The 281,742-nt window shown below is 49.3% G+C and overlaps 12 protein-coding genes, 3 long non-coding RNA genes and 2 other non-coding genes across 30 annotated transcripts in view; 7 read left to right on the forward strand and 10 right to left on the reverse strand.

Moving 5' to 3' along the window:
* The window catches only part of LOC122365043 (QRFP-like peptide receptor), an 81,809-nt gene extending 71,606 nt beyond the window's left edge, over positions 1 to 10,203 (reverse strand). Inside the window, exons 1-2 of one of the 2 annotated variants that reach the window (XM_043335924.1) lie at positions 9,284 to 10,203; positions 3,355 to 3,589 (exon numbers count right to left, since the gene is read on the reverse strand). In XM_043335924.1, coding sequence (XP_043191859.1) covers positions 3,355 to 3,589; positions 9,284 to 9,415 — 367 coding nt within the window. In that variant the 5' untranslated portion in view covers positions 9,416 to 10,203. The remainder of the gene's footprint in view (positions 1 to 3,354; positions 3,590 to 9,283) is intronic. The other variant, XM_043335925.1, reaches the window with a different exon arrangement.
* Positions 10,204 to 17,268: 7,065 nt separating this feature from the next.
* Positions 17,269 to 19,076, forward strand: LOC122365030 (uncharacterized transmembrane protein DDB_G0289901-like; the record flags this gene model as incomplete). Its single annotated transcript, XM_043335912.1, has 1 exon — positions 17,269 to 19,076. A coding segment is annotated over one exon (1,416 nt), but the record flags the coding sequence as incomplete, so codon positions are not given.
* Positions 19,077 to 34,839: 15,763 nt separating this feature from the next.
* On the forward strand, positions 34,840 to 79,206 carry LOC122365046 (protein farnesyltransferase subunit beta-like). 11 transcript variants are annotated; one of them, XM_043335931.1, is made up of 10 exons: positions 34,840 to 34,944; positions 73,192 to 73,448; positions 73,649 to 73,792; positions 75,304 to 75,542; positions 75,943 to 76,113; positions 76,754 to 76,883; positions 77,184 to 77,316; positions 77,748 to 77,859; positions 77,991 to 78,105; positions 78,538 to 79,206. In XM_043335931.1, the coding sequence occupies exons 2-10, from the start codon at positions 73,308 to 73,310 to the stop codon at positions 78,736 to 78,738; spliced, it is 1,386 nt and encodes a 461-aa protein (XP_043191866.1). In that variant the 5' UTR covers positions 34,840 to 34,944; positions 73,192 to 73,307; the 3' UTR covers positions 78,739 to 79,206. The 11 variants fall into 11 exon arrangements, with proteins under 11 accessions (XP_043191866.1, XP_043191869.1, XP_043191867.1 ...); XM_043335934.1 differs by lacking the exon at positions 34,840 to 34,944 and adding an exon at positions 62,965 to 63,007; XM_043335932.1 differs by lacking the exon at positions 34,840 to 34,944 and adding an exon at positions 62,965 to 62,975.
* On the reverse strand, positions 54,562 to 54,669 carry LOC122365051. The gene has a single exon (XR_006253665.1). It is a non-coding gene; the product is annotated as a U6 spliceosomal RNA (small nuclear RNA).
* LOC122365038 (anaphase-promoting complex subunit 1-like) lies at positions 79,136 to 111,786 on the reverse strand. Its single transcript, XM_043335918.1, has 33 exons — positions 111,737 to 111,786; positions 101,796 to 101,874; positions 101,162 to 101,272; positions 100,746 to 100,897; positions 100,321 to 100,483; positions 99,870 to 99,999; positions 98,993 to 99,332; positions 98,435 to 98,635; positions 98,006 to 98,183; positions 96,893 to 97,056; positions 96,384 to 96,506; positions 95,918 to 96,011; positions 95,244 to 95,454; positions 94,296 to 94,411; positions 93,804 to 93,965; positions 93,260 to 93,430; positions 92,676 to 92,819; positions 92,154 to 92,382; positions 91,649 to 91,891; positions 90,926 to 91,371; positions 90,431 to 90,593; positions 90,013 to 90,110; positions 89,481 to 89,730; positions 89,014 to 89,140; positions 88,309 to 88,521; positions 86,446 to 86,647; positions 84,670 to 84,902; positions 83,936 to 84,199; positions 83,509 to 83,638; positions 82,549 to 82,855; positions 81,968 to 82,093; positions 81,569 to 81,766; positions 79,136 to 79,509 (listed from the first exon to the last, which is right to left on the reverse strand). Exons 2-32 carry the CDS (start codon positions 101,817 to 101,819, stop codon positions 81,657 to 81,659), a joined length of 5,625 nt encoding a protein of 1,874 aa, XP_043191853.1. The 5' UTR covers positions 101,820 to 101,874; positions 111,737 to 111,786; the 3' UTR covers positions 79,136 to 79,509; positions 81,569 to 81,656.
* Trnak-cuu lies at positions 87,786 to 87,858 on the reverse strand. Its single transcript has one exon. It is a non-coding gene; the product is annotated as a tRNA-Lys (tRNA).
* A 5,436-nt stretch (positions 111,787 to 117,222) lies between the features above and the next one.
* On the forward strand, positions 117,223 to 129,759 carry LOC122365032. The gene is made up of 4 exons (XM_043335914.1): positions 117,223 to 117,874; positions 118,391 to 118,454; positions 127,435 to 128,235; positions 128,657 to 129,759. The coding sequence occupies exons 2-4, from the start codon at positions 118,443 to 118,445 to the stop codon at positions 128,978 to 128,980; spliced, it is 1,137 nt and encodes a 378-aa protein (XP_043191849.1). The 5' UTR covers positions 117,223 to 117,874; positions 118,391 to 118,442; the 3' UTR covers positions 128,981 to 129,759.
* A 313-nt stretch (positions 129,760 to 130,072) lies between these two features.
* Positions 130,073 to 132,038, reverse strand: LOC122365035. Its single transcript, XR_006253659.1, has 2 exons — positions 131,198 to 132,038; positions 130,073 to 130,434 (listed from the first exon to the last, which is right to left on the reverse strand). It is a non-coding gene; the product is annotated as an uncharacterized LOC122365035 (long non-coding RNA).
* Positions 130,550 to 165,326, forward strand: LOC122365031 (ATP-dependent RNA helicase DDX51-like). The gene is made up of 2 exons (XM_043335913.1): positions 130,550 to 130,727; positions 163,299 to 165,326. Exon 2 carries the CDS (start codon positions 163,310 to 163,312, stop codon positions 165,230 to 165,232), a length of 1,923 nt encoding a protein of 640 aa, XP_043191848.1. The 5' UTR covers positions 130,550 to 130,727; positions 163,299 to 163,309; the 3' UTR covers positions 165,233 to 165,326.
* On the reverse strand, positions 152,959 to 153,861 carry LOC122365036. Its single transcript, XR_006253660.1, has 2 exons — positions 153,575 to 153,861; positions 152,959 to 153,330 (listed from the first exon to the last, which is right to left on the reverse strand). It is a non-coding gene; the product is annotated as an uncharacterized LOC122365036 (long non-coding RNA).
* LOC122365034 lies at positions 155,068 to 167,580 on the forward strand. Of its 2 annotated transcripts, none has more exons than XM_043335916.1 (4): positions 155,068 to 155,082; positions 165,783 to 165,945; positions 166,291 to 166,521; positions 166,797 to 167,580. In XM_043335916.1, the coding sequence occupies exons 1-4, from the start codon at positions 155,072 to 155,074 to the stop codon at positions 167,088 to 167,090; spliced, it is 699 nt and encodes a 232-aa protein (XP_043191851.1). In that variant the 5' UTR covers positions 155,068 to 155,071; the 3' UTR covers positions 167,091 to 167,580. The 2 variants fall into 2 exon arrangements, with proteins under 2 accessions (XP_043191851.1, XP_043191852.1); XM_043335917.1 differs by lacking the exon at positions 155,068 to 155,082 and adding an exon at positions 160,532 to 160,775.
* A 47-nt stretch (positions 167,581 to 167,627) lies between these two features.
* On the reverse strand, positions 167,628 to 173,916 carry LOC122365033 (serine/threonine-protein kinase VRK1-like). The gene is made up of 9 exons (XM_043335915.1): positions 173,823 to 173,916; positions 173,191 to 173,229; positions 171,943 to 172,486; positions 171,622 to 171,720; positions 171,188 to 171,503; positions 170,560 to 170,702; positions 169,934 to 170,281; positions 169,531 to 169,712; positions 167,628 to 169,144 (listed from the first exon to the last, which is right to left on the reverse strand). The coding sequence occupies exons 3-9, from the start codon at positions 172,405 to 172,407 to the stop codon at positions 168,874 to 168,876; spliced, it is 1,824 nt and encodes a 607-aa protein (XP_043191850.1). The 5' UTR covers positions 172,408 to 172,486; positions 173,191 to 173,229; positions 173,823 to 173,916; the 3' UTR covers positions 167,628 to 168,873.
* A 2,161-nt stretch (positions 173,917 to 176,077) lies between these two features.
* Positions 176,078 to 182,978, reverse strand: LOC122365040 (probable thiopurine S-methyltransferase). Its single transcript, XM_043335920.1, has 6 exons — positions 182,957 to 182,978; positions 180,346 to 180,530; positions 179,524 to 179,650; positions 179,115 to 179,242; positions 177,785 to 177,915; positions 176,078 to 177,218 (listed from the first exon to the last, which is right to left on the reverse strand). Exons 2-6 carry the CDS (start codon positions 180,528 to 180,530, stop codon positions 177,097 to 177,099), a joined length of 693 nt encoding a protein of 230 aa, XP_043191855.1. The 5' UTR covers positions 182,957 to 182,978; the 3' UTR covers positions 176,078 to 177,096.
* Positions 182,979 to 183,620: 642 nt separating this feature from the next.
* Positions 183,621 to 207,026, forward strand: LOC122365041 (mucin-19-like). Of its 2 annotated transcripts, XM_043335921.1 has the most exons (14): positions 183,621 to 183,637; positions 185,949 to 186,123; positions 188,254 to 188,448; positions 188,770 to 188,909; positions 189,373 to 189,526; positions 190,250 to 190,420; positions 190,731 to 190,821; positions 191,194 to 191,367; positions 192,620 to 192,714; positions 193,065 to 193,210; positions 197,273 to 198,978; positions 199,243 to 199,349; positions 200,273 to 204,236; positions 206,045 to 207,026. In XM_043335921.1, exons 2-14 carry the CDS (start codon positions 186,001 to 186,003, stop codon positions 206,152 to 206,154), a joined length of 7,176 nt encoding a protein of 2,391 aa, XP_043191856.1. In that variant the 5' UTR covers positions 183,621 to 183,637; positions 185,949 to 186,000; the 3' UTR covers positions 206,155 to 207,026. The 2 variants fall into 2 exon arrangements, with proteins under 2 accessions (XP_043191856.1, XP_043191857.1); XM_043335922.1 differs by lacking the exons at positions 183,621 to 183,637; positions 185,949 to 186,123; positions 188,254 to 188,448; ... (5 more) ...; positions 192,620 to 192,714; positions 193,065 to 193,210 and adding an exon at positions 195,802 to 196,197.
* A 286-nt stretch (positions 207,027 to 207,312) lies between these two features.
* LOC122365050 (protein O-mannosyl-transferase 2-like) lies at positions 207,313 to 241,099 on the reverse strand. Its single transcript, XM_043335938.1, has 18 exons — positions 240,686 to 241,099; positions 229,316 to 229,414; positions 228,801 to 228,885; positions 228,347 to 228,451; positions 227,927 to 228,035; positions 227,624 to 227,726; positions 223,239 to 223,398; positions 222,667 to 222,773; positions 222,278 to 222,375; positions 221,847 to 222,030; positions 221,344 to 221,527; positions 220,858 to 221,009; positions 219,983 to 220,071; positions 218,467 to 218,627; positions 218,030 to 218,207; positions 214,614 to 214,757; positions 213,989 to 214,100; positions 207,313 to 208,387 (listed from the first exon to the last, which is right to left on the reverse strand). The coding sequence occupies exons 1-18, from the start codon at positions 240,730 to 240,732 to the stop codon at positions 208,279 to 208,281; spliced, it is 2,226 nt and encodes a 741-aa protein (XP_043191873.1). The 5' UTR covers positions 240,733 to 241,099; the 3' UTR covers positions 207,313 to 208,278.
* Positions 241,100 to 244,293: 3,194 nt separating this feature from the next.
* On the reverse strand, positions 244,294 to 278,550 carry LOC122365039 (Kv channel-interacting protein 4-like). Its single transcript, XM_043335919.1, has 7 exons — positions 278,527 to 278,550; positions 270,169 to 270,238; positions 267,302 to 267,372; positions 266,340 to 266,431; positions 262,918 to 263,038; positions 246,667 to 246,729; positions 244,294 to 245,906 (listed from the first exon to the last, which is right to left on the reverse strand). Exons 1-7 carry the CDS (start codon positions 278,548 to 278,550, stop codon positions 245,859 to 245,861), a joined length of 489 nt encoding a protein of 162 aa, XP_043191854.1. The 3' UTR covers positions 244,294 to 245,858.
* Positions 278,551 to 278,985: 435 nt separating this feature from the next.
* LOC122365047 lies at positions 278,986 to 281,245 on the forward strand. Its single transcript, XR_006253664.1, has 2 exons — positions 278,986 to 279,138; positions 280,254 to 281,245. It is a non-coding gene; the product is annotated as an uncharacterized LOC122365047 (long non-coding RNA).
* Positions 281,246 to 281,742: the final 497 nt, after the last annotated feature.

Below are 281,742 nucleotides of genomic sequence, written 5' to 3' on the forward strand. Positions count from 1 at the left end.
AGCCTGACTCTTCAAAGACGCAATGAAAGGAGGCTCACGTAACATCCTCAATAACCCATGGAAGGTCATGGCGGCCGTCTGAAGAATGGCAGCACGTACCAAGTGGTCTTCTAGGAAGCTGGATATTATATTTCAGCGTTTTCTATGTAGGCCAGTGCATTCGCTGTGCATGCACAATTTTGCCTGTGTTACTTTATAAATTTGAAATATACTCCGGTGTATGTAGTGAAATGCTGTGGTGGATGTTCAAACAAAAAATGCACAAGAAGGTGAGAATCAGACTGCAAACGAGATGAAATATCTCAATGCCCCAACTAATCCCAATGCTGCATTTGGGAATGACGATTTGTTTTACATCTGACTGTAGATCTACACTTCTGACAGCTGTAGGGCTGGTGATCACGATTGTCTGATCAGAGCACAGCCCAGGGAATCTTTTCAACCTATCGCGCAGCAACGTGTGCCTTAACAAGGCACACGTTCTTATATCTAAGCAAGCAATTCACACAACACTCAAGTTTTGTTGTTGAGTAAGGAAACACATTGAAACTGCTGTCGATTTCCAGGCAAGTCCTCAATCCTCCGTTATATAGGTATACAGGGTTGGGCAGATAAATTGGGACAAAATACATATTTGCATTCAGAACACCATAGCTTAGAAATTTGTAAACGTAGGCATTTCAAATTTGGATCACCTATTGTCACACCAATTTTACACATTTATCACCAAATATGGTCACCGTGGTCCACCCGCATCAGTCCTTATCGGTGCCTGGACTGGCCGCACGCGCGGCGAGATCTCCCGTCTGAAATGGCTCGTAATTGTAGCCAACTGGCACTGCTGAGACTCACCACAGTCACATGGGGACGTTCGTTAGACTCACCCGCAAAAACGCCCCAGCAACCAGAACTTGTGTGGGCTGAGGTTTAATGAGGAAGGGGGCATTTTCCCTTGGGTACAGTTTGCGGGATCCTCCGTTTCAGATTTTGTATTTAATTTACTGTATGCCGGGGAGCTGACTCCTCGAAGAGCATCACTCCATGCAGGATGTTGCCTTCTTCCATCTTGTTGATTCGAACTGCCGGAATAATGGTTATGGTACGCTGTAATGGCGAACCCCCTCCCGATTCCGTAAAATGAGGGGGCCCCACGTGGCCGTCAGAAGTCACCGAGTGAAATGCCATCACCGAGGTCTGCTGCATGCTTTTTGGAACTAAGATCACGTCTTCTGAGCTGGTTGCGATGTTTCATGGTGTTTGCGCTTGTTCATATGTTCGGTTATGGGGATACCATCGTCGAAAAAGACCTGCACGTGCTTGCTCGCTTCTCCAAGCCCTTCAAGAGGAAACAATCTTTTTAACGTCACAGCTGCTTCAACATCTATGTTAACAGGTTGATATGCATCAATGCATAAGAGTACATGTTTGAGGTGCTGGTATATCGCTTTCTCATGGCGCGGCTAGCTTCGTTGTAAGCTCGCGCCACTGTTTTCGCGAGGATCCTCTGATTTAACTGAAATTTGCCTTTTAGCCCCCCTGGAAAACCGGGGGAGCGGCCGGTGTCAATACAAGAAGTATGTAAGGATGAGTCAACATCTTCTCTTCCTCCAACGTTTACGTCTGTTCGATACACACTACTTTCAGCCATTTGATGGAGCATAATTAGAGTATTGGCATGCATGTGCGCGCGGACTAAGTTGACAGTGACTTGCCTAAGCCCACGTTCTGTGACCAGCCGACTCAAAATTACAACGCAACCTGCATAACATGGAAAAGTATTCATTAGCCTATATTTATGTTCAAAAATTATCTTAATCTCTAGAAAAATAGTCGTTTTAGAGGAAGTTGAAATTTGTCCCAATTTATCTGCCCAACCCTGTAGGTAAAGACTGAATGCAAAGACTGTAAAGTCTATATGCAATTATTATCGGGCGACAATTTTATATTGCAGTAAACGATCATCTCATAAACTCTAAAATTATTATTATCGGCCCAAACGATCTATTGTTGAGCGCATTGCAGTGCATTCCTATTTTCCACCAGAATTATCTTCACCCGTGCAGAAAAGAAACATTCCCTCTTCGCCACCTGGCCAAGTGTAAAATAAACACTGAACGGGAGAGATTCGAAATCACATCAGCTAACACGCCGCGGTTGCGATTTTTCGCTCCACGGTGCAGAAAAAGCATTCTGGCAGAAGGGGCTGACCATTTCGATAGAAAAGGTAGACTGCGCCACAACATGTTTCTCTGACTTGAAGCCATTGTTGGACCTGACCTGACGAGTGGACGCGTTCGAACCGGCAAGACTGTTGGAACGGAAGGGAAGTTGTGAATTGGCTGAACAAAGAGAAGGGCGGGGGGGGGGGTTATTCTAGGAGATATGGCGGCATAGATAGTAGAATGAAGGTGACTGGTAGATCTGGTTGGTCTGTGTAGGCATGGTTTATGAGTGCCTCCGTTTATGAATCGTTATCCCACGTTTAGTTATGGGTTAGTTACGACTATTAGTGTAGTTTGAATCTTTCTATGGAAACATTCATCGCGGACTGGTACTGAGTGTCACCTACGACTGAGTATCACGACACTATAATGACTATGACCACGTTTCCATGGGCATCACTGATCCGGATCAGTAAAAATGGATTAGCTAATCCAGTATAGTTAGACAATATATGAAAATGAAAATAAGGGATTAACTGATTATGTATTATGTAAGCCTAATCCACTTGGAATTATACCTATCATGTACCTGAGAGTTCGAGAAATATATGACGATTTGAATTGGCTGATCCGAATCAGTGATGCTCATGGAAACAGGGTCTATGTAATATGTATATCTGATTGTCACTCTCGAATTCCGCTCAGCTACCTCAAGTGAAACTCCATCTACCCACAAATGTGCGGCATTCAAATATCCACCGGCACACCGCCGGTATTTGACATCGTCCGCTGGGGGAGGCAGGCTGAACACAGGGAGGGGAGGGGAGGGGGAGTGTACGCAGAACGCCTGATGGCTAAAATTAAAATATCTGGTCGTGTGTGTCAGATTCCGAGGCCACCAGTCATGGCAGGTGACCTTTAAGCACCGTTGGTAACGCATATGCGCTAAGTGTGAAATATTAAATATTTGGTAAAATTATTCAAAGGATGTCAAATTTTGGTAAAAAAAAACAAATGGCCTTGATAAAATGATGACTGGTGAGCCACAATGCATAACCGTTATGGTGATAGCAGCATTTGAACACAGTCCCTTCCATACCTCTCTCCCTCCTCTCCTATCCCTGCCTTCCATCCCTTCCCAACTTTCCTTCCCTTTCTCCCTCCCTCCCCTCCCTTCCCCCATCTCACTTACTTTGCGCAAATCCGTTAAACTTGCACCAGAATGCTCCCAAGACGAACATCGGCTCGCTGAGATTATTCACCAGATGTACCCACATACAAAACAGCACGATGCAGATATCGGCTGCTGCCAGATTCACCAGGTAGGCATTTATGGCGCTTCTCATGTGGGAGTTTGCTGCAGAGATGGCCACGACGCTGAGATTGCCGATGAGGGAGACAAAGAAGACGATGCCGTACGCGACCATCTGGGGAAGAGAGATAAATATTACGTCATTGGGGTGGTGGTGGGAGGGGCTGGGGCTGAGGACAAAGAAGACGAGGCCGCACGCGACCATCTGGGGAAAAGACAGAAATATGACGTCATTGGGGTGGTGGTGGGAGGGGCTGGGGCTGGGGACAAAGAAGACGAGGCCGTACGCGACCATCTGGGGAAAAGAGAGAAATATGACGTCATTGGGGTGGTGGTAGTGGGAGGAGCTGGGGGGGGGGGGGTTAAATCATGATGCTGGTTGTGATAGGATTGTGAGCTATAGCTAAGTGTATTTGGAGAGAGTGAAATTGTGTCACTAGAGGTAGTGAAGGTTCAGGGATGTGAGACTGCCGAGTGTGGGACGAAGGTAATTGGTGACATCTTGGCAATGAGTTCATAACTGGGAAGTTATTGGTGATTCAATATCACTTATCACGATGGCTACCTAGTAGGTAAAAAAGATTGCTAATTGAATTGAGAAAGGAACGAGCAAGCGAAGGAAGGATAGAGGGAAAGAAAGCCGAGACAAGTGAAGCTAAATTTATGCTAACGTTATAATTATTCACAGAAAAATAGTATTTCGTTAGTGTATATGCCAGCGCCAAACGACTAGATATCTCAGCTCTTTCCAGTGAATGAGCCATTTTATTATGCCTTGGATTCTATAAATTTAAAATATCGTATAAGCGGCAACGTACTGGCGTGATAACGCATGAGGTATCTTACTGGGCTTTGTTGCTATACGCTGTTTCTTTGCCTTTCACAAAATACTGCTCAACCAATATACCGAGAAAATATCAAACACAGAGAACTTCTGTCGAAAGGCCAATATACATTACTGCCATCCCCAGGGATGTGCTAGACAAGACACGCTATGATGTGACATTTATGAGAAAGACAGCAGAAAGAGATAATAAACTCCGGACCCGGTATCTGATTAGTGACGCAGATAACGGAGCTTTGTTGTCAGCTGCATATGACAGGGCAATTATTATTACATAAGTTGTTTTACTAGCGGTATTCGAAATGATTGAGAATATGCCTGTGAGATGTGAGATTTCATTTTAGAAATACATATAAGTAGATATATTTACAAGCTATTGCCTTAACGACATGCAAAACATTTATGCTTATCAGATAGGAATAAGATATCTGTAATTTAATATGAATATAACTCATTAACTCTTCCCATCATTAATGCCTCTAAGAGTAGAGACTAGAGAGAGAAGAAACAACCTGTAAGTTTCACCTCACAATTTACACCACGCATTGCTATGTCTAAATCTCAATCAACCATTTTTCCAAATTCATCATAACTATCATCCCCGTCATTCCGTAACCTTTTACTTCTCTCCCTGGGTTGATCTCGCCACATGCTTCAGAAAGAATCCGACATTTGCGTTTCACCTCCAGCATCCGCGATAAGCCTTCCATTCATATCCACGTGCACGCGGTATTACGTTCAGGGGTTCCTACAGTGGGTCGAACAGGAAATTGTAAGACGAAGGGACGGGACTTCGCTGAAAGGATGGCCATAGATGTTGAAATGAATTTTGAATGGACAGAGACTAGTTAAACAGAGAAAATGTTATGTTTAACGTGGCTGCATTTATCTTTTATCCACGTATCCGTTGGCATCCCACTAAATTTAATTCTCTCATATAAACACAGTTCACAATAAAGGGAATCAAATATGTCAAAAAAACTATATTTTCATCTCGCTCCATGGCCTATCTTCAACTTCTAAAAGATCAACGCATCCATTTCCTCTTCCGTGATTTAATGTTCCTCCTTTTCACGAGACTTCAAAGGGTTACCGGGAGATAAACAAACTTGACAGGATGCTGAAGAGCTGGTTCATATCAAACAGAGCGTATAAAGCCAGGTTCATGCTGCTCGTTTTAATTAAAGGCCACTTCATACTACATGAAGTGAGTCGAGGACCTTGGAACTTGGAAGTGGTTGCTACACTAACCGCTTCAGAGGTCAAGAGTCGCTACTACAAAAAAATGACCATGAAAGACCTTTTCAGTTACAGGCTATTGCGTCATTATATTTACTAGAGCCCATAACCGTAAATTAATTGGAAGCCGTCCCCATTCGCCCTAGGTATATCGTAAACTCAGTAAATGACCTATCCCTTGGCTACAAGCAAAATAAATGCACCAATCGATGTTTGATCGAACGATCTTTGAAACGGCGTGAATCACGTCTAATACTAGATGCCGGCAGCGCTCTTGCGTTGCCTTGGGCCAGAATTGGAGGAACGGTACTGAGGGCACACACCGGACCAAACCACCGAAACCCAGACTGAGCTTGGACTGAGCGGACTGAGCTTGGACTCGCCAGGACTCGCTTGGACTGAACCTGAAACCAGCCGAAACATCCCAAAAATGCTTGGAAGCACGTGAAATTTGTGTGGATATCTACCTACAGTACACGTAAGATATGAATTAACTGCACGTGCATAGTTCATGTCTCAGGCACCCCAGTGCAGTCATTTTCATAACATCCTGTAGCGTGTGTCTAGTTCTATCAGTATACCGACTTTTGTGTCGCTAGATCGACGTTTCCCGGGATCAGAGGATCCCTCGTCAAAACCGTTATCCGCCCCCCGCACGCGCAGCTTGCACCCCTCTGATATTATTTCGCCGGAATGTCATGATCAAATGTATTCTTCTTATGACCTGCAAGTTTTGAACCAGTTAGAGCTGCCGTTTACCCTGCAGGTGTGGCAACGTACGAAGGGGTGCAATCGGCTTGCACGTGCATAGCTCATGCACCACAGGGTTTAGCTCAACCAAATGTGCACTATTTTGGAGGCCTTGCCTGGGACTACCATTGAACCGATTTTGAGGTCGATAGCTCAAGATTTCTTTGAGCCAGAGGACCTCACGTCAAAACGGTTTTCCGCCCCCAGCACGTGCAGCCTGCACCCCTCGCAGACGGTGACCCCCCTGGAAACTGGTTCAAGGTGTTACCGATGTGTCCCGCCAGTGTGGCTTTGCCCGTGGCCTCGGGTTGACCTGTAGCCTTGACAAAAAATTTCGTGTCACCGAAACTTTGAAGCGGAATAGCATGTGCCACGAAGCACCGAGCGAACCGAGGCCAGCACCAAAAGTTTACCTCGCCGGAGACGAATCAAACGGTCCCACTTTCGTCCCGATCGGTCCACCCATTTTGACTCCAGGTCCAAAAAAGCTTGGACAAACTCACTCACATACTCACATACTCACTCACTGACAAACAGGTTCAGCCGAACTTTTTTTCAGCGACCCACCAATGGGAATTTCCGGATGCAAAAGCATGCTATCGCATGCTTTTGATCCTCCAATTCTGGACAATATCTTAGACCGATAAGTTGAATTGCCCCTTTCTACAAAAGCTACATTTCAATTGCTGATGCTGCATCGATCAATCCGTCCCTGACAGAGCCTTTAAAGTGAAGGATTTCTGATCAATGAGTCACGCGTTACCGAAAATAGAGCCGTTTGTCTAAAGTGGTGTTCATCTCGAGCAATCCCACACATCTGCTGAACTAGCCTGAGTTCATCAAATCGTTTTAGCGGCGTAAACCCGGCTTCAGTCGATAGCATTTTGGTGGACGTGTTTCAAAGTGTAGGATAGTGTGCTTAAAGCTCAGACTACACTGTCAGCGTTTTTTTCGGTTTCTGCGTGATTTCGGTTTCCGCGTTTTTACGGTTTCTGCGTTTTTTCGTTCCGGGCGGCCGCCGAGTGGACGCTGTTGTTTATAGCATAGTGATGGATAAGTGATCGAATTAATTAATTATTCATGTTAAATATTATTGTATTTTAACAAAATTATAATTGAATAATTGTTTTAAATATTTTACAACTAACCAAAATATATTTTCGATCATAATCATTTGTCAGCTTAGATACAATTTTCTGTATTATCATATTTGAAGTAGAATGAAGAGTTTTGAAGCATATCTTGTCTTCTTTAATCATGAATTACACCATTTACATCATTTACTTTTGAAACTGTTCCATCGTCACAATATTATCAGCAACAATCACTTCTAATCATTCATCACTAAAACGAAATCCCGCAGAAACCGAGAAAAAGTTCACAGCTCTGAACTTTTTTCGGTTCCGACTCGTCGGTTTTTGCGGGTTTTCGTCCCACGGGACGCCAGACTGGCAGTGTAGCTTGCGCAATGCATTCGCTATGAGGCGAACTTGACGACGCGAACCGAAATCCTGCAGAAACCGAAAAAACGTCGGAATTCATGCTAGTGTAGCTTAGGCTTAACACTAATATAGTGATATCTGGTACTGCGATGCTGCTAATTATGTACACCATGGTTGTAATTAAACTGAGGTTATTGCGATTTGATATTCCAAACTTGCTCGGTAGAGTACCGTTCATTATGAAATTTCCCAAAGTACAGATTAATTGTTGAAATTTTAATTCTCTCATCATGTAAATGTAATCAACTGGAAGTGGCTTTTGCTGTTTCTGTGTTTCTGTTTGCAAAATGCATGACTTTCTGGAGTGGGCCGGCAGCTCGAGCCGAATAAATTTAATCTCCTGCCAAATAACCTGGAATAAAATCTCATTTCCGTGTTCTGTAAAAGTGCTGTTCGCAACAAGCATATGGGGATGCAATCTGGAAACCCAATCGTGCATTATCATATTTCTAGAAGGAAAATAATCGTTATGATCTATATTACGCAGAATTTGGTAGTGATGAAAATCATTATAAGAGTTGGTGATCTCAATGCTAGTCAGAATTGTTTTGGATAATGACACTATTTAGCATTTAATTAGCAAAACACAATCTTGCATAGGAGTATGCAAAAAAACTGCAATACACAGCTCGGCCCCCCTCAGAGCTGCAACTCCTAAATTTGTATCAAGTTCTCAAAATTTATCCGGTCACACAAAGCGAAAACTGATTTTTACGAACTTCTGCCTACCAATAATCCTTGGAATTGTAATCCTTATTATTGCCGGCTCATATACTCATTCATTAACAATCCCGTCCTTTTGTGGAATACTGGAATACTGGAATATCGGTATGATTTGGTTTGGAACTTGTAAATATTAAATTTCGTCTCATCACCGAAGCACAGCCGCCGAGGTTCGGTAATCAAATTTCGCTGACGCCTCATCCATATGCATTATGGCATATGCATCCAATGTTTGCATTGCTGACGTCACTAATCCATATTTCTGACGTCACGAATTCAAAATGCGGAGCTGATATTGCAGGAAACGAAAAACATGTCAGGGCGAAGTGGCACGAGTTATAGTTAGATTGAGGAGAGCTAATTTCTAAAGCTTTTTTTCTTTTCCTGGAAGGTTATTCAATTGAAACTTTGCGAAAACATGAAAAACAAACGGTTTATTTTCAGGCATGAAAGAAAGACAAGAAATACTATGGAAGGACAGACAGTTCACGATGAAGATAGCAGCATTTTCTTTTAAGTTGGAAGAAATGTCAGTGTTAAAAGTAGCATGTAAGAAAATCGTAAGGCAACGTTGAGTATCTTATGTACCGTGTTCCGTAATATCGATCTTAGTTTAATATTTACCTTTTAACCCGAATTTCCTAGAATTACATATCACTTAAACATAAATCTCGCCCCTAACCAGCCTCTTTGCCCCCTTCCCCACCATCCCCTCCCACCCCCACCCCAGACCCAGTGACCTTGACCTGACCTTGACTAGATCGGCAGTACTGAAGTCCAGCGGATCATACTTCTGTGGGTACGAAAAGTTGGCGAACTCAAACCCTCCAAACATGTTTGTAGTTTCATTCGCGCACATGTCTTCGGGGGATGCGGATTCCATGGCTGATGACACGTGGTGACTTCCAACACGTGGTGGTACGTGGCACTGTTCACACGTGTTAGTGCTCACACGTGGAGATCTTGGGGCGATGTTCACAAGAGATGTGTTGTTACGCGCGGCATGTCCTGCTCTTGGCGTGTTCACACGTGCGGGCAACTTTCGCACGTGGTATCGTTCACACGTGGCAAGTTTCACTCCCGTTGCGTTTGAATGAATGTTTAGGCGTAGCGGCGGCCGGAGATCTCATTCATCAGAAACAGATAGAGTTTTTGAACGCTGACGTTGTGTCGTCTCTGTTGATCCCGTAAATGCTCTGACAAAAAGAAATAAAGGAGAAGATGAAAATGATAAGGGATTTGACAAAATCAATCAGCTGGAGAGTATTTGTGGTTCGGCGTCTAATTTGCCTTTTTTCAACAGCCACAGATGCTGCTAAAATATCGTAATGAGTCTCAACTCGTGATCACTTTTCTGTCAGTAACCGCAATCCACCGCCTCCTTCCGTTAAACGCCACCTGACGTCAAGTCAATTCCACGTCACCAACCGTGATCCGTTTCACCACCAGAGTTTCATCCTTCCATCAGAGCCACTTCCGTCAGTTCACAATACTCCCGTATCATCACCAAATAGTTTCGATAACCACCGTCCTCCTCACTCTGTCCACTCTCCACTCTCTCTTTCTCTCTTCCTCTCCCCTATGAGACGCTGTGAATCCTCACTGTCCAGAGTCTCGGCCACAAGTCGGGACGCGACACGACCTCCTCCTCCGACTGCCCGAGGACGTATGGATACGGAGCCGGGTCCCGAGGTGGGATGACCCCTCCGCTGGAGAGGGGGGCAGCCGACGGTCCTTGGAGCTGGGGAGGGGAAGGAGAGAGAGGGGGAGAGAGAGAGGGGGAGAGGGGAGCTGGAGAGAGAGAGAGAGAGAGAGAGAGAGAGAGAGAGAGAGAGAGAGAGAGAGAGAGAGAGAGAGAGAGAGAGAGAGAGAGAGAGAGAGAGAGAGAGAGAGAGAGGACACCTGATGTGTTGTATGACCTGTTGCTGAAGACATGGAAGATGTACTGAATTAGTGTGACTTGTTGAAGCAGCTAAATGTAAGATGTAACGTGCAACAGGGCAGATCAGCATTTGGCTCCAGTTCATTTAAGTAGCGAATGGGTGGTCATGACAATGTTTCTTCCGGGCAAATTGTTATTGTATCCGTCCGACCATTGCCTGCCTACTATTGGCACCCTAAATAAGAGTAAAATAATCATTTCCTTACTTAGACCAACGCTTACAAAGACACACATTCTATAGCACTTATGATGCAGTTCAACATTTAATAATCCTGGAATCTGTTTTTTATTTATTTTCTTAAGCTTGTCTGAGTCTCTTTCTTAGTGGAGCATAGTTTGTCCGGAAAATCCGCAAAGGCTCTGAGCCGAAGAGAGTGGAAAGAATGCTGAAAAAGGAGGACTTGTTGGCAAGAAGGTGCATCCGAGTTGCACGATGATATACAACTCAATGATGTAGCGCTATATTTTTGTAATTTGTAAATTGTTATGTCCTACGGATGGTTTATGGATAAAAATGAAACCTGGGCCTCGTTTCATAAAAGGAATTACTTACGGCGTTCCGTTAATTATGCCAGATTTGGCGTATTTGATGCCAATTCGGTTCCACAAAGCCGAAGACCGGAGTAATTCACGCCATCGAAATTACGGAGCATCGTTTACGGCAAATGCTCGATTCGGGACCAATTGATGCCATTTGGGTTTCATAAAACGACGTAATTAACGCCAAATATTTTATCAAGTTCTTGATATCAGTGGTGTAAACTACGCACAAAAATGTTGCGTGAATTTGAATTAATGTTAAGATTCGAAGCTAATTTTATCTTTTTTTATAATGTTGAGCCCGGTGATGAAGAAAGAACAGCCAAAATGAGAAAAAGAAACTGCAAATCTTCTGTACGAGTCGCTTTTTGTGGCCCCTGTCGGAGTTTTGTTTATTCGCCGCGCCGCGCCACTTTCGTAGTTAGGCACCTCCGCTTAGCTGCAGCTTTCTGCTGTTTTCAATAAATTGATTTAATAAAGGATGGTCAGCAAAATCGATTTTGTTTTTTATAAATAATTTTTACGATTTAAATTCAGCGTAATTGTTTTATAATTTCTTGTAAAAAAATAAGTGTTGACATGAACTTGTAATTTGTAGGACGCTTGATGAATTACGGTAACTACGCAAATGTGCTTAGTTACGGAGGTGTAAACAATTCCAGTTGTGGCTTTGTGAAACGGCTTCGTTTGCGCTCCGTAGTTTGAAAGGGTGTGAATTACGGAAAGGTGTAAGTTACGGCAGAGCTTTATGAAACGAGGCCCTGGTCAAAATCCTTTGAAAAAAACACAGGCTGGAGTTGAGAGAAGCTGTACGTCACGGGTGGCTGCTTTAACAATTCAATATAAATACCTTGACTTTTACAATCATCAGGCTGAGTAAACACGTTCATTCAGTGTGATATAAATGTTTCTTTGAAAACCAAGACTAACAAAATAAAGATCAAATCGTGAAAAATGGTTTGACCGTGTCAATAACAAGAAAGCATTGCCATTATCTGAAAAATGAACTTGTTTTCTTCTTTCAACAGCGTCAGCAAGGAACAATATAAACGAACTCGGTATAAAGGACGAGTTTGCTGTTTGTGGTAAAATGTTGAAGGTAAGCCAAATCCGTGCGAAACAGGCGATCTTTAGGACTAAGTTCACCACTGTCAATCAAATAAGAAAAAAAAAAACGAACTGAGCGGGGCGACGGGCGGCCTGCTTTTAGACTGAATAAAAGCGTTCAGTAAACATTGAAGCATTGTCGTGTTCACTTTTTTGGAACAGGGCTGTGATCCAGATTTCAAATCGTACCTAATATGCTTCAGAGTTCAGTCGCAGAATCAAGGAGCAATGGCACAGCCAAGCAGACGGGAGCGATGGGTGCGACATCTAGAACAGCCTCAGTGGCGACACCTAGCACAGTTCCCAAGCGCTGCTAGCGAGCACGATGTAAAGATTCATTCAGGGTTCCGTTATGTGATGCCTTCCAAGTTCCAACCAAATTAAACCGGTAAGGAAGGAGATATCCTCCGTCACCTTATCATATTATCCTGATGCTCATCTTGGATCGCATTTGCCCGCTCTGACGGTCACACAGCCCCCATCAGTCATCAGCAGGGGCGGAGTTTCCTACGGTCTATAGGTTCAGTGGGTGGAGAAACTGTCACATCCAATATCACTCTGCCACACCAACTTACCATGTAGCCCCACCAATAACCGTTGTGTCCTGTTAACTTGAACTCATTGGCAGGAATTTGTATCCTTGCAAATCAATTGAGGAGCTTTGGAATGTCTGTTTAATGCCAAAGATTATCTTTGCAATGATAGAAGTAGCTTCAGTCTGGCAATTCATTTCACTTGACAATCGGGCATTGTTATTTTGGTGACTATATACCCCACTAACTTCCCCAGAAAAGCTCCTCCCATCAGAGGGATGGGTGGGGGCTGCCCGACAAATATTTCCCCGTCAGGGTTACCACGCCGGGGCGGGCCGACTGAGGCCAGTTTTACCAACAGAAAAATAGCCGCCTGCCGGAATTTTTTGACAAAAGACCGCTTCACATACAGAGCGTAAATGCGCTGGGCACGTAAGCGGATAGGGCTTTACCGTTTACGCTCCGTATGTGAAATGGACTTTAGACAAAAAATTCCGGCCGGCGGCTATTTTTCTGTTGGTAAAACTGGCCTCAGGTCTAGTAAGCCAACTCTGTGATCGTTTGGGCGGCTTAGCGGTCTGACCCAGCGGCACAACCCATTTCCGGTGGGATGGGATCAAGTTTTTGATCCCTTTCTTCCATACTGAGCACAACCCAAATCCATGATCGACTCGTCTCAATGTTTCTTCGTGATCTTTCCAATCCAGCCCCTCCCTCGGCCTGAAATGATCTTGATTGACGGAAAGTGTCCAGTGCAATAATCTATCGATCCATTATCCTAATCGATACATTAGTGGCTAGTGCCCTAATTGCTCCTCTTTGTTCACAAACTTGTTTTCTGCTCTCTGAACACTATCATGCTGAAGACAAGAATGTTAGCGTAAAACATTTCAAGCGTTTTTGTCACCAGCGAAAAGTTGTGGTAAGATTCATTTCTTGCCATGAATCACTGTGTTAATTTCCACACAAAAAAAAAACTCGCGATCACGTGCTTTATCAGCTCACATGTACTCGAACAGGACACAGCTCTGACATGGAAAGGCCCCCCCCCCTCGACTGGCGGGGCGGGGGTGGGGGCCGGATCTATCTGTCATGAAGCCGACCCCCCTTCCCCTCCCCAAGAGCACGTGGTCAGTTGACCTTTCACCCCACTAGGGGAGGGGGGAGGGGCGCTGACCATAGGTGGACGGGCGGTCGGCACGGCAGCTGACGCAACAAAGTTTCAACGCTGGCTAAGGTGTGTCTAGTTAGCATCTTTATACATTGGTGGGTCGCTGAAAAAAAAAGTTCGGCTGAGTCTGTTTGACAGTATGTCTGTTTGTCAGTGCTCGGGGTTACATGAGCAAAGTTAATACGCATTACAAACGGACTACAATGGTGAGCGAATAGGAAAATCCGTTCCTGATACGCATTTACTTGCTCATGTAACCCCGGTACCTAAGTGTAATAAAGCTGGTGTCAAAACAACGTTTTATACATTAGCATCTTTGCAGTTCTATAAATGAATCCAAGATCGTCTGTTCTTAACATGATCGAAACGCGGATTGCGCGATTAAATCCTGGAAGCTGTTTCCCTCAAACAGGTGTGGTGTACGACTAAACCACTTGGTTAAGAGCTACCTATTTTTACGTTGTTACTGGTGAGGGGGGGGGGCGGTTCGGCACCACGGGTGGGTTTTCTGCTCTCTACGAAAAAACCCTTGAGGTAGCCTTCTAAATTTGGTGACTTTCTGATGTCTTCATTGGCAACATTGTGCAAAAATTTTGAGTTTTGAGCTTGCTCAGAGGCGTCTCCAGGACGCTGTCTTGGGAGGGGTTTTCGCCCAGCTTTGACTTTTTCGACGTTTACCGCTTATAATGCGCTGATATTTGCGCCGTCTTCTAGATATTCGCAAAGAAAGCTAAGGGCTGATGAGGACGCCACCACCTCCCCCCCCCCCCCCTCCCAAAAAACGCTTCCTTAAAATGGCGAGGGCTAGCCCCTCTTACGCATCCGATGCGAATTCAGTTTAGCGCCAACTCATCTCATCTCACGACCAACTATACCGGACACTGCTGTCAGTGTGATTGACCACAGTCATTGCTGACCCCCCTAAGCACGATTTAACTGCACAAGTGACGTCACTAGGGGGTTTGGGAATGTCAGAGGTGACTGTGTGTTCTGTTCGTCGCTGTAAGGCTAAGCAGAGCATGATGTTCGTTGACCAAGGAAGATTTTTGGAGAACTTATCTTTTAGCGTCGCGATGCCAACCTCGAGGGCATCGCTCAAGGTCAAGTAGCAGTCAAGTTTTTCTTCTGGTGGGAGGGAACAAAAGTGCTTATGACTAACTTCTTGAACTGGAAAAAAGTGCTTGCTTACGTGTTTACTGCTTACACAAATAGACAATGGCAATCAACTAAGTTTTATCATGACTGATGACAGTCTCATTGAAAGCGGCTCACAGCACAGTAAGCCAGAAGCAATGGGTCATTGTGACTTACAAATGCTCACTGCAAGCTCACAAGGGCTCAAAATGGCTCACAGGAGCTCACATAGGCTTACAGCGCTATTGATCGCGACTCAAAGAACTGCATAGGTAATACAGAATCATAATACATGAAAATATAGCACTGGTTCCTTACGACATTCAGTGACCAGGCCACGATCGACATAGACTCAGAGACTATGTAGACTCAGAGACTATGTAGACTCAGAGACAATTAGAGGCTCATAAAGTCTCAGAGAGCCATGAGTCACACTCACATCTCAGCCGCTGAACAGCGCCTAGCGTCTGGCTCACACCAACTTACAAGGGGCCTGACAACAGTGGTGGCGGTCGGAGCACCTTCAATTAAGGGGTGGGGGGCAATGCCGACTTTTGGTCCCATTCTTTCCATGCAACGCCCATAGGGCTAATGTTAAAATGGAAATATCAAAGGGGGGCACGGTGCCCCGGTGCCCCCTCAGCCGTTCCGCCGCCTATGGCTAACAAAGGCTCGCATCGTCCCACAAAGACTCACAGTCCCATGAGTATTGAGTTGAGGTGCACAGAAGCTCGCCCACTTACAACATGGCTCACCTGGACTCATAATGCTCATAAAGGCTCATGGACTCACATGGACTCAAAAACCGACAAAAAATAACCCAAAAAGACACAACACAGTACGCACCGGTTCTTGGCTCACTGCTCACACAGGCTCATAGCTGCCGACATCGGCTTACATAATCTCATAGTAGCTCACAGATTCCAATATCGGCTTACATAACTCAATATAGACCCACAGCTCCCCACAGGGCAGAGTGGTTCATAGTGATTCACAGTGACTCAGATTGGCTCACTAAAGTTCACAGCAGCCCACGCTGGCTAAATGTGACAGCAACTGGTCACATATTCCAATCAGGGCACTAAAGAGTCATTCCAAAAGCTAGTCCCCAACTGCTCCACCGGCTCATAACTAATTAACAACCGTCACAATGCTAATTAACAACAATACATAGCTGACCAGCACCAGCATTAACAACCAACATTAACCAACTAACCAGACTTTGACACTAAAACAGAGGTCAGAGGGATGCGGCGGCTCTCGGCGAGTCACAGCACCATGCGCTGCGACTCACAGCGACTCACGTATAGGCTAACAGCGACTCAAAGCGTCAGGAGTGTCGGCTCACAGAGGGTTGAATTTATAATGACTCACACACTCACCGACAACTGCTCACACTGGCTTACAAGGACTCACACATTGCTCACACTGGCTTGCAAGGACTCACACACTACTCACAACTGCTCACACATTGCTCACACTGCTCACAACTGATCACACATTGCTCATACTGCTCACAACTGCTCAAACACTGCTCACACGCTGCTCACAACTGCTCACACTAGCTTACAAGGACTCACACACTGCTCACAACTGCTCACACTGGCTTACAAGGACACATATAGACCAGTAGCGAACCACACCGGCTCGTCTCACATTGGCATGTAAATAGGCTCGCATAGGGTAGCTCACGGTATCCCACGGTATCTCACGGTAACCCTCAGAATGGCCCACAGTGTCTCGTGTAGCATCACAGCGACTCATATAGCTTCACAGTTGTTCACATAAGCCATCGCCGGATTATCAGCGGCTCAAACAAAATTAAACCGTATCCTGTAGACTTCCACATCGGCTCATATAGAATACAGTCATAGAGTCATAGAGTGTAGTCAGTCTTAGAGTCAGCGATAGAGTCAGAGTAGTCATCACAGAGCCGCCGCGCCATGAGCGGTGGTCCGACGACCAAATGCCATCCTCCAACCTTCAACCGAACGTCAGTGACGCCAGCTCAGCGTGCCGTGGGTGGAGACGGGCTGACCGTTGGCCCGGACCTCATTCGGGCAACGGGGGCAGGTGGGTGAGGGGAAGGGGGAGGGGTAGCGCTGTGTCAGTCATGGCAGTTGGGGCGCCAGGAGGGGGTAGCTGGGGGGAGGGGTAGCCAAGCGTCAGCCATGGTCGCGTCCGGGGAGGGGTAGGAGGTTAACGCGTCATGACAGGCATGACCGCAGGACACTGGGCGGAGAAATGTGGCAGTTGTACGTCAGCGGTTCACCTGACAGACCACCCCGCGTGGGTGACGGGCCTCTATAAAACCTCCCGCCACGTTGACTCGTCGCAGTGCGGCCCACCCCTCGGCTGACGCCCCGTCCGATCCCACCATGCTGCCTGCCGCGATCCTTCTTCTCTCCCTGGGTGCGGCGCTATCGGCGCCTGCCCCCGGAGTGACGCCGCCCGTTTCTCCACCTCTACCGCCCGTTCCTCCACCTCTTCCACCGAAGAGGGCTGCCACAGACGCCGATGCGGTGACTGTTGGTACGCTCAAGACCGCAGGTACCGCCATTGGTAAGTCCTCAGGTGGAGCTGTCTCTCTGGAGCAGACTGCCGATCAGGGAAGCAAAGCTGGAGTCAAGGTTGATCTCTACTCGCAGAGGGAGGGAGCTACGGAGGGAAGCGCCGCCTCCACCAGCGCGACCAAAGTCAAGTGCAAGCCTGGCTTCAGCAAGGGGGCGAGTGTGACCGGCCAGCAGACGAGCGGCGCAAGTGTCGGCGAGGCGACGTCGACCTCCGACGCCACGGGAGAGGCGGGAACCATCTGCGACGATACCAAGTCCGATGTCCAGGGAGGTGCCAGTACCTCCACCATCAGCGACGGCAAGGCAGCTTCTGAGGCGCTCAACACCGCCGCCTCCGAAACGTTGACGGTTCCCGGAGGGTCCAGCACAGTCTCCAATGCCAACTCGAAGACCGGGGGTACCTCTTCAGGATCCGCTGGAACCGACGCAGCTGGCAAGGCTTCCAGTCGGGGAATCGGTGACGGCACAACGTCACGTGCAGATTCTCAAACGAAGACATCGACGACAGGCGACGGAAGGAGCGAGGCTGACCAGCGCTCCACCGGTACCGGAACCACAGGTCGAAAACGTGGGGCGCTCGGTGCCGAGACTTCTGCACAGACCACGGGTAGTTCGGCAACCGTAGGAGGAGGATCAGATAGCAAGGGCGAGTCCTCCGCTGGAGGTACAGCCAACCAGGGCTCCAACGTCGCCGCCGAGTCAGACTCCAACCAAAAGATCAGATCAACGAGGACTGGTAGTTCCGCAGTGGATGCGAAGAGCGTCTCCTCTGCAGCGCTGGGTGCCATTAAAAACAAACTCGTCGGAAAGAGTGACGCAGCTTCAGGAGGCAGCGCAGAGTCGGTAGGTAGCGCCAAGACCGATTTCAACACCGGAGGTGCCGCTGGCCACTCGGCAGGAGAGGGCAGCGGTTTTGCAGAGACCTCGGTCGGCGGTCAGACTCGCCTGACCGGTGCAGTCAAGGGAAGCCAGTCATCTAGCGCCAGCGGAAGCGTCACACTGAAACGGCCTGTCTGGCCATGCAAGCTCCCCAGCAAAGCGCCCAAAGGCTGGCCGTATGGCTGGGTGCCCGATACTAAATTGGAGTGGCTATGTGTAATCCCTCACAAAATACCCGCCAAGTACAGCAAACTGTATAAGCCTAAATGGTAGGATAAATGTACGGTGAGATAGCGCGACGGCGACTGAACCGGCACGATATCGGCTGGATAAATGCGGAAGAATCATCAGGATTCTGAGGAAATCTCACGGATTTTGAGGAAATTCAAAGATCTTTTAACACATCCTTAGGTTGCCGAAGGGTTACTGTGAAGATCTTAGGATTTCTAAAGAAATCCTCGGGATAATGTAGAACTCCTCAGGATTCTTCTTCGGTTGCGCCGTTGGCGGACCTGATACTGACCACACGCGCTACTTTGACCAGAGAAATGAATGTGCAAACAGCCTTGAGCTGTTTTGTACTGACGCCAATGATCGTGCTTGTATATGTACCACTTGGGAATGATGCATTATGGGTAATAAAAACGCCACATCGTCTACAAATAGTGATTTTTTTTGTAACGAGATTTTGGGAAATATTGCGACATTGAGAAATATCGTGCTAAACGTAAGTTTGGTGGCAGGCTTTGTCGATATTGATCAAAAAGTTAGACCAAACTAATTTCAACTTACGTACGGTAGGTATAAATTTGTCAAAAGGTGTTGATCAGATGTTACAGAACCCTTGACGACTGCTGCACCTACCTATCTTTAGAGCTTAGGCACCAATGCAGCTGATAAGGTCTATAGTAAGATGATCATCTTCTTGCATAGCAAGGTCTGCCATATCGTTTGACTTGCATTATTTGCTGTTTAACCCGTGCCCTACTGGGGTCTGCGTATAGTCCCCTCATAGCCTAACTCCTAACTCCGAAACCACTGGTCAAAATTCAAAGGGCGTCTGATAGCCCCGGAAAAACTGTCATACGACAGCTAATTTCATTGACCTCAATGTCACCGATGACGTCACAGGTCAGGTCAAAGTAAAAAGTATTAGCATTTTGGCTTATTCACATTTTGGGATCTGGCCGCCGGCTTACAAGGCAGATCAGGCTCATTTTTGGTTTACACACTCGTGAATAGATGCTATAGATACCCTGAGGGTAGCCAACTTGCACTTTGATTTTCAGGTCAGGGTAAGGTCATCACAGGTCAGGGAAATATATCATGCGTCGGTCACGTGACACATGTTTTACGGTCCATTTAGGTCAGAGATTTCGGATTTGATGTCGTCTGTGTCATTCGAGGTCGTTTTGAGTCGATAGGCGTTATCACAAGTGTATTCGCGGCCATTGGGGCGACGTAAGAGAAGAAGAAAACAACAAGCCCAAAAGAACTTTGAACTATCAGTTAGCATGCACATTTTTTTATGTGTAGCGAATCTACCATTAATTGTTAGAGAAAATTGCGTTTAAAACCTTCCATTTATGCTTTTCCCATCGTTTTCACAATATGTTCTTTTACTAAGCTAGAAACACAAATTAGAAATAGTTCCCGCATCATCGTCAAGAACAATAGGGAAGGCTTGAAGTAAATACAATACCTAATCTAAACGGTTTTGTAAGATGTAAAGACACTTCTAAAATTGCCTTTAGAAATATTGAAGGCAAAAGTTGAACTTTTTCACGAGACGGATGTCTATAAACCTAACGTGGGACGACTCAGCCGGTATTTCTTCGCCTACAGCCCAGCTTTCCCTAGTGACCGCTAGAGGCGCTACTATCGATGTTCACCCGTGCCGCCTAGACGTTGAATCTAGCTTAGGTCAGGTCACTTTCAGGTAAAAAAGGTCAAGTTTTGCAGTTGAAGTTTTCCAACAAAAAAGGTGTCTATTGGATGCAGTTTGAGTTCAGGAACACGATGGGGCTAATTATATTGGTGTACGATGTCAAAACGTACTGAAAAATTGATTAAAAAATTTGTTAATTGTGATTTGTTTTGCAATAATGCGTATAACTTTGCCATTTTTAAAGAAATTTAGCTGAAACTTGCTAGAGTAAGTCATTAGCATGTGTTCTATCACATACATTCCGGTTTTTTCTCAAAACTTATTTTTTTAAATATAAGAATATAATTTTTGAAATTTATTATAAATAATTTTCAAAATATTCAAAAATTTTGAAATTCCGAGATAACAGTTTGATAGCGCAGTTTATTCTGAGTTCTCTCATGCAAAGAAATTGGATCTAGCTTAAAAAAACTGAGTTATTGGGAGCGATTGACGTGGTTCAATATTTTGCTTCGAAATCGGCCGAACGTGACGTCACTCTGACGTCACTTCCGGCCGACCTATGGTAGCTACGAAGTTAATATTTTATCACAAGGTGTCAAATTGATGCAGCTGAAGGTAATAAAAGTTTGGCGTCGATATGTCAAGCGGTTTGGAAGTTATTGGATAAAAACGGGAGGGAGCTATAAATAGCCCCCAGGTGGGGCGCGGGTTAAAGAACGCTCGAAAATGCTAAAAGTGACAAAGCTAGGCATTGCTTAACCCTCGCCCATGTAGGGGGGGGGTTGGTGCAACCCCCCCCCCCGAGGTTTTTCGGAAATAGTGCAAAAACGGCGGCGCGCAGCGCCGCCAAATTTTGGGTACCTTATGGGGCAAACCTTGCGCATCTTTTGATAAAAAAAAAATTGACCGGGTCATGTCAGGTCACGGAGTTATGACGTCACAAAGGGAACAGCCTCCGGCCGGATTTTCACAAACTGAGTGCCAACGCCCGAGGTTTCCTGCCGGTGGTACGGACATCGGTTGATGGATCGTGATGAAACTTCCCATGCATGTTGGGGCAAGTATTGGCTATCATATGGTATAAGAAACTTGACCGGGTCAGGTCAGGTCACGGAGCTATGACGTCACAAGAGGAACAGCGTCCGGTACTATTTTTGAAAAGCGCCCGAACCACTATTTTGCTAATTCTTGTCACCTCAATGGGAATATGCAGCAATATTAGCTTCTATAGGGAGCAAATGGACCTTCCAAATCCAAAAATACAATCAGATTTGAAAAATTTAAATTTTGATTTTTCGAATTTCTGCCGCCGACTGTGACCTTGCCGACTTCCGGCGCTCCCAACGCGCCATTTTTAGAGCTAGGGAAACGAAATACATACCAAACGATAGAGAATTGATCAAGGAACACGATAGTGAAGGTTTCAAGTCGATATCTCTCACCGTTTTGCCGCAATCGCCGCGGAAAGTTGAAAAAAAGTCTATTTTTCCGAAAATTTGACCTTTGACCGGTCAAAAGTAGGTCAAATGTTGACCTAGGACCAAAAAATATACCACCAATCGCGAGATCTCGGCGGGAGCAATCCGTTGGTCTTTTCCGCTAAGCTCTACGACGCTCCGTTTTCAAACGCCAAGGGGGGGGTCGCACCAACCCCCCCCCCTGCATGGGCGAAGGTGGCAGATCGCCGTTTACGGGCGAGGGTTAATATTTCGCAGCCAACATGAGCTTAAGTTGGACAAAAAAAGCCAAAGGGTATAGTTAGAATGCAGTGAGTCAAAATTTAGCCCTCGCCGGCCGAGGGGAGCGGGTGCCCCCCCCCCCCCCTATAGGCTTTTTCGCGATAGCTCCGAACACGATGGCGATAGAGAGCTGAAACTTGGCGTTCCTGATTTTTTATTAAAGCCGGATCTTTTGACACCAACTACATGTTCGGGTCGGGTCAGGTCACTGACCTATGACATCATAAATGAACCTCTGCACGGTCTTCAGATTTCGCTATTCGCAACGCCCTCACTAACAGAGGAGCTTTCACAGGGAAATGAAACTTGCAGAATCTAGTATTCATTACGAGTCTCACAACTTGTATATCTCTGATTTTTCCTTAAGGTCAAATGAGGTCAGGTCATTTTGGTGACCTCACCATTATAGGTAAGTCAATGGGGAAAACGAAACTGCTATTCTGGCGCCGGGAACCATCTCCAGCAATCTCAAGCACACAGAATCGTGATTTGATGCACTCCTTGCAATGTTAGATGCGTCACGTTTGCAATGCTGACCTTTAACCTGGCAGGCGGTTCCCGGCCACCTTCCGCGCGGTGGATGGGGGGGGGATTTTTTGCCCCCCCCCGTATCTCCGAAACTACTGGACGGATTCGAAAATTTAAACAGTGTTCGATAGCACTGTCAAATTTGTCGAGGGAGACCAAGTTTCATTGACCTCGAAGTCACCAATGACGTCACAGGGCAGGTCAAAGATAAAATGTTTCCCCGTTCACGGGCCTTCTAGGGAAAGCGCTATAACACCGAGTAAAACGCATTTCGTCGAAAATCAGCGATAGGGCGTCAGTTGTCTAGTACATATGTTGCTATTAGAAGACACTGGTCATACCAGGTCAGGTCACTGGTCAGGTCACCAAGGGTCACATGAACTCAACTTTACTAAGGTTGTGCGATGCATGTTTTATGGCCAATTTTTCATTTCCAACTCAATGGTGTTGGTTTTAAGACTATCAGGTACGTTTTAGGTCACTTTCTGCTGGAGGTCAGGTCACGGTCAGGTAAAAAAAGGTCAAATTTCAAAGTTGATAGTTTTGCATAAAATGGGTATTGATTCGATGCAGCTCGTCACGGGGAGTCTAATGGTGGTCTTTGTGTTTCGCTACGAGGTCTAGAATTGCTAAAAATTGAGTTTGAAAATTTGACGTCATCAATTTTGAAGTTTTTTTGTTCGCTATAACTTGGCAAAAAAGAGGTATCGATCTCAAATTCGGTATTTAATTAGATAGAAGGCGCTAGGGACTATCACGTATGTTCCGTTTTTTTCTAAATTAAAAAAATTGGATTTTTGGCTTTTATGTTCAAAAAATCTATTTTTTAATTTTTTAGGGTCAAAATCCAAAAATTTTCAAAAATCCGAGATGACAGTTTTGTAGCCTTTTAATTCTACACCATTTATGTCTGAAACATTTTTCTGTAGCTCTAAAGCTGTAGGCCTGACAGCTCTTCCCGCGAAACCTTTTTTTGGGTCGAAAATGGCAGAAATGACGTCACTCTGACGTCGTTAGCGGCCAACATATCATAGCCTTCGGAAAAAATTGTTCACAATGTGCAATAGCTATTCACGGGAGGGTAGGACGTAGGTAGGTACTGAAAGTTAGGTGACGATCGGCTCAGCGATTCTGGAGAAATATCGAAAAAAGGGGGCAACAAATGCCCCCCCCCCACCCTGGAAGGTTAACAAGACGGTTAACAAGTCTTTCTCTGAGGTGCTTCCACCTGATACATCGGCGGCCAGCGCTCCAACCATGCCTCCTCTGAAGCTCCTAGTACTGCCATCTCGTGCCCAGGCATTCAACTACCCTTCCGCCTAGGTTAGTGCTGCCACCTTGTGACAAAACCTCCAACTAGACTTCTGCTGAGCCAAGTGCTGCCGCCTTGTGATTAACTCTCAAACTATCTCACCCCCTGAGAAGATTGCCTGACGCCGCCACTGGGCTTCAGAATTCGGATCATCGTGCTGCAGACTATATGGCAGAGGCGTCTCCAGCGCTTTTATCCAGGGTTATTAGTAAAGTAATCTTGATCCACGGGGGTTGTCGGATTCTGGAATACGACGAAAAGGTAGCAAACTCAAATTGGTAATGCCTCAAATTGGTACTTAGCAAAGGAAGATATAAAAAATAATGATTCGTGAAAAGATGTAGCTATTCCTATCTATTTGTGGAGGCAGTTGTGATCAGAACCGACATAAAGTTTATTTCTGTATTTCCTCTTTGGAGACATGTAAGAAACAAATGCATGGGTAGCTTGCTACAGAACCTTTCCTATACATTATGTGCATAGATATTTTTTATTTATTATATTTACTTTTTTGTATACATGCATACCTAATGTTTCATGAGGGCATTGATCCAGTCATAACAGCGTTCGATATTCCGTGTCTATTGTTCGGTTCAACCATGTTCAACCAAGGGTTCAACTGCCGTGCTTTTGAGGCCAATTGCTTTACCGTTACGGGTACGATCCACCAAACTTCACGAAACACCGCCTGCTAGAAACGAGCTCCGTGCTACCCAGCACCCTCCGTTCGGGGGATAGCTTTCGTCACCTCTGCATTCCTCCGACCAAAATCAGCCCGAGGGGAGAGAGTGCAGAGACGAGGGCAGAGGGGGCGAGCAGGGCGGCAGGGAAACTTTCACTAGCGAGCAGCACACCTGCAGGTGTGCTGCATGGGGTCATTCACCATTACAATTTACATCAGCTCACAGGGTACTCAGCTGAGGCGTGTTTCAGGCACTGACAGCAAGTAAGGTGTGTTTAAGGCACTGAAAGTTAGTTAGTGTGGTGTGTTTAACACGCGCAGTGGAAGGGGGGGGGGGCGGATTTCGCCCACCCCTCCTGTTTTTCGCCAATAACTCGCGCCGCAAACATAATATTAATGTGAAATTTCGGCTACCTGTCCAGAATTGAATTGCGGATCTTCTCGTGCAAGAAATAAGAAAATCGGTTCACAACTTTTCTAGTAATAGCGGTGTAAAGTCAAACCCCTGCCGCCGCGGCGGCGCGGCGGCGCGGCGGCCGGCGCTAGCCGTTACGCGCCGCCTGAATTGTAGACTGTGCCGGGGCGGGACGGTTCCGTCTTTACATCGCGCTCCTTACCGCTGATTATATTAGATTCGCGTCAAATTCGGTGAGAAGACTGAGAAATGTACAGGCAATCATATGGTCAAAGAATTTTGAAAATCGGCCGGTAATAATTTGAGTTATGAGTGTGTAAACACAAAATTGTGATTGCCGCGTTTCCCGCGTCGGCCGATCCCGCTTCAGCCGGCGACATCTTACCCTTAGCAGGCTTCTAACTGCCATATTTATTGTTGGATTATCTAGAAATTCACCATACATACTCACAAATGTTTGTTCTTTCGTATAGTGAAAGAAAAAAGAAAATCGGCCGGTAACTTTTTGAGTTATCGGCGTGTAAACGCAAAAAAGTCGCTAATATGGCAGATTTGACCACATTTGACCTCAATTGACCTTGAAGATATTGACCTAGGGTCATGAAATTTACACACAACAGAGTTCCCCATGGCCCCCACCTACCCTCCAAATTTCGTCTTTCTAGCTCTAGTGGGAGCTGAGATCTTAGGGGGGGGCGACATCCGCCCCCCCCCTTCCACTGGGCGTAGTACTCGCAACCCTTCCACTGCGCGTGTTAACACGCGCAGTGGAAGGGTTGCGAGTACTACGCCCAGTGGAAGGGGGGGGGGCGGATGTCGCCCCCCCCCTAAGATCTCAGCTCCCAGTGGAGCTAGAAAGACGAAATTTGGAGGGTAGGTGGGGGCCATGGGGAACTCTGTTGTGTGTGAATTTCATGACCCTAGGTCAATATCTTCAAGGTCAAATGAGGTCAAATGTGGTCAAATCTGCCATATTAGCGACTTTTTTGCGTTTACACGCCGATAACTCAAAAAGTTACCGGCCGATTTTTTTAAATCTTTCACTATACGAAAGAACAAACATTTGTGAGTATGTATGGTGAATTTCTAGATAATCCAACAATAAATATGGCAGTTAGAAGCCTGCTAAGGGTAAGATGTCGCCGGCTGAAGCGGCCACGGCCGACGCGGGAAACGCGGCAATCACAATTTTGTGTTTACACACTCATAACTCAAGTTGTTACCGGCCGATTTTCAAAATTCTTTGACCATATGATTGCCTGTGCATTTCTCAGTCTTCTCACCGAATTTGACGCGAATCTAATATATTCAGCGGTAAGGAGCGCGATGTAAAGACGGAACCGTCCCGCCCCGGCACAGTCTACAATTCAGGCGGCGCGTAACGGCTAGCGCCGGCCGCCGCGCCGCCGCGCCGCCGCGGCGGCAGGATGTTTGACTTTACATCGCTATTACTAGAAAAGTTGTGAACCGATTTTCTTACTTCTTGCACGAGAAGATCCGCAATTCAATTCTGGACAGGTAGCCGAAATTTCACATTGATATTATGCTTGCGACGCGAGTTATTGGCGAAAAACAGGAGGGGTGGGCGAAATCCGCCCCCCCCTTCCACTGCGCGTGTTAAGGCACTGAAAGTTAGTTAGTGTGGTGTGTTTCAGGCTCCCTGGTTTGTACTCGGCGGGACTGGAAGCTATTCCACATACTGCAGCCGCAGGTCAACACGCTCGGACACTTGGAAACACATCGAGGATACATTGGGAAAATAAATATCACCTCTAACAACTCTCGCATCTCTTAAATCTCTTACATCGCTCACAGGTCTTGCATCTCTTTCTATTCCCAGCATAGCAATGGTTTTTTTATCCCTGCCGATACACTCATATACCACTTCAGACTCACTACAACAAATACATGAATATTTTCAGGTCACCAACAGCAGCAGCGGATCACCGCTCGATGCAATGAAGCGGCTGGCGGCAGCGGCGGCGGAGACGGAGACGGCTGGCTGCCTCAAGCGATGGCGATCGGCGGCGCGGCGGCGGCGGCGGCGGGCGGAGGTAGCTCGAGGTTCCTTGCCCTCAATTTCGATGGTCGCTAGCGTTCAGCTGACCCGGATAAGGCGCTCTTCAGCTGACAACTCGCCAACCTCAGCCACCACTCGCAGCAGTATGAAAACGCTTTACGAAGCGTCACTTGCAGTCCGGATTATTAGCTGTCATTCGGTTTGGACACCTTTTTTAGTTTATCGACACGACACCGATCATCATTTGGCAATTGGAATTTGATATTTCATGTTCGATTTATTTTTACCTGATTTGTGCGTCCTATTTCTAACCACTGATTTTTCAATGTGTTTCTCCTTTTCCATACAAACTTGCCGATATACTATACAAATTATTTAACAAATATGTAACGACCAGATCGCGTGCCAAATGCGCTAAACGCTTTAGCTTCGTACGTTCTTTCATTTACCAAACTATAGTCCCGTTCGGATAAGATTTCCGTGTGAGTCGTCTTCTTTTCTATCGTGTCTACCCCGAGAATCATCTGTGAATCGAAAGTGGGTGCGAATGAGGACAAATGCATAAATCATTGGGACTTCCTCACGTGAATGACTTGCACAGGCTCCTCCTCCTCCCTTTCATTTCCTCAGTGCAACGGTGTAGGCTTTCACAGGTGGCCTAAAGCGCACTTCACATCGCAACAGGCAGGGTGTCATCACCAGTCAGTCCATCTTATCCTGACGTGTGACGTCAGACGGGATGCTTCAGACGTGTGACGCTGGCAGGGGTTCATCAGATATGTGAATGAAGCTCATTAAAAGGCAAATCTGAGTAAATATCAAGGCAAACTTCAGGTTACAATGAATGATACCATTGGGTCCCCAGCACAAAATGTATCTTAGTTTTTTTATTCTCTGGGATCTGGCGACATTTTTGGATCAACAGAAATTAATGCTATGATCTATGATCCCACTGGATCTCTCGCGAAAATCATGCTAAGATTTTTATTGCAATCGATTTCTTGATAAACTGATAAAGGTGAACTATGGTCCCTTCAAAGCCTAGAGTAAGTTCCGTGAGATGAAACCGATCCCAGACCCATTTTTCATATCTGTGACAACTACATAATTATAACATCATCAGAGCCATGGTGCACGTCGCGGCGGAAGTGCCAAACATCCGGTGGACGTAAATTGCACACAATTTTACACCCTCGCATCCGATCCGAGCGGAGAGAAGGGCTGGTGCCATCACCCATGATGTATCATGTGACATCAGACACTAGCCAGTGGTTTTGCATTAATTTGTTGCGGCACCTGGGCAGGATAATGATGTTTTCTTGCATGCCCTAAGGTCAAATTCATAGGTAAGTTTTAACCCGCGCCCGGCTGGGGGTCCTGGATTTCCACGCCCTGCTGGGGGGGGGGTGTTTGAACACCCCCCTTCTAACTCGGCTCCTGGGCCACGTAGCGATACGCGGAAGGCGGCGTTCGAAAGAGCGTCAAAAATAATGAGGAAATCACTTCGGTCAATTTTTTGGTCAGGTCAAAGGTCAGGTCACCAGAGGTCATTGAAGTCAAAATTTCGCCGATTTCCAGGTAAAATGTCGAAAATTTCCAAGAAGCCAACGCATAACTCGGAAACCAATAGAGCTACAGCGCCGCGGAAAAGCGCATTCGATAGCCCTATTAACGCCCTTTCTGAGTAATGCTCTCAGATTTGACCTAACGTCAACGGTTTTGCCTGCAGGGGGCAAAAACTGCAAAAATAGCCGATTTTTTCGGAAAAAGTTTTTCTGCAATAACTTTTGACCAAAGCCTTGTACGAGCTTACTTTTACCGGCATCGTGTTCCTCTCGTCAAGACGCATCGAATGAACTATAAGTTGACCTTGAAAGGTCAACTTGAAAATTTGACGTCAGGTCAAGGTCATGACCTGACCGGAAAGGGTCATGTTGCATATCAGTCGATCCATATCGTCGAGCTGAACACATCTAAGGCGTTTTCATCGCTCTAGCATGCCTCTATCAAAAGTTATTTGCGAAAAACTGTTAGATACCATTCGTGACCTAAGATGACCTCAGGGCATAAACAGGGGTCACGGACACCATTTTCATGTTCAGTGTGTCTAAACCACTTGTAATTCAGTGTTTGGGAGTGTTTATAATGTCTTTCGTCCAAAGGAGGCGCATTTCAATTTTCTCCCATTGACTTATACCTAATGGGGAGGTCGCAAAATTGACCTGACCTTAGGTCATCGATATCAAAATTCTGAGATATACATTTTGTACATGCTATTGCTCTTAGCAATCGCTGAAAGTTTCAAAGCGATCGGTCATTCGGTGTAGCTATGACAGACATTGAAACTTTTTATGAGGTGAGGTCACTTCAAGTGACCTGGTGACCTGACCTTGAATGACCTTGGTGTGAAAATTTCACAACATGTGTAGAATTGATGTATGATAAGGTGTACCAAAAACGGCGGCGCTCCGCGCCGCCGTTTTTGAGATATTCGCGAAAAACCACAAGGGGGGGGGGGGTGTTCAAACACCCCCCAGCAGGGCGCGGGTTAAGTAAACAACCCCAGACATATCGATATGGATATCTGAAACGAAATCAGACCTCTGATTATTTTACCAACCTATAGCGAGACGACTGAGCATATTTTACGGAAACAATGCTAAAATCTGACCTTTAGACACCTACCTAAGCATTTAGGCCTACACTTTTGGGTAAAAAAGACGGCATACCTACATGGCGGCTTGAAAACCTATAGCGGTTCGCCAGACTATGCTCTTTGAGATGCGAAATGATGAAAAAAAAGAACATTATTCATCAACACAAACATTAATTCAATTCAGGAGTGGTAAACGCCTAAAATTATGTCGACTCGTATCGACCCTACCGTGTCCGGATGTGACACTAAACACCAGCTCAGCCGTGGGAATCAGCTGCGGCGACATCGGCGGCGCATCGGTGCGTTTCTCGACGCACACCGCGCGGCGAAAGTGACGCAACGGTGCGTGACGCGACGCAGCGCGCCAGGTGCACACTAAGTGCATAGTTTGCACGATGGGTGTGCTGTGTGAACAGTAGGAGCGTGATGTGCTGGTGAATGGTGAATATGTTACAAAATGCTTCTTCCAGCATAGCTGTAAGATTGAGATATCAAAAATGCTGAATATTAAAACTCTGGTTAATATTAGAAATGCCAGACAAAAAGCGATAACTCGAGAATTTCATTCGATGTCCTTCTTTCTTGAATACCAACGACAAATTGTTTCCGATTGTATTGTAAATTGTATTTTGGACTTTTTCTTCTTGATAGTCTACCTATACATACCGTGAGTCTCGTGGGTGCTCGCTAGTGTCTTGGCACTTCGGTTCATTTAGCATAGTGTTGCCTTGGTTTATTTGGTTTATTATAATTTGGTTTGTATCCATAGCACAGCTTTGTTTAAACGGTGTTCGCCATATAACCCCCCCTCAACAATCTTCCAATTAAAAGATAAATCACCACCATCGCTCCATTTTCAATCATCCGTAACCTCAGCATTCCAGTGGCCCTCAAATTCCACCCACGGTAACTCAGTGTCTCTCAAACTGTCGACCGGTCGGTCCCAGCCGACTTTCTAACGCCACACCACCCCCAGCGCGGTGCGTCCCACTTACCTGTCAGACTAGGGACAGGTGTACCCACCGCTGCGTCAGGTGGGGTTCAGTGGGGGGGGGATGACCTCTCAGGGTAAGTTAGGTGGTGCTTCATCGATAATAGCAGCACGCTGCTAGTACACGTGTCAAATTGGGTTTCCATGGAGACGTCAACAAGCCCATTGCTCCAACACTACCACAAGTGTGACGTCAGCTCGCGAAATGGAATAGCAGCGTGTTGCTATCACCGGTGAAACACCACCAAGCTAAACGGACAACTGAGCCAGTGACAACGGGGTAGCTGAACTAAAACTGAACCAGTGGACAACTGAACCAGTGGACAACTGAACCAGTGACAACTGAGTCAGTGACACCGGAACCAGTAAACTACTGAACCAGTGGATACTTAACTGCACCAGTGGCAGCATAAGCAGTGGCCAACGGCGCCAAACACAACAGAAACATTCATCAACTGAACCCGTTGATAACTGACTGGTTCACTTGACCACTGCACGGTAGGCGATCGGGCCGGTCTAGCCTCGCGAAACCTCAAAGACAGTTTTTCCGAAAATTGGAAAACAACGCATACTAGTCGACAGAAAATTCATCAAAGATTACGATTAGTACATTTGCATGGCTCAGGAGACATTTTTTCGTGGACAAAAGTATCGTTAAAGACAGCGTTCCGTAACACTTCATAAGGGGGATAATCACAGCCGATTTTTACGCTCTTTGAATATTTTGCGGAACGATGAAATTGCTAGGTGTTGAGCATCCATTTTGCATGGAAAGTGAAATTTAGATGTTTAGACGATTCCGCCATAGAAAGCAAGTAGACAAAATCAGTTCAAAATGTCTTATAATTAGGTTAACTTTTTATATTTTTTTTCTACCACTGAACATTACATTCACTGAATTAACCAAGCCCAGCAAAAAAAGTTTTACGAGGATGAACTCAAAATAATGCTGTATCGCAGGCACTAAGACACTATCTATTAGGGGAGCCAGTGAAAATTTGCAGCCACTTGCAGCCCTGGCATCCAGACACTTTTTTTCTTTTAAGGGTTGGCCGTGGCTTGGTGCACTTGAGCACAAGTGGTAAATGCCCCAAAGGGTGTTTTCGCGATAGCTCAAAACACCCAGGCAATAGAGAGCTGCAACCTGGCATACCTGACCTTTGATGCACGCTGGATCTTGTGACACCAACCGCACTTTCAAGTCAGGTCAGGTCACCGACCTATGACGTCATAAATGAACCTCTGCACGATCCTCAGATGTCGCAAACTTGCAACGCTCTCAGTGCCAGAGTAACTTTCACAGGGAGGTGAGACTTGCAGGATTTATTGTCCTTCAGAGGTCTTACAACTTGTATATCTCAGATTTTTCCTAAATGTCACATAAAGTCAGGTAGGCCACGTGACCTCACCTATAAGTCAATGGGGAAATATGGAAACTGTTATTTTGGCGCCAGGAATGATATTCAATTGTCTCAAGTACATGGAATCGTTACTTCATGCACTCCTTGCAAGATCTGATGCTGCATTTCTGCATTGTTGACCTTGCATGACGTCATTTATAACGTCACTAGGGTCATACGAGTTTTTCGTCAATAACTCCCGATCAAATTGAGCTAGAGAGTCGACAAGGTCACCAATGGACTCCGGAAGACCTGCCAAATCGAATGATATGCGATATGACCTCCTTCGACCAACTTCGTGATTTGAAGACCTCTGACCTGACCTTGACTCGAGGTCAAGGTCAGGTTGACCTTACGGTGGTCTCACCTGAACAAAAGTATACCATTCGACGCGCATGAGCAAGGCGAACACGACGATGTCAAAATCGTGGTTCTGCGGCCATTTTTTGCGAAGTTATTTACCAAAAACCAAACCCGCTGCTTGGGTCACGTTATGAAATGGGGCCTTGCCGGGCGAGATTTACGCTTTTTCATGATATGTATAAATTGGTAGGGCATAATCGTTTGAATAAAAAATTGGTTTGGAAGCAATTTTCTATGGAGGTACAGACCATTTCAATGTCCTACCCAGCTCATATCGTCATAAATTTCGACCTACCCTCAAAAGTATTCATGCGTTATTCGAGCAGCAATTAGGCAAATTGCAAGCTCGCCACAGAGCATAAATCCTATAAGAGATAGTCCTTATTTAAAACATATGCTCATTGGATATTCAAGAAGGTTGCTCCTAAATATTGTGGTTCTAGCTTCAAAAACATGGATGTTATGAATGCCGATAGGTTTCGCGAGGCTACACCGGCCGGATCGCCCACTGTGCGCTGTCCGGCGCGGCCTCCTCTGCCCTCCCCTCCCGCCTCTCCCTATCCCACCCCTCCTGTGTGACCACCCGGTGCCCACGGCTGACCCAGCCCCTCCCTCCCTCCCTCCCCACCGAGCCAAGCTGTCTCCGTTCGCCGGCCTCCCCTCGGCTGCCGCGGCTGGCCTCACCCCTCCCCAGTCCCCTCCCACCCCGCCCCACCGAGGCGCGCCCGCGGCTGACCCTCTCCCTTCCCTCTCCCAGCGGCTGCGACTGATCCCCCCCCCCCAAGGTGGGCTCTGTGTGCCCGCCTCTGCTCCCCCCTCCCCACTGGCCACTACGCCCTGCCGTGCCCCGCCCCACCAGGCGTCCAATTCGCTGCGCCGCGGCCGGGCGGCAGTCACCGAGCCGCGTCGTCTCGTGTTTCACCGCCGCCCGAGACGGCCCGTCCCCTGCTGCTAATTGAAATGGGACTGTTTTCGCCCGGCTCTGTTGGTTTAGGACGGCGGGCGGGCGTCGGAGCGGAGCGGTCCGACCCGACCCGACGGATGGCGTGCGATCGCGCACTGCTCAGGGGAACTGGCGATGCTGGAAACGACTCGGTCTGGTCCAGGGCTGCGGAGTCGGAGTCGGTCGAAATGCGACAGTCCAAACCGGAGTCGGAGTCGGTGTCGCTGAAATATACCGACTGCTACTACGAAGCCTGAATCGTCATTCCTTTGCATTCATGGTTCTAGCTTCCTAATGCTAGTGGATATGGAAACATTTGAAGCCCATGTTTTGGGCCGCCAGTCGTGTTGCGGTGCACGTTAATCGCGATAGTGCACACTCCCCGACGACAGCTCGGATCAGAGCGGGAGGTCATCTGAGGGCCAGGATGGTCAAAGGGGTCAGACCAATGTGGCCTGTGGGCCAACACTGAGTCCCTTATCAGGGCTTATCAGGGTTTGCCGCTTGAAAGGTGTTGGCTTGTTTTGGTTATTAGTGGATTTCTTAGGCTGCCAATTTTAATGATATGCATAAAATATTTGTTAGGTGCCAGCAGCCTGATCGATCCAGTTCCAGCCGTTTCAATTCGTTTTCTTTTCGAGCAGTAAGGTAAGGTAGGTGCCTAATTAGCGACCCTTTCCTTATTAGCGACCTTTCCCCTACACGAAAAGCTGGTAAGAGGAATCGGGGAAAAACAATATCAAAAGGGCTGTCATACTTTGGTTAGGTATTAAACCAGATAGGTAGCCGGCAGGTACTTTTCCGGTTGTCGGTGCTTCCGAGTTCCGGTGGTAAGTTTTAGGGGAATTTAAAAATGGCCAGTTTCTTATCCAAAACGTATGTATTTGCGCCCGATCTGATGAAAAGCGATACAATGATTAAGATGATGCACCTTTTTGATTCTGAATCGACAATCATTTTCAATCGATTGGCATTTGGCGTTTTCCCGTAGTGAATCGCTGAAGTATGCACTTATACACTGCAGAGTCGGTCGTCGGAATGTATGTATGTATGTGTGTATGTATGTATGTATTGACACCAAAAGCCTTCCACATATGGCGTGGCGATTACGGCTTCGAATACGAACCACTGGTGATTCGTATACGGTTCGTATACGAATACGAATACGAACTTCCCTCTGATGGAGTAAGTCACCGGAGACTTTCTAAGCTTATAGCATGCTGAGCCACCCCACCTTCCGCTCAAACTGGTTCGAACAGCTCCATTTTCCACGCGCCCGTGCTCCCGTACCGTGAGATGGACGCGCATCCCACGCGCATCCCACGCGGCCGGCTGTGACGCAGTACCCGGCGCTGGCCGCTGATTGGCGGAGGACCGGCGGGGGCGGCGCGAGCTGTCGGCAGCCGGGGGCGGTCGCCGCGGGAAAGCCTGTCGTCGGTCTTTCTCACGCAGTCGTCGGCAGTATCGGGAGCGTGGATGGTCATGCGAAATGTCAGAAAGGGGCACTAACACGGTGTGGCGTGTTCCAGTGTGGCTGGCGGTGTTTCAGTCGCGGGCGTATGACAGAGCGCGATGGTCTTCCGTCGCCGAACGGTGAGTACAGCCCTCCGTTGCTTCGACTTTCGAGTGAATGTGTGATATGCGATCCCATATACTGATGCCAGTGGACCTCCGTGTTCATTTTTCCTTCTTCGATTGGTCTGTAGGCACTGGGCAGTGCAGGGGTCCATTTGTGTTTGGCGTTAACGTTATGAATTTTATCCCTGTTTAAAAATAACCGCCTCTGGGTACGGTGCACTGGCTCATTCTGGCGGATCCATTAGTCGGTATTGGTATTGGACGCTGCGGGGCAACGCCCCCGAAAAGTCTAATTTATGAAGTCTCAACATACTCCCCTTAAAGTTTCAATGTCTCAAAGAAGCTGGATTTCGATTCTACGCACTGCCGAGCAGTTACAATCAAACGTTGTTTTGTTTTCTTTTCTATCTCGTAAAATCGCAAAATATCCATATTGTCGATTTCGCGCGCCGCCGATGGGAGGGGGGAGGAGGGGGCGTTTTCCCCAAGTGCCCCTCCCCTGGATCTGCCTGTGCTGGCTTGTGAATTGGGCGAATTTGATCGTGTGACGGCTAGCGAAGGTGTTGAAAGCTCAAGCTGTTCATTTTAGGCCTCGTAGTAATTCAGTAGGCGGAACTATGGTCATGAGTACCCAAATATAGGAACGTTCCCATTTTTGGGAACGGAGTTCCCAAATATGGGAACGGGCGTTCCCATTTATGAGAACGGAAGGCAATTTTTCGGCCGTTCGCCCACTAAAACTCATAAGTGCATCACGTCTCAAAAAAGTGCACGCTGATTTAAGTATCTACTAAATCTCCATAAAGTTATCTTTAATCTGACCGTGGAACAAGGAAATTGACCGTGGAATGATATTTTTAATGATTTTTTTAAAAATGACAGAATGGTGGAAATATGGGTTATACGACATTTAACATGCAATTTTAAGGAAAATGAAGCATTTTTTAGTTTGAGGTAAAGTATAATAATTTTTGCCTGGTTATGAACTTTCATACTGTCGACACCAGATGCTGATAAATGCAAGCGAAGACGCGGACGGTCCCGAGGTAATATTGTTGACTTTTGGTGTCGGGGCGGACGACCGCGTGGAACGTGAGTGAATTTACCGAACTACTGTTGTAAACTCAGTTTAAGCGGTTGAAAATTATTCAGCTGTATATTATCAACCCTGAAAGACATATTTTATTTGGATGCTAGCTGTTTAGCGTTGCTTTTAAGGAGCGTCATGAACGTGGTTTTTGCCTTCGGTATTTTTAAGCACGATCGTTTTGGGGGAATTTCTTTTATGCAGGTCGCCCTGTGTGGCTTATTTATAATTTTTATGCTGATTTTGATCATTTCTCGTGCCCATCCTACCAGGCTTTTTGCCACTTACACTCATTAAGAAAGGAAAAAAGTAGATTTATGTTGGGACTAGGTGTTTTGAGAGTGAAACATTTCAGCGTTCCCATTTTTGGATACTTACTTGTGCTCGTCAACTATCAGTGTTAAACAGACAGGTGTTTTACATGCCTCCACCCTCGGCGCGGACGGTGTATATAGGCATGGAAGACCTTGTTGAACATCGCTGAGCGTTGTGAATTACGTAATCCTGCAGAGGGGGGCGTGCCCGCTGCGGGATCGACGGGAATAAGAGCGCAGAAGACCCGGCGAAACATGCGGCGGTCTTGCCGGAAAAGTCATCTTATGATTGTTGCGTTAATAATAACCTGCGGCGTTGGACGTCATGCTTGTTAATGAAAAGAGCCCGTGAAAGGCGTCGGTGAAATCGTTCCCAATTTTGGGTACGCCGTTCCTATAATAAGGAACGCTTGCAGCGCCAGTGTACGAGAGCGTTCCCAAATTTGGGCACGCGGCCCGGGCGGTGGACTGCTTTAGAAATAGAGGAACGATTTGAAGCTACGATGGGCCTTACAATATCAAACTCTTTCCCAACAATATTGAGACAAATATCAGGCGGTTCACGATCGTTTTATATTTTTTGGACGTCATTTCACAGTTCTTCTTCTTGTTTTAAACAATGCCTACATGGCGTTCCCATATTTGGGTTTATCGTTCCCAAACATGGGAACGAAAATGCGTTCCCAAAAATGGGCACGCTTGACCATAGTTCCGCCTACTGAATTCATGGCTTCATAGTGTCTATCATATTTGTCATTCAGCATTGAAGGTAAAACTTCAGTTTTTTACATTAAAGAAACACAATTTTGATGATCATTTCTCCTTCTCGATGGCCAATTACATCAAAAACAGTTTCAAAACACTTAACTTCGCACCACTTACCGAAATATAATAAAGAAATCACCCCACCTTTGATGCGCTAGCCGCTACGCACACACTGCAGAGACGCAAAATGGCGACATTGTTTTGCCTCTGATGCGCCAGATATGTAATTTAAAAGAATTGGATGCGACTACTAAATACAATAAGAACTATTTTCATCCTAGGGGACACTGGGAAATCGGGGTTTTTGGGTGGGGGAGGGGGGTTTTAGATTCAAACCAAATCTAACCTAACCTAACCTAACCTAACCTAACCTAACCTAACCTAACCTAACCTAACCTAACCTAACCTAACCTAACCTAACCTAACCTACCACGTTTCCAGGGGTTTGTGCGCTAGGGACGAAAAGGAGTATATCTTAGGTAAGGGTAAATGGAAAAATGTTAGGTTAAAGAGTTCTGGAATAGGCTCCAGGCCGGCCTTCGGCCGGCCTGGAGACAATTCCAGAACTCTTTAACCTAACATTTTTCCATTTACCCTTACCTAAGATATCCCCTATTTGTGGCCAAGGCCACATCATTGGTTCGCGTCGCTAGCAAACACGTTTCTCAATCACCTTCACCCTAAAACCCCGATTTCCCAGTGTCCCCTAGGAGGAAAATAGTCTATTATCGGCATATTGTATTTAGTAGTCGTATCCAATTATTTAAGGTTACATATCTGGCGCATCAGAGGCAGAACAGCGTCGCCATTTTGCGTCCTGGCAGTTGACGTAGCGTGCTGACGATAGGGTGGTTTCTTTATTATATTTCGGTAAATGTTGCGAATCAAAGTGTTTTGAAGCTGTTTTTTATGTAATTGACCAAGGAGAAACAGTGAAACATCATCAAAACTGTGCTACTTCAATGTAAAAAACTGAAGTATCGCCGCATTGAAATCTGTCGGCATCTACTTTCTTTCATGATAATTTAATATCGATTCCCCTGGTTTTTCTGGAATTAGTTATGTTCAATGAAAATGCTTGCAACATTTAAGTCGCAATTCCGTTCACCTCAATGCATTTAGCCTTTATCAGCAGCGATTTGAAAGGTCTCGAACATCGGACACTTGTGCGGTTTCTTTCGTAATCGCATGTCCTTGTAAAATATTGTCGATTTCGACGGCTAGATTGAGCTCGTCGCCTGCCAACATTGACATGCAATGATGCAACAATATGGCTAATGCCTGATGGCAGCTTGATGAGCTTATCCTAATATAACAGTATCACAGTCGGTTGCTGTTAAGCTATACAGGGGCGTCGCCACGGCTCCCCAACTTGTACATACGGACACATTTGACATTCTGTCAGCCGTAACGCTCGTCAGAGGCGTTTACGCGGGCCCGCGGAGAGCGTTTTTCGTCCTCCTCCCCCCCCCCCCACCCCGGACGAATAGTTGCGGTAGCCCCCGAATGCCAAGGGTTTCGAAAAAAAAATACAAACACGTTTTTTGAAACCTACATTGACATTAGGTTAGAATTAGATGGCAGGTCAGCGACCCCGAGCTGCGGCTTTTTTGCATATTTCTTCAACAAAAAGGTCCTAGACAGTGGTACCAACGCATTAGTCATATCAAGACGCGTCGAATGACATATTTGTTTGAAAAGGTCAAGTTTTCTGTTGACCTCATGTGACCTCTAAGGGCCTTTCATGATCAGTCTCGTTTGCTGTATTGGAAGTCGCTGGTCACGATTTGTCATTTTCTTTTGCTCTTAGCATTCATTTAGAGCCTCAGGATGACAAAAGTGACAGAATTATTATGGCTGACGTATCAGTGAAATAGCCTATACCAAGGCTATGTAAACCAGGTAGAACGCTCCCGACGAAAAACTGGGGACAAAAATGAATTTAGTAACCGCGACTCTGGGGACCAAACAAACTCAGGTTACCATGGTAACGGGGCAAATTTGGCATGAGTACGCATCTAATAACTCATTTTTCAACGAATTGTTTTAGAAAAAAGCAAAAAGACTTGTCGGACCACTACTAGAATGAATTGCAGTTTTCATAACCGACCAGAGTTTTTATTAGACTGGCCTAAATAATATCAAAATCAAGTCCTAAACTGAGCGGCCCGTAGGTACTGCTATAGGTTACCTCTAACACTCTGGCCCCCAAAATCGTCACTGGCTTATTAGCCAATGGGCGTCGAGTATTGTCGTACGCTGATTGGTGGGATTACTGCAGTTGTTGTTTACAATGCTTACGATGCTGATAGCGCTAGCGAAGGTGTCTCCACTTTTCGTAATGTTAAAAGCAAGATACCTATAATAAACAGGTAGATCCGATGTTTTGAGTAAAGCCCTGGTGACGTCACTGATATTTCTTATATGGAGAATTTCACCCGTAAGGAAAATATTTTACATACAAAAATTTGTATGCTATTAGGAAAAAATACAATCTTTCAATTCCACCATGAAAATTATATAATTTAATTAATAAACTCGAAATCCTTTGAGTGTTTGTCCCAACCCCCTGTTATACCTTTGGTCACGTGACTACCATGATACACTTTGCATTTTACAAGGTTATGACTTAAACGGAAGTAATAAATGCTGCAAATGTATTATTTATGATGTTTTAGGCAGCAATCGTGTGAATATATCCTGAAATTATGAATAATCTGCTGAAAAGAAGTCACGTGATGTTACCAGATTGTGCTCGGACAGCATCTTCTTGAATTTCGATTTTGAGTACTTTGTACCTTCATTGAGGCCTAATAACGGACGTTTTTAGTTATAAAATGAAGCACTGAATCTAATGAGGGCAAAATTTAATCATTTTTGCACTTTCAGGCCGGGCTATCCTGGCATGAACTTCGGCAAGTTTGTGTGTAAAGCCTATGGTGAAGGGAAAACTTCACGCCCGGCTGACGTCACAGACCTCGGCTACCAAATCGTGTCCGGTGGGGGCTGGTTAAAAGCCCGGAGCGCATCCCCCTGGCCTATACTTATAGAATGATACAAGGTGTAACGAAATTATCCGGACACCTTTCTTTCCGCTGTAAGAAACAAGACAACCTGAGGTTTTTTCCTTTTGATGATTATATAGCCATCTTTCATAAGATCATATTCAGAAATGCCTGGAACATTCCAACTACTGCGTTTTCAAGCACAGTGGGTTTGATGTGGACCGACGCCGCATTATATAGCATGTGCCTACATACAGTTGGGTGGTCCTGGTGCCAGGTGTCCCTTTATTCACCTCCTGCTGGACAAAAGTCCATAACATATTGATAGAATTAGGATGACAAACTATTTCCAAGCCGTAGCCCGTTCGTCCAGAAGGATAAGAGCTTTTCCCGGCGTCACTTGTCATTCTCCTACAGACTTGGTAGGTAAAAGTGTAGCGCTCCAGCCTGCACGAAGGCAGCGTGGTTTGATTCAAACATCAGTGCGCTTTTAGAAACCGAGCCCCCCGTGCCGTCCGGTTGAGCGGCTCCAACTATTTGACAGGATGTTGCTCCGGTAATACTCGTCACTGATGGTGGTCTTCTGTGACACAATGTACAGCTGAAACATCGCACAGGCCACAGCAGCTGAATATGCTCCAGATCTGGAACTTTGCCGGATGTTTGACGCGGTGACGGCCGGGGCGTTTGAGTTACTGGCAGCCAACACAAGGCAACTTTGACGGTTCAAAGGACAATACAGCGCGAATAGTTAGCTACCCATTCCACCAGACCACCTTGCTCATGTCCTCCTTCGACCAGTGGATGCGTCTTGGCGTGAGGCCAAAGGTGGTGCACTGGCTATTTTTCCGTCAATTTCGTTGTCTTTTTTAGTTTGATGGGCAGAAGAACCAAGTTAACCCGGCAGTTGCTGGGGTATTTCGCCACCCACCGTTTGCTGGGGGGGGGGGGGGGCGTTAAACGCCCCCAGCCGATAACTCGAGAACCAATAGGCGCAGCGAAGCGCACGAGGCGGCAAGCGAAAAAACGCGACGAGGCGCTTCAGATGAGTACTTTAAAGTTGAATTTTTAGGTCACAGGTCGGGTCAAGGCCAGGTCAAACACCTGAAATCGGGCTTTCAGTAGCATGGACTTCAGGACTTCGCAATGGGCGCCTCTCGTCATAAACTCTGTCAAAACGGTGCACAATCCATCATATAAGGCCTACAGGAGTGCAAGAGCTCCATGTAGGGGTCAGTCAAGCATAGGTCAGGGTCAAGGTCAGGTCAACCGGGTAGGCACATATCCCCGAAAATCAGAACTGATATTCGCAGCCTGTGACACATGTTTTATGGGTAATTTGGGGCGTCGAACACGATGTTGGCATTCATTTTATCATATGTGTACGTGTTTGGCTCGAAAAGTTCAATTTAAGAAATGCATGTATCATGGTCGTGAATTAGTCACGAGAAATTGCCAAGATTCAGTTCAAGATTTTGGAAAATGCGGAACGATAATCAATAATCGAAGATAGCCATATGATTGTTCATGGTATTGGCAGTCTAATGGCGTTTACGGCATGTCTTATGTCTATTCTCTGATTTTATATGATTTTTTGAAGCCTGTCGGGCCTGTATCCATAGCCATGGTAGAGCTTTCCGTTACAAATAGATTGAGATCGCCCCGCCGCGCTGGGGCGCCTGGATTTCTACGTCCTGGGGGGGGGGGGGGGGAGGAGGATTGAACACTCCACTCTAGCTCGGCTCTCGGTCCTCGTAGCGACAGGAGGTAGGCGCCGTTCGAAATAGCGTTCAAAATCACGGGGGAATAACTCGCTATTTGTTAAGTCAGGGCAAAGGTCACCAAAGTCCTCAAAGGTCAGCAAAGGCCTATTTCAACATTTTCGACAAATTAACATATCTCTGGAACGAATAGAGCTGCAGCGCCGCGGAAAAACGTATTATTTATAGGTACATTTTACGCTCTTTGTGTGCACTGCCCTTGGATTTGACCTAAGGTCCACGGTCTAGCCTGCCCCCGGCGGTAGCTCCCCGTTCAGAACCTCGTAGTAGATCACTCCGGCGCTCCGATGTCAGACACCCATTGTGCCCCGGTGCGTGCCTCCCGGGCCTGCCCCGCCCTGCCTCCCCTGCCTCTGCCCCTGCCACCGCGCGGCGCCGCACAATCGTCAGTGGACACCGGTGGTGTTGATTGCGGTGTGACAGATCGGGAGTGCGAGCAGAGCGACCCAGTCATCTGATCCTCCACTGACCCTCCAGGGTAACGTCTTAAGATGCGTACTGCGTAGGCTGTGCTCCCGCGGCCCGCGCCCCGCCTCGCCCCGCCCCACCCCCTGGCGACTGCTCGGCGCCTCCCCAGCATCGGACGCCACGCCGGCTGGCAGGGGCGAGATACCTCTAGTGATACATGTAGTGATCACTGACTATAGGTGGCAAAAGGTGATTTTTTTTTAACCTGTCCCGACTGAGGCATTTCAAGAACCGGCCGAACCCGGTCGACCGGGTTCGACCATAGACTGCGGTCTATGCTTGAGTGGGAAGCGGTTGGGCCCGTTCCCCAAGAGCCAATTATCAAGAAAGCATCCTTTTCCAATTTCGAATACTTATAAGCTGCGAAGTGAAAAGTGAGCTGCCCAGTGCTGGACCCGGCCGCGCCGTCACATGTCAGAGGAGCAGAATGTCCGGCCCCGGACGCGGCCAGAATTGTAGGCTGTCGCGGGAAAATCAGGCTGATTGCCGTGCACATCTCGCGTTTTTCCCAGCCGTATCTGACATTTCTGTGAATTTTCGTTGGAGTTCGTTACGTTTTTCTGAATGCTTAATCTTATAATAATGTGGTGGGCGATGATTCAGCCATCCTTCGGTAAGTGGTCTTGCATTTTTCCAGTTTTATTTCCTGGTTACAAACCATTACGATTCCCCTTGATCCTCATTTGTTTGTTCTTGATCAATGCTCGCTCGTGTCCTGACTGATCCCAAAAGCAGTGTTCGAAGATAATAGCTAAAAAAGATCTTGTAGGACTAGAAGAGACAGGTTCATTTGTAGGCGGTGCATACCATAGCTTTTTATTTCATTAAAAGTGGTTTGTATGCATAGGTATTAATGCGTGGTATGTCACGGGGACTTAGAAATGTGTTAACCCGCGCGGGGCTGGGGGGGGGGGGTAAATTTTACCCCCCCTCGCGAATTTTGGCTATATCTCAAAAACGGCGGCGCGCAGCGCCGCCAAACTTTCAGTACCTTTTCTTACATCAATTTGACACGTTCCCTGAAAATTTGAGCGAAATCCATCGGAAAATTTTTGAGAAATTGACGTTTTAGTGACGTCATGTTCGCCATTTTCGCCTCAAAAACGGCAAAACTTCAAACGCCGCTAACATCTTCATTTTTAAAGGAATAAAGACGTGTCAAAAAAGGTTATACGTCTTTCTACTTTTTCTATCAAATGGCTATCTCGGTTTTTGAAAATTTTGGATTTTGGCCCAAATTTTTTCAAAAAACCGACTTTTTTGGGAAAATGGTGATAAAATCCAAAATTTTGAGCGTATCGAAAAAACCGGAATATATGTCAGAGAACTGGTCTATGTGCACCTACATACCAATTTTTAGAAGAATTGGTTCAAAAATATGGGAGTTATTCAAAATTTAATGACGTCACGACACACAAAAAAATAAAAGATGAATTTTTTGGAAGTTCTAGACCTCGTACGGAAATAAAAATAGCAGCATTCGATTCGCCGTGAAAAACTGCATCAGATAGACATCTTGTTAGGCCTTAACAACCAACTTCAAAATTTGACCTCACTTGACCTGACCTTGACCTGACCTCGACCTAAAATTCATCCAGAGGTGGTCCATATTACTTATTGAGTGTGCCTATTGAATTCTATGAGTAAAATGACCCATAAAACATGTGTCGCACATGCCCTTTTCTATATTTTGTTTTTGGTGACCTGACCTGACCTGACCTGACCTTGACCTTGACCTCTGAATGATATTGTATGCAACGAATATTGTCTTGGTAGCCTAAGAACACGTTTTGGGCAATCAGTCTCAGTCCATGACTCCATTCTTCGGCAACTACGGTGCAAGGCCGATACTGTAGAAACTTGCAATTTGTACCCTTGACCTGACCTTGACCTTGACCTCAAATTTTAAATAAAGTACATGTTTTTAGTTGTTCGTGATGAGATCTTTCGATTGGCGTTCGAGTTTTTCAAATCGGACCATTAGTTCGGGAGATAACAGGGGGGGGGGGGGGTAAAATTTACCCCCCCCCCAGCCCCGCGCGTTCGGCTGGAGACCCCAGCCCCGCGCGGGTTAAATTAGGCTGATCGACAGACTCGAACGAGCTGTTTCACTGTGAACATTATGTAATGCTATCACGACTTTGGTTCCTTCTGTAATACAGTTTTTTTTTTGTCTAATACATCTTGCTTGCTTATTTCTTGAACGTTCAATTCAAATTACTTGTTAGGTATGCCTACTCTTATATATATATATACAGGGTGATTTTTTTTACAGGGCAAAAAGTTTTTAAGCCTAGAGATACCAAAACATATAACAAACGCGAGAAAAGTATACCCATGTGAAAGGAAATTGTTTGTCATTTTGTTTTCAGGACCTTTTAAAGGCTTCTTGGGACTCATTCTGTTGTGAAGTTCCGTGAAAATGGCGCACAACAAAATGTTTTCCCCAAAATCGCCAATTACTCCAGGCTTGCGTGCATTAAAACTGTGCTCACTTCGAGCACGTTCTGTAAGCCTAAACGGAGCTCAAACTCAAAGTTTGTGTGTGCAAATGAAATGTCAGAATGTGCTTATTACAAAGATATACATTTGCTGTCAGTTGATGTGTTTTCTGGTACCGCCATTGCTCTTTACTTTTTGCCCTGTATAAAAAATCACCCAATGTATATATCTCATTTGCAATATAGCACCGGCCGCCAAATATGTTAGTTGTCAAATATCTTAACCTAAAAAGCCTACTGACTCAACTCTATTATTTGTTCATCGTTGGATGTGGCCGGACGCTAATGATCTCATCTTTTAACCCTATTAGTGGCAGGGGGGGGGGGGGGTTGTTTTCATCCACCCCTCAGGTTTTTCGGGAATATCTCCGAAACCGCTGAAGCTACGATGCTGAAATTTTCTGACTTTTCCTAAAAGTAAATTGGGCACATTCCCTGAAAATTTCAAGTTCATAACTTTACCAGGGGCGGCTCCAGAGCACTGGGAATTGGGGGGTCCTATTCTTGAAGCGAGTCATTTGGGCGAAGATCACGATGCTGCACCAGTTTTACGAACAGTGAATGAAAGGTATCATGTGATAACATATACAGTTATTGTGCATCCTCTTTTGACACGTTTTTGCTATAATAGGCGGATCCAGGCGTCCAAAAAGGGGGGTTATGTTTTACCTCCCAACATAGGTGCCCTGACACCGCCTATGCATGACCAATACAATTGTAGTCGTTCTCTCATAAGAAAATTGTAACATAACAAGACCATTACCACCCTTTTTAGAAACAGTACCAACAAAAACCTTATTTACTATACTTTTTGTGTACCCCCAATCTCAATGATCTGTATCCGCCTATGATTTTTGAAAATGCATATTTTTAGGATCCATGTGAATTCCTGGTTCATTCTCTATTGATCGGCAAAAGTTGCGTTAAGATTGGTTCAGAAACCTGGCCGTGATAAACAGTCTAAAATGTATCTGCAATTTGCCCGTTTTTACCCCCCTCTACCCCCCCTATTGACATTTTTTAATTTTTATTTTTTTAGAAATGTAGATCACGTTGAGCGAAATCGAATGCCGTTTGAATTTTGAAAATCGGCCCGTTAGATCTCGAGATATCAAGGGGGGGTCGTAAACAGCCCCCCCCCTGCCACTAATAGGGGTAGCCAGGAGCCTGCCACTAATAGGGTTAAGGTAGATTATGTGTGTCGTTATGTATAGGCTTGGTAAGGGAAGAGCCGTATCAGCCCTACCCTGAACCCTACCAATAATATCAGAATTTTAACGTTAGCCCTGTGGCGTTGCATGGTAAGAATGGCTTTGGTATCTTAAAATAAGCCATTAGAGCCCTACCAATCAGTTTCGGAAAGTGACAAGACAACCATTTGTAGATTATGGGATTGTTTTCATCAGCATAGGTAAAAAAGCTCACGGCTGCCCATAATCGATACCTTACCCACGCTACCCCACGTGGAGATCTTGATGTCTGCTCTTTCCTGGCTTTCAGATAAAATTTTACTTTGATCGGTGCGATTTGAAGCAGAGGAAGAGAAAACAGCCATCAATGTCGTTGCACCAGCACTAGCCGTGCTGTGAATACGGCCCCGGCCGCCCCTGCCACCTGGAGGGTGCTACCACAACTGGTGGTCAGCGTTGTGGCCGCAGGGCGGCGGGCTGTAGCAGTTAGCTGATCATTCGGACCTGCGCCCGGGCCACGCGTGGTTGTCTGTGTTGGCCGTTCTTGACAAATATAACCGTTGTCGCTGATAACAAACGTTTAACCTCTTCTCTCGTACTGGCGTGGTGGCAGCGCTCGTCCCCGCCGTCAGTTAACGTTTTACCGCTAAACTTGGTTCAGCGACTCTTGTTTTATTAACATTGAAGACGGTTTTATTTTTATCAAGATGGCGGCCCGGGCGCCCAAACAATGGCCGCTCACCAAGTCTGAAACAATTACATCCTTCGAAAACTGGCGGCAAAATCTGGAGTATACCCTGTCTCTGGACCCTATCTTCGCCAAGTTTCTGGGCGCCGATATGAAATGGGAGAAGAAGTCCGCCGGCCACCCAAACCGTGGCTTCTCGGATGACCCGCCGAGCGTCCCGGAGCCCTCTCGGCTCACGGCGGCCCAAAGATCGGCCCAACTCGATCTGCTTCTGGGCCAAATAGCGAATTACTGCCCTGTGATCGCCCGGAGCTCAATCACGAAAAACTCGACGTCTCTCGGCCAAATCTGGCAGACGATCCGTCTCCACTATGGCTTCCAGTCCTCTGGGGCCCATCTACTCGATTTTTCCAGCATCCATCTTGAAGCCAACGAACGCCCGGAAGACCTCTACCAGCGCATAATGGCGTTCATTGAGGATAACTTGCTGAAGAAGGACGGCGGAATCACTCATCACGGCGAGTTGCCTCGATCCGACGAAGATCTCTCTCCGTCCCTGGAGAACATAGCCACCCTTCATTGGCTCAGTCTTCTCCACCCAGGGCTGCCGGCGCTGGTGAAACAGCGTTACGGTCCAGAACTGAGAAACCGCTCGTTGGCTTCCCTGAAGCCTGAGATCAGCCAATCGCTCGGTTCGCTCCTGGCTGAGCTCCAGACAGTTGAAGATGCGAAAATACTCCGTGCTGCAGCGTCCGGTCTAAGCCGGCCGCCACCGCGGGCCGCACCGGCTGCGGATCCTGCCGCCGCCGCCTCGGCTGGCCGCCCCGCTGCGGCCGCCGCCGCCTCAGCTGGCCGTCGTACCAGCGACCGCCGTCCGCGCCGCCCGACGCGCTCCTGCGCGCTCTGTAAGGCGGCCGGCCGGCCGGATAGTGAAACGCACTTCCTGAGCCGGTGCCGTTATCTGCCGGAAGCTGACCGCCGGTTTATGAGTGGAGTGCGGCTGATCGCCGGTTGCGATGACGTCATCGACCCCGAGGACCCCGAGGACGACGCTCCAGCGCCAACGGACGAGCACGTATGTTACGAGCCCGGTGAACCAGTACACCGTGTGCAGCCCCACCCGTCACCCTATCTGCCTGTACACTGCAACGAACACTGCCTTCGTCTCACGCTCGATACCGGAGCTGAAGTGAATCTGATTCATGCCTCTGTCGCTGCGTTTGTTGGTGCGTCAGTCGTAAAATCGACCCAAACAGCGTACCAGGCTGACGGCCTGTCGCCGCTAACTGTCGTCGGTGAGACGACTCTGACCCTGACCCGTGGCGCTCACACACTCACCCTTCAGGCACTCGTTGTGGACAATATTGATGTTGACGTCCTGGCCGGCACGCCGTTCATGTCCCTCAATGATGTGTCCGTGCGCCCCGCTGAGGGCACCGTATCTATCGGTGACGATGTTGTGTTTTGTTGTGTCACAGCGCCTCACAGGGGCCCCGACCCCACTGCCCGTCGTACCCAGTGTTTGGTCCGGTCCCCGCCTGAGACAGTCACCGTGTGGCCTAATGACTACGTGGAGCTCGACGTGCCTGACACTGAGCCCGACTCGATGGTGTCCGTTGAGCCCTGGCAGCCATCCTGTCTCGGTGACCCCGACGCCCACCCGTGGCCCCGCCCAACCGTGACGTCAGTGGTGGACGGAAAAGTTCGCGTGCTCAACGACACCGCCTCTCCTCTCCGCCTAAAAAAGAACTCTCACATCTGCAAGGTGTACTCGGTGTCCATGCCCCCTCCCCTCCCTGAGACACCGCCCCCCTCCCCGGCGGCGCCTCCCCAGGGCCTGGGAGCCGAGCTGGTCTCTATTGATCCTCACGGTCTCCTGTCTGACTCGATGCGATCTGAGTTTGCATCTGTCATCTCTGAGTTTGCCCCTGTCTTCGACTCGGTTTTTCCTGGGTACAACGGCTCTTTCGGTCCGATTCACGGAAGGGTCAACATCGGGTCAGTGGAGCCTCCTCAGCGCAAGGGCCGCCTCCCTCAGTATAATCGCCAGCGTCTGTCCGAGCTGCAGTCCAAGTTTGACGAGCTTGAGTCGCTCGGCGTTTTTCAGAGGCCAGAGGACCTTGACATCCATGTTGAGCACGTCCATCCCTCCTTTCTGGTGAACAAACCGGGCGGCGGCAGCCGTTTGGTAACTGACTTCACCTCTGTGGGACGGTACTGCCGGCCGCAGCCCTCCCTCCTGCCCGACGTGGAGTCCACGCTGCGTGTCATCGGTGGCTGGAAGTATCTGATAGTTACTGACCTCACAAAGGCCTACTTTCAGGTACCGCTTTCTCGCGACAGCCTCAAATACTGTGGCGTCGTGACCCCGTACAAAGGTGTCCGTGTTTACACCAGGTGTGCGATGGGTCTCCCTGGCTCGGAGTCCGCACTGGAGGAGCTCATGTGCCGAGTGCTCGGCGAGCTGATCCAAGACGGGCACGTCGCAAAGATCGCTGATGACCTATTTTGTGGCGGTGCCACGCCAGAGGAGGCACTTGCTGCTTTCCGCGGTGTCCTGCAGGCGCTCGACAGATCCGACCTCCGTCTGTCACCGTCTAAGACCGTCATCTGTCCTCGCTCTGTGACCATTCTGGGATGGGTCTGGTCTGACGGCCTTCTCTCCGCCAGCCCACACCGTATTTCCACCCTGGCGACGTGCGAGCTCCCTCGCACCGTGAAAAACCTCCGAAGTTTCATCGGTGCCTACAAGGTGCTCAGTCGTGTCATTCCTGGCACTGCTACCCTGCTGTCACCTCTCGACGCCACCTGTGCGGGCCGCGAGTCTGCAGAGACCATCTCCTGGTCTGACGAGCTCCGAGCCGTCTTTTCCCGAGCCCAGTCCGCACTCCGTGGTCACCGCTCCGTCGTCCTGCCGCGGCCGTCGGACCAGCTCTGGATCGTTACTGACGGCTCCAGCAAGCTGCATGGTATCGGCGCCACTCTGTACGTGACCCGGGGGGGTCGCACACTCTTGGCTGGCTTTTTTAGCGCCCAGCTTCGTAAGCATCAGCTGGGATGGCTGCCGTGTGAGATTGAGGCCCTCGGTATTGCCACTGCCGTCAAGCACTTCTCTCCGTATATTACCCAGTCCTCCTCTCCCGCCTGCGTGCTGACTGACAGTAAACCGTGTGTGCAGGCATTTGAGAAGCTCGGCCGTGGTGAATTCTCCGCCAGTCCCCGGGTCACAACTTTCCTGGCCACCATCAGCCGGCACTGTCTGACTGTTCACCATCTCGCCGGGTCCGCCAATCTGCCGTCAGACTTTGCCAGCAGGAACGCTCCGGCCTGCACCGACTCCTCCTGTCAGGTCTGCTCGTTCGTGGCCCGCCTGGAGGACGCCGCTATTCGGCAAGTCTCTGTTGATGACGTCATGTCCGGCTCATGCCGGCTCCCCTTCACGGGGCGAACCTCCTGGCTCCAGGCCCAGCAGGACTGCTCGAGTCTGCGGCGGACTAAGGCTCACCTGTCTCAGGGCACCCGCCCCTCGCGCAAGGAGACAAAGATCCGTGACGTAAAACGTTACCTACAGGTCGCATCGCTCGGTAGGGACGGTCTCCTCGTCGTGCGTAGGGATGATCCCTTCGTACCGGTCAGAGAGTGCATCATCGTGCCACGCCAGGTAGTTCCTGGCCTTCTGTGCGCCCTCCATTTGAAATTCCATCACCCATCGCAGCACCAGCTCAAACAGCTGTTCTCGCGGTATTTTTTCGCTCTCGACCTGGACGCTCATCTGGTGACCCTGTACAGCGGCTGCCACACCTGTGCCGCTCTAAAGCGTCTCCCTCCCCCTCTCGTAGAGAGCTCTACCTCTTCCCCCGCTGCTGTCGGCGTATCGTACGCTGCCGATGTGCTCCACCACGACCGTCAGTTGATTTTGTTAGTTCGTGAGACTGTGACCTCTTACACTCTGACCTGTCTGGTCCCTGATGAGCGTGCTGTCAGCCTCGAGGCAGCCTTGATCTCTCTGTGCGTGGCCGTGCGCGCTGTTGACGGCCCTCCTGTCACTGTGCGCGTTGACCCAGCCCCTGGCTTTGTCGCTCTTGCCTCCAGTGACGCCCTGAAGCAGGCGGGTATCACTCTGGACGTCGGTCGCCCCCACAATCCCAACAAAAATCCCTGTGCTGAACACGCCATTGGCGAGCTACGCGGAGAGCTGAAACGCATCAGTCCCGAGGGCGGACCCGTCTCTACCTCCACCTTGGCCATCGCTACTTCACGGTTGAACTCCCGTCTGCGCAGCGGAGGCTTGTCTGCCCTGGAAAAGATGTTTTCTCGTGAGCAATACACCCATGCTGCCCTCAGCACGTCAGACCGTGAGCTGATCGCTCAGCAGAACTCCTCTCGGCTGCAGAACCACCCGTACGACTGTGTCTCGAAAAGCCGTACCCACCGCCGCGTGCCGAGCTCCACTATCTCACCGGGCACCCTGGTTTATCATGCCGGCGATCGTGATAAGGTCCGCGCCCGGTCCCGATACCTGGTGACCTGTGTGGACGGCGACTGGTGTCAGGCGCGTCGGTTTGCCGGTGCGCAACTGCGGTCAAAACTGTATAAGTTTCGTTTGGCTGAGTGTTACGCTGTTCCGCCAGCCGTCGGACCGTTCGTCGCTCCCGCGCCCCCCTCCACCTCGTCAGATGACGAGGACCCCCTCCCCGCCTCTCCGGAGCAGTCTCTCCCTGTGCCCGAGGAGATATCTGGCAGCACGACTCCCAGTCAGGCTGCTCTTCCCCCTTCACCGCCCGCCTCGCGCCGTGAACCCCGCCGTACTCGGCTGCCGAGCCGTTTCGATGATTTTATTGTCGACATTCGTTAGTTTTAGGTACGCCTCAATGAGCGTTTCCGTGCGTTTCCGTTCGTTACTTTCGTGTATCATGTGTTTGTTCGCTATCACCGACACGTTCTGAGCTGCTGTCTCTGTTTAGTGCCGGCCCGTACTGTAGGTATAGGTATGCCATCTGGTCGGAATGTGCTCCGGATTAACACACCGCATAGCAGTTGCTGTTCTTTTATCGTTTTCGTCCTGATCAGCCCTGTGCTGCTTTTGTTTGTTGTCATGTATTTTGTGCTACATGTTCTAAAGATCATCCTAGGAAGACGCAAAGAAGAAATGGTCACACCAGCACTAGCCGTGCTGTGAATACGGCCCCGGCCGCCCCTGCCACCTGGAGGGTGCTACCACAACTGGTGGTCAGCGTTGTGGCCGCAGGGCGGCGGGCTGTAGCAGTTAGCTGATCATTCGGACCTGCGCCCGGGCCACGCGTGGTTGTCTGTGTTGGCCGTTCTTGACAAATATAACCGTTGTCGCTGATAACAAACGTTTAACCTCTTCTCTCGTACTGGCGTTGGGCCCGCGCCGGGAGGACCGCTAGCGAGGTAGCGGAGTTCAACAAGTTGTCCAGGAGCCGGTGCTCTCGGATAGAGTTTGATGTAAGGGCGGCGGGTGTAGAGATCCATGAAGTTTCTGTTCAAAGAAAGACCCACAAGAGGAGGTGGGATTCCATCATGATGGAATTTCCGAGTTCGTCGAGCGGCTTCAAAACGCGATTGATGAAGATCCTGGCTAGTCAATGTGGTGTCTGGCGAGTTGGATGTGGATGAGAAGACCGTTCAGCCCGTGAGTTCATGGAGATGTCAGGTACAAGTCCTATGCACTCGAGAGGTATCAATTCATGGATGGTGATACCAAAGAGAGAAGATACCAAAGATGAAGATGATGAAGATGATGATACCAAAGAGACAACGCAGTCAGGCTGCTGTGCACTCAGTGCAGGCTGAGGCACCCTCAGAACGCAATTCATCAGATCTCTGATCAGAAGAATTTCTGACATGGATCAGAACGTGAACAGGAGAAAGTATCATTATTGGATGTGTATTGTGTAAGCTGAAGAAGTTCCAGGAATGTTAGCGAAGCTTCCAGCCACTGTTCTGCTGCTCTTAGTCATCCTCCAACGGGTTGAAGTCATGCCGTATTCTTCTTGGAGGAGAGCTTGATGGTCAATGCTGATGCGCACCTTTATGTAGACACAGTGGTCTGGTCATGGATGGAGGGCGTTGCTGGAATCCGTCACTACGTCTTCCAGCGAGACGGAGTACCAGCGAACAACCCTAACAAAATTCAAGCATGGCTGGAGTGGAGTTCTGGCCAAAGAACACTTGGCCTCCTAGCTCCCTGGCCTAGCTCAACTATACCTGCTGGCTGCTGTTACCTTCTATGGGGTGTTTGAGAGCTGAGCGGAAGTCAACGAACGCCACCACAGCACCAAGGCCTCTCTGAAGGTCACCATGGTGGCCGGTGCCTGCATGCGGTTCTGCAATCTAATCAAAGGTGTCGTGAAGTTTGGGAGGGAGATTCATTGAGTGAAACAAGATGTGGACATGGAACGCTGAAAGTGTGCGAAACTTTGGAAGTCAGTGCATTCAGTTTCGTAAGAGTTTGATGTTTTTTGTAATGTCCTTATTCATCGTCCGCATCCTGTATGCTAGTCGTGCAACCATGCTCAACCCTACCCAAACCACACTACCCCTACCCGCATCATCCTGCCTCTACACAAGCGAACTCCATCCTACCCTACCCCAGTATGTACACTACCCTACCCCATCCTACCCTACCTACCCTTCCCTATACCATCCCACGCTCACTACCCTGCTCTACTCTACCTTAGTACCTTACCCTGCCTTGCCCTACCTACTCTACCCTACCTTACCCTACCCACACTTCTTTATACTACCCTTCTTACACTACCCTACCCAATCCTACCGACACTACACAGCAAAACCCTATCCTACCCTATCTCACCTGCCCTACCTTACCCACACGACCCTGCCCTACCGTACCTTACTTACACTGCCCTACCTTAGTCTACCCTACCCTTCCCTACCCTACGCTAACCTACCCTACCCTACCCTACCCTTCCCTACCCTACGCTAACCTACCCTACCCTACCCTACCCTAGCCCACCCTACCCTTCCACCTTACCCTACCCTACACACATTTCACTATCCCTATCCCACACTACCCTACCCTACCCACACTTCCCTACCCCTGTACCACACTATCATACCCTACCCACACCATACACTACTGTACCCTGCCCACACTACCCTGCCCTACCCTACCCCACGCACGCTACCCTAGCTCTACTCTACCCCACCTTACCCACATTGCCTACACGACCCTATCCTACCCACAATACTCTATCCTGTCTGCAGTACCCTACCGGCCCACACTACCATACCCACTTTCCTACCCCTATCCACAGTACCCTACCCCCACCTTAACCTATCCTACACCACCCTATCCCACGTACACTACCCTGCCCGGCACCACAGTACCCTATCCTCCCCTCCCCTCACGACACTACCCTTCTCTATCTTAACCTACCATGGTCGTACTATCCTAGCCTACCTACCCGTACTACCCTGCCCTGCTTAACTCTACCCTACCCACACTACCCTAACCAGCTCACCTAGCATACACTACTACACCACACAACTACCCACGCTCCCCTATCCTCCCCTTTCAACACTACCAACACTACTCTACTAACACTGCCCTAGTTCCTACCTACACTTATATACTTTCCTAATCCCTACCCACATTACCCCACGTACACTTAACTGCTCTACACACTTTACCCACCCTATCTTACCCTACCCTACCTTACCCTAGCCATAACACACTGCCCGCTTTGTGCCTCGACAACTTTCCTCGTGTTTAATGAATGGTGCCATTCTTAAATGCCATAACTTAAGAACAATAAAGAATAGTTTTCATAGAAAATGCCTCAATATGAAAAAGTGGAACGCTTCACGATTGTGCGTGTCATCCTTGACGCAGGGGCCATGCTAATCTTCTCTGTATCGTTCCAATTTTAGTATATGTACTGCCGTAGCAGGTACATCGGCGTCGAGAACAGGATGTGGTATTTATAGTACTTGTGTTGTTGGTACATCTGTCGAGTTTTGGAACTGCTGGTGTTCTTTTAAGCCCACATATGCTATCGCAATAGATAGCAGTCTCAAAGAGTACATTATAAAATCTATGATGCTAACCTTACTAAATGTGAATAGGTTTTTTATCATTGACCTGCTATTTTAGCTACAAATTACAAATATGGTGTTTGTAAAAACTACCAGCGACCGTTGAAGACATGGCCCTCTGGTATACGAAGGTCGAACTAACCGGTAGATGTAGTATCTTACCAATGGAATTGTATGCTACTGAAATTGTTCTTTAGTGTTACCTATAGGTCAGGATATTAGAGAAGCTACTTTCAAAGACATAATTCATAAATAAAATGCATAATGTCAGACTTGATATGACTTGATCGTTACATGAGTTGGTTAGTTGTAGCTGAATATGTGGCGCCATCTAACCGACACTGTGGCTCCATCTACGCAAGGCGCACGAGGGTAAGCTGACTGGTGTTATCTGAATAGTGCAGTGGCGCCATCGCTACCGATGCTGCTGTGTGAAAACGTTGCTGTTCGGGGTCGCTCCTCGGCTGCCGACAGTCATGTCGGCCACGTGTCCGTGGCAGCCGGTGACTCGCATCGAACGGCTCGAAAACATGTTTGTTGACCTGACCCGAAGAGGTGGTGAGCAGAGCCTGTCGGAGGAACTCTGGTCAGAGGAGCGGCTGTGGACGAGCGGTATTGCTGTGTCGCGAGCAATTGATGTGTATTGTGTAACATGACTGGGGAGCCTGGGGGAGCCTTGAATGGTGGCAGTAAACTTGTCTCGGATGTCAGACCTCCTGCCAGTCTGCTGAACCCGTTGACTGTTGAACCGCCTGTGTATGTAGGGTAAGGGTGGGTAAGAGGACGCAGGCGACAAGAGTACGCAGCAGCTGTTTCGGTTGCTTAGCAACGCCTCATCAGCGTCATCTCGAGTCCTAAGGAAGCTGTCTCTCACGCGGCTTCGATGGTGGAAGGTGGGCGCGCTACGGGTTCACTTGTCTTTTTTAGAGGCTTAGACGTGTTTTTCACATCGCTTTTAGACTTTTTGGGGTGCAGGAAAAGGTGTGACCTTCCTCAGGGAGCGGCAATAGAATTTTCATTTTTTTCCAATCAAGATACCACGGGGAATCTGGTGTGTGTGTCAAGTCCCAATTGTTTACGCGACGACTGTGGCGCCAGCTCTCAGCCCGCTTTGTGTCTACCGTATGTGTCGGCCATGAGTACGCATTGCCGTGGCGGACAAGAGTACGCAGTTTTCCGAGTGCGTGGTTGTGTTGCATTAATCAACTTAGTGCATCAGGCGCGCAACCCCTCAGCAGATTCACGGGATTGGCCAACAAGGTGGATGACACTCGGGGGGACGCCGAGCAGTTGGGGAAACCACGAAGAGCATCACTGTTTCTGGTAGACCAGGGGGCATTTGCACGACCACAGCGGGGCGCCTCGACTCTGTTAAGAGTGACCGTTTTAGTGGCTGCGGCAATAAAGATAACAATAGTTTAATTACTTGCATGAATGCATTGATTCCAGCGAGTAGGAATGCATACACGTAGTGCGTACCCCACCCGCACGAAGTGCGTACTCTTGTACTGCCTATCGGGCAAGAGTACGCAAATGCAGGGTGTTAGAAAATTGCTTACGGTCACGCTTTAAATTGGACGTAGGCCGCTGTGGTCATGACAGTTTGTGGACAAATGATCAGGCTTTATCGGAATATACTGATCGTAGCCGTAAACCAAAACCGAACGGCGTGAGACAACAAAATGCATTAGGTGCGTACTCTTGTACGGTCCTCCCCTACGGCCCTCCAGCAAAAGAGTGGTTGGTTAGCCTATGTGCTTTTGGTGTAATAGCTTTAAATGACAGAGACACTCCTGTAAAATGACTCAATAGAAATGAGAAAAAAGTTCGTGCACACATTTCGGCAATGGTTTTCAACAGCCATTAGACGTATTCATCAATGCAGATCGATTATTGTGATGTTGGCAACCAACCACTTAATACCTGGAGGGCCGTACCTGTCGACTGCTTAGTAGGGTGGGCCCTTTTTGCAACTTATTTTTCATCAATGGCTCTAGGTGCGGCGAGAGTCAAATAAACAAAAGATCCATGTCAGAGGTGTCATTTGACGCATATTAACGATTCAATGGAGCTAAAGCAGTTGTCAGCGACTCATAAATGTTGGGGGGGGGGGGGGGGAAATCAACATTCTCGGCAACGCCGGCAACTCTTTCATGATTGGCCGGAACACTTGTTACGTCACGCCTTGGCGACTGTTTGGCAGTTAGCTAATATCTGCAATCGCAGTGTTGCCGGCGACTGATCCCGGTCGCTAGAACTTCCTCGGTTGTCGACAACTGTTGCGATCGCCGGCGGCCGCCAAGCTTGCTACGTGTAAAACAGCCGTTACAGGCCGGGCCGCTCATGCTCATATTTTTCCGTTATATTGAAAAGATTCGCTTCGGTAATTAGGCTGTCTGGTAGTTATAATACAAGATATCCTGGATACCTGGCTCGCTTCGCGTCGCGTTGGTCCATATCAGGCAAGAAGTTTGAGATCGAAAAGTTTTTGTCCCGTTTCGATCGGATGTCTAGAAGCTGAGATATGCTAGCATATGTAAACGAGCACATATGCTCGACCTCGTACCTGGCTGCCCTAAACCTTCCAATTTCTGCGGAGCGGAGGTGGTCACCTGGCCGCTGCACGTGCGCTTGCTGTCTGACACAGCAATGTGTCCGATGTCATGCTGTCAGCAAGCGCACGTGCAGCGGTGAGGGGACCACCTCCGCTCCGCAGAAATTGTTAAGTTTAGGGCAGCCAGGTACGAGGTCGAGCATATATGCTCGTTTACATATGATAGCATATATACGAACATGCATGATATTTCCATATCAGTCGGGGGAGGTTTGGTCTATCGTCATTTTTAGCACGTGCTATTTTTGTCATACGTGCCAAAAATGGCAACGATTCTGCTATTTTTGACAACGGTGAAGCCGATTTCACTCTTCAGCGAGAAAATCACGATTTTGGAAAGATAGGCACTGATTTTCGAAAAGAAGTGCTGCCACCTGGTGCCACCTGGGCCAACCCCTACCGGGACCGGCCGGCGTCTGAGACGCCGGTAGCCGGCTAAACGAACCCGGCCGACCCTTCCCCCCTGCCCCGGCGGCCCGCTCGGCGCGGCCGTCGCGCGGGCCGGCGCGCTCGGCGTGCGAGGGGACATGGGAGCAGCGGACAGCTGACTGCTTCCGGCACTGGGGCCCCGAACGGGTCTCGCCGTGTAGAGTGCCAAACACCGGCCAACGACCACCGACGGGACGATCACACTGCTGAATCTGCCAGACGTGCATACGACCGGGCACATCTGATGGCGGTGCGTGACCGACTAAGCAACGACACCACTCGTGAAGTAGCCGAGACTATCCGACGCAGTCTTCCTGCCTATCTCATCCGCCGTCATAATCGGTCACGCCCCCCCCCCCAGCCCTGCGGAAGCGGCATGTGGACCCCGCCCCGCATCGAGGACTCAGTCCAGCCGGCCGTCCGAACCGCCCAAATTACTGATCGGCGCCCTAAACATTCAAAGTATCAAACCCAAACTTCAAGAGCTGACCTGCGAACTCGCTCGTCGCAACTACGACTTAATGGTGCTTTCCGAGACCTGGCTACGTCCGTCTACCCCGAAACGCCTCCTGGTCATTCCTGGCTACTCGCTCAGTCGTGTGGACCGCCCAGATGGCTGCGGTTATGGCGGCGTAGCCATCATCACTAAAAACAGTTTGACGTCAATGACACTAAAGATCCCCGGCAGCGGGAGCTCCGAGAGCAAGCTGGAGTCGCAGTGGGCGCTGCTGAAGCTGGACAAGGGCCAACAGATAATCATCTGCTCCCTTTATCGGCCACCCCGACACTCTGAGGCTGCCCTGCTCGCCGACTTCACGGACCTCGAGGCCCAGCTGCAGCGGGTTCTCATCGATTACCCCAGAGTTCCGTTCGTTCTCTGCGGAGACCGCAACTGTGACCTATTGAAGGGGCCGAGTTTCTGCGCGTCGCAACATTTGATCAGCTTCTTATCGAATTACTCTTTAGATCAATTAGTAACAAATCCAACTTTTACCTCCGGCTCTCTATTGGATGTATGTATTGTTAACAATCGCGAACTTGTGTGTGACACCAGCGTTAATTATTGTCATTTCAGTCCCCACAAAATCATCGACGTCACTGTCAATGTGCCGAAAGTGCGTCAAAAGCCCGCTGTTATCTCATCTCGCTCTTTTAAGCGCCTAGATCACCCTGCACTGTATCACGACTTACTCGATGTCGACTGGGATTATGTTTTCTCTGCCGAAACCGTCAGTGACAATTGGCATGCTTACTTGTCGTTCTTCGTACCTGTTTTTGATGTCCATGCCCCAATCAAGCGTGTGTCTATTCGTAACCCGACCGCTCCTCCCGTCTCCGCCGCCACCCGTAACCTCATGTCTCAACGTCGCGCTGCGCTTCGCCATCTAGGCCGCAACTCGAGCGAATATAGAGACCTAAACCGCTCAGTCCGGGCGGCAGTGCGTCGAGACAGGCGAATAGAGATACGGAGGGAAATTGGGGAGCGGGGCCCCAACAAAGTTTGGCAATGCATCAGGTCAGTGGTAGCCGCGAAGAAGGACGGGCCAAATGTCTAGCCCGATCTATCTGCCGATGATTTAAATTCATTTTTTTGTATCTGTCGGTCCTCGTGTCGCTGACGAGATCCGAGCCCAAAACACTCCCACCGATTTGGATGTGCGTCTCACCCGTGTCGGCGCATGCAGTTTTCAACTTCGTGAGATAACACTGGGGGAGCTCGAGCGGATTATTTTCAGCATGCGTAACTCGAGTGCCTGCGGCTCCGACAACGTCTGTGTCCGCATGCTGAAATTCGGATTCCCCGCTATTGGTGGTGTCATCTTGCATATTATCAATACCTGCTTAATCCAATCTGACATCCCCGATTCATGGAAACATTCCATAGTTCACCCTCTGTTCAAGTCCGGTAACCCTTCAGACCCCGCAAACTTTCGACCCATTTCCCTAGTTCCTGTAATCATGAAAGTAGTTGAACGCATTGTCCATCAGCAGCTCTACGCCTACCTCTCCCATAATCACCTTCTGGCATCCTCCCAGCACGGCTTCCGCCCCCGGCACTCCACGGAAACCGCGTTGCTGTCCGTCACTGAACACATCCTGGCCGCCACTGATAGGGGGATTTGTCAATGCTATGCCTTCTAGATCTCAGTAAATGTTTTGACGTGATTGACCACGATCTTCTGATGCAAAAACTGATGTTACACGGCATTGAAATTTCCTGGTTCGCCTCTTATCTACATGGACACACTCAGAGCGTGTCTTTGAAAGATGTATCCGGACGTAGAGTGCTGTCTAGGCCTCTTTCTAATGCCATGGGTGTCTTCCAGGGCTCTGCGTTAGGGCCGCTTCTTTTCACCATTTTCTCTAACAACTTATCGCTATACGCGGGCGACGCAAAAGTGTTTCAGTATGCCGATGACACTCAAGTATTGGTTAGCGGTCCAGCTCGGGACCTCGAAGTTCTCATCTCGCGCATGGAGGACTCGCTCGCGTCTCTCAGCGACTGGTTTTGCGCTAACGCCCTCAAAGTGAACGCAAGCAAAACGCAGCTTATTGTATTTGGCAGTCGTCAAAATCTACGTAAATTACCAGACTTTAGAGTACCATTCCGCGACGCAGCGTTGCAACCGTGCGCACAGGTCGGGAACCTTGGCGTCACTTTCGACAGCACTATGTCATGGGACGCACACGTCTCTGAACTCTGCCGCCGGTGTACGGGACTGTTGATTGGTCTTTCACATGCGCGCCACTGTCTCCCAGATGGCATCATTCGAACGCTCGTGACGGCACTCGTATCGCGTATCCAGTACTGCCTTTCAGTTTATGGTAATGGCCGTCCCAAAAAAATTTCGATCGACTCCAAAAAATTCTTAACTTCGCCGCTAGAGTTATTTTCGGCCGCCGTAAATTTGACCATGTCTCCGACCTGCGAACAAAACTCGGTTGGTTGTCCCCGCGCGGTATGTCCGATTTCCACACCCTTGTCATGGCACACAAGGTCATACAGCGCCGAGAACCCGAGCAACTAGCAGCCCTGTTCGTCGCTAATAGCGCTATCCGCGAGAGACCATCCAGGCAAGATCACCTCTTCCATCTTCCCCGTCCGCGGCTGGAAACGGGCAAGCGGCGGTTTGGCTATCGAGCTGCAGCTCTGCTGAACAGCCTGCCACCTCACCTGTCGCAGCTGCCTCCCGCCCGCTTCGCCCGCGCTGTTAAAGCCGCAATCGTGGACGATGAATCAGCACATCGTCGCTGACCAATAGGATGGGGGTGGGTAAGAGCGATGAGGCTGTCCTGAGAGTGTTTTGTCCTTGTTTTGATGTGAGTGAATGTGCAAATGTATTGAATGATTAGATTAGCAACCGCGGATACGGATTCTGAGCAGTAATCGCCACGCACATCGTATGTGGATCGCTCTTAAGCCCTTGTTACACTGCCGAATTTTGGTACACGAATGTGCACGAATATGCAAGTCATCCTTTGTCGCGGACCGATTCGGGATCTTTCTTCCACGGTCTTGGCATTTCGCAGACCAGTCGGTGTCCATCGCGTGACTTTTACGGCTCGTCACGACCGCCACGAATATTTCATGAAAATGAAAATTTCGTGGCCGTTAGCCGAATTTATAATAAACGAACATGATCGCCAAACAGTCGCCGAGTCGCCGCCGACATGTCGCTGCGTGCGTCGACTTGTTGCCAAGGCATCGCCGACTATTCGCAACAGATTCGCCATTCATTCGCGATGTTCGCCGAAACATGGATCAGCTTCCATCCGCGCACGATTAGGGGGGCCCCACCCGTTTTCTGCAAATCGGGCTCTGTCGGCGAACTGTTCGCCTCTGTCGGTCAACTGTTCGCCGATTTCCTACACGACGTGATTCGGCGACAGGGTCGTGGCCAAAATTCGGCAGTGTAACACGGCCTTTAAATGTGAATACAAATACAAATACAAGAAGAAGCCAGCTTTAATCTGCGCGTTGTTTGTATGGTAGTTTGTTTTGTGGCCTGAAGTTGGAACTTAGAATTGAAGCATCCGAAAATGATCGATATTGATCGAAAACATGATGTTGATGAAAAAATAATATTTTAACCCGATGGGGCCCACGGGACCCAATTGAAATTTTGGGCCCAATGGGGCGGCCCCTATGATTTTCTTCAAAATTTGCACAGACACTCTCCTGGTCCCCCTCTTCAATCTGGCTGAAGAAACCTACCGGGGAATCCAGAGGAAGGGGCCCAAAGAGGGCCCCAAAGAGACCCTTTCTAAGTATTGCCCCTAATTTCGCAACGAACCCCGGCAATATGCACATCATTGGAAGAAGCGTAATTTCCCAAACAAAAAAACCAAGTAACATTTTTCGATGGGGCCCACCTGGGGCCCACGGGACCCAATTGAAATTTTGGGCCCAATGGGGCGGCCCCTACGATTTTCTTCAAAATTTGCACAGCACTCTCATTTTTCGATGGGGCCCCAGGTGGGCCCCATCGATCTTGGGTTTTTTGTTTGGGAAATTACGCTCTTTCCAATGATGTGCATATTGCTGGATTTTGTCGAAGTTATAGGCCTGAAATTGTTGAAAACGTTTATTTATGCCCCGAGGGCATACTCCCGGGCCCATATATTTGAAGCTGTTTTGTTCGGTTCAGGGGGCGCTAGACCCCTATAATTGGTACCGTTGTACGTAAAATTTTGTCCTCTTTCGAATGACGTGCATTTTTAACTGTTTTGACTGCTAGAAGTAGGGTTTTCAAAGTTCGTCGATTGTGCCCTGAGGGCATACTGTTTTTTTGGGATTTGTGGCTCCCCCGTGATGGATTCCCCGCATTTTGGCACTAGGATTTTCGATAGAGGGCACCATTCTGCACCTCTCCACCAAAATTCAGCGAAATCGTAGGGGCCGTCGATCCCTGCTGAATCCCTGCTAACTTCCGTTACATTTCTATGGCTGACAAATATTTTGCATCTGTCAGGCAAAACTGACCAATCAGAGGCCTTGTTTGTCATTTTTGGGTGGGATTAATAAACATGCGCCTTGATCATGTCTTATTTGTAACACTAGCGTCATATTTGAGTTCTTAACATTTTTGAGTTCATTATCCATCATCAATAACTGCGTATGGTTGCAAATATCTGCAATTTAAAATTATAAAAGTACTCGTTCTCCGTTTAAATGTGTTGCTTTTCGGTGCTATTAATTTTATTTTCTAATGAAATGAAGTCCCATAAAGATTTTGACACCGTATAGTGCCGAAATGTGGAGAAGCAGTGATCGATGCAGCCCAACGCTAACAGTTGCAGATGCAGAAAGAACAGGACGAAACCACTACCCACGGTATATAGAGAACTAGGTACAACCGGTTTGCCGCTTCAACACTAAGGTATTTTGACCACTATTTTCAGCTGACCTTTTCAGTCCAAAAAAGAAAACTATAACCCGGTTTACATAGCATATTTGACGAGGCTCTAGCTCGTTAATTTGGCGATAATTTCGCTGCAGTGGTCTTCAAGTATTTAGAGGGGATCATTTTATAAATTGTTAAGCACCATTGGCATCTTTTGCAACATCACGGACGGAGATATAAGCTTGCAACAAACCCTATGTAAACCGGGTTAAAGCCACAGATTTCAATATGTTTAATTATTTAGATATATATTTTTAATTAATGTACAGAGAGCGCAGCTCATTAAAATCTGTAAAGTAACAACGAAAATAAATTTTTGACCAACTCCGCCATTTCGAAAATAATGATTCTAAGCTTTTAGGGGTTTGTCAGGGACAACATTCTTTTTCTACTTTTAAAAATTAAAATCAAAAATGAAAAAGTAATATTATGGGCAAAAAATTGTTTCCTTGAATTACAAAATCAGCATGGTCCTGAACTTCTCAGCCTACCGGACCTGCCATTGTTCTACCACAAATTATCGATTAATATCAGTGATGTGGGGTTCTAAATATGGTCAAAAAATATCAAAATTAATTTATCTTTCAGAATCTGTGCATTATGTTGCCTTTTAAATGTTAAGAACTGTATTTATACGATGTTGAATACACAGCCGCCATTGGTGTACTTAGTACTCTGTTCCACTAAACGTAATATTTTTCAAAAACTGGCCTATGGCGGTGTCTAAAACATTTACCAAAATTTAGGAAATTGCTTACACTATTAGAAATCAGAAAGCTTCAAGCTCTATGACCTCTGGCATTTTGACAAATTACTTCCGAGTCTCGAACTTAGATTTTTGAGAACCCAGCATTTCTGAACGAAATCATTGCTGTTTGGTCAAACTGTCAGGTATTTGCTTTCAGAAGGTCTTTATCAAAATCAAAATTTAATTTTCTTTCAAAATATGGATATTTTATTGCAATTTAGAAGCTTTTAAGTATATTTTTTTGGTCTAGAATGAATTACCATTCATGCTGCTGAAGGTTACACTACGACAATTGACGAAATATTACAAAAAAACAAGCCTATGGCGGTGTCTATTTCAAGATGTATAATAAACAAAATTTAATTGTCTATTTGCTGATATAAGTCGTAAAACATGATGACCTCTGGCATTTACGAAATTCGGTGTTGAAAACTGCAGACCATGATTATCACCCATAGTTGCGCACAGTTTTCTGTACTGTTGTCGCTAGCAAACGCCAGTGCTCGCATTTGATTGGTCTAACGGCGTTTCATTTGCTAATTGAGAACACTCTTCAGTTTTATTTTGGTTTGTGGTTTATATAGCCTTGGTTTGTGTGTATTTTGTTGATTTTATTGTCGGATTTGGTGGTATTAGGCAAGGTTTTATATATTTTTAGTCACACCGTGCCCATGGTATTATGGTAAACATTTTTGATTTTTATCGTGAGGGGTTACCTGTGCCAGGTTGGGTGATTTTGTCTTTAAGTTTTGTTCTATGGTTAAGTTGAGATGCAAATAACCAGGGCAGAGTTTGTTGCAAGCTGCAAGGCGTACATTGTTTGTTTTTATTGATTTGTCATTTATTAATTACCAATCCTACAAAGTATGTAGCCTACCGCTAGTCTTCATAAACCTCATACCTAGATTCATTTTGTGGATCCGCTCTCTCTTTGCGCGCTTCCATGGTGTTCTCCCTCTCGATTCCATCCTCTTTTTCTCCTCTGCGTATCAACCCCCTGCTTGGGATGGCCATTGAGGTAGGTGCCTTTGGAACTTGCAGCAATGAGAGTTAGAAAATGAATTATCAGAAATAAATGATGCTGTGAAAATTAACCAACAAAGGCTGACGAGGATTAGTTATTTAAATATTATATCATTATAAAAGTATATTTGTGTAGCGATCATGAAATACATGCCCTGCCCCTCTGGCCACCTCTCCCGAAGGTCAATCCTGCTCCGGGTTGTACAGACAACTACTCCATGTGGGAAGCCCGTTAAGCTCCCCAGGAGTATGGCCATAGCATAGCGGGGTGTGGTGAGTGTCACAGGACTGTTGCTGATGCTGATGATGTGGTTGGGCTGTCACCTTTGCATCGATAGCCCTATAACACAGGTCGGGTGGGAGGGTATTAGTAGGATAAGCTTAGGCCTTAGGATGTTGGTTAAGCCCTTTCCTCGTCACCCGCCTCTGTCACCAGTTTTCTCCTCAGCCTCCAGAGCTGGTAGAGTCCATCCTTGTTCTACTCCATCTCTTTTCTGTTGTCGTTAAAGAGGAATGCTTTCATTACCTCGTTGGGTTCTTCCACGTATGGCCCCAGTAGAGCTAGGTTTCATTGTCTTTCTTCTGTTAGCTTGGTACACTCTACCATAAAATGGACTTCAGTTCCTTCCTCTTTTCCACAGAGCTCAATCACCGTCATCACCTCATCCACCGTCTGCTCAATGTGTGCGGAATGCGCATACAAAGGCTGCTTGATAATTAAACAAGTTCTGTGTTTTCTCAGGAAGTCAGTACTTTGTTAGATATATGATGAGTTTAACGTAGACAATTGCAGTCTTATGTGTCGATGAAACTAAAAGTCTTGGAAACATGATAAGCTTAGCATAACATTCTGCCATTGTGTTCATGTGGCTGGCTTTGTCGTTTCTATTGTAGGTATGCTTTGTGGATTCTGAGTTCTGACCATGTTATCTTCCACCAGGTTCATTGCCGGCGGTGGTTCAGGAGACAGTGGTTCGATCCAGCTGTAGAACGTCACCTGCAGGAAGCAGCATTGTGATGGCCAGCCACGTGGCGCGTGTATCCAGCCACATTGTCCAGAAACCATCACATCATCTCCAGGTCAGTAACTGTGTGAACCAGTCCAACGCATCCACAGGTCAGGCTGTGTCCCACCACGTCACTAGGTCAGTGACGTAATGGCATTGTGTGACCCGTCGCCGCGTCCTAAGGTGGGTGGCTCGGGGGAACTTTTTGCGTTGCCGGGATGGGATGTCTGCTAATGCAGGTGCCGCTGCAAGTGTCGTGACATATGATGGGTCTCAGGTTCGGGTTTCGATTTCTCGAGTGAGAAATGTGTGTACAGGCTAATGCTAGCTGAGTGTGCGACAGGAAACGTTATGAGCTATGAGTCGTGGTCGCCGTGGCTCGTAGTGGTATTTGACGACCGTCGTGACCTGTGACGGTCACCGTGACTGCTATGTGATGGTCGCCGCGGCTTGCATATGACGGCCGCCGTGACTTCTATTACAGCCTTCGTGATTGAAACGTGACGGTCGTCTTGACGTGCCGCGACTCGCTGCTTTACAGATCACTGGTCGCGGATGCTCAAGCTGACTGTGTCTTCCAACGGCTCCACGGTGACCAGCGCCGCCACCGCCGAGACCATCCGACTCCTGAAATGATAACGGCCGTACACGAACAAGAGGCTCTATGCATCCAGGTGCAAGTCAAGCGCCATGCTAAGAGGCGTCATCGGAAGAAGGCCGCACAGTGCACTTTAGGCTGAGCTCGGGTGTAGTGCGCGCTGACGGATAGGATGAAATGACGGGCTGGGCCATCAGATTTCAGTGCGGGGATCAAGATGGTCGGAGCCGACGTGGCTCGGTTGATGGTGTGTCAGGGTTGATTGAGAGTGAAAGCGAGACACCCGGATCTGTAAAGAATACGCCGATACGGGTCTCGAACGTCGTTTCGCAATTTGTGCTCTGTAATATGACGGCTATGCCGTGGTATCATTCACTCTCGGTGCGCTAATAAATAATAAATAGGACAGAGGCTGGAATTAAGATATTATATTTGGATTAAGGGGCAGGTTTGGGCCAGCGCTATTTTAGAAATCGTGAGCGTGCTAGTTGCAATCAATCGCGCGCTTCTTGTTGAGCATCTGTGAGCGAGAAAATACTTTCTTTGGAACTTAGCAGTTCGTCGTGAAATATTTGTATCTTTGGAGTAAGTTGTCAGAACATGAATGCATTTTTGGTGTCCACTGCAGCTGCTGTTCTGGAACAGAAACATGCCGAGATCGGCTGTGTATGTATGTTGTGGCAAAATCAAGCAGCCGTACCATGAATCAAAAGCGATATGTGAATTAAAGTGAATATATTTCACTATTTTTCAGTTTTATCATACAGATCACAGAAATGCGTCAAATACTGATCACACCCGGTTCCAAACAAAAACGCTTGCGATCACTGGAAAATAAATAAACAATAGATACCCATGTGGCTGCCTGGCGTGATCCGAGACTCTCTCTCTCTCTCTCTCTCTCTCTCTCTCTCTCTCTCTCTCTCTCTCTCTCTCTCTCTCTCTCTCCCTCTCCCTCTCCCCCCTCTCTCTCTCTCTCTCACTGTTGTTGCTGACGCACACGGCCGAATCGGCCAAGATGGAGAGCACGGAACGATGCTGGTGACTGGCGGACCAGCGAAAACAGGAAAGGAGATGAAAAGCTCTAGCTCCCGTCTGCGCGCGGAAGGGCGCTGATTGGCGCGGCTCACAGACTCCATTGGCTCATCAGACTGTTGTTGGTTTTCTCCCTCCCCTCCCACAGGCCTAGCCAGGTAGCTTAGTTGTGCGCGGAAGCGAGCGGCCAGAGCGGGGCTAGGCGTCGCCCTCCCAGGTACCGGGCAGTGCAGCTGGACTTGCCGCGGATGGTCCCCTCTGATCTCGGCACACTCGGCAGAGTGCGGCCGGACACGCCATGGAGTTGCATAGCGTGGATAGGCCGTATGGTGTCGCTGTCGTTATTATAAAAGCGTAAGTAGAAGGTTGAAGCAAGATAGAATGCCATCTTTTTTCGAGCTTTGTTACAAATTATTAGTATTGGCCGTTTCATTACATATAATATCGCAAAGCACAGCTTTATGCGCTGGCTACAATATATGCGCGTCGGTTGCGGCAGTAATCATCGAAGAAATATATGATTTATGAACGTTTCTTGGTCATAGAATGATAATACATTGCAATGATTACCTGTTGTAAATAAAACTCCTATACTGCCGCTCTATCGTCCGGAATTATTCGTGTTTGATTAAGGTGATTCCGCCACTCTATCAGCTGATTTTTGTTTCCGAGTCACGTGACCAACCGGTGTCTCCCTGCCACTACCTTTATGCATTTCGAAATTGTTTCATAAATGGTGCTGATGGTGGGTGGATTTCTGGTATGCAGTTTGCTCTGTTACCTCATTTTATGTTTCATCTAATATGCTGATTTATATGTCACATTTTTTATAGTTTTCCTCTTGGTTTGCCCTGATAAAAGGAAGCTAGATCAATCAGGGAGAGGCGTACCTACTTAGAAAATAAATGATAATGTAAACGTCAGCATGGATTAGGTATTCCTGGATGGGACACTCCGCCGATTTTCCGACCACCCGGCGGCGGCGGCGGATTTCCCGACGGCGAGGGCGCTGGCGCCATTTTAGCATTGCAGGCTATGGGCGGAGCGTGTCTTTTGGTATACTTTTGTCGTTTATTACTTACCTATAACCGATTTTGATGAAAATTTTTGTGAACCTGGTAGAACAGGAATTGAGGAATGTCATGGAAATATTCTTTTCCCAGTTTCGATTTAAGAAGTTGCTTAAATTCTGCTGACAAGTGAGGGTTCGTGATTACAGCCGAAGAGCCAATGTTAGAATAAAGTTAAGTTTTATGCGATAACATGAAAATAAGTTGATATTTGTATTAAATCATCAATAGGAACTTGTTTGACTGCCGAGGAACGATGATATTTGATGATAAATTGCATCGGCAAGTCAAGAATACCGGCTCAGTTTATGGGCATCAGGTAATGATTCCGTATGTGATAGTGACTAAATGGAGCCATAATAATTATAAGAAAGGACTAAAAATTATGTTTAAAGTGTCTGAAATTGTGTCTTATGAGCTAAAGTCCGCTAATTTCGCCCTCCATTACCACGTTTTTAGCACGCAAGCCGGTGCGGCGGCCGCCGGCGCACTCGCCGCCGATGTTTCGGAGCTCCGCCACCAGGGCGGCCGCTTGGTCGCCGGCGCTAGCGTTGGGGAATAGGGGCCCTGTTCAAGTGTCTGCGGCCGCCGCGGCTCCCGCGGCCAAAAAGGCGGAGCTTAGCTGGCGGCCAATCAGGCGAGAGCAGCATTCTGGGTAATGCGTAGCTCTTCCTGCGGCTCCCGCGGTCGCTCGGGAGCGACCGCAGGGAAACTTCGACATGAACTGCGCGCGTGAGACAAAACATTGCGGATTTCGCTCTTTGTTTCGGTTGATTTTATTATGTTGTTAAGGAATACTTGCTTCAAAAAGGTACTAATTGAAGTAATAAAGCCATTATAAAGCCATTACACACAAAATTTTGATCAGCATCTCCTTTCAAAACAACCGTGCCATTCTCGTCGCCGGCCGCAGCGGCCGCAGCCGCGAGGGTGTTCAACCTAACCGATATTAGGCTCCGCCTCCCGGCCGCGGGAGCCGCGGCGGCCGCAGAACACTTGAACAGGGCTAGGGAGTGTCCTATCCAGGAATACTTCATCCATGACGTCAGTGTGCTCATTCATCATTGTTTGTGTTCCAGCTCACATAAGAAAAGATTGAGTGCCTCTTATGGATATATGCTTATTCTAATGTTCACCCAGTGTAGTGGTGCTGAATCTTTTGTGAGCCAGAACAGTTAAACTATAGGGCCTGTTCCAGCGCCTCCAGAAACCTCCAGAAAGCTCTAGAATCCTCCAGAGAGCGTTCCAGCGCCTCCAGAAAGCTCCAGAAAGCTCCAGAAAGCTCTTGCCAAAGCTCCAGAAACCTCCAGTAGCCTCCAGAGAGTTGGGAGGTCCAAATTTCTCTGGAGGCTCTGGTCTACAATTATGGCGCACATGTGACAATCACGAATGTAAACAAAGGACTTTTGACTGATTATTTTACAACTTGAATGTAAAGAAAATTACATTGCTATAATTTTGTTTATCTTTCTTAATAAAATTGAAAACAAATTTTGCGTTTCAAGAGAGAACAATCGTCATTCTTTGGGTATCTGTGATGCCAATCTCCAGAAATCTCCAGATTGCGTTCCAGCGCCTCCAGTGAAACCTCTGGTAGAGCCTCCAGTCAAGAATTTCTACTGGAGGCGCTGGAACAGACTCATATTCTATCTCTGGCATGGGCCTCATGTTTCATGTATCAGTATTGGGAATCACTGGCCAATACGACACCTTGCGCCTATGCAACTATCAGTGCAACTCACCTGAGCTCTGTTCGCCCCAGACTGGAAAATGTCCATATGCTACGCCAGACGCCCTTGAAACCCTCTTGCGCCGAAATTCAGCGCAAGCGATGTTGCGCTGAAATTTCTGCATGATTGGCGCCGAAAATTGGGTGCCTTTTTTGTGCCAAAATTAAGCCACTTTTATATAAAGCACATGTGCTCACTGCTCATCTACCGATCAAGGCTATATCAACCAGACAGAGCGTTCCGGGACCTTGAACGCTCTCCCATGTTTGAGCGTCCGAATAAGTTTTTAATTCCACCGAGACCCAATATCTCAATACGCTTCGCTCAAGATAGCGTCGTGCCGTGAAACAAGGTCGGAGCTGGAAGTCCCGGGGCCACAAAAATCGGCGGAGCGGTGTGTTCGAGGCTGGTGGGAGCCAGCGACTGCCGACGTGCAGCAGCACGTGCTGCGGCACATCAACCTCTTCTCGGCACACGGCGCAGAGCGCCGCGGGGCACCGCGCTTGTCTGGGCACTCCTGGCACGCCGCGGAGTGGATGGAGCCGATTCGGTGCACGTACTGGAGTGAGGGGTCCCAGTTGCCCGCCGGCCGCCCTCATCTGGTGCACCGAAACGGCGTCCTCTCGGTCCTCTCGTACTGTCCGGGGATAGGGAGCGGCTGCGTGCTCCCGAGGAGGGGCTTGAGTAGTGACTCGGACCAGTTGTCGCACCATAGATGCGAGGCCGCACAATGAACCACCCTGGTCAGCGAGCGGGCGTTTGAGGGCAGGCCGGCTGCTTGTTTCACCAGGTCGTCTGCGCTCTCATTCCTCTCAATACCGTAGTGGGCAGGAACCCACTGCAGTGTTACTTAAAGGAAATAGTTCACTTTTAACATGGGGTTTTGAGCTGGAATAGCAGTTTCGTAGCTTGAGCTGAGACTAGCACAAATCAGGAGCTTTTACGGCTCAACGATCACCCTAGACGAAGAAATTCCATTTCTCGTTCCGAAAAGAGTGCCTTGTAGAGGAATGCGTGCCTTGCACAGGAATGCAGCCACGTCATCGTCAGCCAATCAGCGTGCTGCTTACAGCCAATGCAGTATTCGTAGGTTTGAGCTACGCAATATGATTGGTCAATGCGTAATAAGCTTCCGCGTCAAACATTATTTTACATAGAATATAGTTCGCCCTATATTAAAATAAAGAAAATAATTGTTTTTACAAAAAGGTTTTATTTTATTTCATGATTATTTTGAGCATAAAAAATCATAAATCAATAGCAAAATACTGATTTCAGGAAAGTGGACTGTTTCCTTTAACGACGCTCGGCGATGTTCAACAAGGAATCCACACCCATCTCCACGCCGAGGGTTGAGGCCTCACCTGGGCGGCCACTCCTCCTCTGAGTACTCAGGGCGGCTTGCCAGTTCGAGCACGCGACGGCCGGGACGGGGATGTCTCGTCCCAAAACCCCTCCAGAGCAGCCCGCAGGGCGAATCTGCTGCTAGAGTGACCAGCGTGCCAACTAAATTTAGTGACTGTCTTTCGTCAATAAATTATGCAGTCGCCATGCGCCAAAAAATTCCGCCGCCGCCATGCGCCCAATTCGGCGCATGCGAAGTTACGCCGGACGTGCGCTTAAATTTTCGGCGCAATCCCACCACTACGCCGGACATATTCGGGATAACGTGTATTTTTTTCCAGTCTGGTGTTCGCCCCCCGTTTATTTATCAGCAGGCTGCGAGCATGCTGCTGCTTCTTGGCTCCTCAATGGTCGAATTCAAGTGGTCTATTCGTTAGACCAATGAGAGGCCAAAAAGCACCAGCAATAACTTCCATATATGGGGAAAACCGACAGCACGCTGATATAAAAACAGCGACCGAACAGGGCCCTGGTCACCGTTCCGTGCTTCTATCCTCAGGATACAGAAACCCTTCTCCTCCACGCCGCAACCCCACTCCGGGCTGACAGGCGCTCCCTCATGCGGGCTGCTCCCTTGGAGCGGCACCGCTGCTCCCGAGGGAGCGCACCCCGTAGCCGGGTGCAGAGAGTGCTTGGGGGGCTGGTCGGCCTGTCCATTCGGACGGGCTCAGCCCCGGCGACTCTCTAGGGTGTCTGCCCAGACCAATGTCTCCCCCTAATTCCTATCATCCTTCCGGCTCTGCAATGGTCTTGTCAGACGGAAAGGGCCTAACCCAACAAAAATAAAAAATAGATAAAGGGCCCTGGTTGACTCACCTGGTTGGGTTCCACGTCCACTGTAGAGTTGGTCGTGGGCGAGAATAGGCGAAACGATATGACTAAGTCGCAGGCTCAGTTTGCTATGTTGATTTTTGGGATGGCATTATTTATGGCATGGAGTAAACCACAAGTATTTCTTAGAAATTTCAAATTATATTGCTTGGAAGTTAGCGCTGTGCATTTTGATGAGGTGTCTTTCTTAAAGCCTTATAGGCTATAGCATTACATGATTACTGAGAAGAATGTCTCAAGCTATAATTACTCTGTTTTAGATCAGTTACTGTCATGGAATGCTTGACATTTTCTAGATGAAGGGTACTGGTATTAAATACTATGAAGCTTAATTGAAAAGCATTGATTTGTATAGGCATTGCTCACCTGCTATTATCTCATCTCATTTCTCATCTACCTGTCCAATTCCTATGGCTGAGGTTGGAAACCTACCAGTTTGAGTTGACCAGGTGAGTTGCTAGAGTATATTCATCAATTTCTGTTACAGTGTCTGCAATACAAGCTATGAGACATAAAGTATCCATTTGAAAGCAAAACACTTGTTTTGTAATATATTTTCTCAGTTATCACTCCAGTAGATTGTCAACATTTGGAGCTACAGTCATGGATAAAGCAGAGCAGCTGGATGATGCTCAGACTTCTGCTGAAAATGTGCCCGACAACTCGAGATACCTAAGCCTGGATGACATCAAGCAATATAGGCTGGATGATGAAGGTGTTCCTACTGACACTTCCATGAATCAGGTGGGTGACTCCTTTATCATATAGATAAGTTGAGCTGACTTCATTGGACTATGATTCATGTGCTCAAAATGATGAATAACTGGTTTGCATATTCATAGTTGTATTGAGATGGGTGGGACAGTTAACATGTAATTGCACTGTCTTGACAATTGACATTTGATTTGTTGACATGCTCACAAAGTTTGATGGATCATTTTCAGAAAAAAGTGGAAGACACCATAGAGGAATGCTTGTCAAAGTTTTTTGATCGGGCTTCTGTGGATCCAGAGCTTCCAAAGTTAGCAAGGGAGCACCACATTGAGCTGCTGTGTCGATCTCTGTCTTACCTTTCTGGCAACTATGAGGTAAGATGCACATCATGGCACCAGTAGGTATAACGCCTTTTGGGGCGACCAACGGAGCGAGCGAGAGGGTGGGCCTTGCACGTGCGAAATTGCGAGGGTTACCTCTAACTGACTTGTGCACGGCACCCTACTAACCGGTCTCTAGCGACGTGCCAAATTTGAGCACAATCAGCCCAGCCGTTCTCGAGATCTGGAAGCGGCACCCTGCACGTGTGCACGTGCAAAATGGGTCCCGACTGACTTTTGCACGGTACTCTACTAACCGGTCCCTAACTGTGTACCAAATTTGAGCGCAATCGGTCGAGCCGTTCTCGAGATCTGGAATCGACCCCTGCAGGTGCGCACGTGCAGCAGCACCCCAACTGTGGCACATGGATATGCATTGCCTAGTGGGCAGGGCTGCGGAGTCGCTGGATTTTCGGCGACTCCGACTCCGACTCCGACTCCGGCTTTAAAAAACCAGCTCCGACTCCGACTCCGACTCCGGGCAGAATTGTCGACTCCGACCGACTCCAACTCCCGACTCCGACTCCGCAGACCTAGCAGGGCTGCGGAGTCGACAGATTTTCGGTGACTCCGACTCCGACTCCGGCTCGGGTTTCTAAAATCGACTCCGACTCCGACTCCGGTCACAACTGTCGACTCCGACCGACTCCGACTCCGACTCCGACTCCGACTCCGCAGCCCTGCTAGTGGGTGCCTACCTACATGCCAACTTTCAGAGCAATCGGCCCAGTAGCTACCGAGCTATTGCAATTATTACCAAACTGACACCTCTTTGTTTTACACGTGGCACGTGCATAAGGGGTCACCCACATGCATCGGGAATAGTCCAATACTTTGTAGAAGGAATGAAGCTACCCTACGAAAATTACCACATGTAAATCGGTCAAGTGGTTGCTGAGATATAAGCCTCGCAAAAGCGTCCGCACGGCCGGCCGCTCATACTCAGAAATTTCCGTTTCTAAGGAAAGACTACGCTCGCTTCGCTCGCTCCGTAAACACACATTTGGTCAACTTAACTTAATGGTTTTTGTTACTTAGAGGTCCACTGCCGCTCTGGTGACCACTGCTGCTAGTGGTAACTGGGTGATTGATCACTGATCAGTGTAGACAACCAGAACCAGATTGCTTGAACCAGATTGTTACCACGCGTCACCCTCTCATCCATTATCCATAGGTAACTTCTCTGACCTCTGGGTGCCTTTAGGTCCATCATCTAGCAGACAAGACGACTTTGTAGCTCTTATTGTTTTGCTATTATTTTTGCTTGCTAATATCTTTGCAAGTGTAGCTTTTTACTCTTTGCTGCTCTGAATATTTTAACTTTTAATCCGGACATACAGATCTATATCAAAGTGACTCACATTTGGGATAGTGCTAACATTAGCGCTGAATAGGGAGCTCTTTAGTATCCCTGGTGTCCCGCCACCGCTGGGCGAGTCCCGCCACTGCTGAGCTGCGCGCGGGTGTCGCTGCTGACACTGGTGTACCTCTCTCTCCGCCGGCAGTGCCTGGACGCCAGTCGGCCGTGGCTCTGCTACTGGATCCTGCACGCGCTCGACGTGCTCGGCCACACGCTGCCCGTTGAACAGGTGGACACGGTAACCGCCTTCCTGGCGCGCTGTCAGTCGGCCGAGGGCGGCTTCGGCGGCGGGCCCGGCCAGCTGCCCCATCTGGCCGCCACGTACGCGGCCGTCAGCGCGCTGGCCAGCCTGGGCACCGAGGCCGCCTACCAGGTGATAGACAGGTGAGGGCGACCGGTGCCGCGATGCAGGCACGGGGCGGGGCCGATGGCTGGTGATCTGTAGTATGGGTGACCACTGACCACTGCCTCTGTAGTAAGACGGATCTAATCCAGGCTACACCAGTGGGTTGCATTTGCATGTGAGAATGCTGCATTGATATTGATGAGGATTATCAGTGGCGAAGGTTGAAAAGGTGCTAAGGTATGACTCAAGTCATATCTATGGTAAGCATGCACCCAGTTTTTGCTAATTGTTGTATTTTGCTATTGTTCCGCAGTGCACCATTTCTGTTATTTCCGAAAATGCCTTCGCCCAGCGAGCCTTCACCTACGTGCAGCAACCGGACTGCCACCGATCCCGAGCAGCTCCACGCCGTGCCTCAGTCCCCCTCTGACCTGCCAGGCCCGGCCTGCGCCGGTTCCTGCGGCGCTGCCTCAACAGCGACGGCTCGTTCTCGATGCACGACGACGGCGAGGTGGACATCCGCGGCGCCTACTGCGCCGCCGCCGTCGCGCGGCTCACCAACGTCTATGAGGACGCCCTGTTCGAGAAGACGGCCGAGTGGCTCTCCAGGTGAGTTGCGGGGAGGGGCCCGGCGGCGGTCCGCGGGGCCTAGCGGAGGGCAATAGGCGCCTGGCGGGCGGCGGAGGGGGACAGCGATGCTGGATGTGGTCTGGCGGATAGGAGTACGGGTGCACAAGTGTGCTAAGGTGCATTGCTCTCGTCCATTTGCTGGCGATGCTTTATGCTACCGACCATTCAAGCTGTTTCGTGGGCTTGGGTGTCTCATCAGGCCACGGCCTTCCCGAGTCCCATACAGTCATCACACTATCGTCTTTTCGTCCATTCTAAACGTTGTGTCGTGTTTCCCAGCTGCCAGACGAGCAAGCAATCAACCTCAGGCGTATTTGCATGAAAGGGAGGTTCCCTGAAGGTAATTGTGTTGTTTCCAGTTGTTAGAGGCTTCTGTGAACGTTATGTTGTGCTCCCATTCCCTGAGCGTTGTGTTATACTCCCAGCTGTCTGAGGGTCCTCCGAGCATTGTGTTGTGATCGCAGCTGTCAGACGTACGAGGACTGGCTCTCTGACTGTTGTGTTGTGCCCCCAGCTGCCGAGACATACGAGGGCGGGTTTTGAGCAGGATGGTTTCTGTGAGCATTGTTGCTGTGCTCGCAGCTGTCAGGGTTCTCTGAGTGTTGCGCTATGCTCGCAGCTGTCAGACGTACGAGGGCGGGTTCTCGGGCACCCCTGGGCTGGAGGCCCACGGCGGCTACACGTTCTGCGGCCTGGCGGCGCTGGCACTGCTGGGCCACGAGCGACTCTGCGATCTCGACTCGCTCATGGTGGGTGCCCGCTCACAGTGCGGAACATTGTAACCTGTCTCGCTTACAATCGTGAAACGTGAAAATTGCATCAATGAATGATCTTTCATGACTCCTCTAGCCTTTTTGTTTTGTTTTTTTTTTCGTGAAGGGGTGTGTTCTCGCTAGTAAATCCCTGAATGTTTTTTTTTTGCATTGAATGGCGTGCTCTGCTGGTCCTAGTTTGAACTGTTGGTAGGTAACACTGTGTGGGTTGACCCGTTGACCCGGGATCGCAGTCTGACTGTGGCCCTCCCCCATGCCCGTCCGTCCGTCCGGCAGCGGTGGGTGACGAACCGGCAGATGGCGCTGGAGGGCGGCTTCTCGGGCCGCACGCAGAAACTGGTGGACGCGTGCTACGCGTACTGGCAGGGCGCCGTGTTCCCCATTATCCACACCCTGCTGGCCAAGGAAGGTCAGTGCCGGGTCCGGCGGGGAATCAACTGAGATGATACTAATGTGACACGTGCTAGGAAACCGCGCCTAGGGTGAGCCGTGCTCGTTATCGACATGTTTTGCGTTGAAGCTATGTTACCAAACTCTCCGGACATTTTCTATTTATTGGGCGTCCATGGTTGCCTGTCGCTTTTTTTGGATGGCTGTCGCGCAGTTTTGGACTTCTACGTACACTGATGGTCAGTAACGCCAGCTGAAGAATCGTCGATGCAGCGGTCTTATTTGTGGGAATAAGCGCTGATGTATCAGAGAGCCAGCGGTCATTCCCGCCAGGCATCAGCAAGCTGTAATATCTCTCCTGACACCACCTACCGGTAGCTGCAGCTGTAAGCTCACTTCCCAGTTACAGGCACGGTTCCGTAACGCCCGTTCTCCGCCGGCACCCGCCAGGTTCTGAGACGCTGAGCCGGGAGCGCTGGATGTTCCACCAGGAGGCGCTACAGCACTACCTGCTGCACTGCTGCGAGAACGCCCACGGCGGCTTCTTCGACAAGCCCGGAAAGTCAGTGGCGACCTGGGAACTTGGGAACCGAAGCAGATTCAGTTGTCACATTGGCGATATGTAGTTGTGATCCACATTTCGTTTTGCAGTGTTGTCCCTTTAGGTAACCTTGACCACCCCCGCCTCCGCAGGAACCGCGACTTTTACCACACGTGTTACGCGCTGAGCGGACTGTCGATAGCGCAGAACTTCCACCTGGGCAGGCAGCACCACCCGCGGGTGGTCGGACACCAAAACAACCAGCTGGTGAGGGACGGGACGGATGATCGCGGTGTAAGCTGCAGCTTGGGAGACCGGGAGGACGTGTAACACTTTGCAGCGTATTGCCCTCCAGTGACTTCGGGATATGTGTTTAAGCGGACTGCGGAATGTTGATGCGTGGCAGTTCTGAACTTCTGCCTGGTCAGTTATAAGTAACCGTGAAAATTGGGTAGCCTGATATTTTTTTGTTCACCGAACCTCATGAACAATGAGCATCGATGCTCTGCTCAGCAGCTGAGCTCGAGTCCTCACTGAAACTTTCGCATTTGAGCAGCCTGCAGTAACGGCCATTTGCAGCGAGAGACACCAGCTCAACAGTTTGTCCTCTCCCAGTGTGACCATTTGGTCCACACCCCAGTGTGACCATTTGGTCCACACATTCGCCAGTCTCACCGCCGTTCGTCCGGGCCGTTCCAGGAGCTGGTACACCCCATCTACAACCTGGTTGTGATAAAGGCGATAGCCGCCACCGAGTACTTCAGTAAGCTGGCCGTGCCGACGGAGGTCGACTGCTCCAAGCAGGCCGGCTTGCCACGGGAGGCAGATCTCAGCGGGGGGTCGCCGGAGGAGCGGTCCGGACCGGCCGGGGACGCTGCCGGAGCGCCGGCCGGCCAGTGACTGCCCAGCAGACCGGCGGCGCCGCCGGGGGAGGGAGGGGGGGGGGGGACTGAGAGGTGCTTCGGTGACGGCCGTAATGACCGGGACTCTGTGCAACAAAGACAGCCGGCCGCCGCGTCTACTTACCGCGCCTCCGTCCGCATGTGGACCGACAAACGCTTTGTGCCGTCAACTCCTGTACAAGTCAGACTGCCCAGAGGGACGACAATATATCAGTCGGTGTTGTGCTATTCTTTGTGTCACCGTGTGCCGAGTGACGGAAATGTGGTGAATAACACTTATGACCAGACACTAACTTTTTTGTCTGTCGAAAAAACAAATAAAAGTGCTGTTGTAGACTTGAAGGCAGTTCGGAAGCCCTAAAACCCCGATATTTTGATCTCCAAATGCCCTGAGGTAAGCATGCGAGCAAACATTATTATTGTTATTGTACAAAAGGCGCTCAATAAATACAGCAGCACTTGTCAACATACGACCGAACAACCGATACTGGTGGTGCGTTAGGCACGCGGCGGAGAGGTCATGTGACCTCACATTATCTGTTGAACACTTTGTGCAGTTTTAACCCGTTCAGCAAGAACTGAGTGTTCGTCACAGCAAGGGGTCATGGCGCGCACCGCGGGTGCCGTGCCAACCCCAATCGGATGTCCCAGAATTCACCAGTCACTAGCTTCAGTTCAGTCATTTTTCAGTTATCACCACTTAGCTATCACCTTGTCACTTCGTGATCTGAAGGTCTACAACACATTCCACTTGAAACTCTTCAGGTAACTGGAATCGCACCGGTCGCAGATCACGTTGACGTAAGAGGTATGACGTCACCTGAGGGATGTTCACGGGCACCGCACACTGCTGCGTGCGGTGTGTACGGTGCGTCCAGCAGGCGTGGGGGTAGGGGATGGGTAGGCGGCTCTGACGTCACGGCTGCGTGCGGTGGACGGTCCGCTGTGGCCAGTCCCGACCGGCCACAGCGATCGCTGTGTGCGGTGACGGAAGGCTGACGTAGGGAGGGACGAAGTGGGCGGAGCTTCGAGGCTGTGTGCGGTCCGACCGCACACAGGGCCCGTGAACAGCCCTCTGGCCAGTGTAATGACGTCACGCCGGCTGCACGAGCTGTGACGTCACCCAGCCGTGTCACGCCCGTCCAGCGCCCTGTTTCACCGGTGATAGCAGCACGCTGCTATTACACGTGTCAAATTGGGTTTCCATGGAAACATCAACAAACCATGCCGTCGTCAATCTGTGTGATGTCATCAAATATTGCTGCTAGCATCTTCACGGCCGTGCGAATGTATCAAACGCATTCGACGAGACAGCAACTCTGTTCTACAGGGTGTCCCATAAGTTCGTTCTCACCTAAATTTTACGTTTTTAGGCTCTCTTGCTTAAAGGCACGCTGAAATTGGTTCGTAACTGAGCTTACGTGGTTGCCATGGCTGGTAGAAATATGTTCCACAGTAACTAATTTCTGTAGACAAAATAGTTTTTGCTAGAGAGCCCGTTTCCTACAGAGAAGGCTAACGCCGCAACATAGAGGTCTCCGATACGGGTACGTCTCGGTATTTAGTAAGCACGTGACCATTCGCGACGATTGAGGGTGATTGAGGCCTACCAGTCTGTAGACAATGTCCATCGCTAACTGGACGCACAGTCAGCAAGTGACGCCGATGATTTGTCGGGAGTCAATCACTGCAAGTTTATCCTCTTTCCAGTCAGCCCTCAGGAGTGAGCCAAGTGGCCAAAACTATGTGGCGCCAAAGTGGCCATCAAAAAGGTCAAAGGGTTAGAAAGTTGGTAAGCAGACTTTTCAGGATGGATTACCAGCTGTCTAAGAGTGTTCTTTCGGGGTATATAACTCAAGGTGACTTAAGCTTTGCTTACCGGAGGGCTCAAAACAGTCAAAAATGTCTTAAAATGGCCAAACATGAGTTTCGTTATGCCTGAGGCTAAAAAAACTAGAGGGCTGAGGACATCAACTAGGTCATCTGGACTAACTAGTCCACGTTCGAGATGAAACACCCTTCCAAACTCGAAAACAACCCCATAAGGGCGAAGGAGGAGGCCTCCGTTTGGTCCCGTTATGTTCCTATGCAAAAGGCCAGGGTCACGGTATTGTGGGGTTATAGGCGTCCAGACGCTGACCAGGTTGCGATTGGTGTTCCAGAAACAGCTTTGGGAAGCAGAATGCTTTTCCAAGAACATATAGGAGGAGTTTCAGCCCTCAAGCTGAACTTGAACCGCGAGTATGAACACATTTATAGAGGAGAAAATGGCATCCGGAAGGTCGTAGGCCCATCTTCAGGCAAGACATTGCATCAGTGCACAGGTTAAGCAAAGCTTAAAAGCGGTGCAAGGAGACTGTGACAGGCGTTTGTGGCAAGATCACATGCCAGGCGCCTCATCGGATCAAAATTTCATAAAAATTTGTTGGTTATGCTGAAATTTAGGCTCGTCGAAGCGTAGCGCTGTTCCAGCCTCGAGGAGCTCACGGCGCATGTCAAGTCAGTCTGGGTTAACTTTAAGCCTGCTATGCAGCCAAACATGCCGGTTAGCATGCCGCAGCATGTATTCATGTGTTTGCCTATTAAATGGGGAGCACATTGAGGGGTCATAAACATATCAAAACGCAATGTACTCTGTTTTACATGCAAATATAAGGTGAGAACGAACTTATGGGACACCCTGTAAACGTAGCTATGAAATAGCTCACGGATTACACGAAACGTCATTAGTCTGACGTCACCACATTACGTCAGCTCGCGCAATTTGATAGTAGCGTGCTGCTATCACCGGTGAAACAGGCCCCGGGAGTCGCCAGCAGCAACTATACGGATTGTGACGTCACCCAGGGGGCGGTCAGCAGCAGTAGATATGACGTCACATCTGTCTGGGCGCGGTCAGCAGCTGTAGATATGACGTCACGCCTGTCCGGGCGCGGCGAGCAGCTGGGCGACGGTGACCCGCTCCAGCGGAGACATGTGCTCGGACGGCAGCAGGTCAAACACGCGCTCCACGTCCCGCACACAGTCTGACAACGAACGGGAGAGGGGGGCTGGGTCAACTGTGTCGAGCTCAGGGCTGTGAATGGAACTCGGTCATAAGACCAGTCTTCTGCTTCTCTGCTCAGCGTGAGAAGACAACTCAGCTAAATGCTTGTCCAATCATTGTAGCTTTCACAGTGGAAATAAGGGACTATTCGAACCATTCGCTGTTTAGCGCACATCCGTACCTTGCGGCAGCTGGGCGAGGCACCCCCAGCGCGGTGCGCCGAAGAAGCTCAGGTAGGCGGACAGCTGGTGGGGGTCTGCCGCCACCGAGCGGCCCGTCAGGTAACCGGTCAGCGCCGCGCCCGCCTCTGGAACCACACCGGACAGAGGTCAGCGGCTGTGAAGAGACGTGAACACTGTGCGATACGATACACCATCAATCAATAACATTGGACCCAAACCTTTCACCATACGCGTCCCACAGGCCACATGTATCGCATTGTTTCCCTGATAATAAACCCCATACCATCAGAGGCTCTGACCGTCACTATCCCGTTCGTTCAGCCTTACTATGTATATTTCGTTCTTAAATCTTTATCTGTGGCTCCACCCGCAACTGAGCTTGTTGTACCCGTTGTTGATGAGCCAAAAAATACCGGTCAGAACAGTTCTACTCACTCCGCCGCATACCTACACGGTACACCACGCCTCCAGCTCTCTTCACTCTAACCGTCCCACCTGGTCCCAGCCTCCCCACTCACCGCTCTCCCAGCTCGGCCAGTATCCACAGCTCCCTCCCCCCTCTGCCCGTCCCCCAACTCACCGCTCTCCCGCTCGGCCAGCTCGGCCTGAATCCACAGCTCGGCGCAGTCGGCTACGGCTCCCAGCGTGGATCCGGCGCCGCCGAGCCGGAGCAGCCGCAGCGGCCGCAGGTGCCGGCCGGAGCGGGTGTGCAGCAGCAGGCTGACGGCCGGCAGGAACAGCTCGGCCTGCTGCCGGCTGAGGCACCGCTGCAGCAGCGCGGCCAGCTGCAGCGGCAGCCGGCCGCCGTCTGTGCAGCCCGGCGGCAGCAGGTGCCGGCACAGACTGCGCTGCTCCTCCGGACTGACCGAGGAGAGCAGCAGCTCCGACTGACAGGGGGAGGAGGGGGGGGGGGGTCACAGTGTCACATCTCTGCTCCTCCGGACTGACAGACGACAGCACTGCAGCAGCTCCGACTGGCAGGGGGAGGGGGGGGGGACTGTGTCACATTCCTGCTCGACCTCGGGGATGACAGATGGCGGCAGCAGCTCCGACTGACGGGGGGGGGGGGGGTCACATCAGCAGCTCCGATCGACCAGGAGGGAGGGATGTCACATCTCTGAGAGAGGTGGAAGATGCCACACATCCATCAGAGGGCGGAAAATGAAAAAAGTGGAGATGACTGCTACACAGTGCACACCCACCAGCTGTATAGACAGGGGCGGCGAGTGCAACACATCCTCCCCGGACACACAACTCTCGCACTAAAGCCAATTACTCTCGACATAGTACGACTTCGTAGTGTAATCCTTGCCTCCAAATTTTCTATCCTGTGCTGAAGTTGGTCTGTCCCAGCCTCTCCTGGCCTCTCTAACTCACCTGCGCTGACCAGTTGGTCTGCCGCTCGCCCACCAGGGTCTGAGTCAGCCTGTACCGGCCTCTATAAGTCTATTATAGCTCACCTGCGCTGACCAGTTGGTCTGCCGCTCGCCCAACAGGGTCTGGGTCAGCCTGTCCCGGCCTCTATAAGTCTATAGCTCACCTGCGCTGACCAGTTGGTCTGCCGCTCGCCCACCAGGGTCTGGGTCAGCTGCGCGCGCAGTTCCTGCTGCTGCAGGCCGCCCACCGCCTTCCGTTTGACGTTGAGCCGGCCACCCGACTTCAGTCGCTCCCTGGCGGTATATGCGGAGGAGTTGGTAAAAGATACGTGAAACATGGACAGGCGGACACGACTGACGAACGACAGTCGAGAGTTTAGTGCATACGGCGATCGTGGTCAAAAGAAAGGCCCCTGATGACAATAAACTGATAAAAACAATGACTCAGCCCAACAAGAGGACACCAAGGAAACGTTAAACTATTCAAAATGTTATCGCTCCGCATCTCATGCCTCCGTAACCAAACCTGAGTTTCATTTGTCAAAGCGGCCGTTCTCGCCGCGTCCAGTGGCGCTGTTCCGTTCCACTCACGCCAGCTGTTTGACCCCGGCCTCTGAGGTGACAGTGAACGGCCAGAAGCGGTCGTCGTCCACCCTGATCTCCAGCACGGTGTCCAGCTGGGGCAGCAGGCAGGGCGCCTCCACCGCCACCTGCCGGCCCGCCGGCGAGTCGGCAGTGCGCAGCGTCACCGCCAGGTGGCAGTAGGTGAGCTGGCCCGAGGAGAGGTCGCGCGGTACCAGCAGGCGCGGCTCGGCGGCCAGCACGTACAGGTGCCGGAACGCCTGCAGGTGGTACCTGGAGGGAATTACAGGCGGGCGGGAGAGCGTCAGCCTAAAGAACACCAGGCCCCTGCAGGTGGTACCTGGAGGGACAGGCAGGCGGGGGAGTGTCAGCCTAGAGAACAACAGAACGAGCACTACGCTTTTACTAAAGCATTGCAAGGAGCGAAACGACAAAATCACAAGGGCATGTCGCACATTGACGACAAACTATAGGTCTCACTCCAACTCTCAGTAGCTGGCACCTTCTCCCCACTGACCTGCCGTCGCAGCTGGTGAGCGGGTAGCTGCTCTTGTATCCCTACCCCTCTATAATTACTGACCTGCCGTCGCAGCTGGTGAACGGGTAGCTGCTGGTACCCTCCCCCTCCCCCCTGACCTGCCGTCGCAGCTGGTGAGCGGGTAGCTGCAGTGCCCCCGTAATGACTAATGATCATTACGTCATTACGTAATGACGTAATGACGTAATGACTCTCCCCCACTGACCTGCCGTCGCAGCTGGTGAGCGGGTAGCGCGGGAAGAGGGCGCAGAGGAGCGCCGCCACCGCCGGCGGGCTGTTGCTGAGCGTGTGCCGGCCGCCGCCCAGGAACAGCAGGCCCAGCGCCATGTGCACGGCCAGGTGGCTGCCGTAGTTGACCGTCACGCTCTGCGGACCGACGCGGGCGCGCAGGTAGCGGCAGATGCGCAGCACGTCCAGGTCACCGGTGCCGGCCATCACCTGTGGAAGGGGGTGGGGTCAGAGGGTTAGGTGAAGGGTCTCCAGTGCCGGCCATCACCTGTGAGAGGGGCGAGGGGTCATGGGGTCACGGTACCGGTCCGGTACAGGCCATTACATGTCACGGAGAGGGGCGAGTCAGGGTCAGAGGTGAGGCGTCTCAGAGGATCAGGAGGCAGGGAACATCGGCCATCCACCGGAGAGTGGGAATGGGGCCAAACAGCTCCATCAGGGGGATGTCAGATAACACAATACGGACCAAACAGTTAGCCCCAATAAACGACTACACAAGTTACAATAGAACTTCTTTAATTCATCCCAATCTGACGCACCCCAGACGCCCTCACTACACTATCTCGAAGGCTATTTCACGTACGCAGTCTGCCCCACCACATTCAGCTAAAAAGATCCACTCATCCATCCCTAGCGACCTCTCATGTCCCATGACCTCCCAGCCCCTTCCCTCGACCTCCCCCCTCCCCTCTCACCATGGCCAGTGCGGTCAGTGTCACACAGAGGCAGTTATCCCCCCTCCCCTCTCACCATGGCCAGTGCGGTCAGTGTCACACAGAGGCAGTTCTCCCCTCCCCTCCCCTCTCACCATGGCCAGTGCGGTCAGTGTCACACAGAGGCAGTTCTCCCCTCCCCTCTCACCATGGCCAGTGCGGTCAGTGTCACAAAGAGGCAGTTCTCCCCTCCCCTCCCCTCTCACCATGGCCAGTGCGGTCAGTGTCACACAGAGGCAGTTCTCCTCCCCTCCCCTCTCACCATGGCCAGTGCGGTCAGTGTCACACAGAGGCAGTTCTCCCCTCCCCTCCCCTCTCACCATGGCCAGTGCGGTCAGTGTCACACAGAGGCAGTTCTCCCCTCCCCTCTCACCATGGCCAGTGTGGTCAGTGTCACACAGAGGCAGTTCTCCCCTCCCCTCTCACCATGGCCAGTGCGGTCAGTGTCACACAGAGGCAGTTCTCCCCTCCCCTCCCCTCTCACCATGGCCAGTGCGGTCAGTGTCACACAGAGGCAGTTCTCCCCTCCCCTCTCACCATGGCCAGTGCGGTCAGTGTCACACAGAGGCAGTTCTCCCCTCCCCTCTCACCATGGCCAGTGCGGTCAGTGTCACACAGAGGCAGTTCTCCCCTCCCCTCCCCTCTCACCATGGCCAGTGCGGTCAGTGTCACACAGAGGCAGTTCTCCCCCCCTCCCCTCTCACCATGGCCAGTGCGGTGAGTGTCACACAGAAGCAGTTCTCCCCTCCCCTCCCCTCTCACCATGGCCAGTGCGGTCAGTGTCACACAGAGGCAGTTCTCCCCTCCCCTTCTCACCATGGCCAGTGCGGTCAGTGTCACACAGAGGCAGTTCTCCCCCCCCCCCTCCCCTCTCACCATGGCCAGTGCGGTCAGTGTCACACAGAGGCAGTTCTCCCCTCCCCTCCCCTCTCACCATGGCCAGTGCGGTCAGTGTCACACAGAGGCAGTTCTCCCCTCCCCTCTCACCATGGCCAGTGCGGTCAGTGTCACACAGAGGCAGTTCTCCCCTCCCCTCTCACCATGGCCAGTGCGGTCAGTGTCACACAGAGGCAGTTTTCCACGGTGGGCCGGCCGGCCTCCTCCGACACAGTCGAGTTCGCGTGTCCGATGAAGGTGCGAGTGTAGTGCAGCAGGGTGCGGTACGCCTCAGGGTCGGCCGTACCGGCGTACCGCAGACCCAGCGCCAGGCACGCGCCAGACGTCACGTGACAGTACACCTGGCTGTGGACGGTGGGCAGAGACAGGTCACGTGACGGTACACCTGGCTGGGGACGGCGAGCTGAGACAGGTCACGTGGCAATACACCTGACAGGGGACAGCGGGCGAAGGCAGGTCACGTGACAGTACACCTGGCTGGGGACAGCGGGCGGAGACAGGTCACGTGACAGTACACCTGGCTTGGGGCGGCGGGCGGAGACAGAGCAGGTGACAGTACGCTTTTATACATTCGGTCCAGGATTGGCACTGTTGCCGGCAAAAACTGGCAAAAACTAAAAATCCTCATTATGCTATGCCTAGTCACGCATTTGAACGGGAAACATTTTAAGGTGGGTTCAGTGAAAGCTATATGCTTTTAAACAGAAGTGTGATATTGCTCATTCCAGAGTGCTTCATTTCTTAGCCCTTGCACTTATTGGGAGTGGGGGGGGGGGGGGGGGTCGGATGAAGCCCCCTCGGTTTTTCGCGATAATTCGCGTAAAAACAATTGCAATATCTCGGTAACTGCTGGACCGATTGCGCAGAAACTTGGCATGCAGGTATGCACCCAGTAGGCAATGCATATCCATATGCCACAGTTGGGGTGCTGTTGCACGTGCGCACGTGCAGGGGTCGATTCCAGATCTCGAGAACGGCTGAACCGATTGCGCTCAAATTTGGTACACGGTTAGGGACCGGTTAGTAGGGTGCCGTGCAAGTCACTTAGGACCCAGTTGGCACGTGCGCACGTGCAGGGTGCCGCTTCCAGATCTCGAAAACGGCTAGGCCGATTGCGCTCCAATTTGGCACATCGCTAGAGACCAGTTATTAGGGTACCGTGCACAAGTCAGTTGAAAGTACCCCTCGAAATTTCGCACGTGCAAGGCTGACCCTCTCCCTCGCTCCGTTTGTCGCCCCATTACGGCGCTGACTGGTGATTAGCAACGTTTCAACATGTGAACTGGTGTTTGTCCCACGCATTATTGTGGCATCAGGGCCAGTTGAAGGTCAGGTTACATACTCCCTTGGGACCTGTAACACTCGGCCTTGGGCCCTTGAAGCAGCAAACACCACACATCCTGCCAACACCACTTCAGCAAAACCCCTCGACGTTCCTCGGTAGCAGCGGACAGATTCAGAGCCGAATACTTCAAAGAGTTGCCGCCCAACGTGGGGCTCGAACCCACGACCCTGGGATTAAGAGTCCCATGCTCTACCGACTGAGCTAGCCGGGCATGCCGGTGAACGCGACCGCAGTTTCTATAGTACAAAGTGACTGCACAGTATTCCCACACATGCGCTCCATACAGCTTAGCTGAAGTGTTTGCATGCGCCAGGGTATAAGTAAGGTAGCTGGCCCCGTCTCCCTGGTAGTCTCACTTCTGTACCTAATGTTTCGGCAGTCGTTGCCCCTAACTTCCCTCTGCGCCTGCAGGACCGTCTGGCTGTCCCTGTTCCCAATGCCTAATAGGCTGATAGTCTCTCCCATTCCGTACCTGATGGTCCGATAAGTCCAACTTTCGTACCTGGTGAGCGGGTAATTCCTCTGCCGGGTCCCCCATACCTGATGGTCTACATACAGCAACCCGGCAACCCGGCATACAGCTGTCCATGCCGGGTTGCCGGCTGCGCTGCTCACCTGATGGTCTGATAGTCCATGCCGGGTTGTCGGCTGCGCTGCTCACCTGATGGTCTGGTAGTCCATGCCGGGCTGGTGGCTGCGCTCAGTGTCGGGCCGCACCAGCGGCGGCAGGTGGCCGTCCACCCAGTCGGTGGAAGGCTCCACCTGGTCCCAGAGCACCAGCGCGCGGCTGAGGGTGCGCAGCTGCAGCAGGTCCGGCCGAACCATGTCGAGCAGATAGAGCGTCTCCGGCGCCGCCAGCCACTCGGCCACCGCCCTGACAGAGGACACGGCGGTCACAGGTCAGGCAGACAGAGGACACGGCGGTCACAGGTTAGACTCAGTCTCTGCAGCAGCCACACAGGTCAGAGACCGATACGGACTCACAGCTGTCAGAGGACAGGGCGGACAAAGGTCAGACTGAGACTCTGCAGCAGTCGCACAGGCCAGAAAGACTGCAGTCACACAGGTCAGACATACAGAGACTGAGTATGGATACAGTGAACGTAAAAGAATGGTAGAGTTGACCTTTGTCGTCACGCTGACACCACGTCGTATTGACGCACCAAAATCCCTTGAAACAAAATAGCGGTAGAACCAAGATCCCCTAGTTTGTCTAATTTTACCATGTATTAATGCGCTCTCGTATCACAAGCAATGCCAACCCTCTCACAAGTTACTTCAATATGCATCGAGCCACCCTATCAAGGCATGTTGACCCTACCGAACCTCGCCGTAGACCCGTCCCCCGTCCTCCCTGCCGACTCACCTGTTGCCCGAGCCCATGTACATGAGTCCCAGCGCAAGCGTGGCGCCCGCCGCTGTCACGTCCGTGTTCACCGTCTCGCCCTCTCGGATATGGTAGCTGGGCGTCTTGTACTTCTCCTTCTGAGGACCTGTGAGGGAGCGGTCGGTGGTAACAGAGAGTGAGGGCCTGGCGAGCGATTCCGTTTAATGATTTCGGCACGCCAGACTCGTGTTCATCGTGGAAGAGAGCGACAGCATGGTCTAATAAGAGGTAGCTGAGGGAGATCGCTCTGATGTCTGTTTTTTTTTGTAATGTCTTGTTGGCAAACAGTGTCAACAGCTTACCATGGCTAGCATTCTTCCCTAGCTCTCAGAACTCCAGCCAATCTAACTTTTCAACAGGATGGCGAAACTCCTACTTGCTGCCACACATACATGTAACTCACAGCCGGGCCCACCCTGCCCCCGCAGCAGTCAGCCAGTACCCACCGGTGAGCGGGGGTTTGTTGCCGCCGAAGATGAGCTGGTGCAGACTAGCCGTGATACCCAGTTGGTCGGTACCACTGCACAGGGTGACCAGACCCAGGCCGAGGCCCGCCGACAGCGCGTACGCCTCGCGGTCGCAGCTGTTCTCCATCTCGGGCCCCGGCGGACGGGACATCTCGCGCAGCAGCACCTCGGCCATGTGCCGGTTACTGGAGCTCTGGTACACCAGGCCCACACCGAGTACCGCAGCTACCTGAGCGGGGAGGGGGAGGGGGAGGGGGTTACTGGTCAGCCCTGGTACACCAGGCCCACGCCCAGCACCGCAGCTACCTGACCGAAAGGAGGGGATTACTTTTGTCGCGTAGCTTTAAGAAAGGCACGCAGGGCTGCATAACTTCAAAACAAACTAAAAACAAATGTTGCACACCTCATCCTCGTATTTTCAGGCTCAACTCTATACCTACAAAAGCTGTACAAAAACCATCAGGACCAATTACGTGTCTGCCACGCTCGAGCCATTTCCCGCATTCTGTACCTGTACAGAGTGCGCGATGTCCAGTTCCCGACTGGTGGGCGGCAGCATCGACTCCACGTGGATGCTGAGCAGCTTGGTCGTGTTAATGTCCATTGTACCTGGGAGAACAGTGCCGAGTGAGACTTGGCCTCGACTGTCATATATTATAATCGGATGAGGTATAGCGACAGGTCGCATAACCTCGAAGAACATGACACGCAGGCAGAAATAATGACTGATTAATGATTATCCTTGATCATGTTATAGTGCTACGCCGTAATCAAGCGTGTGGTTCCAATTCTCAAGAAATAACAAAGTAGCTACAACATGACGTCCTGCCTAGCCATTCACCCAGTCGGCAGCCTTGCCCGGCCACGAGCCATAGCATAACCACGGATCACTAGCCCCACCCCTTATTTCAGTGGCGTCCGTCACTCACCTCGTTTACAGGCGGCCAGACCGAGCAGAATGCCGACAGAGGTCATCTCGTTGCCCTTGATCAGGTAATCGTGCACATTCAGCCGCGCCAGGTGAGACAGGTGGCCGTTCAGACCGAGCGCCATCAGAAAGCCGGCGTGCTCCACCGGGTTCTCGGCACTCGTCTACCGAAAACACGGGCGGGGTGAGGGTGCTTTAGATACGATTTGGGCGATTTCAGCGCACGGTGGACATGCCAAAAACGGTGTTGGGACACTGACGGGTCCGATATACATACATAAAGAGAATATAGTTAGCACCCGAGGTACAGCGCTGATTATAGCGAAGAAACAAAAAATAATGTCATTGCGATGAATAACGTAATCATAAAAAACAAACAGAGGAGGAGAAATCAGATAATTATAGCAGACACAGACGTGTAGATACTAGATAGTCGACAGCCAGTCTGTCTGACTGTCTCCCTTCTCCACCGTTTGAAGCCCCACTATCCGCCCACCTTTGGCCGGTTGTAGAGTATCCAGGCGGCGTCGATCTGCTTGGCATCAGGCGCCACGCGCAGGCCGGCCGCCACGCCGTTGTGGAAGTGCGGCCACGTGTTCATGTTGGCCGGCAGGTCCATCTCGCTGAGGTCGACGGTGGCGCCTCGCGGCGGCGCGCGGCCCGTCAGACAGAGCGGCGGCACGGCCAGCGGCTGGGTGACCACCGGCGCCGCCGAGTGCAGCCCCACCATGCCGCGGCCCACCGGCAGCGCCATGGTGCGCTGGCACAGCGCGTACAGCAGCCGCTTCTGCTCGTCCATGCGCTCGTGGTCGGAGAGCTCGGGCCGGGGCGGCGCGGCCACGGTGACGGGCCGGCTGGACTGGAGCATCTGGTGCGCCTCCTCCAGCCGGTGGTCGGCCGGCCAGAGCAGCTGCACCAGCTCAGAGTCCACGCACTCCGAGCCTGAGAGGCGGGCGGGGGGATCGAGACATAAGAAAAGCTGATAGAGACGCGGGTAGCTTAACGCAAACGTCAATGAAAAAGTGACCCTCAGGGGCCATTGCACGCAGGCGGTTTGCATAAAAACAATGATGTTAGAACTATTAAACTAGAACTATATTTCCATTCATTAATCGCAAAAAATCGCCATGAAAGTATTACGCAACATGGAATGATACTTGTGGAGAGTATCGTCCCCCTCATTCCTAACCTCCCCAAGTTCCCCCGCGCCGACGCTCACCGTCCTCGGTGCCGTCTCCCTGCGTCGGCTGGCTGTCGGCCGGCTGCTGCGCGGACGGCAGTGGCGCCGGCGGCGGCGGGCCCGGTGGCGGCGGCGCGGCGCCCGTCAGCTCCTCCCGTCCCACTAGACGGCACAGAGAGTCGGAGCAGTCAGCCGGCGGGGCGGCGCGCACCGCCAGCACGGCACAGACCAGCGGCAGCCGGACACCGGCCGGCAGCTGCTGCAGACGGGACCACACGTAACCTGCGGGGGCAGAGACAGAGAATCAACACAGCGCGCGGACATAGTATCAGCATGACACAGCTGCTGCTGCTACATCATCATCTGCACTCTGCTGCGAGAACTGAAATAAACCTTGCATTTTATTAACTTTTGCAGACAACTGACATGCAAGAAATTAGTATGCTACACAATTACTAAGCGAGTGTACCCTGCGGCCAGTCTCCGGCGGCAGCCCATTCACCATTCGCGCTCTCTTTATCATGCGCTACTGTCAGTGCCGTACCGAGTTTGTCCAGTAGCCGGACGGCCAGCTGCTGGCGCTGCTCCTGCTCCGACAGCTGCTGCGGCTGACCGCGCTGCTGGTGCTGGGCGTCGCGCGTCTGCTGGTCGGCCAGCAGCTCGGTCACGGCGGCCAGCAGCGCGCCCGGCTCGGCGCTGGGGCCGGCCGGCGGCGGCACCGGCCGCAGCAGAGCCGCCAGCTCCGTCCGCTGGCCGCGCAGCAGGGCGTACACCTGTCCGAGGGGCACACAGACGGGGCGCTGCAGGTCGACCGAGCGGAGCGCGTGGTCCACGTCTTACACAGGGTTTGTATATAGAGTCTCAGAGTTGAAGAGCTTCATCGCTCCAAAATTACGTTAAACTTTAATGACACATATCATATCAAAAGAAACGCTAATTTGTACGACAGTTACGTCTCATTCGGAAGAACATGGGCATTTTAACTTCAGAGTTCCTCAGAGCACGGATCAGAGCTGGCCATTCTCACCGTCCGGCCGAGCTCTCACTGCGTGATTCGAACTCTCACCATGACCATATGTGCCGAGAGTTCGTTGACGCCGGTCAAATGGGGAAACCCTGCGCCGTCCGGCGGCGGCCGGTCCTCCAGACTTTGCAGCAGGTCCGGCGGCTGGCGGCTGATGTAGTTCGGGTACTGTACTGAGGTCATGTCCTGTGGGGGAGATGGAGAACAGGTCAGGTCAGGTCAGGTCAGACGGCTGGTGTAGACCGGGTACTGCACTGAGGTCATGTCCGTGGGGAAATACAGGTCAGGTCAGGTCAGGTCCGGTGGCCGATATACTTGGGGTGTAACCGTACTGACGTCATATCCTGAGGAGGGGCGGGTCAGGTCAGGTCAGGCACTCATGTCATGTCCTGGGGAAGAGAGACAGACCAGTTAAAGTCCGGCGGCTGACGTATGCTAGGTGCTGGACTGAGGTCATGAGCTGGGGAGATAGGCGGATTAGGGTGAAGTTGCTTAGGTGACAGGTCGGACGGTCCTGGCGGTAGGGACAGTCATACACATAGAAGTTATAGGATGGTGGGATGTAACGACAGTAAGCAAACCCTATCTTATCAGACTGGCCCACCACACTGAGCCCACGCACTGACCTGCTGACTGATTCCGCTCGTGTGCGGCTCTCCCGGCTGCCGGCACTGCCCAGGGAAGTCCCTCCAATAGTGGTCGACGTATCCGTTCCAGCCGAGGTCCAGGGCCAACTGCTGGAGCACGGCAGCCATCGCCGGCAGCAGGTCCACACTCAGGGAGTCCAGCTTACAGTCCTGTACAGGGGGGGGGGGGAGGGGGAGGGAATCAGGTATAACAACCGGCAGCAGGTCCACGCTCAGTGAGTCCAGCTTACAGTCCTGTCCAAAGGGAGAGAGGGGGACATGGGGTCGGACACTGCCGCCACGACATGAAATCAGAGAGTCCAGCTTGCAGTCTTGTACGGGAGAGTGACAGGGGTGGCGAGCGGTGCCAGAATACAACAGCAGTGTAAAAACAGCAAGTGGCTGGCTCCGCTGTTAACTCGATATAAAAGCGCAAAAACTGATGAACTAAGACAAAAATGCTTACCAAGGCAACATTAGCTTTCCTTTGGCAGTCGCGACGAGCCTCCCCCGCCCCTCCCTCCCCGTCTTCCCGGTGACCTACCTCATAGACCAGGTGGAGGACGAACAGCAGCGTGGCGATGTGCGGGAACAGCGGCGCCGACGGTTCCACGCGGTACTCGGAGGGCGTCCCGGCGACCGGCGCCGCCCCGCGCTCCGACACGAACTCGGCGTGGTGCGTCGACGCCAACAGAAACTCCCAGTCCTGGCGGGGCAGGTAGAAGTTGCGAGCTGGTTCGTATGTACGTACTACATAGCTCAAAAAGTAGTTCTTCAGCATGAAGATGTCGCGAGAGGTTGTCAGGTAAATATTGTGACTTTCGAAAATTAACGGCGGTCGCACAGTAAACTGTAAAGCACAATATTCTGTGGCAGCTAAGCAATCCAACCCAATAAACACAGCCTGTCCCCACTCCACATCAACCACATACACACTCCCTGACCCATCCTCCCTGTCACGGTTCCATCCGGCGATGACACCTGTTCCGACTTTATGAGCCACCTCCGCTCCCACCCTTGCCCTACCACCGCCCACCTCGTCAGTGCCGTCCTCTGATCGGGAGCGTTTGCCGCGCTGGTGGCTGACGCTCGGGCCGGCCACGTCGAGCAGCGGCCCGATCGGCAGCCGCTCCACCTGGTACCCCAGCATACCTGGCGAACAGGACATAGGGGGTAGTGAAGGATGGTAGCAGGCTGCGGCCCGATCGGCAGCCGCTCCACCTGGTACCCCAGCATGCCTGGCGGGGACAGGACATAGGGGGTGGTGAGGGATGGTAGCAGGCTGCGGCCCGATGGGCAGCCGCTCCACCTGGTACCCCAGCATGCCTGGCGGGGACAGGACATAGGGGGTAGTGAGGGATGGTAGCAGGCTGCGGCCCGATCGGCAGCCGCTCCACCTGGTACCCCAGCATGCCTGACGGGGACAGAGGATGGTGAGAGACGGTGAGGGGCAGTAACAGCCGCACCTGGTACCCCAGCATGCCTGAAGGATACACGACGGCAGAGGTGAGGGACAGTGAGAACGGTGAGAGGTAATGAGAGATCATGTTGAGATGGTATAAAAACAAGCGGTCAAGCGATACGACAACAAACTTTGAGCACTAATAAATCATGAAATCTGAACGGAAAATTTACTAATACGACTCGCCTTCACGAAGGAATAATCCACACTCCAATAAATTCGCCAAACGGTTTACGATGCACGGCAGTAGCGGCAAAACACCTTAAATTAAAGGGGGGGGGGGCACTGCCGACTTTTGGTCCCATTCTTTCTATGCAACGCCCATAAGGCTAATGTTTAAATGCCAAAATCAAAGGGGGGCACGGGCACGGTGTCCCGGTGCCCTCCCCGCTCCATCGCCTATGATGCACGGAAAACACTGAAAGGCACATCGTAAGAAAGACGCTATAGATCACGCTTGTGAAGAATTATATAAAGGCATCTGACTACTAGAAATCCGAACCAGCCCTCGGTCCCACTCACGGAGCAGCGTGGCGGCGAAGGCGCGCCACCGTTTCTCGGGCGTCATGTGGCGCGCGCCGGGCGCGTGGCGCGCCATAAACCAGCGTGCCGTCAGCTGGTTGGCCAGCTCGCGGGGCAGGCAGCCGCGCGCGGCGCGTAGACAGGCGGCCACCACGCCGCTGTCTGCCGGCGAGGGCACCGTGAACCGGTACAGGCTGCCGGAGCTGTGCTCCTGCGGGAGGGGATAGGACGGGTCAGACGGAATGACGCGATGAGACCGGTCCTGGTAGTCTTTTGTTTTATTGTTTTGATTAAGCCGCTAAGCAGAAACATCATCAGCATAATTATCCGCCTGAGACGACTTTTATTTAGCTCCGCAACTAAAGGTCCGTTTGCTACATAGCACGATGCTAACAATGGACTAGCTGCCGAGCCGAGATTGGTGTTTGTAACACCAATCCACTCGTTTTAGTTTGAAAAGACCAATCGGGCGACTCCGCATGTGCAACACAGCTTCCAATAAACAGCGCAAAGAAATAAACCGACAACATACCTCTTAGACGCACGCTGGCTTAAGTCCGACTGGGGACTAACTATCGACCCTCCATACAGTGACTCCTACTTCACTGACCAAGCCTCCCTTGTAACAGCTCTGTAATCCCCACCGACCGCTCCCCCGGGCCCGTTCCACTCACCATGATGACCGAGTCACCACAGACGTCTCTGAGGGCGACTACAGACCCAGAGAGCGGCATGGTGACGTCCTCCTGACCCGTGCTGCTGTCGAACCTGACCCGACACAGGGCAGTGCGGTCAGTATAGTAGAGAGGTGGGGAGCAGGGAGGGGAGAGGGGAGAGGATACACAGAACGAGAAATACATAAAATGAAAATATGAAGAACGAAGCATGTAAAACGAGAAAATGACGTTTCGTAGACAGATGATAAATGCAGCCTGCACCAGACACAATAAAGAGCACATAGCATTGGTATTACTGAAATCGAATGAGTCGATGAGTAAAAGCATAAGCAAAGATAACCGAATATCTATAGCAGCTGAAAATCGATTAAAAAATGATCACGTGTAATGAGTGCATAACTTCAGATACATCTACTCCGACCGGACAGAAAGAGAAGATGGTGATGGCGACGAGGAGACTCACTTGTGCGGCGACGGGTCGGGCTGCTCTGGCTCCGGTCGGACCGGGGACAGGGTCAGGGACAGGGCGTCATCAAACCGGGCCTCCAGGCCAGAGCCGCGCGCTGACGCCACCAGGCTGCTCCTCCTGGTAATAAAATGAGGCCGAACGGTTACAAGCCGCGTAGTCGTAGAGATAAACACTATACACATGAGCGCGATGAGGGAAGCACATTGGCTAACTCGAAGAATATATCAAAAACATCGCAGCATACACATCGGTAATTTGGCTTCTCATGGATGATCATCAGGAGTAACACACCACGCAGACATTGCTATAATAAAATGTATCTTCATCATAAGCTAACCAATCGAAATTCACAAATGTTGGCTTGCACCTACAATTATTGAGCCGAGGTTTTCGTCAGTCAATATTAAATGCGATGAAAAGCATCAAGACCGCCACAATCGAACAAAAACTCATCTCACTACGATGCCCACTACCGCAGCAGCGGTAACTGTCACACAACTGACCGCGGTGGGCAGAAGGGCGACCCGGGCAGACTGGGCGGCAGTGTCAGGCTGAGACTCAGTGAGGGCGGCGGAATGCCGGGCACATGCACCTTACAGAGCCGGAACAGGCCGCTGTAGAGCAGCAGGGACGAGCACTGATCCACCACCAGCATCGTGCTGGTCGACTGGCGGCACACGGGGGTAATGATTACTGATACAGCGGGATTCTACTATACATTGACGCATTTAGTGCTGCATGGCGTAACTCTAAGCTACATCAGATATTTCAACTTTTAACACAGCGTATACTTTCATAAAGTAACATACTGAGCAATTATCGCTATAACGCTGAAATTTTCCATCAGGTTCACCACACATTAATCAGTGGCGCTTTGGACCAGCCAATCCAAAATAAGATCCCCAGACCAGCCAATCCAAAATAAGATCCCCCCCCCCCCCCCCCGACCCCGTCCGACCTCCGTACCGGCACTGCCACGGCGTCCCTGGCCTGCAGTGTGGTACCACAATGAGCCCTTCCTCTCCCCCCCCCCCCCTCCGTACTGGTACAGCCACTGCGTCCCTGGCCTGCAGCGTGGTGCCCTGTCCGCGCACGGTCAGCCCCCCCGTACCGGTACTGCCACGGCGTCCCTGGCCTGCAGCGTGGTGCCCTGTCCGCGGCCCCCTCCCCTCCCTCCGTACCGGCACTGCCACTGCGTCCCTGGCCTGCAGCGTGGTGCCCTGTCCGCGCACGGTCACCCCCCCCCCCCCCCCGTACTGGTACTGCCACGGCGTCCCTGGCCTGCAGCGTGGTGCCCTGCCTGCGCACAGAGCCCCCTTCCCCTCCGTACCGGCACGGCCACTGCGTCCCTGGCCTGCAGCGTGGTGCCCTGTCCGCGGCCCCCCCCCCTCCCTCCGTACCGGCACTGCCACGGCGTCCCTGGCCTGCAGCGTGGTGCCCTGTCCGCGGCCCCCTCCCCTCCCCCTCCGTACCGGTATGGACACGGCGTCCCTGGCCTGCAGCGTGGTGCCCTGTCCGCGGCCCCCTCCCCTCCCCCCCCCGTACCGGCACTGCCACTGCGTCCCTGGCCTGCAGCGTGGTGCCCTGTCCGCGGCCCCCTCCCCTCCCCCCCGTACCGGCACTGCCACTGCGTCCCTGGCCTGCAGCGTGGTGCCCTGTCCGCGCACGGTCAGCGCGCCGTCAGCCGCCATGTCCAGTCGGATCAGACGCGCCTGGCCGCGACTGGGCAGCAGCAGCACCACGTAACTGACGCCCGACAGGTCGGTGGTCAGGAAACCGCCGCGCGCCGGCTCGCTGAAACGTGACGCAGAGAGGTCCGGGTCAGTAAAAACCCGAGGGTCAATAAATCGCCTGCCATTTGGCACATTACTTCTGGAATAAAATCGTCCAATAATATAACAAGTTCTTACATAAAAATACGCAATAGCACGCATATAACTACGCGTACGCTTTACGCATTCCAAACTAACCAGCCACTCCGTGTATAACTGCCGTCTGTCGAGTAATCCCACCCCTCTCCCCCGCTCTCACAGCCTCCGACTGACCTGGTGGCCAGCGAGTCGCGCCACACGTGCTGCAGGCAGATCTCGGGCCGCAGCGGCTCGCCCTGCTCCAGGATGGTCTCGTCGAGTACCGAGCCGGCCGTGGTGGACGCGCTGGGCCGCTGCGGGGACGGCGTCACGTGCAGCCGCAGGTAGGAGGCCGTGTTGGCGGAGAGGGCCAGCACGCTCGGAGACTGGGAGCGGCTGTACGGCAGAGGGCGAAATGGAATAGTCATTAGTCAGCTCGACGGTCAGTAGTGGGAATAAAATCACAAGGCGTGTGTTGAACGGAAGGATTCATGCACATGTCCTTTACTGATTGCATAATGAGTGGCTTGCGAGGTTGAAAGAAATAAAATCGCGAAATGAACTGCCCCAGTAGCTCCGTGGGGACAGAGTTAGCCGCCTAAGATGACCCGTGACTGGTGGTGAGACGTCTATCCCATCCGCTTCGGCGCCTGCTATTTGCTCCCAGCGGGTAATGACCACAGTCATGCATTCTTGCCCCGAAAATAATCAGCGCATTCGAAAACCTTGGACTTCACTTCCGCTATGCCTCACCTGTGCGGCCCGGGCCCGGCGGAGAGGCTGTGCAGAGCCGCCGAGGCGTTGAGCCGGCTGTTGTTGCGGCTGCGCGGCAGCGGCGTGCCGCCCTCGGACCTCAGCTGCGAGCCGTGCGCCGGCGACGGGCCCACCGAGCAGTGCGACAGCGAGCGCGGCGTGGCGGCCATTGTGAGCTCGCCGGCGTCGGGCGCCCACCACTCGGCCGGCTCTGTGCGCCGCACGCGCCACACGGTGTGTGTGCCCGTCTGCTGGTCGTAGGTGACGCAGAGCGGCGGGCGGCGGCAGACCAGAGCAACAGAGACCTGGCTGCCAGTGGCCAGACTGGGCTCACAGGCGCCTACAGAGGGGGGGGGGGGTCAGACACGCCAGGGCCACAGAGACCTGACCGCCCGTGACCAGACTGGGCTCATAGGCGCCTAATGAGGGGGAAAGGAGGGGAGTCAGACAGACTGAAAGGTTTGTTGCCACGCGCAGGCTTGAGAATGAGCACAGGCGTACTAAGCAAGTCTTGCCTACAGCCGCACTTTTATCGTGTCTTGAGCGTACGATATAAGTAACATTTAATCAAACTACATCCACTCGTTAACTATTTAGACAATTAGTTCAAGGGTGTTGTGGAGGGATATGACGGACGCTGGAGGACACTCATGCATTCGCCGGACGAAAAAAAAAGCATCGTGACGGCTTACGCTAAAAGAACTTCGGGGAGAAGAATTCGCGTCGGTCTCTGCGAGTCCTGCCGTGAGCTGTCTGACTGAGTCTCGCCGAATGAGTTGTCTCACAGAGCGAGTGAGTTGTCTCACGAAGTTGCCCTCCCGAGTGACCTGTCTCACGGAGCGGGTGAGCTGTCTCACGGACCAACTGGCCATCTCACCGATTCGGGTGATGAGCGGCGCGATGTCGTCCAGCGGGTGCAGCAGCGAGAACAGCGTGGGTAGTTTGTCGTCCTCGGTGACATGTCGCTCCACCAGCAGCCCCTCGTTCATGGCCCACAGACGGCGCACCTGTTCACCACATCGCAGACACACGGCTGTGTGACAACACTCCGGGAGGTTACACCAGCTTTACAACTCAACATACCGACACACTTTATAACAAAAATACTCGGATACAGCTTTATTTGAGAATCAATAATATAAACTAGCTTCCTTACAACAACACTTAAACTACCTCCATAATACATTGCATCATAAATAAAGCTTCAGGACGTGTCGACTACGGTGGTCCATTTTGCTCCCGTTCATCATCATTCATCAGTGAGGATGCCCTCAATTTCCACACTCTCTCCAGCCGAGGCCCCCCGGTCAGCGAGATATGCATCCTACCTGGAAGGGCAGCGGTGTGATGAAGTGCTCGCCGTCGTCCGTCCACGAGTGCACGGCCGCCGCCGACACGCAGCTCAGAGCGGCGATCCGCTGGCTGGCGTCGGTCGCCTGCGGAGGGTGTTCGCTGAGCACGTGGGCGGCCGCGCTGGACGTGTACTCACACCTGTCGGGGACGAGCGGGGGGTCAGGGACCGGATAACGCACACACCGGGTACTACAGCGGCAGAGAAGGGATTAGGATTGTAAGGGGAAATGTGCAAATCTCGATATGTAAAGCTAGAGAATCACAAAACAAAAAACATTCTGGAGTCACCAGGAATAACTCTTCCAGTAAACAAACTGCAAAAATGTGCCTCGATCAGCGTGGAGTACCGGGCTCGCCAGCTCCCATGTTTTCAGTCCATATAGCCAGCAGTAAGCCTCACCTGAGCGCGTTGGAGACGGGTGCGTCCAGCGTGAAGGCGCGGTGAGCGCCCTGCCCCCGGCTGCAGATAAGCACATTGTCCTCCGTGTAGAGTTCCTCCTCGGCAGCGTCCTCCCCGTCCTCGGGGTACAGGTACACCCTCCAGCGGCCCGCCTGTAGACAGACACACGGACAGTCACTGCCGGTACATCGTCCTCGGGGTACAGGTACAGCCTCCACTGGTCCGTTTGCTGGGATGTGGATTGTGGAGTTACGGGCCGTTATTCATACTGGTATGGTGCGCCGAAGCAGCGGGGCTCCGCCACTGCCACTACCATGCATAGCCAGCTCACAATCATCAACAGAACATAGCTCACCATACGACAGACCAGCATTGAGCCGTACACTTTGGGCGACATTTCCGCGTCGGCAAATTACCTGTTGTTTGCCGGTGACTGTGGCGGCTACGGCAGCGTCGCTGGAGGGCGGAGGCAATCCGACCTCTCGCGGATGGCGGCTGCAGTGACCCCGGCCGTGAGGTATAAACTCCTGAAAATGGCACACACAGCCAACCGGTCACACGATGAATGAGCCGGGTGGCGATTAAAGAAATACGGAACATGGACATAAGGGACACAGGCCAAAAGTAAAGGTATATAATAAAACAAAAAGATACAATAAGATATCATTAGAAATATCATACTAAGCAGGGCTGGGGAGTCGGAATCGGAGTCGGAGTCGGAGTCGGAGTCGGAGTCGGAGTCGGTCGGAGTCGACAGTCGTGACCGGAGTCGGAGTCACCGAAATTAATCCATCGACTCCGTAACCCTGCCAGGTTTGCAAAGTCGGAGTCGGAGTTGGAGTCGGCCGGAGTCGACAGTTTCTGCCCCAGCCCGGAGTCGGAGTCTGAATTGGTTTTTGAAAGCCGGAGTCGGAGTCGGAGTCGGAGTCGCTGAAAATCCATCGACTCCACAGCCCTGATACTAAGGATCATAATAATATATGATACTGGAATAAGAAAATGAATACCTAAACGACAGAGATCATGTCAATGAAAAGTAGGTAAGCTTACCTTGGGGTCTCGAACAGAAATCATTGCCTCGTTATGGTCCAGGGTGCCGGACGATGTAGGACCTCATTTAAAAGGTCAACTGCAACAAGAACAACATATTAAATGAGCGTCCAGCATAGGTGGGCACGATCCGTTCCTCCGTTCCTCCGTTCCGGAACGCCGTTACAATTTTTAGGAACGGAGGAACGGACTCGTTACATTTTAAAAAGGGTAACGGACCAAGAAACTTCCGTTACATTGGTTGTTCGTTCCTCCATTACACTTTACAGTTTAGTCCGTTCCTTCGTTCCTCCGTTACTTTTCGTAGTCCGAGTGGGTTGATCTTTCAGCTAACCCACAGACATTAATCCAGCAGCGGAATAGTGGATTATTGAGCAGCCCTGACTTGAAGAAGGAAGCTGGCCTCAATGTACTGGTCTTCCAAAATGAGCCAGCGTTGCAGTATGTGTTCGAACTTCGCAAAGTTAAACACGGGCGTCCCTTCAAGCGCCTCAGCAGAGCGCATGTTCTCAATGGGAAAAGATGTGCTACGTGCAAAAAGGGCTACCCTCTCAGAAATTGCCAGCGGAACATCTTCAATTAAGGGAGGGGGGGGGGGGGCACTGCCGACTTTTGGTCTCATTCTTTCCATGCAACGCACATAGGGCTAATGTTAAAATGCCAAAATCAAAGGGGGTACGGTGCCCCGGTGCCTCCCCCCTTTCCGCCGCCTATGCTCTCAGATGCCAACCTGGAACGTCTGGTGTTCGTGAAGGGCAACCGGCATCTGGCCGGGGACAAGTGACGCGCATCAGTAGGCCACCAGACGTTCCAAGGTTTAGTGTCCAATCAGTACCCGCTGTTTTGGTAGATTTGGTGTGCATTCCGCTTTCTCGGTAGGTTTAGTTTGTGTCAGAATGGTCTCAAAAATGTGTGAAATACACAACATTTTAACGTTTTTTCATTTTGCTGTAACGGAGTAACGGACTAAATAACTTCCGTTACATTATATGCAGAGGAACGGAGGAACGAGTAACGGAAGTCACGTTTTGAAGGAACGGAGGAACGAGTAACGAAGTTACAATTTTGGGGAACGATGCCCACCTATGGCGTCCAGCCATATCCGTGTTTAGAGACGGCCAACAAGTCACAGTCCAATCCAATAGCATTCTGTTGGCTTTCGCAGACACAGTTATTGTACCGCAAGTGCAGTATCGACTCGGGCGTCCCAGTCCCCTGCACTCTGCAGATGCCGGTGGGTGAAACAGTCACGGCGCTGCTCCACGTCTACCAGGCGCTGTCTGTTGTACTGCTCATGAACGAACTTTCCATGGGATCAATAAATAATCGGCAGTAGATAGTCACAGACTGTCCACTAAGTCACACACTACCTTAGTATGACAGCGGTGACCCGAGAAGCAATTATTCAGTCTGTGCTGCCATGCTAATTCTTGGCTACAGAGAGTCATGGGGTGTCTGGAAACTTTGTTTAACATTTCGTCGTGCGGGGTAGGTATGTAGCTCAACGTACGGTCTGTGACAACGTATGTCCGATCTGTGATGGATTTGATAGAGACCCTTCCTCCGAGGCTAGGTCCGAGAGCCGTATGACAGCACTAGCAGGCAGAGTCTGGTGGTCGCACACTGTTGTGGTAGTTAGCCGTTACGCCAGCCTGGGACGCCCAAATCGATACGACAATTGTGGTGTTGTAATCAGATTGACGGAAGATAGATAGGTATTGGACTGCGGGTTAAAGATGGAGCCAAGCACTCAGCCAGCCAAAGGTGTCTCAACCCGCACTCATGTCACAAATTCGCAAGGCCTTAACCCGCGCGGGGCTGGGGGGGGGGGGGTAAATTTTAGCCCCCCCTCGCGAATTTTTGCAATATCTAAAAAACGGCGGCGCTGCGCCGCCAAGCTTTCAGTAGGTACCTTTTCTTACATCAATTAAACACGTTCCCTGAAAATTTGAGCGAAATCCGTCGGAAATTTTTTGAGAAATTGACGTTTTAGTGACGTCATGCTCGCCATTTTCGCCTCAAAAACGGCAAAATTTCAAACGCCGCTAACATCTTCATTTTTTAAAGGAATCAAGACGTAACAAAAAGGCTATACGTAATTCTACTTTGTCTATCAAATGGCTATCTCGGTTTTTTGAAAATTTTGGATTTTGGCCAAAATTTTTTTCCAAAAAAAACTGACTTTTTGGGAAAATAATTATAAAATTCAAAATTTTCAGTGCATCGAAAAAACCGGAATATATGTCAGAGAAGGGGTCTATATGCACATACATACCAATTTTTAGAAGAATCGGTTCAAAAATGTGGGAGTTATTAAACATTTTATGACGTCACGACACACAAAAAAAATTGAAAAATGATTTTTTTTTTGAAGTTCTAGACCTCGTACGGAAACAAAAGTAGCACCATTCGATTTGCCGTGAAAAACTGCATCAGATAGACACCTTTTTAGGCCTTACTTTAAATTTGACCTCACTTGACCTGACCTTGACCTGACCTCGACCTGAAATTCATCCAGAGGTGGTCCATATCACTTATTGAGTGTGCCTATTGAATTCTATGAGTAAAATCACCCATAAAACATGTGTCGCACATGCCCTTTTCTATATTTTGTTTTTGGTGACCTGACCTGACCTGACCTTGACCTTGACCTCTGAATGATATTGTATGCAACGAATATTGTCTTGGTAGCCTAAGAACACGTTTTGGGCAATCAGTCTCAGTCCATGACTCCATTCTTCGGCAACTACGGTGCAAGGCCGATACTGTAAGAACTTGCAATTTGTACCCTTGACCTGACCTTGACCTTGACCTCAAACTTTAAATTAAGTACATGTTTTTAGTTGTTCGTGATGAGATCTTTCGATTGGCGTTTGAATTTTCCAAATCGGACCATTAGTTCGGGAGATAACAGGGGGGGGGGTAAAATTTACACCCCCCAGCCCCGCGCGTTCGGCTGGAGACCCCAGCCCCGCGCGGGTTAAGTGCCAACAAAACTTTCACAAGGAGATGAAACTTACAGGACGCATTATCCATCAGAAGTATGACAGTTTTTATAACTCGAATTTTTCCCTAAGGTCTCATGAGGACGGGTCAGTCACATGGCCTCAACGGGGAAATATGGAGATTGTTATTATTTTGGAGCCGGGAATAACCTCAAACTACCTAAAGCACACGTAATCGTGATGTCATGCACTCCTGGCATTTTGCAGGATTTAAAGCTTCTATTTTGCATTGTTGACCTTGCGTGACGTCATTAATGACGTCACTGAGGTCATAAAAGTATTTCGTCAATAAGTCCCGATCAAATTGAGCTAGAGAGCCGGGAAAGCCACCAATGGACTCGGGAAGACCTGTATAGTGTATAACTAGTCAAATGACATGCGATATGACCTTCGAACATTTTCGTGATCTGAGGGGTTCTGACCTGACCTTGACCCGAGGTCAACACCTTAACCCTCGCGGGCCCGGGGGGGCGTTTTTCGCCCCCCCCCCCTGGCGAATATTTGCGATAGCTCCCGAACGCTTAGGGATAGGAAAGCGAAACTTTCAGTACCTTTTCTCCCATCAATTTGACATCTTCTGAAGTAAAATTTTTTGACCTAGCCCCCTTGATGACGTCACAAGGTCGATTTTTCTAGACCCCTGCAAGGCAAACTTCGGCGTCACAGACGCGAACTTCAAATAGCTGCTAAAAATAGAGTTTTAGAGATAAAGACAAATTACGAGCACGGTTGTGTAGCGTTTGACCTAGAGAAAAATAGAAAAATAGTTTTGGTGACCTGAGGTCAGAGGTCAGGTCAACGACCCCGAAATGTGGTTTTAGTTTTTCGCAAATAACTTCGACAAAAATGGTCCTAGAGCTACGGCAGTGGTACCATCGCATTCGCCGTGTGAAGCCGCGTCGAATGATATATATTTTGTTTGGAAAAGGTCAAATTTTATGTTGACCTCATGTGACCTCAAATGACCTTTGGTTGACCTTGACACATGAAAGGTCGTTTATGATAGATTTGTACTCGCTGATCACGAATCTGGCATCCATTTTCCTCTAAGCCTTCATTTAGAGCTTCCGGATGGCAAAATTGTCTTATTTATTATTACTAACTTCAGTTAGTGAAATAGCCTCTAGGGGGGGGGGGGCGAAAAACGCCCCCCCCCGGGCTGCGGTGGTTGGGATTACCCCCCGGGCCCGGCCGGGTTAAGTTAACCTTGCCCCAACAAAAAGCATACCATTTCACGCGCTTGAGCTAGGCGAACTCGATGATGCGAAGTCGCGGCTTTGCGGCCATTTTTGATAAGCTATTTACCCAACACTGAACCCGTGTTTTTATCCACTTCACCTGACCTCAGAGGTCACTGGTCAGTACTGGACATGAGGCCTCTTTCTGGTCCCGGCGTTTTATTCTCCTGGTGGGTTAACTCCGTCTAGCGCTTAGCCTTTCGGAACCTGGCTCGGAACCTGGCCCAGCCGCGGTTGTTTTCGCCGCTCGACCCATTCGAGGTGCAAAGTTGATAGTCATACGAAGTTTATTTGGATTCTTTGAAGATACCACTTAGAAATTAATCGATTCTACAAAACCCTTTTCTATAATCTATATGCATATAGGTACTTAACAGTAACTCCGGACTAGGCTGATTTGGCTGGCCCTAAATACGCTTCGTGTGACTGTTAGCTTTATATCTCGGATAGGGCGAGCGGCGAAAACAACTGCGACCCTGAGTGAGTCCCAAAAGGCTAAACGCTGGACGGGTAACCCGCGAGGAGAATAAAACGCCGGGACCAGAAAGAGGTTTCATTTCCAACGCTGTCACCGGTTGACCTGAGACCTTGAAATTGGGTACCAAGCGCTGAGTCTCGTAACGGCGCACACCCTCGTTTTTTTTCTCCCCGAGGCTCTAGCTCCATTAGGCGCGAAACGGTGAGGGAGGTCTCAGGTCGCACCCCCTTCCTCGCCCGAGGCGTATGTAGAAAACCAATAGGTCCGACGAAGTGACCTTGCTTCAGAAAAGTTAGAATGCTCGTCATAGCTACACTGACCTGAACGACCACCTTGGAACCTAAACCTCGCCGGCACAGGGGGGGGGGGTGATGCAACCCCCCTAATATTTTCGCGAATAACTCGCGTAAAAAGCAGCCGATCGCGACGAAACTTTCAGTACCCTCGCATTGATCAATGTTGCACCTACCCTGAAAATTTCATGACCCTGACCCAAATGACCTTTGACCTGCGACCTCTTTTCCGAGACCATGTTTGGTCGGAATCGCGATTCGGCGTATGTCGGCTCGCATTATCCGCGCGTTTGCAAGCTTTTCGTGGTTTCAAACGTTCAAACATGTGATTTGATGTTGCTTCCATGCATTAGGGTGGATGTCAAGGTCACCTGAAGGTCAGGTCAGGTCACTGACCTTTGGTGACCTCGGTTCACTTTTTCGAGTTTTACATGTTCCCAGGCTAGTTTTTGGAGCTGAATTCGAATTTAGCAACCATTTGAACATTTACGAAGTAGTTTTGGTGCCTTCGTAACATGTTACAAAGCTGTCAGAGGTGGTTGACACGTATTACGAATACCCGTCACCACCCCTTCTGGTTGACCTGACCCGACCTGGTCTAAATGCTTAAAGACATCATCTCTGATCAAAACTAACACGATATTCGTGATCAGCACCCTGAAAAACCCGAAAGCAGCCACACTTTACGACTTTCTAATAGGTCCCGATTTTCCCGATTTTCGGGTCATTGACCTGACCGGCTGGAAGGTTACCCAATGACCTAGGACCTTAAAGGAAATAGTTCACTTTCACGAAATTATTTTTTTTTGCAATGGATTTATGATTTTTTATGTTCAAAATGATCAGCAAAGAAAATAAAACCTATTTATAACAAAAGATTATTTTCTCTATTTTGATATAGGAAGGACTTTTCAGTTTCTGTAAGGCACAGGCGATCCAGTATGAAAAGAGCATGGGTCCCGAAAATTCTTCAGAAACTAGAGAAATTATCGCGGCCACCGGCATTTGGGTGATCTGCTGCTGCTGAATGTCCTTATTGATCAGTACGAGAATTTCTCTAGAGTTCTCGTAGATAATTTCTCTAGTTTCTGAAGAATTTTCGGTACCCATGCTCTTTTCATACTGGATGCGAATATATGCAAGGCACACATCCTCAACGCAAGACACCTTTTTCGGGACGAGAAATAGAATATCTTTGCCTAGGGTGATCGTTGGGCTGTAAAAGCTCCTGATTTATGCTCGTCTCAGCCCAGGCTACGGAACTGCTATTCCAGTTCAAAACCCATGTTAAAAAGTGAACTATTTCCTTTAAAATTGGATATCATCGGCTTCCTCTCGTGACGGGCAGCACGCTCGTTTTTTTTCCGCGAAGCTCTAGCTCGATCAGGGGCCAAACGTGAGGTGGGGAAGTCGTACCACCCCCCCCCCCCCTTGTGCCGTCGAAGGACGCAAAATGGCCTGTGCCGGCGAGGGTTAAAGTGATTGATAAGAATAACAGTATGTATAAAAATTTAATCTAGAAATTTTGATATCAGTGACCTAAGATCACGTAAGACTGGCTCAGTTGTTACTGGTTCACTTGTTTTTCAGTTGTCCACTGGTTCAGTTGTCCCTGGTTCAGTTGTCACTGGTTCAGTTGTCTGCCTAACGTCAAAGGTCATTTGGGTCGTGGTCATAAAATTTTCAGGGTATATGTTAAATTGATGAACTCAAGGGTACTTTAAGTTTCGTCATGATAGGCCACTTTCTGCATGATTTCTTCGCGAAAAACTGAAAGGAGCCGTTCAAACCCTGCAAAAGAGCAAGGGTCAATTACCATGGATTACTTGTTAGTTATCCAATATCCATGGTGAAACCCATGCTTGACTGTCAAATGCCTTTGACTCCAGCCTCTAGCCAAATGGCATTGACTGGAGAAGGTTACTATTGAGGTTAACCCGCGCATGACTGGGGTATTTTCCGTAACGTGAGTGACTGAGGGGGGCTCTCCAGGGTCCCTTCCTCTTATCTCCGAAACTTCTGGGCCGATCGTCAAAATTCAAACATAATCTGATAGCCCTGGAAAAACTGTCGAACGAAACCTGTTTTCATTGAACTCAAGGTCACCGATCACGTCACAGTTCAGGTCAAAGTAAAGATTATCAGCATTTTTGCTTGTTCACAATTTAGGCTCTGACCGCCGGCTGACAAGTCCGATCAGGCTCATTTTTGGTTTACGCACTCATTGATATATGCCTTAGATACCCTGAGGATACTTAACTTTTACTTCCAATTTTTTCAGGTCAAGGCCAGGTCATCCTAGGTCACGAAAATTGTATATCATGTATCGGTCGCGTGACGCATGTTTTATGTTCCATTTTACTCGTAGATTTCGAAAACAATGACGTTTGTGTCATTTGGGGTAATGTTCATCTGAATCTACCGGAGGTCAGGTCACTTTCAGGTCAGAAAAGGTCAAATTTTGAAATTGAATTTTTTCCAACAAAAATGGTGCCTATCAGATGCAGTTGAAGCTCCAGAACACGATGGTGCCATTTATATTGTTGTACGATGTCGAAAACGTACTGAAAGGTTTTGGAAAATATATAATTGAACAATTTTGACACTAATGTAAATAACTGGACTATTTTTTGAAGATATTGCGCTAAAACTTGCTAGAATAGTTGATCAGTGTGTGTTTTATCACATATACCTATTCCAGTTTTTGCGAAAAATCAAAAACTTTGAAAAAATATTTTTTTGTAGTTGTAAATCCATATTTTTCAAAATTTTCAAATTTTTGAAAATTCGAGATAGCAGTTAGATAGCTACGTGTATTTGTAGTCCACTCATGCAAAGAAATTGGATCTAGCCTTAAAACTGAGTTTTTGAGAGCATTTGCCATAATTCAATATTTTGCATCAAAATCGGCCGACATGATGTCACTCTGACGTCATTTCCGGCAAAACCATGCTAGCTAGAAAATTGAAATTTTAACAAGAGCTGCCAAATTGATGCCGCTGAAGGTACCAAAAGTTTCGTGTTGATCCGTCAAACGGTTTAGAAGATATTGCAGAAAAACCGGACGGGGGGGGGGCTCTGCTGTCTGCAGAGCCACCAGTCATGCATGGGTGTAATATACCTACAATTCAGGGGTCAAATTTTGATATATCTTGTTTAAATTTGGCACAGCCATTGCTCTTACATGGCACAGAGTTATTGCAGTTTATGAACAATTTATGGTAGTTAGTAATAGTAAAGCAGGCATCAGACTTCTATTTGCTACCAAGGAGAGGTGCTGTGGGTTAGGTTGTACGTTTTAGGTAATATCGCAGATAACAGTAACACTATTGTTATGTGTGGTAGTATGTTTTTGGTTGTAGGTTGTAGATTTTAGGTTGTAGGTAAGGTTAGGTCAGTCTTTACTTTGGCCAAAACACCTACTTTGCTATACGAGTCACTAGTCAGCTAGGACTACAGCTTTGTCAGCATCTGAGCTTGCAATTTCGCCGGTTTCAGTGACTTCTTATTGCGCCGGGCCGGGGGGTGTTTGTACACCCCCCCCTGCGATTTTTCGCAGATATCTCAAAAACGGCGGCGCGGAGCGCCGCCGTTTTTGGCACACCTGTTCGTGCATCTTTTCCGCACATGTTGTGAAAATTTCAGACCCAGGTCACCTTAGGTCAGATCTCCAGGTCTGTTTCTGTTAAAAAAGCGTCTGTTTTGCACGAACGCTATTCTAGACACTCTCAAACATCGAGATGTAGGTAAAATGGACACACTGAACCGGGAAATGGCAACTGTGACCCCTCGTTATGTCCCCGAGGTCATCTCAGGTCACGAACAGAATCTAACAGTTTTTTGCTAATAACTTCTGATAGAGACGTGCTAGAGCGCTGAAAACGCCTTAGATGTGTTCGGCTCAACGTTGCGGATCGACTGATATGCAACATGACCTTTTCCGGTCAGGTCATGACCTTGACCTGAGGTTTAATTTTCAAGTTGACCTTTCAAGGTCAAATTATAGTTCATTCGACGCGTCTCGACGAGAGGAACACGATGGTGGCAAAAATAATGTCATGGCTCTTTTGAGTCAAAAGTTAATGCCGAAAAAGTTTTTTGTAAAAACAGCTATTTTTGGAGTTTTTGCCCTCTGGAGGCTAAAACGTTGACCTGAGGTCAAATCTGAGAACATTACTCAGAAAGGTCTGTAAAAGGGCTATCGAATGCGCTTTTCCGCGGTGCTGTAGCTCTATCGGTTCCCGAGATAGCCGTTGGCAGTTTCCAAAATGTTGAAATAGTGAACATTTGACCTTTGGTGACCTCTGGTGACCTGACCTTTCACCTGACCCAAAAAATGACCGAAGTGTTTTCGTCCTTATTTTGGACGTTCTTTCGATTGCCGCTTACCGCGTGTCGCTACGTGGCCCAGGAGCCGAGTTAGAAGGGGGGGGTGTTCAGACACACACACCCCCCCGGCCCGGTGCGGAAGCTCAGAGCACCTGCCCACCGCTGGTTAAGTAAATAAAAAAGGTAAGGAAGGAACTTCGTAAAGATTAGATGAAGTATGCAACTTTTTGGCCGAACATGACACAAAATCTGTGATAAGTCATAACTCAAAAAGTTTTTTGCCAAATTTACAAAGACCAAAACTTCAACAGATGATGCAAAGGTGATGCAGAAGAAGCTTAATCAAATAGCTTCTTTGCCATTACCAGCAAAGTATGTGCCTCATGTATGTGCTTCTGTATATATGTATGTGCTTACATACACATACATAAAGTATGTGCTTCCGGCCTGTGCACCATGCAGTAGGAACAAGTCACAAAGCATCTAACCAACCATGCAAGCATAAAAATGCAGTACGTTGCCAGTACAGTGCCTGGACTTGCATCATGATTGTAAACGGCACCATTGAAAAAAATAGTCAATATTCCATTTTACTTACACTCTGACTTACACCGAAGCTCCCGCTAAACGGCGCCGCTTCTTTTTTCAACAAATCATAATTGGGCGCCAGAAATAAATAGTATATTGAAAACCCATGAAGCATCCTGAATCTGTTCAAAAAATATTTGACTGCTATTTGAATACCTAAGTTACCTAGCAACTTGCTTCTCAAGCTCCAAATGAATTGGTGTTGCCTAGCAACTGAACTCCTTTAGAATTATCGAACAGTATCTTGGTGTTGTAAATGTCGCAAGTTCGTCACTTAGTATATAAAACGCCGCAGTCAAATTAAAATATGTGTTCAGATACAGGATGTGGATGTATCTCATGAGATACCTGTAAGTATTTGTTGATATGATATAATGATTGTCAAAGGTTTGTCATTTACAACTTAAAAGTCTCTAAAAGTAATTGCCTATTTTTGCTTTGTACTGGCCAAAACACTTAGATAAAGCAATCTTAATGAAAGATCATACATACAAGCATCCATACAAGATTGAATTTGTTATTCACACACAAGTACTTTTACTGCGTCTCTTTCTGACAAGTTTGATTTTGCGAACATATTCTACATGCCACAAAATATATTAGGCTCTTTAAATATTATAAATAGTTTTTGAGAACGCATGCAATTCAACGCATGTTTTATACACGGACACGCATATTTACGTCTGGACAACGAGTTGCGGCCTGGCGTATTTACAAATTGCAACCGAGCTCCGCCGTAGGGTATTTTATTTCCGCCGTAGTGTATTTCATTTGGGGTATTTTCTACCATACATCTGCCTGAGCTTGGGGTAATTGCAATTTGTCGGCGACGTTAAAAAATGATGCACCTTTTTTCGCAGTATAGGTTATTGCATGTGCATATTTTTGCCTTTTGGTTGCGCTTTTCCCTCGCTCGTATAGGGGGAGGAGTTGAACGGACCCCATCGGTTTTTCGTGAGTAACTCGCGTAAAAACAGTCCGATCGCGACGAAACTTTCAATACCCCTAATTTTATCGATTTTACATCTACCCTGAAAATTTCATGACCCTGACCCAAATCACCTTTGACCTGTGACCTATTTCTCGAGACCATGTTTGGCCCGAATCGCGATTCGGCGTATGTCGGCTCGCATTAGCCGCGCGTTTGCAGTCTTTACGTGGTTTCAAGCGTTGAAACATGTGATATGATGCTGGTCCCATGCATTAGGGTGGGTATCAAGGTCACCTGAAGGTCAGGTCAGCTCAATGACCTTTGATGACCTCGGCTCACTTTTTCGAGTTTTACATGTTTCTAGGCTAGTTTTTGGAGCTGATTTCGAATTTAGCAACCATTTGAACATTACAGGGGGTGTAACGAAATTATCCGGACACCTTTCTTCCCGCTGTAATTAAAAAGCAAAACATTCTGGTACTTTTTCTTTTAACTGAGCATGTAGCCACCTTTCATAAAAACACAGTGGCGAATGTTCTGGAGCATTTCAGCCACTGGATTCTCCAGCACATTAGCTTTGATGCGGACCAACGCCCTCTAAACCTGTGCCTGCGGTTGGGCGGTGCTTGTGACGGGCGTCTCTTCAGTCACCTGCTGAACAAGAGCCCACAGGTTTTCGATTGAATTGGGATCGCGACTTTTTCCAAGTCATAAGCGTTAGCCCAGGATGATTGAAGGTTCTATCGGCATCACTTCCCGTTCTTTTAGGGACTTTTAAGTAGCGCGCCGCCCCGCATGAAGACAGCGTGGCTTGAATCAGGCACCAGCGCGCGTTCAGACTTCAGAAGCCGAGTCCTCCTATACCGTCTGGTTGAGCGTCTCCAACTATTCATTGGCCAGTATGTGGCTCCGGTAATACTTGACGTTGGTGGCGGTATTTTATGACACCATGTCCTATTGGAGCATCGCTAGGCAGCTGATCATGCTCCAATTCTGAATATTGTCCGGATGTTTGACGGCGGCGAAGGCCAGCAAGTTCGAGCGGCTGGCCGCCCATACATGGCCGATTTGACGGTTCAAAGGATAATACAGCTCGAACGGCTACCCATCCAACCAGACCACCTCACCCTTATCTTTCTTCAACCACTTGGACGCGATCTGGCGTGAGGCGAAAGGTGGTGAACTGGTTATTTTCCCGTCAGTTTCGTTGTATTTTTTTTCAGTTTGAAGGGCACTAGAACCAAGTTAGAGGGCGGGTAGCAGTAAACCATGATATGGGATCTCCTATTATCTGACTTGGTAAGAATTCGAGTCAATATGCGGATTGATTGGTGCCGTTTTCTTGCCGCTATCTTGATGACTCTCCTCACCACTTGACAAAGGGCGGCTTTTGTGGTCGCGACCGGGCTGAGTCTGCCATAGGCGGCGGAACGGGGAGGGCACCGGGGCACCGTGCCCCCCTTTGATTTTGGCATTTTAACATTAGCCCTATGGGCGTTGCATGGAAAGAATGGGACCAAAAGTCGGCAGTGCCCCCCCCCCTTTAATTGAAGGCGTTCCGCCGCTACTGGAGTCTGCCATCGAAGTCCCAGCTTATTACGCCTCAGGCAGATGTGCAATTGGCTGCTGCTGATGTCCAGCTGCTGCCAGACCAGCTCCTGGCTCATGACGCCGTGGATGCCGCCATGCAATTTTACCACGAAAGGAGAGATTGTATCCCTTTCTCGCAACTGCCTTGGACGAAATCTACCATGTGAACCCGTCTGTGAATCGACTCCTACTCAGAGCAACAGTCACATGACAAGGTCAGGTCACTGCTGAGTTGAAAAACCAATAGCAGAGTCATGTATTCATCCAATATTCCCACTTCTAACATCAGAAAGGATTAGGAAACTGCAGAAACAGATATGGCGAAAAATAGATGCCCGGATAATTTCGTTACACCCTGTACTGAAGTAGTTTTGGTGCCTTCGTAACATGTTACGAAGCTGTCACGAGAAAAAATAGCGTTCTGCCCCTCCAACTTTTGCTGATTTGTAGAACTTCGTTGCTTAGCAAACCACTATGTTGTTCGCATTGAGGAGCTTTGAAATGTCTGTGTAATGCAAAATGTTAGTTCTGTAATTAAAAGAATTGATTCAGTGTTGCACATAATCTAACTTAACAACCGAGCATTGCAGGTTTGACGGCTTTTTGCCCCACCACCTTCCCTGGAAAAGCTCCACCCTTGCATATGGGGCAAAACATAAGGGACAAAAACACAAAACAAGACAGATAAAAAACAAAACAAAATGAACTCAATACCTAATGAAGTTCAGTCTGGAGCAAAAACATAGGTAATAGGTATCTATGTCAAATTAGAATGAAAGATTAAATTAAAATCAACCTGACCAGGCCTTACGGTCTGACCTGGTCCTAACCGCCTTACTTCACACTTAACCCAATTCAACCTAAGCTACCACAACACCTCCAGAGGTATCTTCCTGGAAAATTACGCCCAGGGAGGTGTCCAACTTATTGGAATATTACCATAATTGTTTTTGTTGTTTTTGTTTTGTTGTTTTTGCGTAGGCCCTCTGCGCATTAGGTACCTATTGTGTACACTGCCATGTGCACCTTAAACGCAGTTCACACTTGCCCGTAAGGTCTGCCGGTGACGGGCCCGACACCGTCAAAACGGCCGAATCTGACGGAGCGACGGCCGTCAGGTCGACGGGCATGTGTGAACCGGCAGCGTTTGACGGTCGGCAACAGCTGACTGCGCCGGCGCCGGACCTGACGGCCGTCGCTTTGGAAAGTTCAGCAATGTTCAACTTTTGACGGTGACGGGCCCGTCGGTTTGAATATCTGCGTGTTGGAGGAAGAGGAAAAGGAACGTTCTCATGCAGCATTAAGCTTATATGCATTTTTAAGAGTATTAATACCAATTTCCATCCATTTTTTAGATGAAAGTGTTTATTACGGCACGATATCTTGAGATTCGATCCCTGATTTAAATCAGCGAACCTATGTGTCTTTCATTTAAATAAAATTTCAGCAATATTTGACATAAAAATGTAAATGCGTGGTATTTTATTTCTGTAATTCAAATAATATTTTAACCTCTCGGCCTCCCCATCCCCTTCCCCCATCTGCGTCAATCTCGAAAATGGTGCGCCATTTCTGTCACAATATATGGCAGCCAATGGGAGCTACCAAATCTCAACTTTCGTTCGACGGGCTGCCGGCCGTCAGGTCGACGGTGACGGGCCCGACACCGACAGACTGACGGTCAAGTGTGAACTGCGTTTTAAGGGAAAAAAGTGACTGGTGGTACATGACAAAGGGTTGTGCAACTGTGAAGTTCATGCCCTTGGTCTTGCTGGTGCCAAATGCCTATAGCTATAGCAGGTTCAGTGAGGATTGTAGACATGCTACATACACTGTGCATTGAAGATATTGGCACAAAGTTCATCCATAATTACTATGCTTAATACCTAATGTAAGAAGCAACATAAATACCCAGATGATACAGCTCTCTGGTCAACATCACACAAATTTATTGACATATTTTGCAGGTACATATTTACATTCATAACAAATACTTTTGATTTGATTCAATAATTAGGTGCTAGTAAGCTTGTAAATGACCATATATTAAATCATAAAAGAACCTTCTCGTGGCATTCATCAGTCATCACACACCTTTTTACCGAACAAGTACCTATCTAGTATCTACCATGCAATGATTCTAAATTTTGTCCGCAATCCACCTATAGCTCAATCAACTGACAAATTGAAATTGACATACCCTAACAAAACCTAGAACTGTACATAAGAAAAATGCAATACTACAACAACCAGGGTTGGCAAAGTTGCCGCTGATTGGTGTCTCCAGACACTGAGAAATTTTGTACTCAGTACTCATTACTGGAAAATAATGATTATTTTGTTCTCACTTTTCAGGAAATCTACAAGACATCACCAATGAAAACAGCAGTAATACCTAATATAAAGAACAAAGAAAAGAAGCCTTAGCACCGATATGAAGAGTAATAGGATTTACCGTTCCTTGATATTTCATTTTTTGAGCGGTATGATGCTGAAGTGTGAATGCATTGTAATGAGTGGTGACTGGTGACTCTGACTTGTGAAATGTTAATTGAAATCAAATACAAATATATTCATAACTGGAAGCTACGTTGCATGAATAAAGAGGTTTTAAATGGTCATAAAAGTAATCACTCAGTATGGCGTAGGTACCAGCCAAATAATCCATGAATTATAATTGGTAGGTAGGAACCTCAATCTGAATCACAAATGAGCAATGGCAGACGATATCTAAGTTAGATAAAATCACCAGTAGTACCAGCCACTGAATTAGTAGGTTAAAACAAGAATAAGCATTAGCAACCATCAAAACTTACCAAAAGTAAAAACTTGCAATCACTAGCATTAGACGGAGCCTACCACACACTATAAAATTACCATTACCACGCGTCCACAAAACTTTCGAGACAAATACCTAAGATCTGCGTCGTAAATGCCTTGGTGAGATTTCGCCTAGTTGGCAAAATTGACGTTCTTGGGGTCGGAGCCTAAAACCGAGCAATTTTGAGAGTTCATCTTATTCAACAAATTATGAATGTTTAGACAGTAACATGTAACAAAATTGTCAAAAATCAAATCTTCAAAGCCCTAACTAATCATCTTTGGCATTTTATACCCTTTGAAAAAGAAATTGTAGCAAAATTTTCGGTTTTAAAATATCTATTTTTTCACGGTCACAACTTATTCAAACTCCAAAAAAATTTTGAAAACGAAATTAGTTTTTTTTATTTTTTTTACTGAAATTCAAAGCAAATTCTTTGTAGATTTAGCACACGGCGTTTTGATGTCATTGTATGCATGGTTGATGAGAAAACGTATACTGAGATGGGATCTTCAAATATTTTTGCGCCTCTCCAAATGAAGTCCTTAATTTAGCAGCCGCATCTAGCTTGTATCAGGGCATGAGCCCGCGACCGCCAGGGAAAGAGCGAGGCGAGTACAAGTAAAGGGAGAGGACAGAGGGTGGGGAGCCTGAGGCTCGGCCCGAGGCCAAAGCCCGAGGATATGGAAGCATGGAAGCGACGCAAACAAGCCGGCGCCGGGGGAGGGACACCCCCGCCAGCGAGGGTTCTTTGTCTTGCTGCCGGCGTCGCTCGACCATCATTGCTGAGTGATTTGTTCATTGTTGTAAGTACCTAACTTACCTTGCAGTATGTAGGATATAGGTACCTACGATTTATGAAATCGAAAAGTTGCAATCTCATCCAGTTCGGGTTGGTGTGCAATGTGCTTACATGTAAACCTCGCGACCTGAGAAGGCTAGGATTTGCATGATTTTTAATTCTGACATGTCTTTGTGTTTGTTGTCTGTAATGGTGAACACAGAACGGACATCGGCATCATGATCCATGGGCATCGTTTTCTATAGGCTTGGTAGGGCGCCAGTGCTACCAATAACAATAATTTCAGAATTTTAACATTGACATTAATCTTATGACAGTGCATGGCAATTGGCAAGAATGGCTTTGCTAGACGCTATCCTAAAATTAATAATTAATCTTGCGTACAAATTTGAAAAGTGATGTGATGCCCATGCCATGCTATCTAGTATCTTTGTGTTACTTTATGCCAGACTTACCAAACCAAAACATTCAGGACCACAACCAGTGCTCTTACGCCCTCCCACCCACCCTGTGTTTATAGGGCTACAGATGCAGGGCAAGGTGGCAGCCCAACAACCTCAGCATCAGCAGTAATGAGTCAAAACGTAAGTTTGTTTCCATGATTCTGATAAGCATTATTGACTTTTATGAATGCTATTAGACATTTCCATAGCAAAATGAAATACAAATATGTGGGTCTCAAATTTTTTTCCTCTTTGGATGTCCGGAATTGTATGTTCTCAATTTCTTGGTGTTTTTGTTTATCCAGATAGACTACTGGATCAAGTGTCATTGTTTGTGTTGTGAAAATCAGTAGGTACCTACCTTTTGGTGCTGCTTTTGTAGACGATAATGAAATAGGTACCACTGGGCACCACTCGGTATGAAATTGAGGTGCACTTAATGCTTTTATCAGTTTTATGTGAAATTTGAAAGTTGTTTAGTCTCACATAAATAAGATTTTACTTCACTTTTCCCTTGCAGAGAATCCCATGTGAAATCATCATTGAGTTGTAAGTGATTGCATGTGATGGTAATGATGCCATGATAATTGGGCTTTTTATGATGGTTGGTGGCAGGTTGACATTTGACAGCTGGTGTCAGGTTTGTGTTTCTACTTTATAGCTGGGCTGCAAACATTTATTTGATGCATGTGCTTACTCACTCCTTAAAGTGACCATCCCACCTTAACATAAGATTTGAGTTGAGACAGTGTTTCAAAATTTGTTGATTTGGGTGGGAAGCAACATCCAAATGAAAATTATTTTGCACTCTCACCTACAGTTTTTAAGAACAATTTTGCACTCTCAATTAAACAGAAAAAAGTATTTGCGTGGATGGTCGCTGTTTATCCTGCATTAACACATTTGTATAGAAATGAATGTTATCAATATTAATTATTTGTTCATTCTTTTTGGGCCTATCTGACCAGCGGTTTTCCACCCTCATCCCCGTTTTTTTTAGAGGAATTTCTAACTTCCTATCCCTTTAAATATTTTGATATGAAAACTAGCTTTAACCCTCGCCCGCACATGCCATTTTCCCATCCTAGAACGCACATGGGGGGGTGTGGTTGCCACCCCCCCCCCCCCCGCGCCATTTCGTTCCTGTTGGAGATAGAGCTTCACGGTAAAGATCAAAAAGATTCTTTGGGAAGAGACGAATCCAATGATACCCAGTTTTACCTTCTCAGGTCAGTCATTGACCTTCCAGGTCAGGTCAAACTAAAAAATGTTGCTGTTTTGGGTCACCGTTGGATATCAAGTGCGCTGCTTATCAAATACCGATGACGATGCTGTTTTCTGGTGCCAGGCCAGCTAGAACCTCTTTGTCACACTATCCGACCAGGTTTTTGCTGCTGAGGTCATTTCAGGTCAAGTTAGGTCAAGGTCAATTATATGTGTTGTATGTCTGTGTGTGTCTGTGTGTATACTGATGTGTGCACCGATTGTTTAGGTGTCCATATTACATGAGATCATGAAATGAGAAGCTTTTACCAAAAATACAGTCAAAGAAACTTAACAAAAGTAAATTCAGCTTGCCTAAAACGCAATATTCTTAGATGACCTAGGTTGACCTTGACCCTGACCTTGACATCTGACATCGTCGAACAACATGTTTCATGATAGGTGGGAGGTAAGACTGGCAAAAAAGGCCGAAATCAAGGTGTCAAAAGCTCACAAGACCCATAGCCAACGCAAGATATTGGGTATTTGTCATTTGGGTCATGACATGACCTGAAGAACAAGGTCATATCTCCGAAACCAAAAACCACAGAAACTTGAAATTTTCAGTGGACATCAAGAAAGGATAGGGGAGCAGCTACAGGCTTCTAGCTCTAAAAATGTTGAGTGCAGAGCAGAAAAACTACCTGGGGGGGGGGGGGGTGGCAACCCCCCATGTGCGGGCGAGGGTTAAGGGGCATTGTTGTGGTTCTCTGCTTATTCGACGCTGAGCAGAGGTTGTTGAGTAGACACCACCCCTGCAGTGCCCTGCCCCCCCCCCCACCACCAAACCTTTACGCAGTTGGTTGACCCCCCCCCCCCATTAGGTGTATATAAAACATTAGTGGATAAGGGGTAAGTGTTAACTTTCTTTTGCAGTAAAACAAAGTACTTTTTCTTTTCAGGTGCATGACGATGAACGTCCGAGACCTGTCGTCAAGAGTAAGGCTAGTAGGAAGTCTTCTGAACGAATACGGTTCGCTACACGCTCACATGTTAAAGGAACAGTAACATGTCATTTATGCCCTAAGTCAATTTCAACAAAGAATTTCCCACGTCATGTGAAATCGAAACATAGAGAAGCTTACTTAGATGCTATGAGAAAAAATCCCCGTGGTGTTACTGGCTATCTCATAGAGAAGGCTATTGTAAAATCTCGTTCTACAAGGGAAAACGATGACAATGAGCCAGTCACTGTCATTATCACTGACAACGAGCCTGACATTACTGCCAATGCCGAAACACCGTTGGGACAGGGATCCCCTAGTGTACTGATACATACTATCGCAAGTGAGAGAAACGATGTCATGACAACTGAGAGAGACTCCGTTCAATCATCATACCACGAGCACCCATCTCCGGATCGAATTAATCAAGTCTGTGATAATTATCCCGGCCGCACGAGCCCCCCCGTAACTGTGACAGATACCACACAAGAACGGGACACAGCGCAGAGCACGTCGACACCGACCGTACGGCTGCAGCAGGCTGAGTGTATAAGTGAAGGTGGTGCTCAGCAGCCAGGTGTCATGGGTGACGATTTGGTTGAATCCCAGATGTTACGAGACATACTGTGTGAAATTCGTATGCTATCTAGGAAAATCGATAGTCACGACTCTGAATTTGTTTCGCGCGCCTCTCTCAGGAAAGAGATGACTGAGCTTGAGAAAAAAATTTCTCCAGGAGCAGCAAAGGCACGAAGTGCTGACACTGCCAAACAGTTTCCATGGCTTCTCACTCGGGGTACAGGCTCAGAGGAATTAGGATTTTGTTCAACGTGCATTGCTAATAAGGCAACTGTTTCGGCCATGCGAGGCCAGCATAAAGCACTGCGTTGGACAACGGAAGGCGTTTCGCTAAAAAAGAATAGACTTGAAATTATCGCTAGGCATGCAGCCACTGCTGTTCATAAGGCATGCATGCAGGTGCCTGAAGAGCGTGACAGAATACAAAGCCTGTTTGGTTTACAGTGCGAGAAGCATAAACGGCTAGATGATAATCTGACAAGGGACATGCTGATGGCTGCATATCATAACCTGCTATTGGGGCATTCTTATGCTGCATTTGAGTCACTTATGAATAGATTGTTCTCAAATATGATGTCTACAAAAGAAACATTCTCACACATTGATTGGAACACAAGTCGTAAGGCTGCTGCCTCTGCAATAGACGTTATATATGAAGTGCTTCGAAAGTCACATTGCAGTTTTTTAAAATCTGTAAATCCGACAACAGGACGTCTAAGACACTTCCACATTAGTGCTGACAAAGTCACGGCTGAAAGAACGTCAAGACAGGTAGTTAATATAAGGTTTATTGACGTGGATGGTGCTCCCAAGGTAACAAACTTGTCAGTCGATGTTATCAGAAATAGGGCTTCGGAGGCTGACGCAGCGGAAGGTGTCACGCACGAGTCGGACGCTGTTGGCTGTCTAGAACACATATGTGATGTCCTGACAAAATCAGTCCTAGATCTTTCGCCTCGGAGTGTCGGTACAATGTGCTTCTCCATGAGCTCTGATAAAGAAGCTGTTTATGCAGGACAACAGTCCGGTGTAGCGGTAAGATGGCGTGAAAGATTCAATAACAACGCATTTCTGCATTTGCTTGACAGAGCCCATAAGGTAGAATTATGGACTGACAGTGTTTTTAGAAAAGACGAATTTCAGTGGGCAAGAGTCTTCATCAGATCAAATGTTGATAAAGTGGTAGGGGCAATTAATCGGTCATCAAAACTTATGCGATTGGCTCGAAGGATCGATCCCACATTTACTGTTCTCTATAGAAATGTTGACACGAGATTTATTGAGTACACTGTACTAGCGATTAATTCAATTATCAAACAGTATGGGAATGTAGTTATGACGATAGAGAATGATGGGCGCCGTGATAACGATCCAGATAAACTTCAAGCCCTAGATGTCTTGTGCGATATCGATTTCATTCCTACCGCCCTGGTGCTGTTATATGTCTTAGATATTGTCAAGAAAGTCAGTAAAGCTGCACAGAAAGCTACTTATTCTTTGTGGGATGATCGTAAAGCGATAGATGCGTGTCGTCTTGCTCTCCAAGAAGCTTGCGACGGCAAATCCAATCCTCTGATACGGAAACACGGTAAAGAGTTCCGTAAAGGACGGTTCAACGGATTCGACTTCGAAAACGTGAGCTTATTAGTCACTTCTCATAAACGGAGTACTAGAATCGGTAGCAGTTACCATTCAACACTCAAAGACGCCCTCAAACGAGCTATGGAAAGGCAGGCTCAGCTAGCCCAAGCTCTTCTTGATGAACTTGACGCCTTTTTGGACGTTACAGAGGTTGAAGATAAAATGATGAAAATTTTCGATATTCCCACATTTCCTTTGCACGACAAGTTGGCTTTGAAACAATTCAGGAATAAGGAGCTTCGCGAAGTAGTCAAGTTCTTCTGTACTCACAGTAACATACGTTTTCCAGGGAAACATAGTTCCATGTGCCGGCACGAAAAAGAATGCAGGTGCGTTGAAGACCAGTATATCGTTTTTAAGAACCGCGTATCTGGTCAAATTCAGTTACGTGCTGAATGGTATGCAGACGACAATGGTGTAAAGATATTGTCGGTCGGATTCATTCTACATGATTTTCTAAGGCCCTCGAGTCAGCTGCACGTCAGTATTCCAGATGTTATTGAATTGATGGAAATAGCAGTGTTGCTATGTCGATCACAGTCTGATACGGAAAGAACAGGTAAATTAGTCAAGGATCTTTCGGAAAACAGATTCGGTGGCAAGTTTAATGAACTGAAACCGCTGGAGAAGGACAGGTGTGCTAAAGAAGTTTACATCCGTGAGCTAGGACTTGAATTACATGATCTACCAATTGATGCCATTAAAGAGGAGTGGTCAAAGTTTCATTATGGTGTACTTAAAAAACGAGGCAAGAAAACCCCTGCTTACCTTCGTAAGCATCAACCATCGAAAGTGAAATTTATGACATCTTACCATTTGGACCAACAGCCCAGAGAAGCAGGTACCACGTCAGATGATGTTACGCAAGAGGATCGTAGCGTGGGCTCCCCCGTGCTGACATCAGATAACAATGAAGGTCTTGCGGGTGATAGTACAGTGAACACAGATTCGAATCTCCGTACAGATGTTGTCCACGCTTCTAGTGATGTACACGCTCATAGTTCTTCAGGTGAAGATCATATGTCGCAGAGCATTGGTGAAACTGCCTCTGAACATGCTGATGTTGCGTCAGATGATAATGCTATGGAAGTTGATGATTTTGTTCAGGCTCGAGCGCAAACTGACAAAGAGGTGTCATTTGAACAAAGTGAACCACAGCAACTACGATCTCAACGACAGGTAGATGTTAATGACTCAGATAACGACCCAGATGATTTAGATTCGCCAATTGCATCTGGGCATTCAGTGGAACTAGCAGCAGTGACAAAGTGGAAGCAGAGTTCGATCCTCACGTTTATAAAAAGCAAGCAGAACGTTTCTAAACCCCCGAAAGAGCCTGAAGCTGCCAAATCACCACTGATTGATTTAAGGCATGAGAAGGAGCACAACGAAATAGAGCTTCGTGATAAGCGCAATGAAAGTGGACGTAGTGTTGGATCACCGACTTCCCAGGCCCGGCCATCGGAAATGTTTGCTGTTGAAGACGACACACGTTTTTCCGAGATGAGTACTACTAATATGTCTCCAGGTGGCGATGACAATGATAATGCTGAACAGCAGGGATGCGGAGCCGGAGCCGGAGTCGGAGCCGGAGCCGCCGGAGCCGGCATATTTTGCCCGGAGCCGGAGCCGGAGCCGGAGCCGTGAAACAATATAGCCCGGAGCCGGAGCCGGAGCCGGAGCCGCCAAAAAAGGGGGCGACTCCGGCTCCTTTTTATTTTTTGAAGAGGAAAAAAAATAATTGACCTAGTTCGGTTTGACAGTACAAGGCAAAACATATGGTACTTACGTCATGGGCCATCAAGTGAATGGCCCCAGTATCCCACAGTACGCAAACAACTTCCTGTTTGCTCTCCCCCCCCCCCCCACGTCTACTGCATCCCCAGAACATGAGGACCAGTCATCAGGTGACGGCCATTGTTTTCAAACCAGTGCAGTGGACTGCGACTCCCAGCACCGTCTCATCCCACACACCCCCCACCCCTCACCCCCCAATGCAGCCGAGACGGGTGTCAGCTTACGATGGTTCACTGAACTCCGATTCGCGGCGACTGCGTTTCCAATGCCATCGCTTCCTAGCCCTTTGTTCTGCCAGTTCTCTCCGAGGCTCCGAGGTGCGTTTGCGCGGGGCCGGGGACGCGGTGAGCCGGTCATGGCAAAGAGTAACGCGTATAACCAATCCAATTTTTCTTCCACCCGTATTTAATTGATTGCGTAGGGGATGTACTGAGTCGGAGCCGGAGCCGCCGGAGCCGGAGCCGCCGGAGCCGGACCATTTTACTCGGAGCCGGAGCCGGAGCCGGAGCCGCCATAACATTTCACCCGGAGCCGGAGCCGGAGCCGGAGCCGATTTTTTTCTCCGGAGCCGGAGCCGGAGCCGGAGCCGTCTGAAATTTCCACGGCTCCGCATCCCTGCTGAACAGTATTCCTTTTCGGATGCCGTTCTTTTTCATGCGCAACAAACTCCCAGGGGAATGATCAACCGCCGTAACGACTGCTATCTTATAACTGTTCTCCAAATTCTTCCTTTGTTGAGGATAAAAAGAGGTGGCTCGGGCCATGATCATTATGCAAATTTATTGATAAACAATTTGCGTGATTGCTATAATTCCGAAATATGTTCCGATCCAGGAACCATCAAGGGTATCCTTGCAAAAAAGTTTGAGATATTCCATAATGACGAACAACAGGACTCGTCGGAGGCGCTAGAATGCATTTTTAAGGTATTCCTAGAAGGCGGAATGAATATCGACAGCGCTAGAATAGATACAACAACAACATTGAAGTGCAGACATTGCTCATACTCATCAGACAAACATGTAAATCAGCATCAGTTACATCTTTGGTGCAATAAAAGAAGTACCGTGTATGAATGTTTGAGTGATTACTGCTCAGCAACAATTTTAGACGACTTCAGTTGTGGCAACGATGAATGTTCTGGGCGTGGAGGGGCACACACGACATCCATCTCTTGTGAGCCTGAAGTCATGGTACTGAATATGCAACGTCCGGATTATGACAGGCGTCAAAAAATTGCACTTGATTGTCCTCTAGAGGGACTTCGTATACCAGGCGGAAATAAAGCTTATCATTTGGTAGGTGCCATATTACATTGGGGAACGAGGGAGCATGGACATTACCAATGCCTGATAAGAAGAGGCGAGTTTTTTTTCAAATGTGATGACGAAAAAGTGAGCAATGTTAATCAAGAAACAGTTAAGGAACTACTTTCTTATAACGCATGCATCCTAATCTATCGTATGATGCAGTCTTGGCGCTGACAGGAAGTGCAAACATACCTCCTAGCAGTGACATATTACCGGTATTTGTCATTCGGGATCCGAGTCAGCAGAAATGGCCGTTACTGTCAAGTAACTACATCCGGATCGGACGTTAGTACTTACGACTGCATTTTTCTACAATACCCATGACGTATTATCGTCTGGCGGGTGTAGAATACATCGGGATCAGACGTGAATAATAATGACAGCTTCAGTGTCTACAATACCCATGACGTATAATCGTCTGGCGGGCGTAGACTACGTCTGGATCAGACGTGAATAATCATGACAGCTTCAGTGTCTACAATACCCATGACGTATAATCGTCTGGCGGGCGTAGACTACGTCTGGATCAGACGTGAATAATCATGACAGCTTCAGTGTCTACAATACCCATGACGTATAATCGTCTGGCGGGCGTAGAATACATCGGGATCGGACGTGAATAATCATAACAGCTTCAGTATCCAGTTCCACAATACCCATGACGTATAATCGTCTTGCGGGCGTAGACTACGTCTGGATCAGACGTGAATAATCATGACAGTTTCAGTATCTACAATACCCATGACGTATTATCGTCTTGCGGGCGTAGAATACATCCGAATAAGATGTGCATTGTCATACTCGTGTGTGTGTCTTGTTTGTGTGTGTGTTGTGTACATGCTGGTGTTGTATGCTGGAAAGGGCGGTGGCAGATTGGAGGAGGGCATGTGAGTGATGCATGCAGGTGCGTTACTGTACTTCACTTGTTAGGGTCATGATGCTGTGTCACTTTCAGCATGTCTGCCTGTTCGTGTGAATGTGTGTGGCGTAATGTGTTACCCTTGTTCACTGCATTGGTCATTGTTCATTCGTATTGTCCGTCTTTTGGACGGGCTCTAGACGTAGCTTTTGCGTTAATTTTTTTTTTTTAGTAACGGTGCAGCAAATGGGCATCAATAATTTCTCTACGGAATAAGAATAAGCTGCGTCTAGTGCGGGCAGCGTGGTACATGAATGTATCTCTTGGAGCAACCTCCACAGATATACCGCTTTCATCGCCCTTGATAGGTACATTCATGTATCATTCCATCCGGCTCCTCGCGCCGCTGCCTGGGGTGGCTGATTTTGCCCGCCACGCTGAGAGATGGAAACATGTGAGGAAACGTTTTTGATGTGCCTCAATCCGCCGACATCTCCCCTTCAACGGCTAAAAAATAACAAATGCGATAAGTATGATCTATGACTGACTCTACTGCACTTGGCGAAGAATACTGAGTAAAACCTTAACCATGTGCTATGGTATGATTATCGATTCCCTCATCCCAATGTAGCATGAACCTTAACACCAGACCCGATATTCCTCGACGTGTTTCTAACTGATTATTTTCCAGAGGTTTCAACCTTTGTGTCTTGTTTTGACGTTTCCAGGACGGGGGGCGGCCTCGGGATCGGTCGCTGGTTCTGCGTACCGGCAGAGAGCCCTACCGGAGCCGGCGCGGAGGCCACCGGCCAACACGGCAGCCGGCGCTGTGCGCGGAGGTGCGGGTGGCCGTGTTTGGTAACTCACACGCCATCCGCGCCTTCGTGCACCCGATCGCCGAGGACGCTTCCCGGCACATCGGGCGGCACCGTCTCGACGTCAAGTGGGTGCGGCCGGACGGCGGCACGATCGGTGGCCTCGGTGGCGGCTCCAGCGAGGACTGGCGTCGTCTGGACGCCGCCACCCATGCTCTGGACGGGGTCTGGCCCTCCTTCGCAGTCATCTGCGTTGGCGGGCCGGCCCTCGTCCCGAGGCGGGGTGACCGCGTCCAGGGAGCACCAGTGCCTCTGCTCGAGGACGCCGCCGGGGCCGCCGCTCGCGTCGTCTCCGGCATGGAGCACTGGCTCAGCACCCTGGAGCTGGTGATCCCAGGCACCCGCGCCGTCATCCTAAGCGTCCTGCCGGAGAGGGACCTGTCGGCGGAGGCCCTGGACATGTTCCGGGGCCTCAGCCTGACCCTCTGGCAGGTCGCCAGGCAGCGCGGGGCAGCCTTCCTGGACGTCGAGGCGGTCCTGCGCCGGGATGTCGCCGGCATGGCTCCAAGCTCCGCCACCGCCACCCCGGACCCGGCCGTGCTCCAGGGTGTCACGCCCGGCCACGCCTCCTCCCGCCCCGCCACCGACGACACGGCCCCGGGGCGCGGCACCAGCCGAGCGGCCCTCCAAGCCGCCATAGGCCACCTACAGCTGGTGAGTGTCGAAGAAGTGATGAAGTCTCAGTCATTTATGCATTGTGAATTAAAAAAGAAAGGAATATAATGTACCGAATATGTGCAGTGCAATGTCACACAAATTTGAAAAAAAAACCGGAATAGATGAAATGTATGAAATGTATGCATGAAATGTATTTATGTATGTATGAAATGTAATTTATGTAAATGTATGTATGCCATGAAATGTATGTGCTTGTCGTACTTATCAGTAAGCTTGCTGACAATGTTCAATATTTTCCACTTACCATAACATATTTAAGTTTTGATTTAGCACTGTTTATGTGGGCGGTGGGCCGCAAATTAACGTAGTGGGATATTGCTTTTGACTTTTCCATGAGTGCATAAAGTTTCTGTATTCTGCAAGTTAAAAACCAACCCTGTTCTGTCATCTACACCAGGAGGCTGAGGAGGGCCTGCTACCCAACCGGCTACTCACGGCCTCGCGGGCCGTGGCGTCCGTCGCCACCGAGGTCCTGGAGGAGGCGGAGAGGGCGGCGAGGGAGGTGGCAGCGTGCCGAGCTGCCCTCGCCGAGGCCCAGCGCGCGCCGGTCCCGGACGTCGCCTGGGCCACGGGGTGGGTTCCCGGACGCCCGCCGCCGCCGGACGCCAACGCCGCTCCACCGGTCTCGGCGTTGTATGATGATGACGGCGTCCACCTGACGCCGTCAGCATACAGCGCCATCAGGCGCGAGCTGGTGAGGCTGTGCCTCACCAGCGAGTAGGCCAGCGCAGTGCTGGCCTGTAGCCACGTGTCAAGTGTTTAGCTTTATGTTTATTTAATCTTTCTCTAGCTTTATGTAGTCCAGATATGGTCCATTCTGCTGATATCAGGGATTAGAGATGTCAATCAGATACCAATTTTTTGGTATAACGATACCAACCGATACCGACTTGGTATTTGGTATTTCAATCCAAATGTGTTTGGTATTTTTGTTTGTATCATGGATCCTCGCTAATGTGAAAGGGGCTGTGAATTTGGTTAAAAGGTTGTATTTCCATCATATTTCCTAGTTGGTTCGGTCTCAGTATTTTCCTACGGTTTTGGTTGGTATTTGGTTTGGTATCGGTATTCAGATTTTCTGTAACTGACATCACTATCAGGGATACCTTCTAGAACAGATGGTCTTCATGCTAGTCCTTGGTTCCTTATGACAAGTACAAATCATATGAGGCGAAGGCTGTGATGAGTAGTTGATGTTCGTCATATTTTCTCCAGGAGCGTAGGTAAACATATTTCTGCTCAGGCGTATTAATTTGGGATCTAAGTAGTTTCTCCTGCGTTTTCTTTTTTATAATCATAACGTGATCTTCTAATGTCGTGTTATGGGCGCCGATGACCACTGCAGTCCGGACGCCCAAAAACCTCAAACCATCGCCGTCATCATCATCATCATCATCATCATGGCTTCTTATTCTCAGTGGCATTTATGATGGGACCTTTCGTTCAGCTGATGGCTGACCGCCCGGTGACGACCGTTTGTGTAGTGTTGTGCGACTTTGTGAGCCGGCGGTGGCTGTTTTTTATGGTGTAAAGGTTGAAACAGACTCTCCGCAGTCAGGAAATCGCATGCGAGATCCTATTCAAATGCATTAAATCACGCTCGCATCAATCGTACGCACCTCCCGCATACGAATGATGCGGGAAGGATTTTAATGCATTTGAATAGGCTCTCGCGTGCGATTTCCTGACTGCGGAAAGAGTCTGTTTCAGCTTTTATTGAGCTTAGCTGCCCGACGGCGACCGTTTTTGTAGTAGGTACACTGTGGCTGGCTGCCCGATGGCGACCTTTTTTGCTAATAAAGATAAAAAAGAGTTCGTGTCTCAGTATATATTATTATTCGCAATATATACCAGCAGAAGCAACGCAAAGAAGCAATGATTGAAACACGGATCCATCAGGGTACGACGCGATCGTGAGCACTGGCGCAGCGCTGCCTCGCGACTGGACGGCAGCTATCTTATGTCGGCCATAGTTACATAAATCAACCATAGAGTATTACGAAAACTCGGCGTTCGTTGATTAGCTGGATTAAATGTTATAAAGGGTCGTCTTGGTCAGAAGTCCGCATTCGTGGCTCTCAGTCTCTTCTCTTGTTTTCCTGGCTAGATGGCGCTGGTCGGCAGTCTCGTGAGGAATAGTATAGATGTCGCCCGAAGTCAATGCCATGTTCTTTTCTGAAAGAGAGGCAAAGGCTGTCAAGCGTTCGGTGATTAAAGCTAAACAAGTTTATCAAGTTTCCATGGAAACCGAAAGCGCTTTTTATGTTAGTGAGCGCTACTAGCGCGCAGTGAAAGAGAACCCATACCCCTCATGCTCCTCAATGGCGCATTGGCCGCTGTTCAGTGAAGGCGGTGGAACTACAGGCAAAGTGCTCTTCAAAAGGCAGGCGCGTGGTGTTGGTGTGAGGCGCGGGCACGTAAGGCGTATTGGTCGTGTGAAATCAATCAACCACTGCACGTAATTGCCGGTAGGTGCAGTGCTACGTGCGAAACGTCGACGATCAGAAATGTATTCTTTGTGTGTGTGTGTGTAACAAAGAGCAACTTGTTCTGAATTGATTCACGTGAGGCTTCGGCACCTGCTGAGTGCTCGCTGCTCGCTCACTTGCGGACGATTGACTGCTGCCTACTGAGGAATATCTATTTTTATTATTAATCAAATACCTTGTTTTCGCTATCATGTTCATCCAGCTGACCAACTTGTCTTTTATGGGCAAATTCTCAGTAGTGTTGTCAGTAGTGTTTGCAGTGCTGAATTTGTCCTTTTTTATCATACTTAGGTACATCACTTTGAATCATCACTTTTAATATTTGATATGCCGTGACTGCATCATGAAATTTTGTACTCACTTCCCCGAAAATTTGTACTCAGACACCAAGAAAAAAAAAGAGAATTCCCACCCTGACAACAACTATGAAGTTCTGAAGTTATTCTCACATGCTGGAATGTTGAAACTCCACTTTTGTCGTCCATTTCCAAGTTTGATGATTGAGCCATCATAATATTGAACTGTTTTCGCTCTTCAGTCATAAGCTTTTGCACAAATCTTGAATTTTTACACATCATCTTGAACCATGCTCCAATCTTTCCAACAAGGTACTATGGAACATCAAAGCAATTTTGATTTGTTACAGCAGCTTCAGATCATGATAGGCTTGAAGGTTCAGTTTGTTACACCATTTGCCAGACAAACCTCTACAAAATGTGTATCAATTCCCAAACTAAGCAATTGATTATATCAGTATTTGCAGTTTCCACACAATGATTCATAATATTATTCGATTTTTATATCAAGAAACTCAAATAATCCACAAATTGTTATTGAAACACTCCCTCTTCAAGAGCTCACAGCAATACGCAACCGAAGTGTGACGTCATGACTAGTGGCTGGGGCATAATCAGCTGACGGCCCTGTGTTAAAGCAATGGGACGAAATTTTATCGGTATTTTTAGAAAACACTGGACCTAGTTAGATAGTTTGGGGGCCAGTTTCTAAGTAAACTGAGTATATTCTATTTTTCTACGCCTAAAAAATGCTATGTTTTAAAGCGGAAAGGGCCGAACTTCGCGAATTTGTTACGGGCGGCGAACTTGACGCACCAAATACATGACCTTGAAGACGCGAACTGCGACCACGTTGTAGGATTTTGGTGCGAAAGGTTTGACATATTTGAGTTTGAGCTGATTTAATATTTTTTATTTGTAAAAAGCAAAGGAGAAAATTTACCATATTAGTTATTTCGTAAATCTTTTTTATTTTTTATCTATGATTTTAAACCTCTTGATTGGAAATGTTTTGTATTTCTGCGTCAACTTCGCCGCAAATTAGGTTTTCACCAAATTTTGTGCTTTGCGATATTAGATTTTGCAATATTTTTCCATAGAAAAATAGACCATACATCGTTGTCCTAAATCCAGCTACTAAAACTATCTAACTAGGTCCAGTTTTTTTTAGGAAAGATCGGCAAAGTATTGCCCCATTGCTTTAACACGGGGCCGTCAGCTGATTATGCCCCAGCCACTTATCGTGACGTCACGACTTCGGTTGCGTATAACAATACAAGCAGGGTTACCAACGGGAATTTTTCTAAATCCCAAGATCGCCGCGCGAATTTCCCAAAATCGAGCTCCATATCCCAAGGTCGACAGGATCAAAGCCCAGTGTGCATCCCAAGGTCTATAGAAACCAAATATAGAGCAAATAAAGTGTATTTGACGTATTTTCAAATCTTTGGTTGACTAAATAAATCAATATCGTTAACATAACTTGCATTCGGCACAGTTACACACGCAGGCATAGGTACAGAGACACAGCAAGTTATCTGTCTGCAGGGGCGTCGACGCGTAAGGAAAACTGGTCCGACTTTTTCTCGGGGGGCCCCCACCGGTGGGGGCCCCCAGGGGCCCCCGTGGCCGCAGCAGGGCCCCCGAGAGCCCCAACAGGGGCCCCCCGCGGCCGCAGAAGGGGACCCCGCGGGCCGCAGCAGGGCCCCGCGGTGTCTAGCAGGGCCCCAGAGGCGCAGCAGGGCCCCCGCGGTCTCTAGCAGGGCCCCCCGAGCCGCAGTAGGGCCCCCGCGGTCTGCAGCAGGGGCCCCCGCGGTCTGCAGCAGGGGCCCCCGCGAGCCACAGCAGGGCACCGCCTAGTCGAAAAAGTGGTCCGACTATTCGGAAAAGTCGGACTGGTGTCGACGCCCCTGTCTGTCTGGGTTTTACGAGTTGAAGCATGATCCGTCGCAGTGGCGGATCAAAGGGGGGGGGGCAAAATGGGCATTTGCCCCCCCCAAACGGCATAATTTTAACATTACGCCTATGGACGATGCATGGAAAAAATCGATAAATTTTATGGTTTGCCCCCCAAAACTCTGAGCTGGATCCGCCTCCGATCCGTCGGGCGTCACAATTCGCAAACAGGCGGCCAGGCCGGGTGTTAATCGACCAGGGGCGGATCCAAGGGGGGGGGGTCACATGGGTCATGCCCCCCCCCCTTGAGGCCCGGGGGCCCAAAGACCCGCCAGGGGCACCACCGGCCTATCAGGGGTATCACAGTCCTGACAGGGGCACCACAGGACCGCCAGGGGCACCACAGGCCTAGCAGGGACACCACGGGCCTGGTGCCCCTGGGCCCTGACAGGACTGTAACGCCCCTGACAAGCCTGAAGTGTCCCCGGCAGGCACGTGGTGCCCCTGACAGGCCTGAGGCGCCCCTGCAAGGCCGGTGGTGCCCCTGGCAGGCCTGTGGTATCCATGGCAGGCCTGTGGTGCCCTTGCTAGGCCTCTGGTGCCCCTGACAGGCTTGTAATGCCCCTGGAAGGACTGTGGTGCCCCTGGGCCCTGACAAGCCTGAGGTGCCCCTGACAGGCCCGTGGTGCCCTTGTTAGGCCTGTGGTGCCCCTGACAGGCCTCTGGTGCCCTTGCTAGGCCGCTGGTGCCCCTGGCAGGCCTCTGGTGCCCTTGCTAGGCCGCTGGTACCCCTGCGCCCGGAGAGGACTGTTGCCCCTGAAAAGTCTGAAGTGCCCCTCGGCAGGCCCGTGGTGCCCCTGACAGGCCCAAGGTGCCCCTGCGAGGCCGGTGGTGCCCCTGGCAGACCTCTGGTGCCCCTGGCAGGTCTGTGGCGCCCCTGGCAGACCTGTGTTGACTGGTGCCCCTGCTAGGTCGCTTGTGCCCCTCACAGACCTGTGGTGCCCCTGGGCCCTGACAAGCCTGAGATGCCTGGCTGTGACAGGCTCGTGGTGCCCCTGATAGACCAGTGGTGCCCTTGCTAGGCCTGTAGTGCCCCTGGCAGGCCTCTGGTGCCCCTGCTACCCCTGCGTCCGGAGAGGACTATGGTGCCCCTGAAAAGCCTGAAGTGCCTCTCGACAGGCCCGTGGTGCCCCTGGGCCCTGACAGGCCCAAGTTACCCCTGCGAGGTCGGTGGTGCTCCTGGCAGGCCTCTGGTGCCCCTGGCAGGTCTGTGGTGCCCCTGGCAGGCCTGTGTTGATTGGTGCCCCTGCTAGGCCGCTGGTGCCCCTCACAGGCCTGCGGTGCCCCTGGAAGGACTGTGGTGCCCCTGCCCCTAGGGGTGCTCATGGGCCCAACAGGCCCGTTGTGCCCCTGACAGGCCTGTCGTGTATACTTGCTAGACCTGTGGTGCCCCTGCTTCCTGGCAGGCCTGTGGTGCCCCTGGCGGGCCTGTGGCGCCCCTACAAGGCCGTAGGTGCCCCTGACAGGTTTGTGGTGTACCTGGAAGGACTTTGGTGCCCCTGACAAGCCTGAAGTGTCGAGGACAGACGCTTTAGACGCCAGGGTCAAGTTCGTCGGACTGACAACGATTTGCTTACCTGATAACGTTCCTGGTAAGTACTCACTACTCAGCGTCCACAACATATATACACATAGCACATTCATATATACTTGCTTACAAGTTACAATTGGTAAATGTGGTTGTTGCTAAGAGTTAAGATACTGACTAAAAATAAAAAATAAAAAGAAAAAAACTGAAAATGGGGGCACCACCAAAATGAAGTGGACGAAATCCGTTGAGTTTTTAATTTTGGGTATAGGTAGGGGCACCACTTCGATTCATGACCCTCCCCTTGGAGTTTTCCTGGATCCGCCCCTGTAATCGACGCGGAAGCCACTGGGTATTTCGCTAAATGCCTCACTTGAGAGCTGAGACGGGAGAAACAAAGTGAAGACGCGTCAAATAAGGATAACTTATTCGTGCTTCATTGGTTGCTTGGTAAGGTACAGTGAAACCAAACGAAAGAACGCTCGGTTGTGTTCGTCCAAAAAGGACGGTTTACAAAAAAACAAACAATTAAGTTGTGTTAGATGTGTTCCTGATTCCTTTGTTTGGTCTTTATTAATACTTTTCCTTTTTCCAATGATTAAAAAAATGTGCTTAAATTAGCGGGAGTCGTAAGCTCGGGACAAATCCCAAGGTTTGCTGTTGAATCCCAAGGTCCCAAGGTCGGGTTCAATATCCCAAGATCTTGGGACAAATCCCAAGCTTTGGTAACCCTGAATACAAGTTCAGAAGCAAACAAACATTGCGCCAGATTTCGTATGAAACGCGCCATCATCCTGAAGTTTCTACCACAGACGGTAGTTCAACCGCAGCCGTAGTGCAAAAACCCCTGCCCACCTTACCCCACGGCGGAGCTCGGTTGCAATTTGTAAATACGCCGCTGGTTGCGGGGAAAAGTGCTGATTTTGTCGCAGTTTTAGGAGCCGGTGATTCGGCTGGATTTTTAGGCTACTTTTTCGTTCCGATTCCTGTATTTCATAGTGTTTAGCTTTTAAATATTTTAGTTCTCTCAGAAAAATATTACTTGCCTTATAGATTTGGTTAAATTGTTTCATTTTTATAAGCCGACCGCTAGAGTCATAAAACAATACATCAGCACTACAATTATTGTAAACAAACAAATCAAAATGGAGCACCGCTTGGCTCTGTTCCAAGGCCTGTTTCAAGTTCATCTGGTGTTTTCGTACTCGTGTACGTCGTTTTGTTGGAAGTTTCGGATCCCTTGTGATTGAATTATATCATATTTAAGAAACATGTTGACTGAAAACAATTCCAAGTATCCAGGAGGCTAAGGCTCCAGGGTCCTGACTCCTGAGCCCTGAGCAATATTGATATCAAGTTGAATTTAGGACATGTTGGTTGATAAACGCAAGTTGGTCTGGCTCACTTATCAGCAAGAAAAAGTAAAATTAAAAGAGCTTATTGGACAAAAACAAGTATACTATTGCAGGAGATCATGAAGAGCCCGCTGAGCAATACCAAGCCAGAAAATGCTGGCTGATGAACGCATATTTATGTATTGGTGTGAATATTGAATTATAACTTACAACAGCAAGATTAATTTGTGCTAACTATCAAGTGAAAAAAATCTAGAATGAATGAACTCGGGCAGCTTTACTTTGCAGAATGGTAATGTCGTAATGTGCATTACTCAGTGTCTGACAAATGAAACACACAATCATTCCATTGCTACTGGAGGAGTCAGCTTGCCGCTTGGATCACTAAATCAGCTTAATGTTAAATGTGATGTTCATAATTACTTTGCATTTTTTTTAAAAAGGATTTTAGAAGAATTGTCAAAGTGACAAATACAATCCATGCAACGATGTGATCATATGATGTGTTCATAGTCATGAGTGATTGTTGGTCCAATATACAATAGCAAAGCTGTCAGCATTTCTTTCTGTGGATGGCCAGAAATGACTCAGAACATAGAAGTATTAATTTTCTTCACAGGACTGGGATAAAAAGTACTGAGGGTAATCTTCCAGCAAGGAACTTAATAGTTTATTTTGACTTGGTATGAGATGTAGGCACAAGTACGTAGGTACTTAGTCATATAGCTAGTAGTTGTGGTTAGTTGGGTGCTCTTAAATTAGGTTGTAGTTTTTAAATTGCCTAGTGTCCATAAAAATGTGACCTGAGGGCTGAGCATACCTGACTAACCTGACCTAACCTCAATCATCATTCATCACACATATTTGCAACCTACCCAAGACCTGCATAGCAGTAGCACTCAGTTATAGGTAGGTACTTACTCACCCTAGCTCCATCTCACCTGCTAACCTTCAACTTGCCAACAGTTAGCTCACCTTGCCAAGCTGTATCCAACTATCCAGGGAAACAGTCAAATGAGGAACTGGCTCATTGGGTGGCTGGTGAGAGTCTGTGCGATTAAAGTGTCTCTTCTCTGAAGCTGCTCAGCACTACAGTGTATGCCATGTTAGATGCTCAGAAAAATGTGGGAAATGATAACTAGGCTACTTTAGTGCTTTGTTCATGCTCAAGACATCAACAAGTACAAATCCTGTGGGGTAAAGCTATGAGCTGGATGAGTAATGAGTATGCCAGGTGAGTGTGCTGTTGGACTGTAGTAAATATACAAACAAACACAGGGTCACAGTTATATTCAATCTCCACAAAAACATACAACAAATAGCTAAGCCTTGCAGTCACAAAAACGCTTTGATTTACAAGATAGGTATACAATATATCCTCTGTCCTTGGGGATCTTCCTGCCAAGTTGAAGTAAGATGACTGAACTTCAGGATTGATCAACCTTTTCTTCTTAGCCACAGCTTATATACGAGAAAGACTAAATGCTTGGTTGATTAACTGCCTTGAAAATTTTATGATCCATCTTCAATTCTGATATGAAGGCACGAAGAAAATAGTTCCCTCTCCTCTTGGAATACACAAAACAAAATATGTAATATTTAATAACTTCTTAGTGGATGGACAAGAGCAATTATAGCTTCCCCTCAAGTAAACCTCTGGCACTGACGAACTACACTGACACCTCTGATCCAAGATAAACTTGAAATGTGTGAATCTGTCTAGTCAATCATGCACCGGATGGAACTTGAGGTCAATATGATATTTTGCGATACAACGTTACTTTAGAACATTTTTGCATGTTTGCTTCATATTTTGTAACAAACGCGCAAGAACTGCAATATCACAGCACTATATGCTTCTGGACAAAATGCAATGGTAGTGAAAACTTAGCGCTGATGGTATTCATTCTTGGCCAAACGTAATCACAAAATGTTTTTGTAGTAACTATTAAATTCCAGCCAAAAACAGTGCACGACTTCAAAAAGAATCATTCCAATGACGGTCCATTCTTGCGGTCCTGAAATCGCCACTATTTCCGGCCTCTCCAACGCAACTCGTTGTCCAGACGTAAATATGCCACGGACACAGGGGAGGAGCGCGTATTTACAAATTGCAACCGAGCTCCGCCGTGGGGTAAGGTGGGCAGGGGTTTTCGCACTACGGCTGCGGTTGAACTACCGTCTGTGGTAGAAACTTCAGGACGATGGCGCGTTTCATACGAAATCTGGCGCAATGTTTGTTTGCTTCTGAACTTGTACTGTTATTGCTGTGAATTCTTGAAGTGGGACTTGCGAGTGTTTCAATAACAGTTTGTGGATTATTTGAGTTTCTTTATATAAACATAGAATAGTATTATGAAACATTGTGTGGAAACTGCAAATACTGATATGATCAATTGTTTAGTTTGGGAATTGATACATATTTTGTAGAGATTTGTCTGGCAAATGGTGTAACAAACCTCAAGCCTGTCATGATTGTGATCTGAAGCTGTTGTAGCAAATCAAAATTGCTTTGATGTTACATAGTACCTTGTTGGAAAGACTGGAGCATGGTTCAAGATGATGTGTAAAAATTCAAGATTTGTGCGAAAGCTTGTGAGTGAAGAACGAAAACAGTTGTATATGAGGGCTCAATCAAACGTAGAAATGGACGACAAAAGTAGAGTTTCAACATTCCAGCATGTGAGAATAACTTCAGAAATTCATAGTTCTTGTAGCATTGCATTCTTCTTATGTACAGTTATAGGTTTTGTCAGGGTATTTCAAATTCATTGTGTCAGTTGAGATATAGATGTATTGCGGACAAATTTTAGAATCATTGCATGGTAGCTAGGACGCTAGGTACTTGTTCGGTAAAAAGGTATGTGATGAATGCCATGAGAAGGTTTTTATGATTTAATATATGGTCGTTGTTGTACCTACAAAAATGCAAGCTTACTAGCAACTAGTTTCTGAATCAAATGGAAAGTACTAGGGTGACCCGCGTGCTCCGCAACGCGAAAAGGGGGTATTTTCGATTGACGGGTGTTTGGTTGTTCTTGTGTCGGTTTGGTTATCCATCCATTTCGGTCGATTGCTTTTTGATGGCTAAATGATTTGGTTTGGAAAGAATATCTATCGGATCGAGGTGCCCGTGTCTGATAAGCATGCTTTCTACTCCAGAACCTGTCAATAGTTCAGTGAACCTGTCAAATGTGTTTTATAATTCAGGTGCGTAGTTTAATGACAAATGAAAGGCGTAGATAATTTTCACTAAAAATCGTTTTGCAGAGGTTTGAAACATTTATATTTTTAAGAATACTGTTGCTTGTAATGCAAACGTGATGATTGGATCTTGGAGAGAATTGAATGCTCTTTCCAATGATAGCATTTTCAATTGTCAAGCGTATCAGGTTAAGCAGCAAACCCCGTGTAATTATTTAGTGCCACAATATGGGCAAATGCCATTTTCTCCAGCGATTTGTTCCACCTTGTTTTTGATCAATTAGCTTTTCACAATTTTATCATGAGAGGCGGTACATTTCTCCTGCAAATAGGCGTTGTTTTGACTCATTCATTCTGACGGTCACGTGAAAATAAAATAAAATCCAAAATCCATTTAAAACGGCACTTTTTGAAATAAAATTGCCCTCACGTGTGCACGTGGCGCGTGCCATCCTCCGCACCGCACACCATTCGATAGCCCGTTCGATTCTCTACACGATGGTGTTTTCCCCGTGCCAATCGGGCCCACGGTTACCGAGATATTGCACGGAAACCGGACCCGTGTCGGGCAAATTTAGCCATTTTCGCCCGTTTTTGCCAGCCGATTAATACATGTAAAGTCTATGACGCGAATTTGCACTTTTTGGGCACGCGCCACGCGCTCGCTATCGATCCGATCGAGCCGAGACCGCTCAAAGGCACGTTGTCCATCCTTGTTCTATGAGTTGCGCAAACTTCAGCGCGGTAGGTGCAACGGTGTGACCTGTAACCCGCGCTACGTAGCACCATGTCGCGACCTTCGTTATAGACAGAAACTACGCCCTCCTCAAATAGTAATATAGATTTGCCATGCATGTAAATATGTACCTGCAAAGTATGTCAATAAATTTGTGTGATGTTGACCAGAGAGCTTTATCATCTGGGCTATGTCGCTTCTTACATTAGGTGTTAAGCATAGTAATTACGGATGAACTTTGTGCCAGTATCTTCAATGCACAATGTATGTAGCAACTAGCATGTCTACAACCCTCACTGATCCTGCTATAGCTATAGGCATTTGGCACCAGCAAGACCAAGGGCATGAACTTCACAGTTGCACAAGCTTTTGTCATGTACCACCAGTCACTTTTTTACTAAAGGTGCACATAGCAGTGCACACAACAATGTGCAGAGGGCCTACACAAAAACAACATGATTAGTGTGCACTACGCACAGCTTGTACCCTGATTATTTGAATATTTTGATCACTCAACAGTCAACAGTCAGGAGATATACCCACATGTTTGTGGTTGTCGGGTGAACCAAAAAATAAATAAATAATAAAATAATTATTGAATATCACATTTATTTAATTATCCATTTGAGTAGGATTGCGGGTTTTTTGAAGTGCTCAGTTTTTGCAGCGAGCTTTTTCTCTTAGGGCTTGCGAGATAGCTGCGTACACACATATCTCTTCAGCATTAGACGATAACAAGGAATGCGGCTGATTCACGTGCGATTGTGAGTGAGGTACCCTCAGTTTGAAGATTCGGCTGTAGAATATGTAGTTTTAAATACGTAGTTTGACGTATTCTCGGAAAAGTGAGATACGGCCAGGAATGAATGTGGGTACCTCCGTCCTGAAGATTCTGATCGGCGCCGATTGAAATAATTCGCCGTGCATATCTCGGCTTATTGACGACCGATTGACACGGGACAAACACCGATCGATACCAAATGGCTCTGGGGGGGGGGGGGGATAGAGTGGCAAGTTTTCCTACCCGACGAACCCGGAATTATCCCGAGGGGGTAGGGGTGGGAGTAGAGTCGGGGGAACGGGGGGGGGGGCGAGTGCAAGTACCAAGTACTTTCGCAAGTACCAAGCAAGTACCAAGTACTTTTACAAGTACCAAGCAAGTACCAAGTACTTATGCAAATACCAAGCAAGTACCAAGTACTTTGGCAAATACCGAGTACTTATGCAAATACCAAGCAAGTACCAAGTACTTTGGCAAGTACCGAGTGCAAGTACCAAGTACTTTTGCAAGTTCAGCAAGTTTTCGCCAATATCGAAGCTTCTAGACGTCCGATCGTCACCGGAAAAACACCATTCGATCCCAAATTTTCTCCTTAATCTTTTTATGGCCAAAGCGACGCGGAGCGAGCCAAGATATCTTGTTTATATATCCATTTGAGTAGGATTTCGGGTTTTTTGAAACGCTCAGTTTTTGCAGCGAGCTTTTTCTCTTAGGGCTTGCGAGATAGCTGCGTGCACACATATCTCTTCAGCATTGCGCGCCTCACAGGAATGCGGCTGATTCACGTGACAAACTCGGTGGCGGTCCCTCCGTTGCGGAGATTCGCCGCCGACCGCCCGACGACGGGAAAAACTGCCGAGTCTGCCGGCAGCTGCTGCCACCTGGACCGCAGTTGGGGCGGCCGGACCGGTGGCTGCTGCCACCTAGCGGTACAACCGCAGTCTGGCGCATACAAGACCGCAGCGTACACTTATCAAAGCATACATGGAAGTCGTAACATACAACGTTCAAAACATACAAAACAGACCAGGTAGTCGAAACATACAAAAGTGCAGTACCAAGTACATTTGCGAATACCAAGCACTTTCGCAAGTACCAAGCAAGTACCAAGTACTTTTACAAGTACCAAGCAAGTACCAAGTACTTATGCAAATACCAAGCAAGTACCAAGTACTTTGGCAAATACCGAGTACTTATGCAAATACCAAGCAAGTACCAAGTACTTTGGCAAGTACCGAGTACTTTGGCAAGTACCAAGCAAGTACCAAGTACTTTTGCAAGTTCAAGTTTTTCGCCAATATCGAAGCTTCTAGACGTCCGATCGTCACCGGAAAAACACCATTCGATCCCAAATTTTCTCCCGAATCTTTTTATGGCCAAAGCGACGCGGAGCGAGCCAAGATATCTTGTTTAATTATCCATTTGAGTAGGATTGCGGGTTTTTTGAAGTGCTCAGTTTTTGCAGCGAGCTTTTTCTCTTAGGGCTTGCGAGATAGCTGCGTACACACATATCTCTTCAGCATTAGACGATAACAAGGAATGCGGCTGATTCACGTGCGATTGTGAGTGAGGTACCCTCAGTTTGAAGATTCGGCTGTAGAATATGTAGTTTTAAATACGTAGTTTGACGTATTCTCGGAAAAGTGAGATACGGCCAGGAATGAATGTGGGTACCTCCGTCCTGAAGATTCTGATCGGCGCCGATTGAAATAATTCGCCGTGCATATCTCGGCTTATTGACGACCGATTGACACGGGACAAACACCGATCGATACCAAATGGCTCTGGGGGGGGGGGGATAGAGTGGCAAGTTTTCCTACCCGACGAACCCGGAATTATCCCGAGGGGGTAGGGGTGGGAGTAGAGTCGGGGGAACGGGGGGGGGGCGAGTGCAAGTACCAAGTACTTTCGCAAGTACCAAGCAAGTACCAAGTACTTTTACAAGTACCAAGCAAGTACCAAGTACTTATGCAAATACCAAGCAAGTACCAAGTACTTTGGCAAATACCGAGTACTTATGCAAATACCAAGCAAGTACCAAGTACTTTGGCAAGTACCGAGTGCAAGTACCAAGTACTTTTGCAAGTTCAGCAAGTTTTCGCCAATATCGAAGCTTCTAGACGTCCGATCGTCACCGGAAAAACACCATTCGATCCCAAATTTTCTCCTTAATCTTTTTATGGCCAAAGCGACGCGGAGCGAGCCAAGATATCTTGTTTAAATATCCATTTGAGTAGGATTTCGGGTTTTTTGAAACGCTCAGTTTTTGCAGCGAGCTTTTCCTGTTAGGGCTTGCGAGATAGCTGCGTACACACATATCTCTTCAGCATTAGACGATAACAAGGAATGCGGCTGATTCACGTGCTTTTGTGAGCGAGGTGCTTCCCTCCGGGAGAAATTCGCCGTCCCCATATGCTTAACACAGAGCCGAGCGGCGGCTGACAGGTGGCCGGCTCTCGGGAGATCGGCAGCCGACACTCGAAAAATCGACAAGCCGCCGCTGAATGCGCGTGCGGCAGTGCTGAGCCGAGTCGTTCCCACGGTCTGAGGTACCCCCAGTTTGAAGATTCGGCTGTAGAATATGTAGTTTTAAATACGTAGTTTGACGTACATCTCGGAAAAGTGAGATACGGCCAGAAATGAGTGTGGGTCCCTCCGTTCTGAAGATTCTGATCGACGCCGATTGAAATAATTCGCCGTGCATATCTCGGCTTATTGACGACCGATTGACACGGGATCAACACCGATCGATACCAAATGGCTCTGTGGGGGGGGGGGAGTAGAGTGGCAAGTTTTCCTACCCGACGAACCCGGAATTATCCCGAGGGGGTAGGTGTGGGAGTAGAGTCGGGGGAACGGGGGGGGGGGGGGCGAGTGCAAGTACCAAGTACTTTCGCAAGTACCAAGCAAGTACCAAGTACTTTTACAAGTACCAAGCAAGTACCAAGTACTTATGGAAATACCAAGCAAGTACCAAGTACTTTGGCAAATACAGAGTACTTATGCAAATACCAAGCAAGTACCAAGTACTTTGGCAAGTACCGAGTACTTTTGCAAGTACCAAGCAAGTACCAAGTACTTTTGCAAGTTCAGCAAGTTTTTCGCCAATATCGAAGCTTCTAGACGTCCGATCGTCACCGGGAAAACACCATTCGATCCCAAATTTTCTCCCGAATCTTTATATGGCCAAAGCGACGCGGAGCGAGCCAAGATATCTTGTTTAATTATCCATTTGAGTAGGATTGCGGGTTTTTTGAAGTGCTCAGTTTTTGCAGCGAGCTTTTCCTGTTAGGGCTTGCGAGATAGCTGCGTACACACATATCTCTTCAGCATTGCGCGCCACACAGGAATGCGGCTGATTCACGTGCTTTTGTGAGCGAGGTGCTTCCCTCCGGGAGAAATTCGCCGTCCCCATATGCTTAACACAGAGCCGAGCGGCGGCTGACAGGTGGCCGGCTCTCGGGAGATCGGCAGCCGACACTCGAAAAATTGACAAGCCGCCGCTGAATGCGCGTGCGGCAGTGCTGAGCCGAGTCGTTCCCACGGTCTGAGGTACCCCCAGTTTGAAGATTCGGCTGTAGAATATGTAGTTTTAAATACGTAGTTTGACGTACATCTCGGAAAAGTGAGATACGGCCAGAAATAAGTGTGGGTCCCTCCGTTCTGAAGATTCTGATCGACGCCGATTGAAATAATTCGCCGTGCATATCTCGGCTTATTGACGACCGATTGACACGGGATAAACACCGATCGATACCAAATGGCTCTGTGGGGGGGGGGGAGTAGAGTGGCAAGTTTTCCTACCCGACGAACCCGGAATTATCCCGAGGGGGTAGGTGTGGGAGTAGAGTCGGGGGAACGGGGGGGGGCGAGTGCAAGTACCAAGTACTTTCGCAAGTACCAAGCAAGTACCAAGTACTTTTACAAGTACCAAGCAAGTACCAAGTACTTATGGAAATACCAAGCAAGTACCAAGTACTTTGGCAAATACCGAGTACTTATGCAAATACCAAGCAAGTACCAAGTACTTTGGCAAGTACCGAGTACTTTGGCAAGTACCAAGCAAGTACCAAGTACTTTTGCAAGTTCAGCAAGTTTTTCGCCAATATCGAAGCTTCTAGACGTCCGATCGTCACCGGAAAAACACCATTCGATCCCAAATTTTCTCCGAAATCTTTTCATGGCCAAAGCGACGCGGAGCGAGCCAAGATATCTTGTTTAAATATCCATTTGACTAGGATTTGGCGTTATTTGAAACGCTCAGTTTTTGCAGCGAGCTTTTCCTGTTAGGGCCTGCGAGATACCCGCGGAAACACATATCTCTTCAGCATTGCGCGCCACACAGGAATGCGGCTGATTCACGTGCTTTTGTGAGCGAGGTGCTTCCCTCCGGGAGAAATTCGCCGTCCCCATATGCTTAACACAGAGCCGAGCGGCGGCTGACAGGTGGCCGGCTCTCGGGAGATCGGCAGCCGACACTCGAAAAATCGACAACCCGCCGCTGAATGCGCGTGCGGCAGTGCTGAGCCGAGTCGTTCCCACGGTCTGAGGTACCCCCAGTTTGAAGATTCGGCCTTAGAATATGTAGTTTTAAATACGTAGTTTGACGTACATCTCGGAAAAGTGAGATACGGCCAGAAATGAGTGTGGGTCCCTCCGTTCTGAAGATTCTGATCGACGCCGATTGAAATAATTCGCCGTGCATATCTCGGCTTATTGACGACCGATTGACACGGGATAAACACCGATCGATACCAAATGGCTCTGTGTGTGTGTGGGGGGGGGGAGGGGGTAGAGTGGCAAGTTTTCCTACCCGACGAACCCGGAATTATCCCGAGGGGGTAGGTGTGGGAGTAGAGTCGGGGGAACGGGGGGGGGCGAGTGCAAGTACCAAGTACTTTCGCAAGTACCAAGCAAGTACCAAGTACTTTTACAAGTACCAAGCAAGTACCAAGTACTTATGCAAATACCAAGCAAGTACCAAGTACTTTGGCAAATACCGAGTACTTATGCAAATACCAAGCAAGTACCAAGTACTTTGGCAAGTACCGAGTACTTTGGCAAGTACCAAGCAAGTACCAAGTACTTTTGCAAGTTCAACAAGTTTTTCGTGAATATCTAAGCTTCTAGACGTCCGATTAACACGGGACGAACACCAATCGATCCCAAATTTTCTCCCTCATACTTTGATTGCCAAAGCGACGCGGAGCGAGCCAAGATATCTTGTTTAAATATCCATTTGAGTAGGATTTCGGGTTTTTTGAAACGCTCAGTTTTTGCAGCGAGCTTTTCCTGTTAGGGCTTGCGAGATAGCTGCGTACACACATATCTCTTCAGCATTAGACGATAACAAGGAATGCGGCTGATTCACGTGCTTTTGTGAGCGAGGTGCTTCCCTCCGGGAGAAATTCGCCGTCCCCATATGCTTAACACAGAGCCGAGCGGCGGCTGACAGGTGGCCGGCTCTCGGGAGATCGGCAGCCGACACTCGAAAAATCGACAAGCCGCCGCTGAATGCGCGTGCGGCAGTGCTGAGCCGAGTCGTTCCCACGGTCTGAGGTACCCCCAGTTGGAAGATTCGGCTGTAGAATATGTAGTTTTAAATACGTAGTTTGACGTACATCTCGGAAAAGTGAGATACGGCCAGAAATGAGTGTGGGTCCCTCCGTTCTGAAGATTCTGATCGACGCCGATTGAAATAATTCGCCGTGCATATCTCGGCTTATTGACGACCGATTGACACGGGATAAACACCGATCGATACCAAATGGCTCTGTGGGGGGGGGGGGGGGGGAGTAGAGTGGCAAGTTTTCCTACCCGACGAACCCGGAATTATCCCGAGGGGTAGGTGTGGGAGTAGAGTCGGGGGAACGGGGGGGGGGGGGGCGAGTGCAAGTACCAAGTACTTTCGCAAGTACCAAGCAAGTACCAAGTACTTTTACAAGTACCAAGCAAGTACCAAGTACTTATGGAAATACCAAGCAAGTACCAAGTACTTTGGCAAGTACCGAGTACTTTGGCAAGTACCAAGCAAGTACCAAGTACTTTTGCAACTTCAGCAAGTTTTTCGCCAATATCGAAGCTTCTAGACGTCCGATCGTCACCGGAAAAACACCATTTGATCCCAAATTTTCTCCCGAATCTTTTTATGGCCAAAGCGACGCGGAGCGAGCCAAGATATCTTGATTTGACTAGGATTCCGGTTTTTTGAAACGCTCAGTTTTCGCAGCGAGCTTTTCCTGTTAGGGCTTGCGAGATAGCTGCGTACACACATATCTCTTCAGCATTGCGCGTTACATGGAATGCGGCTGAATTCACGTGCGATTGTGAGCGAGGTGCTTCCCTCCGGGAGAAATTCGCCGTCCCCATATGCTTAACACAGAGCCGAGCGGCGGCTGACAGGTGGCCGGCTCTCGGGAGATTGGCAGCCGACACTCGAAAAATCGACAACCCGCCGCTGAATGCGCGTGCGGCAGTGCTGAGCCGAGTCGTTCCCACGGTCTGAGGTACCCCCAGTTTGAAGATTCGGCTGTAGAATATGTAGTTTTAAATACGTAGTTTGACGTACATCTCGGAACAGTGAGATACGGCCAGAAATGAGTGTGGGTCCCTCCGTTCTGAAGATTCTGATCGACGCCGATTGAAATAATTCGCCGTGCATATCTCGGCTTATTGACGATCGATTCACACGGGATAAACACCGATCGATACCAAATGGCTCTGTGGGGAGGGGGGAGTAGAGTGGCAAGTTTTCCTACCCGACGAACCCGGAATTATCCCGACGGGGTAGGTGTGGGAGTAGAGTCGGGGGAACGGGGGGGGCGAGTGCAAGTACCAAGTACTTTCGCAAGTACCAAGCAAGTACCAAGTACTTTTACAAGTACCAAGCAAGTACCAAGTACTTATGGAAATACCAAGCAAGTACCAAGTACTTTGGCAAATACCGAGTACTTATGCAAATACCAAGCAAGTACCAAGTACTTTGGCAAGTACCGAGTACTTTGGCAAGTACCAAGCAAGTACCAAGTACTTTTGCAAGTTCAGCAAGTTTTTCGCCAATATCGAAGCTTCTAGACGTCCGATCGTCACCGGAAAAACACCATTTGATCCCAAATTTTCTCCCGAATCTTTTTATGGCCAAAGCGACGCGGAGCGAGCCAAGATATCTTGTTTAAATATCCATTTGAGTAGGATTGCGGGTTTTTTGAAGTGCTCAGTTTTTGCAGCGAGCTTTTCCTGTTAGGGCTTGCGAGATAGCTGCGTACACACATATCTCTTCAGCATTAGACGATAACAAGGAATGCGGCTGATTCACGTGCTTTTGTGAGCGAGGTGCTTCCCTCCGGGAGAAATTCGCCGTCCCCATATGCTTAACACAGAGCCGAGCGGCGGCTGACAGGTGGCCGGCTCTCGGGAGATCGGCAGCCGACACTCGAAAAATCGACAAGCCGCCGCTGAATGCGCGTGCGGCAGTGCTGAGCCGAGTCGTTCCCACGGTCTGAGGTACCCCCAGTTGGAAGATTCGGCTGTAGAATATGTAGTTTTAAATACGTAGTTTGACGTACATCTCGGAAAAGTGAGATACGGCCAGAAATGAGTGTGGGTCCCTCCGTTCTGAAGATTCTGATCGACGCCGATTGAAATAATTCGCCGTGCATATCTCGGCTTATTGACGACCGATTGACACGGGATCAACACCGATCGATACCAAATGGCTCTGTGGGGGGGGGGGAGTAGAGTGGCAAGTTTTCCTACCCGACGAACCCGGAATTATCCCGAGGGGGTAGGTGTGGGAGTAGAGTCGGGGGAACGGGGGGGGCGAGTGCAAGTACCAAGTACTTTCGCAAGTACCAAGCAAGTACCAAATACCAAGCAAGTACCAAGTACTTTGGCAAATACCGAGTACTTATGCAAATACCAAGCAAGTACCAAGTACTTTGGCAAGTACCGAGTACTTTGGCAAGTACCAAGCAAGTACCAAGTACTTTTGCAAGTTCAGCAAGTTTTTCGCCAATATCGAAGCTTCTAGACGTCCGATCGTCACCGGAAAAACACCCATCGATCCCAAATTTTCTCCCTCATACTTTGATTGCCAAAGCGACGCGGAGCGAGCCAAGATATCTTGTTATACATCACTTGTCAAACAAGAGCATGATGACACACATTTTGACAAGCAATCATGGTATTATTCCAATAAGTTGGACAGTCACCTCCCTGGGCGTCATTTTTCCAGGAAGGTAGGTACCTCTGCACTCTGCAGGTGTTGTGGTAGGCTAGGTTGAATTGGGTTTAGTTAGGCGAAGTAAGGTGGTTAGGACCAGGTCAGACCGTAAGGCCTGGTCAAGTTGATTTTAATCTTTCATTCTAATTTGACATAGATACCTATTACCTATGTTTTTTCTCCAGCCTGAATTTCATTAGGTAGGGGAGAGTGGGGTAAGATGCCCAGGGTGGGAAAGACGCCCCACCCCCTCTAGCGGGGAAACAAAGAATCGAACCTGGAAATTAATGTTCTTAGCGTAAAGCGGAAGCCTGCCTTGTTAACTGCACAAAAATTTGCGAAGCTCAGTTGGGCAACGGCTGGCTGGTGATTGCATGTTTTTTTATTTGCTGCTTTCAAAAAATATTTTAGCGTCAAAACATTGTAAATATCAAAGAAGGTAGATAATTTTTGCGTCCCTTGCTATAATGCTATAGTCGTGATACATTAACATGCGTGTACTGTGTCCCAAACAGTTTGTTTCAGGGTGTAGTTTTATGGCTAACAAATTGTGCTGATTTAATGTTACTTCGGTAGTGGTACCTTGGGGTAAGATGCCCCCTGTCCTGATGGGGAAAGACGCCCCCCTAAATCCGTAGGCTGTCCTTCAAGCAGCCCGTCAAATCATTTATTACATACTTGTGATGAGAGACAAAAGCCGATCTGGGACTATTGAGAGTCCGGTACGGTCGGGTGCTCCCCATGCCGGTCTCTCGGCCCACACAGCGACTTTTTGGGCGGCATCTGACTCTGAGAGCCCTCACGACGGCCTCTGTGGGCCCCATTATTGGTTCCAGGGCCCCTCACGACATCCTTTGAGGGCTCCCACGTTGGCTCCACGGGCCGCGCTGGCATCTGAGGTCCCCACGATGGGCTCGAGGGCCCTCAAGCATCATGAAGACCTATAAGGGCCCCACAGTGGTCTCCGAACGCCACCACGGAGGCTTGTTTGGCCACGCTGGACTATGATGGCCCTAACGATGACCTCTGAAGCCCCTTACGACTACTTTTGAGGGCCCTTACGATGACGTTTGGTGTCTACTGCAGGCTCGAAGGGACTACTGATTCGTTCAGGCGATTCACGTGCCTATTTATGTCACTTATAGTGCAGGGGGCATCTTACCCAACGCCAGGGGGCGTCTTTTCCACCCTGTGGGGTAAGATGCCCCCTTTCACTTCTTCAGGAAAATGCTTAATAGCAAAAAAAGTTATCATTTTTCAGGCACGAAAGTGTGATATTTTTGGAGAAAAATGATGTCGGCTTTCGTTGAAACTCCAAGTTTTGGCTTTCCGATCGTCATTTTCGAATAATATATGACATAGTCAAACCCTGGGCATCTTTCCCCACTCTCCCCTAATGAGTTAATTTTGCTTTGTTTTTATCTGTCTTGTTTTGTGTTTTTGTCCCTTATGTATTTTGCCCCATAGGCAAGGGTGGAGCTTTTCCAGGGAAGGTGGTGGAGCATGATTGGAGGCGCTCAACCAGACGGCATAGGAGGGCACGGTTTCTGAACGCGCACTGATGTCTGATTCAAGCCGCGCTGTCTTCATGCGGGGCAGCGCGCTACTTAGAAGTCCCTAAAAGAACGGGAAGTGATGCCGATAGAACCTTCGATCATTCTGGGCTAACGCTTATGACTTGGAAAAAGTCGCGATCCCAATTCAATCGAAAACCTGTGGGCTCTTGTTCAGCAGGAGGTGTATGAAGAGCCACCCGCCATAAGCACTGCTCAACCGCAGGCACAGGTTTAAACGGCGTTGGCCCGCATTAAAGCCAGTGTGCTGGAGAATCCATAGGCTGAAATGCTCCAGAACATTCGCCACTGTGTTTTTATGAAAGGCGGCTACAACTACAAGCTCAGTTAAAAGAAAAAGTACCAGATTGTTTTGCTTTTTAAATACAGCGGGAAGAAAGGTGTCCGGATAATTTCGTTACACCCCCTGTAATGTTCAAATGGTTGCTAAATTCGAAATCAGCTCCAAAAACTAGCCTAGAAACATGTAAAACTCGAAAAAGTGAACCGAGGTCATCAAAGGTCATTGAGCTGACATGACCTTCAGCCTTCAGGTGACCTTGACACCCACCCTAATGCATGGGACCAGCATCATATCACATGTTTAAGCGCTTGAAACCACGTGAAGACTGCAACCGCGCGGCTAATGCGAGCCGACATACGCCAAATCGCGATTCGGGCCAAACATGGTCTCGAGAAATAGGTCACAGGTCAAAGGTCATTTGGGTCAGAGTCATGAAATTTTCAGGGTAGGTGTAAAATTGATAAAATCGGGGGTATTGAAAGTTTCGTCGCGATCGGACGGTTTTTACGCGAGTTACTCACGAAAAACCGATAAAGCGCACCCAAAAAGGCAGAAATATGCACATGCGATATCCTATACTGCGAAAAAAGGTGCATCATTTTTGAACGTCGCCGACAAATTGTAATTACCCTAAGCTCAGGCAGATGTATGGTAGAAAATCCCCCAAGTGAAATACACTACGGCAGAAATAAAATACCCTACGGCGGAGCTCGGTTGCAATTTGTAAATACGCCAGGGGAGCAGCATATTTACGTCTGGACAACGAGTTGCGTTGGAGAGGCCGGAAATAGTGGCGATTTCTGGACCGCAAGAATGGACCGTCATTGGAATGATTCTTTTTCAAACCGTGCACTGTTTTTAGCCGGAATTTAATAGTTACTACAAAATATTTTTGTCATTACATTTGGCTAAGAATGAATGCCATCAGGGAAGGTTTTACTGCCGCTGCATTTTGTCCAGAAACATATAGTGCTGTTATATTGCAGTTTTTGCGCTTTTGTTACAAAATATGAAGCGAACATGCATCAGGCTCTCGTCCATCCACTAAGAAGCTATTAAATATTTTGTTTTGTGTATTCCAAGAGGAGAGGAAACTATTTTATTTGTGCCTTCATTGAGAATTGAAGATCGATCATTAAATTTTCAAGGCAGTTAATCAATCAAACCAAGCATTTAGTCATTCTCGTATAGCAGTGGCTATAAGAAGAAAAGGTTGATAAATACTGAAGTTCAGTCATCTTACTTCAACTTGGCAGCAAGATCCCAGAGGATAAAGGATATAAAAAGTATACCTATCCTGTAAATCAAAGCATTTTGGTGCCTGCAAAGGCTTGCGTTATTTGTGGTGTGCTCGCGGAGTGAGGCTTTGGGCGTTTTTGTTGTGTTTATGTGGAGATTGAATATAACTGTGACCCTGTGTTTGTTTGTGTATTTACTACAGTCAAACATCACATTCACATAAAATACTCACCTAGCTCATAGGTGTACCCTGCAGAATTTGTACTTGTTGATGTCTGGAGCATGAACAAAGCACTAAAGTATCTCAATTATCATTTCCCACATTTTCTGAGCATCTAACATGGCAATACAGCAGTGCAGAGCAGCTTCAGAGAAGAAACACTTTCAATGCACAGACTGACACCAGCCACCCAATGAGCCAGTTCCTCATTTGGCTGTTTCCATGGATGCGGCATGGCAAAGGTGAGCTAACTTGGCAACGGCTTGACGCGAGCTGTTTTTAAGTTGTTAGCAGGTAAGATTGAGTCATGGTGAGTATCTATCATATAACTGGGTGCTTCTGCTATGAGTAGATTGCAAATATGTGTGATGATTGAGGTTAGGTTAGGTTAGTCAGGGCCCTGTTTCACCAGTGATAGCAGCACGCTGCTTATACACGTGTCAAATTGGGTTTCCATGGAAACATCAACAGGCCCATTGCTCCAACACTACCACAAGTGTGACGTCAGTTCGTGCAATTGGATAGCAGCGTGGTAGCAGCATCCCGTGAAACACCGCCCTGGTCACATTTTTTATGGACACCTGGCAAATTAACTAAAAACTAGCATAACCTAATCTAACCTGACCAAACTAAACCTACACAACTACTAACTATAGGCACTAAGCACCTAAGTTCTTGTGCCTACATCTCATACCAACTCAAAATAAAGTTCCTTGCTGGAAGATAACCCTCCAGTACATTTTATAACATCCCTGTGAAGAAGACTAATACTTCTAAATCCTGAGTCACACTTCTGGCCATCCACAGAAAGAAGCGCTGAGAGCTTTGCTATTGTATATTGGACCAAAGATCATTGTCACGAATGACTATTAACACGTATTATATGATCATATCGTTGCATGGCTTGTCACATTCACAATTTTACTGAAATCCTTTTTCAAGAAATGCAAAGTTTCATTTGCCAGACACTTGAGTAATGCACATTACCATCTGCATAGCAAAGTAAAGCTGCCTGAGTTCGCTCATTCTAGATTTTTTCACTTCATAGTCAGCGCTTCATAGTTATAATCTTGCTGTTATAAGTTATAATTAATTATTCATCCCAATACATCAATAGACAATATGCAATCATCATCAGCAAACATTTTCTGGCTTGATACTGCTCGGCGTACTCTTCAGTATTGATCTCCTGCAATAATATGGCTTGTTTTTAGCCAATAAGCTCTTTTAATTTTACTTTTATTGCTGATAAGTGAGCCAGATCAACCTGCGTTTATCAACCAACATTTCATAACTTCAACTTGATCTTGCTCAGGACGATCAGGACCTCTCTTAGCCTCCTCCTGGATACTTGGGATTGTTTTCAGTCAACATGCTTCTTTAATATGCTATAAGTCAATCACAAGAGATTTAAGACATCCAACAAAACGTACACGAGTACACGAGTACGAAAACCTCCAGATGAACTCGAAAAAGGCCTTGGAACAGAGCCAAGTGGTGCTCCGTTTGTTTGTTTACAATAATAGTAGTACTGATGTATTGTTTTAGGACTCTAACGTTCGGCTTATAAAAATTGAAACATTTTTACAAAATCTGTAAGGCAAGTAATATTTCTCTGAAAGAACTAAAATATTCAAAAGCCAAACACTATGAAATACAGGAATCGGAGCGAAAAAGTAACCCAAAAAACCAGCCTAATCACCGACTCCTAAAACTGCGACAAAATCAGCACTTTTCCCCGCAACTCGTTGTCCAGACGTAAATATGCAGGGGAGCAATGCCGCTTCAGCATATTTACGTCTGGACAACGAGTTGCGTTGGAGAGGCCGGAAATAGTGGCGATTTCAGGACCGCAAGAATGGACCGTCATTGGAATGATTCTTTTTGAACTCGTGCACTGTTTTTGGCTGGAATTTAATAGTTACTACAAAAACATTTTGTGATTACGTTTGGCCAAGAATGAATACCATCAGCGCTAAGTTTTCACTACCATTGCATTTTGTCCAGAAGCATATAGTGCTGTGATATTGCAGTTCTTGCGCGTTTGTTACAAAATATGAAGCAAACATGCAAAAATGTTCTAAAGTAACGTTGTATCGCAAAATATCATATTGACCTCAAGTTCCATCCGGTGCATGATTGACTAGACAGATTCACACATTTCAAGTTTATCTTGGATCAGAGGTGTCAGTGTAGTTCGTCAGTGCCAGAGGTTTACTTGAGGGGAAGCTATAATTGCTCTTGTCCATCCACTAAGAAGTTATTAAATATTACATATTTTGTTTTGTGTATTCCAAGAGGAGAGGGAACTATTTTCTTCGTGCCTTCATATCAGAATTGAAGATGGATCATAAAATTTTCAAGGCAGTTAATCAACCAAGCATTTAGTCTTTCTCGTATATAAGCTGTGGCTAAGAAGAAAAGGTTGATCAATCCTGAAGTTCAGTCATCTTACTTCAACTTGGCAGGAAGATCCCCAAGGACAGAGGATATATTGTATACCTATCTTGTAAATCAAAGCGTTTTTGTGACTGCAAGGCTTAGCTATTTGTTGTATGTTTTTGTGGAGATTGAATATAACTGTGACCCTGTGTTTGTTTGTATATTTACTACAGTCCAACAGCACACTCACCTGGCATACTCATTACTCATCCAGCTCATAGCTTTACCCCACAGGATTTGTACTTGTTGATGTCTTGAGCATGAACAAAGCACTAAAGTAGCCTAGTTATCATTTCCCACATTTTTCTGAGCATCTAACATGGCATACACTGTAGTGCTGAGCAGCTTCAGAGAAGAGACACTTTAATCGCACAGACTCTCACCAGCCACCCAATGAGCCAGTTCCTCATTTGACTGTTTCCCTGGATAGTTGGATACAGCTTGGCAAGGTGAGCTAACTGTTGGCAAGTTGAAGGTTAGCAGGTGAGATGGAGCTAGGGTGAGTAAGTACCTACCTATAACTGAGTGCTACTGCTATGCAGGTCTTGGGTAGGTTGCAAATATGTGTGATGAATGATGATTGAGGTTAGGTCAGGTTAGTCAGGTATGCTCAGCCCTCAGGTCACATTTTTATGGACACTAGGCAATTTAAAAACTACAACCTAATTTAAGAGCACCCAACTAACCACAACTACTAGCTATATGACTAAGTACCTACGTACTTGTGCCTACATCTCATACCAAGTCAAAATAAACTATTAAGTTCCTTGCTGGAAGATTACCCTCAGTACTTTTTATCCCAGTCCTGTGAAGAAAATTAATACTTCTATGTTCTGAGTCATTTCTGGCCATCCACAGAAAGAAATGCTGACAGCTTTGCTATTGTATATTGGACCAACAATCACTCATGACTATGAACACATCATATGATCACATCGTTGCATGGATTGTATTTGTCACTTTGACAATTCTTCTAAAATCCTTTTTAAAAAAAATGCAAAGTAATTATGAACATCACATTTAACATTAAGCTGATTTAGTGATCTAAGCGGCAAGCTGACTCCTCCAGTAGCAATGGAATGATTGTGTGTTTCATTTGCCAGACACTGAGTAATGCACATTACGACATTACCATTCTGCAAAGTAAAGCTGCCCGAGTTCATTCATTCTAGATTTTTTTCACTTGATAGTTAGCACAAATTAATCTTGCTGTTGTAAGTTATAATTCAATATTCACACCAATACATAAATATGCGTTCATCAGCCAGCATTTTCTGGCTTGGTATTGCTCAGCGGGCTCTTCATGATCTCCTGCAATAGTATACTTGTTTTTGTCCAATAAGCTCTTTTAATTTTACTTTTTCTTGCTGATAAGTGAGCCAGACCAACTTGCGTTTATCAACCAACATGTCCTAAATTCAACTTGATATCAATATTGCTCAGGGCTCAGGAGTCAGGACCCTGGAGCCTTAGCCTCCTGGATACTTGGAATTGTTTTCAGTCAACATGTTTCTTAAATATGATATAATTCAATCACAAGGGATCCGAAACTTCCAACAAAACGACGTACACGAGTACGAAAACACCAGATGAACTTGAAACAGGCCTTGGAACAGAGCCAAGCGGTGCTCCATTTTGATTTGTTTGTTTACAATAATTGTAGTGCTGATGTATTGTTTTATGACTCTAGCGGTCGGCTTATAAAAATGAAACAATTTAACCAAATCTATAAGGCAAGTAATATTTTTCTGAGAGAACTAAAATATTTAAAAGCTAAACACTATGAAATACAGGAATCGGAACGAAAAAGTAGCCTAAAAATCCAGCCGAATCACCGGCTCCTAAAACTGCGACAAAATCAGCACTTTTCCCCGCAACTCGTTGTCCAGACGTAAATATGCGCCGCTTCAACCCTATTGGCCGTAGTGTCTAACGGTGGCGGCCATATTGCGCAGACCAGAAACCGGCTGCCGCCTGTGTTGAGGAATAGGGAATTCGGGACCTCGATTTACGTTTGCGGCCGCCGTATCCGTTACGTTCAAGTTACGTAGATACGGAACCCGGCATCTTACGCAGAATTGAGTGGGGAACACGATCGTATCTTCAGAATTCCTCAAATTCACTCGCCTGACCTACATTTGCCCCGGCCGAGGGGGTTGATTGAACCCACCTCGCTAATGCACCGCTAATTAAACTAGAATTAAGCGGTAAAGTGGTCGTATGCGGCAAAGTATAATGCAGAGTGACTGGTAGGAACCAGCTGTAAGGGTCTCAGGTCAACCGGTGACTTCTGAGGTCAGGTCAAGTGATCTAAGGCACGGGTTCGGTTTTTGGTAAATAACTTCGCCAAAAATGGCCGTAGAGCCGCGATTTTGGCATCATCGTGTTCAGCTAGCTCAGGCGCATCGAGTGATATACTTTTTGTTCGGGTCAGGTCAACTTAGGGTGTTGACCTCAGGTCAAGGTCAGGTCAGCACCCCCAGGTCACGAAGTTGGTCGAAACAGGTCATGTCGCATATCATTCGATTCGGCAGGTCTTCCTGAGTCCATTGGTGGCTTTCCCGACTCGCTAGCTCAATTTGATCGGGAGTTATTGAAGAAAAATGGTGACCCTTGTGACGTCACAAATGACGTCACGCAAGGGCAACAATGCAAATATGAAGCATAGAACCTTGCAAAGAGTGCATGAAATCATGATTTTATATGCTTGAGATAGTTTCAGATCATTCTCAGATTATTTTAATAACAATTTTCATATTTCCCCATTGACTTATAAGGGTTTAACGTATTAGTTCCTTATAGCTGATGATTTTTTAGGATTTCATCTTGTTCTCCACTCAATTCTGCGTAAGATGCCGGGTTCCGTGTCCACATAGCTTGAGCGTAACGGATGCAGCGACCGCAAACGTAAATCGAGGTCCCGAATTCCCTATTCCCCAGCACAGGCGGCGGCCGCTTTCTGGTCTGCGCAACATGGCGGCACCGTTGGACACCATTTGGCGGCCGATGCGCATTCTACATTATAGAGTTCAGTTACCGGGGTTACATGAGCAAGTAAATGCGTATCAGGAGCGGATTTTCCTATTCGCTCACCATTGTAGTCCGTTTGTAATGCGTATTAACTCTGCTCATGTAACCCCGAGCAATGTACACGGATCATAGAATGATCCGTTCTATGATCCGTGTTTTATAAAATGCATGCGTTAGCCTCTGTTCTATTTTTATTGCCAATAGCAAAAATATTTCCACGTTTACAAAGCACGCAGGCTGGTTGCCTAGCAACAAGCGATTGTCATCAAGTGATGAAAAGGGCTGTGAGGATTTTGAACACTTTTGGCCATGAAAATGCTCGATGTGTGCGATGAAGAAGGCTGAGGCGCGCACGGTCGTCAAGTTAGATGTAAGTGAATCCTAATCTATAATCTAAGATTCGGAATCAGGTGAGCCCCTACGATTTGGACCAAACTTGGTCAGTGAATAGTACGTAACGTCCTGATTACGATGCACCCAAAATCTAAGCTCGGCCCGCCATATTTACGAAGTTACGGATGTTTGAATTTCAAGGTCATTCGGGAGAGCCCCTGCGATTTCCGTCAAAATTTGTGTACGGACACTCTAGATGCTCCTCATTACGAATATCACAAAATTTAAGCTCGGCCCGCCATATTTACGAAGTTACGGAGGTTTGAATTTCAAGGTCATTTGGGTGAGCCCCTGCGATTTCCGTCAAAATTGGTATACGGACATATTACATCCTCCTCATTACAAATATCATAAAAGTTAAGCTCGGCCCGCCATATTTTTCAAGTTACGGAGTCACAAAGTTACGGAATTTCAAGGTCATTCGGAGAGCCCCTCCGATTTTCGTCAAAATTTGTATGCGGACACATTACATGCTCCTCAATACGAATATCGTAAAAGCTAAGCTCGGCCCGCACTATTTCAAAAGTTACTGACGTTTGAAACTCACTGAAATTCAAACAGCTCTAACTTTTGAAATAGTGCGGGCCGAGCTTAGCTTTTACGATATTCGTAATAAGGAGCATGTAGTGTGTCCGCATACAAATTTTGACGAAAATCGGAGGGGCTCTCCGAATGACCTTGAAATTCCGTAACTTTGTGACTCCGTAACTTGAAAAATACGGCGGGCCGAGCTTAACTTTTATGATATTTGTAATGAGGAGGATGTAATATGTCCGTATACCAATTTTGACGGAAATCGCAGGGGCTCACCCAAATGACCTTGAAATTCAAACCTCCGTAACTTCGTAAATATGGCGGGCCGAGCTTAAATTTTGTGATATTCGTAATGAGGAGCATCTAGAGTGTCCGTACACAAATTTTGACGGAAATCGCAGGGGCTCTCCCGAATGACCTTGAAATTCAAACATCCGTAACTTCGTAAATATGGCGGGCCGAGCTTAGATTTTGGGTGCATCCAAGGCTATATAAACCAGGTAGAACGTTCCCGACGAAAAAGTGGTGACAAGCGATAATTAGTAGCCGCGACCCTCACTTGTTCAAAACTATATCCGCAAGCAGCATTTACAGGCTAGCGGAAATCGACCAATCGGCGTTCGGCAATACTCGACGCTGATTGGCCCGATGCTCGTGACGAAATTGCGGGGGACTGTAGCTATTCCCCTATGGCGTTTAATAGACTTACGGCTTTTGAAGGGGATTTATACCAGTTTTTGTTGGGTTTGAGGCCATTTTTGAGCTTGGATATTCTTTCTGTGACTTTTGACTGTGTAATAACGACATTTAATCATGACATTCTATATACTACCGGTGTCACATCGGCCAAAAAGACCGTAAGTACATGGGATAGACGGACCACTGCTGATTGGGCCACACATGTCGGCGTGTGGTCATCGGAGGTCCGTGAGGGTTCGACATAGACCCTTCATGGGTCGGTATAGGCCCGGTGGGTCCAGTGTGCAAGCCTATCGGGGGCCGGTGCTGACCCAACAGGGCCCAGTGGCATATAATGTAAGGCTGTCTAGGCCGACGTTGAGGGCTCATGGGGGCCATATAGGACCAATAGGGACCACATCAGTCAATCAGGGGCCATTTAGGCCAATAAAGGCACTTCAGGGGACTTGAAAAGGTCATTCAAGAGCTGTGGTGGGCCCATGAGGGGACGGCATTGGTCCAGCAGGTGCAGTCAGGGGATGTTGTACGGGTTTCTCAGTGGCCCATTTGGGCATATCAGTGACCAATTTGGACCCAGCAGAGGGCTTTGTAGACCTATCAGGGGCTGGTGATGGTTCATCAGGGGCCAGCGTTAGTCCATCGGGGCACGGCATATGCCCATCAGAGGTAATTGCGAGCCCACGCTGAACAATGATGGCCCTTCAACGGCCCCTAATGGATCTACATTGACCCATGGGCCATGATGTGTCATGTATGCCCCTATGACAGGCCTACTCAGACCCCTGATGGACATTCCCGGCCTCTGATGACCCTATACTGAATGTTAAAGGGGCTCTAAGTTTCTCCAATAACCCTTCGTCAACCCATTATTACCATACGCTGGCACTAGGGGCCCCACATCAGCCGCAGGGCAGTCCGTGCCATGACAGCATGTCTTTTCGGCCGATATTACATCGGTAATATTTATTAAAATCATGATTTTATGGTGTCATTATATAGCTAACAGTCATAAGAAATATATTTCAACTCGAAAACAGCTCCAAACAGCATATAATTTTAAAGAAACTCCTCCGAAATCCAAAAGCCTATTCGGGTCCATAGAGAATAACTGCGGTCCCCCGCAATTTCGTCACGAGCGTCGGACCAATCAGCGTCGAGTACTGCCGAGCGCTGATTGGTGAATTTTCCGCTAGCGTGTAAGTACTGCTCGCGGAACAAGAGTTCGTCGACAATCCTCCACAAACGTCTGTCACCATTTTTCGTAATGCTAAACAGCCGGAGCGTACCCCCCTGGGTGCATCGTAATCAAGACGTTACGTACTATCCACTGACCAAGTTTGGTCCGAATCGTAGGGGCTCACCTGATTCCGAATCTTAGATTATAGATTAGGATTCACTTACATCTAACTTGACGACCGTGAGGCGCGCAGGGTGTAAACAACAAGAGCTGAAGTGGCAGCAGTCGATACCAATTAATATTTTCATTTCATTTTTTGCCTGATTGATTTGACAATTGCCTCATCTGTCTGTAAAAAGGTGAGGTTGTTTGACATCTTAAAGCGTCAAGCATCTGTGATCCTCGGCCTCCGTGAAATTGTACCTGTGTCGTATACTATCTGTTTTTTTTTTAAGTGTTGTTTTATATGTTTTTTGTTTTTATATGTATATGTTCGTTACTCCATCTACGCTGGAGTACGAAAAACATTATCTCTCACTATCTGGTTTTGTGTTATCAATGTTAAACAATGTGCAGACAATATTTATAACCTAAGGGCATTGCATATCTGCATACGCTAGTCCTGTGGCTTTAGACTGGAAAAAATACATGCTATGCTGAAAATGTCTGGCATTATGGCGGGATTGTGCTGACAATTTCAGTAAGTACGGCGTAACTGCATGCGCCAAATACAGTGCACATCTGTGATCCTCGGCCTCCGTGAAATTGTACCTGTGTCGTATACTATCTGTTTTTTTTTAAGTGTTGTTTTATATGTTTTTTGTTTTTATATGTATATGTTCGTTACTCCATCTACGCTGGAGTACGAAAAACATTATCTCTCACTATCTGGTTTTGTGTTATCAATGTTAAACAATGTGCAGACAATATTTATAACCTAAGGGCATTGCATATCTGCATACGCTAGTCCTGTGGCTTTAGACTGGAAAAAATACATGCTATGCTGAAAATGTCTGGCATTATGGCGGGATTGTGCTGACAATTTCAGTAAGTACGGCGTAACTGCATGCGCCAAATACAGTGCATGGCGGCAGCCAAATTTTTTGGCGCAAGGCGGCTGCAGAATTTTTTGGCAAAAGATGGTCACCGAAATAAACCACCACGCTGGTGCTGGTCAATCTAGCAGCAGATTTGCCCTGCGGAAGGCTCTGTAGATGTTTTGGGACGAGGTCCCAGCCCTGGTTGTTGCGTGCTTGAACCGGCCAAGGTATTTAAAAGAACTGGCGAGCCGCCCTGAGTCTCCTCAGCGGAGTGGCCACCCAGGTGAGGCCTCAACTCTCGGCATGGAGATAGGTATGGAAGACCTTATTGAACAATGCTGAGCGTTGTTAAGTTCATTTTGCAGCCTCGCATCAATGGTGCAACAACTGGTCCGAGTCACTATTCAAGCCGCTCCTCTGGAGCACGCCACCGCTCCCTATATCTGCTATCCGGAGAGGACCGAGATGACGCCGTTTCGGTGCACCAGATACGGGTAGGGCACTGGGGTTCTCGCTCCAGTATGTGCACCGAATCGGCTTTCTCCACTCCGCGGTGTGCCAGCCAGACAAGCTGTGCCCCTCGGCGCCCTGCGCCGTGTGCCGGGAAGAGGCTGATGTGCCAGAGCACGTGCTGCTCCGCTGCCCGAACACACCGCTCCGCCGATTGTTTTTGGCCCCGGAACTACCGGCTCCGGCCTATTTTCACGGCACGATGCTACAGTGCGCTAGGCGTGTTGAGGCATTGGGTTTCCGTGGAAATAAAAAACTTTTCGGACGCTCAAACATGGGAGAGCGTCCAAGGCCCCGGAACGTTTTGTCTGGTTGATAGAGCCTTGATCGGTAGATGTGTACTGTGTATGAGCTTGAGTGTATTTAGTAAGTAAGCTTGAGTGTACTTAGTAAGTAAGGTAGTGTGCCAGCTTTCTTGGACCGTATGGAGTTAATGGCCCAGATAAGGAGAACCGGATTTTTAGAACTTATCCATACCTTCAAAACTCATGGAAACGTCTTAAATTCTTCAAATTTTGAGTACCCCAGTGCGAAATTCGCCCCGACGGGTTGTCGGTCGTACCCCAACCACATTTCACACCACTATGAACAATAAATGCACACACTGAAATCGCTATTACCGATATGCTCATCCAATCAAGTTTCGATAAACCCGTTCATCATCATCTCCTGCGGTTTCGAACACGCCTGTTAGTTGGCTTCTGATGCTCGTCGAGGTCGGAATTTCCAAATACGCGTGGTGCGTCGGGCCGCGCGCTCTGACTTCGGCCAAGAAAAATGCGTCAGCTGATCATTGTCATTTCTGCCACTTGCGTGTGGTGAAATGGGGTCATAACTTATAAGACGGCTTTTTCATATCAATTATTTTACATAAAATCATATTTCAAACCATAAATAATGTTCGACAGCCAAATAAAAGAAACAATACCAATACGGGCTTACAGTTTAAGGCTAGACATTGTGTTGTCTACGATTAGACAGCTGATAACTCATTCCCGTACATCTTATGGTCGTAACACTATAATGACCTTTGCTTATTGTCACAAGTGCGCCGCATTCGCGATTGTTGCCCGACGCCTGTTTGCAGGTGAGCCCACTACAGTTGTTATACATATCTAAAAACCGAAAAACTTTTAGGCGAAAAAGGCACTATTCCAGGCCCATTTTTGATTTTTTTTGCGATATTAGGTAAAAACAGAAGCTTCTTATCCTAGGAAAAATAAAATGGGAAATCTTTCAAAGGTGGCACACTACCTTTAAATTATGCATGGAGTGTTATGTCGCTGTCAAAACTACAGACACAAATCAATTTTGTTATGTCTTGCATTGCAGCTTTTGATAATATGGCATTAGAGGATAATGATGATGTCAGCGAGCGCCTCAAGCAAGAGGCAGAGATCCTACAGCGTCTCAATGCCAGAAAAGGAAGACGCTCACTGCAAGATGTTTCTGCAAAGAGTCCAGCAGTTACTAAACAGAGGACCAAAGACCCAGTCTCTGCTGCAAAAGCCGTGGTGAAGCCACCTTCGCCCGACACTGCTGATGAAGCTGAATCCTCGGCGAGCGACGCCGAGATGGCCGACCTGGCGGAGCGCACGGCGGCCGCCGCCGTCGCCAGCGACGACGACAGTGAGGGCCGCTCCGACTCGGACGGAGACGCCGCCGCCGCCGCCGCTGACGACTTCACCGTGCTGGACGAGGTGGAGCGCTCGGGCCGGCGGACCGTGCACCGCGTGCTGCCCGACTGGCTGGCGCACCCGCAGCCGATCGGCGACCGGCGGCCGGCGCTGGCCGAGCTGCCCGCGCTCTGTCCCGAACTGCGCGCCCGGCTGGCCGCCGAGGGCATCGAGCGGCTGTTCCCGGTGCAGGCGGCCGTGCTGCCCGAGCTGCTGGCGGCCGCCGAGTCGCCGCTGCCGCCGGCCGACCTCTGCGTCTCGGCGCCGACCGGCAGTGGCAAGACGCTAGCGTTTGTTCTGCCGCTGGTGCAGGCGCTGCGCGGCGCCGTGGTGCGCCGGGTGCGCGCGCTGGCCGTGCTGCCCACACAGGCGCTGGCCGCTCAGGTGGCCGCCGTGTTCCGACAGTACGCCGCCGACACGCCGCTCTGCGTCCGGCTGCTGGGCGGAGACACGGTGGCACGGGAGCGACGCAAACTGGTGGCGGCGGGGCCGCGCGGCCCGCTCTCGCTGGCCGATATCGTGGTCAGCACTCCCGGCCGGCTGATGGACCACATCAACAGCACCGAGGGCTTCTCGCTGGCGCACCTGCGCTACCTCGTGATCGACGAGGCCGACCGGGTGATTGAGATGGCCGAGACGGGCTGGCTGAAGGCGGTGGAGCGCGCGGCAGCGGCCGCCGACGGTCCGCCGCGCCGCGCCGCCGGCCCGCTGACGGCCGCCGCCGTCTGCGCGCCCCACCTGCCGCTGCAGAAGCTGCTGTTCTCGGCCACCCTGTCGCAAAACCCGGAGAAGCTGGAGCGTCTGTCACTGTTCCAGCCGCGGCTGATGGTGGCCGGCACGGCGGCCGCCGCCGCACTGCCCGGCCAGTTCGTCGGCAAGTTCACTACGCCGGCCGAGCTGAGCGAGTCCTTCAGCGTGGTGGCGCCGCAGCTGAAGCCGCTGCTGCTGCACCACCTGTTGCGACAGCCCGACTGGGAGCGCGCGCTCGTATTCGTCAATTCGAACGAGGCGGCGCACCGGCTGGCGCTGCTGCTATCGGCGCTAGGCGCGCGCGTAGCCGAGTTCTCCGGGGCGGTGCCGGCCGGCCGGCGGCGGCGCGCGCTGGCTGAGCTGGCCGCCGGCCGGCTGGCGGCGCTCGTCTGCTCGGACGCTATGGCGCGCGGTATGGACGTGGACGCCGTGGACGCGGTCGTGTCATACGACATCCCGGCGCTGGTGAAGACATACGTCCACCGCGTGGGTCGGACGGCGCGCGCCGGCCGGCCCGGCCAGGCGGTGACGCTGCTGCTGGAGCGCCAGCGCGGCCACTTCCAGCGGCTGATGGCGCAGGCGGGCAAGGCGGACGGCCAGGTGCGTGAGACTCCGGCGCCGCTGGACGAGCTGCGCCAGTATGAGGCCACCTACGTGGCGGCGCTGGAGCAGGTGCAGACCACAGTGGAGACGGAGAGGGAGGAGGCCGCCGCCAAGCTGCGCGGACGGCCCGCCGGCGACGCGCAGAAGAGAAAAACCGACGAGGACGGGTCCGCCAAGAAGAAGAAAAAGCGGGTCCGAAAACGGAAGCCGTCCGCAGCGAAGATGGAGACGGAATGATCGGGTTTGCTGTGTCTACGGGACTTTGACAAATGTGGATCGCTTTTGTGACTTACATGCGGAAGGTATTTTGCAATACATACAGAGTATTGAGTCGCTTCTTTTCCCGGCTCGAGAGCTGTAGAGGACAGTCGAAGTGGGCACTGAGTTAATTGAACAACACAAACGGGAAACTGACTGTTAGGTTAGGCTATTTTCATTATTCAGCGACATTTTTAAACCTATTCGTTTTTCATGCCTATAGTTGAACGTTATTATCGACGGATTGTGTACTTCACCAACGCGAATAATGTAAACGTGTTCACTGTTCCAACGTAACTTTGTTTACTTACACCGCTGGCTTTATTGAACCACACAAAAACACATTGCAGACTCAAATACCCATCTTCCCGGTACGACGTCACTCATGACGGCCGCTGTGTGACGTCACAGTAACGTCAGTGGTGTGACGTCACAGTGACGGCCGCTGTGTGACGTCACGTCACGTATGACGTCACAGTGATGTCAGTAGTGTGACGTCACAGTGACGTCGGTGGTGTGTCCTGCGCAGCGGGATGCCGCCGGAGCCGCCGCGGCCGCTGTCCCCCGTTGACGATGACGGCGATGACGGGATGACGCCGCCGTCACCGGAGAGGGACGGCTACCGGCTGTTGGACGCCGCCGGCCGCGCAGAGGACGGCGCGCTGCCCGTGCCCGACGGCCTCAGCTCAGACGTGAGTGGCTCGGTGGGAGGGACGGGGACGGGGGAAATCTGAGAGAGAGAGAGGATAGCTGAGGAAAAGCGAGGAGAGGCACCGTCAGGGTCGAGTCAGGACTGTTTTGAGATGTGAAGGGTTGGAGAGAGGATGAGCACAATGTTGTGTTGATAAGCTGTTTGTGGGGAGAGCAAACACTCTGAAAGATGCGATCACTTTCAAATTTCGACGCTGATCGACCTCTTTTCTATCGTTAAAAATTGTGATCATACGATGCAGTTTCCCTCCTCTGACGGAATGTTTGCGGTTGATTCCGACGTTCCGACACGATCCATCCTCACGAGTCACCACCACTTCGTTCAGGATGACGCCAGTGACGCCGACGCTGCCGATGATGACGACGAGCCTCAGTCGGTGGCTGACCTGATGGCGGCCCTGGAGCGGCACGGGGTCAACACCGTGGAGACGACCGATGACCCGGCTGGTGACCTGCCCGACCCCTGCGCTGACCTGGTCAGTGAGGGCGCTCCGGCCGCTGCCGCCCCCAGGACCAAGGAGTCCGACCCCAGCCAGTGGCCCGAGGAAGCGATGGAGGTGAGATACCGGGCGAACCGTCAGTTTGGAGGGAGGGAGAAATGTGAGGATGAAGTCTGAAGAAATGAAACTCTTTTATTATTGTACAGACGGAAGAGAGACATTGTCTCATAACTCGTTTTACTCAAGCTATAGAAATCAACTGAGGTGAACATGCAAGGTTTTCACCTCTCTGAAGTACATCACTCACTTGCGTGCGATCATTACGTGCAATCTTTCTGTGTTCGTCAATCTGGTGCTAGCCGCGATATCTGACTGTATCCGCTCCCGGTCAGGCGGAGCGGCAGCGGCAGAAGCAGGCGGCCCAGGAGCGGCTGGCCCTGTTCTCCACCCCACCCCGCTCCGGCCGCTCGGACGGCCCGCTCGGAGCCGACCAGGCCGAGGCCGTGCGGCGGGCCATGCGCTCGGTGCGTCTGCCGGGGGCCGAGCGGTGGGCCAGCGGCCTGTCCGACCAGCAGTGGCGCCGGGAGCTGGACAGGGTGCTCGGACGGACGGACGGGGACGGCGCGGCGGCGTGCGGTGAGGGCGAGGGGACAGGGGAGGGCCGGGAGGACGAGCGGGGGTCGTGACCGGAGGACGTGGTGGGGGTGGTGATTGGGGAGGGGGACTGTATTAAACTGCGTGTTAAGACGTTTGCTAACTGCTGACGGCTGCGGCTGGTCGTCTGAGGTCGGAGGGTGAAGACTGAAGAGAGAAGGAGTAGGGAAAGGGAAGAAAAAACATCGAGAATTCGGAGCAGGGGTGTTGATGGGTGGGAGACAAGACCGAGACGATCGTGTAATATCCGCCTATCGGAGCTGATATTGATACTGCTATTCATGTAAGTAATGTCATTATTCGTTCCCAAGATGGCTAATGTGATAAGGACGTTTCTTTTCTATGTTCGTCTGTAAATCGGACGCCCCATCTAGCGTCTACTGTAATAGACCGTTCTGCGGGCGGGATGTCGTTCCAAGGCGACAAAGTTGGTTATCGGCTTAGGGAAGGTCATATCCACAGATAACAGAAGTACTACTGTTATCTGTGTCATATCTTATAAATATAACCTCGCTTTGCATAGATCATTCTTAGAAAGTGTTTCTGATACACATAAACACGCCATTATCTGCATTTCGAAGCCATTTTATTACAACATATAGGACAAGAGCGTAAAAAATGCGAAGTCTCGCGCTGAAAGTGAAATTCATAGTCCACGTTTGATACGCACGGTGAAAAACAACATTGTACAGGAAGCAGCTCACAACTCAGTCACTCTGAGGTGAAGCGATAAGGGAAAGCAGTTAGGAGCTAACATTCAGGATGTCAAACAAATCTTTTGATACAACGGATGAGTTTGTGTCAAACCCGTGTCAACTGATTGTTGCGAAAGACGTTCAACTTTTGGTGAATCGCGTCTTCTTCAATGCTCCTTCTAAATGCGAAACTGCATAAACAGGTTTCATTAGCAAAACATAGTTATTAGCACAGTAGCCACTGAAGAATACGTGCAGAAAAGGAGACATATCTTCTAGGAATAAAAAACGACACATCGATGGGAATGAGAATCTTGCAATGACCATCGCACCCTCAGTCAGCAAATCACAGCTCTACATTGAAACGCGCGGTGCCCGGCGCGCTATCCGAGCGCTCCGGGCGCGCCCGAAGCTCGTCGCGAGGCGCCCTCCGCCTCACTGGCCGTCGGGGGGCGGGGTGAGGAGCGAACCGAGCCCCGTAACCCGTGGTACCCGGCCCGACCCGCCGGCGTCCGAGCGGACTGTACAGATCGACAACACCTCACGACAGTGTCCACATCACAGCGTCGCCAGTCGAACGGGTGGCGGTTAGGAACCTCCAGAACCGAGCGCTAGGCTCCATGTCGACGTCAGCCACTTCACAGTCATCGCGCCTTGGCAACTGCTCCCTGGGAAAACTCACATCAAGGCTCCAGCCGCGTGTGACCATACGAACATCAGCGCCCACTGCGCTGAATCTCCACCGCACCGAGCCATCCTCGCCCACTGCACTGAATCTCCACAGCGTCCACCACAGCTTGTCACTCACCGGCGGCCGCGACCATCCACTGCCGTCAGCTCCACATCGGCACCAAACGGAATGTCTCACTCGTCCTGGCAGGCCGCCTAGTCGGGAGTCTTCTCTTCCACCGAGCAGCGGCTCACCCGTCCACTCCACAGTGAAGCGAGAACTATCCTCAGTGGTCGGCGCCACGACAGGTTATCAGGGACCCTCCTTAGCTATCCGGCTCTCACCAGTTCGCCAAAGATTCTTTCCGGGCAGTGTCTACCATGAATCCTCTCCCGGCAGTGTCTGCTCTCACCGATTCACCGCGGATCCTCCTGGCGCCCTGTCGACACCTCACCACAGTTCCGGCGACAGGTCGGCGCCGCGGATGGCCCGGCGGGGCTGCGCCAGCGGGCTGAGGGCTCCACTACCGCTCAGTCGGCCGCTGCGCCGCGGGGCCGGCGCGCCCGACGGCGTGTGGAAGCTGTCTTCGCTGTCCCCGTTGGTATCGGGGACGGCCGGCCGGCCGGCGCGGCCCCGGCCCGGCGAGGCCACCCGCCGGCCGGCCGCCCGGCCCGAGGGGGAGTCGGCAGCCACCGCCGCGGCCCGGCCCTTCGCCGCCCGACTGCAAACGGGACGGGGAGTCAGACCGGGTACCGGTACTCTACCGAAATACATCAGCATGAAGCATTGACCAAGTACTTAAATTGCACAGAAAATGACGGCCGTAGCACCTGCTTATGAAGCAGAATGTTCATTTCTTAGTCCTTCCTTAGTCTTAAAACACATTTCAATTTTCACTTCTCAACAAAGCAAACTGATTTGGCCAAGCACATTATTAACTCCGGCACAAACAAAAAATAACCTCATGGAAAGGCTCATTCGTATCTAAAACAGGCGTAACACGCTGACATCTGGAAAACACTCATAGCGATCATGACTGAAAACATCTTTATACATAACTTCCAATAATTTCATTCCATCGTCACTCAAGCACCTCAAGCGACATACCTGGCGGCGGAAGTTGCAGCCGACGACTTCAGTTTCGACTTGGCCACTGACTGCTTTGGCTTGGCCTTGGCCTTTTCGGCGGCCTTGGCCCTCTTGTCGAGCACCTCCTGCATGGCCGGGTTGATGTTGTCGTAGATGGAGCCGGTGCTGGAGGAGTTGGCACTGGACTTGGCCGAGTCCGCCTGCGGGCAACGGCGCCGATTTGGCAATTAAGGCGGTATGGATGCGCTAATATACGATATGGCTGTGTGTCAATTCCGATAGTGTGCTGTCATGCGTGAGTGTTACTACACAATTATTCTTACAAGAGGTGAATTAGAGCATATTTAGGGTCTGCCGTCAATCGTCAATTAACACAGGTCTGTTGATCACGATCCCTCCCCTCCTCTCCCAGTCCCCTTACCTTGCCGTTCACCCTGGCCTTCTTCCCGGCGCCGTTGCTGCGTCCGGGCGCCGCCCCGTTCTCCTCCGGACTCTCCTCAGACGCCCTCTTCTTCCCGCGCGCGCCTCCCTTCGCGCCCTTTCCTCCGCCGCGACCGTTCACCAGCGGCTGAGGGGGCGGCTCCTCCTCCTCTTCCTCCTCTCCCTCGGAGGAAGAGTGTGAGGACACGGCGGCGGCGCGGCCGCGTCCCCGTCCTCCTCTCTTGGCGGCGGCGGCCGGCCGGCGGCGAGACGAGGCCGGCTCCTGGTCCGTGTGCAGCGGAGAGCGGTCCCGGGCGGCGCGGCCCGACGACCGCGGGCTCGACATGTCCTGGAGCGGGGAGGAGATAGGGGCGGTCAGGGCAGCCAAGGGACGACTGGTGCACATTGGAATGTATTTCAGACAGCAGCAATAAGCATGGTACGTCTCCTGCACATTCTAGGAAAAATGCTTGATTTATTACGATGATCACACCGCATAAATATTGCTCACCCATGATCTAATAGCTTCATAAAACACCACACGCCCAAACAAACCATCAATCCATCCATCAGACACCTTCGTAAAACACTCTTCGAATGGAGGGAAGTTGTGCAGGATTTTCTCACCGAGTCGGCTACGAAGACCAGCCGGGCGGGCGGGTTTCCCAGCGACTTGAGCCCGGCGTGCAGAACGCCGCGCAGTGCGGAGTAGTTGGGCTGCTCGTCGAACTTCAGAGCGGCAACGGCCGCCAGGAACCGCTGCAGAGTGTCTGGGACGGAACGCAAGGGTGAAACGGTGAGCGAGTGGGCGAGTCGGTGACCGTGGTCACTGGTCATAGGGGATGTTGTATACATGACATGACCCTGATTGTGTTATTGTTATTGTGCCTTCGGCTCACCGGAAAGAGAAAACATCCTAATTCGAATTCTGAGGTTCTTATGAAAATGTGACAAAAGTGACAATGCAATTCGCTGAAGCAGTGGCAATAAAGATCACGAAACTGTCCAATAAAGCTGAGTTATATTGTAAAAAAGATATATTTAATACCGATCAAGATAAGGCGATGAAGCAGCGAATAATAATTACATGGACATTGGACGGACAGGCTGCTACAGGACATCTTGCCACTTGGCTGGTTACAGCCAACTAGCAGTGTAACGTCCTACACTACCCCCACAGTCCAGCGTCCACCCTCATCTCCCTTCACCTCCCTCCCATCGCCCTGTGCCCAGCGCAGTCTCCCCGATCACTCACCGGCTCCTTTCGGCATCCCGTTCTTGAAGCAGGCCTTGACGAGTGCCGGGACGTTAGCCATGAGCCGGTTCTTTTCGTCTGCCACCCGCTCGGCGTTCTGCAGCCGGTCCATCCAGGGCAGCGTGCCGCTGGCCCACTGCAGCAGGTTGTAGCCGAGGATCTCCAGGTCGCCGCGCCGCGACTGGGCGCCGATGTGCGCGTCCCGGCTGGTGAACTCTATGGTGCCGTTGTGCGCCTTCCGCACGTCCGGCTTGTACTCTTTGTGCACGCCGTCGAAGGCGTACCGGCACGCCAGGCCAAAGTCGACCAGGTGTACCTGTGCGTGGGCAACGGAGAACGCTGAATCTAGTTTTGAACAATGAATCCCTTGTGATAGTAACTCAGCCTACCAGTCCACAAGATCAGTCATGCACAGTGGATGGAAGCGTACTTACCAAGTCTTTTGTGTCTTTATCGAGCCCAAGCAGGAGGTTCTGGCCCTTGATGTCACCATGGATGTACTCTTGGCTGTGGAGAAACTCCAGAACATCCAACTGAAAGAAATGAAACTTCGGATGATCCATCACATCACGATCTTTGGGATATAATGAGAACATTCTGCATTCTGACGATCGTTGGGCTATAATGAGAGCATGCTGCATTCTGACTTGATCCGCTAGTGGCTGATGAGTCGGGAAACCGTCATGGCTGTAATGTCTCACTGGTCAGCACACGTTTGGCCGGCTAGATAAAGGCAGCGTCGGTTGTCCACTCACCACCTGGATGCCGATGTGGAGGATGGTCGCCATGGGGAAGCGGTGGTTGTTCTGCTCCAGCAGCTTCTGCAGGTCGGTGCCGTACCGTTCGATCACCATGAAGCGGAACTTCTGACCGCCGTGGTCGAACGAGCCGCTGGCGACAAACTGCGGCATCCCGAACTTCTTCAGACCGTGCGCCTTCTTCCAGGCGGCGATCGTCTCGGCGCGCGCCACGCGCATGTAGCAGTGCATCTCGGAGAAGAGCGGCCCGCTGCCGTGACTCTCCACCTTGATGACGTACTGGGCGCCGGCGGCCGGCGGCGCCGACTCGGCCGTGGCCCCGTAGATGAGGCCGAAGCCGCCGGAGCCGATCGGCGCGTCGATGCGCCAGGTGCGCCGCGTCAGGTCTGTCACCACCAGGCCGGCCGGCAGCGAGGGCGGCAGCGCGGCCGCCTTGGGCGCGCGGGCCTTGCGGGGCGCCATATCCGCTCAGAGCACGCCCAGAGAGGTGGGGGTGATTAAGGCTGGCTGTGACACTTCTGAGGTCCTTCGGTGAGGCACACTGAAATATCAGCATTAAAAATGACAATAATTGCTTAGAATATCGATTCTGAGAGCAATCAGAAATTAGAACAAACCATGAATTTCGATGTTAGTCATCATGGGTCATTGGAATGTGTGAGCACTGACTACTGAGCGTGTAACATAACAAGCAAACATGCCAACTAAATTGATAGAAAATGTCACCAGTGCTTGCAACTGGAAAAGATGCCAAGTAGGTAACTTAAGGTACGTTTTATCTCATCATTTGACATGAGTGGGGCCTGGACTGTGGCCTGTGATTGTGTTCATAGCTTCATTTTCACCAGCAACTGAAACTGAAACCAACTACAAAAGACAATGAAGGGAAAATAATGAACAATTAGTTAAAGCACTATGGCATGTCATGTAAAACCTAGACCAAGATTTTGAAGAAAAACTCATGAAACAACACCATACTAGAAAACTGGGGTGAATGACTGAAGGTATACCTATGCTGACTGCTGATATAAGAGAATGCATGTTGATGTCACATTATAATAAACTTCAGTGATCCATAAAGGCCACAAACCTTGTATATATCAACCCAAATGTGATCATGAAATGTTAATGTTATGGATAGCCATTACAATCTCTCACACTGTACAATGAACTTGAACTGAATTGAAATGAACTAAGCATTCACCTACTGGTTTGGTTTTAATCTTTTATGCATTCATATCCTACCTTCAAATGGAAGAACAGAGCGCCCTGCTAAGCAGACTTCTGGAAAATGTGAAGATGAAGTTGAAGTAGATAAAAAACAATCTAACCTAACCTATCAGTACCCACTAACCTTCTAAGCAGCCAACCCACCCATAACCTACTACCAACCTACATATCTTTCAATGAAATTATGAGAGACATAGGTAACATTGGAAAGGAAAAACACTCAAGATTTTAAGGGGGATTCGGTAACTGTGAGTTAAGGTGACCTGAAATTGAGTAGTTATATTTGCCACCACTCCAGGATGTCCATTTTTTTGTTTGGATGCCGATGTGGTTGATGCTGACACCGGCCGGGCGGTGTAGTGTAAAGGTCGCCGTCCTCTGGTTAGGCGCGCACATTTACACGCTGAATTTTACATTGAAGCCCATGGGCCGCTCGCTGACTGCAGCTCAGTGCCAAACATGCCATGAAGCGCAGCAGCTGATTATTTGTTGGCTGGTCGGCGCAGAGTTACGTGCTGATGAGTTGATATAGGTAATTGAACTTTTCAGCACGCCCTAGGTCCTGAAGGATTGCGTGCTAAATGCGCGCCTAACCCAATTTCAAATTCCTTGCCACCTCTAACGTGTGTATCTCAAATGCAAATTACCTATTAAAAAGGGATATCATTCAGTCACCGTGCATTCAGTAAACTACGAATAACGCGAGGCCCTATATACCGAATAACTGACACACCGCTCATAGCACACTGAATTGATTTCTGTTGATTTCAAACACGGAAGCGAGGTAGTGAATTGCGCCAGGAAGATCTCTGTGGCGTAGTTTTTGTATTACAGTCGAAAACAGCCCTCTATATTTACGTTATATCAAAAAATTGATCTTAATTTTATGTTTGTTTTCTTAATAATTTGACGAAAAATTATTTTATTCACTTTGTAATTTTTCAAGGTTGAATTTTGTTAAAAATAATAAAAACAAAATATTAGCTTTGAATATGACGTCATATATCTTGAAATTGACAAGAATTGAATGCCCAAACCTTGTTCAATTACAAGTTCTCTCTCACGAATTGTGCAGCTCGCATTGGATATCAAAATTCGCATTTTATAGCCCTTCCAAGTCCTTCGGTGGTGTTGGTTGCCCATCTTTGTCGTGTATCAGACATCAGCATGTCTTCTGCTACTTATTGAACTTTTTGGAAAGTGCCAGAAGCAGACGCCTTCAAGCATTCATCCAATGCAAAGACAGTGGAGATCAAGAACCGATCAAGATAGGGTTTGAATCAAAGAGGCTACTTGGAAGATTGAGATGGAAGTCAACCAATGAGCCATATGGTACAGGCGCTACCTACCTAGCATATAAGCATGCTTGTGCATGACTGCATTTGAATTTTGAGGTGCTAAGGATAGATGCCACAGCTGTTTCCGTATAAACTGTTCATATCTGAAGGTGAAAGCTGTCAGCACCACATGTGCCTGAAGTGAACTCAAACTCTCAACATTACATTACTTGCAGTGTTGGCAGTGACCCAGAGATGCTCAGCAGTATTAGTGTGGTTTGAATGGTGCCATTATTGTTGCAGTAAGTTCTTTGTAGCTCATACTATTTGCTAGCAGGAACAAAAATGGCAGAGAAACCATCTAAAGTGTCAACAGCTGATGGGGTTAAGCCAACCCCAATGAGGTTATTTGCAACCTGGGAAGTGGAAAGAACATCCCCAGTTTGCATTGCAAGGCAGTGCACCCTGAAGCTGGCCCATCTGAAGGTTGTTCGTCCAGTCAGTTCGGACTTGGGGTCATTGCTGATTGCTGTGAAGATGCAGAGTGCCAAAAGAACCTTGAGGTCAAATGAAATTCCTTTACAAAGCAATGGCCTTATTGACACTGAGCTGGATTTAACATTTTCTCTCCAGTATCCTCACTTCTTGAAAGGAGAGGGCAACAAGTTGCAGATCATGCTGCAGAGACGCAAGAGGTACAAAAACAGAACCATACTGGGGTACAAGACACTGTCTGTTGGTGTCATCAACATGTCACAAATCCTGCAGAAGTCAGTGGACAAAGACCTGATGCTGTACTCGGACCCAAAGGAGCGTCAGACCCTGGCTGCCATCCTGAGTGTGGAGTCGCTGGTCAGTCAGCCAGCAGAACAGGAAGAAATGCAGATGCCCAAGAACATGGACATGCCCTACAGGTATGACTCAGAAGAAGAGGAAGAGTACAGCACCAATGATGAGTGCTCTGATTCTGAGCAGATTCCTGATGCCAGAGGAAAGCCCCCATCTTCCAAGCACATGGGCTCAAACATGAGGCAGAGAAACCTGAAGGAGAAGTTCATGACACTTCTGAAGCGATTCAAGGTGTCCGAGGGTCTGCAGGAGCTGGACCAGGACCAGGACATGGATCCCAAGTTTGACGGCGAGGAGAGGGAGATCGCTGACCTGCTGAAGGAGCTGGACGAGTACGCATCAGACTCTGAGCCCGAGATCGACACCATGAGCATCAGCTCGACACCAAAGCCCTCACTTCGTCCATTCTTCTCTTCCTCGCAGAACCTCCTGGGTGACAATGCCAACCCAACGATTGGAAAGGAACAAACCCAGCTGTAAGGCCGAACTGTCTTAACTCCCAGGACACAGTTATATCATCATAAATGTAGTGAGTACCTGCCTATCTCCAGATTGTGTCCTCCCTTTTTATGTATTTTTATATTTGTAAAGAACAAATGTATGTAAACCATGTGAAATTCCAAATGAGACAGCTGATCCTTGGCAAATGGTCACATGATCCAGAGGTGTATGAATGGGGCCAGGCTTATTCTGACCCACTACAATGCTTTCATTGTTACCACTTGCCATATTCTATCTCAATAAATGTTTCTTGTTAAAATGTTACATTCTTGATATAATCAAAAGTGATCAGGTGTATTCAATAAAGTTTACAGCACCAGAAGGTGATGTGAAGTGACTGCCATCTCCAAGTCAAAGCCACACCGTTAGCGTGCAGGTACACGTGTTTTCGCTGATGTTCACTCGATGTCTCCCATCAGCAATCGAACATACAATCTCCACATGCCGGTCAGGCCCCACAGCCTTCCTACAGGTTTTGGTACGGTGCTGGTAATCGTAGAATATGTAAACAGATGCATAACTCTCAATTGGCAAGACCAACCAGAGCAAATTGCAGAATGCGATTTTATACATGATCTGTAATCTGTTACATAGGTGAGAGGGACGGATAAACGACCAAAAATTTATTTACTGTATGAACATTGGACGTGCATCGTTTGAAACAAGTACCGTACGCCGTCCCTGGGTATTACGTAATGCGTCCTAAAAAGCACGCATCACAGCATCACTCAATTCTATAATAGTAAAATAGAATCACAATGCTTAGCACACTGCCAAAATAGCATGTAACAATAATGGAGCACCACTACCAGTCTCGGGCGTAGCCCATTTAGACTTACTACCTCCACAAGCCAGATTATAACTGACCAGCGACCGGGGTGAAGAGAACCTAGACAGGAAAATAACCCGCGATGAGTCAATTACAGTTCAACGAACTAAACGTCCTATTGACTAGTGGGCATGCCGACGTCAAACGTCTAAGGTGGTTTAAGGCATTGGTTTGAGCTGTCGCGCCTTCCGCTCCGCTGCGTGCACCTTATACAAACTGATTCCGTCACTACAAAAAGTACAGAGCTGATTGTAACAAAATCAAATGTGCGCACCACCACATCAATCTTCGACACTCGGCTTTTTACAACACGGCACATCTTCCAAATGGTCCCATCCACCAAATGCACTGGGCTGAGCCGCCCTCGCACAGGTTCATCGTACGATTCTCTGTGTCTCTGTGCCTGCCCAACTAGCACGGTTCACGGCTCTCCCGCTCGCCTTACCGCGGTTACCACCTCGGCGTCTACCGTCGCACGATAAGGTACAGGTTCTCCTGGAGGCCGGCCGGGCTGCATCGGAGCAGGCCCGGCGGCAGGTCGTCGGGCTGAGGGTGCGAGTACAGGTGCTCGATATCCGCCACAGACTCTGCAAACCAGCACAGACATCGTATAACGTGTCAGTCTTGGTACAGGCACGGTGTAAGAAGGTGGTACGCCACATGCCTGGGATTATTGCGACGGGGCTGTGGATAAGCGGATGGCAAAAAGTGCCTTTCTGTACAATCTGCAGGAAGGTACTTCTTTTGTCACTGACTCATTGCATCAACGTGAAAGCTACTATCAACAGAAACTTTCAAGTGTCAAACAAGAGCAACCGATACCGATAGCACTATACTGGTAGTGGTACCCATGCCGATACCGTCCATCGATGATTCGTTAAATCAACGCACATGAACGTAGTTAATAGTTATGATCTAACTGTCGACGCCCCCAAGCCACAACTAATGGTAAGTCAGCGCGTGAACCCGGAACCGAGACATCACACACCGAAGTATGTACGCAGTACGCACTTTGTCCTCAAACGATAGTGTTACCGGTGAATTACCGATTACGTTACACTGGTCTTCGACCTCGTCTAACATCATTCAGCTCTCGCCTCTCACACCGTGCTCTACCAGCACCCCTCTCCCCCCCCCCCCCCCCGCCACTCACCGAACTCGGGTCGGAAGTCGGCGGGGGTGACGCTGCGAGGCGTGCCCCGAAACTCGCAGGGACCGTACTCGACCGTACTGAGCAGGTACCGACAGCCGGGCGCCATCACCGAGCGCAGCAGCGCCGCGTACCTGGCCAACGCGCCGACAACCGTGAACATAGCTCGTCACAAGCTCAACTTCCCAAAATACTTATTAACAAGTCATAGGTAATGGGCACAGATAAGTCAACGGATGCACATTACTGACGCGAGTCGCCATTTCGTTTTACTTCGTATTTGTATTCATAGAAAAACATCACAAATACCATTGGTAGGTCCTGGTGATGGTCGGCGGATCGTACTAAATTCGATTCGTCTGGATTGGTCGTAGCATGAGTCTCCTCTTTCAAATACACATCGAACACAACATTATACACTACAAGTACACACATTACAACATCGCTTTGAAGTCAGAAAGCGTCTCTATTGTGGCTAAATTTACATCAAGTTGGTTCCATTCTCGGATAGTTTTAGGAAAGAACGAATTGTGGTATGATAGTAGTCGCGATTGTATCCGCCTTATCTTTTTGGGATGATCGTTCCTCCCTATGTAGTTAGGCCTAAGAATAATATTATCAGTGTCATGTCTACTCTCTCCATGGTACAATTTGAGCAAAAAACACAATCTGGCAACTTTGCGTCGTGCTTCCAGCGTGTCCCAGCCAACATGACAACATATCTGTGACGCTGCTATCCCTACTGTAATCGTTCAAGGTAAAACGAGCTGCACGCCTCTGTATCATCTCTAAATTGTGTTTCATTCCTTCTGCGTTGGGATCCCAAACACAACTTGCATATTCTATTAATGGCCTAACTAAAGATGTATACACTGTTTCTTTTACTACTTGTGGACAGCCTTTAAAATTTCTTTTCACAAATCTTAACATTTGGTTACCTCTACTAGCCACATACTGTATATGTCTTTGCCAGCTACAAGATTTCGAAATGAACACTCCTAAGTATTTTAACTCTTCTACTACTGGAATTGCTGAGTTATTGAAAAAGTACTTTGGGACTGCCGCACGCTTGTTTCTTGACATTCTCATTAAAGCACATTTATTTACATTTACTGACATTTTCCAATCCTTACACCATTGCAATAACGCATCTAGGTTTGTCTGCAACTTATGAGTAGAGTCTATGTTACTTACAACATCTGTGTATAGTACAACATCACAGATTTACAGATTCCCCTCTAACCCAATCAACGCATTTTGCTAGCTGCGAGTATTGCATTGCATCAGCTATAAAGTAGAAACCATGTTTGTGCTAAGACCGCACCATTCTTACTTGGGTCTGTCTTCCACGTTCATTGCCACGTACGAAGCACGGTCCCAGATCCCGTCCACGGCGCCAATAGTTTCTCCACTCAGCCGACAGATGTCAGCACGGTACAGCCGGAGTCGGCCGTCCGCCGTCTGCAGGTCCAGGGCCGCAGGCCACGGTTAGATAACGTTTTAGGAATAATTCGGAGATAATAATTCCGATCAACGTGCTGTGAACTGTCAATCAATAACTGTTACAAGTAACCTGGGAACATACAAGATGAGATGAAGGACAAAGGTGTGTTACATAGATAGAGCGAAGAACAAAGGTATTTTTCACGTTTAGATTCAACAGTCAAACAACCACTGCCCACAATGGATGCAATCAAGTTTAGTTCATTTATCCGTACTCTTCTGCAACATACAATACTTACCTGATACAATGTTGCTTCGGGAACTGAGGATGACGTAGTAAAGTCCAGCTTGTTTTCCGCGAAAAAGTCGAGGATTGCTTTCTCAGCACACTCAATTCCAATCACAGTGTGGCCCTTTGAGTATAACCTGAAAATAAATGAAGATTCAGCATTGAAATACATTATCAAATAGGGTACAGTACATACTCCAGACTACATACCATGCAAGTGTCTGAGGAAGACGTGTTGAGAGTCTCGGAATGGTCCGTGCTAGGATATTTAGATACTATCAGAAACAATTCTGTTATCAGTTACCGTTTCAGTGTCCTGAGTTTTTTGCTTTCTAGTCAGGTCTAGCCTCCGTCAGAAAATCGTAATTTACAGATGAATGCTACCTAGACTCAACAGTTGTGCCTGATAAGCCGAGCTTGTGCAGCAACAGAGACAAATGAATTCTTTTTCTGCCACTCATTCGATCGGGAAGCAATTTATATCGAATGTTCAACGAATCATCGGTAAATAATTTAGACCGAAACTCGAAAAATTTTACAAATGATTGGAAGCCAATTTAACCTCACGTTAATGAATCAATCGAAAATAATTTTTGCAGAAAGTTAAGCGTGTCTAACACATTACGAAGATAAAACATAACATCTTAAAATACGTAGGTAACGAAGCGGTTCGTAAGTCGTCCCGACCGGCTCCAATGCCTCCTTTGGGCACGGAAATAAGGGGTCTAAACCAAACGTAATTATGGAGACGGAGCAGCAGCTTACTTCTTTCCAGCCTGAGGCTTTCTATCACTGAGACAGGACTCATCGCTAGACGCTAAGTTAGACTCACCACATCATATCCACAGATTTGCCACACAGTGGCACCAGAACCGTTCGGGGGCGATCATCGGGAACGAGCTTGTCATACCACCTTTTCAAGTCAGGGTGCACTTCTTGCTTGTGGAAGTTGATTTTTCCCTCTGACCATTTCTGCTCCCAGGAACCCACTCTTTCCTTGTCCATCTCTCCTGCCATCTGAAACAATGCATGATGAATAAATGATGCATGGAAACAACAACGCAGTGCACTGGTATCAGATGAGTCCAGTGATCATGGAGCTCACTGTCATATCAAAAAGCTACTTATGTGCTATTTGACCCCTCGCCTGTGTGCAGCGTTTTCCAACGTTTGATGTGTAGGGGGGAGGGGGGTCGGTTGGATGGACGGACCCCCTGCAGTTCGGCCCCTGATCGAGCTAGAGCTTCGCGGAAAAAAACAAGCGTGTTGCCGGTGACGACAGGTAGCCTTTGATACCCAACTTTAAGGTCCTGTGTCATTGATTCATGATTGACCTTCCAGGTCAGGTTAATGACCCAAAAGTTGAGAAAATCGGGACCCGCTAGAACTTCTCAAAGTGAAGCTGTTGTTTTTTTTTAGGGGTGCTGATCACTAAGTTCGTGTTAGTTTTGATTACAGATGATGTCTTCACTCTTCATGCATCCAGGCCAGGACGAGTCAGGTCAGGTTGGGTCAATTAGTAGGCCTCCTCTCCTGCCGGCTATCCATAGTAGGTGTTAACAACTGCTAACAGCATCATAAGATGTTATGAAACACAAAGGCACTAAAACTATATTGTGAGTGTTCATACAGATGCTAAATTCGAAATCAGCTCCAAAACTACCCTAGAAGCATGTAAAGCTTTAAAAAGTGAGCCACAGTCATCAAAGGTCAATGGTCTTGACCTGACCATCACCACGTGACCTTAACCCGCGCCCCGTTGGGCTCTGCCGAGCAACGCGCCCCGTTGGGGGGGGGGGGCCATTTTGGCCCCCCCCCCCTAAGATCTCGAGAACCACGCAACGTAGCGACAAGCGGCAAACGGTGTTGGATAGCCCTATCAGGGAACTACCTTGTGACCCAATTTTATTGACCTAGGTCAAACCGATGACGTCACAGGTCAGGTCAAAGGTCCAATTTTCACCGTTTACAGGCATTTCAAGAAATGCGTTGTAAAATCGAGTAAAATGCATTTCATTGAAAATCATCGATGGGGAAATGTTCTTCAAACACATATTTTGCTAGTTGAGGTCACTGATACCAGGTCAGGTCACTGAGGTCAGGTCACTGGGGGGTCACAATATGAAAGTGTCGTGTGATACATGTTTTATGGTCCATTTTACATGACAAATGCGATTATGTGGGTCAGGCAGCCTTTGGGGCCAGCTTAGGTCACGTTTTGGTCAAGGTCAGGTCAAGGTCAGGTCAAATAAGGTCAAATTTCAAAGTTGATATTTTTGCATAAAATGGGTATCGAATTGATGCAGCTCGTCACGGGGAGTTCAATGGTGGTCTTTGTTTTGCCGTACAAGGTCTAGAATCGCTAAAAATTGAGTTCAAAAATTTGACGTCATCATTTTTGAACAGTTTTTTCGCTATAACTTGGCCAAAAAACGAGATATCGATCTGAAATTTGGTATGTATATAGAAGAGCGCAGGGACTATCACATATATTCCGGTTTTTTCGAAATTCGGAAAAATTTTGGATTTTTATTTAGTTTTTCTAAAAAAATCAATTTTTTGAAAATTTTTGGGTCAAAAACCCAAAATTTTGAAAATCCGAGATAGCAGTTTTGTAGCGCCGCTTTTTGTCTATTAGACCATATAAAGAACTTTGAAATTGCTTGATAACTGTAGAATTGGTGAGCGTTTCAAGATTGCATGTTTTTTGCTCATTTTTGCTCGAACATGACCTCAGTTTGACCTCAATAACTCCTGACCTAAGGTGACCTAAGACTTGAAATTTGGTGTGAAGGTGTCAAATTGATGCCCGGAAAGGTACTGAAAATTTGGCGGCGCTGCGCGCCGCCGTTTTCTTGCTATTCAGGAAAAACCACAGGGGGGGGGCCAAAATGCCCCCCCCCCCCAACGGGGCGAGGGTTAACAACCACCATAATGCATGGGAGTGGGACCAACATTATTTCACATGTTTGAGCATTTACAGTCACAAAAAGACTGGAAACGTGCAGATAATGTAAGCTCACATTCAGAATTGCGATTCTGGCCAAACATGCTCTTGAGAAAAAGGTGAAAGGTCAAAGGTCATTTAGGTCAGGTTCATAAAATTTTCAGGGTAGGTGTAAAATTAATCAACTCGAGGGTAGATCATCCACTTTAAGCACAAGTTATTTGCAAAAAGCAAGCGGGGTCCATCGACCATCGACCATCTGAGTCTGACTGACCCCCTACAAGTGCGAGGCAAATAAATCCACACGTATCTCTTATAACCCTGGAAAACTCTACTGCTTAGAGCTACAGCAACAATAATTATGAACCATGAATCATGTGCAACTGCTCCTAAGGGTCAGGACTCAGTGGTGCTTCCCGCATGTGGCATGGGATTATTGCCCATCCATACCCGAACAGGAGGACCGGAGGTTTCAACGTATAGTAAAGGATCTGACCTGGTGTACAGGGCCTTCAATATGACTGTCCTGAAGATGGAAATGATGGAACGATTAAGGATTTGATGATTTTCAAAGCATTTCATAGTTAAATTTAGCCGGCATGCCTTCTGCGACGCAGCTATGACGTTTACGGCGCAGAGCTGCAGGAGCTTCAGATAAAGACTACTGGATTTCCGAATCATGTCATTCATCAGTCTAACTGCATATTGATCAAACACGATTGACACAGACCGGCTATGATTCTCAAAGTTCTACATGTACCAAATATAAACATCAAACTTTCAATTGTTGACAAATCACTGGCAGTCAAGGTAGCCTCAATTTGACAGTGGAGATTCCAATGAAGACAACTGACAGCAAATGATAAAGCTAGTGACGTCAATACTCAAGGACAAATCAAAATGCGTTGGGCGCTTATGAAAAGACAGTTTGGTGCTTTCTTGGATTAAATATTGATAAGTAAAAAAGATTTTATGATTTACAGGGGATTGATCGATAGCAAGTAGTTTTTGACTGTTTAAACCATCTTTATTTGCTCAAGATACTGATCAATGCAAAGTAATTATTGACGTCATTTCCATACTTTTGTCAAATTACGAAACATTTAGCAGATAGCACTGTATCTGCATCATGCATTATTTGCTGATCATTTGCTGATTACCGTTGATCGGTTGATGTGTTGGTTGGATTTCCGATTTCTTCGATTGGTTTGTCGGGGTATATCCAAATTATGCTATATATAAGCGTGAAATTAGTGGTTACATCCGTGCAATTGTAGAAAACCACTCCCATTTCTGGAGGTTGAAGGCTAGCCATTTTGGGGGGATTCTGATTCTAGTGTCTCATAGGAATAGTCGGATTTTTAAGCCTGGAATCGCTTTAAGTTGGCTTAAAGAGCTTAAATGAAAAGTGCACTGAAGCCTCAATACTTTAACCCCAAGCCACGTGAATGCATCATCTTACTCTTGATTTCACTAATTATTTTTGACTTTCTGTTCCAGTTGGGCAAACTAGGCTTTTGGAATCAAAATATGGAGGCATCAATAATTTGATTCTGGTGGGAGGAGCCATGACCAAATATGGGCATGGAATCAATTTTTTGATTCATTTGGGTACACTTTTGACTTCAAATGTATCGTTACGGTTGAAAAAAGGCCCATGACGGTAAGATTTTTCTTTAAAAAGGTAGAAAAATGTGGTAGCTTTCCAAAAAGTGTTACCTCAAAACTAAGAAATTGTCCCTTTGGCCTTGTGAATGGGAAAAGACAGAGCCACTGTCCATCACGTAAAAGCTGTTTTGAGGAAATCACACTGTATGTTATTTTTGTATCATGAATGGCATACTAAACAATCAGTAATTGTGTGAAATGGCAAAATGAAATTTTCAAACCCCTTATTATCATTGTTGTAGTGCTTTTTTATTTATTATATGGTTTTTACCTGTTGCTTCAGTTTTTGTATTCTTGACATTTAAAAATAAATTGTTATCAAATGTAGAGAAGGTTAACTACAGCAATGCTATAGGTATCTGTTGTGGTGCTGAGGATACCACTAAATGAGAATAGTAGCAAGATAAATGATGTAATCCTGCAGGTCATTGTTGCCTATCTCTTAACATTACCTGTGAATCAAAATAATGATTAGCCAGCTGATGGGGAATCAATATTATGATTATCTGTTTAAAGTGAATCAATTCCTTGATTGCCTTTCACTACCTATAGAATTCAAATTGTTATGATAGGAGCAATATTATTTTGCTTAGGAGATAGTTCCAGCATTTCTGTTCAAGATCAGGCATGCTCTGTCTTGAATCACTCTCTTATTTTTACGTGATTGGTAACTCACCTGTTCAACTCACCTGTTGGGGGTTCCCTGCCTTCCAGAGTACAGCATAGAGGATGTGCATAGGATACGTGAGGAAGGAACCCGCGAACGTAGGGCTCGCCCGGCGGAGACACCACAAGGGGGTGCTGCCAAGCCGGGAACAAGAGCCTGCATAGTGACAAACACGAATTTTGCTATAGTTTCATGATACATACAATAAAAGATCGTATACAATAATGCAAACACAAATTAGGGGAAACAGGTCAACGCAATAGCCATCACATATGATAAGAGAACAAGGCATCACCCATCGAGTCAGCCAACATGGCCTTGAACCTGCTCAGGTCGGATTCACCTACGACCTGGTCAGGGAGTGCGTTCCAAGCGGTGATACAACGCTTGCTGAAGGACCTGGTCCTGACATCAGTTTGTGCTCGAGTGTGGCGGATTTTGAACATGTGGCCTCTGGTACTAGACGAGGGATCAAGTTCGAACATGGTAGTGGCATCTATACAACACTTTGCGTGGAAAATCTTCCAATATTGAATCAGATCGGCACGTAGAAGTCTGCCCTGGACCGAGTACTGGTTCAGAGCCCTAAGCCGGGATTTATAATCAAGCTCTCCCATGCCTAAGATCTTTTTAGTCCAACGGCGTTGAACAGATTCGAGGAGGCGCACGTCCCCTATATACGCAGTGTGCCGTGAGCATTATTAGTTTGCCCAACTGGAACAGAAAGTCAAAAATAATTAGTGAAATCAAGAGTAAGATGATGCATTCACGTGGCTTGGGGTTAAAGTATTGAGTTATAAATGGTCTGCATTTATGCCCAAATATGGTCATAAGGAATCAATCTTTTGATGCCTCCATATTTTGATTCCAAAGGTCTAGTTTGCCCAACTGGTTCACTCCTATTGCTCGTCCTGTGCTGTATTCATTTGTGCACCTAAACGATCGGGCAAGCTTAAAAAATTATTCCTACTATAGGTACCTTCCAACCAATATTTGCTGCAGGTAGGATTGGAGCATTGCACCTTAATTCAAATTAGTTCCAAGAAGAGCATATGAATTTAATTCAATAAATATCAATATCACAGATCACTTAACTATGAGTGGATCAAAAGGGAAGAGACCATATAGCTAACTGTCAGTGTTTCATTTTCAGCTGCTACGCCCCTGTTGAGGCACAGATTGTGTGATCAGGAGCAGAACTGGCCATGGCCAGTCCTCCAGTCAGTGGAGACAAACCGCTGACAACCGACCAGATTAGAGAAAGGGCCAATGACTGGAACTTGGCCTCAGATGTGGGCCTTCTGGCCACCTTGCAATCATTCTCAGAGGTCAGTATCATTTGAACTACTTACAATTTTCTCTGTTTATTTTTATTTAATATAAGCATCTATTCAGTTAACTTTGTTTTCATTTAAATGAGATGGTTGAATGGTTGAATATTTCATAACCCTTTGGATCTTTTGGCCCTGCACCTGTGGCAGGCTGTAGAGTACATGTTTGTCTGGTACCTCAGGCTCAGAGCCATAGGCGTCGCCAGAGATTTTCGGTTGGGGGGGCAAAATCAACTTTTGTGTTAAAACTTGCCTTTCCCCAGTCTTTACTCACTCGTTTTACATATCATTCGACGCGCAATGGTGCGAGGAATCCGATGGTGACAAAGGTGTTCTTCTAGCTATGACATGTAATTTTTTAACAGAAAAATTCGAAATTTCGAAATTTCATGACAAAAACGACTGGCAGAATTGTAGTATATAGTGGCTGCGATTGCCGACGCACTGCAGAGACGTCTACACTGCTGTGTAGACGCTCGACGCTCATGATCATTACCCAGAAAAAGTGAAAAACGCTCCATTTAATCGGATCACCCTGCTAAAATCTCCATTCACGCATGCATGCAGAGGTTTTACGTGAAATGCATAGGACTTATCCCAGCCACCGATCGTAGCTAAGTTGGGCATTCGGCGGAGAGTGAATGTCGGAAGTGTCAAGTGTGAATCGGAAGTAATTCATCTTTGCTCAAGTGAGAGGAAGTGTTTTGTTCACTCGAGTGTGAACAAAAGTATCTCGTTTTTCGTGTGAAGGGAAGCGTTGCAAACGCGAACAAAAACTGTTAAACGGAACCAAAAGTTACGCACGGCATAGCGGCAAGGGATCCCTTAGAGATAGGTTTGGGACTTCCAGGCCATTTCAGGCCACTCAGGGTCAGTGCTGACTCTCAGAAGCATGCTTAGGATCCCGGAGATCGGCGTGGGTCACCTCAAATATTTACGTGTACGTGGTGCTTTAAGGCTTTCCGAGCACAAGGTGGGGCCCTCAGAAGCCAGTGTGGGCGGCGGGCGCTAAGAGACTAGGCCCAGGGTGAGCCTGGAGCCCTCGGATAACAGTGTGAACCCTCGGGGTCTGTGTCGAATCCCTAAGGACCTTACGTAGGGACATAACAAACATGTGTTGCGGACCTCAGAGGGACACGTGAGCTGTGACCCCTCAGATGCGGCTTGGGGTTAGCAAAGTCTGTCGCGTCAAAAGTTTGGCTGAACTATCAGAGGCCAGTTAAGGTTCTCAGAAATGTTCGAAGGCTCAAAGATCCCTGTAGGCTGTATGGGCCCTCAGAGAACATGGCATGGACACCAATGGGACTTTCAGAGGCCCGTTTGGACCCTCTGAAAGCTTCTTTAGGGCTCAGTGGAGCTCCTTAGGAGCCTTTGTTTAAAGCAAGCTCATGAGCCCTGCGACACTTGTACGGTACTTGAGCCTTTCGCAGACATTTGACGAGAGTTGAGAAAGGCCTCAAAGATTTCGTTTCACGCTTTGAACGAAAATTGTCAGCACTCCAAAACTTATGAAAATCAGCTGTAAAATGTAATAAAGAACGAACTAGGAACATGGAATGAATCACAGCATTGACATTTCCGAGTCTGGACTCGGAGTCTTCAAGATTTTGGCGACTGCGAGTCAGACTCTGGTTTAAACTGCACGCTCCAACCGAGTCTGACCTCACAGACATTCTCAGAAAGGTACCCCCATTTTTTCCCGACTCCAAAATCTCATCGGATCTGTATCGATCTCAGGGGGTGCCCGGTCCGAGGTTGGGGGGGCAAGCTGCCCCGCTTGCCCCCCCGTGGCGACGCTAATGCTCAGAGCATTTGATCATGAGCGTATTAACTATTAGACAACTATACTTATCAGTTGCATATCACACACAATATCCTGCCCCCTTATATGTGTCTGATTCTCCTTTTATGACTTCCCCAATAGCAGAGTAACTGTTCTCCACCCTCCATCTCTGACCACGTCTCTGTGCGCTCAGCGGCTCTGACGACGCTCTGACCACGTGTCTGTGCGCTCAGCAGCTCTGATGCTCTGACCACGTCTCTGTGCGCTCAGCGGCTCTGACGCTCTGACCACGTCTCTGTGCGCTCAGCGGCTCTGACGCTCTGACCACGTCTCTGTACGCTCAGCGGCTGTGCTCGCGGGCGGAGGAGGTGAAGGCCGAGCTGGCCGGCCTGCTGGCTGACTCGGCCGACGCCCAGTGCAGAGTGCAGACGGCCGCCACGCAGCTGATGCTGGTCTCCAACAGCCGCTTTGTCGAGTCGCGGGTTTACGAGGACGACAGTGCCGAGACGGTGGCGGCGGCGGCGGCGCCGGAGAAACAGGTGGGTCCGGGGATCGCCGGTGAGGACGTTACCACTGAACTGGTTGTCTGGTTCTGGCTGCGGTGCTGGAAGAGCGTGGCATGGTCCTCTGACATTTGACGGATCATATGGTCGCAGTACGCGTAATTACCTCGCCGTCGACTGGCCAATGCAAAACTCGCTCCTAAACGCAAACAAGCAAAACAGCTCGAATGTACTCACAACTGTGTTGTCAGTGCCTATACTATATCGAAGTTAAATCTACACAGAATAGTCATGAGTGACGTATCGTTGTCGTCCTTCCTAACCGTTGAAAAGACTAACGCCGCTAATCGTCGTCAGACCGTCTCGAAGGAGGACGCTCAGAAGGAGACCCACAGTCGCCTGTGTGAGGCGTTGGCCCTAGGCGGGGAGCTGGTGGACCGGGCCTACGAGCGTCTGGAGGTCTCGGACTCTGACAGTGACGGAGACTCGAGCGACAGGTGGGTCCGAGCTGATAGCACGGGAGAGTCCAGCGACAGGACGGACAATGCGAGCTCCGGGAAACAGGACCTGAAAACGTGGGCTAGGTTATTTGTGGTAGTTGTCATGTTGTGAATTTAATGTCAAGCATGGAGTTTAAACCAAGAGTGAACTGAAAAAGGGAGTGGATTTGGTAGAATTCTAACATACACCGGCCGTTTTGACCCCCTCCCCCTCCCCATTGTCAGCCTGCCGCTGTCGGTAGAACCGGTGGACCCGTACCTGCGGATGAAGCGGCCACTCTGTAACTCTGATCCCCTTTATTGTCAGCCTGCCGCTGGCCGTGGAGCCGGTGGACCGGTACCTGCATCGGCTGCTGTATAACTCTGATACCCTTTATTGTCAGCCTGCCGCTGGCGGTAGAACCGGTAGACCCGTACCTATATCGGTCGCTCTGACCCCCTCCCCCCTCCCCATTGTCAGCCTGCCGCTGGCCGTGGAGCCGGTAGATCCGTACCTGCACCGGCCGCTGCCCTACATCATCGGCAGCCGTCAGTTCGCCGACGACGACTCTGTGGGTCTACAGCTGGGCGGGGGCCCGCCGCCGGCAGACACCGAGGACGACCTCACGGACCAGGTGAGAGACGACCTCACAGACCAGGTGAGAGGCGAGCTCACAGACCAGGTGAGAGGCCACCTCACAGACCGGGTGAGAGGCGAGCTCACAGACCAGGTGAGAGGCGACCTCACAGACCAGGTGAGAGGCGGTCCTACAGACCAGGTGAGAGGCCACCTCACGGACCAGGTGCGAGGCCACCTCACGGACCAGGTGAGAGGCCACCTCACAGACCCGGTGAGAGGCGACCTCACGGACCAGGTGAGAGGCGGTCCTACAGGTTAGAGACCTCACAGACTAGTTGAACTTGAGAGGCTACATCACGGATGGTCCTGCAGACCAGGTTAGAGACGACTTCACGGACCAGGTGATATACGACATCAATGACCAGGTGAGAGACGAGCTCACTTTACCGACCAAGTGAGATGTGAGCTCACAGTGAGAGACGTCACAGACCAGGTAAGATACGACCTCACAGACCAGGTGAGAGACGACGTCACAGAGCAGTTATGAGGCCTCACAGACGAGGTAAGAGACGATCTCACGGACCAGGGGAGAGACCTCTGACAGGCCAGGAGTGACGTGAAGTCGGTGTCTTTCGGTGCCTACAGTGCCAGGCTGTCGAGGATGTGTAAAAAGATTTTTCGCTGTTATGCCGGTGAAGTGTCGCGTTTCTTTGCAAGTTACCGCCGAATCAGTGATGTGTCATAATAAGCCAGCGACTAACGCTGCTCCATTCCACAGGAAACGACTGGCGATCTGCTGGACGGCACTGGCGACACTGGAGACGTGTTCGTCCCCGCCGCCCCCGCTCCCGCCGCCCCCGTCCCGGCCCCCGCCCGGGCGGCCGCCCATCCGCCGGCCGACGACGCCTGGAGCGACTCGAGCGGCGACATGTTCGACCCGGGGACACAGGTGGGCGCTGGCAGCGAGACGAGGGCCCGAGAATATGGATCACTGATGAATTGTTCATGGGTGATTGCTCTTGTCACCACTAACTTACCGACGATGCATCTGCTGTTTTTTCATGAATTTTCAAAGATGATTGATGGAGAGAAAATAGCACCTCCCAGTCTTGGGGAGTGTGTTTTGGTAGTTCCTTAGACTACAATGCCTCACAGCATAGCAACCGCTGGTAAGAGCTGACGTAGTTGATATAAAGCCCCAGACCCATTCGATGTTCCGTATGTCTGATGTGACGTGAGGTTCCGTTTGTCGCCGACAGACGGCGCCAGGTGTTGCCGGTCAGAAGGCGAAATCCCTCGAACGGGAGGAGCCGCCGCGGAGACAGACACGCGCCCGAGCGCCCTTAGAAGGTACGGCGCTGGAGTAGTGGGGAACGCCATGGCGGTATCTGTCCTATCTGGCAATAAGATGTTGTTACCCCAGTTAACGGTGGTAATATTTTCTGCGTTTGTAATTAATTAAGCGACCATATGCAGACGGTGACGTGATCACTAGAAGTAAAATACACAAAATAAGGTTTATATTCCTTCAGTATGTCTACGTTCACTCTGAAAGAAGTGTATCTGATGCGGTGTCGATGGTTATTTCGTTGTTTTGCGGAATGCCCCCGGCGCATGATTGTCCATTCTGTCCGTCATCCAATCTAAGCTGCCCGGCCACCCATACCGCCCCTCCCCACCACTGCCGTGACTGTCATGTAAACACCACCCTCCCCCGCCCAGGAGACCTGTTCGCGCCGGAGTCGGACTCGGGCTCGGAGGCCGGTGACGGGGAGCTGTTTGGTGCCGGCCGACCGGCGGCAGCGGCCGGCCTGTGGGCTGGACCGGCCGCCCCGGCAGCAGCGGGAGGGGAGACCAGACGTCAGGGCGTGGAGCGGTCCGAGCAGACCCCGCCCGGTGAGTACAGACACGGGGAGGGCGGGGGGAGGAGGACAGACGTCAGGGGATGGAGCGGCCCGACCAGACCCCGCCCGGTGAGTACAGACACGGGGGGAGGGGGGGGGGGGGGAGAGGAGGGCAGACGGCAGGGCGTGGAGCGGTCCGACCAGCCCCCGCCCGGTGAGTACAGACACGGGGAGGGGGGAGGGCAGACGGCAGGGGGGGGGGGGAGCGGTCCGAGCAGCCCCCGCCCGGTGAGTACAGACACGGGGAGGGCGGGGTATAATATCCCCAGGGACGACGTCCCCAATCCATAACCATCTTATTAGCATCAAATGTGTCGCAAGAGAATCATGTTGCCTAAATGCTTATCGACACAGACATTTGCTGCAGGCTGTGGTATCGGCTATCAAAATCAGATCTGCGGTGCTCGAAGTCGTCTGATTGTTTTGATGCATCGCAGAAGTTTCAAGTGTGCTACGCGAGCCGCTAGTTATGACGAGTGCCAGACTTGTTTGGCTGATATATTTCCGTCTGGGGCGTTTTGTTTGGCTGACTTCCTAAAACCCGAGGCATTATGACTGAACTTGAGCCGCACGGACTCTGTCCGCTGCGAGCGTCGAGCGCTGTGGACGACTCGATGTGATTCATGTGCAAAAGTTCCCGCAGCCTCGCGGCACATTGGATCCATATCTTTCCAATTATCTATGTCGATCGCGAATGGTAGCGCCTACGTGTCAATAGAAGAGCGTCTCGTTGTTGGACTTGGCTTGTATCCTAGATGCTGTGGCATTCATGACTGGCTCACCGACAGCTAGGCTCACCTCATGTAGGTCTAATAACAACACAACCTCCACCGTATGTTGGCAACTCGGATCGTGAGCAGCTCGCTGCTTTACCCGGCTGGTTCATGGCAGTCACTCGTCTGGCGTTCACGGCCTGGCGATAATGGACTGACCGTCACCGGCCACACATCATTGTGCAGTTGCAGAATGTGCACAGCATGCGTCCGACTGCTGAGACTTTTGCCGATGGCTCATAACTTCTGGTTCTGACTTCTGACATATGGCATTCTGTTTCAGGACACTTCTCTGACCTATCTCTGACAGTCATTAGCGGTACGTTACCTGATCCGCTCTTGTCCCGCGTCTGACCATTTTTCACCATTACGTGAACGTTCTTACGGTGTATTTCGCCCCGAGGTGTAAGATGATACACCTCTGTGCGACCTGTTCGACGACAGCTAATGAGCCGTGGTGTCGGGTTTCAGACGACCTCGGCTCCGACGGCTCCAGCCCCGGCGGGGAGGATCCCGCTCCGGCTCCCGCTGCTGCTGCCGCGCAGCCGCCCACTCCAACACGAAGGGTAAGGTCTGCCGAGGGACGCCGTTCTGTATTTACTTTAGCATGATACACATTTACACACGAGAGGCAGAAATCGCTGACTGTATGAAAGTAAACGAGAAGCTGATTTGGCCCTATCAACTGGGCTTCGTAGGTTGTTGGTAAATACTCATTGAAATACTTGTGCGTTGTAAACATGCAGTGGCACTTAATTGGATAATTATTACTCGTTTTCAGTACTATCATTCGATAACATTGTTTGTTATTGGACTAACACGTATCTTATATTATTATTTATGTCTTCAGTTGGTGGATCTAGTCTGTTCGCTCCGTGCGGCGTCCCTCCCATCTCTGACCTCCCCTCCCCGTCAGCTGCCGGCCGGCGCCGTGGCGATGTTCGGCGGCCTGGATCCGTTCTCCGCCCCCCGTCGGAGGGAGGATAACAGCAGCTCCTCTGACGAGGACGACCGGCCGGCCGCCGCCACCGCCGCGGGCCGACAGAAGCGACGGGGACCCAGGTAGGTGTTGTTGTTGTTGTTGTTGTTGTTGTTGTTGTTCCCTCCAGCCCCCTAGGGGGCGTAGCCGATGAGGCTCAATTGGGCGCGGTAGCCGGCGGCCAAGGCCGCCACCGCGCCGTCGTCCCTTGCCATAGACGCTTCCAGGTGAATATTACCCAGGCGCCGCAGGCGGCGTCCCGCCAGCGCCGGGCATCGGAGCAGGACGTGTCGTGGAGTGTCCGCCTCCTCGCGGCAGACGCGGCATCGTGCAGCAGGGCAGCCCATGTCATTGCACTGCGGGCAGTCGGCCTCGGGACGGCGGCCGATGCGGTGCAGGTACTGCGCCGAGCCGCTCCAGTGTCCTGCTCGGAGCTGGTGAATATCAACCGCGACGGCACGGTCGGCCTCCAGGACGGGGCCGGGACGGCGGTCGGCCCATATCGCCCGGTACCAGCCGTCCGGCCAGCTCTGCTGCCAGGCGCGCGCAGCGTCTCGTGCAACGGCCTTGCATATCGTGCCACCGTCGATCGGAGTGTCATGTTGGGGTAGGGCGCTGGCCTCGCGGGCGAGGGCGTCCGCTCGCTCATTACCGGGGAGCCCGCAGTGTGCAGGGACCCACTGCATGGTTACTGGCTGGCCCCCCTCGGTGAGCGCGGCCAGCAGCCTCCATATATCTGCGGCCAGCGGAGTCCTCTGGGCCGCCGGGCCGCTCCGCAGGAGGGCCAGCGCCGCCATCGAGTCGGTACAGACGACAGTCGGAAGGGAGGTGTCACGGCCATCCATGTTCAGGAGCTCCTCCAGCGCCGCTCTCAGGGCGAATAGCTCCGCGCGGGTGCTGGAGCAGAGGGCGCCTGCCGCGACACGCACCTCCCTGATGTCGCCGTTCGGGGAAATGATGGTGGCTCCTCCTCCTCCATTCAGCACCCCATCCGCGGCGGAGCCGTCTGACCATATCCAGGTCGCCTCGGCCGGAAGCTCCGCCAGACGGCTCTCCGCTGCCTCTCGTCTTGTGTCCGGGTGGCAGTCGCGGCGTCCCCCGGGACCCACCTCCAGGACGATGGTCACACCGGGGACATCGCGCCACGGCGGCCCGGCGGTTGCTAGCCGCGCTTCAAAGGTCAGCGGCGCGCCGCCGCGGCAGACCCGTGCTAGGGCCTCGCGACCGCGGTCCCTCCATCCGGTCGTCGTCTTGAGGCGGCGCGGCGGGGTCGACTCCGCCAGGGCTCGGAGAGGGTCGCCCTCTGGCAGGGACATCGCCAGGCCCAGTAGCCTGGCTGCCACCACCGAGCGGCGCGTGCATGCGGCGGGCATGCCCGCCTCCGACAGCAGGGCGAAGGCGGGTGTTGAGGCGGGGCAGCCGGTTATCACCCGGGCCGCCGCCCGCAGCTCCCTGTCGACCAGCTCCAGGTGTGAAGCGGAGGCCGCAGGCATCCACGCCCCCGCCGCGTACTCTAAGGCCCCCCTGATGTACCCGTTGGCCACCGACCTCAATTGGCGTTCGCCCAGTCCCCAGCTCCTCCCGGTCATGCGTCGCAGCTGGGCGACACGGGGGCGGACCTTCTTGCGCAGCTCGGCACAGTGGGCGCCGAAGTGAAGGAGGCGGTCAAAGGTCACGCCCAGGAGTCTGAGGGAGGGGCCGGCAGTCACCACGGCGCCAGACACCTTGATGCTCAAGCTCGACGCGTCGCGGGCCCATTGGGATAGGACGAGGGCCTGTGTTTTCTCGCCGGCGACCCGCATTTTCCATCTTGATGCCCAGCTGGCGATGATGTCCGCAGCTCGCTGGGCTCGGCGGCCGGCCTCTTCGACGGAGGCGCCGCTGCTGAGCGTCGCCGTGTCGTCGGCATACATGAAGATGTCTGTGCCTGGCACGGTCTTGAGCGCCGTGATCAGGTCGGCCGACCACAGCGTGTAAAGCGTTGGGGCCAGAACACTGCCTTGCGGGAGTCCGGCCCGGAACGGGCGCTCGCCTCCTCGGGCGCCGTTGACCTCGACCGCAGCTCTCCTGTCCCGGAGAAACGCCCATATCCATGCGGACATGCACTTGGGCACCCCCAGGCGGAGGAGCTTGAGGCGGAGCATCTGCTCCGCCTCATCAGGAGTCTGGAGGGACCCACCTTCACGTGGTGGACTCCGTGGGGCTCGTCCCCGCCCCCGCCGTGGAGAGCGGCGGGGGAAGCCAATCGGGTCCCAGCCCGCCCTCTCGGGGCCGGGCGCCGGCGGCCGACGCTCCACCGCGCCGTCGTCCCTACGCCATCTGCACGTCGACCCGCACACTTGGTGCACGCTCAGCGGGCCGGTGCCGCGCGAGGGCATGCCGCCTGGAGGCTGTCCGCAGCGGCGCCGGCCTGCGCTGAATGAGTGAGTCGGCGCCCCCCGCCGCTAGTGCCGGCGGCGGGGGTGCGGCGACGTCCGCCGGAAGGAGCTCCCGGGGTCGAAGCAGGAGAGCCAAGAACCGCCGATACCGCGCCAACCTCAAGACTCGAAGCCGCCTGCAGATCGCCTGCTGGAACGCCGAGGGACTACGTCGCAAGTTGACAGAGCTCCAAGGCTGGCTATCGGAGTCGAAAATCGACGTCATCGCGGTTCAAGAGGCACAGTTCAGCGCCTCATCTCTCACCGAGATCCCGGGGTTCCAGACGGCGGCCGTGCGCCGAAGGGCACGGGGGCGGAGGAACTCAGGCCCGGCCAAGGGGGGCGACGTAGCGATCTACGTCCGCAAGGGTCTCAACTTTGACAAGCTGGAGACCGCCCCCCTGGCCATGGCGGACACGACTACCGAGTGGTGCGGCATCCGCCTGTACCTCAGCAACTCTGCCCTGAAGAGCAGCAGTCCTGCGCCAACCCTGGACATCCACAATTTCTACCGGCCGCCAATCCGACCTGGCGAAGAAGACCAGAGGTCCGACTACTTCGACCCGTCGGCCCTCCCCACCAACCCAGACTCCCTACTGTTGGGGGACTGGAATGCCCACCACCCGGCCTGGGATCGGCACTGCATGGAGGAGGTAGGTGTTCGAACCACGCGACGTACTAACTGATATTACTGTACTTGATAATTAAGCTAATGATATGGACGATAATGTGTGCGAGACCTGTCGAAAGATTCGGTAATTTCTGTAATACACTGAGTGGGCGTATAAGCTGATTACGAGCGAGCGAGCGCAGCGAGCGAAGTGAGTCTTTTCAATATAACGGAAAAATCTCAGTATGAGCGGCCCGGCCCGGCCCGGCCCGGCCTGTAACGCTTTTGAGAGGCTTATATCTCAGCAACCGCTGAACCAATTGGCCTGCGGTCTTTTTTGTTGGGTAGCCCCATCCCTTCTACCCCGTAATTGACTACTTTTAAAACATCTCAGTGACCGTCGTGGCACGTGCCACGTGAAAAGTCAAGGGTGTTCAAGCAGTTTTCCAAAAGTAGTGATTTTGAGAGGCTCATATCTGAGCAGCCGCTTGGGCGATTGTCTTGCGGTAATTTTTGTATGGTAGCTGCATCCCTTCTACCAAAGCTCGGATACTCTTGATGAGTGACCCCCACTGCACGTGCAAAATACAAAAAGAAGAGGTGCCAAATTTGTTCCCATTTTAATAACTCGGTAATTACTGGGGTGATTTCGCTAAAACTTGGCATACAGGTAGGCACCCACCAGGCCATGCATTCCCATGTGTTGCGGTTAGGGTGCTACTGCACGTGCGCACGTGCAGGGGGCGTTTCCAGATCTCGAGAACGGCTGGGCCGATTGCGCTCAAATTTGGTACACGGTTGGGGACCGATTAGTAGGGTGCCGCGCAAAAGTCAGTTTGGACCCCGTTTGCACGTGCGCACGTGCAGAATGCCGCTTCCAGATCTCAGGAACGGCTGGGCCGATTGCGTTCAAACTTGGCACACCGCTAGCGACCGGTTAGAAGGGTGCTTTGCACAAGCCTGTTGGAAGTACCCTCTCGCCCTTCTGCACGTGCAGGGCTCACTATCTCGCTCGCTCGTCCTTCGCCCAAAAGGCGTTTTACTGGTGCGTAAATCCAGTTGCCGTCATCGTCACGGACCACGGACCGGAGTTAACGCGTCTCTCCGCTGTGTTCCAGGCTGCACGCGCGGCCGATCAACTCTGAGCGCTCGACGGTGCCGGTGTCAGACGACGAGGAGGACCTGTTTGGGGGACGGACCGCGGCGGCTCCAGCCGGTCGGCAGCCGGGGAGGTCGGCACCGGCCGCCTCACACTCCCCCGCGCCGGCCCCGGCGAGAACCGCAGCCGCCCAGCCGGCGCAGAGGAGTGGCGCCGCGGCGGCGAAACCCTCGGCCAGCCTGTTTTCCAGCAGTGATGACGAGGATATGTTCCATGCGGCGGCCAAAGCGAGCGAGGCTGCCGCCAAAACTGCCGCGGCGGTCAGAAAACCTGCCTCTGGTCCTACCGCTGCCACTCCTATCGCTTCGACTGCCGCTCCAGGCGCCGCGAAACCCCCTCCGAAAGGTCTGTTCGATAGTGACTCGGATGACGACATTTTCTCACTGGTGGCTCCTGGTCGAGCGAAGACACCGCCGAGGGCCCAGGACGTGGGGAGGAGGGCCGATCCTCTCGCCGACTCCCCGCCGCCGGTCCGGAGCAGCGGTGTCGCGACTGCCACCGCCCGGCCGCCGCTGCTCAGCACCGGTGTAGAGAATGTCCGCGCGATGGGTCCGACTGCCCCTGGTTCATCTGCGCCTACGGTCAGCGCGGCAACCGTGGCAGCGCCGACCATCCCAGCGGCCGCGGCCAAACCGCCAGAGAAACCAGCGGCACAGGAGGCCAAACCTCCAGTGAGCAGTCTGTTTTTGTCCAGTTCAGAGGAGGACCTCTTCGCCAGCTCGGCGTCGACGGGACGGGCGCCTGCGGCGAAATCCAAAGCTGCGGCGTCGGTACCAGCACCAGCAGTGGAGCCTACGCCATCCCCAGCACCGACGGCAGCTCAGGCACCAGCACCACTATCTGCACCAGAACCAGTCCCAGCCCCAGCGCCAGCGCTGGCGCCTGCCGTTCCAGCCGCGGCCCCCTCAGCGGATGTTACTGCTATGCCGGCGACCGCTGCTTCAAAGGCTGCTCTGACAGCTGCTGCCCCAGCGGCTAAGGCGAAGAAGGCCGTATCCGCCAGCCTGTTTGACTCAGACAGTGATGAGGACGACCTGTTCCACCCTGCTGCGGCCTCCCGTACTGCTGCCTCCGCTAAAGCGGCGCCAGCGTCGACGAATGTGACGAAACCAGCTAGTCGAGCACCGGTCGACGAGAAAGCTCAAGAAACGCCTAATAGCTCTGTCAAAACAAAACTGGTGGATGAGCATGGCCCAGTGAAGGGCTCTGCGATCTCGCCTGACGCGGTGTCGCCTCCTGTAGAACCCACCGCTGACCCCTCTGAGGACCGAGCGCCGTCTCCGGCCGCGGCGGACGCTCCCGACTCCCCCGGCGTGGTCCGTCGGAGCGGCGGTGGACCGTCCGGCGCGCGGCCCGTCTCTGCCGGCCTGTCGGCGCTGGCTGCGTCCATCGAACACCAGCTGGGTTCCTCGGCTCGGCGGCGCTCCACCGGCCCGGCGGGCGGCGTGGCGCTGTTCGGGGCGGCAGGACCGACGGCGCGGCTGTCCCCGAGTCCTCCCGTCAGTCCGACCACCCACCCGCCGGCGGACAGCGCCCGGGAGGTGGGGAGTCCACCAGAGAGTCCGTCACAGAGTCCAGTGAGGAGTCCGGCCGCCGCGGCTGCCGGCCTGCCCCCACCGGAGGTCGTCAGACGCCGCCCGGAGCCGAAGCGCCACACCCGACCAGGTGGGTGCGACACAGACTAACGGCCGGACTAGATGTAGACTTTGTAATCGAAAGGCGACCTTCACTGCTGTTACACAAGCAGCACATACCAGTGTTCTTTCGTTCTGCTAGTCTATCAAAGCGTCATGAAGTACTGCATTGTCCTAACCTCACCAGTCAATGTCTCCGTTTGCTGCGGTGATCGATCTACTACGCGTTGTCGTCGGTCCGTGTCGCAGCTGCGTGGGCCGCTCTGTTGACCTCGGGTGTTTGTTTTGTCGGCAGCGTCCGTGCCGACGGGACGGCCGGAGGTCAGCTCTCCGCCTCCGACACACACTGCCGCCGACCTGGGGCCGGCCGACCCGCTCGACACCCTGCCGTCGCTGACAAAGGTAGGTACGGTCCGCAGCGCGGAGCTGCTGGACCGGGCTTATTACTGCCACTGTTATTGTTCTTACTGATATTGATTTTCGTACGAGTATATTCGCCAGCTGTTGCGTTTCATTTGGGACGGTTTAACATTGCACAGCTGCAGCTGCAATATAAATGTAAGCTCCATGTTCAATGGTCATTATCATTGCTATCAACGATGTTATTAGGCGCTCAAAACAGGGGCTTACATCGCTAATCGTGACGTTTATTGGTCTAACTAAAGCTGATACGATGCCAAGTCGGTAATGAAAAAAACGAGCTAAAAAGTAATTAGTACAATAAACTCGTAGGTATTCAATATAAACACAATCCTCCAACGAATTTAATGTATCAAACAAACTATGCTAATTGCATGTTGATTTGGACACCCGATCTACTATTCGTTAGATTCCTTTTCTCTGAATTTCACGCATCACCTACCACCAGTTCCACGTAGCTGCACCTCCACCAGTTGTTTAAATAGCGGGATCTGCAAACGCCGGGCACTCTAATTGCGATTTGATCCTGCCCCAGGCCATTATTGCTAATGCACCGCCGGCCTCAGAGGCTGAACCCGGCCCTTGATAGTCGACTACGGCCGGCCTAATTGCCGTCTCCGTCGTTGTCGGTACTCGGCGGCGAGGTGTCTAATTGCGAGTGGTGTGCCTAATTGCGGCACTGTGTCGGCTGGCCGCCGGCAGTCCCCTCTGATCTCTACCTGCCCTCTGGCTGTGACCTGGCTCTCTCATTTGACCACCCGCCCTGTCTGACCTCCGCATCTCCCCTGTCTGCCGGCTGCCCCGCCCAACCGTCGACTCCCCTCTTGGACCGCCGTCTTCTCTGTCTGATCGTCGACTGTCCTGTCTGACCGTTGTCTAACTGTTCTGACCTTTTCTGTCCGCAGGAGCGGCCGCGCGGACCGGTCAAGCGTCGGCCCAGTCGGAAAAAGCCCGGTTCGAACCGGCTGTCTCTGCCGCCGGAGTCCAGCCAGTTCCAGTCGGTCACGTCGCCCGCTCCGGCCGACGAGCCCCCTGAGGACCGGCCGGTGCCGTCGGCGGCAGCGGCGGCGGTCAGAAGACCCCCGGCCGGCGGTCAGCGGCTGCCCGGGCTGATCAACGCCGAGCTACGAGGCCGGCTGGCGCGGAGAACGGGCAGCGATGCCGCCGATGGCACGGATGGAAGTGGAGGGCCGCCACTGTCGCCCGAGACTCCCGGTCCGTCTACGAGTGGAACAGCGCCTGTGCAAGATACGGCGCCCGACCGGGGGAGCGCTGACGTGCGCACCGCGCTGGGAGGAATCCCCGAGGACCCGTCAGCAGCAAGGAGCCAGACCGCGATATCGCCGGCGGTGGTGGCTGACTCTGTCCGGACTGGCTCTACCGTACTAGAGACTCCTGTGGCGTCGGATCGGACGACGCTGCCGACTGCCGTCCATCCAGTGGTGCCCGAGACACCCGCCGCGCCGTCACCCACCGACCTCGCCCGGCCGTCTGTGCCGGCCCGACCGGCGGCCGCGCCTCCCCCGGCGGGTCAGACCCCCGCCCCAACACCCGGGAAGGCCTCAGCGTCGCCGGCGGCCCGCGCGGCAGCCTCGCTGTTTGACAGTGACAGTGACGAGGATCTGTTTCACATGCCGGCTCCGCGTCCGGCCCAGAGGGTGACGGATGCGTCAGCCGCGAGCGGCGCACCGCGGGTGGCTGGTGAACCACAGAAGACAGTGGTGAAGAGTGCCGTTATACCGCCATCCTCTGCCAAGCCGGAAAGTGTTGCGGTTGGCGGCAGTCAGGAGGTGACGGGTAGTGAGCAGGACTTGTCCAGGAATGGGGAGCGTTCCACAGAAACTGCCTCTAAAACTGCCTCTATCGCTGCACCCAGCAAAAGTGACTTCTCTCCATCTCCCAAGCCTGTGCTCAAACCAAAGCCTTCATCCTCTCATCCCGTGCCCCAGCCGTCAGTCATCTCTGATCCTTCAGCGAGGGAAATGCCGCCTGAGGAAGACTCCACGCTGCCGCCAGCGCCGCCGCCGCCAGCTGGCGGTCTGTTCGATGACAGCGATGAGGAGGATTTATTCCACTCGGTCCCAGCCCCGCAGTCGGCGACTGGTGCGTCCGGCGCGTCTGTCTCGGCACTGGGAACCCCAGCAGGCGCTCAGATGAGGCACGATGAGGGAAGGCGCGAAGGTGGGGTTAAAACGACGGCCAAAGAAGAACTCGCAGGCACCCAAGCCGACACACGAGGAAGTGAGGCCGACAGGCCTAGGTCAGCTGAGGAAAATGTCACAGTGCGGGATGAGGCGACGGCACTGACTCATGCGGATGACAATCACTCTGTCCCCAAGACGGGGTCTACCTCAGGAGTTCAGCCTCCTTCGCCCGCACCAGTCACAGCAGCAGCCGAGCCGGGGCCCGTCAAGTCAGCAGCCGCCCCGGGGCCTGTCAAGCCAGGTCATGGCATCTTCGACTCTGACAGTGATGAAGACCTGTTTCAGACCATGCAGAAGTCAAAGCCGGCTGTGAAGGAGCCTGTCGAAGCTCCGAAAGCACCTTCGGCTGAACAAAAAAGCATGCCGACGGAGACATTGTCGTCCGCGACTTTGTCCCCTGCCAGTCGGGAACAAGACGCCAAAAGGAGCTCAGAAGATAACGTGGGCCGAGTCGCCGACACGCATAAAGCGGGGGATGAGGGATCAGCGTCCAGCGAGGTTCAGCGATCAACTGAAGAGAAGGCTGAGATGCCATCCGATTCCGTGACACAAAATAACGCCGCAGAATCACCCACGCCAAGTCAGCATTCTAAAACCAGCCGCAGCGTTTTCGAATCGGATAGTGAAGAAGACCTATTCCAAACAGTCAAATCCAAGCCCAAGTCTGCTCACGTCCCTGGCGCAGCCCCTGTTTCTGAGAATATGAGTCCTGCCCCCAAGGTGAACCCACCACTGGCTGTGACGAACAAATCTCCCCTGGAGGTTGCGGTGCATGAAGAGAAAACACCGAGCCCATCAGGCAGCCCCAGTGACACCGACAGTCCCGCCGACATACAACCCCCGCAGTCCTCCGATAGTCCGGAGCGCAGTGCGGAGGTCACGGTCAGTGGTGACCAGACCGGGCCGTCACCCGGTGGGGGTCGGAGATCGCCACCCGGGGACGTTGGGTCGGCTCAGGACGAACATAGCGCTGCTAATGTGGCTAAAGGACATGACAAGACGAGGACAGACGGCGGAGGCAGCTCTGGTGTTGTGTCAGAGGCGGAGACGGAAGGGGCGTTGCCAGCGTCCAGTCAGCAGGAGTCGACTTCTGGAGATGCTGTGAGCGGTGTCCCTGCGAGTGAGGCTCATTGTGCCATCAAAACCGCCGCGCTGGATGCTGACGAACCGGTGTTCAGTGAAGTGAAGCTGGCAGCTGATGACAAGTCCCCTGAGGCGGCCGTCGCTCCCCCGACACCTGATACTAAGAGCGCCTCTGTCGCGGCTCCTCCCTCACCCCAGACCTCTGTTGTTTCCGAGTCCGACCCCATTCCCCCCGCCGCCGCGGCCTCCACCGCTGCCAAATCGAGCCGCAGTATTTTCGACTCGGATAGTGATGAAGAGGACCTTTTCCAGACGATGAAGCCGAAGTCGGCCGTGAAAACACCGGCCACTGGCCAGAAGAGCCCCTCACTCAGAGCGTCAGCTATGTCTGCAACCGTGACACATACTGAGACCAACGATCCAACTGCGAGAATGAAAGACGCTACTTCAGGCGTGGCTGATAACACTGATGTCAATTCATCGAAGCCAGTGAACCAGAAAAGCCCGGCGACTGCCACTGCCATTGCTGGGAAAGATGCTGTTGATACTGAGCCGCTGACTGTCGCGCCCGGCGCCGCCAGCCCGCCTGCTCCACTCGGCAAAACGGGCGGCTCTCTGTTCGACTCTGACAGTGACGACGATCTGTTTAAATCAACGAAGAGGTCCAAACCAGCCCCCACCAAAGCAGTGCCGGTGAATAATAATGCTGTGACGAAACCAACGTCTGAGGCTTTCAGTTCAGTCTTGGGTAAAAGCAAGAATATTCAAAATTTAGAAAAGAAGCCGACGAAATCGCCTTCGGATATCGGAGAAATCAGGCCAGTGACTCAGCCTGGTAAGGAGACTCCGAAGAGCGTTGTTCTGCCTCGCACTTCGCGGAAGGAGACGAAGCCGAGCCGTGGGTTGTTCAGCTCCGACAGCGACGAAGATGATCTGTTCTCGACGGCCAAGAACCGCCCGGCTGTGACCCCTAGTCCCACCACCAACAAGCGCTCCTCGCCCGCGCGGCAGCCCCAGTCGGCAGCGAATGCTGCAGCAGCTGCCGCCGTTCGGACGGTGGAGCCGCCCAAAGTAGCCGGTTCTCCGCTGTCGGTGTCAGCCGTGGCGCCGCCGCCGGCTGCCGCCCCGGTCTCTGCCCCTACTCCAGTCCGGACCTCCGCGTCTGCCGCCGCCCGGCCCGCCGTCCCGCCGCCAGCCGAGGACAGTGACGATGATGACCTGTTTGGCAGCACCAGGAACGCGCCGCGGCCGGCCAGTCAGCGGGAGGAGGGCTGGGAGAGGGCAGCGGCAGCGGCGGCCGCCAGCAGGGCCCAGCCGCCCGCCAAGACATCCGCCTCGTCCGCCGTCACGGGCTCCGGGAGAGCCAAACCGACCGCCGCTGTCCCCAAGACCGCCCGCGCCCCGCCGGCAGACAGTCTGTTCTCGGATGACGACGATGACGCCGATCTGTTCAGCTACGCTAAGACGGTCCCGGCGGCTCGGGCGCCGGTCAGGGCGGGCGCGCGGCTGTTCTCTGATAGTGAGGAGGACGAGGCGATGCCGACCCAGGCAGCACGGCACGCGGACCACCCCAACCGTACAGGTGAGTGCCGCCAGGGGTCAGTCGCTGCGCGGTGGGTCACATACGTGTCATCGTGGTGGCTCGCAGGCTCTCGCTGCCCGTAGTCCCTAGTTTTCGATGTTAAGTTAGAGAATGTCAGCCTGTCGGAACGTATCCCGACATTCTATTACAGCATTTTACCCTGGTCGCTGGCGCTCAAACTTTGTTCATTTTGTTCCCGAGATTAGCTGGGCTGATCGAGTGGTGTCTTGTGTGCTTTCCTCGGCTTTAATGTGTCTGACGGTGAAGGCAGCTAAAACAGAGGCCCTCTGGGGAAATGGTGATGGCAGATAAGTGTGTTCCAAACCTCCAGCGCATTTAACTTGTTTACGGGCAGGTTCAAATTCCCAGCTCCACAAAGTCTAATTTTGGAAAATAAAACTGATAAATAGGAAGATTGGATCGGGTCTGCCACCGACAGCGCTTTTTCTGTGAAAGGCGATAAGTTATCGACAATGTTCCCTATTCGGTCATCAGTTGTGGTGCCCCGCGGTATCCATAAAAGTCAATTTAATGAGTTTCGCTTGTATGGTATTGCAAGCTCGTTCAAGAGGTACTTGAAAGTGTTTTAAGTCGAATGCCCTTTCAGTGTGTTTGCCCGTACGCTCGCTAGCAAGTCTGTGAAATTGGCTGTTGACTATTTTGGTAAGACGTGAAGAAAGGTCGGCTTTGGTTGCACTTCACAGTTCACTGAAATGCGAATTTAATTATGGTACCGGTTACCTCACGTCCTGTCCGTGGGGAGTGATCGATAGTTTGGGAACACCTATTCGATGCTACTGGCTTATGGGCTTCAGAATGTTTCACTCAGCACCGCCAGTCTATTTCTGTACGAGCAGGAACCATTTATTGACGTGACCAAACATCGTTGGCCGATTAAAACAGCATTTGGTTCTATTTCGGAGTTGCGCCGGAATTGATGGCGCTGCTATGAAATGGGCCGCTGCCCGGCCGAGTCACGAAGCTAGGGAGGGTCGGATGGTCGGTCATTAGGGCGAACAGGTCGACTGCGGGCCGAGCGCGCCGGCCGGTCGGCCGTGCATCGCGGCTGGTCAGTTCAGCGGTGCTGTGTAGGGGCAGAGGGTGAAATCAAACTACAGTAGTTATCTACCTATTCGTAGCATCAGATGTAAGTAGTAGTCAGGACCTTTAATATGGATATGAAATGTGGCACTGGCGATGGTATTTGTCGCTCTTGACATGATGAATTTACTGCCGGACGGGGCGCTGTCAATTTGGTACGGACGCAGTGACCGTGAGTCCATTGATGCCATTACGCGCCTCGATAAAATGCTCCGGCCGGCGTTATGAGGGCGTCGTCTCATCGCCGGCCGATATTGCGTTCGAACGCCGCCGACCGGTGCGCAGCGGGCGCCGGCGGCGGGGCCTCTTAAAATAAGTGCCTGCTGCGCTGCAGACATTCCGGCCGAATGGCACGGCGTGGCGTGTTGCTCACCAGACACGAGTTGAGTGGTGCGTGGTTAGCCGTCAGTGAGGTTAAGATTATGACTGCCGTTAATGCATGTTATGAGCCGTTAAAATTATCAGCTTTTTTCAATATTTTGTTTTTACAGTATTTTACAATATTTTATTTTAGTTTCAACATGCTATCGTGCAAAGTGTTGAATGATCACGCACTAGGTGTTTGTCGTACTTCCCCGGCCCCTATTACCCTACCCATTGTCGGTAACCGTTGGAGACTAGCTGTCAGCTGAGCCCAACCCCTTCTGCACCCATCGGACGCCTGTGTCGGCCGTCCGCCCCTCTCACTCCTCCGTCTCTCTACCCAGGGGCCGTGTCCGCCGCGGCGCCGGCGAGTCACGGGGTCTCTGCCGAGCCGGCCAAACCGCAGCTGAAGCCGGCCACCTTCGACCCGCTGTCGGGCCTTCTGGGCGACTGAGGACGGCCGCCGGCACCGGAGCGTGTGTTCAGCGACAGCGGGAAACGACCGATACATGAGACAAGTCAGTCAGCTGCGCGCTGCGTAGAGCCTTCTTTCTGTCACCTCTGGATGGGATTTTGATTGGAAATGCGTCACAGATTCACTCATTGCTGCAGGCTGGGTCCACTGCTGGGTTTCCAGGAGCCCGCTGGCGTCCTGTTTCACCACTGTGCCTTCAGAAGTGACCTCTCGTTGGCGGGCAGTGGAGGCTGTTGTTACCTGTTAGAGTGCCGTATAGCGGGCTGATCGTTTGTCCCGATTGTTGTGCGTTGCATTATTGTTAGTAGCATGAGCTGTTATCGTCAAATTGCCATATCACGTCGTTTTGAATCGATGCATGTCCATGAGCTTCAACGGTGCTTGAGCGGTGCTCTGAATTTGTGGGGATTTCAATCATCGCTTTAAAAAACATACTCAAGATTGCCTATTAGGTGGATTCGTTCATTACGCATGGGGTTAGGTTGAGGTTGTTATGTTTAAAACATACTATCGCTCTCTATGTAAGAGGGTATATATTTTCATGATGGTTTTAAGCCTACTAGCCAGATTATATTCGTTTACTAATCACGGGATGGGCGTTGGCGGCAGCTGCCTGGTCGGTATGACGGCTCTGCCGACCGCGCCGTGGTGTGACCACTGACCGCCCCACGGACCGGCCCGGCCCGGCCCGGTCCGTCCGGTGACCCCGCCGGTGACCCCGCACCACCGCACACCCACATTCCGGCGTGTGACCGCCCGCGGCCAACGAGACCGAGTGGTCGGCCAACCGACACACATGTGATAACCAGTATGGAAAGCCATGTCTATCGAATAAACTCAGCATGTTTTTACACGGTGTGTGTTATGGGTAGAGTAAGAGCCTGTCTCTGGTGACAAGTGGCCCGCTATGTGCGGTTGTAAAGCGTAGATCGCTCTGTGTACAGGGACAGGGGAAGATGCAGTGGCTCTGTTGAGTTGATGGCCGACCCGCTCGAGGACCTCGCTAGCGCCATCGCCCAGACAGGCAGAATGGCTTCGAGATAAGGTGAGAAAGGCGAGCGGAAACTGGAAATTGAACTCGTCAGGCCGTTTCCTCGAATGGGCGGCCCAGGCCTCGTTGTGTCCAAAACGGGAGTCCGACTTATATTTTGTTTTATTTATTGTAGAAGACCTCGATGGAAAACCATGTGCCGTATTGTACGGCGAAGACGGAATGGACGACAGAGTCTACACGATGTGCACATTACATATCAAGATAACCACGAATAACAAACGTAACAGCACACAATAACAACGACGCCCCGATAACAATATTGTGGCGATAATTTCATCGATATTTCGAGCTTGCCATCTCTTTATCCCATCCAGCAGTTCCTTGATTTAATACGAACCGTATTCTCGCTAATTCGCATCTCTCAAAAACTTTTTCACCCCGAGGATCCTATATCCTGTTAAAAACTGACTGCGCCTCATAACAATAAAAGGTGCAATTTGTCAATCGCCGTAAATCACACCTCCCATCTGCAACTGCTGCAGCGGCGGCATATCAGTAACAAGTTGGCACCGATTTCATTTATGGCCGCCCATAGATCAGCCCTAGCGTGCGGCCTTCACCCGCCGGTGACACGGCGCAGCTGCGGGCTGCGGCCCCCGCCACCCGGAGCTCCTATCGGCGGCTCACAGGCGCGGCGCCGGTTCTGCGCGAGCCCCGCCCCCCTCCCCGGCAACGCAGCCGGTGGATGGTACGCAGACACATACACCATGGCATACCAGCACCAGTGGCTCTGGGGATTTATGTGCCTGTCAAGAATGATGCACGCCACAAATATGGGTCGTAAATAATGAAGAGTCCTTCGAAGTCATTATGACTTCGCTTTTAGCGTGAAATGTCAAAGTATTGACAACCAAAATTATAATTTCCTTTAAGTAACATGTGTTAATACACCACGGGCTCCTAATGCCCCGGCAGTCTGTGACGTATATCACCCACTGCTGACGTCACACTGTCTTGGGCCGTCACCGCTGCCGCGGCGGCGACACCGGACCGGCCGGGGGCGGTGCGGCGCGGCGCACGCACCGCCCCTATTACACGGTGGCTGCGTCTCAGATGTCCCAGGAGCCGAGCCACCAGATCGCGTGGTAGGTGCTGTTGGCATCCTCCCGCGGCCGGGGGCCCGTCATCCCGTAGCACAGCGGCGCGAACAGGTAGAAACTGCCGGACAAAACGAACGGGTATCGTTAGCTATAGGCGAGGACACAACATGAAAGGTGTCGCCTTGAGGCTTGATTTATCATTATAAGTGCCATTCTGAGCCTACTCTCGGCAGGGGTGTACTTTGAACAAACTAGACCATATTTAACGAGCAAACTCGCCAAGAGACCTGTCAAGGGCGTATAATAAGCACTGAGCAGGACGCAGGGCTCTCGTAATGTCACCGTTTGATCGTGGACGAGGTCTGAGGTCCCTTTACGGGCAGTCAGAGTGGCGGCCTCCCCGTAACCGACACAAGGGTTGGCGTGAAATGGGGAGAGGATTCACTGGCTCAGAGTGAGTCCCACTGTCGGTGGCCCGCCGCTCCGAAATTGCGACGGCGTCACTAACTGGAACGTGGGGTATTAGGTCGTTCAGGCTTACCATTAAATTGCAGTTTGTATCGCGGTGGCGTTTTACTATTGGTTCGAGTGACGAGTGGTCAAATAATTCGATGAACATTGTGACGATGCTCTTATGCAAAATTGCCCGGAAGGTCCGAACAAAATGGTCCGTACAGTGAGGCTAGACCACAACAGCAACAACGGACAGAAAGCAGCACGGTGCAACCTACTCGGTCCGTGCGTTTGCCGGAGCAGCGCATTTCGCAGTTCCGTGGATAGATGGCGGTAGTGTAGGCGCCTGGGATGATACTGTTCCGCCGGACAGAAAGCCGTAACTCTTATCGCGCTCAACAGATGTCACTACTGTGAGCGCCTGGAAGGATGCTGTGCCGCATAGCTTCAGGTGGTCGTAAAAGAGCCGTCGCGGCCGCGCCGCCGCGTTTGCTGAATTGTCTTGCCAAGCGATTGTTCGCGACTCGCATGACTTGAAGCTGGTACTTATGCGAAACGTACTTATGGGCGGTCACGCATGGAGTTTACTATGATGCATTGTTGTAACTAATCCGTGGTGCTCAAGCTCGTTCACTTGTAATCAGTGACGCCGCATGCTAGCACTTGAGTCTACTATAGATTGCTTATAAAATGTAAGTTTCAATGCTACGATAGCGTCCAAACATAGACGTAGGAACAGGGGGGGGGGGGCGGGGGGCCATGGCCCCCCACTTTCGGAGGTGGGGGGGCCAGCAATGTTAACTGCCCCCCCCCCCACTTTTTGCTGACTTATCTGTCTGTACCTAACCTACCACCCGGTAACTTGACAACTATTCAGCTTGCCCTTTAATGAGGATTCCTTTTTGTTTCTACAGCGTTATTGACCGCAATTTCCTTCACTCAATGAAGGAAACCATATCAGAGACAAGACTGTGAGTCCTGGTGACAGCATTTTGTTGAATACGAGGCGCGGGACAGCGAGCACTAAAAAGGTATAGGCAATACTAAGACAATACTAGCACGGTGCAGGAGAATGCGTATACAAACGACCAACGCTTGACCTTATCTGCTTGGGGTCGGCATAGTTCGTCAAAGGCGTACTAGCTGGGGGCCAGGGTGACCGTGCCTCAGCCTCGGTTCAAACAGGCTGGGGGCCAGCAATGTCTGTTTCTGCCCCTCCCCCTTCCACTTTCAGTGAAGTGGCGGTCGCAGAGGGGGATCAGATTCAGGGCCATGCCCTTCCCCCTCCAAAGACTAATCAGGGGGCCATCATATCATTTGGCCCCCCAAACAACCAATGGGCCCCCATGGGCGTATGGGGCTCTGGCCCTTATTCGATTGTCACGAGACTCAAGAATTCCACGCTAGCTTAACAGCTCCCAAACCAGTCTTTGAGGATCCTACACTGATCGCGGAGGGCCCTTCAGTGGCGGTCAAGCGCCCACATTGACCGCTGAGAACCCACATTGACCTCATTTGAGGGCCCCTAAACCGGCCTCAAGGGCCCAGCCGGCGTCTGAGGGCCTCACACCGGCCTCTGGTGGCCTCATTTCTGTCTCTGGGGTCCCAAGACTAGCCTTTAGGTGCCTTTGAGGGCCCCGCACTGAATTCTGAAGACCCGATGCCGGCCTCTAAGGGTCCGCATCGGCCTCTGAGGGTCCACCTTGGCCTGAGGGGTCCAACGCCGGCCCATGCCGGTCTTTTAGGGCCCCACACTGACCTCTAAGGGCCCATGCTGACCTGTAAGGACCCACATTAGCCTATGAGGCCTTGCACGGGATTCTGAAGACCTGATGCCGGCCTCTGAGGCCCATCTTGGTTTTTGAGGGCCTTCTGCTGGTCTCTGGGTTCCAACACCGGCCCATGCCGGTATTTTAGGGTCCCACATTGACCTCTAAGGGCCCGCACTGGATTCCGGAGATCCGATGCCGGTCTCCAAGGGTCCGCATCAGCCTCTGAGGGCCCACCTTGGCCTATGAGGGCCCTCCGCTAGTCTCTAGGTTCCAAGTCCCGCCCATGCCGGTCTGTTACGGCCCCACACTGACCTCTAAGGGCCCATGCTGGCCTGTAAGGACACGCATTAGTCTCTGAGGGCCTTGCACTGGATTCTGAAGACCCGATGCTGGCCTCTGAGGCCCATCTTGGTTTTTGAGGGTCTTCTGCTGGCCTCTGGGGTCCAACACCGGCCCATGCCGGCATTTTGGGGTCCCACACTGACCTCTGAGGGCCCATACTGGCCTGTAAGGACCCACATTAGCCTCTGATGGCCCAAGTCGGCATCTTAAGGTCTCATCCTGCCCTTTGCAGGCCCTGTACTGGTCTCTGAGGGCCTTAACCCTCGCCGGTCGGGGGGGGGGCGGGTGCCGCCCGTCCATAGGTTTTTTTCGCGATAGCTCCGAACACGCCGGCGATAGAGAGCTGAAGCTTGGCATACCTGACCTTTGAATCAAACGGGATCTTTTGACACCAACCGCATTTTCGGGTCAGATCAGGTCACTGACCCATGTGGTCATAAGTGAACCTCTGCACGGTCTTCAGATGTCGCAACTTCGCAACGCCCTCACTGCCAGAGGAGATTTCACAGGGAAATGAACCTTGGAGGACCTAGTATCCAATGTAGGAGTCTCTCAACTTGTATAATGTATATCTCGGATTTTTACTAAAGTTCATATGAGGTCAGGTCATTTTCGTGACCTCACCATTAGGTATAAGTCAATGGGGATAAACTGAAAACTTTTTCTGGCGCCGGGAACGATCGATCTCCAACTATCTCAAGCACACCGAATCGTGATTTCATGCACTCCTTGCAAGGTTCGATGCGTCACTTTTGCAATGTTGACCTTGCGCGACGTCATTTATGAAGTTATAAGGGTCTTATTAGTTTTTTTCGTCAATAACTAGGTACCGATCAAATTGAGCTAGCGAGTCGGGAATGCCACCTATGGACTCAAGAAGACCTGCCGAATCGAATGATATGCGACATGACCTCCTTCGACCAATTTCGTGACCTGGGGACGCCGACCTGACCGTGACCCGAGGTCAACACCCTAAGTTTACCTCACCCAAACAAAAAGTATATCATTCGACGCGCCTGAGAGAGGCGAACACGATGCTGGCAAAATCGCGGCTCTGCGGCCATTTTTTGCGAAGTTATTTACCAAAAACGGAACCGTGCCTTGAGGCACTTGACCTGACCTCAGAGGTCACCGGTTTTTGTTTGTTTTGTTGGGTTAGGCCCTTTCGGTCCAATGAGACCATTTCAGAGCCGGAAGGATGATAGGATATAGGGGGAGACATTGGTCTGGGCAGGCACCCTAGTGAGTCGCCGGGGCTGAGCCCGTCCAGAGGACAGGTCACCCAGCCCCAAGGCACTCACTGCACCCGGCTACGGGGTGCGCTCCCTCGGGAGCAGCGGTGCCGCTCCAAGGGAGCAGCCCGCATGAGATAAAGTTGCCTGTCCAGCCCGGAGGGGGTTGCGGTGTGGAGGAGAAGGATTTCAGTATCCTGAGGCTAGAAGCACGGAACGGTGTCAGAGGTCACCGGTTGACCTAGGACCATAAAATCGGGTATCGATCTCTGCGTCTCGTAACGGCGCACACGCTCGTTTTTCCGCGACGCGCTAGCTCCACCTGGGGCGAAACGGCGAGGGGGGTCGTACCCGCCCCCCGCCCCCTCGGCCAGCGCGTATGTAGAAAACTTATAGGACCGGGCCGTGGAGGTTTAAACTGGCCTCTGAAAGCCCAGACCGTCTAAAAGTCCCACACCGGCCTCTGATAAGTGATAGTCAATCAGCCCAGTTGCAGTGGTCGCTGATATAAAACCTCTTAAAAACCTTATAGGCCTGGCTGAGCCTAGCTGGGCCGTTCATGCTGATTTTTATAGGTATATTGAAAAGACTCGCTTTGCACGTTTCACGCTTGCTCGTAATGAAAAAGTTGCTGGATGCCTCTGGAATTTGCATGGGTGCCAACGGCTGCGGAGGACAGGGGAACGCGTCCATCAGTTTGAGTTTATGGACGGGAGACTCCCTGAAATTTCAACCATTTTTTTTTCTTTCTTTTTTTTGTCTCGATTTTTTTTTACCTCTGAGCATGTTTGCGAAAACAAAGTGGCCGAAATCCGAGGAGAAATCGGATTTTGGGGGTAGGTTAGGTTTTGGACCTCTGGGACCTCTGGGACACTTTCGAAAACGTTCCTACGCCTATGCGTCCAAAGCAGTATTAGCATGTATGTTCCAAGAGTCAAGATGAATGGGTTCGTACTAGGTACTCATGCCCATATGGTAGTTGAAGGGTTTAGCATTTTCCATCACTTGAAAAGCTTATGACTGAAAGATCACATGTCGTTTTCCAGCATGCTCCCGACATTCGATAAGACCATGAGCGGTGTGGGGGGACAAATCGGATCGAATTGTAGTACCATTTTCCGTAAATGTCGAGGCCATCCCTCTGGATCGTTGCCACAAAGGAGGGTTGATTTCTGGCGGCCGGTGCCGACACGGCGCATCAGCAGAGCAGAGGACCCGTCATTGGCAGTCGTCTGTCACGTGATCGGCCACTCGACTGGATGGGGCGATACGCCAGCTGATGGCTCGGCGGCCCGAAGCGACGGAGCTTATCCTCGTAACTGTCGTCTTTACGTGCCGAGGGCACCGGACGGGAGCTGACTGGTTCGGCCGTACGTATGGTGGCAACTCGCAATCCAAATGACAAAGCACTGTTGTGGATGACAGTGCTGCGAGAGTCGATATGACCACAGTAAGCAGCTGCGATATCTTTGATAAATGAATAATTGTGATAGGTACTTGCAGTACACTCATTTTCCTTTTAACTCGAAGTAATCAGATGTGCGAGGATAAGTTGAAAGTCAGATTGAAACTTTAGAGACGCTTTTGTCGTTGAATTTAGGATTTCTTTATCGTTTTTGGTAGCGTGGCCATGGGTGCGTTTATGGCTGCCAAAACGAATTGCTATGTCCACGTGTACCTAAATGTAAGAGTAGGTATCATTCAATCTCATCACTGTTCTTCTCTAAATGTCTATGTTCTTTTCAGCTAAGTTACCGTACTCAGGACTGCATAACATCTATGCTGTTTTTTATTAAATAAAAGCTCCACAGAGCAATGGGCACATTTTGATCGATATGATTAATTGCGTTCGGTTGACGATATAGCACAGCACTACTCTCGAAGCCACCGCCAGTTCCGTTTCAATTTGGTGGTGCTCACCTGTAGAAGAGGCCGGCGACGATGGCTGCCACCAGCCAGTGGTAGACTCCGGCGCGGACCATCGCCGGCAGCTTCCTGTAGAGACTCGTCAGAAGGAAGTCGAGCACCACGCCTGAGGGCACCGACCAGGAGGTCGCGTTAGACAATAGACGGCTTCGCAGGAGTCCAGGGGTCAGTGGAACACAGCTGTTCGGTATTCACAACGTCTCACAGTCAATCATAGAGAAAGAAACACTGTCAAACTGCTCAGTGGTGTATGCTGTTTGTTCGCAGTTTATAAATAGCGTCGTTTCGAAACAACTGACTTGTTTCTACGTAGTATCATTTGATTTATTATTTCACAGAATACTGAGCCTTTGAACGGCTGACATTTTATATGGCCTTTCCTGCCGGTCTGAAGGTCACCCTATACTGCACTGCCGGCTGTTGGCAGCTGTTTCGTGCGGTGCCATTTCCGAGTCGGCACACACACTCGGGGCCATACCGTGACCCACGCGACCCCCGTGACCGCCGTGACCGCCGTGACCTGCGGCCAACTCGGCGGCCGGTGTGGTTCCGCTGAGCCCGGCGACCCGCCGCTGCCGTCCCACCTGTTACCCTCAGGGCCCCGCCCCCGCCGACTGACCTGAGAGCATGCAGCTGTAGCACAGGGCCGGAAAGTAGTGGTGGAAGTAGAGGATGCGACCCATCGTCCAGAAGGGCGCGTAGTGCACCGCCCAGGCAAACACCAGCCACAGGCAGGCCAGGCCGGTGCGGCGGCGCCAGGCCGCTGAAACAGACCGAGGGGCGGGATACGTCAGACTGTTTATACAAATCCAGGGAAGGTGAGCAGTACCTTAACGAGATCACCGTGAATCGTGTAATAGGGATATGCAGAAGAAAGTGATCTTTGGAATAAATCACTTAGTCGTATTATATCAATTATATAATTTTCAGCACAGTTGTAACTGTTATACTGAAGAATTATAACAATTAAAACAGTTATACTACAATATATAACACTATATCTAACACGGGATAGTTGCATTATATCAAATTGTGTATTATTTGGAATTATTTAAAACTGATACATTACAGAGTTGAGGTGGACTGTCAGACACCAGGCACAGAGGTGGCCGTTATCTTTTTTTTCAGCCGGCACCAGACCGAATGACCCCTCGAAACAAAGGAGGGTCATTTCTGAGTGAGGTCTGCAGCTGCTTTCGAAATCCAATAACTGGCAATCGATGCGCTAGCCATCAGTAGGTATCAAAGGCTTGGGCACCATCCACTATGCAACTCGGAAACAAAATATAAGCCATAATTACATTGATTTAAATAACCACCTGCTGCAATGCCTGACAGCTCATATACCTACGTATAGATACCTAGATATGCTGTTATGAGTATCGGTCTAGTTTTGAGAAAACAAATAGCTTATTTTGTTATGTAAATGGTCACATCAAACGTGCCAGTATGAAAACCACAGAAATCAAGGATGTTCAACTACCGTTATATGTAGTTAGGTACACGATAATAAATCGATCGACGAAATATCGTAAAAATACATTTAGACGTGCTGAACATGTGAAGAAAGCCGTGCTCCATGCTCGCTCATGATTGCTGGGATATATGATTGAGTTTAATATTTCTAAACACTTATTACAGTCGGGGCGTCAGTTTCATAAGACACACAATGAGATGCCGAATGCATGTCTAATCCAATAAGCAGTGCAATATAGGGGAGATCCGTGTAAGACGCCCAGGGTCGGTAAGAGGCCCCATCGCTTTTTTTTTACCAAACCAATAATGTTATTTATTTTTTAATGTTCTTGTAAAGCAGAAGCCCTCTTGAAACAACAACTCACGAAACCTGAGGTATCAGGTGCGTCGCAGCGACTTTTGGTAAGCCTGTTTCTGTTTTTGCCCCTTTACTTGCTAGATATATGCATCTTTATCACCCTTATATATCTGAAAAAAACAATGGCTATCAAATGCAATCTTATCTCATCGAAATTGTCACATGTTAGCTTCAGAATAGACCATGTTCTGGTGCGCTGCAAATGTCTCATAAACCATAAATATTGTGACGCTAAAACACTGCATTTTTTAAGAGGCCCTCCCTTCGAGGATGATAAAACGCCCCCCAATAAAAAACGCCCCCGATGCTAAAACGCCTGCACCTGCGGCAGGCGTGGCATTCTTTTTTCAAGGAGTTTGTTTTTGTTTCTTTTTTTCTGTTTCCTTTCTTAGAGGTAATAGGTACAATTTTCGTTGGTCATCAGCGTTTGGTTGTGCTAGTTTTCGCATTGTTCGAGCGCTTTGGAAGTGTTATTGGTTTCGATAACACCGTATTTGCTTAGCTTTTCGAAATAAAGGGCCTTGCAGCTGTGTTCGCAAAGCGTCTTTTACAAGTCGACTTGACTTGTAAAACGCCCGAGGGGGGGGGGGGCGTCTTACCATACCCATAGTGTAAGAGGCCCTTTTGCAACTTTTTCCAAAATGTTAAAGTTTACGGTTTGTGTACCCCCTAGATTCATTTTGAATGCAAATATGTATGGGAAAATGATGCATGCTCACAGCGCATGCACACGTTAGCTCTTAAATATTATCAGTTGTCTAAGAATAGCAACTGAGCTTAAGGGGGGGCCTCCTGCACCACTCTCCCCTACCCTTAAGACCTGGCATTTCAGGCAATCAAACCAATGCGGCGGATTACGGTAAAGACGGCCACAAATGGGTCTGCTAAGCTGAGCTATCCGTCTTCATCCGTTTTGCCTGAGTGGAGTGCCATCAGCCGATCAGACGGAAATGTTGCCACCGACCGGCCGGGCGAGCTCTCAAATCGGAAACACAGTTTGACAAGCTTCCGAAACTCGGCGAACGAGAGCTTCGGCCGTCCCCGAGGGAGATTTGAAGGGGTTTCCAAGTCTAGCGGATGTAAGCCTGGTAAACTTTTTACTCTTGCCTTACTCTGGGGCAGACGTGGGTTGGGCAACTCCGATGGAAAATGGCGGGATTTCCCGTGTTTATCTTTTCTCTATATATAATTGCCCAAGGGAATTGCCAATGTTTTTAGGTGGAGAGTGGTTCGGGAAACATTTGGTCTGCCAACATCCAAATAAGCAAAGAATAAACAATAATGGTATTTTCCAAACCATATTATGATGCTATGCTATTGTCAGTTTGATGTCTTCTTGGGTTATGCAAATCAATAACCATCGGAGCAGTTCCTCACAATCGAAATTTCGACGACACTATGTTTGGAATGCGGACTGCTGAGGCGTACCGCCCACGAAATAATCATGCCACCGGTAGCCTGCAATAATAATGCCGGTACCTTATACCTATCAATGCCTATAGCATAAATAGGACACTTCATTATTTTAACCTACATCATGTACTCCGTGATCCCCGCTCAGTTGAGACATGAACCGGTACTTCCTAGTCAGACGAAACTGGGATGTAGCCTGAGTTGCTGGAAGTGAAGATAACCAGTTCTAAACGACTTTACTTGCAGCACTCTGGCCTATTATCTTGACTGAGAGACTTGCCACCGTTTCTGGGAAAGGCAATTACCATTTCTTTTATGGCTCAGTTCCGTGTCTCCCCGATGGCCCGCCGGTTCGTTACCAGGTAAGATTATATATTTCCAGCAAAAGATCGTGTCAATTAGTATCAGTCGATGGATAGAAATCCGATATTAAATGAGACAATATATCCGTGCATTAGGAGGTAGTCTGAAGAAAATTATGCAAGGCCTTGTCGCCTTTTCAGCAAATATGTATGTTACTACTGTCTCAAATATATGCCCTAGCCACATTAGACCCTTTAATTGTCGACCCTATCTCACGGCGAGTAAATGTGAATCCGTTTCACGTGACACCCTGACACTGCCCCGAGACCACCCTTTAACCACGCTGAGTCCGTGGAACATTCCTGATCGATTATGACCACTAACTAAATACTCAGTCAGTGACTGTAAATACCTATACTCACCGACCGTCTGGCGCTCCGTCGTGTGGGCGTTGACGCCCGCCCCGTGCCGCCCTGTACACTCACCGTCTCTCTGTCGCTCTGGGGTCTGGGCGTCGGGGCCGTGCTCCCCCCGTGCCGCCCTGTACCCGATGTACATCATGATGAGACCGCTGAGCAGCAGCAGCGCCAGGTTGGCCCACCAGATCGGCGCCGTGCCCAGCAGGTACACACGCTGGGAGTCCACCATCGAAAAGTACTGGCCCTGTGAACGGACGCGGGTGAAATGCTGCACTTTTAACGGTACTCCATATCACCCGGGAGAGGATACATTTCTGCTTATTAATTATCTAACCTGTCAAGCAGTTTCACACTTCTACGTCAAAATAAATGAAGATTCGCCCGACATTGCGAAAGCAACCTGCAGATTTACGACCTAGGCACGCATTTACGAAGCACAAGAGCCACATTTGTCTGGTGAAAAGCACATCTGAAGCTTATGTCCTTTGCACATTCATATTTACCCGGTAGAGGATGGGCCACATCCAGGGCTTGTCGGCGTGCAGCATGGCGACCCGGTTGGGTTTCAGCTTGCCGTTGACGGTGGTGATGATGCGGTGCGTCTCGACGAACCGCTGCAGTAGGGTCGAGTGGAACCGGCGCCAGTACTTGGTGACGTTCGGCACTGTGAGGCGCATCGGACGCGCGTCAGTGAAGGGAGAGAGACGAGAGAGAGAGAGAGAGAGAGAGAGAGAGAGAGAGAGGGAGGGAGAGTCTCGCCGGCTGTCTCCAACAGCCCATCACGGTCTCAATCTGCCCAACGGCGCTGTGCCACCCCTGTCCGGCGCTGACCGCTGACGCTGACCGCGGTTGGCGAATTTATCAGCGCATTCGGCACCCAATCACACCCCGTAACGACCCACTAAACCAATCGGCACCAATCGTCGCCGTCGACAATCGGCGGGCGAGATGACGAGCCGCTCCGACGGGGGTGGGAGGGGAGGGGAGGCGCCGCGGCGGCGCGGATCGCTGGCGGCAATAGGTGACGATGAAGAATCGCCCCGCGACCGACCGGCTATCAGCCCGGCCCCAATGGTGCGGCAGCGTCGCTCGACGGGGTGGCGACGCGAATATACATACAGGAATGGAAAAAAACACCTCATAAAGTAACACGAATTAGGCGTAATAGTATGCTGATAGATACAATCTGCAACATCAGTCGATGCATCACAATATGAATAATCTATTAGCTTCCATGCATGTTTCCCGGGTCACAAGTCTGAAGGGGACCGTATTCCGCATCCATTACCGGGCTGGTGCCCACTCGTTTGTCAGCGTTTCGCTGGGTCAGCAGTCAGCGCGGCCGAGTGTGCTCATCAGCGACCCGCGTGGCGATCATTAGCCGGCCGGCGCCGTGCCAGCGCTGACAAGTGGCCATCGGCCGGCGGCCGTGTCAGACCCCGGCTGATGACGTCACACACCTGGTGACGTCACGCCGCGCGACGGGCCGCGTCTGATGACCGATCAATGGTCTCTGGCGGGAGGGGTACCGCTGACGGGTCAGCCGGGCACACCGGGGCAGGCGTGACCGGCTGGCGGGGGTCCAGTCCGCCCCTCCCCGGCTCGCCTTCTTTAGCACTACCATGGACCGTCCCCCCTCCCCTATCCGAGGTTTCTCGGCACACAGGACAGTCACGCCTCTCTCTGCGGCCGGACTGCCCCGTCGGCAGGTCTGGCCGCCGGGGGATGTCTCTGGGGCGACCGCAGCGGTCACCGGGTGGTGGGCGGAAGCGGGGCTCAGCGCGCAGATTGTCCGGCCGCCCCAGGGAGATGTGGGCGCCGAGATAGCTCGCCGGATGGATGTGCCGCCACCGGAGCGTAGTGACCTTTAAATCGACCGACCCACAGTATGCGGGTGGGGTGAGTGATTGTATTTTCACGGCCTACGTGCCCTCCATAAAGCAAATGGTCATGGTCTGCAGTCTGCACTACTTTGATTATAATGTGATTGTTGTTACTTTGTGACCCAACTTCACTTACTGCCCGGGTGGATGTTGCGATGCGCGGACCAGAAGACTCCGTCGTCGGTCAGCCGTTTGCTGCACGTAACCTCCAGCTGCTGAGCCGCCCTGCAGGGAGGAAAACGAGGCGCTATTCATATGCGTCTCATAGCTGATTTAGTGAGAATACTCTCAGCTATATAGAGTTTTATAAGAGTTAAGAGCGTTTATATTAAGAGCTTTTGTATTCCTCTAGTGATGATGCACTTATTTTTAATAACACGAAAGAAATAGAAATAAACCAATAGACAAAAGGTACCCGTTACTTGCATCCCGGATACTGATAAGTTCACTTATTAATGGTAAAATACGTCGCTCAACGTTCTCCTTTGAAAAGTAAACGCCTACTATCATGCATGTGAAACATGAATATCGACTAAAGATAGGTATAGAGTTTCCACTAAAAAAAAAATCGGCTGCAATGCTGCTGTACCGTAAACGGTCGGCACACCGCCAGTCTGGCAATCTGTCTCACGACGGAACAGCAACAACTGCGGGCCCAAGATAAGAGCAGACCGGGAATATTTATTGCTGCGCGCAGCTCACCATAAAATTCACTACCGGCGCTAATCACCATAAATGGTTCAGGGCTGCGGAATAAAATTACGGCAGTTCGGCTCAAATTTCAAAGGATGCGTCGACAGCTATTCCAGTTAAAGCTCCACAACATTCAATGAATAAGAGGCACATGCTTGAGACAAGCAGCCAACGGGCTGAAAATGCAATATAATTAGCAATTACCCGCTTGCGCGCATAGGTGTCCACCATAATACCCTAAAAACGTTCAGCTGGGATTGTTTTTATCGGCGGTGGAAGTTTGAAAAACCACCGCAGTTCTGCCGCCGCCTCACTCACCAGTCTGGCAGCTTCTCCTCGCAGACGTACAGGGCGCACTTCAGGTACGGGTTGTACAGTCTGAAAGTGGTGTTGATGGCCTCAATCTGCGCCTCGTCCGGCAGGCCGGCGGCGTTCAGCACGAACGCCGTCTGGAACTCCTTGGTTTTCTTCTGTAATCGGGATGCATAACCGGGTCACTTCGGGCACAATGCTAAGTGATTCACACTTTTAACACTTCCGTGGTCATATGCTGATTGACTTTCGCGTCAAGCGCAAGCACGGAGAGGGGAGCAATTAATAGCGCGAGAGTAATGTGTTTGAATAGGCTTTCGCATGCGATTTCCTGAATCCCGGAACAATCTTTTCAGTCATAGCATAACAAAGTCCGGTCGTTTTATAACGAGTTATTCTTGCTAGCTGCTCTGCTACCGGTGCTGTCCGTGACCTCCCACCCTCTCCCTGACCCCACCCCCTCCCTGCCCCCCCCCCCCCCCACCCACTCACCTGCGGCAGAGTACCGACCAGCTGCTGGGTGCTCGTCTTCACGGCTCGCTCAGTGAACGCGCTGAGCGTGCGCCCGGTGCCGTTGTGGATGAGCCGGATCGTGTCTCCATTCAGCACTGGCTCAGGCGGCAGGTACGGGTTCTCCCAGTCCGGGATGTCCTCCTCGTCATGGGGCACGATCTTCCTGTGGTCGGAATCGCAGGGGAAGGGAGTCGGAACGGTCAATGTGTAGGCAAAAGACGACCATGTAGCGTTCCTTTTGACTTCAGAGTATCGATACTGATGCAGTTTACCGGACCGAACTGTGGCTAAGCTGCTCGGTATTAAATTGACACTGGGGTAGGCAGTTTTGTGACATTGCTTTTCGTGAAGGTACGCAGTCACCACAAATTATTGACGGCCTCACTAAACGTTCTTACTCGCTTCTTGTCGTTTCCGGAAGCTCTCCAGCGTTTCTACCGGAAGTTTTAAGCGTCCTTACCAAAAGTTGTTGACGTTCTTACCAGAAGTTGTTGACGTCCTTGAGTCGGAAGCCGGTGACGGAGTAGATCTCGGACATGTTGAGCGTGCTCGCGGTGTCGGTCGTGTTCTCAAAGTCCCAGGCGGGGTAGCTGAGGTTGTGCGAGTGCAGAAAGCTGCTGTGAGAGCCGATCGTCTGCAGGGTCACCAGCGAGCCGTACGCCAGGTCTGCTCGGAGAGAACGGCGTGGTACGGTTAGGCACAGGGCGTAGGCAATAGCGTCCACTGACCAGTGCTTAGTCGCTAAATATGAACGTGACGGATTACTAGGCATTTATCAAAAGGTTGCCATATGATCAGCCAGCATAGTTCACAGAGGATGATACGTTAGCTGTAGCACGGCCCGCGCCTTTTACCGCTCCGGCGCGTCTCCTACCCAATATAATCTTATACTCGTTATGCTCCCACCACTCACACTGTGGCTGTTTGAGTTTGTACATGTCGCTGTTTTTGAGCTGCATCTGAGAGCCGGCGCTGAGCCAAGAGTCGCCCTGAAATCCGTGCTGGTCCCCGCTGAAAACCGAATGATTGAGAGTGAGCATAAGTGACTCATATTTCCTTGGAGATAGGTATACAGGTAATGTGTATGTATGTATAGGCCTCGTTAAGACTGCTGCTGATTGTACTATCTCAGAGAAACGGGACAAATATTGGAATGGGAGCAGCAAATGCAACGCGGTATGACTTTTGAGTTTTAAAGATTTGAAACAGTTTTAAAGTTACCAGTTTCCTTTTTAGTACGACCAGTTATGTTGTTGGTGTTACTCATATCTATCAACATAAAATATGATGATAGTTACTTACACTTGCAATATGAGAGCGTCGTGAATGCAGTACACCATCAGGTAAGTGGCAGCTGGTATGGCGATCAAACACAGCGCACGGGCCAAGAAGTGCTTCACCGTGTGCGTCTGAAAAACAACAGCATTTCAATAAGTTTTCACGTTAGAAAACAACACGATTGTTGGCATAGTTGCGGTCAATGAAGAACCGTGCGTTGTACTTGGAGATCGCAAAATTACAAAGGAAAGTTTCCCTGAAAGGTTCAAAAGCGATCTACGTATTTTTGATGGACAAAATAAATGCTTATGTACCTATCATTTCGATATCGTCTGTTGATTTTGTCTCTTCCGACTTTTGATCAGTCATGTGTAAAAAATATTTCCGTCTGTGAAAGTCTTTCCCATACGGACCCTTTTAACTATTTGCGGTTTTTATTCTCGCCCGAAGCGGCATCTGTATGCTAAATTGTGTCCTCACGAATTTTTCTGTTGACTTCTTTTTATGACTCGTTAAATGCATGCAAGCTGTATTCAATCACTTTTATGATTATTTCTATCCAAAACCGAAGATAATTTATTTTATTGTTCACTCACCAGCGGCTGCGTATAGTCGCAGAAGATGGACCAGAGGTCGGTGACTGTATACAGGCCGACCACGGCCAGCACGAACACGCCCACAAACTTGACACTCAGCACGCAGCCGAGCGAGAGTCCGGTGAGACTCAGCGTGAGCCACCAGCGGCCGCTGAACGATCTGGAAACGGTCAGTCGGTCCCGCTGAGACGTGTGGGCACTCACAGCGTACCTACAGATGTGCATTGGGCGGATAATGCAGCCCGTTAGGGTAGACACGCTTCACCATTACAAAATGATGAAAAGCGCAATCATGCATATAACTCGGTATGCCCTTGAATTATTATAAAATGATATCAGGTAAACAAATGACAAATAGCAAATATGAGGAATGATAATGACTAATGATACCAATATGACGATATACTAATGGTAGGTACTGCACTTGAGGCAATTTATCTGCATACGGGGTATATATGTTACGGGTCATATGCTAACTTGGGCAGTATGCAAACTACCCGGGCAGTATGCATACTACCCAACAGCCCGGGCAGTATGCATACCGCCCGGGTAGTATGCATACTACCCGACCCCTTGGGCAGTATGCATACCGCCCAAAAGCTTGGGCAGTTTGCATACTGCCCGCTTTCCGACCTAAAGTTGTGTAATCCATGTCCACATTAAGAATATGAATGGCTCTCTAGATAACAATAGATCGACCGAGAAGAATTTTTGTCGTCAAACGTGATTGATCGATCGTAGGATGGAATGAGGATTGGAATAAAGTGTTGAAATTACTTTTTCCCATATCCATTGTTGAATAACCAGTGGCCAACAAGTCATTGTCATTGTGAAGCGTTAACTGAGTAAAATGAAAAGACGACGACAAAATTTGACGTCATCAATTTTGAACAGTTCTTTTTTCGCTATAACTTTGCCAAAAAAGAGGAATCAATCTCAAATTTGGTATGTGGATAGAAGGCGGATGGGACTATCACATACTCGTATTTTCCGTTTTTTTTTTTCGAAATTCAAAAAAAACTTTTTTGAATTTTTGCCTATTATATTCAAAAATTACTTTTTTTGATTTTGGGGTTCAATATCTAAACATTTTAAAAAATCCGAAATAGCAGTTTTGTAGCCCTCTAATTCGACACTTTTTATACCTATTCTTAAACATTTTCTGTATCTATAAAGCTGTAGGCCTGACAGCTCTTCCCGCGAAACCTTTTTTGGGTCGAAAATGGCAGAAATGACGTCACTCTGACGTCATTAGCGGCCAACCTATCATAGCCTTTGGAAAATTTTTGGTCACAATGTGTAATAGCTACGATCCCGGGAGGGTACTGAAAGTTTCGTGGCAATCGGCGCAGCGGAATTCTGGAGACATATAAAAAACTAAGAGGGGACAGCAAAGGCCCCCCCCCCCCCCCCCACCACCACCCGGAAGGTCAAAACGTTTGTCATTCACATATATATGTTACGGGTCATATGCTAACTTGGGCAGTATGCAAACTGCCCGGGCAGTATGCATACTACCCAACAGCCCGGGCAGTATGCATACCGCCCGGGTAGTATGCATACTACCCGACCCCTTGGGCAGTATGCATACCGCCCGGGCAGTATGCATACCTCCCGGGTAGTATGCATACCACCCACCTTTCTTCTCACGGGCAAGATGTTTACTCGGGCAGTATGTTGACTTATACACTTCGTGAGGCTTGTTAATGCAATAACTCGCGTATATATGTGAATGACAAACGTTTTAACCTTCCGGGTGGTGGGGGGGGGGGCATTTTTTGTCCCCTTAGTTTTTTTTTCGATATATCTCCAGAATTCCGCTGTGCCGATTGCCACCAAACTTTCAGTACCCTCCCGGGATCGTAGCTATTACACATTGTGACCAAAAATTTTCCAAAGGCTATGATAGGTTGGCCGCTAATGACGTCGGAGTGACGTCATTTCTGCCATTTTCGACCCAAAAAAAGGTTTCGCGGGAAGAGCTGTCAGGCCCACAGCTTTATAGATACAGAAAATGTTTAAGAACAGGTATAAAAGGTGTCGAATTAGAGGGCTACAAAACCGCTATTTCGGATTTTTAAAATTTTTAGATTTTGACCCCCCCCCCAAAAAAAAATCAAAAAAGTAATTTTTTGAATATTATAGGCAAAAATCCAAAAAGTTTTTTTTTGAATTTCGAAAAAACGGAAAATATGTGATAGTCCCTACCGCCTTCTATCCTCATACCAAATTTGAGATTGATTCCTCTTGTTTGGCAAAGTTATAGCGAAAAAAGAACTGTTCAAAATTGATGACGTCAAATTTTGTCGTCGTCGTTTCATTTTACTCAGTTCACGCTTCACAATGACAATGACTTGTTGGCCAGCGGGTTATTCAACAATGGATTTGGGAAAAAGTAATTTCAACACTTTATTCCAATCCTCATTCCATCCTACGATCGATCAATCACGTTTGACGACAAAAATTCTTCTCGTTCGATCTATTGTTATCTAGAGAGCCATTTATATTCTTAATGTGGGCATGGATTACACAACTTTAAGTCGGAAAACGGGCAGTATGCAAACTGCCCAAGCTTTTGGGCGGTATGCATACTGCCCAAGGGGTCGGGTAGTATGCATACTACCCGGGCGGTATGCATACTGCCCGGGCTGTTGGGTAGTATGCATACTGCCCGGGCAGTTTGCATACTGCCCAAGTTAGCATATGACCCGTAACATATACGCGAGTTATTGCATTAACAAGCCTCACGAAGTGTAGTCAACATACTGCCCGAGTAAATATCTTGCCCGTGAGAAGAAAGGTGGGTGGTATGCATACTACCCGGGAGGTATGCATACTGCCCAAGGGGTCGGGTAGTATGCATACTACCCGGGCGGTATGCATACTGCCCGGGCTGTTGGGTAGTATGCATACTGCCCGGGCAGTTTGCATACTGCCCAAGTTAGCATATGACCCGTAACATATATATTAGGTAAATATATCTATCTTCGAAGTTCTAATGCAATTTAAAACGTTTTAAGTCAATGCCATCAGCAGACCACTGAAGAGGTGCCGGTACAAGTCATCAGAAGTTTGTGGCTCCCTTTGGCTGCTCATTAAGTGTTCACGGGGCGCCGGCGGCTGTTGAGGTGAGCGTGACGACCTCCTAACACCGGCCGGGGAGGCAGTCCGACCCCTGACCTTTCTGAGTCTCTGCCGGCCGCTACCGCGAGAGGAAACATTTTAGGCTGTCGGCAGTGGCGTCTCGCCGAGTTATGGTCTGCCTGCGCCGAGTGATACGACCTGACAGATGTTGTCTCTGACACAACCAACTGACGGTAAAACAATTCCGCCGGCGTTTTATATGGCAGCCCGCCAGTTTATCCGAGAGCCATTTCTCAGTTGTTTGTAAGGGGCTGTCAGTCACTGCACAGGCAGGTTCAACCATTGCCAGAACCGCTTGTCTTCTTGCAATTCCTATCCATCAAGTACTGAAAATAATTCCACCAACTGTTTTACGTCTGGATTCGAGCAGGGAGCACAGTGAGGGTCCAATTTGAAGCACTGCTAGTGACCTTTGGAAGAACTCCTGCAGATGCGCCACCTCAGAGAGACGGTCTGTGCTGTTCCCACGGCGCACCGGTGGAGCTCTCGCGACTATAAATTACGTGCCAGTCCCGGGGCCTTGGACCGAAGTGGTTGCTGCCACTGAGCTTAATGCTGGATGGCCTGAAACTAAATGGAGATAATATTCATGATGGCAGATATAAAAGCTGAGCTATGTGCTCTGGTGGTAGCACAAATCACCTGTAATTTCTTTATTTGAAGCTAGCACACACCAATCAGCCATTAGACGTTAGCCAGGTCTTCGACCAAAAGAAGTACGCACATCAGACTTGTAACTTTTCTCCCGGCGCTATAAGACAAGTTCGAAACCAGCTAAAAAAGCGAACTCAAAGTTCTAGCGGTAGTTTACGAGAAGTTGAGCGCACGCCTGCCGCTTCGGAACGATAAAAACATATTTTTCCATTTCCGCCAACATTTTCTTGTCAGATATGGTGAAGGACGAGGAAAATTTAAAAACAAACTTCATCCCATTGAAAACTAAAAGATATTTTGCACAATGACCAGGGCCAACGCCAGCATTTAGCCGGCTTCCGTCTAATCATTTGCGCTGTTTAAAACGGGGCTGAAGTGATTGAAGAAGTAAGGCGAAAGCGTAGAATGTCGCAATTTATCTGTAAAGCATTTAATCTTTCGTAAGATGGTTAAGTGTTCGACGTTACAAGGATTATATATGCACGATCAGCTTGCTAGTTGCTAACTAATAAGAAGGCTGATGAAGTTTTAGGGCATTGGCTGTTAACTTGTTTTGTATTTCTCTTATGTTAGCATTCTATTCTCACCTGTATTTGTTGAATTTAAAGTTGAACATCGTTGTGGCAGCCATGAAAAACATCAGGATGGGATCGAGAAGAATAAAACGACTGATAGTTGTAATGCCCACATCTGAAAAAAAAAACAGGAATACGTTATCATAAATGTTAAACATGTAATAAACCATGCATTTTACATGGATTGTATCTCAAACGGTGGCGTGAATACCACCCTGCAGCATGTACGAGACTGATGGAGCGAAAAAAAAAACATGAACCAGGCACAGTTGACCTCGGATACTCACCAGATGACCTCGGATACTCAGTACTCACCAAGCGCCAGCAGCAGGGAGCCGAGGGTGGCGGCCGTCACTGACCCCGTGAGGTCATCGACAGTTATAAACGCCATCGGCACGATCGAGGCGCCCATCGTGGCGCACAACTGACGGCGCCACAGGTAGGGTTAGGTCAGTGTTCAGGTCAGGTCATCCATAATTATAAAGGTCCTAGGGTGTGATGGCGTCACCCGTGGGAACAAAACTTACGGATAGGAAAATAGAAACGATGTTTGGATGTCCTTCACTAATGATCAAATAATTTTAGGAAGAGAATATTTTACGCTAGTATACGAGTAATACGTAGAAAATCATCATATCTATCACCAAAATATTAAGAATTAAGATTTAAGATAACGTTTTAAGGGTTCAAAATTTAACATAAGGCCAAGGCATTTCTTGACTTGTTAATTCTTACCGCTCGCATTCCCACAAAGCTGGTCTCGTTGAATTGTTCGCCTGGCTTTGTAAAAGGGAACGAGCCGTTGTATCCCGTGGCGTAGCCGGCACCAGCGATTAGAATCTGACAGCAAAATGCAGACAATGCAGTTAACTTTTTAGGAAACAAAAGCAGATATTTTTTGGTTACATTGCGATGAAACATGGCTGTAACGGAACAAAATAATAAATATTTAACATAGATGTAACGAAATAACCGAAGGTTTATTGTCAATAGTTAAAACTTGTGTTTTTCTATTGAAAAACAAATCTGAGTTCCCTGACAATTTGACAAAAGCTGCCTGATATCATATGCAATGTGCCGCTTGACAAAAATAAAATACATTCGATATAATCAGTCTATTAAAGCTCACGGACTATTCCGTTCCTGAGGCTTCCTTTATTTCTAACCTTATTTTAAATCTATTACTTACCTTCCCAAGAGGTGGATGAACGTCGAAAAAGAAAGTGCGGTTTATGTACCAGTTTGCCATCTTACCGAAGTGGGTTTCATCCCACCTGAAAAGCGAACAGGTGAGTTCAAGAGGCAGTTTCAGAGCAACTGAGAACAATTATCAATTAAATGAAAGAGTGGCATTTACTGCCCTTCATTTTTTTTTGCAGTATCACGGAAGCGACAAAAAAGTTTAGCTATGTTTGATATGAAGGCTAATTCCTAATGGGTTTCGAGTAGGTAAATTCATTAATCGGAAAGTTCGTTCATGGCTGTTTTATTGGTCATTACAAGCGACAACGCCGACGGAGTTTATCAAAAGGCTCGTAATTTCCGACCAAGCTGTACCATGAGCAAATGTTCCAATGCACTCGTGGCGCATATTGATCATTTACCGCATTTTTAATCCGTGATAACAACACAAAATATATAGACATTTGACCCTCCAAACAATGATTTATACAAATAAGCAGGCGACGCCTGTGTATAACTCACGCCACCCAGGGAGGACTGCGGAGGTCGTACAGTCGAGTCACTGCCGACAGCAGACAGATGCTGCCGAAAATGGCCCGCCACCGGCCGCTGCTGACGGCCCTGTCGGAGGCGGAGCAGACGGTCAGCGCGCCCGGAGGACGTTTGGGGCGTACGGAGACGGTGGTTAAAGAGGCACCCAGACGGCGACTTGGCTAGCCACTGTAAGGGACACCGTGAGGACCTCAGTCGGACGCCCAGTGACAGGTTAGAGGCACCCAGACGGTGACTTGATTAGCCACTGTAAGGGCACCGTGAGGACCTCAGTCGGACGCCCAGCGGACGCGGTTAGAGGCACCCAGACGGCGACTTGATTATCCACTGTAAGGGCACCGTGAGGACCTCAGTCGGACGCCCAGCGGACGTTCAGAGGCACCCAGTGTGCGATCAGGGGCACACTATTGCCTGCAATAGTCGGTCAAGGATCGGGCAGTGCAGAAAGCGCTCAGCTCACAGCCGTCCAGTCACATGGCAACCACCGCTGTGTTTTTAACATTAGACAAATTAGTAGGTGCGTAGACAAGTGCGAAACGGAAACAGTCGAGCATAAAAAATAAACATACGGCAATTATGATTTGCATGTCCCAGGACAGCTACCGTAACAACCGTGTGGTAAGCGCAATGCAACCGCAATGATGCATTTGTCATTTTGGAAGCGCTAAGGTGTTGGGAACTGCATAAATCGCACATCATAACGCGATGTGATGTCTAGTCTAGCCGAGGGGCAGCTCGCGGCCCAAGGTGCCGTGCCGCGTTCGCCCGATACCCTTAGCCTGGGGCGTCGAGGGGTCACGTGCCCTAAGCGACGACCAATCAGACGGAGTTGACTAGAGCTGGCGTCACGAGCGGAACGCGGAAAAATGAGAGTCCTGCCATTTTGGCCGGGGTGACTCGCGAACATAATGGTAGAGCCTGAGCATTTAGCAAAGTGGGGATGATGCCGCCTCGCTTAAACCTAACTATTTCAACGCGCTTTTAATGAGTATGGCCAAGTATGAGTAGTAATAGACTAGATGCCGGCAGCGCTCTTGCGTTGCCTTGGGCCAGAATTGGAGGTACGGTACTGAAGGCACACACCGGGCCAAACCACCGAAACCCAGACTGAGCTTGGACTGAACCTGAAACCAACCGAAACATCCCAAAAATGCTTGGAAGCACGCGAGATTGGTGTGGATATCTACCTACAGTAAGATATGCACGTGCATAGTTCATGTCCCAGGCACCCCGGCAGATGCCGGCAGCGCTCTTGCGTTGCCTTGGGCCAGAATTGGAGGTACGGTACTGAAGGCACACACCGGGCCAAACCACCGAAACCCAGACTGAGCTTGGACTGAACCTGAAACCAACCGAAACATCCCAAAAATGCTTGGAAGCACGTGAGATTGGTGTGGATATCTACCTACAGTAAGATATGCACGTGCATAGTTCATGTCCCAGGCACCCCAGTGCAGTCATTTTCATAGCATCCTGTAGCATGTGTCTAGTTCTATCAGTGTACCGACTTTTGTGTCGCTATCTCGACGTTTCCCGTGATCAGAGGATCCATCGTCAAAACCGTTAACCGCCCCCCGCACGCGCAGCTTGCACCCCTCGGATATTATCTCGCCGAAATGTCAAGATTCAATGCATTTTTTCTTATGACCTGCAAGTTTTGAACCAGTTAGAGCTGCCGTTTACCCTGCAGGCGTGGCAACGTACGAAGGGGTGCAATCGGCTTGCACGTGCATAGCTCATGCACCACAGAGTTTAGCTCAACCAAATGTGCACTATTTTGGAGGCCTTGCCTGGGACTACAATTGAACCGATTTTGAAGTTGATAGCTCAAAATTTCTTTGAGCCAGAGGACCTCACGTCAAAACGGCTTTCCGCCACCAGCACGTGCAGCCTGCACCCCTCGCAGACGGTGACCCCCCTGGAAACTGGTTCAAGGTGTTACCGATGTGTCCCGCCAGTGTGGCTTTGTCCGTGACCTCGGGTTGACCTGTAGCCTTGACAAAAAAATTCGTGTCACCGAAACTTTGAAGTGGAATAGCATGTGCCACGAAGCACTGAGCGAACCGAGGCCAGCACCAAAAGTTTACCTCGCCGGTGACGAGTCGAACGGTACCACGTTGGTCCCGATCGGTCCACCCATTTTGACTCCAGGTCCAAAAAAGCTTGGACAAACTCACATACATACATACATACTGACAAACAGGCTCAGCCGAACTTTTTTTGTTCGCTGCCGGCGCTGCCGGCAGGCGAACATAATGGTAGAGCCTGAGCATTTAGCAAAGTGGGGATGATGCCGCCTCGCTTAAACCTAACTATTTCAACGCGCTTTTAATGAGTATGGCCAAGTATGAGTAGTAATAGACAAATATATATATTGAGACGGGTTAAGCCTAAGCTACACTAGCATGAATTCCGACGTTTTTTTGGTTTCTGCAGGATTTCGGTTCGCGTCGTCAAGTTCGCCTCATAGCGAATGCATTGCGCAAGCTACACTGCCAGTCTGGCGTCCCGTGGAACGAAAACCCGCAAAAACCGACGAGTCGGAACCGAAAAAAAGTTCAGAGCTGTGAACTTTTTCTCGGTTTCTGCGGGATTTCGTTTTAGTGATGAATGATTAGAAGTGATTGTTGCTGATAATATTGTGACGATGGAACAGTTTCAAAAGTAAATGATGAAAATGGTGTAATTCATGATTAAAGAAGACAAGATATGTTTCAAAACTCTTCATTTTACTTCAAATATGATAATACAGAAAATTGTATCTAAGCTGACAAATGATTATGATCGAAAATATATTTTGGTTAGTTGTAAAATCTTTAAAACAATTATTCAATTATAATTTTGTTAAAATACAATACTATTTAACATGAATAATTAATTAATTCGATCACTTATCCATCAGAATGTTATAAACAACAGCGTCCACTCGGCGGCCGCCCGGAACGAAAAAACGCAGAAACCGTAAAAACGCGGAAACCGAAATCACGCAGAAACCGAAAAAAACGCTGACAGTGTAGCCTGAGCTTTACACAGCACATTGGGTGGACGCGTTTCGTCTAAATGACTTTTTCGACACCCTCTCGGAAATTAAAACAATACAAACACAAACACAGGTAGCTACCTGTGTTTGTGTTTGTATTGTTTTAATTTCCGAGAGGGTGTCAAAAAAGTCATTTAGACGAAACGCGTCCACCCAATGTGCTGTGTAAGTTGTAACCCGTCTCAATATGACCAAGTATGACCGTAAACTATTGCTTTGTTTTGCGCTCACTTCTGTGTATAGTTAACCTCGTGATCGTTTGCTTTTACCCATTAAAGGGACCCTCCCACCTTAACATTAGTTTTGAGTTGAGATAGCCAAGTTTGCGGCCAGGCTCAGAAACCACCATTTATCCTGGTCGCAACCCCCGCAGCTTTATGGTGTTCAAGAAATTTCTTCCCTTTACTTGCAGGGTGGGACCAGCGTGGTCCCTATCTCTTAACCATTACGGGAATCTGATGACGTCATCAGGCTTTCGAACGTCCGTTAAATGTTTGACTAAAACGTTTTGTAGCACGCGGTGGTATAGGCTGCTTTGCGCGCAACAAATGCCGCACTTTCAAATAAAGTCGCTAGGAACAGCGGATATCCCAAAAAGTAAACAAAAGTAAAAGTCTAATATCTTGAAAACCGGTGAATATTTTTCAATGAAATTTGGTAGATATTCGTTTTTGCTCTTTCTGAACCGAGCGACATCACTTTCATGCCAATTCATTAACTTTTTTGAAGGTGGGAGGGTCCCTTTAACCCGCGCCCCACGGGGGGGGGGGCTATTTATAGCCCCCCCTCCCGTTTTTCTGCAATAACTTCCAAACCGCTTGACGTATCGACGCCAAACTTTCAGCACCTTCGGCTGCATCAATTTGACACCTTGTGTCAAAATTTGAACTTCGTAGTTACCATAGGTCGGCCGGAAATGACGTCAGAGTGACGTCATGTTCGTCCGATTTCGACGCAAAACATTGAACCACGGCAATCGCTCCCAAGAGCTCAGTTTTTAAGCTAGATCCAATTTCTTTGCATGAAAGGACTCAGAATTGACCGCGCTATCAAACTGCTATCTCGGATTTTCAAAATTTTGAAAATTTCGAAAATTTTATATAATAATATTCAAAATTTATATTTTTATATTTTTTTCAAAAAGTTTCTCACTTTTCGAAAAAAACCGGAATATATGTGACAGAACGCATGATTATGACTAACTCTAGCAAGTTTTAGCTAAATATCTTCAAAAATGGCCAAGTTATACGCATTATTGCAAAAAATTCACAATTATTAATTTTTCAAATCACTTTTTCAGTACGTATTTGACGTCGTACACCAATATAAATGGCACCATCGTGTTCCTGAGCTCAAACTGCATCCAATAGACACCTTTTTTGTTGAAAAATTTCAACTTCAAAATTTGACCTTTTTTGACCTGAAAGTGACCTGACCTAAGCTAAATTCGACTCAAAATGACCTCGAATGACACAGACGACATCAAATTCGAAATCTATGGCCTAAATGAACCATAAAACATGTGTCACGTGACCGACGCATGATATAATATTTTCGTGACCTGTGATGACCTGACCCTGACCTGAAAATCAAAGTACAAGTTTGGTACCCTCAAGGTATCTAGAGCATCTGTTCACGAGTGTGGAAACCAAAAATGAGCCTGATCTGACTTGTAAGACGGCGGCCAGAGCCCAAAATGTGAACAAGCCAAAGTGCTAATAATTTTTACTTTGACCTGACCTGTGACGTCATCGGTGACCTCGAGGTCAATGAAATTAGGTTTCGCTCGACAGTTTTTCCGGGGCTATCAGACGCCGTTTGAATTTTGACGATCGGCCCAGTAGTTTCGGAGTTAGGAGGGGGGGCTATGAATAGCCCCCCCCCCCCCCCCCCCCAGTAGGGCGTGTTATACACAGACCCCAGTGGGGCGCGGGTTAATGATAATCACTCATTGTCTGACAATATGTTTCTCGATTCGCCTCGCTATATTTGTCTCAACTCAAATCGCTACATCACTGCATCTGCAGTATACCTACCTACCTTAACTTTCCAACTGTTTGGAGTAACGCATCGTCTTTTATTGCTCCTAAACCTCCAATTCGATAGCGTGATGTCATTACACCTAACAGTTAGCGGCGAGCGCTTTATGTGCCCTAAAGCTGCGACGCAATCAGTTTGAAAGGACTCTCGCCGACGGCTTTTGAACTTAATGAGCCGGTTGACGGGGACTCAGGTGTACTCTGAAAGAACATATGACCAAAACTTTCCGCGAAGGACAACACATTTCAGATTCCTTCGGTCATAACCTTAGAAGTGTTGACTAAAAACTGTTAGCAATGGTAAAAAGACAGTGCAGCAGCCAGCAACCGACTGCCGCGAAAGTCCATGCATTCAGCCATGGACCGCTCGGGTAACCGCTTCGGAACAAAATCCTCCGTTCCATCGTTTCCATCCTCAGGACAGTCAAATCCTTCTCCTCTACGCCTCAGCTCCCCGTTCCGGGCTGCATGGGCAACTTTATCCCACATGACTAGCTCCACCCCAGGAGCAGACCCGCAACCGAGTGCGGTGACCGTTAGCGAGGCTGAGTGGCCTGTGTCCACGTGATGGGCTCAGCCCCGGCGGAGCACCCAGGGTGCCCGCCCAGGGTGGCCGCCCAGGCCAATGTCTCCCCCTAATTCCCATCATCCAATTCCGGCTCTGAAATGGGCTTGTCAGACAGAAAGAGCCTAACCAAACAAAACAAACAAAGCAAGTTTCGGAAAAAGAAAGAGTCTTACCACTCTTCAGCTTTATGCACAATTTATATGTGCATGAGTGCATACATTGCGAATGGCCTAACTATGTGCAATGTACAATGTTGAATGTGTAATGTGCATTGTATGATGAATGCACAGCACAGATAGTCGTCAGTCGACAGGGACGTAGCCAAGGGGGGGGGGGGCGGAGGGGGCGCCCGCCCCCCCCCCCTTGGGGTTTTCAGGAGGCCCCCCCGAAAGGATTCAGGCCAACGTGGGCCGAAGGCCCACGTTGGCCTGAATCCTTTTGGCCTGAATCCAACGTGGGCCGAAGGCCCACGTTGGCCGAAATCACGTCGGAGGCGAACGAAATTCACGCGGAAATCTAAAAATGACGTCAGAACAATCAGGGCCCTCTGACCAGCCTGACAAGTGACAGCTAGGACCCTTCTCATCTCCTGTGAATAACCACTAGTGTCTGTGTCTGACCGCTAGGGCCCCTCTGACTCCTCAGTGGAGAGGAGGCCCTCTGTGGGTAGGAAGCCCTCTGTAGAGAGGAGACCCCCTGTAGAGAGGAGGCCCTCTGCAAAAAGGAGGCCCTCTTCAAAAAGGAGGCCCTCTGTAAAAAGGAGGCCCCCTGTAGAGAGCAGGCCCTCTGTAAAGAGGAAACCGTCTGAAATCAGAAGGCCCTTTGAAGAGAGGAGGCCCTCTGTAGAGAGGAAATCGTCTGAAGAGAGGAGGCCCTCTGTAGAGGAGGACTCCCTCAGCAGAAAGGAGGTCCTCTGTAGGTAGGAGGCCCTCTGTAGGTAGGAGGCCCTCTGTAGGTAGGAGGCCCTCTGTAGAGTGAAGGCCCTCTGAAGAGAGGAGGCCCTTTGCAGAGATGAGGTCCTCTGTATAGAGGAGGTCCTTGTAGAGACGAGACTCTGAAGAGAGGAGGCCCTACATAGATAAGAAGCCCTCTGTAGAGAGGAGGTCCCTGTAGAGACTAGAGAGGAGGCCCTCTGTAGAGAGGACTCCCTCTGTAAAGGAGGCCCTCTGGAAAGAAAGACACCCTCAGCAGAGAGGAGGCCCTCTGTAGATAAGAGGCAATCTGTAGAGAGGAAGCCCTCTGTAGATTAAAGGCCCTCTATGGACAGGAGGCCCCCGGTAGTCAAAGACAGCGTCGTATATTAAGTACATAGAGTGGAGGCCCACTGTAAGCAAATTACCTTCTGGCTTCTGGTCCCTGCTACTCCCTATAGAGAGTTCTCAGTTCTCACTATAGTGAGAACTGAGAACTCAGGAAACTGTACAGAATAGACTCCCAACCGCGTCGCCGCCCACTGTAGGAAGGGACAGGGGAGGAGGTCCTCTGTAAACAGAAGACCCTATCCTATGTAGAGAAATTATTTGTATAAATGCGCTCAGAGAAATCATGCCGGGTGCCGTCAACGGTTTTGCCGTCAACGGTTTTACCTGCAGTGGCCGCAAAAACTGCCAAAATAGCCAATATAGTATTTTAGGAAACCAGTTTCCGGCAATAACTTTAGTCTCAAAATTTGCACGAACTTCCCTTTACCAGCATCGTGTTCCTCTCGTCAAGACGTGTGGAATGAACTATCAATTGACCTTAAAAGGTCAACTTGAAAATTTGGCCTCAGGTCAAGGTCATGACCTGACCGATAAGGGTTAAGTTCTATATCAGTCCATCCGTATCGTCGAGCCAAAGACAACTAAGGTGTATTCATCGCTCTAGCATGCCTCTATCAAAAGTTATTCGCGAGAAACAGTCAGATACCATTGGTGACCTGAGATGACCTCAGGGTTATAAAAAGGGGTCACGGGTGCCATTTTCATGTTCAGTGTGTCAAAGATACTAGTAATTCAGTGTTTTAGAGTGTTTATAATGACTTCCGTCTAAAAAGACGACTTTCAATTTAACGTCGCAAAATTGACCTGACCTTATGTCATCGATATCAAAATTCCAAGACATACATTTTTTAACATTTTGTCGCTCTTTTGCATTTGCATCTCTGAAAGTTTCAAAGCGTTTGGTCACTCCGTGTAGCTTTGGCAGACATTGAAACTTTTTATGTAGTGAGGTCATTTGACCTGACCTGATGACCTGACCTTAAGTGACCAGGGTCTGAAATTTTCACAACATATGTAGTAATGATGTAGGGTAAAGTGTGCCGCGCCGCCGTTTTTGAGATATTCACGGAAAACTGCAGGGGGTGTTTAACACCCCCCGGCAGGGCGCGGGTTAATGCATGAACACAGCAGCCCATTTCTGTAAAATATACCTGTGGCTGTGTAGGTATTTTTACGATGGATGCAATTACCCGAGCCATTTATCAGACCGTGGTAATATTCCCATAGCCATGCTTCGCACAACTCGTAATAATTTGTTTGACCGGGAAATTAATATATACACCTATCCATCTATTGTTTATTGCATCTACAGCGTAAATGAAGCAAACCACCTGGACCTAGGAAAATTTACTAACGAAACCATGTCTTACTTACAGCAAGTAAACGTGGCATCATTCACACAGAAAGAATTGATAACCGTATAGTTTCAATCTTGCAGACGTCAGTCAGGTCAGAATCGTGACAAGCCTATTGGAAAATATAATGAACTGTGTCCTGCTTCGAGAAAACGAGTCAAAACCACCCAATTCTTTCTGAATTACGTCAGATTATCTAATCTGTAAGCGCCCAGATAGCATTTACTGACAGGGGCACCGGGAAGGATCATCTGAGGTGAGGTGAGGTCATCAACAGTTTTTAGCCAATAAATCACGACATGATGGGGCTAAATAGTTGTTAGTGTACCAAACCGTTCGCCTGGTCATGACGCGTCGATTGGTACCCAGCGTGACCTTCCTAGGTCAGATTTTGAAGTTGACCTATCTATGTAGGTCGTTATGAACCATGTTATTTGTTATGACCTCTGGCGACCTCAATATTGACCTGACCCAAAAAAGTTGTTTACAAAAGTTGTAAGTCGTTCAACGAACTATCAAACGCCGCTGCCGTTTGTCGCTACGATTCGTGCTTTTCGAGTTCTGACGGGGGCCAAAAAGGCCCCCGCCCGATTCAGGGTCTTTCAGAGCCCGCCCGGAATACGGTTAAGCGCTTGAACGATATATGATAATACACCAAATGTTACTCTGACCGTCATCCAGTATCCACCCATTCCTTCGCAGATCCTCCCCCTCCTGCTGCAGTTCGACCGCCACCGCCGCTGCCGCCGGCGCCCGAGTTTTTTTTCCAGTTACCATGCCACTCGGAGACTTGTGGTATGCGTATGTTTCTTACCGCTGTAGCGGTAAGAATAAAGAAACATACCAGTGCGCTGGCCATATGAAAGCTGAACAAAAGTGAATGCATTATGTTGTATATGTAATTATGTAGGCATGAGACCCTCTGTAGAAAGGAGGTCCCTTTAGGGAGGAGGCCCTCTGTAGAAAGGAGGCCCCCGGGATTCCTCCGCCCCTCCCTTGGCCAAATCCTAGCTACGTGCCTGTCAGTCGACGCTCTCGTATGTCCGCACAGCCGTGTCCCAGGAGACTGTCGCCAGTCTGTCAGCCTTATCCTCAGGATGACAGGATATTCATTATGCAGATAGATACGGTGACAGGATTTGCCTTATGTCCTTTTCATCACAGCGAGAAGCAGTGCGTCATGCGCGCATGTAGCATGCGATAGTTATCGTAATGTTTGCCTTGTCTTGTTTCGGCATGGTCGGTTACGTAGCACGTCCTAAAGATAAAGATAATAGCCGTTTTCACGACGGGCTATCCGGCGAATGCACCTAGTTTGACCAAATCTGCACCTAATCTGTTTTACAGCAAATACCTTCGTTTTTGAATTTATTTCAGTGTTTTAATCGATGGTAATGTCTGATAATATGACGAAGCAGGTATATAAGCAATTAGTGCAACCCTAGCTAATAACTACTAAGAGACACACTAAACCTAATTTGACCAAATCTGCACCTACTCTGCACCAAATGTGCACCAAATGTGTACCAGATGGCCGTCGGGAAAACGGCTATTAGATGGGCCACCTGTTTAAAATACCTATGTGCTAGGCACGATAGGTTATAGGTCAGGTGCCAGGTGGGCGATACAGCGTCGCATACCTATATAATTGCTAATGCTTGCAAGCTTTTTAAAAATGTCTGTTACTAATCTGTAATAAGACTTCAGCGATATAGCAAGTAAGCAGCTCACAGCGTCGCTGGTCTGTTAGAGACCACGGTGTCGCGGCCGGCCGCCCGGAGACCGGTGCCAGGGGCGTACAGTCCAGGTAGGCTGGGATGCTGCGCGAGCGGCGCGGCGGCAGGTGACGGAAGGTCAGTGAACCGCAGATCTCGGCCCTGACACTGAGCGAGAGCGGCGCGGTAGAACTCAGCTGGGCCCAGAGCGGAGAGGGGCGCGGGACAAAACTCAGCTGGGCTCAGGGCGGAGAGGGGCGCGGGATAAAACTCAGCTGGGCAACGGGCGGAGAATGGTGCGGGATAAAACTCACATGGGCTCGGGGCGAAGAGCGGCGCGGGATAGAACTCAGCTGGGCAACGGGCGGAGAGCTGCGATGCACCTACTGTGGGACTGCGCGGGATTAAGTTAAACATGCAGTTAGGCAATGAGCGGAGAGAAGCGCCGGAACGAACTCAGCTTCTTTTTAAAAATGTACCTCATTCATAGCTGCTTGACAATTTATTACCCACCACTGACGAGGTGGAAAGAAATACAACCATGAAACTGTCCGATACATCTTTGTTCATTTATTTAAATCGTACCTATATATTTTCTGATAACCCATCGTAAAGATAATACCTAAACAATTTGTCGAACCAGGGAAACTCAAGGCTTGGTGCTCAGTTAAATATTCACGCATTTATAATGATATAATAACATTGGGTACTTCTTTCATATTTACTCAACAGTATTTTCAAGAATTAGCTTACCCTTAACTAATTTGTTATCATTACATGTAATTTGCACCAACTCTTTCGAAATACCTATATGCGTGTCTATCTTGATTTCGTTATCTAGTACAGATAAAGGTTCGTGATAAGATAAAAAAATAGGATAATACGAAACAGCTTATTTCTCGATAATTGTAATGTCATAATTTATTAACGGTCTTTTTATTCCGGTTCGGACGTTTACTGGCAAATGTCTCCCTTGTGTCCTTGTGGACTGTTTTTAGGACTAATGACTAATTACGGTCTCGAGTCACGCGTAGTGTGAGTGAAGGTAGGCGATGCCAACAGTAGGTACTATGAAATATCGAATGAACTTCTGAGGTCTAGGAATGCATGATTTTGCCGAGCTTTGTCGAGTGAGGATTTTGCTGCAATTTGTTCATTTAGAATTTGTGCATTTAGCGTATCGTAAGAGGTACCTAACCAGTAACCAATGAATTACATGAGTTAATGAACTACCTAATGTTAACTTTTGAACGGTGCGTGTCTTTGGATCAGCTGCTCCGTCGCTAACAATAAATGCACAATGCACACATGCTAGCAGTTCATCAGCGCAGTGCGCGCGGAAGCTCGGTGGCGGCACCCACCTGTCGGGCAGCGGCAGCAGTCCCGTCAGCTCCGTCTTCCCTGCCATCTCGGACCGCTCCAGTTGACGTCAGACGACCCCCGGAGCCGCCCGGATCAGTCTCCGGACCCGGACTGATCCCGGAGCCTCGATCTCCGGCGCTAACAGCCGTGTGCGGCTCAGCGGCAGCCACAGAGCGACAATCCCCGGCGCTGTGTCGGCTCAGTGACCACACCCGGCTCAGCGAGCAGCCGTTCCACACCGCACCCCTCCGCTCGCGTCTCTGCCCGCCGCTCCTCTCCTCCGCTCTCCGCCCGTCCGCCGGGCTGACCTCCAATCCGCGCGGCCTCCGCGAGACACGGCGGCGGCGGAGCGGCGGGTGGCCCGGGGCGGGGTCAGTGCACCTGGCCGTCGCCGCCGCCGCCGCCGCCGGGATGACCGGCGGCACACGGCACCAACAGCCGAGGCGGCACCCGAACGACGATTGCAACCGCCGCCGTGTGCGGGATGAAAGAAAAAACGGCTCAGGTAGGCGGCAGGCGTGCCACCAGCCGACGAATGATGCCCCCGGGGCAGCCTCCTGTGGGACTACTCGGCCGGGAGAGCTCGTAAGTCACGTTGGCCGTACACAGACACGCTTTTATGGGGTGCTGGAAGAAAATGACGACCGTGTCGGAAAGACGGTTTCTCAAACAAGCAGACGGAAACACAGAGACAGCCATTAGTGTTAAAGGTAGTGTGCCACCTTTGAAAGATTTCCCATTTTATTTTTCCTAGGATAAGAAGCTTCTGTTTTTACCTAATATCGCAAAAAAATCAAAAATGGGCCTGGAATAGTGCCTTTTTCGCCTAAAAGTTTTTCGGTTTTTAGATATGTATAACAACTGTAGTGGGCTCACCTGCAAACAGGCGTCGGGCAACAATCGCGAATGCGGCGCACTTGTGACAATAAGCAAAGGTCATTATAGTGTTACGACCATACGACGTACGGGAATGAGTTATCAGCTGTCTAATCGTAGACAACACAATGTCGAGCCTTAAACTGTAAGCCCGTATGGGTATTGTTTCTTTTATTTGGCTGTCGAACATTATTTATGGTTTGAAATATGATTTTATGTAAAATAATTGATATGAAAAAGTCGTCTTATAAGTTATGACCCCATTTCACCACACGCAAGTGGCAGAAATGACAATGATCAGCTGACGCATTTTTCTTGGCCGAAGTCAGAGCGCGCGGCCCGACGCACCACGCGTATTTGGAAATTCCGACCTCGACGAGCATCAGAAGCCACCTAACAGGCGTGTTCGAAACCGCAGGAGATGATGATGAACGGGTTTATCGAAACTTGATTGGATGAGCATATCGGTAATAGCGATTTCAGTGTGTGCATTTATTGTTCATAGTGGTGTGAAATGTGGTTGGGGTAGGGTAGACCGGGGCAAGTCGCCCCGCCGAGGTAAAACGCCTCACCGATGTTTCTCGGAACTGGCAAGGCTCTGGGGAAACATCCTCTCTTCTATAAAACGTGCACTATACGATCATTATATGAGCAGACCGGAAATAAATTGTGGTGACTCTTTAGGGAGATATAGCCAAAAATGTGTTTTTGGAGCGATTTTTATGTTTTGTTGTCAGATTATGCATCATGGCGTTCTTTTATCGTCCACATCAGGTTAACGACTTTTATGTATTTTGAACAGCTATTGTCTAACGCTTATAATGCCGGGTTGGTTCGTGTTAAATTATGTCTTCCTGGAGTGCAAGGCGTTGTTCTCTGACCGAACTACGTGATGGGGTAAAACGCCCCAGTAGGTCGCGGGGCAAAAAGCCCCATGGGGCGTTTTACCTCATGTGTTGTTCGGACTACCCACCTCCTAATGTTCGGTAGCTGGCGAACGGCATGTTTCTATGCATTTATATGTACTTTTCTCAGCAACTGGATGGCAAAGGAAGTATTTTGTTAGCATTTGCATTGCAATAATTTATTATTTGGCCTTATGAGGCAGGTGAAAAACCTGCTCATACAATAGTGTCGTAGCTGGACACCTGATAGGATGAAAGGTGCTAACTTCAGTGCCATGCCTCCCAAGGTCTAACGGACCTTTCATATAAGATTTAGTCAACTAGCATGTTTAATCTTTAATCTAGAGTATGGGGCTTCTTGCCCCAGGCCGTGGGGCGTTTTGCCCTGGGGTTGGGGCAAAACGCCCTATTTGCAGTTGCTTCACAAACCACTTCCTAGCTGGGAGTCCGATCATAATTGAATGAATTTGAGGGATGGAATTTAAAGTAAAATGTCCAAAGAACGCATTGAGCACAAATTTGGCCTTCCAGGTTATGTGGGACAAAAGTTATAAAGCAAAATAAATTATCTGGGGCGTCTTGCCCCAGGTTACCCTACGACCGACAACCCGTCGGGGCGAATTTCGCACTGGGGTACTCAAAATTTGAAGAATTTAAGACGTTTCCATGAGTTTTGAAGGTATGGATAAGTTCTAAAAATCCGGTTCTCCTTATCTGGGCCATTAACTCCATACGGTCCAAGAAAGCTGGCACACTACCTTTAAACTGGATAATAATGGATCGTTTTGGTGTAGGTAATGTTTTTTTTCCAGATGTGGAGAGAACAATGCTGCTGCCGCTTGCAAAATGCCAATTATGCTTTATCATACATGAATATCAATTATGAGCCTTTTTCGTCATCTAAACATGATCAGCTCAACTTTTCGCTGGGTGCTGCCAAATCGTGTGATCATCATAAACTGTTTTGTTTAAGCTTAATTTAAGTTTTACTTTGCATTGGCTGAAGTCGTCTATTGAATGCCTAACGCCTATGATAAGCCTTCCCTTCCGTCTTCTCTTGGGCTCACAAATAGTCACGTGAAACTTAAGTGTGCAACTTTAGTTCTCAGAAGTCTGGAATTCAAACCTCGCCCGTCTAGTCGCAGTTGGAGAACACATTCGTCCCGCTGCGACCTGCACGACGGAGTGTTTACCTCCTGCACCCCGGTCCGGCTCATATTGATCACAGTTGTGGCGCAGACACAGACACGGGCGGGCTCTCTCAGTCCCCGGCGTCACCGCTGCACTGTGCGGGACGACACATTATCTGCGTACCGACAGCCGGCCGCTCATGGCTGGGCCGTTATGCGCCGCGGCCGATACATGCATCGAAAGGTGATATGGTACGTACGCCGCGGCGCCTCCGGGGTACGATGAAGGTCAGGTGCGCGCGACTGTTTGTATGTGTGTGTGTGGGGGGGGGGGGGGGGGGCGACAAAAGCACAGCGTCTGTTTCCGTCCGGCTGTGGCATACAAGTGTGCTTCCTGTGATATCGGAAAACATTATCGATTTAGCATGACGTCGGCATTCTATGCCAGCTTTAGGTATTAGGTGGAGTCGCTGTCGTGTTGTAACGTATTGCGTGAGCATTTAGACCTCAAGCAAATCAATCAAATTATATCGGACAGCTGGTAGAAAGTCGAAACCTTTACAGCTCCTTTCTTAACCATAACAAAACCTGTTATCGTCGTAATAACTAAACAGTGTTTGAAAAGCACAAACGTGCCTGCATGACGGTGTCTCTTGTCAACTAAATGGAGCACAGCTTTGCTGCAAACCACTCGCGTCATGACACAAATTGTATATTTCACAGATAAACATGACACAAACACATGGTTTTGACAGTGGGTGTGTATGTGTGAGTGTGGGGCGGCCGTGACGTGACCTGCGGTGTGCGCGGAGTGCTCATACCGACACAACAAACCGGCGCCCGGCCACCACTAAAGCGGAGCGCGCTGCTCACTCTCTCACGGACAGGCTCACGGGGCTCTCACAGGCAGTCAACGCTCTTACAGGCACGCCATAAGTTCTCGCATGCAGCCTCATTAATTTTTGCTGGTGGCCCACACGTTCTCATGACTAGAAGCAGTCCCAGATTCTTTTACAGGAAGTCAAGCGCTCTTCTCGCGTTCTCGCAGGATTATCTCAGGAGCTCTCACTGTCATAACTTCATAAGCTGTAACAGGCAATTCCACACTTTTCTAAAATAATCCTTAACACTCTTTTAACTCTCACAGTTCATCTCATATGATCTCACAGTTATATCCCTGGCTGTCTTACAACGCGAACGGACGGCGACGAATACAATAGCCGCTAGTTGGCCTGTAGCACGAGTCTCTTTTCGCGAGAGCTTACGACCAAATAAAGCGCCACTTACTTACCGGTCGAGACACTGCCAGCCTTGTCAGATAAAGTTTTGAACGATAACATAACCAACATATATCACACATGCGGACAAAGCCTTCGGGTACGACATGTTTGTGGCTTCAGCGTCGTAAGCACTACTGCACATCATATATTTCTGTCCACCGCCAAATAAAGCACTGCCAATGGAAGGAAGAATTGCCACTTGACGACGATTTCCCTCCCGACAATCACATATTTCTGGCAACGGAATGTTTCACCAACGGGTTAAAACGACTAGCGCCATAGCTGAAGTGAAATGCTCGCCTCTTTCCTCCAATACCCAACTTATGTGTGGTAAAGGATTGATGAAATAATAGCATCGGTTAGCTGTCAGCTGCGAGCTCGCCACAGCTGCACAAAACGGCCGGCTTCATCAGAGATCCACAGCGACACCAGCGCCTTCAGAAGCCAGCTACGTGACCGGCAGCTGCAGCGAGGTCTGACGCCGAATCGGACAGCTATAAACCGCAGATATGCGCGGAACATCGCTACAAGCCGTAGCAGCAATCAGCTTCCCACAACGTTGAGACCTTTTGTGGTGGTGGGGCGATCACCACACGAGTTGTGATTCCGGGTAACGAGGACTGGCATCAGTCTGGGAGATCGGACAATGTTTTAATGGCGTATAACATATATGTACGAATAACTCGCGCACACATTAGGTAGGAATGTACATACATCTGAAACTTCCTGCAGCACAGCTCAGCGCTTTGCAGCAGCACATTGCAGTCAACACTTCAGCGAACATTGTGATGACACATTTCAGCGATATACATTTATATGGTACATACATTGCAGCGACATAGTTCTCGAAGCTCCGTCCCAAGACATGATACTGATGCGTCCAGCTGCCGGCTTCCGGCCTTGTTTCTTGTCTCTGTGATGGCTGACGGGAGACGTACGGAGACGCAGAGAGACGCAGAGAGACTCCGGGAGACATACGGCTCAGAAACACGTGTCCAACAGGTTCAGAGAGGCCGCGATCGTCTCATCCTGCCAAACGGGGATTCGTCGTCACGCATTGCTAACTGGCAGACTGCGAACTGACGAATAAATGGCCAGTGGTCACCGTCTACATACGATCGATATTAATCTACATTTTTCTTGTTTGCGTAAAGTGTTTACGTAAATAGTTGCGAAGACGTCCTTTCAATCAGCAATTTTTCATGATACAATACAAGTTAGAAATAACCCGAGTCTGAAGTGATAACAAGAAGCATCAAGAAGTGAAAGTCATGCTCCTTTCATCACTCCTAGCAGTTTATGCCTAAATCGAAACTGAGTATCAAGAACATAAGCCTTACGGCGGGCTGCTACCTTGGATCTAACTAAGGAAACAAATTAAATTACAACGGGAAATTATTTCCAATTTCTCGGACGGAATTGCTTCAGGTATTTTAACTTCCAGAAATCGCATGGGACTGCGACGGCAGTCGAGGCGGGCAATTCAATTTGGCCTCATTCACCAGCCTGGATACCGGACCGATACAGGACGACGAGGGACCCCGGCCGGGCCGGCCCGCTCCCCTCCAGCACGCAGCTGCAGGGGCCGTGTTCGTGCAGAGCTGGTGTGATGGGGTCGGCCAAAAACGGACCGCAGGGAACTAACGGGTGATGACATTGTTAATAGTAATACAGAACTGCGATACTGAATGGATTGGCCGACCGTGCAATTATCCGAGCACGACTCGACGGGCACCGAAGGTGGATAGAGGGTGCTTTGGGGGATAACTCACATTGGTTGAACACTTACATTACTGCACAGTTCCACGAATTCCTCCATAGTTACGACACCATCTCCGTTGATGTCCATTTTCTGAAACAAAATAGCGGTTAGGGGAAACATGCGCATTAGGGTTGTTCAAAAAAACCGAATTTTGGAAAAGTATATGGGCTCATGGCTCATGTGGTGCGGTATTCTTTTCTGAGTCCAATGATACCCCTTTTTTCGAAAAGTATTACTGCTAGGCGCTGCTCAAACGGCTTAAAGAGGACCATGTTACGCCCGCCGACCGGCCGGTGTCAATAAGGGCGAGAATTCGACGCCGCACGGCGGCGGCAGCGCCTTATCGGCACCGCGCGCCACGACATCTGCCGGGCGGCCGGCTGGGCGGTGGGAAGTTATAAGGGCGTGGTCTTATTGCACACGATCGGGGTGAGCTATCCCATGTTTTCGGGGCGGAAAGTTTCAGTGCAGCATCGGTGCGTCTGCCACGGTAGTCTTTGTCGATGGTATAGAAAATAACTCAAGCAGAGCTCAGAAAAGACTGAATGATTCCGGGTACTTGCCTCGAAACAATCCGTTTCAAGAATACAGCTGCCTTCTTAACGTACTGTATCACTTGTTAATTCTTCAAAAAGCAAGCTCTGAGCAATAACAGACTTCTTTGCATTGCTGTTGACAATTTAAGTTGCTTTTGGACGGTGGCTCGCAGCCCCAATATGCTGCCGCGTAACTCTATTCCAACGACGAAACGGCAACGTAGCGAGAATCGAAAATTTAACGAAGTAGGTACACTCACCTACTAAGTGATGTTCGCCCCCCGACGGCCCAGCGTTTGACTGGAGCGGTAGACTGCGCCGTCTCACACCCAGGCTCAGCGGCACAGCACATCCCTCTGGCCTCAACGGTAGACTGTGCCGCCTCACACCCAGGCTCAGCGGCACAGTATATCTCTCTGGCCTCACACTCGCTACAGACGCGTTTGACCGGGTCAGGGACGCGCCGCGCTGGTTGCCTTATCGCTCACAGTCACATATCTGTGGCTAGGGGGCCTGCTGCGAATCGCTGGTCTTTCTGTGTCGACTCGAATTTGATGCTTGTAAGTAGTCACGATCGCATTTAGCTCAGTGAGATTAGTTATAGCAATTTACATCGTTTATTTTCTCCCGGGTGGGGTGGGGGTGGGGGTGGGGTGTTTGGCCACACTTGTCAATGTTTGTGTGTGTCTGTAACGGAAACTGCGGCGCACAGCGACGCAAAACTTGGCACAACTTATGAATTTCGTATCGTGTCTGGAATTGTTGACACCTGGTCACATCATAAAGTCAGGTCAAAATGCTCCTCTTTTTAGCGATGGCACCCGGATACAGGTGAATAATGGCACACCGAATCACAAAATTCCACTCTTGACCCATTTTATGCCCCTGAAGTCATCTCACATCATGATACGTCTCCGTAACCCTCGCCGGCACGGGGGGAAGTTGATGCACCCGCCACCCCCCCCCCCCCCCCACCCAAGGCTTCAAGCGAATAACTCGCGTAAAAAGCAGCCGATTGTGACAAAGCTTTCAGTACCCTCGCATTGATCAATTTCACATCTACCCTGAAAAGTTCATGACCCTGACCAAAATGACCGTTGACATGTGACCTACTTTCCGAGGCCATGTTTGGCCGGAAGCGCGATTCGGCGTATGTCGGCTCGCATTAGCCGCGCGTTTGCAAGCTTTTCGTGGTTTCAAACGTTCATACATGTGATTTGGTGTTGCTCCCATGCAATAGGGTGGATGGCAAGGTCACCTGAAGGTCAGGCCAGGTCAGGTCATTGATCTTTGGTGACCTCGGTTCACTTTTTCGAGTTTTACATATATCTATGCTGGTTTTTGGAGATGAGTTCGAATTTAGAAAGCATTTGAACATTTACGAAGTAGTTTTGGAGCCTTCGTAACATGTTACGAAGCTGTCTGCAGAGGCGGTTGACAGGTACTACGAATATCCGTCACGACCCCTACTGGTTGACCTGACCTGACCTGACCTGACCTGGTCTAAATGCTTAAAGACATCATCTGTGATCAAAAGTAGCACGATATTGGTGATCAGCAATCCCCCCCCCCCAATAAAAAAACATAGCAGCGACACTCAACCAATGACCTAGAGCCTTAAAATTGGGCATCATCGGCTTTCTCTCGTCACGGGCAACACGCTCGTTTTTTAAGCGACGCTCTAGCTCGATCAGGGGCCAAACGGCAAGGGGGGGTCCAACCGATCCCCCCCTACACTTTAGAAGCTGGCAAACGCCGCACACATGCGAGGGTTAAAAATGGGATATAATCGGTTTCCACTCGTGACGGGCAACACGTTTGTTTTGTTTTTTCCATAAAGCTCTAGCTTGATCAGGGGCGAAACGCGAGTGGGGTTGTACCCTCCCCTCCCCTTGTGCCGTCGAAGGACGCAAAATGGCCTGTGCCGGCGAGGCAGGGTTGTGCTCGACTCAAAAAAATGTGCCGACTCAACTCATCATTCAACTTCAAAAAGCCCTGACCAGACTTGTGCCAAGGTCCCAAAAAGATCCGAGATCCAGGGTTCGCAGAGTCCAAGGTCTGGGACCTTGATGGATCCTGGACCTTGCATTGTCATTTTTGTCGCGAGACCTTGGAAACCCAGGACCTTAAAACATCCATATGCCGCGAGACCTTGGAATCCCAGGACCTTAAAACATCCATATGCTGCGAGACCTTGGAATCCCAGGACCTCAACATTTGCATATGTCGCGAGACCTTGGAATCCCAGGACCTCAACATTTGCATATGCCGTGAGACCTTGGAATCCCAGGACATCAACATTTCATGTGACATGAGACCTTAGAAACCCAGGACCTCAACATTTCATATGCCGTAAAACCATGGAAACCCAGGGGTTAGGACCTCAAAATTTTGGTATGCTGCAAGACCCTGCAGAATGCAGACCTTCAGTACCAGTTTTATTATTTGTCATGGGATCTTAGGAGAACGGTCTGGACCTACACCACCATTTTGTTGAGGGACCTCAAGAATCCTGGAAGCTGGACCATCATGAGGTTTATGTTGCACTTGGGCCACTAAGGACCCTGCACTAGGTTTTGTCTGTAAGCACTTCAATAAATATCTATGGTTGAGCGACCAGCTGCAAGGGGCTAGATAGCTACACGAAGAGAAAACGAACCAGACTGTGTAGAGTCGTAGACATATATAGAGCAAAATCATTGCCATGGTTGTGAGGCAGAACTGGAACAAGAGACCTGGTAGCTTTTTACATTATCAATGTTATGGATTATGAAACTGTCAAACAGTGGACAGTGGTGGTTTGGAAAGTTCTTTTCTAATCTCACCTCACATATTTTCTGGGTTGTGATATGCCGGGCTTGAAGCTACTTGGAAGCTACCCACTGACCAAGTAAGTGTCAAACTTATTTGTTTTGCAATTCATCAAATCACCATTGAGCAATGAGCAATATAAGCAATCATTCCATGACAGTTCAACTTTTTCGTTTAGCAGGTTTTCGTCGGACAATTTTTCGTCTGCAGATTTTCGTCCGCAGACTTTCGTCTATGCATTTGTTCGTCTGTGCATTTTTAAGTCCGCGCATTATTTTCATAAGGACATTTTCCGCCTCGTCCAGACGAAAAAATGCCGGACAGAAAAGTACTCAGACGAAAAATGCACCAAATTAATTCGAACAGACGAAAAAATGCAAGACGAAAAAGTCAGACGAAAATCTGCCGACGAATAACCGGCTGACGAAAAAATTGTCAGATGGAATTTTGTTCAGAGCCTTCAATCTAATGTGAATGAACAGTAAGTAAGGTTTGCGCTCGCTGATACTCTAATTCTATTGGATTAGTCGATCAGTTTTTCTGTGAGCGCTCGCGCAAACAAGACTTAGAACATATTTTCTTTTTATCCTAGGTATTATGTAACTGAATGTGCAGAAAATCGAAAGCATATAACTATCCAATTCAACTTTTCCATTTCTATGAAGCCTGTAGGTTTTATTTGTTTTTTTTTTTATATTGCCTGAAAGAATCCTTGAATGTCTGTCTTCAATAACTGTAAGGTGCTATCCTACATTCCTACTGATAAGGTAAGATTGAATTGAAAGGGACATGACAATACAAATTGCAAGGTACCTATTACCTACCTATATTTTTTACGAATTTGTCAGGTTAAAGGAGAGATTGATATTATGATTCATTTTTAACTTGTGTTGAAGCTCCCCCTACCTATGTTGGTTAACGATAAAACCACCACAGTCCACAGGTTTGCATATAGGTTCTGCCCCTTTAAATGTTGCTGGGCATCCATTGGCAGAATATTTAGAAGTAAGTCTGCTCATCAGAATGTTAGTTTGTTTAAGTTCTTGTTGTGGGACCCTGAATACTTTGGATCCTGAGATGTGTTCTTGCCGTGAGACCTTGAGGACTGTGGACCCTGAACTCTGAAGTGTGTACTTGTCATGGGACCTTGGGGACTGTGGATCCTGAAATTCACACTTGTCGTGGGACCCTAGGGACTGTGGATCCTGCAATGCATTCTTGTCGTGGGACCTTGGGGACTGTTGATCCTGCAATGCATTCTTGTCGTGGGACCTTGGGGACTGTGGACCCTGCAAAGTATGCTTGCTATGGGACCTTGGGAACCTTGGATTCTAGAAATTGAATTTGCCGTGGGACCTTGGAAACCTTGGATTCTAGAAATTGAATTTGCCGTGGGACCTTGGAAACCTTGGATTCTAGAAATTGAATTTGCCGTTGGACCTTGGAAACCTTGGATTCTAAAAATTGAATTTGCCGTGGGACCTTGAGGATCCTGGATCTTGATTTTTGGTCCCGGCACAAGTCTGGCCCTGACTCAACTCTGACTCAAACAAGGAACTGATTTTTTCCCTTGACTCGACTCATGACTCAAGCGGCTCGATGAAAATATGAGTCGTCTCAAACTTGACTCAAATCTTTTGTTGAGTCAAGTGAGTTGACTCAAAATTGACTCAAGTTGTTGAGCGGGGGAGGTGAAAAAATCTGGCAGCAAAGCCAGGACTAAGAATATATATATATATATATATATATATATATATATATATATATATATATACTGTTTCTGGAAAGTTGAGTCAGCTGACTCGTGTTTTTAAATGTTTGACTCAACTCAATGTCAAAAGCTATTTTGCTGACTCAACTCTGACTCAACTCAACGCCTTAATATTTTTGTCCGACTCAACTCTGACTCAACTCAACAGCTCAACATTTTATCCGACTCGACTCAAATCTGACTAATTTGAGTCAGAGTTGAGTCAAATTTCTGACTCGACTCATGAGTCAAGCACAACCCTGCGGCGAGGGTTAACAGTTTTTGACAATGTCTTTAGATAACACATGATAGAACGCTGAAAAACACCGATGCGTTCAGCTCAATGATAGGAATCGAATGATATGCACAGCATGACCTTTTCTATGAGCTTGACCTGAGATCATTTTTGTAAATTAAATTTCAATGTAGGTATGGTTCATTTGACGCGTCTTCACGAAAGAAACGCGATTCCGGTTAAAGGGACCCTCCCACCTTAACATTAGATTTGAGTTGAGATAGCCAAAATGGGGTCCCTGGCTCACAACTACCGGTTTTGGCACTCACAACATCGAGAAATACCTTAAATCGGAAATATTGAATTTCAAAATTGCAGCATTTTGATTCAGAGGGGCTAATGCTTAGGAATACCCCTCTGAATGTGTGACGTCAGCGCAGATATCTAACGATTTTTAAATGTTTGACTAAAACGTTTTGTAGCACGCGGTGGTATATGCTATTTGCGCGCAACATCTGCCGCAAACGCCGCAATTCTAAAATAAAGTCGCTAGAAACAGCGGAGATCCCAAAAAAGTAAACAAAAGTAAAAGTCTAATATCTTGAAAACCGGTGAATATTTTTCGGTGAAATTTGGTAGATATTCGTTTTCGCTCTTTCTGAACCGAGCGACATCACTTCCATGCCAATTCATAAACTTTTTTGAAGGTGGGAGGGTCCCTTTAAATCAACGTAATAAAAGCATGACGCCATAGGTTATTACAGAAAAACTATCCGCAAAACGTCAAATTTTGAAAGTTGTTGCCCTCTGGAGTATAAACCATTTACTCTAGGTCCAATCTGAGAAAATACACACAAAAAAAAACTCAAAGAGCTATTCAATGCGGTCTTCTACGGCGCTGTAGCTCTAACAGTTCCAGACTTGACTTATGCGCCGCTTGTGAGAAGTTGTCAAAATGGGGAACCAGAATTCGTGATAATTATAATGCTGGTGACGTGCAGTGACCTTAGCGATAATCTGATGGAATAATAACCCATGAAAAATCCAACAGTGGGTTATAGATTGCTTTTTACTGCGTCTTTTTCTTTTTTGCTTTCTTACCTTCCGAGATAACCATGCGTGGTCAAATACTTGTGTAGCCCCCTCCCTCACCCCCCACCATGGTAACGTTGGCTGAGAGGCCCACCTGTCAATTGCTCGGGATTCACCGACCACCGGCGCCACGCAACCACTCGACCGTTTTCTCCGAAGCGCCAGTGAACAACCTCGCGACCCACGTTCTCCCCTGCCTCGCAGACAAGCTGTGGCTGAGCCCTCACCTCGAACTGGTCACATGACTGACCTCGCCCGAGGCTCATCAAGTGACCAAAGCGCAGACTGGGCGCCGCGGTGCCATGGGGTCGCCACCTATCAGAACAACAGTTTCACTGCGATAACACTCGAAAACTACCACAGGTCCGTGGCGCTGTGGTTAGAAGGTGGGCTTGTAATTGAGAGGCGGTGCGTTCGGATCCTGCGGACGTCGTAACTTTTCTACAGAAAGAAGATCCGTGCCATTGAACTCATAGCTGGCTGTATGAACTCATAGTTTCCTGTATGTCGTTGCATACCTTACCTGTTAACGCGTAGCATTACTCGAAATTATCTACTAGTGTGTATAGAAAGGAAGCATATTGCAGCGACTTCATTAGATAAAGCCCAGTTACTTATGTCTGCAGAGAGATGTCATCAAGGATGCTAAGTGGTGTCAAGGCATGCCGCCAACACCTCCGCACGTTCCACCATTTACACAGGCTTTGGCCTGCAATTGCAAACTGTAATTGATACCTAGGCTGTCGTCCCACAGCCGTTAGGTCGTGGGCCCCGGACCTGGCTCCGCCTTGTGTTTACAGTGTTAAGTCATTTACCACCGGTCGGCCGGTCACGTGACTGACCTAGCCCGAGGCTTGGCCGGGTGACAGAAGCGGGCCGCGTGCTGACTGATCGTTTCGCTGAGTTCGATGCACCTCCACGGGCGTAAAACGCTGGGCTGCGCGGGCCTACGAGGGTGTGCCGCAGCGGCAGAGATCGTTCCGATAGTGGGATGGGAACGTCCCGATAGGACAGCCCGTCCTGCCGCTCAAACGGTCACCCCGGAAATGGTGTAATCGAATGAGGAGTTTCCGTCACCTGCACCGGTCGTGTGGTGGGGTGACCGCCGTCTGGAAAGGGAAACGTGAGGAGCATGATGACTTCGTCCCGAGGAGGACAAGAATTAATTTAATGCCGCGCTAGGAAAAACAAGTTCCCAACAAAAGCAATCACCCCAGCGTGACCCGAACACACAACCCTCCAATCTATAGTCCAGCACCCTGCTGCTACGCCATGGAATACGCACAGACCAAGGCACAGACTCCCAATTTGAAAGTAGATAAGTTTGTCGGAAGCCGCGGAGGTGTATCAATTGTGGGCGAAACGATCAGTCGGCACGCGGCCCGCACTCTGGTCAGACAGCCGGGGCTCGGGCTAGGTCAGTCACGTGACCGACCGACTGGTGGTGAAGGACTCCACACTGTAAACACAGGCGGAGCCAGATCCGGGAGCCAAGGATGAAACTAACGGCCGTGGGGTCAGGGGTGCCAGATTATATGTGACAGGTAGGGCCTTGGCCTACAGTTTACAGATGCAGGCTTAAGTGAAAATGGTCCTTGTTATTGCATTGGTGCAACGAGCAGAGATGTTGGCGGCACCTTTGACACCATTTACGTAACATTTAGGAAATGACATGTCTATGCAGTTGTAAATATGTGGGATCTAAGTAGGTATGCAAGTCGCTGCAATAGGTATGATTTTCTATTCTTGATAATTAAAATAAATGCAACGCATAAACACTAAACAGGTAAGGCACGCAACGATAAACACGAAGCTATTAACCAATCAGCTGTCAAGTTACAATAGCACAGATCTCCTTTCTGTAGAAAAGCAACGACTCCCGCGCGATCCGAACACACGACAATTCAAAGGCCAGCCCGACGCCATACCACAGCGCCACGGATCCGCGGGCTGACCCGGCCCGGCCGGCTGCAGTGTCGATAGGTCGCGACCCTATGGCACCGCACCGCCCAGCCTGCACCGCCCGCCCAGCCTCGGGCGAGGTAAGTCATGTGACCGGTTCGAAGTGAGGGAACCCACACAAAATCCAGTAGTGAGTGAGATACGGAGCCCCGGGGCATAACCACGTGCCTGTAGTTAGGGACTTGAACCACCACCAGGGTCTCGAGGGCCGAAGTTTATATGCGGACAATATAAATAAAGTTTTTTATAGTCTATATTACCTATAAAGTTTATATAGTTATCCTACAAAGCTGCACTTGTTTGTGGGCGAGTGGCTGCTGGCGGTGGTGGGTCTCGTGATGATGTATGATTGATGCGTTTTATAAGCAATTAAATAAATAATCAGGACACAAGAGACGGGCCAACACAGAAGTGAGAGCAGACTTTGGGTTGTTTGCTTTTCTCACTCTTTTTTAGCGGGATAGCCGGGTTGTTTTCCATTGCCGCGCAGTTCCTTTCAAGCGCTGACGGATTTGTTCAGCCGCAGCTTGGCTACGGGCAGGGGAGAACGAAGGTCGCGAGGTCGTTCACTGGCGCTTCGGAGAAAACAGCTGAGTGCAGTGGTTGCGTGGCGCCGGTGGTCAGCGAATCCCAGCATCTGACAGAACCAAGGAGCTGTTCGTGACCGTTTCTCTCACTCTCTCTCTAGACCAATGTCAACGGCCAGATATTTCGACCATTGTGTCAAGGCCACAGGTAGGGTTCGCTAACGGACCACCACGGAGGGTTTTTGAGAATATAGAGATAATATTCTGATAATATTAATGTGAAATATTGCCATGAATGGGCTGCAAAGTGCCAACATGGACCACAGCCCAATCTAGCCGTCAAGGTTTAGGTATTCCATATTCTTCATAAAATAGTTACAATAAACACAGTTATAGCATAGTTATAATGAGCCTTGTATTAGGCATACTATAAGAAAGGATGAAGGAAAATTAGGAAGGAAATTTCGAATAAGTATGAGAGTGGTTCAGATGTTCAGAGATTCTGAGGGCAAGGCAGAAGGATGCTGTGTTTTGAAGCTGCACCGGCAGTTTTGTAGCCTATCCGGATGAGATGAACGGCATGGCATCGCTCTCGCACGGTTCGTCGGAAAGTGAAATCATTCACAAAAGAAACGACATATACCATTCGAAAGCTGACGGTGCAGGACGATGCCATAAATGTGTTTTTATCGAAATCGTTTGATGGCCTTTTTCAAAAATTGTGTTTGTAATAATTCTTTATTCAACCAGCTGTCCAGGACATTCTTAAAAACATATGCATGTTTGTTTCGTTTTCCAGTGAAAGCTGAATGCCAAAGAAACAATATGTAGCAATAAAATATCCTCAAATATTAATATGCGCTTCTCACAGCCGGCAACAGGGCGCAATCACACAACTGAGCGTCACGATGGATCAAAGTCATCCACACAGACGGCGTGAAATGACCCTTATCGACTCGCCGACCCACCGCTACACAATGATACAAATGGGGTTCACGACTCACGAGTGGCCATAAATGCCGAAAAGGCCCAAATTTCAAGTTCACCTTATCGAATAAATCGTAAAATGGCCAGTCAGGCAAATGTTTGGAGTGTCTGAAAAACATGATTTTCATGTTTTTGTCAAAACCGACCTCGTGTATGATTGTCAGAAGTCGTGACATTTTCTATGTCGTAAAATGACTGTCAGATACTCGCAACTTCAAACGCCGCTAGCGTGCGTTCATTTCATACAAATGGCAAATATATATATATATATATATATATATATATATATATATATATATATATATATATATATATATATATATATATATATATATATATATATATATATATATATATATATATATATATATATATATATATATATATATATATATATATATATATATATATGGCAATGATCCACAAAGTCTTCTGCTTTTGATGCAGGGTCACAAAAAGCCGTATCTCTTTTGGTTTGGCGTTGATCCAACTATTTGTCATCATATTGCAATCGCAGTTTTTTATTTATAAATATTTGCTTTCGTTTCACCTACAGCAGTTTACACAGTGTGAGCCCGTTAGTGCACCATACCATAGCATTCCCTAATCATTTTTAAGCCGTACTGTGAAAGAATGAAGGCGCTAGCACAGGGCTGACCGGCGCTACTTAAGTTTTCGTCCGTTGCGGTCGGGTGCCGCGGCGCGGTGGTCGGCCCGGGCGGCCGCGCCGCGGGCGGGCGGCCACAGCGGGGTTTCGTCGGTGCATCCCTCTGCTGTTCCTAAATCAAGTGTCCTAGCGCCTCGTGACAAAATCCAACGGATTGCTCTTGACAAGATCTCGCGCGTGAGCATATTACTTTTGAGTTAAGGTCAATATTTGACCCACTTATAGCAGGTCAAAGTTAAACGTCTGTCGAAATTGCAATCCGCGGTGAAAGCAATCCGCCCCGACTGCGACACCCGACCGCAACGGACAAAAACTTCAATAGCGTCGGTCTGCCCTGTGCTAGCGCCTTAATTCTTTCACGGTGTGACTTAGAAATGGTTAGGGAATGCTATGGTATGGTGCACTAACGGACACACACTGTGTAGACTGCTGTAGGTGAAACGAAAGCAAATATTTTTTAGTAAAAAACTGCGATTGCAACATGATGACAAATGACTCGATGACCGCCAAACCAAAACAGATGCGGCTTTTTGTGACCCCGCATGAGAAGCAGCAGGCCTTAAGAATCATTGTAATGCATGATTTTTGCAGTTTGTATTAAATGAACGCACGCTAGCGGCGTTTGAACTTGAAAGTATCTGACAGTCATTTTACGACATAGAAAATGTCACGACTTCTGACAATCATACACGAGGCCGGTTTTGACAAAAACATGAAAACTATGTGATTCAGATGCGACATTTATTTGGTTAGCCATATAGTGATTTACTCGGTTTGGTAAACTTGACTTTTTTGGTATTTATAGCCACTCGTCAACCCCATTTGCATCACTGTGCGATAGGTCCGCCTGACCGGCCACGGAATACGTTCGAGTCTCGTCCTACTAAACAAGTGTCATATTTGTTTGTTTAACGATCCATATCACTATCAAAGTTTTCAGGATACCGGTGAAGAAAGTTCATTCTTCTGCTAGATTGACTTACAACATGCTTTAACTTACATTTTCTTATACAGGTTTTGCTCCGTCCCGCTGCGCTCAATGCCCGCGCGGGGAAAGTTAGCGGGGTTTCACTGTCAGAGGTTGTACCAGTGACAACTGTTTGGCCCTGTGACCGGTCGAAGGTTACCCCGCCCCGCCGGGCGCTACCCCCACTTCTGACCAGTTGAAGTCGATACAGCCTCTGACAGCTCAGCGCGGCCAACTCTTCTTGTATGGGCATAGCTGAGTTGAGCAAAGTAGACAAAAACAAATGCAAATTCATACATGATGTGAAAATGACAGAGCAATGAAGCTTCCTCTCAGGTATCCTGAACAGCTCAAGTACCGACTTGAATTGTTAAAAAAATGACGTCTGTTTAGTAGGGCGACAGCCGAACGTCTCTTCTGTGGCCTGTCAGACAGCTGAGAGCGCCGGGTCTGCGCGTCGATAAGGGTCATTTGACGCCTTTGTGTGGCTTACTTTGATCCGTCGTGACACTGTGTTGTGTGATTGCGCCTTGTTGCCGGCTGTGAGAGACACATCTTAATATTTCAGAATACTTTTTCGCTATGTATTGTTCTTTTGGCATTCAGCTTTCACTGGTAATCGAAAAAACATGACTATGATTTAAAGATTGTCCTGGACAGCTCGTTGAATAAAATAAAAGATTTTTACGATTTTACAAAAACGCAATTTCTTAAAAAGGCCATCGAACGATTTCTATATAAAATACTGTTTTGGAATCAGCTCACCGTCAGCTTTCGAACGGTATATTTCGTTTCTTTGGTGGATGAAATGACTTTCCGACGAGCCGTGCTGGTTCAACCGCCAACGCATTCCACCTATAAAAATAAAACCAGCATAACGCCATTTGGGGCGACTAACGGAGCGAGCGAGAGGGTGGGCCTTGCACGTGCGAAATCGCGAGGGGTATCTCCAACTGACTTGTGCACAGCACCCTACTAACCGGTCTCTAGCGATGTGCCAAATTTGAGCACAATCGGCCCAGCCGTTCTCGAGATCTGGAAGCGGCACCCTGCACGTGCGGACATGCAAAATGGGCCCCAACTGACTTTTGCACGGCACCCTGCTAACCGGTCCCTAACCGCGTACCAAATTTGAGCGCAATCGGTCCAGCCGTTCTCGAGATCTGGAATCGACCCCTGCACGTGCGCACGTGCAGCAGCACCCCAACTGTGGCACATGCAAAGGCATTGCCTTGTGGGTGCCTACCTACATGCCAAGTTTCAGCGCAATCGGCCCAGTAGTTACCGAGATATTGCAATTGTTACAAAACTGACACCTCTTCGTTTTGCACGTGCCACGTGCATAAGGGGTCACCCACATGCATCGGAAATAGTCCAATACTTGGTAGAAGGAATGAAACTACCCTACAAAAATTACCGCATGTAAATCGGTCAAGTGGTTGCTGAGATATAAGCATCGCAAAAGCGTGACCACGGCCGGCCGGCCGCTCATACTGTCCGTTATTCTACGTAAGACTTCGCTCGCTCCGTAATGAGTGGTAAGGCGGCCAGCGCAGCGCGGCGCGTCCCTGACCCAGCCCAACGCGTCTGTGCCGAGCGTGAGGCCAGAGGGGTATACTGTACCGCTGAACCTGGGTGTGAGGCGGCGCAGTCTACCGCTCCAGTCAAACGCTGGGCCGTCGGGGGGCGAACATCACTTAGTAGGTGAGTCGCTTATGCTCGAAGGATTGGATAAACGGCGCTTGATTTATATGAGTAGGTACTCCGGCGAATGTCTCTACTCATGTCTCACTTCGTCACACTGTCAGGGTGGCCACCCTGTCATTCCCAGACATGTTATGTTTTCTTTCGACCCGCTAATCTAAGCTACACCTGGCGTCGATTCTGTTGCCCCAGCATCTGACATCAACGTATCTGAATAATGACATTGGTGACGCCTATGCTCGTCAAAGCCACCCCCAAACTTGGGCCGATGACTGTCGGGTCTCCTCAATATTCTGTCCTTGTGCATACTGCATTGCTAGCCCCTGCTGTACGTATATCGTGAATTTTCGATTCTCGCGAAGTTGCCGTTTCGCCGTTGGAATAAAATTGCGCGGCAGCATATTGGGGGTGCGAGCCACCGTCAAAAACTAACGTAAATTGTCAACAGCAATGCAAAGAGGTGTGTTATTGCTCAGAGTTTGTTTTTTGAAGAATTAACAAGTGATACGGTACGTTAAGAAGGCAGCTGTATTCTTAAAACGGATTGTTTCGAGGCAACTACCCAGAATCACTCACTCTTTTCTGAGCTCTGCTTGAGTTATTTTCTATACCATCGACACAGACTACCGTGGCAGACGCACCGATGCTGCACTGAAACTTTCCGCCCCGAAAACATGGGATAGCTCACCCCGATCGTGTGCAATAAGACCACGCACTTATAACTTCCCACCGCCCAGCCGGCCGCCCGGCAGATGTCGTGGCGCGCGGTGCCGATAAGGCGCTGCCGCCGGCGCGCGGCGTCGAGTTCTCGCCCTTATTGACACCGGCCGGTCGGCGGGCGTAGCATGGTCCTCTTCAAGCCGTTTGAGGAGCCCCTAACAGTTAATACTTTTCAGAAAAAAGGGCATCATTGGTCTCAGAAAAGAATACCGCACCACATGAGCCATGAGCCCATATACTTTTCCAAAATTCGTTTTTTTTAAACAACCCTAATGCGCATCTGTACATACCTACATTAAATGGTTGGCCTCAGGCCCGTCATTCAGTTAGAGGTTTTGTTATTGCCTTTTAGCCGCAGGTGACATCAACAATAACTCCATTTGCACCAGTGGCGGATCCAGGGGGGGGGGGCTGCGGGGGCTGGCAGCCCCCACCCAAGGAAAACTGGCGCCACTGCGCCGAAGGCGCAGTGGCGCCAATTTTCAATTCGCAACTCATCGGAGTGCCGCATACTAGGACTAGGATGCAAAAATCAGTCGAATAACGTCGTTTCAGTACGCTCCGCACCGATATTTCCAATCGTGTGGTGTCACTGTACATACTGATCCTGGGCGCCTCTTGTCAGGGCCACTGGGCGCCAATATTTCAGCGCCAATACGATGCGACTATGGCGCCCATCCGGGGCGTGGCGCCCAATTATGACCTGCAGCCCCTCCCCAGTGAAAATCCTGGATCCGCCACTGATTTGCACATAAAAATCATTTATTTGTGCTTTTATTGCAGACGGTAAACTAGAAATAAGACATTTTTTTTTCGGTTGAACGGTTTATTTTCGTGCCACACTGCAACATACATTGTTCCTCTCCAATGCGCAACAACACAACAAAGACGCCAAACACAGAACAATGACCCGTATCCTTCCATATTGGCGCTCTGACCTACCCAATGGACGACACAGGCGAACACTATATAAACAAGAAAACAAAACAAAAAGCGAGCATTTGGTATGAAGTTTTTTTCACTGTTGCACCAAAATCAATAGGTAGGTATTGTTTGAAGGTTGAGCTGCAAAACAGTTTACAATAATATTGAAACATATTGAAACAGGGCACCCGCTCGCACACAGCGCACGCCCGCCCCCAGCCACCAGCGCCCACACCGGCGCCCGCGCGCGCCAAGAAGAGCGCGCGGCCGCGCCCGCGCATGCACAAATGCTGTATGATTGGGTGCAGTATGTTTGAGTTTGTAAGTGTGCGCGTGTGTGTCTTGCATATACATTATTCATACACTTATAAGACAGTTAAACTGTACCACAATGCATGTTCACGAGCCAATGCATGGTTAAAATGAATAAAAAGTATCTAAAGCCCGCCTGGCCAGGACGGGACGGTGTCTTAACCCATATGACAACCGTCCCGGCTCCGGGGAGGTCTAGAAGATGCCTCCCCGACCGGGGAGGGCTAGGGGATACCGCCCCGGTGTACCTCCAGGCGGGCCGGCCAGCCCCCACCCGCACCGCCCGGCGACCGACTCATCCCGTCGGGCGGTGCTCCCTAGCCACCGACCGGGAGTGCGAGACGTCAGCCAGACCGGCTGGCGTCTCGCACGCCCGGCCAGCCGACCGACCCACAGGGGCCGGTCCCGGGTTGGCCCGGATGGGTCATAGGGGTGGGGGCCTCGGTAAAAACGACGCGAATTAAAAAAGAAAAGAAAAAAGTGTGGACGTGTGTGTGTGTGGGGTGTGTGTGTGTGTGTGGGTGTGTGTGGGCGTGTGTGTGTGTGGGGTGTGTGTGTGTGTGTGTGTGGGTGTAGGTGGGCGTGTGTGTGGGGGGGGGGGCGTGCGTGTGTGTGTCGCGCGCTTTCCTGTTTTCATGTCGTGATTTATTGTGCCTGCGGCTTCCGGGACGCTGCTGACATCTATCCGTCGCAAGTTCAGAGAATGTACGCTTCCTATTTGAGGATTTGTTCGAGTGCTCCCCATTTAGTTTGGAATTCGTTTAGTTTGTTTTTAGATTTGAATAAAATATACTCTTTTTGTGCTTCGATCCTCAATACGTTTAGCATAACGTTCAAGGTAGGTTTACTTTTATTCAATCGTGCTTTGTGTGTGACATATTTACAAAGCGTAATAATGAGAACTTCAATGTAACTAGAAATAAGACATAAAGGATCTATGAAATAAACCGATTCCAATCCGAGACCCTTCTAAACTATCACAGTCGAGCATGAAACCAAGGCCGTATATTGGTTCATGAAACGAGGCTCGCTCTTTTCAGCAATATTCAGCATTCGCCACAATCCGGCTCCTTACGGTTCTCACCTGGAAGATTCTATCCACGTGCTGTTTAGTGGCGGCGTCCTCAGTGATGGAGCCCGAGTGGCGTCCCACCAGCATGTAGACGGAGCCCACCACGTCCAGCATCTCCTCCTTGGTGATGTAGCTGCCGGAGACCACGGTGACACGTCAGTCGGGGACATCGTGAACAGAAGACATTGATCCTGACAGGTGAACAGGAGACATATCGCCGGCCTTGTCGGTCATGAGAACTGCGTGCTGAGAAACAGCTGAAGGATGCATTCATAGGATCTGTTGAGGCTCAAAGGTTCTGTTCCCTTCATGATTCATCTCATGTCATCTATATACTGTCGTCCACGCACGTCACAAGCAATTAAAGCACAGCACACTGTATACACACACGTCGCTATAAACGTCACTGAGGTAAACAGCAGTGCGATACGGACGTCATGCCATCACTTGTGTGGACCCTGCACGATATCCCCGATAGGACGTTACTCAGCTCTGTCCAGTCTGTTGGCTCTGCGATAATGCACATTGCGATTGCACAGCGCACACACACACGAGGACTTCACCTGATTCGCCAAACCGCTGGCTGATAGTACCATGAAAAAGCATTTAGGTCCTCCCTGGCTGCATCCCTTGGCTGTCCTCCTCACTTTTGGACAGTGGCGGCGGAACACCTTCAAATAACGGGCGTTATCTTTAGTTAATCCCGTAACGCTTCGGCATCGTATGCTCCATACTCATGTGATGGCTGTTTATCGGCCGGCCGTCTCTCTCTCTCTCTCCCTTACATCCCATTCACCTTCCAGGCGATCGTTAAGAGAGAGGAGACGGTCGACGAGGTAAGGAAATGAAGGTAAGTAAAACCAACGCAGATGGTTGGAGGGGTAGGTGGAGGAAACGTGCTCAGCAGCGACCGCTACTGGCCCGCTTCACTCTTTTTTTTTGTTGGGTTAGGCTCTTTCGGTCCAATGAGACCATTTCAGAGCCGGGAGGATGATAGGATATAGGGGGAGACATTGGTCTGGGCAGGCACCCTAGTGAGTCACTGGGGCTGAGCCCGTCCAGAGGACAGGCCACCCAGCCCCAAGGCACTCACTGCACACCCGGCTACGGGGTGCGCTCCCTCGGGAGTAACGGTGCCGCTCCAAGGGAGCAGCCCGCATGAGATAAAGTTGCCTGTCCAGCCCGGAGGGGGGTTGCGGCGTGGAGGAGAAGGATTTCTGTATCCTGAGGATAGAAGCACGGAACGGTGTGCCGCTTCACTCGCCCGGGCCGCGTTGAGTGGACCTCAGCCGTCCCGCTCACGGCCGGGCCGCTGGTGACGTCACGAATCCTCCGGCGAGGTCAGGTCGGGTCACCGCTCGACAGTGCCGGCCGGCGTGGCTCTAGAGGCCAACCGCGGATACGTGTTTGAGCAAGGATGCGAAGGGGCGGGGGGGGGGGGGGCACTGCCGACTTTTGGTCCCATTCTTTCAATGCAACGTCCATAGGGCTAATGTTAAAATGCCGAAATCAAAGGGGGGCACGGTGCCTCGGTGCCCCCCGTTCCGCCGCCTATGCTTTTGGCTGAGGCAGTTTACGCCTTAGAGCTATAAGCCCGGAACGTGGATGCTACAAGACATAATCGTAGCACCACGTAAGTGACATGTCTGCCCCGACTCGGGCCGGGTCTCGGACTGATGCCTCGGGCCCTGAGCGTGACCTTTGGTCTGTGACTGGCTCTCCCACGAGCTTTTGATAGAGCACCGCGGGTGGACGCGCCACTGAATGTCACGCGGACTCTCGATGAATGATTGCCCGTAGCTAGCGTAAGGTCGGTAACCACACAGTGATTTAGTGTGAGTGGGTCCTGCGTGCTCTGGTCCCAGCCTGACCTCTCAATCATCCGTCTGATAAGGGTTATGATTGAATGAGTAGAGATTCCCTAATGAATATTTCAATTAGAGATACAAAACAAACGCGTTATATACTACGATGCATGCCTCATTAAGTACCTAAACAAATTTTGATATTGACCTAGTGTGAACTTCCTGAATAAAGATATTTCAAATGAGGAAGAAACAGAGCCTTTCAAATGGCGTTCGTTTTCGCAGGGACCAGTAGCTGAGTTTGTTGTTCTATTTGTGTTTGATATTGATCGGTGAACGCCTCCACAGCAGGAGTTGGGGCGGGCGGCCGCACTGCTGCCGCCTCTCACATATCTCTGACTGAGTTAGCTCGTCTACGAGACATGCAGTGAGCTGACCCGTCTCCGTCAATATCAAACAGTGAGTTAGTTAATCCGTTTTCGTTTACATCAGACAATGAGTTGATCTGGCTTGGCTAATATAAAAAGTGAGCGTCCATTGACATCAAGCTGTGAGTTAGCCTGTCTCCGTTAACATCAACCAGTTAACTTCCGTCTCCATTAATATCAAAGTGTGAGTTAGCCAGTTTCTGTTCACGTCAAATTGTGAGTACACTCTTCTCCGTTAGCATCAAACTGTGATGTATAGCCCGTCTCCGTCAACACTTAACAGTGAGTTAACCCGTCTCCGCTAACAGCAAACAGTGCGTTAACTCGTCTCCGAATAGTAAGTACGTCTCCGACAGTACGATGCCATACACCGACAGCCCTCACCTGTCCCGGTTCATACCAAACAGCGCAGCTCACCCGTTCCGGTTCATACCAAACAGTGCAACTCACCCGTCTCCTTTACCTCCTATCATACACCAAAACTCGCTCGGCTCCGGTAGCCATGCACTGAGAGCTCACCCGTCTCCGGTAACATGCACTGAGAGCTCACCCGTCTCCGGTAACATGCACTGAGAGCTCACCCGTCTCCGCTAACATGCACTGAGAGCTCACCCGTCTCCGCTAACATGCACTGAGAGCTCACCCGTCTCCGCTAACATGCACTGAGAGCTCACCCGTTTCCGGTAACATGCACTGAGAGCTCACCCGTTTCCGGTAACATGCACTGAGAGCTCACCCGTCTCCGGTAACATGCACTGAGAGCTCACCCGTCTCCGGTAACATGCACTGAGAGCTCACCCGTCTCCGCTAACATGCACTGAGAGCTCACCCGTCTCCGGTAACATGCACTGAGAGCTCACCCGTCTCCGGTAGCATGCACTGAGAGCTCACCCGTCTCCGGTAGCATGCACTGAGAGCTCACCCGTCTCCGGTAACATGCACTGAGAGCTCACCCGTCTCCGGTAACATGCACTGAGAGCTCACCCGTCTCCGGTAACATGCACTGAGAGCTCACCCGTCTCCGCTAACATGCACTGAGAGCTCACCCGTCTCCGGTAGCATGCACTGAGAGCTCACCCGTTTCCGGTAACATGCACTGAGAGCTCACCCGTTTCCGGTAACATGCACTGAGAGCTCACCCGTTTCCGGTAACATGCACTGAGAGCTCACCCGTCTCCGGTAACATGCACTGAGAGCTCACCCGTCTCCGTTGACGTCGTACAGCGAGAACGCCCAGCGCAGTTTGTCGTAAATGTCGCCCCGGCTCAGCGCCGATAAAGCCGTCACAAATTCCTGCAGGAGTTATAGGACAAACCAGCGCAGCCGGTCAGGCTCACAGGTGTCACACAGGACTTCATTACCTAACGGTAACTTCCCGAACAGATTCTAGACGGAAAAACTGCTATCGGTCACTGCTAGTGTGGCCGACGGCAGAAAACGGTTCACGTCTTGCACTAGAGGCTTGGTATGTGGCCCTAAAGCCAATATTTAAGCGCAATGCTTAAATACCGGCCCCGGTGCCGCAGTTAGTAAGCGTGCCGTGACGCGGGTCGGGAGGTCTCGGGTTCGATCCCCGGTGCCGCCCGCCCCGCGGTCGTTGTCCCCAGATATATCACTGGAAGTAGAGTGGAGTGGAGATCCTCATTAACCGTAGCTCAGAGGGAAGGGGTATGGAGGAGAGGGAGTGCCTCTTGTGATGGGCGCAAAGGCTGTTGGAAGGGCGATTTAATAATACAAGAATAGTAACGATAAAGAGGATCACGAGCATGCTAATCGTTCACCAGACACGTTCATAGTCGAGCGCGTGTCGCACATTACCCGCGGACAGGGTCAGCTATAACTGATGGACACATTCGACCCCCCCCCCCCCACAGCGACCCCCTCTGTGGTGACCCCGTGACCGATCGCTGACCAATATTGCCTCGACGAGAGACCATTGCTCAGCGATGACCAGCGCGCCTCACATTAATTGGAAACCGCGGCATTATCGAAGGAATGATGATCGACTGGGGGGGGGGGGCGGAGTAGTTCCTTTGTTTCTACCGACAGGAAAAGCCGATGTGCGCGCTGAGACGGAATGGGATGAGTATGGCGCGGCGAGGACCCGATAAGAATTGTAATTACCAGGACAGGGCGGTGCCGCTGGGAGGCGGGGTGTCTCACCTCGAAATTGATGGTGCCCGTGTGGTCTGTGTCGAAGGTGTTGAAGATGTGGTGCGCGTACGCGTTCGAGTCTGAGAAAGACAGAACAGACAGGAAGCGTGAGTGGGTGCTGCTGGCAAGTATGATTGACTATCATAACAACCAGTATAACGCCTTTTGGGGCGACTAACGGAGCGAGCGAGAGGGTGAGCCTTGCACGTGCGAAATGGCGAGGGGGTACCTCCAACTGAGTTGTGCACGGCACCCTACTAACCGGTCTCTAGCGATGTGCCAAATTTGAGCACAATCGGCCCAGCCGTTCTCGAGATCTGGAGGCGGCACCCTGCACGTGCGCACGTGCAAAATGGGTCCCAACTGACTTTTGCACGGCACCCTACTAACCGGTCCCTAACCATGTACCAAATTTGAGCGCCATCGGTCCAGCCGTTCTCGAGATCTGGAATCGACCCCTGCACGTCGACTGACATAGTCGACTGACATAGCCCCGTCTCGGTGGACTGGCGCCGGCCCGCTATCACCGCTTATCAATGCCAACTGTCGCGGCAGCCGACCTGACTCTCCGCGGCCCTGGATTGTACCATATTCATTTATTCTGTTTACGTTGCCAGGTGGTGGTGCCTCGATTTAAGCATCAGCTTTTGCACCACCACCTGGACTATTTGCTTATTTCCATTTTATGTCTAATAAATGTGTTTTGTTGTTTTTGTTGTACGTGCGCACGTGCAGCAGCACCTCAACTCTGGCACATGGATATGCATTGCATAGTGGGTGCCTACCTACATGCCAACTTTCAGCGCAATCGGCCAAATAGTTACCGAGATATTGCAACAATTGCAAAAGTGACACCCCTTCGTTTTGCACGTGGCACGTGCATAAGGGGTCACCCACATGCATCGGGAATAGTCCAATACTTGGTAGAAGGAATGAAGCTACCCTACAAAAATTACCGCATGTAAATCGGTCAAGTGGTTGCTGAGATATAAGCCTCGCAAAAGCGTGACCACGGCCGGCCGGCCGGCCGGCCGGCCGCTCATACTCAGAAATTTCCGTTAATCTAAGGAAAGACTACGCTCGCTTCGCTCGCTCCGTAATCATAATGCCCTACGTCGAAATTGGACGAAGCTGAACTGTCCCTCAACAGTTGGAAATGAAGAACGATAGCGATATGAAAGATATCAGTAGGATTTGCAGGCTGAAATATGCATAGCTTAGCGAGTTTCTCAATAAGATTCCGGGATCTACTATAGAAAGTAGATTATGGAACGGTATTAACCCGCGCCCGGCTGGGGGTCCTGGATTTCCACGCCCTGCTGGGGGGGGGGGGGGTGTTTGAACACCCCCCCTTCTAACTCGGCTCCTGGGCCACGTAGCGATACGCGGAAGGCGGCGTTCGAAAGAGCGTCAAAAATAATGAGGAAATCACTTCGGTCAATTTTTTGGTCAGGTCAAAGGTCAGGTCACCAGAGGTCATTGAAGGCAAAATTTCGCCGATTTCCAGGTCGAATGTCGACAATTTCCAAGAAGCCAACGCATAACTCGGGAACCAATAGAGCTACAGCGCCGCAGAAAAGCGCATTCGATAGCCCTATTAACGCCCTTTCTGAGTAATTCTCTCAGATTTGACCTAACGTCAACGGTTTTGCCTGCAGGGGGCAAAAACTGCAAAAATAGCCGATTTTTTCGGAAACAGTTTTTCTGCAATAACTTTTGACCCAAGCCTTGTACGAGCTTACTTTTACCGGCATCGTGTTCCTCTCGTCAAGACGCATCGAATGAACTATAAGTTGACCTTGAAAGGTCAACTTGAAAATTTGACCTCAGGTCAAGGTCATGACCTGACCGGAAAGGGTCATGTTGCATATCAGTCGATCCGTATCGTCGAGCTGAACACATCTAAGGCGTTTTCATCGCTCTAGCATGCCTCTATCAAAAGTTATTTGCGAAAAACTGTTAGATACCATTCGTGACCTAAGATGACCTCAGGGCATAAACAGGGGTCACGGACACCATTTTCATGTTCAGTGTGTCTCAACCACTTGTAATTTAGTGTTTGGGAGTGTTTATAATGTCTTTCGTCCAAAGGAGGCGCATTTCAATTTTCTCCCATTGACTTATAATGGGGAGGTCGCAAAATTGACCTGACCTTAGGTCACCGATATCAAAATTCTGAGATATACATTTTGTACATGCTATTGCTCTTAGCAATCGCTGAAAGTTTCAAAGCGATCGGTCACTCGGTGTAGCTATGACAGACATTGAAACTTTTTATGAGGTGAGGTCACTTCAAGTGACCTGGTGACCTGACCTTGAATGACCTTGGTCTGAAATTTTCACAACATGTGTAGAATTGATGTATGATAAGGTGTACCAAAAACGGCGGCGCTCCGCGCCGCCGTTTTTGAGATATTCGCGAAAAACCACAAGGGGGGGTGTTCAAACACCCCCCCCAGCAGGGCGCGGGTTAAAGCTCATGCATCTCCACATAAAATAATGAACTAAGGCTTTTGTGAGCACTATCATATCAAAACATTCGGACAGTTGATACCAGGAACATCCCTGTTGGTATAGTTTTGGCACACAAAAAGTCGTTCTCTGGGCCGATCTTAGTTCATCTGGCCGTAAAATGTTATGTCAGTCCAGTATATATTTACTATGCATAAATTTGTCACAATGGAAACTATGATAAATGACTCTTCTGACAGACTATTTCTGGCAAGGTTTTGCTGTCCTAAGGTTATTTAGACTAGAAAGGCCTCTCGGAATCACATCGGGCGACAGAAAAAACTACTTCAGGATGTTATACGACGCATTTCCAGCGGAAAGAAACGCGTCGGAATGACTTGTTTACCGAGATTCGGTCCCCTTACCTCCTTGGGGGAAGAAGCGCGAGTAGATGTATTTGAATGTCTCCTCGTTGACCGTGCCGCTGGGACACTCCTGCAAAGGAATTCAGTCGTCGGAACAAGGTCTGTGCGTGGCATGTCGTATGTAAGTCTTGGTAAATGATCACAGGCTTTCAAAAGATTGTCGGATATTTGCCAGCAGCGGTAACATCCGATAAAATAGAATAAAACGGACGATAAAATAGAAAATAAACAAAATATATAGCAAAAATAGAGAACGATAAAATAGAACAGACACTATTCTGCAGGCTATTTCCAAGCTCAGCGTTGAGACAAGATGGATGAAACAAATTCTGCACTTTTTTTCGCAGAACAGGGACACGGGCACGACCTTGAACATCCATCCATCATATCCATCTCGTCCTGGCGACCTGCAGCTCCCCTCTGATGACAGACCCATCGCCATTCGCTCAGCAGTCAGAGCAGAGGCCATCGATTACCGGGTGGCCGGCCGACACTGGCGCCGCTAATTTCATCACTGACACCAGCACGTGCCCGGCGCGCGAGGTGCTAATGGACGCTGTCACTGCACCGGCCGCGGCCGTGGTTTCGGTCAGGCCCGACCGAATCCTCAGGGAGCGGCGGAGTGTGTCTGGATCGTGCTCTGGGAAGTTTGATGACAGACGGCGACTTTCGAGGTCATACACTTCAGTATTGATGTAATGGGTCGGCAGGCGGAGAGCGGTATGTTAATTTATTTGGAACTGTGTTACGAAACAGCATGCAACATCGAACAGACAATTACCTGCTCCTAACTAGCTCAGTGTAGGTATACTAAATGCAGCACCATGAAAAATATATAGATAAGGTAGGTCAGGGGCGGATCCAGAAAATCTCCAAGGGAGGGGCCATTAGAAACCAGGAGGCCCCCCCCCCCCATAATCCCACCTGTTGGAGGCCCCATCTTCCCACTTGTTGCCCCCCCCCCAAAAAAAAACTGCGTCTATTGAGCTTATCTAGCTGTTCAGGCAACATCTCAACATCTGTGCAGGCTTGGAGGCCCTCTGTGCAGGTTAGGAGGCCCTGTAAAAGTGGTCATCTCTGCAGGCACGTACCCAGGATTTCGCCCAGGAGGGGGCCACCTGCTTTCGAAGGGGCCCCCCACAGTGTATAGGGCCCCCCAGGTTCCCCGGGGGCCCCCGGGAGTCATGAAGAACCTTTCGATGGTGGGGGGGGGGGGGGCATAGTGGGTCCGGTCTCTCCTGCAGACGTAGGTGAGAAAACGCCACGTGTGTGGGAAAACGCAATTCAGTTCTTTACAACCTAATGTAGCATTTGGTTGTGATTTCTCGCGTTCAACTTCATCAAAGTCAATTAAAACGGTCTCCGTAACGGTCTAAGCCTTGAGAAAATGTGGAAAATTGGAAAGTAAAAATATTTTTGCTTGAGGAGTGTGCATGAAACGCACGGCATTTTATGAGCGAGCGCCTCAATTACTGAACATCCTCTAATTCCGGATATGTACAGGTATATAATATAATAGTGGGGAATAAATGTCTCGTTATCGGAATTCCACTATCTGGCAACTAGCCCTATGTAAACGCGGCTATTATATGTTTCACTAGGAATCGAGCGCAATTGTACTTTTAGCCAGAAAATAAATGTTTGGGTAATTCTGGGACACTCTGTATTAATTGGAGGAATAGGACTTAGGAGGAAATGCGATTGCAAATCGACCCACATCCCTGGGCTGTGTTAGCCAATGACGCCTTTGGGGCCAAGGTTGGGGGGTATTCAGTTAAGCCTTTTTGTTTTTCTGTGATATCTCCGGCACCGTGAAAGATATTGGCTCCTTCAGATGAGTGCCTACTCCAGTCACTATTTATATCCAGTAGCCAGTAGCCACTCAGATGATTTGGGATCAATCAGGTGATAAGCGTACTTTCAGACGACCAGGGGCCCCCAGTCGACCAGGGGTTCCCAGGCGACCAGGTCCTCCAGATGACTAGGGGCCCCACTGCTCCAGGCGACCAGGGCCCTCCAGGCGACCAAGGGCCAATGCGATCAGGTCCCCAAAGTGATCAGGGGCCCCAGGCGACCAGGGGACCCCCATGTGACCAGGGGGCCCCATGCGACCAGGCCCCCGGCTACCAGGGGCCCCCAGGCGACCAGCGGCCCTCAGGCGATCAGGGGCCCCCAGGCGACCAGGGGATCCCAGGCTACCAGGGGCCCAAGGCGACCAGGGTCCCCCAGGCGACTAGGGGCGACCGGGGGCCCCAGGCAACCAGGGGCCCCCATGCGACCAGGCCCCCCGGCTACCAGGGGCCCCCTGGGCGACTAGGTACCCCCAGGCGATCAGGGGCCTCAATATCATGCAACCAGAGGCCCCCCATGCGACTAGGGCCCCCTAGGCGACTAGGGGCCACAGACTATCAAGGGCCCATACGACCAGGCCCTGGGCTATCAGGGCCCCCTAGGCAACTAGGGGCCCCCAGTCGATCAGGGGCCTCATGCGACCAGAGGCCCCCCATGCGACCAGGGCCCCCTAGGCGACTAGGGGCCACAGGCTATCAGGGGCCCCCATGAGACCAGGCCCCCGGCTACCAGAGGCCCCCTAGGCGACCAGGGGCCCAGGAAACTGGGGGCCCTTGGATGACTGCAGGGGCCCCTCGGGTACCCAGGGCACATAAATGAAACTTAAATATCAATTTTTCTTCCGAGTAAAAGACGTTTTATCCAGTGTTTAGGGCCTGAGGGGCCCCCTGAGCGACGAAGGCGCTCGGGGGGGGGGGGGCCTTGGCCCCCGTGCCCCCCCCCCCTTGGGTACGTCACTGCATCTCTGTGAGTATAAGAGACCTCCAAGTTATGAAAAGCTTTACCAATCTTCTAACAAAGAAGTCTTCTCAGCTAGTCTTCTAAGAAATAACTAAGTGGGTAGGTTAAAAAAAAACTCATCGGATTTCGGCCACTTTATTTTCAGGAGGCCCCCTTTTCAGCTTTTTAACTTTTTAACTTTTTATTTTATTTTTGAAAAAAAATCGGCCAAGGGGGGGCCATGGCCCCCATGGCCCCCCCTTGTATCCGCGCCTGAGGTAGGTTTCATCACAATGCACTTAATAAGCGATGCCTTTCTAACAAACAACAATATGCTGACCACCCACACCAGCTCACATCAAAGAGGGCAAACGGAATACTGCAGCAGAAAACAATGTGGTATCCTTCCGGCATTCAAAATGCTTTTTCACTCATTCTATTCACCGTGAAAAAGGCTACCGCCTGGCGGATAGAAATTATGTGGTGTTACGCGCATTTACCGCACTACGGACCGGTCGCCCATATCTAGGGACCCCGCCATTTTGATGTTATTGCTAGTGCTCTAAAAGGCACGGGCAAGACATCAAAGGCAATCTCCTGAGCCCCTTTCATCCCTCCCGCCTCCTCTTTTCAGACTGAAAGCCCGCTAAGTCTAAATCAACATGGAAAATCTTCTCTGTGCTCTCAAAAGAAGATGAAGTTTTGGGCACCCGCACTTTCCAGAGACCAGAAACAGCGACAAGCAATAAACACTTCAGAAATGAAAAGCCGCACTCTTATAAATTAAAGACGTCGAAACTGGTGGCTTTATAACCGAGTGAAATACAACAGCTAAAGCGACTCCAAGTTGATAGGCGGCGGAACGGGGAGGGGACCGGGGCACCGTGCCCCCCTTTGATTTTTGCATTTTGACATTAGCCCTATGGGCGTTGCATGGAAAGAATGGGACCAAAAGTCGGCAGTGCCCCCCCCCCCCTAATTGAGGGTGTTCCACCGCTGCTGCCAAGTTGCAGGATTTGGACGGATACCGCACGCCATAACAATTAACATAATCATTCATGATGTTTCTCTGCATATCCGTTCAATTCAGTACAAAAGATTCAGGATTCTGCCTATTCGTCACAACTTGCCTCAGCAGCTGCACATTGATTAAAGAAAGCAAATATTGAGGCGTGCAGTACCTTACTCCTGAATATCTGTCTGTCATACTGAATATCTGTCTGGCATTCATTCATCTTGTCGTACAAAACAACATAGTATTTTAAAGGGACCCTCCCACCTTCAAAAAAGTTAATGAATTGGCATAAAAGTGATGTAGCGTGAATCACAAAGAGCGAAAATGAACATCTACCAAATTTTACCGGAAAATATTCAACCGTTTTCGAGATATAAGACTTTTATTTTTGTTTACTTTTTGGGAATTCCGCTGTTTCTATGACGTCACATAAAGGTTTTCTTTACGTCGGCATTTGGAAGCAATAATTTGGTATCAAAGTGCGACAAATATTGCGCGAATGATGCGTTTATCTTATCAAGGTCAATATATGATGGCCAACAAAGGATTCCAGGACAATTCTTCTTATGGCATTTTTTCGTATCGCAATTCTTCGTCTGCAAATCTTCGTCAGGGCATTTATTCGTATCGCATTACTTTGTCTCGCATCAGGGTATATGAAAATCGGCTCGCATTTCTTCTTCAACGCAAATATATGCAAGAGTAAGCATTGATGGACAAATAAATGCACCGACGAAGATTTGTAGACGAAGAAATGCGGACGAAGAAATGTCATGCGAGGATTCGTTCGGGTACCATGACATTTATGTGATTTCAAAGTCAAGGTTCACAGCTGATCTGCTAAATCAAGCCAAGAATCCAAACTATCAAAAAACTATAAATATTTGTTTGTCTGTCACAGAGGTCTCAAGCAATATAAGGTTGACATATGTTGAATCAAAAATCTACTGCCACAACTCACATCTCCTGCCTTAGTTTATCATTGTTGTTTTAACTTGCTTTCAAGAGAAACAGAAGCCAGTATCTGATATCACTTCAGATGATTGTTTCAAGATCTGAGTTCAAATGGAATTAAAAGCAAGATCAAGATGAAACAGGGATTATTGCTGTTAAAGTAGTTTGGCCATGATACAACAGGCACATAAATCATTAGCCAAATCAAATACTGGTTGGTTTGTCAAGATGTTTGTTGTCTGTCGTCTGTCGAGCTGCTATGAACACTGAACGCTCTCACTCTTACTTTAAAGAGAGTAGTTTAAGTTGAATGGTAGTGAGCTGTAATTAGACAAAGCAGCTATTCAGTGCTCACATCAAGCCAGGCTAGGAAATGGCATCAACTGTGGTGGGAGGAAGCAGGTTCGGCAGGCCTATGTTGTAAACTTCTGTTGTGTCTTGTGTTTGATCAACTGATGTTTTCTGCTCTGTTTTGTGCAGTGATAGTAGCAGGTAACTGCATGCTTGTCAAATTATGTGAATAAACGAATTCATAATTGCATTTTTCTCTCCATGCAAGGAACAAGCAAGATGTTGTAGAAAATGTAATAGAGGGCTGCATTGCTGATTTCATGCACTTTATCAGAGCTTTATTTAGAATTGCTTTCCTGAAAGCTACACACAGGCCACAGCACTGAAATTCACAATGTCATAGCTTTTGGCAGAAAAAAAGAAAAGACTTGCCTAGGTAAAATTGGCTGAAAGTATGGCAGAGCAGGTCTTGATGCGTATGCCCATCCGTGTGCTTGCCGAAGCCGAACTGACTGCAACACATTAACTCTGACCCACCATGGTGGCTGGCATATCCTGAACTTTCACCACTCTAAACAAGACAACTTTCAGCCCTCAGCATTGTATTAAAACACTGTACATGGCAGTTGACACTCAGAATTTGTTTCAGTGCCATCCACGGACAACATCAGTCGCCATTCACCAGGCCAGTAAAAACAGAATAGATAATAGCTTCAAACCCATGTAGTCAGAGTTACTAGGTCTGCACCTCAAAACAAAATCCAGGTGACATTCACCACGCCAGTAAAAAAAACAGGTAGGTACTTAGGTAACGTAACAGCTTCAAATCTGGTAACATGTTGGTCGGACTTAACACTACCATATGTACATGGAATAATATGATACCAAACAATAGTGCAACCATTCTGGACAACAAAAGTGTATGATAAAATTAATTTAGAATACTTTGGCAGCATGATTTACGAGCACAGGCAGGCATTACCTACCAGCCTTCTCAATGCTCGTAAAACCAACATTGTAGTTTTGATTTTACCTTACATGATAACACACTTGGCTGCAATGGCACATTTAATTTAACACTGTGAAAAGACCAGTTATAACCACTTCACAAGCACAATTGCACCTCATGCCGACATCCTTTTCCAAGGACAGTCAGCAGCGTCTTTCGTCAAAACTGGAAGATCAATCCCCTTTCAACTGTTAACATCAAAAATATTTCTTCATGGTGTGATCTGCTATGGAAACCTTGCGGGAAAAGAATTAATGTCAATTGTCAGCTCTTCAAATTTCTTTGGACTTAAACTTGCAGTACCATATCCAGTTTGCTTTGATATTTTGCTTTTCATTCCATGTTGAAGTTGAACACCAAGCTCCAGATATAGCAGGCAGCTTGATCATCTTCGGCCTTGGTATAATATCAGTCCAAGTTCCAGTGGTGGGTATCTTCTAATATTCAAATTAACATGAAAAGCAATAGGCTTTCTCAGCGCCGAAGACGGATTTCACGTTGATATAAAAGGGAGCTCAAGGTCAGCAAAACTCGGGTTCAAGGAATGGCGGGCGTTGAAATGACTGCTGACGTCATCAACAAACCGCTAATGGTTAAGAGATAGGGACTAAGCTGGTCCCACCCTGCAAGTAAAGGGAAGAAATTTCTTGAACACCATAAAGCTGCGGGGGTTGCGACCAGGATAAATGGTGGTTTCTGAGCCTGGCCGCAAACTTGGCTATCTCAACTCAAAACTAATGTTAAGGTGGGATGGTCCCTTTAAAGGTAGACTGCCACCTTTTTTCCACAAAACGGTTTTCACTAGATCTGAGCCACCTATGTCCCAGACTGAAGTCGGTTTTCCGAAATTCGAACCCGTTTGCGAGAAATCGGAGACCAAAGTTCAGTTTGATGCCATTTTTTTAGTCCAAGAAAACCGACATCTCTACTGTTTATCGATAACTTTGAAACATGAATTTTCTTATCTTTTGGTAAATATATGTCAAAACTTTGATTGTTTCGAGATCAGAGAAGAATTTTGGAGTGTCAAAATAAAAGTTAAACCTATATATTCAGTAGTTCATTTTTTCCAAAAAAAGTGTGGGAAATGGGGTTTAACATGGGCCAGACCCATTCCAAATGAACCATGATTTTTTAAATGTTTTACGAACTTAAATGCAAAATAAATTAAACATGGCCAATTTCTTATGAAATCATATATTAGTAAATCATAAAATACCTTACTTTTTCAAATAAAATGTAATAATCTTATGACCTTGAAGTCTAGTGATGTGTAAACATTGTCGCTAGACATTAACCGATTGATAATTGTATGATAATCGACAATTTTTTTCGCGATTCACGTGATGATACTTTGTCAGGTGAATTCTAAAATTTTGTTTTGTCCAGGGAATAAATCTAGGCCGATCTGAGAAAACTTTTTGAAGGTGGCAGTCTTCCTTTAAGGGGAACAAGTTTTCATGCAAGACGAGACTGGCACCTACTGCGGAAAAATTAATTAAAGCGACCTTGCCCCACCTATTCACACTTTTTATTCCTTCCCAATCACCTTCGATTCACATTTATCTACATGAAACTCCTTCATGTGTCAACAAAACAAAACAGTGCTTGTCCCCTAAACATCTCAGCTATCAAACATCTCAGATCAGCAACAGTCATAAAGTTGATAGGTAATAAAATATTAAGCATACGCTCTCCCCTTCACACAAAAACATTCGCTCGCCCACCATCGCGCACTGAGGTGTCCTCATTATCCTGTCGCCTCGCCTGTATCGGCCCTCAGTCGCCATGGCACCCTCTCGCCTGCGGAGTGGCGGTGACGGAACCACAGGGTGCACTGAGAAACACATTTTAGAACTTATACTGATATAGTCCGTTTTTCTTAAGTTTGCCCCTCACTGTAAATGTCTCTTTGAACACAGCACGAGAATTGCTAGCTGAATTACTGAGAAAACTGGTTGGCGCACACTGATTTAACCAGAATTCACAGACGATCAATTTCATCAAATTTATTTACTATTTCACAGACTCGTAAATCGTATCTGCCAATACCTACAGCCCCACAGGGATAGACGACTTCTCAGGAATTATGCCTGAACTAATAAATAAATTGCACGGCGCTTAACATAACGTTAAATCGTCGATGTTCAAAACTTTTTTTTGAAAATATTATTCATATCTACAATACAATGTGCGCTAACCAGTTTTCTCAGTAATTCAGCTAGCAATTCTCGTGCTGTGTTCAAAGAGACGTTTACAGTGAGGGGCAAACTTAAGAAAAACGGACTATAGTACTCACCTGAGTACCTTCGATGGTTTCCATTTTGCCGCTTTGAGGAATTGGTCTTTCCCGAGAACTGTGCATGGTCTCCACTTCGGTTTCAGGAGTGGATTTGGTCTTGACCGAGATAGTTTAGTACTGGAAGTTGTCTAGCTACCCGTGTAACGCAAACAGTCAGTCTGCGGTGAGATTCGAACCAGCAGTCATTCGGTCAGAAAGGATGGTAAACTTCTCACTTTTTTCCTTATAGTTCTCGCAGCTGACGTGTTTTGACGACAGATGTCAGCACAGAAGGAAACTAAAGGCGTAGGTGGCGCTGTGTTAAGAGTAGAGCAGTTTGAAGTGCTGCGATTCCATTTTCGCTTAGGAAAATAGCAATTATTGATAAAAATAAAACATGTATTTTTCAGTAGAAGAAATATTTTTTAATGAAAAAGAGCCTTACTATATGACACGATGTTTATCGACTTTAACAGTTCAAACCAATTCAAATGGATATCCCTAAGGAACATCTCTATAATGCCTCAGTGCTTCCGGTCCTTCCTTTCTCGAAAGCACTGCGAAGGCTGCCGGCAGCGTGGTTGTTCCTTTCGCGAGTTGGTGTCTGGCGCACAGCGCGAACGTCTCATGGTGAGTTTGTTTTCTGTATTCTTTGTGTGCACTTAACAGCTTGAAAGTAACCACAGCAAAGGTAATTACTTACTCTGGGAGGTGGCAAAATCTGTGTGCCATTGCCCATTTTTGGGATATAGGTTGCGATTGCCATCTGTTTGCCAGTGTTAGCAAAATCTGCTTAAAGGTAGTGTGCCACCTTTGAAAGATTTCCCATTTTATTTTTCCTAGGATAAGAAGCTTCTGTTTTTACCTAATATCGCAAAAAAAATCAAAAATGGGCCTGGAATAGTGCCTTTTTCGCCTAAAAGTTTTTCGGTTTTTAGATATGTATAACAACTGTAGTGGGCTCACCTGCAAACAGGCGTCGGGCAACAATCGCGAATGCGGCGCACTTGTGACAATAAGCAAAGGTCATTATGGTTACGACCATACGACGTACGGGAATGAGTTATCAGCTGTCTAATCGTAGACAACACAATGTCGAGCCTTAAACTGTAAGCCCGTATTGGTATTGTTTCTTTTATTTGGCTGTCGAACATTATTTATGGTTTGAAATATGATTTTATGTAAAATAATTGATATGAAAAAGCCGTCTTATAAGTTATGACCCCATTTCACCACACGCAAGTGGCAGAAATGACAATGATCAGCTGACGCATTTTTCTTGGCCGAAGTCAGAGCGCGCGGCCCGACGCACCACGCGTATTTGGAAATTCCGACCTCGACGAGCATCAGAAGCCACCTAACAGGCGTGTTCGAAACCGCAGGAGATGATGATGAACGGGTTTATCGAAACTTGATTGGATGAGCATATCGGTAATAGCGATTTCAGTGTGTGCATTTATTGTTCATAGTGGTGTGAAATGTGGTTGGGGTACGACCGACAACCCGTCGGGGCGAATTTCGCACTGGGGTACTCAAAATTTGAAGAATTTAAGACGTTTCCATGAGTTTTGAAGGTATGGATAAGTTCTAAAAATCCGGTTCTCCTTATCTGGGCCATTAACTCCATACGGTCCAAGAAAGCTGGCACACTACCTTTAAATACCAATTCGTGTGCTTTGAGGATATGGCTCAGAAATTAAGCGTTTCTGCCGTTTATCTAATATTTGTCTTACTCTCCCTTTCAGAGCAAGAAGCCGTAGAGACGATGCTCTCAATGTTGGACACCGAAGTGAGGCAACTCATCGGGCACAACGCCAAAATGTCCCTGTTGTGTCCTGGCCCTGGGTCACGCGTGTCGCGCCTTGACAGCCGTGACCTTGAACGACCTTGACCGGCCGGGCCGGGCCGAGCGGCCGAGGGTCAGTATCGTCCGAGCGGCGCTGGTGTCAACACAGCTGAGTGCCGCGAGGTGAGGTGAGGCGTGTTCGCCGAGACGGTCCGGCCACAGTGAAATAGTGAAATAGTGGTGTAATCGATAATATGCGTGGCCAGTACGCGAGTGAGATTGACCCTGTGCGCGACACCGATTCAGAGACGCACATAAGTTAACACCGTCGTGTCGGATCGCTCGTACCGGTGATGGGAGACAACGAGCAGCTGGAGCGTCTGATGGCGCTCCATGGTTCAGCAGTCAGCAGGCTGCCATGCTGGAGTAGCTCCTCCCCAGCCAGATGCAGGTACCAGCTGCGCAAACTGTCTAGAGCGGCCAACCGGCTGTCGTCGCCTCCGCCGCTCCTATGGCTAGACTTCGGTCTCACATGGACTGCCGTCGGTAGTGTTCACATGCCAGCCCATACATTTTACCTGTATTAACTTTTTAATGTCTGTGCCTGTGTAACTATTGTACGTGCCTGTACTTAACAGTGTTTGAATTGTACATCGTTCGCACAGTCTGTGGACCGTGGGGAACGCCGCTTGACATGCATTTTTGCACTTACCTGCATTCCGTGTTAAAAGTAAAGTAAAGGGACTGAGCTGTCGTGCACCGGGAGATATTATGGTCTCTTGCTAAACGACACAGTTGAAACTCAGCACGCCGTATACTGACTGGGGCAGCACGCGAAAGGGTTTGGGCACCTTTTGAAACAAAATGTTCGCATCGAATGACTGCATCGCATGTTCTGTTCCAGAGTGAGTTTTTTGACATCTGACACAATAAATATACATGCCTGTTCTTTACCTTGTTTGTGCATGGAGGGAATGGGAAGGATCGAGAACGCGGATGCTGTGCCATGAAAAGCTGGCGCTCTACAGGGAGGGGAGAGGGGGGATGGGTCGTGAGCGCGAATGCCGTGCCAGGAAAGCCGGCGCTCTTAAGTTGTAAAGTTCTCTGAGACCATACAGGATCATATTATGAGCGGGAATTGTGTTCGTTTATGATCTCATGACCTGGTAAAGGTTCTCATGGGAGATCATCCCGCAGTATAGAGTACCTTATCCGGGCAAGTTCTCGTTCAAGATAGCACCCATTCTCACTCGAGAACGTTACGGGAAAACCTGAGAACTTTACCAAACTGGAGACCAACAACTGTAAACAAAGTTCTCCCCAATTGTGGCTCTCATACAGACCAGAACGACCCCTGCATGGTCTCCGAGAACCATGGATAGGCTTGAGTGTTTCTCAGTGTGGGTGGCGGAAGGAAGGGCTGCTGGCCGCGGCCCAGCCCGGCTCTG

This window comes from Amphibalanus amphitrite, unplaced genomic scaffold (genome assembly GCF_019059575.1).
Source record: "Amphibalanus amphitrite isolate SeventyFive unplaced genomic scaffold, NRLGWU_Aamphi_draft 000712F_arrow, whole genome shotgun sequence".
Classification (NCBI taxonomy): Eukaryota; Metazoa; Arthropoda; class Thecostraca; order Balanomorpha; family Balanidae; genus Amphibalanus; species Amphibalanus amphitrite.

Excerpts from the sequence above, each read along its gene's own strand:
- LOC122365046 (XM_043335931.1), top strand. The coding sequence starts at position 73,308 with ATGGATAAAGCAGAGCAGCTGGATGATGCTCAGACTTCTGCTGAAAAT. Across the intron at positions 76,114-76,753 it reads ACGGCCGAGTGGCTCTCCAG|CTGTCAGACGTACGAGGGCG; the intron begins GTGAGTTGCGGG and ends CTATGCTCGCAG. Across the intron at positions 77,317-77,747 it reads CACCCTGCTGGCCAAGGAAG|GTTCTGAGACGCTGAGCCGG; the intron begins GTCAGTGCCGGG and ends GGCACCCGCCAG.
- LOC122365038 (XM_043335918.1), bottom strand. The coding sequence starts at position 101,819 with ATGATTTCTGTTCGAGACCCCAAG. Across the intron at positions 100,000-100,320 it reads TCACACCGCTGCCCTTCCAG|GTGCGCCGTCTGTGGGCCAT; the intron begins GTAGGATGCATA and ends TGTGGTGAACAG. Across the intron at positions 92,383-92,675 it reads TCTCGGCACATATGGTCATG|GTGTACGCCCTGCTGCGCGG; the intron begins GTGAGAGTTCGA and ends CCCCTCGGACAG.
- LOC122365032 (XM_043335914.1), top strand. Across the intron at positions 128,236-128,656 it reads CCATAGGCCACCTACAGCTG|GAGGCTGAGGAGGGCCTGCT; the intron begins GTGAGTGTCGAA and ends CATCTACACCAG.
- LOC122365034 (XM_043335916.1), top strand. Across the intron at positions 165,946-166,290 it reads CCGACGGCCTCAGCTCAGAC|GATGACGCCAGTGACGCCGA; the intron begins GTGAGTGGCTCG and ends CACTTCGTTCAG. Across the intron at positions 166,522-166,796 it reads GGCCCGAGGAAGCGATGGAG|GCGGAGCGGCAGCGGCAGAA; the intron begins GTGAGATACCGG and ends GCTCCCGGTCAG.
- LOC122365031 (XM_043335913.1), top strand. The coding sequence starts at position 163,310 with ATGGCATTAGAGGATAATGATGATGTCAGCGAGCGCCTCAAGCAAGAG.
- LOC122365033 (XM_043335915.1), bottom strand. The coding sequence starts at position 172,407 with ATGGCGCCCCGCAAGGCCCGCGCGCCCAAGGCGGCCGCGCTGCCGCCC. Across the intron at positions 170,703-171,187 it reads CGGGATGCCGAAAGGAGCCG|ACACTCTGCAGCGGTTCCTG; the intron begins GTGAGTGATCGG and ends GTTCCGTCCCAG. Across the intron at positions 170,282-170,559 it reads TGGTCTTCGTAGCCGACTCG|GACATGTCGAGCCCGCGGTC; the intron begins GTGAGAAAATCC and ends TCCCCGCTCCAG.
- LOC122365040 (XM_043335920.1), bottom strand. The coding sequence starts at position 180,530 with ATGGCAGGAGAGATGGACAAGGAAAGAGTGGGTTCCTGGGAGCAGAAA. Across the intron at positions 179,651-180,345 it reads AAATCTGTGGATATGATGTG|GTTATACTCAAAGGGCCACA; the intron begins GTGAGTCTAACT and ends ATTTATTTTCAG. Across the intron at positions 179,243-179,523 it reads CCGAAGCAACATTGTATCAG|ACGGCGGACGGCCGACTCCG; the intron begins GTAAGTATTGTA and ends CTGGACCTGCAG.
- LOC122365041 (XM_043335921.1), top strand. The coding sequence starts at position 186,001 with ATGGCCAGTCCTCCAGTCAGTGGAGACAAACCGCTGACAACCGACCAG. Across the intron at positions 192,715-193,064 it reads CGCCCACTCCAACACGAAGG|CTGCCGGCCGGCGCCGTGGC; the intron begins GTAAGGTCTGCC and ends CCTCCCCGTCAG. Across the intron at positions 204,237-206,044 it reads GGACCACCCCAACCGTACAG|GGGCCGTGTCCGCCGCGGCG; the intron begins GTGAGTGCCGCC and ends CTCTCTACCCAG.
- LOC122365050 (XM_043335938.1), bottom strand. The coding sequence starts at position 240,732 with ATGGCAGGGAAGACGGAGCTGACGGGACTGCTGCCGCTGCCCGACAG. Across the intron at positions 228,886-229,315 it reads CGCAGTCCTCCCTGGGTGGC|GTGGGATGAAACCCACTTCG; the intron begins GTGAGTTATACA and ends TTCGCTTTTCAG. Across the intron at positions 228,452-228,800 it reads TTCATCCACCTCTTGGGAAG|ATTCTAATCGCTGGTGCCGG; the intron begins GTAAGTAATAGA and ends TTTTGCTGTCAG.
- LOC122365039 (XM_043335919.1), bottom strand. The coding sequence starts at position 278,550 with ATGGAAACCATCGAAGGTACTCAG. Across the intron at positions 270,239-278,526 it reads AAACCATCGAAGGTACTCAG|GAGTGTCCCAGCGGCACGGT; the intron begins GTGAGTACTATA and ends ATTCCTTTGCAG. Across the intron at positions 245,907-246,666 it reads TCGTGGAACTGTGCAGTAAT|GATGAGACGATCGCGGCCTC; the intron begins GTAAGTGTTCAA and ends CCCGTTTGGCAG.